This window comes from Podarcis muralis, chromosome 8 (genome assembly GCF_964188315.1).
Source record: "Podarcis muralis chromosome 8, rPodMur119.hap1.1, whole genome shotgun sequence".
NCBI lineage: Eukaryota > Metazoa > Chordata > Lepidosauria > Squamata > Lacertidae > Podarcis > Podarcis muralis.
In genome coordinates, this window is record NC_135662.1 from 39917448 (window position 1) to 40205805 (window position 288358).

Below are 288358 nucleotides of genomic sequence, written 5' to 3' on the forward strand. Positions count from 1 at the left end.
ATATAATGTTGAACTGCTATATTTAGAGGTGCCACCAGAATTTAGTTCAGTTGACCATCTCTTACTGGAATTAGCTTAAAAAATTATGTATTAAGCATCACCAAACTGTAAACTGAATTACCACATGCATAGTATCTTCAGGATATTCTGGGCCACACGATTGCAAACAATATGTAAAAAGCAGACTCTCTCATGATTCTGCCATGGCACTTTGCATTATATGAATGGATGCTTTCACAAAATGAGTGCAATCACCCCCCCTTAACTCACTTACACCAGTCAGAGCTATAGCTTGAGAATAGAACACATTTTTCATACAAAAGGTCTAAGGAGCCATCCCCGCCATCTCCAGCTAAATAGATCTCTGGTAGCAAGGCCTTGAAGCTACCTGACTCAACATAAGTCACATTCTTACTTCATATGAGTGACCATATGTATTTAAAAATAAGAATCTTGAGTCCTACTTTTCTGTGTTATAAGCTTTTCTTGAAGATGCATTTGTTATGGTACCAAAAATAGTTTTAATGAATACCTTGAGTTCAGCAGCTTCCTCATTTTTTTAGTAGTTTCTAAAGAAAACCACAGCATTTAAAATAATAATAATCAAAGGGTGAACTTATCACATCCATACTTGCCTCCCAAAGACAGGTACAAATAAATAAGGCAGCCCTAATGATGCCATATATCTAAGCTGCCACAAGGTAGCCATTATTGTTTGAAAAATACAACTACATGATTCATCTCCTAATTATATAGCAGACCCATTTGTAATCTGTGTTATCTTTTGGTCTGTTATAGTTTCAAGAATTTTGCTTTTGGCTTCAGAAAGTAGGCAGTTTAGTTGCCATTATGAGAAGCTATTAGTATGAGGATTACTGTAATAGTGTAGCAAGACTGATACTTTTAAGGCACAATCATGATCATTCCCATTAATGAGTGCTAATCCCCACATCAGCTTCAAAGTGAGCGAGTGACTTTACTATTCTTAAGTGCATGAGAAGTAAAAGCAACCATGTACTTTGCTTGCCATTGATTCTACTGAAGTCAGCAGGCAAAATTTTGCTATTGACTTCGGGCTCTAATGCCAACCGTTCAGATCTCTCCAGTGTCACATTTTTACAACAGAGCCTTTAGATTACATGGAGTACTTGGAATACCTTGGTTCCTAGCTTAGTGAATTCAAATATGCCACCTTGTACAAGATTCATCTTGTATCACTATACTCTCACACATATTACTTTGAATTTGTAACTGGAAACAATATGGAATAGATTTATGAATTGAATTTGATGCACAAATTGGCAATGTGATATGTGTGTGTGGTCTTTTGAGATGCTTAGGTCACATCCTGGCTAAAACTTTGGATTTTAAAATATTACTGACTCTATTGCATGATTCTCAACATGCTGCATGCTAATGAAGGATCCACAGAACCATGATACTAGTTTTTGAATTCAATACATATTATCATATTCATTTAAACATCCTGCCTTTCCTTCAAAGCCCAAGTTGATGAGTTGAAACAATTGAGCCTGGGATTGGCTCCAAGAGCCTGTTTGGTGGGCAGGGGAATGATCTATCTTATGTGAGCAGGGAAAACTGTGTGTGTGTTGCATCCTTGATTCACTGGTATGAGCTAGCACAGTGTTAATTGGATCCCACCATGATTTATTAAATATTACCCCCCAGACAAGCTTCCTATGAAGTTCTAATATAATGCTTGCAATTAGTGACTCATTCTTAAGGATAGTTTGGACCAAGTAACATCAAATGTAGTCACCGTTTCCTTCTTAACCTTAGTTATTTCCTTCAAAGCTAATTTCAGCAAGAACGACAAATTATTGAATGATTAGTTCATAAAAATATTGCACAGGGATAGTTAAGTAGCAGCAGATTACCATCCTGGTATAAAATGTATATGTGCTACATGTATATGCGAAATGAAAACTGTCAGTTACAAGCTTCAGTTTAAGATAGTACAGTGGAACCTTGGTTCCCAAACTTAAGTCTGTTCAATTCCTGAAACAGTTCAGGAATCAAGGTGTGGTTTCTGATTGCCCGCAGCAGCTTCCTGCAGCCAATCAGAAGCCGCACCGGGTGTTTGCCTTCCAAATAACGTTTGAAAACCAGAACAGTTACTTCCGGTTTTCATTTGTTCAGGAGCCAGAATGTTAGCTCCCTGGGTGATCGGGAGCCAAGATTCCATTGTATAGCATTGGCCCATCTCATTTTATCCCCTGAACACATGGGCAATGGGACTTTAAAATTCATGCCCCAAAGAAAACTCCAGCAAAGCAACTTACAGTAAGAGGGACAGAGATGAGGCAACTTTTCTGGAAAGTAAATATAAAAAGGACTCTCTGCATGTATAGATCTCAAATCTCCCTGAACAGTTCTGCACAAAAGGCAGAGATGGACAACCCTTATTTCTGTTGAGGGCCATTTTGTCTCAGGGGTAATATATTGGAGACTGCATGCTGGTAGTGGATGGGACTGCAGCCACCAATGGGGAAACTGGAGCCAAGAGTGGGTGGAGCCAACTCCCCTTCCCTCCCTTTTGGCCACTATTTTTTCTCTCTCTCCTTCTGTTACCTCATTTCCCACTGGATTGTTCCCCTTTCCCCAACTTGTATGAAATTAGATCAAGGACCACATGATGCCTATCCTTGGTGTGAGGGCAATGGGGAACAATCTGCATGGTTGAAAATACTTATTTGCATTGATTTGAATCTGGCTTATACACATAATTGTGATCTGGATTGTACTCGATGCAAAACTAAACTCATTTCAGAGAGATAGAGAATGAGAGAATATTTCCTAATGGCTCTTTGGAACCTTATCAGTGTTATATACACTGTACATATATAGTAGATCAAATTTTACACTTTCTCTAGATTCATCATTAAAATACAATTCTTAAAAATACATGTAAAGCATATTACCCTTTTCAGACATTTTACAGATGAAATCAGTGCATGTGGGAGGGGTTATATCTCAGCGGAAGGCTCTGCCTTCCAATGTATGAGTGTTTCTTATACTATCTGAAAAGACCCCAGTGGATGCAAAGAGGGCTCTCTTATAATATCAGAGCATGCTGCTTTTCCAGAGTTGCCGAACAGATGAAGAATCCTCTGCATGTACAACTGTCTGTATGGAGGTCTTTGCAAATGGTACAATGAATGCATGAACAATGGAGGCAGAGCCTGCTGGCCTCATACATAAAATATCTGAAAAGGGCTCATTGTCTTACCCTGTGGGCTAGTTTTACATGACACAACACTGAATGCCATTTTAAGAGTTTGCTAAAACTTTCCAAGTTTCACTTCAAAAATTGGGATGTTCCATTTAACCTACAAGAAAGCTTGCTTTTTCGTAAGGTCATTTTTAACAGCTGTTAATTAAAATACAAAAGAGTAAATGAATTCTATTTCTTGGTTTCCTGTTGGTAATATGAAAATCAAATTTAAAAGTGAAGCCTTGTGCGACCTTTATTGTGCCTGTAACAAAATATAATACTTGGGATTTGAGAACAAAGCCTGGCAGATTAAAAGACACTTCACTATAAAACTGAATAATAAAAGACATAATTAAACAGGTTTAACATTGGTTTTGTAATTCATTCATAATTAAAACAATTCTGAATGTTAACAGATTTTTACTAACAACGGAGAATCTGTATGTAGAAAGAAAGCAAAGGGAAAAGGGGAAAAGGTTTTGTTGGCTTAAGACCATGATCCTCAAACAATTTCTGGGTAGTTCTAATAAGGTCAATGGAATTACTCCAGAATTGAGGCCTAGGTCTCACAAAAACAGGTGAACCTGTGTTTAGTCTCTACCACTTTAGGCTCTGAGGTGAAGGCTCATCAAGTTATGAAGATTCTCCATGAAAAATATTCACACAGAAAGAAAATTAGCATGTCATGTTGAAGGCTATGCTACCACCATTCATGCTCACATCGAGTTCGCTACATGCTGTGATTCCTCCCTCCCCATGTGCAACAGCATGTGGTGGCTGTGTGCGCTGTGTTTCTGACTTGGTTTCCCTAAGTCATGCATCTCTACATGAGGGAGTGGCAAGGCAGTGAGGAGCAGGTGTGGTGTAAGAGCAGCAGCGAAGGAAATGCAACATACCTGCACCACCATGAGCTCTCTGCTGCCTTGCCCCCCCCCCCTTGCTGGCTGCTACTGCCTGTATCACAGAACACTGAATTTTGTGAGCCCCAAACTGCAATTTGAGAATTACAGAATTTCCACCTCGTTTGCTGTTCATGAGAGCAAGAGCTAAGTGGCTTAAGTACTATAGGCTTCAATAGCAGATGGCTTCATTATGCTTATATTTCCTTTTTAAAAACATGTTGACCTAATATGGCTATACTATTATCATTATGATAATGGGATGGAACCAAAATTAAGAATGAAGATGATTCTATGTCAAAAGGGCACAAATATGAATTTGCAACAGTACTTAAGGTGCTTTCTTTTCTAAGGAGATACAGTAGCATCTTTTTGCATTCACTTCCTTGTTGCTACACACTGATCCCTCTTTGCTTGACATTTATAGTCTAGCAAGAGGAAATTAGTTCTGATCCAGAACTTGGTAGGTTGTCATATAAAAACATCTGGAAAGAAAATGTCTATTATTATGGAGATTTGAAAATTGTATTAAATACTTAAGTGCAGCACTGTGTCATTCGTTTATTTCTGTTTCTTTTGTTTCCAGTGTCATTCAAAACACAATCAGATTATACTAGAAAAGCATCTTCATCCACCTCAGAGATTTCTGCTTGGATTATGTACTGATGCCTTGTAAAATTGAGACTTAATTCATGATCCTATGTGACCATACTCTGCTGACAACTGCCATTTGTCTCTTGAGTCAGTTCTCTTGCTTGCTGTTTGTTCTCCGAGAGACCTGTCTGATGAATGTTTCGTATACGTAGTCTCATGTACTCCTGGAAAGTGGCAAGTGCAGAAATAGGAGCCATCAAGTCGTATACTTCAATTTGCTAGTGCCAGAAGTTGTAGCAACAGCAGCACCAGTAGTAGCAGCAGCAGTAACAGCAGTAGCAGCAGCTGTGGCCTGACTGCCAACATAGAGTGGGTCCAAACAGGCCACTTTGGCCGCAAAGAAGGAGTGGATACAATGCAGGACTGCAAACAGGTTGGAAAATTCCAACTCCTGAAAGTGAAAGCAAAGAAGTCAAAGGTAAGATTAGGCCACCTTTCTTCATCTTCCACAGCACACCCAGCACTCTGTTGTAGAGACAATCCAACAGAGGTTTAACCAAGTCAAGGATGGTCACCCATCACTGCGGAAACCTGCAGCATTTGTTGGCCAATGAAGAAACACCTTCTTTGGATAACATGCACTCAAATATTTGAGTGGAATGCTACAGCAATTTTATATTGGACGTTTGTGACAATGAATGCTAGAAACTAAGCCATGACTTAGCATGGAAAAGAAAATTTGTTGAAGAACTAGAAAGAAGAAAGTTAAATTCACTGTTTCTTTATTTCTACAATCCATGGGCTAACTCATCCCCCTGCCCCTCTGGTAGGTAGAGAAGGATAAAAGAAAGTGGAAACCACTCAATGGGCTTGAACTGGCCACAACATTATTGAAAGAACATGAAAAATGGGCATATGGGGTGGGAATTAAGCTATTATGAGGAAAATCAGGCATAAGAAGGTTCCTGAGCTGAGCTACTTGTATCCCTCTGCTCCTTGTGACCATTCTGCTTTTTCCCATTGCAGTCAACATAAACTTTTTGCTCTCCCAACACAGGTGACATTTTCCAGTTCTACACTGGTCCTTGTGCCATCTGGAGTGATCAACCTACCTTGGATCCTTTCCTCTTTACACAGGTAAGCATAAGGTCTTAATATTTTTTACCACATTCCCATGATAAAGCTTGCAGCCTCCTTCCACTAACTAAGCAAATCCCATTTTCCCTAAAGAGGTGGGACCTTCCTTTTGCAATGCTGAGTTTCCTAATAACCATGCCGAGCCACAGTCTTGCTCACAGCTGTTATCCTTTCTTCTGGTTCTGTCTGTCCCAGCGGGGATCAAAGCCCCTGACCAAACCCTCCTGGGCAGCATTGGCAGCCATGTTACTTCACCCCTTGGGAAGAATTGCCTAATGGTGCCCATTCCATTTGTGACCTTGATGGTCAAAAAGCTTGTAGAGGACATTCTGAATAAGGAGGATTACTAGAACCTGGGGATGCTGCTTATCTCTTCCCATAGAGATGGAAAGCCACATTCAGTGGGTGGCATCTAAGTCATACACAGAGTTGGAACCACTGCAATGGAACTGACTAACCTAAGCTTATTGATTTAAATCACTTTAAGTTTAATATGACTTAGTTGGATACAAACCAGTGTTTTGAGATTTCTACCATCCTAGTGCAAAATGTTCTAACTGTTAAGCCATGTTTTATGACATGCTAGGCTACTATTTTCAGAATAAAAATATCCTGCTGCATGTATACTATATCCACTAACTACAGTTTAGCATGTGCCAGGTTCATGATGATTCCCTGCAAATTACGTTAACTTCATGTTACAAGTTAGGAAAATTAAAGTGGTTAGATGCTTTTTATGAAGTTCCCTGTTGAGTTATGTAAGAACAAGCGAGTTCATCCATCTTCCTGGATATGCAAGCAGTAGACTGAAACAAAAGAGAAAGGGAGGTTTCTTTCTGCTATGAGCAGAGCCAATAGATACTAGAATATTGCTGTACCTACATTTCTCAACCTGCCTTGAGGTCTAAAAAGGGAGAAAGGCATTAGCTTTTCTTAAAGGGGCAGAATTATTCCTTCTACCTAATACTAATACCCAAATTTGCTATCACTAAATAACTGGCCTTTGTGGGGGCAGAACAATGCTAATACTTAGGCTTACAACATACTTTGGTTGTTAATCTAGTATAGTCTGGTACCTTTTCACAAATTATGACACTGAATATTATTACTACAACTATGAGCAACGTATGATTTGGGTTGCATCTGACTGAAGTCATATTGAATACTGGACCCATTAAAATCAATGGATAGTACTATTATCCACACATAGCACTGGAGACACAGATGCCAGCCTATGTAAAGGCCATCTAACCATGGCTGGGCAAGATTTGAGCCAGAAACTCACATGTGACACTCTCAGTCATTGCACCACACTGGATTTCAGCATTAATAGCTACTAGAATCTGTCAGGAAATTGTGATCATGTCACAGTTCTATTACTTTCCCCATATTTTCCAGCATTGGCAAGAGATCACTGTGGGATGGGCTGAGGATATCATCAATATGCTGATGGCGTAAAACAGATCAAGGTGAACCGTTTTTCAAAACTTGCTTTTGACTATGACTATTATTGATAATGGTAATGTATATTTTATGGGGCGGGGTTGTAAACCCCTTAGAGCAGGGGTAGTCATCCTTTTTATACCTACTGCCCACTAATGCATCTTTCTTGATGGTAAAATTTCCTTACCGCCCACCGGTGCTCAATGGAAAGAGGATTCAGCTTGTGCCATAGAACCCCCTACCGCCCACCTAGAATCCTGAAATGCCCATTAGTGGGTGGTAGGGACCAGGTTGACAACCCCTGCCTTAGAGGTTCTATTTATAGTTAATTGGTATACAATTTTTGTTAAATAAAATAACATGGGGGGGGGATGTTACTCTATGTTTGGAATTAACAGAGTGATGGATGAGTGACATAAATGGATTGGTCTAACCTTTGCCTAGAATTTTATAACTAAAAGTAATGGGAAACTCACAAAGACTTAACAAAACATGATGATATTCCCTCTCCACAATGCTGGCATCATTTAAGTTGTTACATCTTCTGTGAACCCAGGAACTAAACAGAAATATCCTATTCACGGCCTAGGACCTTCGTACCTACGGGACTGCCACTCCCAGTATGCCCCACAGAGGACCTTAAGGCCCGTAAATAGCAACACCCTAGAGGTCCCGGGAAGTTAGACTAGCCTCAACCAGAGCCAGGGCCTTTTCAACACTGGCTCCGACCTGGTGGAACACTCTGTCTCATGAGAGCAGGGCCCTGCAAGATCTCATCTCTTTCTGCAGGACCTGTAAGACAGAGTTGTTCCACCTGGCCTTTGGCTTGGAGTCAATTTGATTCCCTCCCCCTCTTTCTTTTTCCCTCTCTCCTCCCGTGATGAGGCTGAATTTAAATGTTTTAATGTTTTAAAGTTGTATTTTAATGTCATTTTTAAGTTGTATTTCAATCAATTTGTTTTTATTATTGCTTGTTAGCTGCCCTGAGCCCAGCCTTGGCTGGGGAGGGCAGGGTATAAATAAAATTTATTATTAGCTAAATGTGGAAACAGCAAAGAGGATGTGAACTTAAAAGATGTGTTCTCTGGGATGCTTTCTGCATGAAATATAAAGCACAGTGTCCCCCAAACAAATACAATTTTAAAAGGCTGAGTTTGAGCTTTCAAAAACAGCATTATAGAAAGCTATCCTTTTTCAAAAAAATCTTTACAATCAAAGGGCGAGGAATACACACTAAGCAATGAAGCATGGTGCTGCTGTATTTCTATAATGCACTTGGTAATTCGTAATTAAGGCTGCATTGTAAACAATGCCAAAATTTGGCTAGCTTTCCACCATAAATAGTAGACTAATGAGTCTGACATTCTCAAGGAGCATTTCACATTTCTTCCTGATTTTTACTAATGTGTGCTTTGAATATACTGGATTGTAGCACTAAGTTAAAGTCACTTAATGGTACAATTGATCTGCAGGCAACTTGATTGCACAATAGATTAGGAGGGGCAGTGGCAGGAGAGGCTGTGCCCATTCCACCTTTAGCTTATTTAAGGAGGTGGCCAGGTGCAGGCTGCCCTATTTGCTGACCATCACAGGATTTTTCACCCACCCCAGTATGTTGGTGGTCTGCCCAGTGGGGAAGCAGACGTGTGGCATACGGTCTTTGCTATGCTTTGCTTGGTTGTCATGTTCGGGGGCAGGGAGGAATTTTCTTCTGCAAGCAATTTGGCATGTTTCCACCTACCTAACAGTAACTGTTACAACTTTGGGGGATAAGGCATTGGGCTGGAGGATACACTGCTAAAGGGGTCTGGAAGGGGTGACTCTGTCCAGGAATCCACACGGGGACTGATGGGCCAATACACTCTCCAAATGGCAGCCTGTGCGGGGTTGTGGCACAGTACAGTGTCAAACCTACTAGGTTCCTGTCAGATAGTAGGTGTGTTGCCTGATGCTGGATACATGCCCAATGCCTAAGCCAAACCTACCCTTTCCTGTAATCAATAAAGTTGTGGCCTAATTCAACCCAATACCAGTCTCCTGTGCTCATTCTCTCAGCTTTCCCTGTACCAGCTGAGGACATCATGTGCCTATGGCGGCAATCCTCTGTTGTGCAGCAGTAAATCTCACATTTCCAAAAACCTGCATGAGAACCAAACACATGGAATTTAATCCGGAATAAACTCCTCTCTGAATTCTTTTATGAAATGTATCACAACAAAACAAGTTTATTATTGTCTGGCAATTCCCAATGAGCCAAGACTTTTTCCTTAGAACTGTACCTGAGCAAGACTTCCTCTATCACTGAAGATTATAAAACTAGATTTAGTGTTATTTTATGTTCAGTTTGTAACTAAAGTTTTATGTCCAAGCGGGCAAACATGACTGACTGGTCAAATGTGCAGGCGGCTGCTTTAATAGCATGGGCTTCTCACTTGTCAGGATCTATATATATTTCCCCCCTGTCAGAACTTACCTCACAATGGAGAAAGATTGCTAGACATACCCAGGTTAATGTTAAAGCTACTGGCCAATAAAATATTCTGTCAGTGACTGCACATCAACCCGCATTTGAATTCTCTGTTCTTGATTAAACATATAGGTATAAGTGCAGGTGAACGGGAATTTGCTTTTTTATGAAGTAAAGTCTGACAGAAAATGCAAAATGCTCTGGCATGCTGCTTTATGCAATCCTGAGACACATGCTCAAACACTTTTACAGAGAACAGGCTTTCACAGCAGTACTTATGCAGGAAGAAGATATCACATGTAATAATTTATCCTCTACTCACATGCTATGAGGAGGCACTAAAAAAGAGCATATGGTCGCTGTCCCTTGCCCCATTTTCTTCCCTGTAGATAAGCTGTCCTGGCATCAGATGTCTCTCACTTTGAAGGTTTGCAAGTTATAACAGAAGCATAAAACAGGAAGCTGCTTCTTCATGACATGCAAAAGTCTAGGACTCAGACCAGCGCCACACAATTCAAAGGGTTGGTGCTGACCTTCAAAGGCCTTGTATACCTGAAGGAGTGCTGCTACCCCCATTGTTCAGTCCGGACACTGAGGTCCAGCGCTGAGGGCCTTCTGATGGTTCCCTCATTGCGAGAAATGAGGTTACAGGGAACCAGGCAGAGGGCCTTCTCAGCAGTGCCGCCCTCCCTGTGGAACACTGTCCCATCAGATGTCAAGAAGAAAAATAACTATACAACTTTTAGAAGACCTCTGAAGGCAGACCTGTATTGGGAGGTTTTAAATGTCTGATGTTTTTATATGTGTTGCAAGCTGCCCAGAGTGGCTGGAACAGCCCAGCCAGTTGGGTGGTGTATAAATAATAAAATTATTATTCTTAAAGTAAATAGTCTTCATTCCTTCTGTTGTATATAACTCCACAATGTATAAATGGGATCCTCATAACAGAGGGTCCTGGTTGCACTCGGGACCCAAGAGCTCACCTGACAGGCTTAAAATGGGGGGGGGAGCAGGATGTCCTGGCCATTCCCTTGGGATCATGCCAGGCTGTTTTAGCCAATAGCCAGTAGGTGGCATGATCCCAGGGGCGTTAAAAGCAGCAGTGTGGTGCAAGTGGGGCACTTGCATTTGCACGGCTGAACACCCGCCCACCCTCCCTAGTTTAGGTAGAGTTGCTTGGCCTTGCTTTGGTTTGGGTCACCTGTTTTGGAACAGGGGCTGGGTAGGAATTTTTTTCCATTTGGCAGATTGGCTTTTAGCCATTTGGTTTTTGCCTACCCCTTAGCAAACCGTCACAACTTGTAAGGTGGCGGTTAGGCATTGGCTCAGTTGGATTGTGGGGAGGGGAGGTGAGGCCATCACCTGCCCCTCCAGGAATTGGGTATTCTGATAAAGGAATCTGGGGGTCCTGGATCTCATCTGAAGTCCGCTTGAGGGGCTAGGGCCATGCCAGGACCACAGAAACACTGGGGTGAGCTTAGGTTGGTCCTCATCAATCTTGCTCCCTTGTTTGGTTTACACCATTGAACGATCGCCCTGAGAGGTGGAGTCAGTTATAGTGGGGAGTCAATGCCTAAGTCAATACTGCTCACGTGATTGTATTTCAATAAAGTTGTGGCCAAAATTTGCCCAAAAACTTAAACTAATATAAATGTTTGTGTGTATTTATTTTGGGGGTGAGTCTTGGGGCCTCAAGACGCAACCACAACACATAGACAAATCCACTAGCATTCCCCCACTCACACCACAACTGTTGTTACAGCAACGCTTTCTGACAAAGATTAGGAATCAGAGGGAAGAAAAGTGTACAAATTCTGTCTCAGCACAGTCTGCTGTTACCAGGTGGCTGAGAAGCAGGAATGGCATCAGCTACCTGATATAATAAATGAAATAAGTATATGGCATAATTTCACCTGGGTAGTTTAGTATTCATAGCATATGCTAAGCTCTGCCAAACCACAAAGTTGAAATGCATACCTAATAAATATCTGTAGCACCCTTTACAACAATGTATTGTTATGCGTTTGGGGGAGGGGCAGACTCTCCATAATCTCTAGACCCAGTAAAGAGCTGCAATTTGAGCAAGCTCATGAATTCATGAGGTAAGAAAAGTTTGGTTAATTAAAAGCCAAGTGCTGCTGCATTCAGTTTAGGATCACAAGCCAAGGCAGCTTCACATAGCTAGCCAGAGATAAGCCAAGCCGTTAACATGTTGATGGCCCATGATGGCATCCATCTGTCTCAAAAGACAATGGAGCGCACCCCATGGGCGTGCTATGTTAGGAGCACTCAAGTGACCTCCCCAGAGTACAAGCAGTGTGTATAGTTACAGCAATAGCCTTTCTGTATGTGTATTAAAACATAGATAATACCTTAAATAACTAGACTAGCTACTGAGGGGCAGACTTCTACACTGAAGGAACTGTCCTTTCAATGTGCAATTCCCTACTGAATAAAGACTACAATGCACCAACCTAGTTATCGGCTTGGCTTGGCTTTGCATGCAGCTCTGCCTGATTTTTAGTTTACTTTTTTTCTAGTTCTCAGACAAATAGCAACAGAACTGAGTGTTCATCTTGTTATTTAAGCATCAGTACATGAGCCTCAAATTTTGTTGTCTTCCCTGCCCCTGATTACTTGATCTAATATCCTTCAGACAAGGGAAACATATTGAAGTTCTTGTTTTTACCTTTGCTTCAATCTGTTTAGTATCTGGATTTTGGAACAAGAATTTGATTTTGCTCTTGCCATCATCTGAAGACCCTTTAAGCTGGGAAAACTTGTACCGCCATAGCACAGCCTAAAAGGGGGGGGGGGGGAGAAGAAGGGGAAAAAACATACACAGGAACATCAGCCAACAAAATATAAGAAGAGAAAAAGTCCTTCTAGGGAACTTTATAACGTACCAATGATAATAAAATTAAACAAGAACAGTGTTCTCTGCTCCGAAGTCTCTTTGATCATAAAACTGCATCACATTTTGACAGTGTTTGGTTCAGAGCAGTCAGGCTGCATTTGTGAAATGTTCGTTGAAATCCTTTTAGCTTCACCTGACCCTGGTTAACAGCAAAAGATAGAAGTAAAGTGAAGACCCCAATTTACACTATGTCAAAGACGTGTTAAATAAGCCAGACTTCATCTCCTGTCTTGAGCACCTATTTATTGCAGATTAACTCATTTTCCTAGTGCAAAGTTAGTGTTCTGATAACTTCCATTTCAATAAAATTGGCCAAATGGGCTGATGAATGTTATGTAATGGAGCAGGGTTTCCATATGGCTTCCTACCTGAGGGGGAAAACATAGGACTATCATCTTGTGCTTTAGAACTTCCTTCTACCCATCATGATCAAACTATATCTGTTTGCCCATTTCTAGGTGAGACAAATATACCAATCAGATTGCCACACATGGGACTTTGGCTTCATTCAGCTCTTGTGAAAGCAAAGAAACCATCTGTAATTCCAAAACTGTAACCTGGGACAATGGACCCAACTGCCTTTAGAGAAATTGTTCCCCAAAGAATGATGAAATATTACAAACTCTACCTATCAAGGGACACGGGTGGTGCTGTGGGTTAAACCACAGAGCCTAGGACTTGCGGATCGGAAGGTCAGCGGTTCGAATGCCCACGATGGGGTGAGCTCCCATTGCTCGGTCCCTGCTCCTGCCAACCTAGCAGTTCGAAAGCACATCAAAGTGCAAGTAGATAAATAGGTACCACTCTGGCTGGAAGGTAAATGGTGTTTCCATACAGACATAAAAAATAGGGTAGGCTCTAAAAATACACATCTCAAGTCTCAAAGGCCAGGGGAAAGAGGTAGCCCTTCAGCATTGACTGAATACGGGATGTGAATAAATGGTCTTCTTTAAGTTTTCGAGATGTAAACATGGGCAGCTATATGTAAGCCTTATGACAATATTCAAATTTCTGGCAAAGTGGCAGGTCTGTGGGAGTACTTATTCAGCTGCATGCCTCAGCATCATGTACACTTGGTACAATAGTGGAGCATCCAAGCTTTTTGAAGCAGTCTTAGCATTCCATTCTAGGTGTCAGGATTCCCTCACACAGGTTCACTCAGTTCTTAAAACAACAGTTTAATACTAAATGTTAGAACATATTATAATGTAAGATACAATGAGCACATTGGGATCTCTGGGCTGGGGAGCTCAAGTTCATAAATGCAAATTTATAGCCAAAAGTTATAAAGTTTCCAATAGCCAGTATAAGTTTGGCTTTCCAAAAGTAATAGGTATTGCTGCTCAGCATCAGATAAAGACAAGTTTTAGGGTTTTAAGCCCTCAGTGTAATTTTTTTTGTATTTTCACATGCTGGTTTTATAATGGTGGACAATTTTATAATTGTTTGTATTGTAGTTCTTTTTTTACTTTAATTGAAGCCTCCCTGAAAATACAGTTGTATTTAAGCTGCAGGGTTTACATTTAGCAAACAAATTAGAAGATCCCCCCCCACACACACACACATTAATGTGGAAAATACTAATAGAGATAATGCTCTGTAATCCTTATTTCCTCCAGGTCATTATTAACCCCAAAGTGAAGAAGCAGATACTGAGGGTGAGATATTTAACTTGGGTATAAAATTGCTATGCTGAGACAGGCCATCTGGTCCATCATTCTGTCTCTAGCTATGGACAAATGCCTAAGGGAAGCTTACAAGAAGGGCAAGATGGTGACAACCGTGTTAATCTGAAGAAATAAACATCCACTGATTGATCTTTGAAAACTAATCTAGCATTCTGGGCCATAACTGCAATCAATTTCAGTGGGTTAAATTAAGCATTTTAACCAGTCATCTCCAGCCTTTCATTTGCTTTACCCCTGCCTCTAGACTACCGATAAACTTCATTTCAGCAATGACACATTGTGCAACTTCCCATTCTCAGATTTTAACAGAAGAACAAAAACGGTTCCAACTAAATGCCTGGGATATAGAGCAAAGTCTTGAAAAGATTGCAATGTTGGCACTAGGTATGGCTCCTTAGAGAGGGATTCCAAAGTCGAAAAGCCACAACAGCTTCTTTGCAGCTGTGTATTATATATCTGTTCAATAAATTTCTTGCATATGGACCTCTACAGAAGATTTTTAGACACAATAAGATTGCTATAAGAAGACTAAGCTTATTAATCAGGGCTGGGTGGGAAATCTCTGTCCTGTGGGCCTAATTAGGCTCAGTATGAGTCCCAATTTAGACTGTAATGCTGCTTTCTCTAAACCATGACCACTTGCCCCACACCTGATAGTCTCATTTGTTGATGCACTTTCATTACCCTTTGAAGGCACTTGATGCAAGATCCTAATTGTCCATTTGCAGATGCTGTTTGGGCACAGGACACCTGCACAACATTGTAGCAAGGATCAGGGACTTAGAAGGACTATAGTGATGGGGGGGGGGAGCTAAAGCAAGGGGAGAGGGTTTGCCTGGTGCCTGCCTTCACATCTTCACATCCAGCAGAGACCTTTTTGTTTTCCTAGACCTGCTTTAGCTTCTCAGTTGGCCTTCATATCTATCAAATGATTTCTTGCTGCTTTTATCTAGCTATCATTATTATTTCTGCTATTGCCTGCTGGTTTTTTAAAACATTTTTTTTTTTTTTTGTATTCTCTTTGCATAAGCTGCCCTGGAAGATTTGTTGAAAGGAGGGTTACAAATGCACATGTTCAGAAGGTCAAAAGTGAGCAGGAAAAAAACCAAAGCACAAAACCGCTACAAACCATGCAATGGCGGCCTTCCAGGCACCAGCAAACAAAATGTACAGTAGTTGCAAGAAAAAGTTAATAAGCACCCTCCCTCTCTAACTCTTCTGTGGTCTTTTGATCATCACAAAACTTCTCATTTTCCAGTCCAAATTCCAGGATAATGCAGTATTTCAAGAACTGCTTCTCAGCAAAATGAAAATAATGGGAACTATCAATGTGCACTTGCTAGGAAACATTATTAATTTGACATTTCATGCTACAACTGGCTGAACATATTTTACCCTATGTCAGGAAACCTGAACTTCCTACCTAATTTGTTGATTCTCACAGGCCTGGTGTGAAATGGTTTAGCATTAACTGCCTGAGCTCTGGACTTGTGTGCTCCTCATTTCCTCTTCTCGTATGGCTGCAAGGAGGAAATTGGAAACTTTGGTTTCCATTCTGATTTACCCACAGTGTATTGTTACATCCAAACTTTAAAGAGGTTCATCTGAACCGTAATGTAGAGTTGGGGTGGCCAACCTGTAGCTCTGTAGTTGTTGTTGCACTACAACTCCCACCAGATCCAGATACCGCGGACAAGGCTGATGGGAGTTGTAGTTCAACAGCATCTGGGGGGCTACAGGCTTAGGAAAACAAACCAACTTCCTAAACCATGGTTTTGTTGGGATTTGGTTAGTTAAACTCTGGTTAGTTAAAAATGGAAGTGAAAACTACTGCTCTCCTTATGCCTGCACTAGAGGAAAACAGAGGGCAGGGTGGCTAATGAAGCCCAGGCTCATTCCTGCAACACTCAATTATAGTTTTACATTACATCCAAATGAAGCCGACATTGCTCTTGTTAGAAACATCTGTTCCTCTTGATTTTATTAGAGGATACATCTAATTGGGAAAGAAAACCCTCTAAAAGCATCACATTCTTATTGCTCTTGACATTGTATCATGCAAACACACTGTTCCAAGATGGGCTTAATACATCCTTCCTTGAATTCACTTTTGTTACAAAGCTTTGCTACTTAGCAGAGCTTGGAATTGGCACTCTGGGAAATAGGCAGTGTATCAGCCATCCCATCATGCCAGCTCGTTCCGACCAAAATGAAAGCTACCCTCAAGTGTGCCAGGTGCTGGGTTTGGAGTGGTGAAGAATCCTGATTACTTCTTAGGCACTTGCTTTTCCCCCTTGTTTGGCACAAGTGATTTAATTTTAATTGGAAGCTGCAGGGTTAGCTTCATTGCCAGCTAATAATGACCCGATTTCAGAAAACATGGAAGCTGCTAAAGCCATCTGGCTTTGTGGGTTGAGGAATTTCAAAACCAAGAATATCCCTGTTGGATAACACCAAGGATCCATTGAGTCCAGCATCCTGCTTCTAGAAGTGACCAGCCGGATGCTTTTGGGAATTCTACAAGTATGTCAAGAAGGCATCTGTCCTCTTGTTTGCCCCACAACAAATAATATGCTGAGACAAGCTGCCTCTGAATTTGAAGTTACCATTTAGCTGCCATGGTTAATAGTCATCCATAGGCATATCCTCTGTGAATTAATTTTTATTACCCTCTGAAGCCCCCTGTCTTACATCTAGTGGCAGCAACTTCCATTCAGTTAACTATGTGATATGAAAAGGACTTTCTTTTGTTTGTCTTTTGTGGTAGAGAATGAAGTTTACCTGCAGAAGGTCATGGGTTCAATCTCTGGCAACTCTGGCTGGAGAAGATTGCCTGCCTGAAACCTTGGACAGCCACTGCCAATCAGTGTCAAGATTACTAAGCAAAATGGACCAATCATCTGGCTTGATATAAGGTAGCCTTTTATGTTTATGGGGAAGGGCTACAACTCAGTGGTACAGCATCTGGTTTGCATGAAGGTAGTCCAAGGTTTAATTGGCTGCATCTCCAGTTAGGAATGGAAATATCCCCCATCAGAAACCCTGGAGATCTGCTGCTTTATCAGTGCAGTGGTCTGATTTGAAATAAGGCAGCTTCTAGTGTTTCTATTAATGACCACAAGTTCCAGTGTTTCAGTCACCTTTTTCATACCAAGCATAATTTCTGCATAGTTATAATCAGGCTAAAGGGGTGGGGAGCGTTACATAAATATTTCCTAGTTTGGTGAAAGTGCTAATGAAACCCTAACAATACATGCTATACTGCAAAGCCATGATACTGGATTCCAATAAAGACTGTAGGGAGTTGATTGCTCTTTTGGACAGAAAATTACAATATGGGAACTGAAACAACGACTGAACTACCATCAGTATAATGATAATGACACATTTCCATTTTCTGAACACAAAGTGGTAGGTGACAGTCTTGAACTGGCATATGGTACCAGGAAAGAATTGGTGGGGGGTGAACAACTTGATACTTCATCCAGATAAGATGGAAATGCTGTTAAAGGCTCTATGAATTTGAAGATGATTATCCAGTCTCTTCTGGATGAAGATGCTTTTTCTTCCAAGGTATGTACAGCTGGATATGCTCCTGGATTCAGCCTGCACTTTTTAACCAGCTTTGGCTTGTTTGCCTGCCTGAGCCACAGGAATTGATCCTGGCCTCTGTATTCAATCCATAACAAATCTAAAGGATGCTTAGTAAAGAATAATTAATTTGTGCTTCGTGTAATTTTAATATTTGTATGCTTTGTGTTTACACTTCTTGCTAGCTACTTTAGATGTTGTTTGCTATAGAAAAGTGAAGTAATAATAATCAAGAGCTACAAAGGCTTTGAAATCCAAAGGCCATCACTCATCACCCCAACCCCCCAGTTTTTGATGAGTGGCAGGAGAGATAAAAGGGTAAGGATCTCAAGTTTGAATTATTCAGCTTTACTGGCATCAGAAAAGGAAAAGCAGCAGTAGGATTTTGTCTTCACTCATGAATTTCAAAGATAACGAAAAGGCTTTTTGAGTTTCTCAAAAAAATAAAAATACCAGGGTAGATTATGATATGCTGTTACGAGTGTTGCTGCCACAAGTAATAAATTGTAAAGGTCAATAATATTGGGTAGCAGTAGCTTTCTACTGAAAAATACCATTGCTGTGAGGTAGGAACCTTCATAGTACAAGCTCCCATGCGATCTGGAACCCTGAGCAATCAGTTCCTCCTCTTGTATTATTGTTAGCAGGGAACAGAATGTCAGAATAAAGCTGTTGAATTCCTATGCTTGTGTCACCAACCTCAAGGAAGCTTCCTAATTGGACCAAAATCTTGGGCTTAGTCCCTTTATCTGCTTTCTGTGGGCAAGCCTTCTCCTACAATTCATGTGACTGGTGACAGCCCCCACCTCACCATGTCCTCAAGAAATGGATTCACTCAGTTGAGCCAGAGGCTCTCTCAAAGTTTGGTGAGAAAAGCTCAGAGATCTCAAAACCCTTCTGGTATTTTCTTGTGGGCCAGATCAGGGACTTTTCAACACCGCTGAGCAGTGATTTGTGTACTGATATGTATGATACATGCAGAAACTCTCACAATTTTCCTGCACATTGCTTAGCTGATCAATAAAGGCCCTGATTGACCAGAAGTGCAATTTTTGACATGAAAATTGAAGCTGTCAGAAATTTGGTCCAGCTCTTAATAATAAAAACACAGTAATGTGCACAAAGAGAATATGGATGGGGGTATGTGATAGGTTCCAAACCAAATTTATTCTTCTGGTCAAGTAAATACCTTGGGAAAATAATCTGCAGTGTTCTTTGAGGAGGCTTAGGGTATATTTTGGCACTGGGGTGGGGGGAGTAATCAGTGGAAAGGCACCCACTGACTTCAGTGAAGTATAGATCAGGCTTGTGGTAATCATGATAATGTAAAAGCTGATAGTATGTCAGTGGCCTGTCAAAGCAAATTACTTGCTTCAGGTGAATGAGCAAAGTAGGATTTTATAAGGCTAGAGAAAATATTACAAGGACTGAGGCTGATTCTAATGGTTTCTGTCTGGAAGGCAGCTGACATTTCTCTTATTCTGACACTGTTGCCAGCTGGATATGTTGATTAAGATATCTGTGTGTGGTTTCTTCTGTTCTGAAAATATAAATCCGAAGCCATAACTATGTTAATAGTTTTGTTAGTGCAGTTTCCTATCTGATGGATTCTATCAGAGGAAACGGCGTTGAAAGAGATTTTAGAGGAAAGTAGCACCATGGAAGAAGAAAAACAAACTGTGCTTTGTTTTTCATGACTCTCATAGAGAAAGTACAATCTTGACATTTGACCAATGTGGATTGTGATTTTTCTATTAACATCTAGATAATAAAACAATCACCCTGATCCAGAGAAAACAATCTGCAAGTAGAAATCTATTTCACTCCATATCATTTGTTGTGAGCGGGAGTAGGAAACAGAAGCTGGCACAGGCACCTTTTTTTTTTGAATGCATTATAGGTTATCAGCACTGTCAGAGCTCTTACTATGGCGGGGGAAATGTCAGGAACACAACCAAAACCCCATTCTCTGCTTCTGGCTCCCTCAATCAGGGCCACGGAATGATTCAAAAGCATATTGTCTGCATGCTAAAAGCTTCAGTCCCTTTTCTCGTTTGTTTAAGAAATTTGTAGCAATGGGCAAGTTTGCACGGATTACATTTATAATTAGGCTTGTCAAAATGAGTTTCTCCCCTTCCTCCTTGAGACTGGAAAATTGGCTGAGTTTATTCTGAAGCAGTTAAAAGCAAGAATAGACTCTGTCTTTCTCCCAATGGCATCAGTGTGAGTGCAGTGCTTAATGCTGCTCACCCCCTCCCCACTTCTCATAAGCACCCGAATCCCCTTGCCCAGTGGCAGCACTTTCTGCTCTTGTGGTAACAGTATGAAGGGTTTATATTTCCCCAAGCTCCTGGCATCAGGATTGCTGCTGTAGGAAGGAGGGTGAGGCAAGGAAAGATGTCTCCATACATTCTCTGCCACCAGAGCAGCAGAACCTGCTACCAGGTAAGAGAGATTAGGTAAAGAAGGAATTCATCTCTGAACTGAATTAGAAAAAAAACTATGCAATGCTTCTCTTCAAATGGAATGCCATACTGAATGCCAAACTTCATGTGAACTTTGGCCATATCTCTAGAAGTTTGTCCCTTTTTAGAGCTTTTGAATTGTGTGCTTTATGATGTTCATGGAGAAGGGGGAGAGAAAAGGAAAGGAGATGGAACAAGTAGAAGAGCAGGGGCTGTAGAAAAGGATCAAGTCATGTATTCCATCTCAAGAACATTCTACAGAAATAAGTCCTGCAGAAACTATTTTTAAAAAGCATATTGAGAATGTGATAGGATAAAATTATTATTTATTAAATGTCTATACTACCCTTCAGCTGAGGATCACAGGGTGCTTTACAATATAAAAACAAAAAAATACATACCATAGTAACAAATAAAAACAATACCCCCAAGTTTTAAATGCCATAGATTGTTAAATTAGCCTAAAATCTGGGTGAAGAGGGATGTTTTTGCCTGGCACTTAAAGATATGTAACGAATGGAGCAGGCAAGCCTCCCTGGGGAGAGCATTCCACAAGCGGGGATCCACTGCAGATAAGGCCCGTTCTCGTGTTGCCACCCTCAGGACCTCTCATGGAGAGCCTCAGATTATGATCACAGGGTCCAGGTTGGTTCATTTGGGGGGGAGGCAAATACAGCATAGCGACAGACTTCAAACAATGGCTCAACTCTCAATTGAAAAGATAATTCTTGGTAATGAATCATTAACAGCATGTAAACATCTTCTCATGGCCTTACCTTTGTTGCAGCATCAAAGCATACGAAACCCATGCCAAAGTCTATGGTAAGCCCCATAAGATGACTCTCCAGAACACAGGCATATGTCTTGCACTAAGAAAGATTGAGAAAAGCAGCATGTTAGATAGCGCTTCAGTTGAGTACATGTATTTTGAAAAATTATAGCTAAGGGGAAATACCTGTTTAGTTACTAATTAGCCCTGGCAAGAACAAAATACATCTTTGCAAATAACACAAACCCTTAGCCATTCAATGAACTGGCTATTTGCATTCCATGAAAGAGAGCTTCTACCTCTACCTACATGGAGAACACATAGGGGCTGAGTGTGCAGTGGTGGAATAGCAGGCAGAAGCGGCAGAAACAGGCAGGGGGTGGCAGGGGTGGCGGTGGCAGCAGTGCAATGCAACACTTCCCATTTTTCTTCAAGTGGTGAAGCAGGATGTGCCACCCCTGGCTACAATTTAGCATAGTAGGTAAGTAAATACAGTGGTACCTTGGTTTAAGAACAGCTTAGTTTATGAACAACTTGGATTAAGAACGCTGCAAACCTGGAAGTAGGTGTTTTGGTTTGTGAACGTTGCCTTGGAATAAGAACATGTTTCGCTTCCTGTTGAGTGTGTTCCATTTGTAAATTGAGTCCCCCGCTGCTATGGGAAAGCACACCTTGGTTTAAGAACACTTTGGTTTAAGAACGGACTTCTGGAACAGATTAAGTTTGTAAACCAAGGTACCACTGTCTTGGAATTCAACTGTCTTTGCCAATTTCTCAATGTAAATGAAGTAATTGAGAGTGAAATGCATCACCTCCTAATTTCTGATCACACATGGAATACATCTGCTCGCATATGATGGGGGACACATGCACCTTTGGTAAATAAAGAGGCACTTTTATATGCAGCTTTTATGTCCCATTACTTTAATGCAAGATAAACATATTTCATTGGAAGTGAGTATGCAAACAAAATATATAATGACTAGGTATTTGCTGTTGATGTAATGGCTCATGAAAGAAGACAAGGAATAAGAAGACTCTTAGGTTCCCTGAATTTTCCAGTGAGGCTCTCGTGAACTTCAATCTAACTATTTGATAGACCTGCATTTATCTGTTTTTATGATTTGTAATATAGTTGACACTCCCTCCAAAAAAATTCATTTTCAAATAATTTATGTCAGGAAATGTGTTGATAAGGGCAAACGACCAAACTTCCATTGCCAGCAAGTTGCTAATACAGCACTTCTAACATTGAAGGAAATCGGAAGAACTCCCTTTTTTTATGTTTCTTATCTCTCCAACCCCCCCAATGCAGTCTGACATTTTGGTTTGCATTGATAAAATGAAACTGTTCAACACTGAGTTTCAGTTTACAACAAATTACATTCTCCTACTGAGCTCCTTGTTTGATAGTTGGCTTCTGGTTCCTAATGCCAAGCTCGTACCGCTCAGCGCAAATTAGGTATTTTTCTGATCAGAACATCATTGTCAAGATGTGAAGTGCACAGCAGAGCTTGAAAAGGCCAAGCTACTCATCACAGAAGTGCTTATGAAAGATGCTACCTTTTCACATTAAAGTCAGAGACAAATCTCTTGAAATCCTTCTGAGACTGGTGAAATCCATAGTTTAGAGCTAGAAGAACAATGACTTATGGACTTTTTATACAAAATAAATGTTTAAACAGAAACTGCCAAGCAGAAATAATTTGATCGCTAATTAAGTTGTCCATTGCAAAGTGATTCCTATCAATTTAAATTCAGATTTCTGTTTTCTGCCAACAGTAGCCCCCCTCCCAAATTTCTCAAATCATATAATTCATAACTAACATGATTTCAATAAACGAACAAATAACATCAAAACCTAAAGTGGCTCACCTGTAAATGCAGTCACAGATATGGAAAAGCACCTGCACAACCTACTGGTGGAACTTTTTAGAAAGCTCTGGAAAACTGGGTATGCTGGATCCCTTCCTTTACACCCCTGCATAGTATAAATTACTGCATGGCCTTTGGGAGAAATGTCCATGGTGGCAACAATTTGTTTCCTGAGCACTTTCTGCAAGACCTCTGCAAAAAACTTTCACATTTTAATGATGTCAGCCTCTCTGAGGCATGTGAGGCAGTGACTGTGAAGATCAAGAACTTTACTCACACAGTTGCTACACTTTTTGAAGATAGCCCTACTCAGCATCAGGGCAAAATTCAAGGAGGAAAAATAAAGAGTGGAGAGGGGGAGCATAGAGCGAGAGATGTCTCTTCGTGCCACTGCTTTTTGCACAAGTGAAGAAGGGAGCCTGAAGGGCTGACTCTAGATTCTTAGCCCATACAGAGATCACAAATGAGTTCACAGGGATGAGAGGGGCAAATCCAATGCTGTCAGTCTTCCAAAGCTTCCTAGAAGGTCCCTGTGAACAGCCCAGGCACATTCCCATATTTGGAACAGAACAGAACACACCAAGAATAACCAATTAGTTGGGACACTGAGATGGGTATTCATTGCATTACTTATATGCTATACTTCCACATCTTTAAAAGTGATCATTTTGTAAACATATGCAGGTTGCAAAGTATGTGTCAGGTGTCTAATTCCCTTATCAAACCAAAAGGGTTACTAGAGCTCTTTGGAACAGCAGTGTTTTGAAACAAGTGCTACTCAATATGTACCACCTTCATGTGGTCTTTTGAGATAAGGGACAGCTTTTTCAAGCAATTCTAGGCAGCCCATGTTTAGATGTTGGCAAAGGCATAAAAATAAGACAAACTAAAGTGTGATATCTTCAGATGTTAAAGGAATTGTACCATCTCAAATAGGTGGTGGAAAAAGGGGGAAAGGTAGGATTGAATGGAAGAACCACCACAGAAATTTGGCCTGTAGCCAGCTGAGGAGACAGGCTTTCTTGATTCTGCATTCGCCTCCAGGGGTGTTGACTTTAGATTATGACTTTATTATCTCCCATGGCAATCACAAATATTTGGTGGGAAGCAAGGAAAGTCGGGGGGGGGGGGGAGATGGAATGAGAAGAGCAAGAGTCCATTCTAGAAAAGCTCTGCTAGCAAATGGATAGTATGAATCATTTCTCAGCTGCCATTGCCAGAGCAGTCCTCAAAAAGTACCATTTATAATTCAAACCACTGGGACATATTTTCTATATAGCATGGTAAACAATTGGATATAGCTCAGATGTTGGAGCCATGTGTTCCACAGGTGAATATGGCATGGCTCAACAAAGTATAAATACTGGCATGGATCTGAAGAATTGATCAATGGGATTTCACTATTTCCTGCCACAACAGGCACTTGTTCCTCCCCTCAAAAGGTAAGGCCCAGGCAGGCACAATATGTGACCCATCAGAGCAGCAAAATAACCAGACCATTGAACAGTGATGGAATAAAATCTTTATTGACAGCAACAGGCAGGGTAAGGGTTGGCATGGCATTGGGGCCTGGATCATGTAATCATTCCATGATGGAACGGGTCTCCTGGGTTTGGACCACCCCAAACCCATTTCATGGGAGTCTGCCAGTGCTGAACTTTGTGTAGTGCAAGCCAAGCAAGCAAGGTCTCACTGGGTGACCAGAGTGCAGATTCCAACCAGGCACCTCAACCCAAGCTTGGAGGTACCATGGTCAATTGTCCCCTCAGGCCCTTTATGGGATCTCCCATCCTATGTGGATCCTGCCCAATGCCATTTCTGCCCTCAACAAACAATGTTGTTCCGCCTAACAAAGGAAGACCATAATTTCACTGGGGGAAAGGTGGGAGGGAAGTGCCAATCAGGTTGAGTGAAAAAAATTATTTCCGGCCCTGTCAACCAGCTACTCAAAATTGCTCAGTGAAGGCTCTAACCAGAGGGTGGGCGGGTGCCAAGTGGAAGGTTTTCCTCTCCCCTTTGCAAGGGCATTTTGCTGCAGTCTATGGACCCCAGCGCTGCTGGGCAAAGGCATCCCATGCTTACTGGGTGTGGAACGAGGCTTCCTGAGGTGAAACAGTACGTGAGGGACGGCTGCTAGGAATCATTGCTCCCCCCACCCCCAATATGTAGAAGCACCTTTCATATTCATGTGCAGGGAACTTTGATTCCAAGCCTCTGAATGCAATCCAGAGAAATTGAAGTCTGCCATTGGAATCAAACTTAGCATACACTGTTACACATTTGTGTATATGTGAATTGCACTCAACTAAAACAATAACAACTGCATTCCTGCAACCAGTTAATTATTATTAGTCCTATCAAAGTTGGAAAATTTAAAACAGAGTACATAGATGCAGATGCTCTCTCTCTCTCTCTCTCTCTCTGGTAAGATTTCCGGAAAATGTTTATTGTAAGAGAAATAAAATTAAATACTGGGCTTAAAATGATTAGCAAAAACTAGTACATAAAACATCCAGTAAAAGTAATAGGACAAAATAAATGATTTTTGATTTTGTGGGTGAAACAAATCATTCCACAGAGAAAAATAAAAAACGAAGTAATCAATGGAAAGCCTCATAAGCAGCCATATTTGTGACTCAACTGCTTGTTAAAGCTCACCAACTTCATGTAAGTTTTATTAATATTTAGTATATTATGTAGTAATAAATGTTATGGGCATAAATGTTTAATTCCATTAACTTGCAAAAAAAACCACCCACAATTGCTTCCTTTTGTCATATCTTTCAGTTATAAAAATGATTAAAACACAGAGATCATTGGGCTGGAAACAGAGCCTCATAATTCTTTTCAGTCCCTCAGATACCTTACTTAGGGTTTGGATGCTCACTGTTACACACATTCATAAATGTATCCCTATCTCAAATTTCTGGGCAAAGTAACTTCTTTATGTAAAGGACTGCAGTGGCACCTTGTGCTGAAGAAGTGATGTGGGTTACTTTAAAACACAGGTGTGAGGAACCTGTGGCCCTCTGGATGACGTTGAACTACAACTCTCATAATCCCTGACCATCAACCATGCTGGCTGGGGCTGATGGGAGCTGCCGTTTTCAACACGTGGTGAGCCAGAGGTTCCCCACACCTGCTTTAACCTGTGTGGCAGGTAAGCACGAGGAAGTAACTTTAGACTGAAGGAAAGTTCTGTTCTAAACGCACTGGCCATCCACCTTAGTGTTCTAATTTAGCAGTTCAATACCTCTGCAAGTGCTAGATTTGCTCCATCAATCACTTCACCTAAGGATCAGTCTTCCCCTCCCCACTCCCCCAGCTACAAAGCTATGAGTAACAAGCACAACTCCTAGCAGGAAATATTGAAAGGTGAAAGATTATAACGGGCTTTGAGCAGCTGTCACAAATTGGTAAAGAGATATTAATGTGCACCACAGGTTAGAGTGGTAAAGGGTCAGTCTCTAGCCTCTCACTCTCTGGCTCCTAATCAGAGGTTTTATTTCACCTGTAGCTTTTCAGCTTACTTTAATTAATCCCCTTTGCTGTGAACTTGGAGAGAATAAATTGAAGAATGCTGCCAAGAGAGCACATAATGTCAAAGTTCGTACAGATCTAATATAAACCATTAAAACATTACACCTGCCATAAAAAGAGTGAATTATTTGCTTTTGATTATTGATTTCACACGCTGAAAAAGATGGAAAAAAAACCTATTCGGAATGAAAGTTTCCCATATAAGAGGCAACTCAATATTTAATCTACCATGTGCAAAAAGTACAGAATCTTAAAACTGGGTCTGTGAATAATTCAGTTGCCCTAGTTCAGGAGCAGAGACTGAAGCATTATGTTCCTCAGGCCCCCAAACCTGAAGTATACTATAGCTTAGTAGGAGATGTTTAAAGTGGGAGAGAATTCAATGGAGGAAAAAGCTCATCCAAGCCCATTTCTAAAGTGGAAAAGGTTCAGAGACTCTTGGCTACTAAGTTCATGCCAGAATTCCAGTTTTCAAAAATCAGTGTTGGAACAAAATCATAAATGTAAGTTTGAACTATTAAAAAGTTCATAAAGGTACAAATTAGGATAAACTAGTCATGCTAGCCACATGACCCGGAAGCTGTACGCTGGCTCCCTCGGCCAATAAAGTGAGATGAGCACCACAACCCCAGAGTTGGCCACGACTGGACCTAATGGTCAGGGGTCCCTTTACCTTAATAGTTGTACATTATGACTATGATTTAAACAAAGCTGTAGTGCATATCCTACTGATATCCTACTGATCTGAGTGAGATGAACTATCTGCAAATCCATTATTCAACAAGTAGAACACACCACCGCATACATTTCCTAACAAGATGCATTTTCTTTTGTAAAGGTTGCCCCATTATATTACAGAGAAGCATTCCCTGCCCTCAAGACACTAGGTGATTTCCCCAGGTTTCTATGTGAAAAGAAGGAGCTTTGGCACTAATCTGTATATGTAAAAACTCAAAATAGCAACCAGGTTCTGTGCCTCTGCCAAATGAATCAATCTGATTGATCTGCCAAACAGTGGCTGCATATCAACTTGAAACACATTGTAATTAATTGAAAATGGGCTAAGAGGTTTACAGGGTTAGAGGGGAGGGGAGTTGTTCATCAATCAGTATTGCAAAATCGTAATACTTGCATTAAAAGTGCATTATTTGTGATCCGTGACACTATTTGTGATCCTGGATAAGTTGGGGAGAGGGGAGAAAGCTGACTTACTAGAACAGGAATGGATGTAAACTATACCCATTAATATAAGAGATACCCATCCAAACATCCTATGTATTTCAAAAGGATGAAGTATAATAAAATAATAGATGTTCTATTCTTATAAATATTTACGTAACAACATAGTGACTCCCAAGTTCTTCTGCCACCCTGAAATAATTTGCACTTATAGAATCATAGACTTATAGGGTTGGAAGGTATTCATCTAGGACTACAATTCCCATCATCCCTGACCACTGCTCCTGTTAGCTAGGGATGATGGGAGTTGTAGTCCCAAAACAGCTGGAGGGCCAAGTTTGGCCATGCCTGATCTAGCCCAACTCCTGCAATACAAGAATCTTTCCCACAGCTGTCCCTGAGTGGACTCAAACCAACAACATTCTGGTTGACAGTGAGATGTATGTTACCAAGTCCTGGTCTCTCCTTTACCATCCCATAAAATTCCAATTTCTCATTGTCCTCTTGAATAAATTCTACCATGAGATCAGAACCGCTATGCTGATAGTGACTAGCCCAAGGCCATGCAACAAGCTTCATGGATGATCTGGGCCCAAGTTTCCCAGATTCAAGCTTCTAGCCCCACTATTGGGATGCACCCTACTGCCACACCATTGTTTATCCTTATCTCATAAGCAGATCTTTTTCATTTTCTAAGTGAAAGCTAAGAAAATAAGCAAAATAACAGAAGCCTACAACTCAATGCTTCTAGCTGCTGAACCACCATTTTGGTTTGGCCAAGAACATATCAAACAGCCATTAGTACTTTCAGTGTTTGGGTTTCAAAAACTAAAAGTGTATACAGAACCCTATCTTGTTTTGCTTTTAAATGAGATTTTTTTTCCTTTGTAGTATATCATTAACTCTTTTTCCCATTAAATATTCCAAACCTCCCCCCTCCCACCCCCAAAAGCCTTTGGTAATAACTATCACTATCACCAGTGCTTTTTAAAAAAAAAAAAGAAAAAGAAAAATGTTTAGGGGTTCTCATTTTCCTACTCATATTGAAATACTGCCCCTCAATGAGACCAAACTTAGATTCACAAAATGTTTTTTTGCACTGACTATCAGCTGATAGCACTGACTATCACATAAAATGTATTGCATAATAACCAAAAATGAATTTGACACCGCATGTTTCTTACCTGTATTCGTTCCACTTCTAAAAAAGTTGCTGATTGGAAGGCCTTTTCCCATAATATGAGGTCACATTCTAATTCCACAGAAAAGTAGAGATCCTCTCCCGTTTCAGATTGGACACCAAAGCAGTGTTTTCGACAATCCAGTAGATCACTGTCCTGATGAAAACCTGGAGTTATATAATCTTGCATACATCAATTAATATTTCTTACAGTACAGACCCACATGTTAGATGCAGAACAAAGTGCCATGTAATTTTTATTCAGCCCACATTAGTCTCAGCATTTAAATGGATTTGAAATAAAAGAATGATTTAGAGTTTTCACGCCAAGTAGCAGAGCACAGTTTGGCTACAAGGATTCACAGGTGCCAGTGTCCAATTTCTGAATAGTTCCCAAGGTTACCAGTCTTAAAATGCCTCAGAAGTGTGTCATATATTTTGTGTATTCATGCACAGAAATATACACCAACAATTTCTTTACTCTGCTGAAAAACATTACAATTTCTTTTTTGCAAGGCTTCGGATAAAGAAAATAAACCAAATGCATTCAAACAGTTCTCAAATTATTGGACTTTTCTGCTTTTCCTTTAGCAGTGAATGTATGTTATCTGTCATAAGGGCTGCAGGCTCTTGAATCTAGGCCCGTCAGAGGTTTTGAGGCATCCTGCCTGAGGAATCTAGGCCCTCCAAACAGTCTTAGGCTATTTTCCACAAGTGGTGGTGTAATTAGTTTTGTTGCTGTTGTTATTGTAGTTGCAATTTGCTGGTTCTATAAACTAAATGAAGGAAACTGCACTGACTGGCATGCACATATAACTAAGAGTGCTTTCCCTCCACCGTCTATGTGGAATTAACATTTACAAGTGATGCATCCAGATTTAAAGGTACTTGGGGAAATGTTGTCATTCTCTTCCACAATTGAAAAGGAGGGTATTCTCATTACTCTGATTCTTGAGCAACAACCTACGCAATTAGGGGCCTCGCCTTCAAATACAAACACACTTCAACAGCTTGCTTCTTTGCATAACCCACCACCAGGATTCTTTGCCCTTTAGACCCAATTGTACACTGAATGATTTCTTCTGAGCTGAACAACTCCATTGGGATATGTTTGCATTTCCCTGCATCTAATTTAAATCACATTTAATCCACCTGGGGATTTCACTGAGTCCTTGGAGTCTGCTTGGAGCTTTGTTCCTAAATGTAATTAGCCTTCAAGCTCACTGCATGGCCTTAAGTTGCCAGTCATGGTCTCATATCATGGGAATGTTAAGATAATATGTGGCTTTCTGTTCCATGGAGAAAGAGTGGGATACAAAATGTCCTATAGCTGCTGATAGTGCATAGTTAATTTTTAAAGGTTTTTTTAATATAAAAAAGAAATTAATCAATTTCATCCTATTTCCCCTTTACAGTGGTACCTCGGGTTAAGTACTTAATTCGTTCCAGAGGTCCGTTATTAACCTGAAGCTGTTCTTAACCTGAAGCACCACTTTAGCTAATGGGGCCGCCTCCTCCTGCCGCGCCGCCAGAGCACGATTTCTCTTCTCATCCTGAAGCAAAGTTCTTAACCCGAGGTACTATTTCTGGGTTAGCGGAGTCTGTAACCTGAAGCACATGTAAACCGAGGTACCACTGTATACTGTTATCTAGCCAATCATGGCCTGTGATGGGCAAGCCACATCTCTCTGCCTTACGCCTGACATCAGAAGTTTGAAGAACGGTGTGGGCCTGTTTGCAAAAGGTCTCTCAAACAGCCCTTTGTTGTGCTTTGAAGTCCCAACAGCCAGGGCTTCAAAGTACAGAATCACCTGATGTCATAGGGATGTCAGGTGATTAACTGCCCACCTGTCAGCTGCAGTCCTCTAGGGTGGGGAAATAAAGACCAGCCCCACAGGCCAGAAAATTTCTCCACCTCTGCTGGTGTAATAAAGTTTTACCAATTCACCTGTGTGGGTCAACTCAGAATAGAGACTGTGGGGGTGGGTGTACAGCAAAGACAAGAATGTATTTAAGCATGTACAAAATGCCTTTTTAAAGAAACCCATCAACAATAATCAAACAGCTGAGATTGGGGGAGAGGGCACATGGTTCAGAGGCTGTGATTTTCAAGTGGGCTGAGATTTAGGGATGCCAACATATTATGACAAGATTTCTAAATGTTTAACAGTGTCCTGATATGTACACATTTAGCAGGTGAATTTTCCCTTTCATCTCTATGGCAGATAAAGCTAATTGCATCTCTCCCCTTTAAATAAGGATATAGAGCTTTCTGTAATAAATGGGGAACAACTTTATTAAGGATGTTTGTGCCTTGCACGTGTGATAAACACAGGACAATTCAGTTTAGATTTTGCTAGTGGATGGTGGGAATAGCTAGATTTTTATTTTAATTACATAATGGATGCTTGTGAAATCATCTCATTGATTTAAGCTGATATTCTACTGAGTAAATAGGTGCAGAGCTGAAACATCAGAATTTTCTGAGGTTATTAGAGGCAAAAGCAAGAAATGAAACTGACGTAAGTAATGTCAATTTCACCTCATTCATTGGGCTTTACTGAAGGGAAAGACTTGTCCTTTTCCCTCTTGCAGGCAGCGTCCAAATGCACACACCATTAAAAGCAGCAGTGAAGAAAACTGGCATCCACACACTGATGCACATTCAAGCACCCATCAAAAATGAAGAAAAGAATCTAGATGTGATGACACGCATCAATAAAAGAAAAAAAGGTTTACTTGAAATTGTAGCAACTGATAGCTGCATGAGGAAAACACATTATATAAATTTTAAATGGAAAATAACGGAAGAGAGCCTGAGCAGAACATGTAACCATGGGGGAAAGATGGAAAATGAAATGGAAAAAGCTATCAATCCCTGCTCCGTTTTCTGTTTCCTGTCCATCAAAAGATCTCTGTGCCAACTCATCTGCTCCTAGCTCAACTATGCTGTGCTACTATTCTTTCTGTCATCCTCCTGGTTTGTATTTTGAGATTCACATATCTTGGATAAATATGCCAGAACTGATTAGTTTGCTTCTTTCATAATGAGCTGAGGTAAGTTTGATATACTAGCTGCTGATGTTTCTTTCTATATATTAGTATTTGGGCATTTGACTCCTCCTTTGTATTGTAACAAAGGAGGTCTCAGTCCCAGTTCTTGTGCTTCCAAGGCTACAGCTGCTGGAACTGCATATGACCCTCCAGATGTTGGCTTTTAACTACTCTCACCCCTGACCATGGACCATGCTGGCTGGGGCTAATAGGAGTTTCCTTTCTTCTTTATTTTATTCCTTTTTTATTCTTGCTTTTTTATTATTTCTCTTATGTAGATTAGTTTGGCTTTTATTGTATTCTGTGTTGAAAACTTGTAATAAAAATTGCTTAAAAAAAGTAGTTCCAGTTTATTTCATAGTGGTCATAGTGACCGATTCATGTTGAGGGGAAAAGAACAGATACAGTTCCAGGTAAAACTTGATAATCATTATTACTTTAAAAAAGAAAATAAAAATAAATTACATGTAAAATGGATCACTAGCTACACAACATGCACATTCAGGCAATTATCCAATCACTCGTCTTCAAGCATAATCAATAACCAATTGTAACTGATTCCTAAAATCTACTGAGGGTGCTGTCTTGTCTAATACATGGTCAAATTAGACACAATGGAATTTCCATCCACCAACCTGTAAACACTTTCAGATTCAACTGATTTACATAACTTATTCCAGTTTCTAATGTCTGGAGACAGAACCCTTAAAAGAACTTTATGTTGAGCTAGGTACTCAAAAAAGTTTGCTCTACTTTTTGTTGTTGTTGTTGAAAGTAGGGAGTAAGGGGAATGCAAATGTAATAAAGCCTGTAGCACAACTGTCAAGTACTTGGCTCATATCCCAGAAGAGTTTAAACCAGCATCTCTTCTAATGGGAAAGTGCAACACTTGCTGGCCTAATTAATACTGATTTTCATGTTAAGTGAGAGCAATACATCTGTCTGAGGGAGACAAGGACTTAAAAATAAATTATTTCAAATTAAAAGTACTCAACAAATGCCAAGGTTTGGCATTATATATATTTGGTTTGCTGCTTTGCAGACTATTCCTCTCTCTGCGTACCTTAAAAGGACCTTGTAAATACGATACTAGATGCAAAGTAATTCAGCTTCTCAAGCTTCTTGATGATGGAACTGAAAGAGACTGGAGATGACCTGCTCTGAACAATGTTTGTTTTGTGGCCCCACTCCCTTAATTTATGGGCCCTGGCTCCGGTTGGACAGCACAAGGAATATTCAACATGTTAACACAATGCTCAATAGTAACTTTTGAAAAATATCTGCTCAGGAATGCAAGCCTGTCGACAGACACTGCAGATACCTGTCTTTCTTAACATGCAGTGCTAGGGAAAGCTTCAGAAGAGAATTGCTTCATGTCCCATTCCCTGCCCGTCCCATCCCCCAAACCATTTGGTGTGAAATTTTCCTTTATAGAAGTCCCATTATTGTGTTCAGTTAAGCAGAGGAGTATCAGCATTAGTAATTGTTGATTGTTGCTTAAATGGCTATTGCCAAGGGGAGCCATTGGGGATAGAGAAGGAGAGCGAGCAAGAGCTAAATGAGGGGAGGAAGGAGAATGAAAATGAGAAATTGGAAAGCACATTTGGAGAGAGAATGCCAGAGGCAGAAACAGGGGAGTGAATTTAGGATAAAATGATGCCTCTTCCTTGTGCAATAAATGGACATGATGCAGAAAGACTGGCTTGGTTCTAATCATTGCCTTGAGTCCAGCCATTTGTGTGCTAAGAATTACTTATGCACACAGTATATCCAGGCTCAGGGCCTTATCATGCCTAAATGACACTGACTAGATGCTACAGCACTGAATCCCTAGAGACAATATTAAATTAAGACTGAAATGACTAAGTTTCTGAAAAAAAATGGTTCATCACTTAAGGATAAATTACAATTTTCAAACTAAGTGTAATGGGCGAACATATCTTAACACTTCCAGTAGAAACTAGTAGTCTTCATTTCTTGCCATAATGTTGTGATAAAGCTGAATTTATTTTCCGATCACCAGATGCCACGGTATAGTAAAGTTGGGCAAATGATGGTTTTAAATTCAGCTCCTGTTGCAAGGCATTAGCCAAATAGCCATTTCTACTTCTATAATCCCAGACACGATATACTGTGAAGTATTGTTGTGCGTACATTAGCTTTTTTAACAACTCCCTTTAAAATTATTTGTTATCATTCATTTACTACTTGGCATTTAGGGCTCTACATTTAAAACAAATTGGACTACCATAAACCCTATCTTATTATGTTTCATTAAATGTAAAGCACAGATGGCACGTGAAGATAAACATCAGATAAGAATAATTGCATTTTTACACTCAATACTTTAAAAAAACAATTTGGCTACCAGTTTGTCACTTCTCAATGGTGTTTATATGATACAAAAATGAGGGGGGAAGTCACTTAAAAAGTGATTGTGTGTACTGATCAAGGTGATTCATTCATTCATATTGCAAATGTGGGAACATTTATGGTTATGATTCCTAGAGTCATTTGTGAAATTGCACTAAATTTACAATATGGTTTCATGCAAGCTGTGGTATCATTAACAAACCTCACCTAATATTTGGAAGCAGATTAAATAAAATTGAATAATGAACCCAACACATAATCTATTCAACAATAAAGCAGTTAGGGCTGGTTCCAGGTTTGAAGGGACTCTTTTGGCATAATGCCCTCTGGTGGGTCTCTTCCATATGAGTGCTTACTTCACCCACTGTGCACAGTCGAGCACCAGGGTAACTTGGGGCCACCATCCCTTAGTCACAATTCACATCTTCTACAATGCACAAGAACACCCCTGGAGCACCCCCAATGTAATGGAGGTCTCAACCATTTAAATGTCTCACAATTTCTCAGCAATGCTACATTGTGACTGGCTTGGGACATTGTAGGAAAGTTAAATGGTTAAATGTTAACAGGTTTATCTCTGCAATTGCAGAGGTATTGTAAGAGTAATCTTTCATGGGGTCTGTCTTGGCTTTTTCAGAGAGGTTCTCTTTCTTTAATTGGTCCGTTGAATGGTGGCTCCAAGCTGTCCTCATGCTCACTAGAATGCCTGCAATGAAGGGATGCAGCTCAGGGGCAAAGCAAATGCTTTACATGTAGAAAGTTCCAGGTTCAATCCCTGGCACCTCCAGGTAGAACTGACCATGCCCTCTATCTGAACCTCAAAGAGCAACTGCCAGTCAGCACGAACAGAACTGAACTAGGTGTACTAATGTTCTAACTTAGTATAAGGCAGCTTCCTATACTCCTGAAACAAGGGGGTGTGGAGGAAGCATCAGTAGCCAGTCATGCTCTGTGTGGGTAGATGGCAAAGCACCAGACACTGTCAAAGGTGGCCTGGTGCTGACATTGGCCATATGAGGTGCTGTAGCTCAGGCCTCCTTGAAAATCAGGCCCTCAGAGTTGGAAACTATACCCTACTCTAAGGTGTATATGGTGTCTGTGGAATGACTTTGATTGTTTTGTGTTAAAAGAAAGGTTCCTGACAAAGCTACCCTTCTTATTCCACATGATTCTTACAAGATCCCGTGGCAAAATCTTAGCCCACATTAAATCCTTTCCCCAAATTATTTCTATCATTTTGAAACTGTTCACACAGACCATTTTTCTCCACCAACTTGACTTCCATGGGATATTTTCCTAGCAGTAGTCAATGACAAGGTTGTGTTTGGTGAATACAGCCATCCCTCCTTCCCCTCAGTACAATGAAGTTGCATTTTTATTCTTCATACCTTGAGAATTTTGTACATAATCTCATATACAGAAAATGTTCTTTCGGCTCGTGTCCAGTCCCACGTAGTAACCTTGGGTGAAAATAAACAAAATTTAATTGAACTGTTTTTTCATCCAGTTATATCGGTTGGAAAGTAATGTCAAACTATGGTGTACAGCAGGGGTGGGAAACCTTAGGCCTGAGGGCCAAATGTGGCCCTCTAGTCTGGTATATATGGTCCTTGGGACTCTGCTTAAGCCACACCCCTCTTCACTTGCACCCTTTTTCTGCAGGCTATGCCCTCAAATCCTTCTTGGGTGTTTTTGTCTGGTTGCAATGTGTCCTTGAGCTCTGATAATGACTCCCACTCACCTCTGTGGAGGTTAGAAAGGGTTAAATCAGAGGCATAGCTGGAGGGGGGGCAATGTCCCCAGGTGCATTTTTCTAGGGGGTGCTGTTCATGCTGCCCTGCCAACCCTGCACCACTTCACAAGGCTGGAATCTAATCTGAATGATTCAACAAGCATAACCTGAAAGCTCTGCAAAACCAATCTCTGTGGGCAAGCTCCTTACAAAAGCAGTTTCAGTGTGATATATTCTCTTTATTGGACACATGCCAAATAGGACACAGCATATTTACATGGCATGGATGCCATATGGAGGAGGACCTCTAACAATGATCTCAGAAGGCAGCCGAGTTTGTTCACATGGGAGTAGACAGTCCTTCAGATATCCAGGTGTCAAACTATAAAGGGTTTCAAAGGTCATCACTAGAATATTGGATTGAACCTGGACACAAAATGGAAGCCTGTGTAGCTAAGGGATTCATACACTCCTTATATGTGGCCTGTATGAAGAGCCTGACCTCAGCCTTCTGGACCGACTGAAGTGTCTTTTTTTGTTTTAGCATCCTGTTTAAGAGCTTAATCAAACTTTGGGCCTAAAGAGTTATATTTCTATGCACTGAAAAGTTTTCCCTTTCTTCTTCCTTATCAGATCTGCTCCACCATAGGGAAAGAATCAGGCAGTCCTCTGTAGTGTGGTCTAATGCTGGCTCCCTCGGCCTGAAGCAAGATGAGTGCCGCACCCCCTAGGCATGTTTGACTGAACTTAACCGTCCAGGGGTCCTTTACCTTTTCCTCATGTAGAATGTATTGCAGTAATCTAAGGAAAAGAACCAGGGTATCTCCCCGACCTCATTCTTTTGTTACATGGTCAGAAACAAAATTGTACACTAGAAGAAAATTCTATCAAGAATTTTTCCCCTCATACAGTGGTGCCTCGCAAGACAAAATTAATCCGTTCCGCGAGTCTCTTCATCTTGCGGTTTTTTCGTCTTGTGAAGCATGGCTATTAGCGGCTTAGCGGCTATTAACGGCTTAGCGACTATTAACGGCTTAGCGGCTTTAAGAAAAAGGAAACAAACTCGCAAGACATTTCGTCTTGCGAAGCAAGCCCATAAGGAAATTCGTCTTGCGGAACGACTCAAAAAACGGAAAACTCTTTCGTCTAGCAAGTTTTTCGTCTTGCGAGGCATTCGTCTTGCGGGGCACCACTGTACTTATTAGATATTTCCTCATGATTATGGCATCAACAGAGAAGGTAGTTTCTGAAAACATGCTGTGTAAAGATCCGAGAGTTTCTAAGTTTACAGAGAAATCTCAATAATGGGAATGGACAAAATTAGTTGTATGGTCATTTCTTTTCATAGCAATTTTGTCTTAATAAATCAAATTTTCCCATCACTATTGTTGCTTTTCCTTACAACAGAGCTGAATGAAATGCCTAGGAGTAACATAAAACCTTTATATCAATTTCATAAAAACCATTTAATGGGCAGCCAATAAATGGTACTAATACTTACTGGAGGTGCTATAAATTTATAAAGTGAAGAACCTCTCAACGCTAGAAACTTTGGTGTATACATTCTGTCCTGAAGAGAATCTTGTTCCCGTTCTTCTGTCCAACCTGTGTAGACTATCTGGCAGAAAATACAAATAGTTTTGACAAATTCTACACACATATGATGAACGTTTGTTATGAAAATATGCAACATTCAACAGCCTGTTTCTAGAAGTCCCACGAAATTTCTGCTGACACAATCCACGTCTTGAATTGTGCATACGTGTCACTCAAGATTTATTCACACAGAAAGTCATTCAACAATACACATGGCATGCACAACTCATCCCATACATAATTTCAAGACTTCAATTGTGCAAACAGCCCACTGTTAATTAAAATTCCTAATGAAATGCTTCTTTTTGGTTTTCTTTGCAACTGTGTGAAATAAAAAGGAGAAGATGGAAATAAATTTTCACTGCATTGCATAAAAGAATATAATCGCACTTCCCCACATTAGATTATTATGTGAAAATGATGTTGCAACAAATATACTTAACACTGCATTCAAGCATGTTTGCAAACTTTATGTGACAGTTTTGTTACTGGAAACTCTATTATATTATACTGAGAGAGATGTACCAGCTGTCCAAACATCATTCATAACATTGCCAAAACATGGTATCATATGATGGTCATAATCACTTGTGAGGATACTCATCTTCTAGTGGACCATGAACCTGAGTCTTAGGGTTGAGCAAAAAAAAAATATTGTGACCCAAGTGCCTGTTTTTAACCTCTTTTAGAAGCAAAAGAAAAGCATAACTCGGACAATGTTACTGTCTCTTTAAACTGCATTCACTGTAAAATGAATTACTTGACAGTAGACTACATGGAGAATATAGCATGTCTTTGTTTTTAGTGCCCCTGATTAAAACTGTAATTGAAACACTAGGCCTAAGCAATTGTATTTTTATGCATCGAAAGATTTTCCCTTCTCTAGTTTCTACTTAGTTCAAAACTAGCAGCATGGAAGAGTTGCTGTGATTTATTGAAAAAACATCTCACCTACTAACTACTTGTGACTTTGAATGTAGCTTTTTACTGGAAATTGGGGAAAAAATCAAGCTGTGGATAAAATGAAGAAGAATTGGAAGCGCACTTCCTTTGCATCAAAGAGTCGCTGCTTTTGAATCTGGGAGAAGAGGCCATCTTTCAAGGCAAAAAGCACCTAATTGTCACAGGACCACCAGAAATGGCTCAGTAGACTAGATCCAGCTACCAGGCTTGTCACCTTTGTGCCAATATTATAGGAGTTACCGACCCTAGAAGGATGTAGGGCCAACTAAAATGGTCTATACCCTTGATGACTTTTAGACACAACTGATTTCTACAATGCCTTTGTGGAGTTTGCTACTGCCACTGCTAGCTATCCAACTGATAGATAAGGAAGAAAATTTACATGATGGCTCCTACATTTGCAGGTCCAATATCTTGAGATTCTGATCTGCTAGTTCCCATAAATAAAGTTAATCAAGTATGTGTGAGAACTGGGGATATTTAATTTATAAGCAAGGGATTTTGTTCATTTAACAGATTTTCTCTCTGAAAACCTTGATAATATTTCATAATGTCTGATGTCATTTATCAACCCAGATAAAGCCATTTGTTCTATATAGATGCATTGATATTTCACACTGGATTTTTTTTTCAGTATTAAAGCAGTCCCGGAAATTTAAAGCAATTGCTCTTTGATATATTGTTCCCTTGTCTCTCTACATCATGTGAATGAATTAGATTGATTTCACTGACGGGCCTTTCTTTTATTAAAGATTTATTAACATAAAAAGGATATTTTTGATTCAGACCGTACAGCACCTGTCAAACTGTTAATTCAAAAGACTACGAGATATCAGAAGCAATATTCAAGACCATCTCTTGCTGCATTGCAAGATATGAAATTGATCAGGGAAAGGGGGAGACCCTATAACTTTGTTTCAGCAGAACTGTAAGTAATTTATATTACTGATTTGCTCACTTACCTAAAAGAAATCTTACAAAAAAAAGGGGGGAGAAGCATAGTTGGATAAACACCTCATAGGTCACCAAATAAGTAGTCCCTGCATGCAAAAAACTATGTTGTGGGGATCAGAGAGCAGGAAAGTAGATGCCACCCCTTTGCCCATATTTTCAAACCTTCCCATGTTCACCCCAATTTTTCCGCTGCTTTAGCCCAATATATATCCCCCCGTGCCATTTGTTTTTTTCAGCTCTACCATTCTGAACCACCCGAAATGGCTTTTTGCCTTAAAAGCCTTCCCCATGCTTCTCATTTACTCTTACAAAATGCCACCAAAGCCTGTGTCAAAAACCCATCTTATCGGATTTTACAACCCATATGTACAGAGGTGAGAAATCTTTTTCAGCCAAGGGCCATATTAACTGGTTAGAAAGCTGCTAGGGCGGAGCATTCCAGTAGATGGTGTGGGCAGACCCTCATCTAAGCACTTGCTCTCAACATACACACTATAACAGGGTGTTAGAGACACAACACACACACTCATGCATGCGCGCACACTCACACACACACACACACACACACACACACACACACACAGGAAGCTATATTCCGTGCTTTTTCCATTAAAAAATGTTTAGGGGTACTCTCATTTTCCTACTTAAATTGAAAGACTGCCCCTCAATGAGGCCAAACTTAGCTTCACAAAATGTTTAGGGGTATGCGTACCCCTGCACCCCCCCCCAGAAAAAAAGCACTGGCTATATTCCATGGAAATGGGAATATACTTAACTCTCACACTCTGTTTCCTCCATATACAAAGTTAAGAAAGAAAGAAAGAAAGAAAGAAAGAAAGAAAGAAAGAAAGAAAGAAAGAAAGAAAGAAAGAAAGAAAGGCTCTCTAATTTTCTTCTTCTTGTTGTTGTTGTTTAGTCGTTTAGTCGTGTCCGACTCTTCGTGACCCCATGGACCAGAGCACGCCAGGCACCTCTGTCCTCCACTACCTCCCGCAGTTTGGTCGAAAACACTATCCAACCATCTTGTCCTCTGTCGCCCCCTTCTCCTTGTGCCCTCCATCTTTCCCAGCATCAGTGTCTTCTCCAGGGAGTCTTCTCTTCTCATGAGGTGGCCAAAGTACTGGAGCCTCAAAAGTTACAGGGTTTCAGCAGGAAGAAGAGTTTGGATTTGATATCCTGCTTTATCACTACCCGAAGGAGTCTCAAAGCAGCTAACATTCTCCTTTCCCTTCCTCCCCCACAACAAACACTCTGTGAGGTGAGTGAGGCTGAGAGACTTCAGAGAAGTGTGACTAGCCCAAGGTCACCCAGCAGCTGCATGTGGAGGAGCGGGGAATAGAACCCGGTTCACCAGATTACAAGACTACGCTCTTAACCACTACACCACACTGGCTCTCTCTAATTTTCTTAATCTGCCCTAATGCATATAACATCAATGACAGCTGACCTTCAAGTCTGGCTTTCAAAACTCCCATTTCAAAATGCAATTTCAGACCCTTTTTATTTACCTGGGTCTTTCAAATCATCATCATCATCATCATCATAGCCCGCCCATCTGACTGAGTTGCCCCAGCCACTCTGGGCGGCTTCCAGCATATATAGAAACATAATAAAACATTAAACCTTAAAAAGCTTTCCTATACAGGGCTGCCTTCAGATGTCTCATAAAAGATATATTGATCTCCTTGACATCTGACTGAAGGGCATTCCACAGGGTGGATGCCACTCTGCCTGGTTTCCTGTAACCTCACTTCTCGCCGTGAGGGAACCACCAGAAGGCCCTTGATACTGGATCTCAGTGTCCGGGCTGAACGATGGGGGTGGAGACGCTCCTTCAGGTATACAGGGCCGAGGCCATTTAGGGCTTTAAAGATCAGCACCAAGACTTTGAATAGTGTTCAGAAAAGTAAGTTAGTTGCTTTGTGTTACCATATAGTTTTATTTGTGATCTGCACTGTTAAATTCCAGTTTGTTAATTTTATATATTGTTAGTTTGGAAACATTAGCGCAACTGAAAATTTAACTGGCCTGGGGGTCAGCTTGGCTGACCTGCATTGTGAGGCATCCCTTCATCCAGATACAACCCTGTTCAATGTCAGCCATCAGTCAGGAGACTGACTCAGAGACATCCCCAGTGCCTAAGCCAAAGCCTACCAGCATCTGTGATCAATAAAGTTGTGGCTGTTTTCAGTTCCAGAACATTGTTGTGCCTGTTTATTCTTATGTTTCTCTACCCCTTCCTGGCTCCTGGGGGCTCGCTGCACATGGCCCTGCAGCTGCAACATATACGTGTTAGTGTCTATAGTTGTTGATGCATGTCTAGTTTTATACAATCCAACATATCTATACAGTAAGAAATCATCAATGTGTCTTGTTTACTTGCCATGCAACTCACCTGCCCACTGGCATAGAAACATTATTCTGTAATCCCATTAGGCTGTCAAATTTATCACTAAAAGGACCCTACGGTCCTTTTTTTCAAAGGAATGCTATGGTTCGCTCAAGGATCTAGGGACATTCATTGACAGTCTCCACAGAGCTGTTCCCCACAAATTCTTTGATATGAGTTTCCTACACATTGTGACCAAGAATTTACCATGCATCAGAGAGTCTTGGGTACTGCTTCACATTCCCCCTGAAAATCCACAGCAGACTGTTTGCTACTATAAAAATCATAGCTGTGAAAGACAAATTGAGCTGGGACTGCAAAGAAGTCCAGAAGTCTTAGTGGGCTTGGATTAACTTAATAGTGTTGAGGCAGCAGGGATAAAGTATGCTTTGGGTAAGTCTTTTGGATATTGAATTTCCAGTGGAACTAACTTACAGGCATAACACTAATGTCTGGATAACTAAATGACCTACTCCCACCCCCTAAGAGCTTGCTCCTCGTTTATATTCAGGCACTACAGGGTGGCTAAGAATTGAGAGAGACCAATTTATTGCAAGATAATTCTACTTATCCCCTTTCCTTGGCAGTAAGTCATTTTGTTGTTGCTATTTAGTCTCTCTGGACCACTCTTCAATCTTGATTTCCAACTATACTGCCTGCATTCTGACTTCTGAAGCTGCTCCACTGTGACTTATCATGGTTTATGGCTCAAGATAGCTACCTTCAGCTCGATTTTCAGCCAAAGATACAGTATTGCTCTGACATGATCCATCTCCAGCCCCATTACCATTGTGTACTGGTCTTTCTTCCCAGTATTTACAGTCAATCCACCTTTTTTTGTTTCTATCACATGCTTGGATTTTGAATGTGCTTCTATAAAATTAATCACAAATTACAAACTGATCCATTTTATCACACTCCAAATAGTTTACTACACAGCAGCCAGGTTTGTCTAAAAGAAAGTTATAGGAACACAAACATCAGAAATAATCAAACTTGATAATATGTAGACATAAGATTAAATTGCTAGCAGAATTATACCATTACAGAAAGGGCCATTAATCTTCTAAAAGAGAAATCAATGCCTATAATTGAAAAAGGATAGAATAATCAAGGTATATAATTCCAATTTCAAGTCTTGAAGTGATTGTGTGTGATGGCTATAGTGTAGGTGCAAACAGCACAGATAAAGATAATGGAACCTATAAACAGTGTTAAGAGGTAACTAAAGTAATTGACAGATATAACAATCTATTACAGCAATTGTATATAAGAGGACAAGTGAAATGGATTCATAACGTATGTAAAATCAGCTGAATTTCAATGTAAAGCTGAAACCGAAAAGAATGTATTGTAGTTCTTGAGATCTCCAGATGATATCTCATTTCATTACTTCATCAAAGCTAGATTAGTAATGAAGAATTTTTCATGGTTGGCAGATTCCAAAAACATATTATCTGATGCGACTCATTTAAAGTAACTTAGCAAGCAGAACTTCCAGAAATGAAGTTTATTGTTGCCCAAAAGAAGCATCAACACTGAAATAAATTTCCCAAATAAGAAAGTGGCAGATTAACTTTGTGGGTTTTATGCTATATGGGGCTCTGCTCCTTTACATCTGTGTGTATGCTGTAGGTATATGCATTACAATTTACAAGCATTTTCTTATTTATTTCATTCCTTCTAATAACCACCATGGGAAGATTGACTTGTCTAAAGCAACCCAGCTATAAGAAAGACTATCTGAGCTCCTGAACTGGTTTTATTAAATCAAGCTTTGGACATAAGATTTTGCTTTCTTTATGCTATAAAAAACAAAAGGCCTCACTTGTTATAAAATAAACTCAAAGCCCTTTGCAAAAATAAAAATGCATAAAAGGAAATAAAACGAATTACATAGATTAAAACAATACAGGAAGGCCAGGGAAGTACGTACTGGAAGCGGTGTCACTCTGCATGTCAAAAGAGAGTAGAAACATTCATGGGGATAAGGCTATCAATAACTGCTAGTGTCAGGGACTGGCAGGATGGGGAAGAGTGGTAGAAGCTGCCTGCCCAAGAGCCACCCAGGGAAGGCACAGAAGACTACTTAGATCTTGGTTCCTGTTAGTGAGAAACTGGCCACACCTCAGAGGAGGGGACAACCTGAGAGGTACTAAAAGCAGGAAGCTTGAGGGATCACAAAGAGGCAGGTGGTTCGGAACATTTCAGTTTGTGGCTCAGTAGTACTGGAAAGATAGCCAACAAAATGCCCACTAAAGCAGAGAGGAACTCCCAGTTTGGCCTATCCTGTCTTCTATAATTTTGTTCAGCCAACCCACAAGCAACATATATTGATTTCCCAACAACTTAAAAAAAAAAAAAAAAAAGTTTGATGAATTCTAAGCACCTTCCCTGGCAGCTGAACATGGGATAATATTTTCCTTCCTGCAAAGCGCACAATGGATCCTACTCAGAAATCCATTTCATGATTCCAGAAGGTTGATGTGAAAGATAGATGAGGCTGCCATACACAGGCTGTAAAATTTAGTATTTAAGGGTTGAAGATAAATGGGAGGGCAGCTGTAGATTTGGAACAGAAGCTGTTGCTAGATCATTTGCAGCTTAAAATATATGTTCTCATTTATCTATGTGGCCTAGCCCCTCTTTACAGCAGCACTGAATAAACTGTTTGTGTGCATATACAGCAGTATGACTTTCAGATTCTTTAAACTTCACACAAAAATCTAACATTCATTTCAAAATAGAATAAGAGTCCTAGTGACCTGATTAAGTTAAAGTGCTTACACCGCAAACTGATTTTCCATCTGTTGATGGCTATGAGATAAGGAAATGGCTCCCAAACAGGTGGACATGAAGCTCGATGACCAACAGGCAATTAGATAAATCCATAGAGCAAAACTATCAATGACAAATTAAATCATATGGCTATATGTCACCTCAAATATCAGAGGCAGTATTATTCTCAGTAGGAGTTGCTAGGAACATCCTTTATATTCTCATTGTGGGTTTCCCAGAAGCGTCTTGTGTGACCTTTGGTCTGATCCAGGAAGGCATATTTTATTTTTGGCTTATTTTCAGACAAATCTGCACAGAATTGCAGCTGAACTTCTTATTATCTTAATTTCATTGTGCTATTGTGCTGTAACAACCTCCTATGTCTGAGCTTACGTACAAATCCATTGAAATAAGTGTGACTTCACCTACATATGCACCTTTAGTACATAAGTTCTAATTATTCCAAGCTGCTACTGGTAAAATTTGGAAAAAAATCCATATGAAATACAGCATTTTCATATTTGAAATGAGTTTTTCAAATCAATATGCTCAAGAGTGAGGCAATGTAGAACTGTAGGGCTGTGAAGCAAGAGATATCTAATTTAATTTAGTAAGCAGAGCTTAAATTGTAAAAGAAGAGATGCAACCATAATTGCCATTTTGGAAGTGGAGGCAAGACAGAAACTCAACAGATAGAGCTTTTCCTAGTATAGATACAGACAACTGTTAAAAAGGGGTGGCCCTCCAGATGCTGTTGGACTACAACTCTCGTGGTCCCTGACCATTGGATATGAATTGGGAGTCCTGAAAAAAATGGGAGGGATGCAGGTGATCCACCTCTTTTGAAGCATACAGAAACCCTACCAGTAAAGTTGGCAACCCCACATAGATATGCTCTGTCTGAAGATCAAAACTGACCCTCTAATCCCAGATACCTCTTGACTGGTTGTGGTTACTGGGAAACACTCTTTCTGCCTGCTCAAACCCTCTTCTCTGTATTTTGCATCCCCATCCACTTTGCTTCAAGCTTGCCCACCAAACTGAAATTGATAAAACTTCCCTACACTACAGAATTAAGGAAGAGAATTCTCTTTTTTGCCCCCCCCTCTCTTTTTGCATTCTGTCTCTTATGCACCATCCTTAACTACCTGCATATTTTATGCACTAAAGACATAGTGGAATTTGTATTCTGCACTTCATCTGAGCTGCTTTTTATCCTCACAACTGCCTTCTGGGATAAGTCAGGATGAGAGATCATGACTTGCAACTCAAGGCCAAACTGTGAGCTTGAAGGCTAATTACACTTAAGAACACAGCTCAAAACAGATTTCAAAGAGTCTATCAAATCCTCAGGTGGATTAAATGATTTATATGAGATTGCTGTAAAAACCTACTGAACAATGGGCACAGTCCATATGAAGATAAGCATGTTTATACCCCACTGCACACTACGAAAGAGTGAACTGTATGCTTAAACAAAATACATGGTAATTTGAAATTCTCAATGTTAGCTATGGGACACATGTTCTTCTAAGATTTTCAGACAATATTTCAAAGACAGGGAAGGAGATATACTTTTCAGGAATCATACAATAGGCATACACATTGCCATTTCCATTGCCTTAGAAATTTCCAAAATCTTAGTCGCAGATGTATCTATGCTGCTCTGCAATGTGAGGAAGGGGCAGGGGGAGGTAAGATTTGCCAGGATGGAAATTCAAAAACATGTCTATCTATCTAAACCCGAGGACAGAAATTATCTTAAGAAAGGCTTTTGAGAGAGTCAAACACTTGGCAGTACTTTATTCATTCATCTTTTATCATTATTTAATTTATATTTCCTATTTTTATTCCTAAGTATACAGTCCTAACATCTGAGGCATATTGAGAGCTTTGGACTAAGCTCACATGAGCAGCTAGTTTGACTAGTACAACTTCTATAAGCTAGATGAAGCTATAGATGGATGTACACCATATTTCATGAACTGATCAATAACAAAGACTTCAAATTGCATTGATTTAAGGCTCTGATAGTTTCTCTTTCCCCGAGCTCCCATAATAAACAGCATGACTGTTATGTTAGGCTATATATTTGGAGGTATGGGGCACTAGGTTGAATGTATTCATTATTACCTGACAGATCTTCAATACTCTAATATAATGAGAAAGTAAACTAATGCCAGATCCCCTGTAAATTATAATATGAAAGTTAACATTATTTCCATTCACTAGTTGATGCTGAAAGCTTTACCATACTGCAATAAAATAAGTATAAAAATCAAATGCCTTCCTGAATTTCAGCTCTTGTTGTTAAGATAAAAACAACAGGAGCGGGAAAACTAGGAGACAAGTATTGTATGCTTTTCAAAGAAGGGTTTCAAAGAAGTCTATTTCCATGGCAGTTTTATCCTGGCATCACCACCCCTACGGTTATTGCCTATGTGCCGAAACTTTTCACATTAAAGGAATACAGAAGAGCATGGCATGCAATTTCATAGATAAATGTCCTATCAATGGTCCAAGATGATCAGTAAGGGTGTGAGTCTGAAATATCCTAGATTTCTTTGTTCTTGCATAGAAGAATAATATCCTATGACAACAAACCTGCCATAACAAGATAACAATATTTGAATTGGGGATGGGGGGGAAGTGTTGAGTGAGTAAAGCCCAAAATGCTTTTACAGGTATTATCACCTTCAAGCATAAATATAGCTATACTTAGGTTGTTGGAAGATTCTGCTTATGGAGATGAACAGCAGAACTGACAAGATATCAGTGCCAGATCAACAGAATGTCATCTTAGAAATTTGCAGTGAACATCCTATGCATACATGATACATCTTTTTGGAATTTGTTTGAACTACTTTGCTGTGGGTGAATCTAAAGAGTGAATATCAAATGGATACTGTCAAAATACTGTCTTCTTGGGTGAGTGTGCAGCTAGAATATCTACACTCCACAAAATACTTTAGGGATAAAGATACCATGGCACGTTAAGAAATATTGTTTGACCAGAAATAGAGCAGACAATAATAAAACATTTTTTCATGATTTCTATAACCTAAATTTTAACATCCTTCTGTAAAACTTAAGTGTTATGCATAGCTGTGCTTAAAATGTCTACATCATCAGTTCCAATTAATTTATGGCATTTATACAGTTTCCTAAGGAATAGCATTCATCTAGGCTTACTCAATGTTTTCACATTCTAAACACAAGAATTATTAGTTCTGTGACCATGAATAGAATTGTACTGGGAATGCCTAAACTGTGCCTAGTAACATTATTTTGAATCAATTCAGCCAGGCTAATTTTCAAGTGGATTTTGTTCCTTCATCCTTACAGTGGATGTATATGAGACCCAACTCTAAATATAATCATGGTCAAGGAAATGCAAAGCTGCTAATATGCACCCATTGTAGTAGATGAAAGCTGCACACATCTCAAGGATATTTCAATGAGATCTAGATGCAAGTGCATGGCTCTTTGCTATGTATCACTATCACATGAAAGTGGATATTGAAGGAACTCCTAGGTTACACTCTAAAATTTCAAATAGCAGCAGCAACAAAACCATGCTTTTCTCTCTGGATTTCCACCAATCCCTATTGAGTTTCCTTCAGATTCGGGAAGCTGGCTAATGTCCCATTCCTTCTACCTGGCATTTCCAGCAGCTCTCTTAATTTACCTTAACCGTCTTTGCATGAATACAGCATGCATTGCATGCCAATGTGCACAGCAAGCATTCAAGCTGACCATCTGTAGGAAAGCCCACTTGCCAAATGCTCAGTTAACCAACTGGCTACCAGGACCCTGCACTGTTCCTGCAGACAGAGAATCATGCACTGTGCTTTTTTAAAAAACCAGGAAAGGGAATTGCTACACACATTGGGCCTAAAAGCTTCTCAAACACTTGCCACATGACTTAGGACACAGTGCAGAAGGACACCAAGAAAGGCATACATTCTCAAAACATGAGAAGCCTAAAGAATCCCAGACTGAAGAAATAAGGCTTCTCAGAAGAATCTAAAGCAGTAATGAGAATGAATTACATTACATCTCTTTTACCTCTTTTTCTTTTACAACTCTCTTTGGGGAATTCTCTTCCTTTAAATAAGACCAAGTAAACATGTAATAACAAAGGCATTCTCAGCTCAAATCAATGCAAAAATAATCAAACATTAGTTGCGAAAATAATCAATGCTTAGTTGCACAGACAGCTGACAGGGCAATATGAGGGAATTATCGCAGCGTAATTGACACCCTGGTGTGCACTTCTGCTTAATTTAACAGCAAGAACCCAGCTCCCCTATGTGTTTTTATACACACTTAGCAATAGTTGTTTCAACCTAGTGCCTTCCTCGTCGTGATGAGCCTGATCAAAAATCTGTTTGGTGACAACAGATGGTGATGGGGCAAGTATATTCTAAGACATTAAAAAAAATCCATTGATGTCTGTCAAGAGATGCTGAGTTAAAAGTTTTTGAGAAACAACTATGGAGAATTGAAGCAATTATCTCCATATAGAGTCAAATATCTCAAAGCAGTGTGAGTGTACACACAGAGAGACACCCACACATGTGGCCATACATTTTCCTTCTTCTTTAGGTATTAGAAACATATATGGAGACAATTGTTTCAATATGTAACTGATCCCACTAAATGCCTAAAACCCTAACATTAATACATTTATTTCAGCGCTCATTTTTAATTTTACCGCTCTGCAAAGAGTTATAATATGAATGATGTCTACTTGGCATCATTCATATTATTTCACAGTGAAAATATTTGTATGTAGTCAGCTTCAACACAGATGTCTATTAGTCAGATAAATACTGTCCTATCATCTTGTCCCTGATAGGTTTGCTCCTCTTTACAAATGGATCCTCAAAACACACACAAGGGGGACAATAAATGTGGTCTGGTGTGGTGACAAGGGCCTAGTTAGGAATGGTAACCCCAAGTGCCTGCATTTTAATAAATTACGCCAAACTTGACATCCCCCAAATATGTACTGCTCACCTTTAACCCTTGCTCTTTGGTGTTGTTTGTGCAGTCAGTGGATTCCATGCATATGCAGGCCATAGTATGGAACTCTCAAGAGAGCTCAGACCAGGACTCAAGGCAGCTACTGCTCAGATTTCGAGCCATCCTGGGTATGTGCTAAGGGCTGGGACAAATATCTTCCATCATTGTCCTTTTGACCACCAGGAGAAAAAAAGAGGAAGCCCACATGCCAGGAAAGATCAGTGGGATACACTGAAATGACTTGTAACTGCACAGATGACCAGTCAAACAAGACTTCTAAGACAACCGCAACCTCATTTTTCATATATGGGATACGTGAATGCTGGTTTATTTGAAGATGAGTGCAAGAATTCTCACAAGGAAAATCTGTGCAGAGGTGCATTGTTAAAAGTAGCATCTGCTCTTGTTCAAAGTCTATTATATAATGCTTAGTGAAAGCAGAGCCTTTGAAGTCTATGAATAATGTTAGAATTTCTGCTCTACATTGATGTAGGATTGATATGTCTCTACAAAATGCAGTGGAGGGATCACCAAGAATTAGGTGGCCTTCAGGCAAACCGCTTTCCCCAGCTACAGCATTACATCTGCAATATGAAGATAATAACACTAACCTGCCTTAAAGTTCTGTTGCAAAAATTACTGAGACAACACATGTGAAGCACATTAAACAAATTGCATAAACACAGTTATAATTTCCCCATCTAGTGGAATGCTTCACATTCCATTCAGTTCCAGGGAAGCTCCTCCTCTGATGCCCTCTTGCATCTCTGCCTCCCAAAGGCTTGCACAGCTGCTTGTTGTGGCAGCCCTGGCTATAAGCTCCCCAAGCAGAAAGAGCCTCCGGGCCTGGCCTGGGGGTGCTTCCCATGCTCCTATGGGGCAGTGTGAGGAGGCACCTCTCTTTGGAGTGGGGTGGGGCAGTTCAGAGACCAGGTATGGCAGCAGTGGCTGCCTGGAGGACTGCCAAGGAGAGGGGAGAGAAGAGGAGAGGAGGCTGAGGGAAGACTCCACAAGGGAGGGTGTCTGGAAAAGGGTGAGAGGCTGCCAGCTCTGCATGCAAGGGGTGACATAACTGGGCTCCCAAGCCCCACAGGGCTGCCACAGAAAGGATGCAGTTGGTCAAGGGAGCCGTCGACTCAGAAACCTCTGCATTATGAGATTAACAGAAGTCATCTTCTGAAAGTAAAAGGATACCAGACTGAAAGCTCACTACGCAAAAGCAGAAATCCAGCATGCCTGACCAACTTGAGTGTTGTTTGTATCTGGTTCAGAAAATAACAAGAAACAGGAAGGGGACGGTCAACGCAAAAAGGATCTGGAAACCTGGAGGAGATTAAATTGTGCATCTGTTTATTTTTAAGAAAATGTTTACATTAACTTTTCGAATTCACCACCACTTATTACTGTTCCCATCTCTCCCAGGTACTGACATTTTCTGTCACTGATAAACAGCTGCTCGGCAGTGATGAATTCCAAGAAAATGAAGCACACCTGCGTTTCTCTGTCCTAACTTGGCAGACCAAATATAGAAGCCCTTATATGTCACCTTGACATTTTCTAATTGCAGTGCTCTTGGAGCCTCCTTTCATGGAAAGAAATGGAAATTTCCCTCCCCCTCTATCATTTCCCTCTAGTGCTGTAATGCTTTCAGATGGTGAGCTCCTTCTGCCTCAGGACAGTGTCTGGAGATCTATTACCAAGCTTGAAAATTCATGCTATAGAATGAATCACAAGGTGTTTATAATAATAACTGAGGAGGCGTTTGAGGGGCTAAAAGAAGACTCATATATAACTTAATGAAATAAAACATGTGAATAAACAAGCTAAGTTGAAAGAAATCCAGACAGAACAAGTGAGACAATAGCTTTTTATGGAGACAACAACTTGAAACAGCAATTCTTTCAGAATTGGGTTATCAGGAGTTTCAGGGTTAGACATTTTTAAAAGAGAGAGACAGACAAAAAGTAAAGAACCAAAAGACCTTTCACTGGATCCTTACAGTATTTTAAATGGCAGCTTTCCTTGAAAACAACAGCCACACATCTAACTCCTCCTCTCTAGCATATGACATCACAACATGACATCATGGTGCCCTGTAGTTTCCTGCCTTCAATCCACGTATTTTTTAAAAAACATGAACACCTTTACAATACCACCCAATTCTGATTATTATTATTTTGCTGTTATTTTGGGTATAAATCCAAATTATATGCAATGTAACTATATGCAACACTTAGACAATAATTAAAATTCATGACCCTACACTCTTCCATACAAAAAGAGAAGCTACCAGCTATTTTCACCCATGCAAACAGCTCATGGAAGAAACAACCTTACATGCTGAATCCAGTACTATGCAATGTCTAGATCACAACAATCTGCTTAAATTTTATGAATGACATACTTTTTTATGTATTAGAGGCATTCTGCAGTACCTTTTTTGTTCCTCTGGTTCACTTTGGTCTAATTAGGATTTTGATTTGACAATGAGAATTTCTTAAAAGAAACCAGGAACTTGAAGGCCATGTGCAATTTTCTGTGGCTTTCTTTCCATTCAATTTATTTGTGTCTTTTCCTCTCCCTACATTACCAATGCATACACATTTTCTATGTCTGCAAAAGAGCAATCTTGAAGCAATGGTATGTAAGAGTGCATCAAGATGTTTTTTGTATAGTGTTTTACTGAGGGATTTATGTATTTATGCAGCCATATTTACAATCAACTTAACTTTTCTTTTTTGAGGTGTTTTATCAGTTTGCATAATTAAAACACAACATACACAAAACTTGAAACTATTATGCATGCAATCAAGTTTCCCTTTATTGCAGTGTACAACTTTGGAAATGCCACCAAATAATTTAAGACTCCAAAATCCAGTGTGAAATTCAGAAGCATCTCTGAATGTTGTGTTGTCTATAGTCCTTCTGTTAATTTTGTGAAATGGGACACACTATTGAAAGAGTCAGCCTGGCGCCTAAAGATATATAATGATGGCACCAGATCAGCCCCCCCCCCCCCCAGGGAGAGCATTCCACAAATTGGGAGCCACTGCAGACAAGGCCCATTCTCCTGTTGCCATCCTCCAGACCTCTAATGGAGGGGAACACATGAAGAAGGGCTTCAGAGACAGAACAATTGGATATTAAGGTTTCAAAATATATTTTTTCTTCTCTTACCTGCTGGTTTACGGGGAAATTCCTGTTGATTTTTTTAATCTATAAAAGTGAATACAGAAATTGATTAATAAATAAGCATATTCAACTATGAAAATCAGGCAGATTACACATCCATTGGCATTGTGATAGATTTACTTTGTGAAACGATTCAAAGCCTGCCGAAAGATGCTTACAGAGTTGATTTTGTGCAGATTTTTAGGGATTCAATATTTCTGAATGTAGTACATTTCTGAATGTGACAATGGGTGGAATTCAACACTGTGCCTTTACAAACGTTCCATCTGTGCAAGCACATCAGCATGCCAATGGAATATGCCCAGCTTCCCCTGCACACTGTTCTGGGGGTCTTCCCCAATTATGGAGTTACATGGAGTAGGGGGGGGAAGTCCCATTGTGCAAGTGCATTGTGCAGGGCTTCTACAACTATGGTTCATTAAGTGAACTGTGCCCAATGTATGCCTAAGTGTTCTGCAAACCACTGTTTTCCTTTGATTTACTTATACTCTATACATTTCATTTCCAAAGTGGATGATCTATAATGGGTCGGCAACGTGTGGCCCATGGGCCAGATGTGGCCCACGAAGACCGTTCTACCGGCCCATGAGCTGCCCCCGAACCGAGCCGCCTGCTCGGTGAGTCCCCCCCCCCCCCACGCTGCACTAAACTGGCGCAGCATGGCACGGGGATTCGCTGAGAGGTGCCAAAAGTCGCATCTGCGCATGTCAGGCACCAGAAATCACGTCTGTGCATGTCCAGACGCCAAAAATCGCTTCCGCGTCTGGGCATGTGCAGACGCAATTTCCAGTGCTGCGCTGTGCCAGGCCGGCCCACGGACGATCTCTGTGGGAGTGATCCAGCCCATGGCCAGTAAACCTTGCCGAGCCCTGATCTATAATCAGGTTTCACACGCATCTATTCTATAATGAATCAAGTTATACATTTGGATAGCAACATTGCACAGGTAGTAGTAGATCATCGTTATTAACCAAGCTCATATGAGTTCCAAGAAATAAGGATAACATTCAGTAGATTTATTTTAACAAGGCTTTACATACAATTTCTAGAGCTAACTCTAACTTAAATCAATTGATTTTGTGTCTCAGCAGAAAGTGAACAAAATGTAAGTAAGGGCAAGCTTTACAGGAAGGATACTTCAAACACTTTTGGTATAGTATACAAGGCTCTGAAATAAAAGGATATCACATATAAGCATGCCTGTGACATAGGTACTTCTTTATTACAGCATACAAAAATAGGTTCTTTTTCATACCTACATGTGTTCTACCTACATGGAGCCAAAGCACCACAACTCTAGATTGTTAAATGATGTTAGGAACTCACAAAATGCAGAACATAACATATTTAACAACATAACCTAAAGAGCCATTAAAAGGTAGAGGCTCTAGCCCAATGTAATCCAACTCAGAGTAAATCCATTGAAACTAATGGACTCGGGTCCATTCATTACAATGTGTATGATCTGAGATTTAGCTGGTTACAACCATAAATCTTAGCCATTGGTTGCCTGGGCTAATTCTTGATGGCATTTCGGTCTCAGGTCTGGAGTCTGCACCATGTCATTTGACTTTGAAAGATGGTTATGGCTTCCTTTCCAAATACGTGAAAGTGGAAATTAAGAAGACGTCAGGTTCCAACTTATGCTACCTGCATGGAACATGTGTGAACCTTTTATTACACCTGATATAATCAAAATATATTTTGCTGCCTGTACACAAGCAGTATCTCATAATGGTATTTCATGAGGTATTTCCCAAGAGATCAGAAAGCCTCCTATGTGCAGCAAAACCCATATACGTTAGCCTAATACTTTTATTTAAGGCAACATAAACAGAGGTTTTGATAATGATGTGTTAGTCTGCCTGGATTAACGGACTAGTACAGAGAAGATGGCTCACAACATTCTACCAATCTGTAAAATACTTCGTCAGCTAACGGCATGCAAATTATTTCATCCTCACAGCTTTTTGGAGGCCCCTGCCACAGTGTGGCCTCAGTTACCCAGTCAAACCAACAAGCTACTCCTGGAGATCAAGGCTTTGCATCTTGGAGATAAAAGCTTTCTGCACGTATGCAGAAAGTGAATATGGGAAAGCTTTTTGCAGCAATATCCAGAAGTGACAAAGACTCTGCGACATTCTTCCAGAGGTGTGCCAAGAGTGCTAGCAGCACCATCAGCTGTAAACAAAGGGATGAACTGGAACGAAACACCCACTCTCTCTAGGCATCTCTCACTTGTCAGTAAAATGAAAACACATTTAACAAGATACAGCTTGACCCAAGACTGTCAAGAATGACATAAACTCAAATGATTTTCACTTTGTTTTTTTTTAAAAAAAGAATATTTTGATGAAGGCAGGATGAATACTGAGGAAATGTAGAGATAATAGTGTGCAAATCTAACACATTTTAACTGTATATTATAGGCAGTATAATTTCCTCTGGCAGCTTTCAGTCAGGAGCATCTACACATAGAAACTTCTAGTTCTGGAAACTATAATATCATGTTTACTACCTAAAATTTACCTTTGTTTGAGATGCAGACATAAAATTGTAAAATCCCAACTGACAAGCCACTTTTCAAAATCATATTATCATTTGATAAGTCACCTATGGAACACTATTTTGCATAAGCACTATTTTCCGTATGCTATGGAAGCAAACTTTAAAGTACAAAACATGTGACTCTGTAATGATCAAGAATAGTTTCCAGTGATGTTTTTATTTAGATTTCCCACTCTCATTGTAAATATAGGTCCCATGTCACCCTCATAATGCTGCTTTTCATTTGCAAAGGTGCTACCATTATGACAAAAAGTTTTACTGAACATGCACTAAAGCAATATGGATCATATCTCTTTGACATATGGTAAATAATTTTTACAGTAATTTGTCTGACTATTCATAGATGGCATTCAGTCTGGAAATTCCAGGGCTACTATAAAGGAAAAAGATTTCTGGCTCTGCAGAAAAAAGCAACAAAATTTCATTGATTTATTAGATAGGCACTGTACATTCATTTCCACAGTCCAGTACCAATTCCTCTTCCTGTGCAATTATCTGCAATGCACTTTAACTGTGCGATCCCGAACATGACGAAGCACAAGTTAAGTCCCACTGAGTGTAGTGTGGCTTACTCTTAAGTGAGTGGGTATAGGATTGCTGCTTAAAGCAATCATTACCAAAACAGCCTACAATGTGCAGGTACCGTATTTTTCGCCCTATAGGATGCACTTTCCCCCCTCCAAAAATGAAGGGGAAATGTGTGTGCGTCCTATGGGGTGAATGCAGGCTTTCGCTGAAGCCTGGAGAGCGTGGGGGGGGGGCGGTGCGCACCGACCCCTCTTGCTCTCCAGGTTTCAGGAAGTTATCCGCTAGCCGTGGGAGACACAGCTCTCCCACAGCTAGCGGAGAGCTTGCCTGCACCCAGAAGCTTGGGGCGCGCTGAACTCAGCACACCCCAAGCTTTGGGCTTCGTGCAGCGCTCCGCTAGCCGTGGGAGAGCCGCGCGAAGTTGCGCGGCTCTCCCACGGCTAGCGGATAGCAGCCTGTTCTGGGGGCTGGGGTCGGGGGAAGCTCGGGCTTCCCCCGCCCCAGCCCTGCACCTGGGGGGAGATTTCCCCCCCTTTATTTCCCCCCAAAAAAACTAGGTGCGTCCTATGGGCCGGTGCGTCCTATGGGGCGAAAAATACGGTATTTTTCTTCAAAAAAACATAATGCAGACTGAGTGCATATAGGCAGAGAGATAATTTTTGGTTAAAAAAACAACTAGACAGTAACCATAAAGCAGGGTAATGATTCTGCTACCTTATGATATATGTCAAGTGAGATGGTGAATATTTTCCAGCATAGCAGTGCCAGTCCATGATGTTGTGTCACTGCAATGACCTACGTCAGCCTGCAGCATTGGCAAAGTGCCAGAGAACTGCCACAGGTCGTGACACTGCAATGGCGCTAAGGGCATTTTGTCTCCTCTTCTTTGGTTTTGTTTTTTTTTCAATTCAGCAACTCAGAAGCTATGCTAGTTAGCTTCTCCATTCAGGTAGTAGATTAATCACATATTACAAATTAACTTTTAAACCAAGTATTTTTGTATTCTTGTAACCATTATTCATGGCTTGAAGTAAGGAAATAACATATGTTTTATTATACTGTTACATGTGCATGTCTATGATATATTTTGTAAACACTTAACCAGATGGGGTTTTCTTTTTTTGAAAAATGCAATAAAATTATTAAAAATGGGAGATGGACATAAAAAGAGGTTCATGATAGCTCAGTTACTTCATGTGCTATGGAAATATTATTATTTACCTATTACATTTCTATTCTCTTTCTTCCATTAGTAACTCAAGGAAATTTACCCAGGGTGCCCAGGCAATCTCCTATCCAGACACTGACAAAGCACATGGTATAGCATAATGTTCCTTCAGGCCCTGGGACCAAGGTTAACTGACTTCTTATAACAAACAAATAGTATTAATGCTACACAAAGAACCATTCTTCAATTTCATGTTAGCTTTCTTCTCTTGCAAAAGAGGTTCAGTTATTCTGAACATCTGCAGACCACTTTAAAATTTATCTTAAATGATGGTGGGTGCAGCTGGCTGTGTGCCCCCCTTTTCCATTAAGAATGTCTCCTGGACTCTGGAGTCTTCTTGACTCTCTGAGCTTCTTGCTCTGAAAAAGCCCCATGAGTGAAGATGCTTCATGATATCTTCCCCTGAGGTATAACTGAAGTGCAGAAGGCTGGCTACTAAGCACCCAAACTGGTCCACTCACTGGTTTTGTTTTTTAAGGGACTCTCTAAAAAAACACCATCACCACTTTTCCACACTGAAATAAAAGGACTTTCCTTTAAAATCCAACAACAGTTATGCACACAACTATGGTTATTCCTGCCTAAGTGTAGTAGCTTACATTTGTTGGTTTTGGCCTAGTTCTCCAATCTGTTATGGACATGTTGAATTCTGATTTTATCTTCTGGTGTACAAGCTAACTATCCCAGGTATTAGCTTGTATTACACTTCAGTGACCCACCTGATCATTGTTGCTGATTAACAGTCTACCGAGAGGGAAAGTTTGGGACAGTTCAAAGCTTCAGATGGCTACAGTGGCTGCCCTGAAGTTCTGAGCCCTGCTGAGGTTTGTGTGTGGCAACTGTAATAAGCAGATGCAACAAATAATGGTGCTGATATAGGGCAAGGTATGTTGGTCTATCACCTCCTATAGGACCGGTAGAGTTCCTACAACATCTGTGATTAGAAGTACTAGTCATCTAATGAGGACAATCAAAATGCTGCCAAGATTGCTGGAGTGCACATGTCTAAGGTCTCTGACTTCTTGGTATTTGTGTACAGCACCGAGGATCTGCTGAGATGCTGGAGAGCCCTGTAAATAAGAAGCAAAGGAGATGGGTACCTCTCCTGTTGGAGTTGTTAGTATACCTGCTACCATGACTGGAATTCCACATTAAGGGCATCTGCCCTGTGATTTGGTGCTGAGTTGCAACATGGGTTTTATTGTGCCAGAATGAAGGTATAAAGTGAAAGCAAAACACCTTTCCAGTTTTATTATCCTATTAGAAAGACCTTAGGCACCAGCAGGATTAAGTCGATAGCATTATTATGGTTGTTTCACATCAGCAACCTCCTCGATTCAAGATTCAACTCTGGTTAATAACCAGTAGTGAACATATCACCATATTATTTGTTCTTCTTCAAGTACATTTGAAAACTTTTAGTACTCACAAAAGAGGGAAAAAATAACAACAGGATGGCAGAAGTTAAGTATTTCACAAAAGGAAGAAGCATCAAGAAGCAAAAAAAAAAAAAAAAAAGGAATGATAAAAATCTATTGAATTGGTGGCTTTATTCACAAAGATATAGCAAAAGTTTTTAAAGAACACATTTCAGGCCCTTTCATGGCGATAAAAACAACAGCAGCTTATTTCTTCATTAAAATTCCCAAAGATGGGATATCTTCACTTTTCAGAAAACTACACAAAAAGCTACTGCTTGTGTTCTGTAATAGATTAAATGAGGGAGTAAAATGAGCAAATCTCCTGTAATTCCTTTTTAATTAAACAGACTAATGTCAATATATTCATGTGGGGTGAGTGTGTGAAAATGTGTCTCTTAAAAGCTTGAAATAAAACAAATGATGATTTTAACTACAGTGGTACCTCGGGTTACATATGCTTCAGGTTACATACGCTTCAGGTTACAGACTCCCGTAACCCAGAAATATTACCTCGGGTTAAGAACTTTGCTTTAGAATGAGAACAGAAATCGTGCAGCAGCGGTGCAGCGGCAGCAGGAGGCCCCATTAGCTAAAGTGGTACCTCAGGTTAAGAACAGTTTCAGGTTAAGAACAGACCTCCAGAACTAATTAAGTTCTTAACCCTAGGTACCACTGTACAATATTTTGACAATCTTTTCCTTTCTGTTTCCAGCGGCTGCCATTAAAATGACCCTGAAAATATCATGCTACTATTTTTGCCCAATGATAAAGTGAGGAGACCTTTCTTTATCAGGCTATGTGGCAACTGCAAGTGACAAATGCTTAGTTTCTTTCAACAGCAGCTGTAAAGTGCTTTTGTCTCTCTCTGAGGGTCTGTGACTACCTGCCCTGACAGTGTTGATAAATGGAGGGCTTCTCCACACTTACCTTTCCTCTGCGTTTTCCAGGTAAGTTTTCCACTGTGTACACTTCCAAGCTCTGTGTCCGAGTGCTCTTTTTTTGTTCTGGAGCTTTCCCTGAGAAAACCGCTGAACTGGAGCAAACTGCAATCCACGAAAAACCCAAATTCCCATTTGTGGCACATCAGTTTTAAAGAACAGGTTTTCATGGGGAAAGCTCCGAGGTATAAAAGAGTCTAGACACAGAGCTTGAAAGCATGAAAATGTAGGTGTGGATAAGTCCTGAATGAGCTACCTGGAGTTCCCATCACAGCAGCACCTGGAGTGAAGTGGCTATCAGTCACCAAAGTATTGCTGAAAAGACATCTTAAAATTAAACAATAGTCGTCATAATTAATTTTTTTTCAGTTGTAATGCTTTCTATGCCAGTCAGCATAATGGGCATGGCAATTATTCCCTAAAATCAAGTCCTAACTCTGATTCTGAGGTTTAGCATGTGTGAGCAGTATTTTTACTTTCCCAAGACACCCATCATTGGGAATTATCCAATTGGTGTCCCTTTGCTGACTCAAGGCATCTTGCCTCCCTAGAAGGGAGGCAATTTTCAAAGATTTCACTGCCTGCTAATCTGCCCAGATTTGCTCCAGAGGGTCAGAGTACTTCAACAGCAGATTTTGGAGCTGCAAGGAGTGATCAAAACTTGATTCAATTCCTGTTCAAGCCAAACAGATACCTTCTGTCAGTAGAGGGACACCAATTAGATACCACCCCTTATTTTTAACTACTGGGTAAACTTTAGCTATTGCTGGAAATTTGACTGAAATATCTCACACAGAGTTAAGAAGATACTCACCTCCCACACAGTAATGCCGCTGGCTTGCAGTAGCTTACTTTCCTTAAGCTAAATGATTGAAGATGCAAAGCAATTCCGTGCTGAGTAATATTTAATTTTTTTAAAAACACACACACACATCAACACGACTCATCTTCTCCAAATCCTGGGATGAATAATTTAGAGCTGCATGAACAGCAGCATTTAACATAAAGTTACGTTGATTGTATTGTAATAGCTGCGAGGCCAATACATCCCACTGATGCATTTGCTGCTTTGCAAAGGGAAGCAACAACAAAACTGGCATATGCTTAAAAAAAAATGTGCTTCAACCTACTGCACGTGTAAATTAAAAATAGAATTTTGAGTAACACTCTCAAAAGTTCCACTGCATAAATTACACCTAGCAGTCAGTGTCCCCAGTCTGCTGAAACATCTGTCATCATTACATACCGTATCTCCACTGTAATGAAAGTGGAACTTTCATGAAGAAACTGCTGCATGTTAACAATGCAAGCAGCTTGGAGAGCTTCATAGATGATCTACTAGACTGATCAAATGCACATCTGTTTACCTCTAATTTTCTGAAACTGCTTTCCTCTCGCTTCTAGGAGAGCACTTTTCACACTGAACTGATAATTTATCATAGTTGAATGTTTAATCTTAAAGGCATTTCAGATTTCTTTACAAGTTACGAGTGCTTGAACCATTCAGTGCCTCTACGCTTTGTTGTTTTCAAGGTTTTTTATGGATTTGTTAGGCATATTGAACAACTTAGAAACAAGATAGAAAGGTGAAGTCATTCCCTTAAGCAAAGTTCTTTTACAAGGAACCCTAAAACCAGAACAGAAGTAGGCAGTACAGGCAATGCACAGCAAGGTTCTCTTTGAACACTTGTTCAATATGGGAGAAAGGAGCTTCAGAATCTTGCCTGGGCAAGATTCCCAGTGTCACTAATCTGACTATATTGCCTGATTTCATGAATACATATCACTATCAGAGAGAACTATTTAAACTAGCTAGTATTTAGCTGGGGATTCAACCAGATCTTAAGACATACACACACACTTTTGATCTGACAGATTGAACTGCTTCAAGCTGTTAAGGCCCATTTTCTTTCAATTAAATCCAGTGTTGCTTGAGATTGAGCCCAATGATAATTGTGTCCTTAATTATTAAACAACTGTGAAACATTAGAGCTCCCCCTATGACTTGACCCACACAGGTCAAGCTTATAGCTGCTGCAGCACAGGCACCAATTTGAACTGTTGCAGTTAATGGAGTTGAGTTGGTTGCTTCTTCCCTGCTTGCAAGTTTATGAATTTAAATTGTGAGTTACTCCAAGATTATCTGGGATATGGAAACAGATTATATTTTTGTGTGTACAGTGGAACCTCAGTTGTCGAACGTAATCTGTTCCGGAAGACCGTTCGACTTTCGAAACGGTCGACAACCGAGGTGCAATTGCCGGTCAACAAAATCAATTGAAAAAATGGAGAAACACGCCTTGGAAGCCGTTCAACTTCTGAGGCATGTTCAAAAATGGAAGCATTCACTTCCAGGTTTTCGGCATTCGGCTTCTGAAATGTTCGACAGCCGAGACGTTTGAAAACCGAGGTTTGACTGTATACTGTGTGTGTCTATACATGTGTGTGTGTGCATTCTTTAAAAACTTTCACTTTCAGAATAATAGAATTGTAGAGTTGGAAGGGATCATCTAATCTACCCCCTGCTATGCAGGAATCTCAGCTAAAGATCCCTGACACCAGTGTCATGTGTTTGTGGTAGTCTGTTCCCATCACCAGTCTAGCCACAGCATTTTGCATGGACTGAAGTATCTGGATCAGACCCAAGGGAAGCCCCATGTAGGGTGTGTTGCAGTAATCAAATCTCTAGCTTACCAGTGCATGGGCAGCAGCCTTCAATCAAGGCATCAATCATACAAGAAATATGCTCCCGCTGGCAATGGGGCCCTAAGATGTCCTTTAAATGGCTGTGATCATGAAATGCTATGTAAAAGCAGAACTTTAGACCAGAGCAATATCCCTCCAATACAAAGTCCCTCTTCTTTTTGTCCACCCTCTTACATTTTCTGTGGTTACTGCCATCCCTCTGCCCTCTTTACAGCCTCTCCTCCATATCCAAAAGCAGCTGTTTCAAGTCACCCATCCTCTTGCCATCTTGCACAGGGCTTCAGTTTTTCAGGCTATATAAAGCACAGCGACAGGCATCTCCAGGGTTAACCTCTCAGAAACTCAACAGGATCTTCGGAAGCCAATCAGCTGCAAAGTGTAGAAAGGGGAAGGCAAATTCCACCTGGCTCCTTGTGTTGTTTTCTGGCAATCTTTGTGCTGCAAGGATCAAAGAGCTACCAACTTAGAGCAACATTAACTGGTGCCAGAATCTCTTGATATGACTGTGCAGCAAGCTACAAGTATTCTCTGACACAAACTAAACTGTGATTTACAGAGCTTAACCTTGGATTAGCTGGCCCATAAGGCTTTCAAGCAATACTTTTCACACCAGCTGAGGCTCTTCTTATCCCGCTTTATCTTGATTTGTTTTCTCTGTGCTCCACAAAGGCATGGCGAGTCCATCTTTGCATCTCAGTGAGCTTATACTTACTTTCTGAGAGACAGATATCTTGACACTCTTGCCAAGAGCAAATAAGAACGCATTTCAAATACAGATCAGAAAATATGCTGTACTTCAGCTTGTTTAAATGTTTGCAGATATCCTCAATAACTGTTTTGCCATTCTGACACAGCTTGTCAAGTGACACTGCAATCATTGGCAACCCAAGCAAAATTATACACTGCACTGAGGTGGCACAAAAATTGTTAACCTCAGCTTAATGTATGCCAGAAGCCGTCTTGTTTCAGTTAGTTGAATCACAGACATTTCCAGCAGCATTCTTTTGTTGATAAACATTATATTTTCTTGTGACTCTGTGGCTAAATGTCCTTTTCTTCGTCCTTAAATGTCCCTGTATAGCGGAACGCTCAATTCCTGCTTATGCTGTCAAATATTCAATTCTTCCTGTCGACTAACATTTAAAAGAACATTATGATTAGATTACAGATCAATTCCCCATCAGACAAAAAAGACATTAAGGGAGCTAGGGGACTCAGTCGCAGAAAAGAAGGGGTAATTTCATTCTGGCAAGACATTAACTATGAGCATTTAGCTTTATGACATTTGCAATAATTGGCCATATAAGAACTACTTGATACTCCTTTCCTATCACTGAGTTGTATGAGATGCTGCACTAGCAGAGGTGCACAAGAGTCCCAGCCCTTCATCCGGGGGGGGGGGGGGGGTGAAGCAATTGCCTGCTGCTAGGACAACAACCCAGCCCTGGCTTCGGAGTCTAATTTTGGCTCTGTAATGCATACAGTATTATTGGAAACAAGGAGTCATAATAACATAAGAAGAGCCATGATGGATCCCACCTAGCCCAGACTTCTGTTCCCATAGTATCCAAAAAAATGCCTACGGAAAGCTCACAAGCAGGACATGAGCACAGCTGCTTCTCCCCAGCAACTGGTAATCAAGTGTCTGTTCTGAACCTCCTACTGTTCAACTTTAGTGGATGGTCTCAGGTTCTAGCATCAGGAGGAAGAACACCTTTTCACCTGTCCACTTTCTCTAATAAGCCTTCATCATATCCTTCTTCCCAGAATTGCTTTTTCTTCTTCTACCAGTTGCAACAAACCAAGGGAGAGGAGAGGGCTCTTGTGCTTGAATCCTGCTTATAGGATTCTGATTGGCTATTGCAAGAACAGGATCCTGGACTAGATAGGCCATTGGTTTGACCCTTGAGGCTATTTTTACATTTTCATATTCTTACCCTAAAAAGCTACAAATACTATAACCTTTCACAATGGAGAGGTGCATTTTATTGCTGTTTTCTGTACCTTTTTCCAGATCTACAATATCCTTTTTGAGATGCAGTGACCAGAACTGTCATAGATTTTTAAAAATGATATCATTATATGACAGTTTTATTTACTATTCCTCTTCTAACAATTTCTGACATGGAATTTGCTTTATTCGCAGCAGCTTTCACTGAGCTACACAAACTCAGGTTCCCTTTCCTGGTCAGTCAATACCAGTTCAGACACCATCAGTGTTTATGTGAAGTTGGGAGTTTTTGCCCCATTGTGCATCTCTTTACACTTGCTTATGGACCATTGCATTGTGCGCCATACAAGAGCCAACATGGTATATTGCAGAGCTCAGGACAAAACCACACCAGGCACAGCTAATTGTGGGAGGGATTGGGACATTCAGGACACATCACAGAAGGGCAGAACAGAGGATCTTACTCCATACTTCAAATCATTCCATGGATTGCTGAAGCTTAAGCCAAGCCATATAACATTACCAAAATAAACTCCTCTCCCCCACCTTTTCCCGCCTGGACTATGGGGAACTTTAACTGCCTATGAATTTGCTGTATACATTACAATCTTGTAAAAACATGCCACGTAATAGCAATGTGTTAAAACATCATTATTTCTGTGGCAATAATTACAGTGCTAATCAGAAGCAATTAATCAGAGGCAATTGAAATTTGGCTTTAAAATGTTTGTTGCAACTGTAAGAACATCGCTCCTTGAAATACCAAAAATATTCCCAAGCACAAGCTAAAATTAGTAATAGAAAATAGTTACAGAGTAAGCACAAAGGTTAGCAATAGTCCCATTTGTCAAGGCTGTCGTGAGACTGACAGCCAAACGCAGTGACAGCACTATCAAGATGAATAAATAGTGAGGGAATTGGCGAGTGTGGCACAGAACATTACAGATGGCAGACAGATTCAAGTTTGCAATACCAATTCAGTATTGCCACCAGCTGGAATGGTTCTGTAGCTGGATATAAATCTCCACAAGATACAAAATTCTTCAGTATGTTCCCGGCATTAGAAACAAAATTAATTTTAGAAGCCTGTGGAGGATATTACAAGATTCAGAGAACTCAATATGATACCAAAACTAAACTAAAGTAGGGCAATATTTAAAAGTTGAGAGGGAGGAGAGGGGAGAGAGTAATTGGTGCTGGTGGGAACAGACAGAGAATAATATCAGTCAGGAATTCCAGCTAGGAATATTATAGATTGATATGCAAGGTTGCCTAAAATCATCATCACCATTGCCACTGAGATTATATAATCAGAAGGAACTGTAGCATATAAATACTTCACACAATTTGTTCGGTCTCTAAGATTCAGCTTTTTTAATCTGGGACAAGTCCAACTGGGGCAGAAGGCAAAACACAGAAGGCAGTTTGGGAGAAGGAAGACCCCAGATATTGCAGTGAGGTTGGAAGTAGGAGGAGGAATTGTAGCCATTAGAGCATGAATGAACATTCTGCAAAATGCTTTTTTATTTTTAACATCTTCTAGATTCAGAACTGGCCAACTTTCCACGGGCCATTTTTAATAGGTGTGCATGCTGTCAGTCACCTGATGCCACATGATCACATTCCACAGGAAGCATTAGGAGAGCACTTAACTGTAGTCCTGATCCTTTCAAACCATGGTTGCAAAAGAAGAATCTGATGCAACTTTCCCCGCCAAATGCTGGGCTTACATTCAGTGCTGAAAGCAAGCCCCACTTGCAGCAAGCATCAGATGCACTCAAATGAAACTAAACCGGGCAGGGCTTGTATTTACAACACAATTTAAAGGGCCATTTATCGGTTGAAGATAAAAGTGTTTACATGATCCCTTCTCCTGCATATTTTCCCCCTCACAACAAGCCTGTGAGGAAGGTAGGCAGATAAGGCTGAGAGACTGTAACTGGCTTAAGGCAGAGGTCATCAAACTACGACCCACTGGACTCGTTAATCTGGCCCACAAACCTTGCAGACCCTGCTGCCCACTCAGTCAGTCCCCACGCTAAACAGACGTGGTGCAGAGACCTCACCGCATAGAGACTTACTTCTGTGACGGAAGCTCCTGCAGCCAATTAGAAGCCACACTGGGTGCCGCCCCTTCATTCCTGCTGAGGCAGCTGAGCGGGAGGAAGTGGCGGTGGCACGGAGGCTGCCCAGGCCAGAGGCATCTGGGTGCTGCCCCTTCCTTACTGCTGAGGCAGCCAAGCAGGAGGAAGCGGCCGAGCGGAAAGGAAGTAGCAGCAGCGTGGAAGCTGCCTCTGCCGCCCAGGCCAGCGGTTTGGGCTCTGTGCCCCACCGAGACAGAGGACGCTGACATTGCGGAAGACAAGACAGTGTTGGCGGCTGCAGCGTGATTGGCATAGGTGGGGGGTGTCTTTGGGGAGGGGGGTGCTTTTGGGAGGCGGTGGGTCCGGCCCCCCACAAGGTCTGAGGGACAGTGGACCAGCCCCCTCCTGAGAAAGTTTGCTGACCCGTGGCTTAAGGTGACCATGTGAGCTCTCTGGAGAAGATGGGATTTGAACCTGATATCTAACTGTGTTACTATGTGAATGGGGTAGGCCGTTGGGAGAGGGGTAACACAGAGCTTTTCCATGATCTTGGGTATCAGAATAGGAATGCTGAAAGCCTGCATATCTTGGAAGCACTGTACCTTCTCTACTTTTCTTTCTAGTTCTGTCGGTGGATATCAGGGGGAAAAAAGGAAATAATACTGATAGCCATGAAGTGGACTATGTAGCCACGAGGAAAAAATAATTCCCCTTTCAAGAAGCTTTCAAAATTCTGAGCTGATGACAGACTTGAGTTCACTTCTCTGGGGAAGCTTCAAGCATAGTTTATGCACAGATAATTCTGTGCGTAGACCCAAGAGGCCTTTATGACAGTCAGGATCAAATGTAACTGGGAAATCTGATGAACTAACTTAGAGGCATACTTACATTGTGCTTTGTGAGGTTGGAAATATTCGTTGCTATTGCTTGTAGCCAGTCAATGCAGTCTTCAGCCGAGAGACACTGAATTATTCCACTGCAAATGCCATCCACAGCGATTACTTGAAATGCATTTTGCCTATGGACACATCGTAATAGATTAGGTCAGGAGACAAGTGCACCTACTCCGACATTACCAACTTCATAATACTTGTCAAAAGGCTTCGAAATCACTCCCCTCTACCTACCCTTGCCCCACAATAAAAGTCAGCCATTGAACTGCTACTGATTTCCCTATTTTATGAGTCATTCTCTTCTATATTTAGCTTTTGTATATGGCACATCTCCAGATAAATCTTGGCAAAACCCACAGAACAACTGAATACAGATTGCTCACACTGGGCTATCTGCTCAGGGCGCAAAGCTTGAAAAGGTAGTAGCCTGGCAGATTGCAGAAGCTGCAATTTGCAATTCGTGGCACATAGCTCTTCAGCTTTACCCCCCACATATTTTGACCATGCTGATTCTGGATCCGAGTCATTCATCTCCACCTTGGAGAATTTCATTATTTCAATATGGCATCCACTGTATCCCCCAAAACAAGAACAGATGCATCATTTAGCTTCTACAGGAGCTAGGATAATAATTGGTGTGTTTTCAGAAGCAAAGAATTCATTTTGGCAACCTCCCACCATATGGAATTGCTCATTAGATAAGAATGATATATAGTTGGTAAGGAGCTTATCCGTATCTTGCTACATTTTTAATTGTCTTTTTATATAAACTGCCCTAGGAACATAATTGAAGGGTAATTGATTGATTGACTGACTGACTGACTGACTGACTGACTGACTGATTAAATAAATGTAAGCATTATTCTTGATGTATAATGGGGAGCCTGAGTCCATCCCAGTATTGCTGAACTACAACTTCCATCATTCCATGTTCTTTGAGGCTGATGGAATTTGGACTTCAACAACATTTGGAGTGCCATAGGTTCTCCTTCCCTGATTTAATGCACTAAAAGAATGGAGGCACTGGCAAATTCACACCATTGGTGCCACAAAGCATTCCTAAGCATCTACTCAAATGCAAACCCCATTGAGTTCAAATAGATTTACGCCCCAGGTATGTGTGAATAGAACGGCAGCCTAAGTGCATTATAAAGGACAATTATTGTGGAAGAAGACAACAGTGGCTTCACATCTGCAATTCCAAAAGCAATGGGTGACTTATTGGAAGGAATCTGTTCAAAAAAACAAAGAAAGGTTCTACAGATCTGGACGCAGCATATACATCCTCCCTAATTGTGGAATAGATCACTAGTAACCCAGGTTTATAACTACAGAAGCTACATCAACACTAAATTTTCAGAGCTAGAAAAAATAAAAGGGAAAATACTTTCAATGAGAAGACTAAAAAGATATTTTGGAACTTTTAAAATAATAAAATAAAGAACAAGACTTTGTAATAAAATCTATCATAACTTTCTTAAGAGTCCCCCCTCCCCATATTCTATAAAAGCACTAAAGCATAATATTCTATATTGGCATGCTCCACTAAATTATAGATTTTTAATGAAAATTCAAATATGATCTGCTTCAAAAACTAATTAGGTGAAGGGTTGAGAACTCAGAATTGATCCACATAACTTTAATGATTTTCACATTGCACTTTCCCAACATTTGGACATAACCTAAACACAATGAATGTGTGCAATATATTTATCAATATGAGGGGAAGTCATCCAAGCATTCTGTGTCTGCTATTCTGCACAGCTGACTTATCTGCCGTAATGCTCTGTGGACTGATTTACTACATCCAAATGACAGATAATTATCAAGCCTATAAAAACCTTTGAAATGCTGAAGCAGTAAGGGCCCAATTTCCTCCAGAAAGTACATGGGTCTGAGTGGCTTAAGAAACATGGGAGCACGATGATATTTCAAGCCCTAAAACCATCTCCTGAGTGTGGACTGGAAATTGTACAACAGGTCTATTTATTCATGATGAATATATGACTGAGATTAGACATGAGAAATGTGGGAATTGTAGCTGCAGTTCGTTCGAAATCAATCTTCTATCCATTACATCTGGGTCACTTAAAGTCAGACAAATTTTGATAGAAGGTTGATCTGATTTATTTTTAAAAAAGAAAAATTTCAGCAGAGGGCATATTATTCTCTGGTTCAGGTTGGTCCAGTGCATTTGCATTAGCTGTAACAATCCTTCCACTTTAACACTGTGGGGTAGAGGGTGGACCACACAGATTTTTTCATAGGGATTTGCAGGTTGAGAAAAAGAGATCAGCATATTGATTTCAGATTTCCTTGTCCATTAGAAGCCTGCAAATAAACACATACCTTTACCAATATGAATTTGGCCCATCCCACCCTACCTTCCTTTGTCTAACCAGAGTCAACTAAAAACATTTTCCAACCTAGCGACATAGAACAAAGCAGGAAGAGCAGTGTCACACACCTGGCAGGAGGATTGGTGCTGCGCAGGTGCCCTGCTGGGACCACAGGTTTGGATACATAGGGGTGCCTTTATCACGTCAACCTTCACACAGCCTTGCCCTTCCCTGTCTCATTAAGTGGCAGAGATACCACCTCCAGGAAGCTAGGTACACAGTGCCGCTACTCCTAATAAAGTATTCCTGGGTTAGAGCACAGGAAAACACTGAATAGTTTGTCATGGAGACTCTAGTCCTAGTGTCAAGTCTAGCTTTTGAGGAAAAGATCGTGGCTGACTGATACTAGGCATTTTAACTGATTGTTAGCTTCTCTAGGCATGGAGATTTGGATGTGAAATTCCTTCAAGCAATCAGTGCCTCTACATGCCTTATAAGGGTTTTGTAGTCATGCAAAAAGTCTCTTAGTTATATTCTTTGCCTCATGCACAACTTAATCAACATGCTCCGCCTGAGTACCAACAGGTTTTAATTTACTTAGCTAAAATTGGATTTTAACCAACTAAGTCATACTCAATAGCTCTACTCTATGACTTAGGGAAAAAATCCCATTCTACTTAATATTGCTGAGGGTTTTTTTTTATTTTTCCTTTTGTAAATAGTAAGACTCTCTCTCCTTCTGTGATAGCTAGAACTTCGGGGGAAGTTGTACCATAGAGTATTAATCATATTAGTTTCTAGCACTAACTGTGTTTTACAGCCCCAGCTAACATAACATCTATTTTTCCTTATTAGTAAAAAAATGACTTTCTTTCTCTAACGATGGTAAAAAAATGATCTGGTAGTTTGAGGGCACCTCTCCTTCTCAGACCCTTCACTTCAAAAATTACAACTGGCATTCTCCAGTATATGGAGAAAATATTTCCTTTATCTACTTACCTGCACATATCTGACCCTGGGAGATACTGGGAAAACCGGGAGTGAAGCAGCGGGATTAATCGGAGATCACACCACCTCTTCTCCCACCTAAGCCCTGGAGAAGTAGGCCATGAAGAACATGAAAGTGTGTCCTGAAAAATATTTCAAACACCTTTGATGTTTTGGCGTTACCATCAGCAGCTACAATAAACAGTACCTCATTTATATATTACATTACATTTCTCTGCCATCTTTCCACCACAGAGCTTGAGGTGGTTTCATAGTCCTCTTTCTCCCCATTTTATCATGAAAACAACCCTGTGAGATAGGCTGAGAGTCTGTGGTTGGTCCAAGATCACTCAGTGAAAATCTTCCGAACTGGCTAGTTGCAAAATGCTCATCACTACAACAAGTGGGATATGTATAGCAGGAAAGGTTTTATTTTGTAAGGTTCTCTGGGAAGGGTAACATTAATCTCTACCTTCTATACAAAGAGAGAACTATATAGTATACCACATCCTGCAGGATGCTCGTAAGTGAAGCCATCAAATATAAGGAAGAGAGGGCTGGTTTTATTCAATGGGCACCATATACTCAAAAAGGAGAAAGTGAAGGGGTGTTTCTAGAGACACCAGTGTAATGAGCATTATATCTATATCCTTCCTAAGGACTTCAGCTGTTGAGGATAGACCTATCCTAGAATCTGCAATGAATAGAAGAAGCCTTCACCATCGTTATTGCCAAAGGAAGTAAAGAAAAACAAACCATTCATGCAACAGAGCTCTGGCTCACATCACCGATAAAGGGAATAACTCTCATGCCCCTCTATCCAGAAGGTGCTTTTACCTTTCTTCATGTGTTCATTTCTATGGATATTATAGTGGCAAAAGAGGCAAACTTGTGGTAAGAAAAACAAGCACCCCAACAGGATATGCTGACATTTAAAACAACATTTTCTTTCAAACATTTTGAGGTCATGCAGACATGAAAGGGGGAAAATATTACAAGGGTTGTAAGAAACACTAATAGTGAAGTATTTGTAGCCTCCACAGAAGCAAGAAGTGTCAAAATGTTCTTGATGGAATCTTTCTAGCTGGTTCCAGAGACAGGAGACTACAGAATAATGCTGCAACATTTCAGGTGTTTATTTGAGCCTCTGGGTCTGTCAGCACCTATGATGTATTGCTAAGTGATGTTCAAACAAAGAACAAAAAAGCTTCTTCCATGAGAGTCGGTGCTGATACCTTTTTTTACAACACACAAACTTACCTTTGTTTCCAATTTGTTTGGCAGTTTTTTGAAATCAGACCTTGTTCCGGTTTGGATGTAGTAGTAAAATTGAATTGTCCAGGGGAAAACATAATTAAAATTTAGTGTGGGTTCACTAAGATAATTTGAATTGCAAGCCAAACTAGCGATGAGCAAACACTCCTCCAACCCACATCCAATTTAGAATTAATTCTGAGGGGGAAAAGAAAGCCAAATAAATGCTGTATGTCCAAAATAAATTATTAGGTCCTGGGCATTCTCCTAGTGACATAACAGAGAACACACTGGATGGGACCCCCACCATCATTTCACTCTGCGTTACTTTCTTTAAGAAAGTGACTGTACTCAGCATCCTATCCAGGTTGTGATGGGGCACAGGTAGGTAGCAATGCCAGTTATAGTTCCCTAGAAGTTCAGATGCTTCAGAAGCACTGCTCAGCGATGTGGTCAGTCCTTACTGAACCCACCACCACTGAGGGAACATGGACACTGGGGAAAACGTACTTAATGCCAAGAGGTTTGTGGCAGGTTCCAAGCTCTCTAGGTTTCCAGGTAATTTATGACAAAATCATACTGGGATCCATAGGTTCTTTATAGAATTTTTATTCCATTTTAATAAGACTTAAATGAAGCAAAAATAATGGAGTATCTAAATCCACTTGTCAGTTGTGGTCTTTGTCTGATTTTATTCCATTACTAAACCAGGAGTTAGCATAAAGTTCCCCCACCTATAGCTGCATAATGAGAAAAGGGTTTTTACAGTACACTTTGCTTCTATGGAGTCTACCTAACATTGAAACTGGCATATTCCCAGCATGCTCATAGATTGTGTAAAATTCTCAGTTAACAGTCATGTGTGGTAAATTTTCATATTTTTGGCAGCAAGGTAAAAAAAACCATTTCTTACCGTATTATTGGGATGGTAGTTAAGATGTAAACCACTATCACACAGAGGCGATGAAGTACCACTGCTTTGATCACTAGGAATGCCTAATAAAAACATAAATACATACAAAAGTGTATCACAGCTTACTGAACTACACACACTTCATAATCAAAACTGACATTGGTTTTGTCATACAGTAGTTACAATTCAGCCACACATAGGGCACAGCTGTTGCCTCTGCTACAGAGGGTGTTTTAATGTGTATTACAGGGATACTAAATGCATCAGCTCTCAAAAACCACCATGCATATGAAGATCATCAAAGATGACTGAAGGGATGGGGAGTTCGTTGCCATGCAAAGTAATCTTACAGACTTGTGATAACCAGATGTTTTCCCTATTTGGAAAAAAAAATCTGCATTGCCATCAGGGTACAGATTTATAAATGTCAACACTGTTTTATGATCTGCATTATCTTTTACATTCTATTTCGATACACCACCCAGATATTCTATGAAAGTAGAGCGATTTATAAATTCTGAAGCAAATAACTGTGGTCATCCTACATTACTTCACCACCCCCAAATAGTCTTCTGCCTGTAAAAAATAAAGTAGGTGTGCGAATTCTACTGTGTACATGTAGTATTTTTGAAACTTGAAAGGAGTGAATTGTTTTGATAATATCTAATGCATATAAAATACCTTCATTAGTATGAATAAAGGAGAAACTGGTATAATGATAGAAATGAGAACACTTTCAACAAGTTAATCAACATTTGAAAATAAATGAATATAATGCAATGGGAATTATTTAATGGGTAGGAGGCTATTTGAATTCATTTCAGAAGCTTTTTTAAAACAATATTTTCCTTTTCTTAATTAAAAGGCTGAGGGAAACCCTGGTGATAATCTTCACAGGGCAACTATAGAACACAGACAGAGCCATCTCCGACTATGCACTAGTCCCTACAATTTATTAAAATTATAGAAGGAAGACAGCTGTCTCTCCATTTCTGCTATTTCCCAATAAGACTAATCAGTTTAAATGGTTGAACAAAAACAAAATACTGATCACTATGGACTCCATTAATCTTCACTTAAAGCAGAGCAATCTGTTCAAGCCCATGACTGCAATTTAAAATGAAAAGTCCTCAAGACAGATATATTCACTCTCAATTGCCAAGTTTGGGGGGAAATGCCAATCCTTCTCCAAATCTCTGCCATTATGTATTAATCTAGAAATGAAATGCAAATACTCTGGACAAATTATCGTTAAGTCAAAGAACTTTAATAGCACTCAAAGCAAGTTGTAATCAGTTGAGAGCATAACATCATCTGTAAAGCAAAGGTTTAAAATGGAACACTCAAAATCAGCTCTAGGGAAAAACTCATACAATTCTCAGCAAAAATAAGCAAACAAAAACCAAACTATGATTTGTAAATTAACAAAGGCAGGGCAATTCACAGAAGCAGGCTTAAAAAGTAGTAATTTGAAGTGGCTCTGGGGCTCCTATGATAGATTCAGACTTGGGTTTGTTTGGGTTGTGGTTGTTGTTGTTTATAAAAATAACAGTTAATACTTACATGCACAGTCTTCGTTGAGGGGCAGTTTGAGAAATGCAGGTGCTCTTTTGAGAAAGGATACAGTTAGGGTCACCTCTTCTCCAGCATTCCGAAGAACCTGGACCTGAGGATTAAAGATGTAGATGTAACACACACATACAAGCCAAAATTACATTCTACCCTTCACACACAATTGCACAGTTGCTTACTGTACAACACAAAAAGAAATGAACAATAAAAGCAAACGTGCATTTTTAAGCTTTAAGGTTATATTCTGGCTTCCTTAAAATTCTTCACAGACAAATTTCCCAATCCCTTCTCTTGTTTTACAAAAGGACTTCAGTGCACAGAGGTCTGGGGTAAGCATTTTGGTAAAAGTTGGGACTGAATCAGACATCTCGCAAAAGCTGAGCCTTATATTGCAAGAGTGAAACCTGCAGATGGCCAGATGTTGGAACTATCACCAAGCAGAACACATAAGCCTCCCACCTGTGAGCAGAACTGCCTCTCTTATGAGAAAGCTGACTTTGGTGCAAAATCCAGCGAGAGGAGGGAATTCTGTGGATGCCAAAGCAGATGAACCCACAGCTGTACACCCTTCAATCACCCTTCAACCAGGAGACTCACGAGGTTGTGAAAAGTGCCTGCCTGGCCAGGCTAAACCTTGCACAGTTGTGATTAGCATTCTAGAACATGATCATTTCCAGGAGGAAGGAACGACGTTCCATTGAAATTGTGCAAGAGGGGCTTGGATAATATCATTTCCCCTCTGATCATAAAAGGACACCACGAGCAGTCTTCTTCTCCCTTTCTGCTTAAAACAAGACAGTCTCATTGGATAATTCAGTATGAATTCAGTATGAAGGCATCCCATGTAAAAAAAATATAGTGCATGGGTAGCTAAACCTTTCTAATCTCACAGAAAAAAACTCTAGTAAATAAAATTCTCTAGTAAATAAATGCATATTGGTGGAATCTGTCTGGTTTGCCTCTAACTTTGGACTAAAAAAACAACCCCTGAATTTTTCTTCGGTGATTTAAAAGAAATGTGTGCTTCCCCTTCTCTTCTGCTACATGAATTACCCAGAGTCACTTCATCCAGATTATCAAAACTGTTCTCACTAGTGTAACAGCCAGACCATCTATCAAGAACTGAATTGTCTGTCCCTGTGCTGCTCTCACAGATATGAGCAAATGTTTCACAGTAATTTGACACAGTGGAAGTCATGTAAACTTTGCTGAGCATCCCTTTCGGAAAGTGGGACACACTTGATCACAGAAAATATCAACGATGATGCTACTTAGAAGGTTGTAGCGAGCAATGCACAACTGAAAGAAAAAGGTAGGGGGAAAGGTATCACCAGCAACATGCGGAAATTTAAGAGAAGACACCTATCTCACAAAACGTAAGATGTATGGAAATGTTAAAATAGGTATACAAAACTGAGCTTCAATTTGTACTGTTAATAACCTTGCTATCTCACGTCCATTGAAAATGATCACTGAGTCCTTCAGGTTACAACATTAAAACTGTCCTATTCTAACCCAACACTTTAAACATTTTTGCTGCTGAATATATACATTCACATTCTATTTCATACATCTGCTAAAGCATACAGTTGCCAGTGAAAGCTCGTTGCTCACTAATCGGACAGTCTCTTTAAAAAGTATACCGCAGTAATGTTTATTTTTGCTGCTACAGACAATAAAAACATACTGCTTCACCATGTTGGTGCATATGGTGAAGAAAGGCACATTGGTGGTGTCAGGGTTGCTTCAAGATCCTAGCTCACAGAGGATCACGCTAGCCAACGGTCATTAAGTAAAAGTCTTTATTGAGTTACAGTTTCCATTCTCAAGCTGCTGCGTGCAACCCTACGTCTAGTAGCTAGATCGGCGAAGCTCCGTCTGAATCTCCGCCCCTCGTACACCAACTTAATATCCTAGCCCTGCTCCACCTTTTCCGCCTGACTGTTCTTCTCTGGGTCCCTCTGCCCCCCTGGGTCTCTTCCTTCCGGGATTCTTCGGACGCTGACCCCCCGGACTCTCCTGTCTCTTTGCGCCGGGCTTTAGGACCCGGCTCTCTTTCCGGGCTGCCTACTGCGCCTCCTTCCTGTGCATTTGAACTTGGCGCGCGCGCCCAACCTTCCACCTTCCGTCTAACCGTCTCTTCGCTCCCAGATGGAGGTGTGGCCACCCCTGACTCGTGCCCTCCCTCCTGCTGTGAGCTGCCAGCGCTTGCCCCCTGGCTCCTTTCCTCTTCCCTGTTCTCTGGCGGTGACGCTGGACCCGATCTCCAACTGCTCTCCTCTGATTCCCCTCTGGCTCTATCTCCCTGGGGTGCCCCCCTAAACTCCCCCCTTGCCTTGGCCACTGGTGCTCCTTTCTGTGAATCCTCCGACTCACTGGAGAGACTCGGAGATCTCGGGTCGTCGTCATCGCTCATCCTTTCTTCTGCCTCCTCCCCTTCGCTCTCTGTTTCCTTCCTTGCCCTTGCCTCTGCTCCTGAACCCCTGACATCCATCCCCCCCTCGAAGCCCCCCACTCCCCCTTCCCCTCCTTCCGGTGCTGGAGCTGGGTGCTGCTGCGTCAAGGAGACGAATGTCGGGTACCGTTCGGTTCCCGTAGCGGGCCTCCCTCCGAAGTCTTCCGGTTCTTCCTCCCTTCTCTCGTCGACGACGGTCACCTCTGCTTCCATCTCTGTGCCGCCGTGCTCGAAACCTGGATCGTCCCCGAAAATGTCCATGTCCGTCTCTCCCTCGCTTCCTCCAGGCGGCGTTGCTCGGCCTGGACCTTCTTGCCACTTCCTGCGCCACTGTTCCTCTGGTTTGTCGTCCCACCAATACGAGGGTTCTGAGGCAGATCCCGAGGGCGACCCCTCCGGGGAACGGACGTCTCGTATCGGGTCCTCGTCCGAGTCGAACCCCCGGAACGTGCTGCCCGAAAGCGTGGGTGTGAAAAGCCAGTCGTCGAAAAAGTCTGCTGGCATCGGTCTATGTGGGAAGAGGGCATGAAACTCGTCTTTGAGCAGAGGTTCGTCCAAGGCGTAGTCCGGCACCCAACTGTTCGCACTGGCCGGGGTGCCCTCCCTGGCGAGAAAGTATTCTACCCCTTCTTCCCCCCATCTGGAATCCAAAATCTCTGTGACTTCGTTGATGCGCTCCTTCTGTGCCACTCCTGCGTGCCCTGTTCTGTCTCTGGCCGGACTCTGCGCCGTTCCGGGTTCCTGAAACCTGTGCGGTGCCTTGTAGGGAGTGAGCACCGATCTGTGGAATACCGGATGCATTCTGGAACCCTCCGGAAGTGCCAGCCTGAAGGCCACCGGGTTGACCTGCTCTTCGACTTGATAGGGCCCCAGTTGCTTATGCCCTAGTTTCTTCTTGGCCAACGACCTGGCCGGCACTGCGTGGGCTGCTAACCAGACCCAGTCCCCCACGTGTAGCTCTTCGCCAACCCTTCTGCGTTTGTCCGCTTGTACCTTGTATGCGTGCTTGGCCAGTTCCAGGTGGCGCCTCAGCTGATCGTGGACTTCCTGCAGTTCCGACGCGAACGCATCTGCCGTCTGTGGCTCCCCTTCCCCCAGCCTTTCCAGTCCCGGGAAGGTTCTGGGGTGCCTCCCGTTGTTGGCGAAGAACGGTGTGACCCCCGTGGACACGTGCTTCGTGTTGTTGTAAGCGAACTCGGCGAGCGGCAGGTAATCCACCCATGTCGCAGGCTGTTGATTTGCATAACACCTCAAGTACTGCTGCATGATGGCATTGACCCGCTCTGCTTGCCCGTTGGTTTGCGGGTGTCTCGCCGACGCCAGGTTGATCTTGACGTTCAGGAAGCCCATCAGCCGCTGCCAGAAATTTGAGATGAACTGCCGCCCCCGGTCGGACAGAATAGACCGTGGCAGACCGTGAACCTTGAACACGTGGTCTATGAACAGTTTGGCGGTTTGTTCCGCCGTGGCCACCTTCGCACACGGAATGAAATGTGCCATCTTGGAGAACAAGTCCACCACCACCAGCACTGCCGTCTTGCCCCTCGAGCTGGGCAGATCCGTGACAAAGTCCAGGGCCACCCTCTCCCAAGGTCCGGCCGGAGTTTGCAGCGGTTCCAACAGTCCGGCCGGCGGTCTAAGCACTGGCTTCGCCCTCTGGCAGGTGTCACACCTCGCCACGTAGTCCGCGACCTCCCTTCTCATTCCAGGCCACCAGAAATCCCTGGCTACTAGTTCCACCGTCTTCTCCTTGCCGAAGTGCCCTGCAGTGGGCGCGTCGTGCATCTGCTGCAGCACCTTGGCGCGAAGTTCGTCTCCCGGCACGTAGATGGCCCCTTTACGGATGAGCAATCCATCTCTTAGCTGGAAACCGTCGGCCGCTGCTTTGCCCCTTTGCACCTCTGAGATCTTTGCTTGCGCGAAGGAGTCCCCCTGCAACGCTCGTCGCACCGCCTCCAGATCCACGGTTGCCGCGGCGCACGCCCACACTGTTGGTGCGAAGATGTGCATGGCGGCCGCTGGCGTTGCGTCCTCCAGATACTGTGGCTTGCGGGAGAGAGCGTCCGCCATGATGTTGGTGTCCCCCGGGACATACTCTATTCGGAAGTCGAAGTTCGCAAAGAACTCAGCCCAACGTATCTGCCTTTGGTTCAGGAACTGTGCCGTGCGCCAGTGCTCTAGGTTCTTGTGGTCCGTGCAAACCTGCACCGTGTGCTTGGCTCCGATCAGAAAGTGCCTCCACGCCTTGAACGCTGCATGAATGGCCAGCAACTCCCTGTCCCATATGGTGTAGTTCTGCTCGGACTTGCTGAGCTTCCTGGAGTAAAACGCTCCCGGTCGCCACACCCCCTGCGGGTCTTTCTGCAGCAGGACCGCCCCCACAGCTCTGTCCGAGGCGTCAGTCTCCACCCTCATCGGCTTGCTGGGGTTGACATGAAGCAGCTGCTCTTCCGACGCGAAGAGACGCTTGAGTGCCTGAAAGGACTGTTCCGCCTGCTCTGTCCAAATGAACTTCTTTTTCTTGGAGCTAAGCGTGTCGGTGATGGCCGCCGTCTGCATAGCGAAGCCCTTGATAAACTTGCGATAGAAGTTCGCAAAGCCGACAAACCGTTGGACCTCCTTCCGGTTGCGCGGGCTCTTCCAATCCAACACCGCTCGAACCTTGGCGCTGTCCATGGCGAGCCCCTTGTCAGACAGCTTGTAGCCCAGAAAATCCACCTCCGTCACGTCAAATTGGCACTTCTCCAGCTTGGCGTAGAGCCTATTGTGCTTCAGCCTGTTCAGTACTTCCTTGACGTGTTTGTCATGCTCCTGTTGCGACTCCGAAAAGATCAGGATGTCATCTAAGAAACAGACGCACGTCTTGTAGAGAAGTCCCGCCAACACGTGATGCATGAATGCTTGAAAAACGTGGGAGCCATTTTGCAATCCAAAAGGCATAACTCTATATTCGTAGGTCCCCAGTGGCGTGAACATGGCTGTTTTCCACTCGTCTCCCTCCCGCATGCGAATGAGGTTGTACGCACCTCGCAGATCCAATTTGGTGAACACTCTGCCCTTCCGCACCTTTGCGAGGAGGTCGTCAATTCGGGGCATGGGGAAGTCCGACGGCTTAGTCACACTGTTCAAGATCCTGTAATCCACTACGAGCCTCTTTTGGGGCGTATCCCGCTTCTTAACGAAGAACACCGGGCTGCCTCCCACCGCCTTGGACTCTCGGATGAAACCGCGCTCCAAATTATGATCTATGAACTCCTTGAGTTCTTGCAGCTCGTCCTCTGACATGGAATACAGTTTCCCCTTAGGCAGCGCCGCCCCTGGCAGCAGGTCAATCTTGCAGTCATATGGCCTGTGAGGGGGTAGCCTGTCTGCCTCCTTCTCGCAGAAAACTTCCAAAAATTCTGCGTACTTGTGGGGAATCGCTTGCAGCGTGCCTAGCAGTAGCTGTGACTCCTCTTCCTCTCCTTCCTGCCTGGGCACGATGCAGTGTTCAGCACAAAAGGAAGAGCCGAAGGTCAGCTGCCTCTGGTACCAAGCCAGCGTTGGGCTGTGTTTGTCCAGCCAACTCATGCCCAACACAATGGGCGTGTCCGACAATTGAGTGACGTTGAAGCTGATGACTTCTTGGTGATTCCCAAGTCGCATCACCATCGGTGGCGTCTGCTGCACCACTTGCCCTCCTAGCAGCTCCCTGCCATCCACCGTGACCACCTGCAGGGGCAGTGTGGCCGGCAGCAACTGTATAGCATGCTGGTTGACAAAGTCCTGCCCCATAAAGTCCGCATTGCTGCCTGAGTCAATGGTGATTGGCACGTCCATGGTGATGCCATTGGGCAGCTGGAGCGACGCGGTGAGCCTCACCACTGGTTTGGGCGGGAGGGGGTTCACGGGCTGTAAAATCTCTGGGGACTGCATCATTAATACGTCTGGCTGGGCCCCAGTGCCTCTTCCTCCAGCCAGACAGCGTCGTTTCCCTGCTGTGGTTCTCCTTGCTGCGTTGCTGCAGTCGCCCTTGCTGAGGCTGCAGTGAGCTTGTGGAGCCTCTGGGGACACTCTTTCGCCATATGCCCTGGCTCCTCACAGACGTAACACTTCCTGTTCCCTCTAGGAGGCTTCGCTTTCACTGCTGCTGGTGCTAGGGCTCTGGTCGCTGACTGAGCCCTGGCACCTCCAACCTCCATCGGTTCAGCTCCTCCCCCTGGCGGAGGCGTGGATTGCGTACGTGCTGCTTCTCTGGGAAAGAAGGAGGAGCCCCTGGCTGGTTCGCGCCCTCCACGCCCTTCGTCCCTGCTCCACGGACGTCCTTCCAGCCGTACCCCCACTGCCAGCGCCCTCTGCACGACCTCCTGGGTGGTCCGGGGTCTCTCCCCCCTCGCAATCTCATCTTTTACAGAGCTGTTTAGTCCCTCCCAGAAAAGGTCTCTTACAGGGGTCGCATCTCTGTCCCATTCTAGGGCACTGGCCAAGGCGAAAAAGCGGGCATGGTACTGCCGTACGCTGGCCCTTCCCTGCTTCAGTCCATGAATCTGTTGCCGAGCAAGATCCACGTCAATGCTTGATAAAAAACACACATCCATCGCTTTAATAAAGGCATTCGCATTTTGGAGCGCCGGATCGTTATCCCTCCATAAATTGCGCAGCCATGCTCTGGCATCCCCATGCAAATAAGACATGATGAACCCCACTTTCTCTTGCTCATCTCTAAAATCTTTACTCAGCAGTTGCAGTGCACACAGTACGTCTGCTTTAAAATTGGGATACTGTTGCAGGTTCCCATCGAAGTGAGAGACCAGACCGCCTGTGCGTCTCCCCAACCCAATCCCCTCTGGTTTGGGTGTCTGTTGCCCTTGCTTCGTAAGCACTTCCAACCTGACCTGGAGATCCCTGTAGGCGGCAGCTGCGTCCTCCTCTCTCTTCCTGGATGCGAGAGCCTCGGCATTCAGCTGTGACACTGCTTCTCTGAGTTCCGCTATCTGCTGTTCAGCCGTCATGTCGGCTGCCGTTCGTGAGCTCACTAGTAGGCACCTGCTTCTCTCCTCTCCTCGAGGCTGTAGATGCCCACAATACAGGAGACGGAGCTTACTGTCAGGGTTGCTTCAAGATCCTAGCTCACAGAGGATCACGCTAGCCAACGGTCATTAAGTAAAAGTCTTTATTGAGTTACAGTTTCCATTCTCAAGCTGCTGCGTGCAACCCTACGTCTAGTAGCTAGATCGGCGAAGCTCCGTCTGAATCTCCGCCCCTCGTACACCAACTTAATATCCTAGCCCTGCTCCACCTTTTCCGCCTGACTGTTCTTCTCTGGGTCCCTCTGCCCCCCTGGGTCTCTTCCTTCCGGGATTCTTCGGACGCTGACCCCCCGGACTCTCCTGTCTCTTTGCGCCGGGCTTTAGGACCCGGCTCTCTTTCCGGGCTGCCTACTGCGCCTCCTTCCTGTGCATTTGAACTTGGCGCGCGCGCCCAACCTTCCACCTTCCGTCTAACCGTCTCTTCGCTCCCAGATGGAGGTGTGGCCACCCCTGACTCGTGCCCTCCCTCCTGCTGTGAGCTGCCAGCGCTTGCCCCCTGGCTCCTTTCCTCTTCCCTGTTCTCTGGCGGTGACGCTGGACCCGATCTCCAACTGCTCTCCTCTGATTCCCCTCTGGCTCTATCTCCCTGGGGTGCCCCCCTAAACTCCCCCCTTGCCTTGGCCACTGGTGCTCCTTTCTGTGAATCCTCCGACTCACTGGAGAGACTCGGAGATCTCGGGTCGTCGTCATCGCTCATCCTTTCTTCTGCCTCCTCCCCTTCGCTCTCTGTTTCCTTCCTTGCCCTTGCCTCTGCTCCTGAACCCCTGACAGGTGGTATTATTTTTTTTTTTTTTGAAAAAGGCTGGTTGATGGAATGCATACCACTTTATGCATTGGGTTTCAGAACACAGGAACCTTTTAGACTCCTAGGAATCATGACCCCGGAGTCTAGCAATGATCAAAACACCAGATTAGGGGCTAAAGTGTCACTGGCAAAATCAGAGTTTACTGTTATAAAACTATGGGTTGCTAGTTGGATGGGGAGAATGTGATGTGGACAACATCCAAAAAAATCAAGGTACATGCAGGTTTTAATCCACTTTAAGCTCCCACCATGGGAAGGAGTTATGGTGGACCCAGAAATATCTAGAGTAAATGTATTGGTCTATACTACTGACAGAAAGGTGCCCTTTGGCCCTGCAGAAGATCTGACCACTCCCCTTCCTCTTTATTCTCTCCATGATGCCCTCTTCTCCCTTTTGAAACAGACTTCATTTCTATCTTCTGGCTACATGTGGTTAAGATACTAAGATACAAATAGGCATGAGATTTCTCAAATACCTTAAAACACTGGAGCCACATATTTTAAGCAGCTCTTTAATATTCTAAATGTCATGCCCTTCAAAGCTGCTCCATATATTTTTAATAATTTAAATTTAAATTTTAAATCACAATCAAAGTTATGAGCTGATTTAAATGTGGGATGCTTTTGTTATTGAAATTTGGTTAGAGAGACCTCAGAGAATGCACAAAAATAAGAATAAAAGCTTAATAAATAAAAGACTAGAAATGTTACTATAGCTTTTTCAATATTTCTTCAAAATAATGCTCAACATCATTAATAAATGTCAGCCAGAGATGCAGTGCTCTAATCGGGCATCTTACTTTACAGTATTTGTATTCTCAGGTCATCCACTATGACTGAAATCTCTGAATTGCTGAACACTCTATATAGATTCCTCCATATCCCTCAGCGTTGCAATAGAAGTTTATTAGAAGTATTTTCAGACATGGCAGAAGACACAAAGCACTATGAATACAGTAGTCTAATTTCACATGTGTTCTGCAAAATACATTGTGGTTCAGCTCCTTAGAACTCAGTAATCTTATTTATGCTGAGCAGCCTTTTGTCTAACTCCAAGAGCAAAAAGGATGGGGATGGTTATTCAGAAACTGCTTGCATGAACATGAAAACACGGTGGTTGAAAACTGACAGAAAGGGCTGACACATGAGCTTTGTAATGTAACATAAAAAGGGAGGCATATTTTGTCCTAATGTTGTGGCCCAGTTCATACATATCTGAGTGAATGATGGGATTTACGTAGAGGAGGAACGAAGGCAACAACACTTTTGAGCAAATCAGTCACATGCAACTCCTCTCTGCATTTCTTTTGGGGAAGGGGAATTGGAATTGCATTCACAAATGCTGCACCTGAGCCATTTCTCAGCCAGATGAAATACTTTTGCCTGCCCAGAAACATGAACCTATATTGGGTCACCAGCCCTACTCTACACAGCCGGCTTTGTAAGAATGTCAATAAGATGTGGAATAAGGGAGAGTGGAAGTGTCTGTGAGCTGGATTCATTATGTATTGCTAATCTAGAGAGAAGAAAATTTTCAGGTGGGTATGTCAAACACAGTCCCACACCGAACAACTCAGTGTCAGCGACTAATCTGTGTCCACAATGCCAGATGTGGGGAACTTTTGGCTCTCCAGATGTTGCTAAACAACAACTCATATCTGCTCCCAAAGCATGGTCAATGGCCAGTGATGATGGGAGTTGTTATTCAGCACACCTTCTTCCTATGTCCAACAGAAAAGTGTTTGTGCTGTTGTAATTTTGGCCACTGGTTCCAGATTTTATAGGAGAGATCCAAAGTATGGCTTAAGCTCTCAAAATATTTTTCTTTTATTTCTTTCAATAGCAGGCTTCCATTCTCTATCCCAAACTCCCCTCATGGAATGGGCAGGGCTGGCATGGTTGATTAGCAAACCCCTTTGGAGTAAGGAAATTGGTTTCTTTGTTCTTTGTATCTGACCTATGTGTGATCACACTTGAAAAATGAGCCTCAGTACATGTTACTGAACACACAGTGATGCTGGGCACACTCTTTTTAATATAGGATTTGTTAGACAGATTTATTTCTATTACCCAGCTTTATTTATAAATCACCCTTGAAAAATAATTTTAAATTCAGTTTTGCATACTAGAAATATTATTAGCAAAAGAAAGGTAACTAAATGGATAGAAGAAAATCTTTTAAAGAACTTGAATGAACTTTTGCAAGCTTTCCCCCCTACTAGCTGAGCTCTCCAGAACCTTGACAGTGGCATAAAACAAAATCCTTTGACAAATCTGTTTTTGAAGTAATGCTTTTGATCAATACTTGCAGCTCTCTCAGCTTAGTACGTAGGCTGCTCTGCCTCCAATCTCTGTTGAGAAAGATATTTTTGTACTGCAGCAAATGCTTTCTCTGACAAAATTAGTCTTGTCACCTGCAAACCATGTGAAAACTTCCTTTCTTGCCTGCTTCAGCCCATCCACATAATGATAGCCTTTCATACACAGATGAATAATTGCACTGCATCTGTGAGGCATAACTTGTAAAACCTCTGAAAGTAGTTTTTGCTTTCTCCCATACACCCCATACACGTTTTTGTGGTTGTTGTTTTTGCGCTCATCCATGCCACTGATTCAGCAATACAGGGAAACATATAAACACATTTTTGTCCCATCCCTATTTTGCAAAATCTGAAACCTATACTAAAATAGTAAGCGCCCAACAAGAGGAATAGATAGGCAATGAAATAAAGTCCTATATAATAGTTCAGCTTCCCCGTTTCCCCTGAAATTATCTTTCTTGGGCAGTGCAAACTGAAGTTAAGCCATGGGCATGCTAGACACAACCTACAGGCCTTAATTTTTCTTCTCCATACCTTAAAAAAAACCATATACACAACAATATGTTTTTAAAAAACAGGTGTTAAGCCTGATTTAAGATTAGTATCCAGCACAGGTTACACACTCCATTGTTTCAATTGCATCTTCCCCAACCTGGTGCCCTGCAGATTTTTTTTCAACTATAACATTAATCAGCTCCAGCTGGTTTGGTCATGGGCTCCAGGGTATCGAAAATTGGTTTATAGGATACCTGCAGCTACTGAATCTTCTGTCATCTAATCTGTTCTTTCTCAGAAGCTTCTTGTGTCTCTATCTATTTTACATCTGTAGGTTGATAAACAACTCTAAAATGAAAAAAAAATACTGGGTCAGCATTCTAGCACAGTGCTGAAAAAAAATGAAAGCAACTAGCTTAAATTGTTCAGGGTGTTCACTGATGAGCGTAACGGTGATGGCTTGAATGCATTGGAAACGATAATGCGTATCACAATTCATCTTTAATTTTGTCCCATTGCAGCTTTTACTTCACTTCCATTTCATATTCCTAATTAGGCAATAATCCCAGAGAAATCCATTCTTGCCAGTGGTTAATTGACATTCAGAGTACAACTTCTATTATAGCCATGGTTTTATAGCTGGAAATATCTGAATGGCTCTTTCTCCCTTGGACACGAATCTGCAATATCAACAACAAACGAAACACTAACATGATATTTAAAGTGTCGCTGGCCTCGTTCACAAGTCAAGCTATGTCAAGCTATGGCTTAGGGCAAACATGCAAGTGTATGACCTTTGGAAGAGGAGATCACAGCAGCTTTGATCCTCCCCAGTTGTTCTGCTGCTAGTCTGAACTGACCTAAGCATAGTTTGCCTTAGCATGTCCTCAGAACTCAGGTCCATGATTTAGCTCTCCTGGGCAAACCACCAACTGTAAACCATAGGACAAGTCTTTGTTGCAGCTCAAGTTAACCTGAAAAGAGCTAAAGAACAAGCCCAGGCTTGCCAATCTCCCTTCTGGAAGCACCAGACACTGGTTTGGAAGAGCAAAGTGAAACACAAGATCACAGTTGTGTGGAAATTCTGTTTTGAACAGGCCATAACTAAATAGTATTGAAAAACAAAATCTGTTTTATTTGCAGTTAAGAGATGAAACTAAAAAGCTGCTAAACAAGTTTATGCAGAATGAGCAGCTTAGGGGAACAGAGATAAGAGGGAGCAGTCTCTAAAGCAACATCCAAAGAAATGTAAAAAGAGAGATTTGGAGAGGGGAGCCCTCATGCTTAGAACAAGTATATATATATATATATATATATATATATAGAGAGAGAGAGAGAGAGAGAGAGAGAGAGAGAGAGAAACTTTGGAGTCAGGAAATTAGTGGAACATAAGGAAAGTGAACAGGATAAAGGACAAGGCCTTAGAAGCAGTCCAATGATGAGAAGGGTGTCTGTGCTCTTGCAGCAATTGTCCCACCCAATGTACTCTGAAGAAAAAGGATACAGACGTACCCTGTTTGTTGAACGAAATCCATTCTGGAAGTCCGTTCAACTTCCAAAAACATTCAATAAGCAAGGCACGGCTTCCAATTGGCTGCAGGAGCTTCCTGCACTCAATCGGAAACCGTGGAAGCCATGTCAGACATTCAGCTTCCGAAAAACGTTCGCAAACTGAAACACTCACTTCTGGGTTTGCGTCGTTTGGGAGCCAAAACGTTCAAGTTGTAAGGCATTTGGCTTCCAAGGTACTATTGGTGCTCTTAGGAGCCTCTGAGGGTGAGAAGTGGTGAATAACAAAGAGGATGGTACTGAACATCAGTGGAAACTGGGTCACAAGGAAAACAGATTGTTGCCTACCTTGCAAAACTACCACCTGATAATTATAGCTTTCCTTTTTCATGCTAGACTCAGAAGAGAGCAGGTCAAATATTTTTCCAATCATAGTTGACATAAAATGATAAAACTGTGATAAAACAAAATTGCCAAGTATCTATTTGCACTCTTCCACACTATTACAATTTGACCCTTCCTTTCAAAAGCCCCCCCCCCCAATCTTTTGAGAAAATAGGTACTTAGCAATACAGTTCAGAAAAACCATTATTAAAGTACATCTTGTTTACAATACACCACTAGGTCAATCATAATTTGGTCATTTAGTTGCTGGTAATTATTATAATTTGCTTATTGACATGAATTAGTGGGTGGAAAACTGCAGTTAGTACCAATCTTGCAACAATCACACAATACTGGCATTAGCTTTGCTCAGATAATATCCTACCCCCGCTACTTTTGGAATTATGCTCAAGGTGAAATCAGAAGTTGACTTCAGACTTAGGCACTCTGTTGACAAACACACCTATGGCTGTGAAAAAATGATAGGCTGGATAAGGAGACTGAGTGCACATTTGAAATCTGGAGCTTTCTGCTACTCACTGCAATGCCTGCAGGGTGCAACAGCCCATAGAGTACATTCAGGAAGATCTGGGGCTTCGCAAGATTTTACCGGGCCTTGCAATTGCTCAGACAGCCCAAAATCTAGAGCTACACGTGGAAGGAAGCATATTCCTATGTTGTCTAGGTAACACATTCTCTCTTCCAGTGCTCAAAGGTAACAGCAGACAATGAATCTTCTACAGCACAGGACAAAGGAGAATGTGCTTCTGGCTAAGGAGTGTACTTCCTTTCTTAGCACACTTGAACAGTGACAGTTTTATTGTTGGCCCACAAAGTACATTGCCAGAACAGAAGTGTTCCACCTAGTTGCCTGAACATCTTGGTAATTTTCACCCTCTTCACTGCATGGTCACAGGGGGGCATGATACTTCCATGGCTACATGATCACTGGCTAGTTAGGATCAGGCAGCAGGGAGATGATAACATGATGTCCGAGGAGAAGGGAAATGATAGTCATAAAAGAAGGTGACATGACTTGGGGGCGGGGGGGGGGGGGCATTTTGCCCCAAAGGTTTTTGCTAGTGATCATTTGGCTCAGCCCTCATCTTGGCAGTCTATCAACAACCTCTGCTAAGCAGTGAGTCTTAATTGTTTGTTTATTATTGTTTGTTTAATATGTTTGTTTAATATGTTGTTTTAGTCTGCCCTTCATTCATTTTGTGATCCCAGAGTGTTCTGCAGCATAATGGGTTGCATCCAACTAAGTTTTACTCAAGTAGACTTATGCAAATTAATAGACCCAAGTTAGCTGTGTTCATTAATTTCAATGGGTCTACTCTGAGTAGCAGTATTGGCTACAAATCAGTTATGACAAGTACAGACAGGTAAAAACACAGTATTGAGAAGTTCAGTTGTACAGGAACCTAGAGCTAAAGTGATAACAATTATAATGCATTTTCATACCCTCCAACATTTCTCTGATGAAATGTGGTCTGTGGTCTGGTGCATCTTATAGAGCGAAAAATACGGTAATTCATGCCTCTGAATACCAATTGCTGGGAATCCCAAGTCAGTAAGAGTGCTACTCTGCTCAGGTCCAGTTTTGTGCTTCTCATAGGCATCTGGTTGGCCACTGTGAGAACAGGGTGCTGGACTAGATGGGCCATTGGCCTGATCCAACAGGCTCTGACCCAAGCAGCCCTCCAGTACTGCTAAGTGGCCCAAACAAAGGGCTTTTGGAAACAGGTTTTGAGAACTTAGCCAATGATTGAAGAAAGGCCAAACTTGTCCAAACCTATTTATTTTGTTCTTCTTATGCTATTTCTGCCTGCTTTTTCTGTCTAATAGGAAGTCTCTCTGTGGGTATCAGTTTTTCACTCATATTTTACAAAAGAGACTAGCTAAAGTGGTTGGTTAAATACTTCCTTGAAAAAGGCCTATTTTAGGACTCGGTATCCAAGATTGCTTGTCTCAAAAATAGGCCAGTGGCAGCAATTAAAGGCCAAACTAGGCACAATGATTTTCATTTTAGTACTTAGCAGCTCCTAAAGGACTGCCTTGCTAACTGGGGGGAGTGATACTCTGAGAGATGATCTTAACCATTTCCTTCCATGCTCCTTCTGCAATCTAAATCCACATCCCTCAAAAAGCCAAACCCTGTTGTTATCTCCACAGGGAGGGAAAAAACCTTTACCAAAGTCTGTTAAATTGATGGCAGGGTAAAACTACATTGCACAATTTACAGGAGACAAGACTCTTTTTTTAAAAAAAGAATATTAAAGATTGTTTCACTGGGTGAACATACCCTCCAACATTTGTCCTATGAAAATAAGGACGTCCCATTCTATAATAGTAATGTTACTATTTATACTCCACACATCTGATTGGATTGATCCAGCCTTCTGGGCAGATTACAACATATATAAAACATAATTAAACGTTGAACATTTTAAAAACTCTTCCTTATACAGGATTTCCTTCAGACAGCTTGGGGGTTAGGTAACTCCATAGCCTCCAACATTTCTCCAATGAAAATAGGGACATCCTAAGAAAAGTGGGAAATTCCGGGATCGAATCAGAAACCAGGAAAGCTTCTCTAAACCAGGGACATCCCTGGAAAATAGGGACAATTGGAGGATCTGGGTGAAGGCAGCAGAAGACCACTTCCACAAAATTCATGGGGCTTGAGACCAGTTAACTTCGTGTGTTACCTTGCCCCACAGAAGCCTATTTGAAGGCTTCCATTTGTGTGACTTGCACTTTTACAAGTGCCACACAGTGTCTGTTCCACATTTGCCAGAGGTTGCAAAATGCAGCACCTGCACTTTGGAATGCGCTGCCTATTGACATTAGGCAGGCACCCTCAAAATTCTGTTTTAGACACCTGCTAATAACTTATTTCAGCAGGACCACCCAGATATATAATTTAGTTACCTATACCTGTTTTAAAAGTTTTAATGATTTTATCTTTGTATATTTGTGTGTGCGTGTGCATGTTTATATATAGATATACATACATACACACACTTGCTTTTATTTGTGATGGCTTTATGTATATTTGTTTTTAATTGGACACAGCTGTGTTTTATCTCCAGTTTCATTTGTGCACCACTTTCTTCTTGTTGTATTCTCAAAAGGTTTATAAATCTTCTAAATAAATGCTAAAGCAAAAGAAACCCCAATGAAATCCTAATAATAATAATAACACAATTAGCTGACATCAAGTCTGATTTGGCCCTAAGAAACAGTCTTTGCCTATAAGCAGCACTTTTTTTCAAGAGAGAAAAATGTTTAGGGGTACTCTCATTTTCCTACTCATATTGAAATACTGCCCCTCAATGAGGCCAAACTTAGATTCACACAATGTTTAGGGGCATGCATGCCCCTGCATACCCCCAGAAAAAAGCACTGCCTATAAGTAAATATACTGTGTAGATGTGGACTGAGAGTCCTCTCTAAATGTGACAATAAGTTTCAATGCATTAGAAGGTTTTTAAAAAAAATAAAAAAGAAGTCCACAAAACTTTGCATTTGATACTAATACAGCACATTAAAACACAGCATATTTTTGCATTGCCATCAATTTAACATACTTGGGGAAAGTTCATATTCTGTGAAGAACTGAAAACAACAGCTTGTGAAGCACTCCAAACAACAGCACTTTCCATTTTAACATACACTCATTAGATATGGGCCAAAGCTCTCTTGGACAGGGAAATTAAGACAGAGAGGCAATGAGATGACCTGCCTTTGCGTGCATCAAATATCTGTTTGCACCAGATTTATAATTAGGTTTTGTTTGTTTTTCTTTCATGCACTTTTCTTTGAACTCACAAACAGCAGAGCTCCGGGATAATACATGAAAGGGAGAAAAATGTGTTTGTTTCCCAGGAAGGAGGTGACTATGGCCACAGGCCAGCCTGTCTGTTGAGTCGCATGGTGCTTGTCTCAGGCACCAAGGAAGGTGGGAGTCGAGCAGTGACATGAACTCATTGTGGGAGGAAAAAAATTGTGGATCTGTATAACTTAAGAAAGATTTAAAACGTTGGTGTGTGTGTAATTCTATCCCTTCATGACTGAGCCACACAGCAAGATCTATCACAGCCTCTTTCAGCCCAAATACCTGAGATCTTTCTAACTGTAGATAATAACAAATGCATATGGGCCTTCTACAGAGAAATGATGGTTCTGTCACCACATCCTCTCCTTCTACCACCACTTTTAAAATTCCCAGCTTTAATAAGGTAAAGGTAAAGGTACCCCTGCCCGTACGGGCCAGTCTTGACAGACTCTAGGGTTGTGCGCCCATCTCACTCTAGAGGCCGGGGGCCAGCGCTGTCTGCAGACACTTCCGGGTCACGTGGCCAGCGTGACAAGCTGCATCTGGCGAGCCAGCACAGCACACAGAACGCCGTTTACCTTCCCGCTAGTAAGCGGTCCCTATTTATCTACTTGCACCCGGGGATGCTTTCGAACTGCTAGGTTGGCAGGCGCTGGGACTGAGCGACGGGAGCGTACCCTGCCGCGGGGATTCGAACCGCCGACCATGTGATCGGCAAGTCCTAGGCGCTGAGGTTTTTACCCACAGCGCCACCCGTGTACATAAATGACTAACTAGGGAAATGTCTTGCAACAATATTAGGGCAGCAGCTAGAAACAACTTATCTCCCCACTCCCCCAAGGCCAGGCCAGCCTGAGGAACCAGGTGCACAGGAAAGACAGATGGCCTGCTTCTATAGGAGGGTAAGGTGTGGTGGTCAGGCAACAGGAAAGGGACCACAGGCAGTGGCTCATCAAGGAATGCCAAAGCAAGGATTCCCCATTGGGAACATGAGATGGGAAATGGAGAAATCCAGCCCATTCAATGCCTGGCCTAAACATACATCCAATCCCCCACAATTCACGAGACAGTTTATTCCATTTTTCCATTGTTTTCCTAACTGTTATTTTCTGCATTATATTTAAGCTTTGACAAGACTTAGATCAAGTTTAGCGCTCATTTCTGTGTTCTTTGCAAATGGTGTCCCCCCCCCCCCCCGGAAGCCAATAACACTGAAATGAGCACTAAAATATATTCTGCTATACTTCCAAAAGTGTTTTTTGTGTGTGTGTGTGTGTGTGTGTGTGTGTGTGTGTGTGTGTGTTGCAGGAAAGCTCAGTTTAACAGTTAAGGATATGTCGTGAGAATTGAATAAACTGTCGTGAATGCAGCCAGTGAAGAGCAAATGGGTCATTCAATGGATCCCAATTGATTTTGGGGTGAGCCTCTTTCTACTCACCTCTAAGCAGGCTGCTGCAATGTATACATACCAGATGTGAAACACTTGTGGCAAGCCAGAAGCAAGAAAGTGATGGGAATCTGGGGCCAGGCACAGAGGTGAACAATCTGATGCCCACAGATTAGAGATGCCAGATGGGGGAGTGGGCATTTGGGCTGTGTAGGACATGAGCTCTGTAGCTCTGTAAGATAGAACAGGAATAGCTGCCTAGTTGAAGGCAGAAGAGAGAAGAAGAAGAGCTCCGGGATCTGATAAGCACCACAGTGGAGGAGTGGAGGCCTCAATCATCATATTCTGCTTAGGATGTCCTGTTCCTTGAATATTGCCACAGTCCTTTTACTGAAGTGCCCCTCTCAATTTTCTAAAGACGTTTCTCAGTCCAGTCATTACTGATTCATTTATATCTGCTTTGTTTTGATTGTTGCAGGAGAAGAGTCATCTATAAAAGTATCCAGTCATGTATTACAGAGGGTTGGACTACATGATCCTCAGGGTCCCTTCCAACTCTACCATTCTATGATTCTATGGCTGAAGGTTTGCAAACAAGCACCCACTTTACATCTCTGCCCAAGGTTTTGGTTAAGCATTTGTCAGGTGCTAAAATATAAGCATGGCTGGCTGTGCAAATTATAACCGAAAAGAAATATGAATCCTAGAAAGCATAATCAGGTTAACAAGGGTGCCGGCATAATTTCACAAACATTTCATATCTTGCTTCATTGACTCTGAACACAAAACAATGACTTACTAGCATAGCTATATGGCACTGCACTCAAAAATACAACCAAACCTTTTCCTGAAGCCCCAATATCTCATTTTGCTCCCACAGAGAGATTTTCTGCATTAGCTTAACTACTGACTAAAGTAATCTGATCACTGCTGGAACACCAAGGCTCGAAGACACAGTAAATAAAAAACTCAGTTTTAGTATACAGAAGCCTAGCAAAGGATTAAGCTGCTTTTGCAAACAAATCAGACTCTGAAAGTTGATGAGCCATATATGAAATAAGCACAAAACTAAAAAGGAAATACAGCTCCAAGAAATGGGATTAGGAAAATAACTTAATTCGTTATTGAACCTCATATAATGCAATATACAATTAAAAAGAAAAGAGTTTCTTTAGGAAATCGGTAGCTCCTTTACATTACTGTTTGATGCACAATTTTGTAAGAGTCTATAACTCTTCTTTTTAAAAGAGCTATAATTCCCTTGAATTTACATCTTCAAAGCATTCTTAAATCACTCAACTATGCAAGACGTCTTATCTTTTAGAGCAGTGCTGGGGAACCTGTGGCCCTCCAGATGTGGCTAGACTACAACTCCCATCATCTCTGACTATTGGTCATGCTGGCTGGCGCTCATGGGAGTTGTAGACCAGAAACACTTCAATGGCCACAGGTTCCCCAGACCAAACTGAGTGAGAAACTATTCATGCAATTAGCAATTGTGTGAACTACTTTGAAAAAGTAAACAGGATGTGTGAGGAAGCTCAGTCTAAACTGAGACCTTGTAGGGGGGAGGATATTTAACTCCTTACTCCATGCTACAGTCCCAATCCAGATTAGCCACACCCACACACAAATTTGCACTGGGGTAAGTGCTTCCACTGGCACCTCAACCATACTGAGCTGTTCACATTAAGGGGTTCCACTGTAGACATCTGTGCTCAATGTGTGGGTGCCGGCTGTTGGGGGTGGGCCCAGTACCCTGGCCCTCACTTCTCTATTTATACACGAGAGCTTTCCACACATCTGGTATGTACAGGGAGCGCTGCTTCACCAGACATAATAGTATTGCTTAAAGGAGGTACACACAGCACACCAGAAATAAAGGACCTACAAATCCTAAGAAAGCAGAGGCTCCCTTAGGCTGTAACACAACTGAGGCCAGTAAACCATTTCTATGGTAAAGTTGCAATATTCAAAGCTTAGATCATTTAGCAATCTTGGGATCATTGATCTACTTACAGAGCATAGCGATGAACACTGTGACAGAAGTGCAGCTATGCTGACTTTTATTAAGAACCGCAATGGTTTTTAGAAAAGGAGTAGAAGCTCACCACTTCTTCATGCCTGCATTTTCTTACATTAATTCCATTAATCTGTTGAGTTTAAAAAAAAAGAAAAGACAATTTTGAGCATTGGCTTCATTTAGGTTAGACTTCACATTATACTTGGGACTAAAACCTGGCAAAAGTGAATGGGTTTGCCTACCTGTAGAATTGCATCTCCTATGAACAGCAAGCCTGAGAGTTCCGCTAAAAAGAAAGAGAAAATAAATGAAAGGTGTGCTTTTCATTTCAACCTTTCCTCTATATTTTTCAATTAGCTGCATCAGTGGAGCAGGATGTGAGCAGGACAATGAGAAATAGGTGACAAAAGAAAACAAATCCATGACAGGTTTCATATTTCACATTTACATAGATAATTAATATTTTCTGAAAGTATTATTGAGGAAATTTATTTCCCCTTTTGCATCTAGGACATGTTTCTAGTCTTGAACCCTGAAAATGTAAAGAACAGCTGCAGCTCTTGTTTCTAAATACAGTTATCAGGCTTAAAGGCTGCAGTGGATCTTGTGATCTGAGTGACATCTGCTAGAGATTGACATATCTGTCTATTTCTTGACCCGGTCACTTTCCATCCAGTTTCTGTGCTTTAAAAAAATCTGCCCAAAAGACATTTAAATATAAATCTCTGATCTCAAACTAACCATTTTAAATGCATTGGGGGGGGGGGGGGGTTAGCTAAGAAGAGCATCACAACTCTCACAGAAGTGCAAACTCAGATGGACAGCTAGGTTCCAATTTGCACATTAGTCTGTGATGTGCATTCAGCCTCATAACTCTAGCCAAAGAAGGGAACTGCTATGGAATTTGCTCTTGCTGGCCACAGTCCACCTCCTCCTCAACCTTATGCACAACTTGACTGAAACCTAATTGGATACATATTAGTGCACCCTAGGCTTCTGGGGTGTTTTGTTGTGCAGATGGCGCTCCATGAAAACAGAAGCTTCTCATGCATTTTGGGAATGCTTGGCACACTGCATGCGCACCACAGCTACAATAATGTGTGCTGTACATATAAAACGGTTCAGGGACAATAATTAGGCTTGTATTGAAGAGGGTTTTAAAGCATGTGAGCCTAAAATTCACAAAGGAAATTCTATTTTACTTTAAATGTGCAAAGTGTGAGGAAGGGTTGTAGGCCCAGTGCTCCCTGCATCTGCCTTGTGTCTCCAGCATTTCCACATATGGCAGGGAGAGAACCCTGTCTGAAATCCTGGACGGCTGCTTCCTGTTACTGTAAACAATCAGGGGTGGAGGAAGGGGGGCGGTGGGGGCAGTCAGCCCTGGGTGTCACCACTGAGGTGGGTGACAAAATCCCGGGTGGCACTCACCGCGGGGCCTGCAGCGTGCCCGAGCCACGCATCTCTCCTGGGAGTGACGCGGTGGCTTGGGTGCCCACAGGCTCCCACTGCCCCAAATGGTCTGCCTGCCACCTCCTCCACAGCTGTAGGGCAACTGAGCGGGAGGAGGCTGGCAGACGCCTCGGAGGCCCCACAGGGCGTCCTGCCCTGGCTCGCCATGCCCCTGTGAGTGGTTTGCCACGCCCCTGGGCGCAGGGTACGCATGCTGCCCCAGGCACCCAATCGGCTTGCTCTGCCACTGTAATCAATACCAAACTAGATGAACCAATGGATTTAACCCAGCATGAAGCAGCTTCATATGTTCCTTAAAAATATCCTGCCATGCACATTTATGGCCCAGATTTCAATTTTTTTCTTAACTATTCAGTTATTCCTCCCCAGTCTGAAATGTATAAACCTGGTGATGCTTTGCTGGATCCCATGAGCAAGTAGCCTGGCACGGATACTTACCTCGTTGTTCTTTTGAAATTTTGGAAACAACCACTGGAATATTATGCTCCGCTCCGCCCTATGAGATGAAAATAACCACATTTTACTGGGCCTGTTGTCAGTTTATAAATATTATTACATTTCTTTGAAGTTTTTACTTCATTTTAAGTTTGTTTTATTCAAAGGGGTAAAGATTTTCTGTTTCACAATTCTGTTTAATAATAGGCATATGAATGCAATCAGCTCCATTGTTAGGGAGGGGAAAAAAGTCTGTTGGAAGCATCAGCAGACCGGGGTGTGAACGGAACAATGTGGAACTGTTGACAAAAGAAAGCAAACTCACTGCAGGTTCCCCCAGATTCTCCAGAGATTACCATATGGAGCCCACTTTATAATAAGAAAAATAGGCCCAGTTCTGAAACAGTAGCCATGCTGTGATCATTTTGTCGTGCTGACAAGGAACAGATAAACAAAGCCATACAATAGATAGCAAGAATACTGGACATTTGATTAAAATGAATGTGAAGGTTTTCTTTGCTGCTTTACATTTTCTTTTTCTCATTGTAACATAGCACAAAAAGTCAGTAGGAAAATGAATAAGAAATAAGAGATGAAAAGGAGAATTCTAAGAAAAGTAACAGGTTGTCCTTAAAAGCGTGGGAGGAATGGAAGTGGAAGTCAAAATAAGCTGCTCAGTTTCTGTGCTGGGTTTTTTATATAGAAAAATAAACAGAATAAAAAAACTCACAAACTCTTCAACTAAATATGATTAAGCATAGTTTTGGTCCTTATGCTTTCTTATCCTAGAAGCAATTCTGAAACATCAATGTTAATGTCAGATTTCATATTCTTCAAACAATGCCTTTATATTTTTAGCCTTTCCAGACTCTGAAAGTATCAATTGGATTATTGCAGAAAGATTCAAATCTCTAGCCTTGTTCACCTTTTTCAAACCAAGGTTGCACTGTTCAATTCACACAATGACTTCATCAAGCAACTGACTTCATCAAGCAACTCTTACAACCCTGAGTGACATCAAGTGCAGCAAATGATAGTTGGTTCATATTGGCACACCAATACAAGTCACCAACATTCATAAGGCAAGAGATACTGTTTTGGCAATAATCTTTGGTTGCAGACTCTGTTGGACAGAAAGTTAACTACCCCTGAACTAGTTTTCACCTAACTGGTAGAGCATCGTTAACTTTATGTTTGGGGTGAGGAGGGTGGGGTGCAGATACTCTCCCTTCACAGACCAAAGCTTCGTGGTTGGGACTTCATGCACAGAGAGAAATGAGAACACAGATTAGTGGGAAGTCCAAAGCAATGGCCAGTCAGCAACTTCGGGAGGAGCAATACAAGGAATACTAGGAACTGACAGTAGCATAGTAGAAACTATTATGGTGATTTTGAAGCTGGTCAGGAAGTCAGAGTTAGTTGTTGGACGCAGTGAGTATTTAAGCAGGGGTGAATCTGGGCTTTATTTCACCCAGGTCAAAGACCCGATTTAGCACACACACCCCATGCATATTTGTGCATATATACACACAGGTGGGGAGCCTCAATAGAGCCCCTCTGGAGGCTTCACCCGGGGCAAAAAACCTGGCAAGCCTCTCCCCCTCCCTTAGCTGCAGCTCTGATCTATGGAAAGGTTTGGAGTCCCATAAATGAGTTAGCCTGATCCAAGCCCACCTCTCTATCCCTTAAGTTTGGGATAGGGACAGATGTTGCTGAACTACAACTCCCATAATCCTTGATCAGGTGGAAGGGAGTTCAACAGCATCTGGAGGTCCATCCTGATCCTGTGAGTGAGGAGACCATGAGGAATTGGGCAAAAGCATAAAAATGAAATGCAGATATTGAGAGTTTTGTGGGGATTTCCCTACAGCATGAGGGATGCAACTTGTAAATGCTTATGGGAAAATGAACAAGGAGAGAAAGAGAACTGCTAATGAAACAGAAGGGCATCAGAAAAAAATATCAGGACTCTTAGCTTCTATTTCCGCTTTGACTAGCTACTAAGAACACAGGAAAGGGTCAAAAAGTAGGTCTCTGGAAGCTAATAGTGTAGTAATGACAATCCCTGCCCCTCTTTTTAGGATATACTGTAGAGATATTTTTAGGCTTGCTGAGTATTAGTACCAGGTTATGCATTTGGTTTTTTTTATAACCACAGTCAACATCTTTTGAAGTGCACGAATGGACCAACATAGATTTTGAAAAAGTAGAAGTTGACCCTAAATTCCTACTGTCATTTCATGTGAATTCCTTCTGTTCTCCTATATCTGGTATTGTATGTCATTACGTCTGTTGTTAGCTCTTTTTAAAATACAGCCAAGGATTCTGTTTCAGAACCCCAATTAAAAGCATGAACAGTAATTTGAGGCAATTAATATTATGATGGTAGACTGAGCAAGCTATCTGAAATTAACTGAATGTATGAAAGGTGAATACAATTTTTGGATTTTGTCCAGAGTAATAATTTTCTTATGCTTATAAACCAGCGGAAATCTGTATTGCAAAAAAAGAAGTTAATTGTCTTCCAGTCCCTAGCATTCTGAACTTTCTTCAGCATCATCATAAATTATATAGTAGCTTTAAAAAAGAAAAAAAAAATCTACCAGTGTTCCAATGTTTAAATTCTTAGTTCAGGCACGCTTACACAACTTACTCTCTTTTCTGTTTCTAGACATGAAAAAAATAACAGCATGTAATGACTTTAAACAACAACAAAAAATCTTGTTCCCATTTTCATTCTTATGGGATTTTAGCCATAGTGCACTAATTAGCATTTGGTTTAATTAGGTAGTTCTGCTAAAATAAACACACCAGACTCATTTTAAGAACTGGAAAGTTTTTGTTTTTTTTCAAGTTCCTACTCAATGAGAATGCAAGAGAACTACATTTTATTTTCCCCTCAAATCATATTTCATAAGTTCATTTTTGAAAAACATATACCAATGTTGCTTTGCATTCATAGATAACAGCTAAGATTTCTGTACTAAAGAGATTTTTTTAAAAGCTCTGTTCAAAAGAGATTTGTTGCTTTATATGGTGTTTCAGAGGGGACGCGGGTGGTGCTGTGGGTAAAAGCCTCAGCGCCTAGGGCTTGCCTATCGAGAGGTCGGTGGTTCGAATCCCTGCGGCGGGGTGCGCTCCCGTTGTTCGGTCCCAGCGCCTGCCAACCTAGCAGTTCGAAAGCACCCCCAGGTGCAAGTAGATAAATAGGGACCACTTACCAGCGGGAAGGTAAATGGCGTTTCCGTGTGCGGCTCTGGCTTGCCAGATGCAGCTTGTCACGCTGGCCACGTGACCCGGAAATGTCTCCGGACAGCGCTGCCCCCCGGCCTCTTGCGTGAGATGGGCTCACAACCCTAGAGTCTGTCAAAACTGGCCCGTACGGGCAGGGGTACCTTTACCTTTACCTTATGCTGTTTCAGAGCTATAATGTACTATTTAAAATTATCTCCCTTTTTATGTTTCCTAAGCTTTTCTAAGGTAGATATTTGGAGGGGGGGAGAGAGAAACCAATCCTCATGTGGATTAATCATTCCATCTGTAATACAATGAATACAGTGGAGAAATAGGACTATTTTCAATCTTATTAGCAAGCAACTACGAAATTAATAAATAGTTTATGGGAACTCACTGGCTATTTAGTGAGCCTGCCATTGTGTTCATTAACAAGTAATTAAAATTAAAGGACCACTGAACAAAAGACAAGACTACACAGATGAAATATACTTTAAAAATATATACCAAACCTTATAAGTACAAATGAATCTTAATGGGATATTACCTCTATTGTTCCTCCATTAACTATGGGGGAAATTTTTTCAACTGATTATCTATTGTAAAGATCAGCCAATACAGACCTTTCATTGAAATTGCAGGTAATAATACAATCAAGCACCTTTTGATCTCATTAAATGCATTATTCACAAGCCAAATGGCATTTCTGATTGAACATAGGAAACAGTTGGGGAAATGCAACCTACCTTTATACTTAATCCAAATCCTCCTACGGCTTGTCTTCTAATTGTTACAGTCCTTTCCTGAAAGAGTAAGCCAAGTTCAGTTCTATTCAGATTTAATATTTCTTATGAAAATAGGCTTGCACACTATATCTTCATTTTGGAGTTTTGAATTTCAACATTAAAAAATAAGGAACTGCTCTTTCTGTTTTTTTCTAATCGTAAAGTGACAAATTAGTCACATAAAACAAATGCCAATGAGTTGCCACATGCAAACACTTAGTGCTAGGCAATTCTTCTAAAATATGTGTCCAGATATCCAATATAACACAGAGATAAACCTGCAGTCACTTTTCAATAGCATATAGGAGTATTTTCAGAAATGAGCCCCTCATATGTTCCCATGAAGCGGGGTGAAAATCCATCCTTATTTATCTAGTGGTGCCTGCTATTATACACCCTAGGGGATCACAATAATAACCAGACCATTTGCATGCAGAAAAAAATACACAAAACAATACTAATACCTCAGCTGTATCACCAGAACACTAAAACAATCCTGACACATATACAGTGGGGGGTGGATCCACTGGAGCTGCTGGATCACAGCCCTCCCACTGAAAATAGGAACAGATGTGTAGCTGAAAACAACACATGGATTCAAAAAGTATACCTAAATTTCTAAACAAGAAAATCATACTTTGATCCTCTTACATGGAAATTCTTTCCCTGTTCACTGATGATTAATATCTTTTGGGGTGTGTGGTTTTTTTAAAGAAAGAAGGTGATAATGGCACTCTGCACACGTGAAATGGCACACTTTCCTAAATATGTGCTGTGCAAGTCCTACCGTGATGAAAACAGCAAGTTTAGAAAATGCAGCCCCACCAAGTCAAAATGTCACCAGCTGCCACTGTGTGCAGCACAAACACTACCCACAATTACACCGAACGTTTCCTGACCTAAAATGAATATTGAGTCATGGATACAGTGACAAATGGCAGTGGGTTAACTCCATCTCAAAAGCATCCCTGAGTGGCCCATTTTACTCTCTCCATATGTGTAGGTGGGTGTCATTTATTCCCATGAAAGGAACGGAAAATACTACATTTGGAGATGCTGTACGGTTAGGATAATTGTGTTAGATATAGTGTCAACAAAAAGTCTCTGATCAGACTCATGTAGAAAGAAACCCTCTTCACCACAAGAAATAAGTTTTAAAGCTTTTACTTGTGCTGAAGAGGGTTTCTTTCTACACGAGTCTGATCAGATACTTTTCACTGACACTATACCTAACACTTGGTGTTTAAACATTTAGTTACAAAACAGTAACTCTTGCAGAACAACAAAATGCTACATTGTGTATTAGTAATGAGTTCCCATCTTTTAAAGTCCAGTAAGTTCCTTCCCCGGATCCCACAGTAAGTCTATGCTGCTTAAAAGCAAAGGTTGTCTCTCTCTCTCTCTGCTGTAACACACAGAGAGACACCACTCAAAAAACAACAGAGCAAACTGTTTCCCTACACATAGCACCAAACACAGAGAAGCTCAGGGTACGAGTTAGGAAAAATACCTCATAAACCAGTCACAAGACTCAGCCTGCCCCACCCTAGAGTGGAAAACCACCAGTCCTCTGCAACGGGCAGTCCAACGTATTCAAACACATATAACATTTTATCTACATTAAACTCATAACTTCAACAAATTGCTCCCAGTACCGTGTGGTCTAACCTTCAGTGAAATTGATCCTTCAAGAGCAAGGGCTCACAATAGATGTCTGGGAGGCAGTTATCCAATAAATGTGGGAGAAGCAAAGTTCAGCTAAAAGGGTAGAAATGTGTAGTGCTAGAACAATTGTTCCATCAGTGCAAGCATTTCTGCTCGCCAAATGGAACAACCTCCCCTCTTCTGCCACCAGGTTAGATGTGGGGAGGCACAGAAAGTGCAGAGGAGGAGGAGGGGGAGGAAAGCCCCATTGCAGAGGTAGGAGTCCTTGCACCGGCTTCAGATAGCACACACCACGTTGGCTGAATCAGACCCTCCATATCTAATCACTAGACAATTATTCAAATAGCATACAGCAGAAATAGACAATACTTTGAACAAAGAGTCTTTTGGAATGAGCCTAGTCATTTATAATCTCATCTCAGTTCCTGAGGAAATAAAGAAAAGGGCTCAAAAGTGTCAACTGTGACAATTGTTCTAGCAGGAAAAGTAAATCCCATTTTCACATCGATATGTTATCTAATGGGTTGTGCATTTAATCTTCAGATAACATGCAGCCAGGCTAACCAAGCGGAGCGCATCATTCGTTACCTTCTAAAACAATATTCTGGAAATGTAGGCTGTAACACTGTATGGGAAATTAAAAATATCATGCATTTATGCCAAGGCATTATTTAAATGTCATCTAGATATAAGTAATAGGTGTTCTGACATATCAAGGAAATGCAAATGGGAATGATAAATCCATGTTAAAAAAAACACAAAAACTGGATATGATCTGGTAGAATTGCAGGGATATGGTTTGATGATCTTAAGCAACTCTTAAATTCTCTTTGGGTAGAGCCAATGGGTAACTCAGCATCAACATAAAGTTAGATACTGGATCAGAAAGAACAGCCTCTGAATACCAGTGACTAGGGAACAACAGTGGGAAAAGGCTATTCTCTCATGTCTAGCTTGTGGACTTCCAAAGGGCATCTGGTTGGCCCCTGTGGGAAACAGGATGCTAGATTAGACAAGTCTTTGGTTAGATCAAGCAAAGCTCTTTTTATATCTCCATAACACTCTGCTCTTGGCTTTAGAGTTCTTAAGCAACCTTAATACTTGATTATTGCAATGCGCTCTACGTAGGGATACCTTTGAGCCTGGTGCAGAGGCTCCAGCATGAGCAAAATGTTGTGACTAGACTGTTGATGAGGACAGAACTATTATCAGCACATAACTCCAGAGCTCAAAAGCTTGCACTGAGTGCCTGGACACTACCAGCCCAGGTTCAAGGTTGTTGTATTAATTTACAAGGTCCCTAAGAACTTGGATCCTTTATATCCCTGCCCAATCATGGAGTCTTAGGGGGAGACTCATGGCCACTGTAAGGTTTTTGTTTTTGTTTTGTCTCAGGAGTCCTGGGTTTAACCTGAGACCAACATAGCACCTAGTAAAGTTAAATCCCATTAAGTAAGCTATCTCATCCCACTTGAATCATGACTGTGAATTATATTAATTGAATGCTTCTTAGGACCATTCACTGCAGTGATCTCCTGAACGCTGCTCATATTATTTACACTGTACCAAAACAACACCAAGAAGTACCATACCATAGCATTTCATGACTTCAACCTAGACTTGATTGCATCATTTTAAAAAATTGCAACTTTTCTTCATTTCAACACCCTCCAATGGAAGGCAAAAGGGAGTGGGGAAAGCTCAACATACACAATGTTTTCATTTTGAAAACTGCTGAAGAAAATGATACTTACACCAGAATAGAAAGGTTCGCCAGACACACAGATCACGTCTTGCTCTTGAATCGTCAAAATATCTTTGGCTAAGTGCAGCCGCACTTTGAAAGGCTCCTGGTTACCATCCTGCAGCAAACAAATCCCTGTCTTTGTCTTCAAAGGATGAACAGAGAAAAGGGTTTCCTTAGTTTCCAAGCTGCACGCTGATTGTTCATGTTAGAGGATCAAAAGGATACTTTTTCTCTGATAGTCTTTTGGAAAAGCTTTAACAGAGCCAGCATATTCCAAAATATCTCTGGAAATGTCTATGGTTATTAGTTGCAAATAGATATATTGAGACAATGACGTTACAAAACTGATTACTAGCAACATGTCTGGATTGTGGAGATTGATCCACTTAATAACACGTATTTGCATATCTGTGCTCAGTATGGATATGTCAACAAATGCTGCAAGCAAAAATCCCCCTTCACAATATCAAGACACTTATTTCAGTATCCAGTGTCACAACGCATATGGGACTGAACCTTACACATTGCTTAATGGAAGGTGTCACCCCGGCAAGGCTGTGTGAAGCTTACAGCCTCTGATTAATCCTAATTAGGATTACTCATGAGCCAGGAGCTTAACTAGGATCACAGTAGAGCACTGAAACACCATGAAGGATTCCAATCATCCTGCTTTATGGTTATAATCCAATAGCTCCTCTATGCACAAAAGCAAATCCATTCCAAGTGCTTTTGAGATCATGGCTTGTATCTGCAGACTGGTTAACTAAAGGATGTCTAAATCCAGCTGGTCAGCTTGAACTAAAAAAATGGCAAGAGGTGTACTGTGACAATCTGAAATGGATGATGTCTAATGTCCCTAAAGACTACCTTTTAATGTCCAGACATTATGTCCCTTCTGTTCATATCTTTTTCCTGTTTGAGATGAGTAATGGGTAATTATTACATGGGCACATTTCTTCCTTGTGTGGCAGTTTATATGCAGTTTAGACAGTGGTTTCAGTTATTTTCCTTCTCGGTATATCTTTGCGCCTAATATCCATTCATACTTTCCAAGCCCAGGGGCATAGCTAGGGTTGGCCAGGATGCAGGCTGAGGGGGAGGCACAAACATTGCATCTCTCTTGGCACTGCTTGCCCTGCTTGCCCTGAAAGTGGCCTTTCAGCTGATGTGGTGACTGAGAAATGTCAGGCAAGACTCTTAATTTACCACAACCAAGTCGCTTTTCCCTGGTTCCTTTCCAGCCTTGACCAATTACATTTGAATGTGTTGCCTCTGTGAATCCTGTCACCTGAGGCTGTCACCTCATTGTGCCTCATGGGTGTACCAGCCCTAATAATAATAATAATAATAAATAATTTATTATTTCTACCCCCGCCCATCCGGCTGGGTCTCCCCAGTCACTCTGGGCAGCTAGGTGAATTTCCATTGTTCGAACAGACCCTTTGCTCTGTTAATGGAGCTCAAGCAGAAGAACTGGGCAGCAGACAAAATCCAAATGAGTTATCCTAAAAAAGTTGTTTCTTTGCATTTTGGCTTCCTGACTTGTGGAATAAGAACATCTTCTCTGCTTAAAATCACAGGCGTGGGGAAGTAGGGAATAAAGGGAAAGGTGGGAGAACCTTGCTAATAACCACATTTAATTCTATTGTTATAACTTCTTTCAGCCAAGCAAGGTTGGAGAGTGAGCAACAACACACCTATTGATTCATACCTAGGAGTGTCCCAATAGCTCCCAATTAATTTGAGGGCTGCCTGAGATTTTTATTTTTTATTTTTTTAAAGAAATGCTGAATTGTTTATACAGTCATTTTGCTTTACTTGACTGCACACTTCTGACTTGGCTGATTACTCTATAAAATCTCTTGAGAAATTTTATAAAGAGAGCTTAGGGCAAGAATTAAGCAGCATGTAACTATACAGTAGACATAATTAAACATCACAACGAAATTAAAATAGAAGCCGGCATTGTAATGCACATGGGCAGAGTTTATTCACAGTTTGAACAAAGAAGTCAAGCATGAAAAAAGCAAACCATTTACGGCAATGGACTGACTGATAGCACATGAGCAGAATAACCTAATTTACATGGAAAACTTAAAATGTAATAAGGCCCTGGTAGTCTTTGCCTTTTAGAAGCTACAGTTGTACAATACATCTTTAGATGATATCTTCATTTAAATACCATCCTTTCCTATGCCAATGCAGCGCTGATACACAAAAATAGGGCATTCTTTAGCACCAGAAGAAGGTTAAATTATTTCAGATTTCATAAAGCCAAGCAAATATATGCTGCCCTGAAATACACTCTGCGTAATGTTTTGATGTTGTATTTTATTTTCACAGATCAAGGTTTACTTCTCCCCCCATCTTCTGAGGTTGCAGGCTAATTCAAATCAATCTGAAACTTCTGTTTTCACACACACCTCCCTACCTGCCACTTAGCCTTATTGCCCCTCTAAGAACTGCATGGAAGGGAGAACTTAAGCAACCACACATTGTTCTTGTCATAGCACTGCAATGATGGGGAAAGCTGCATTTCCATTGCCCAGTACTGTACTTTTCTGCCAGCAGAGGAAAGCAACTTATTCTGCTCCTGTGCTATATATCCCCAGTTTTATACACTCAAGAATTGTGCTCCATTTTCTTCTGTTCCCTGAGCAGCACTATCATAGAATTGTAAGGATGGAAGGGTCAACTAATCCAATTCCCTTCAATGCAAGAATAACTGTACTTATTGTATTATTGTGTAATTTCCTTTGAGATAAGTCCACTCAAATTGCAGTGGGTTAGTTATAACTATTTCATTGTTTATGTGGGGTTTTGGGGGTGTTAGGGGAAGGTAGGACCTCTGGTGGGGGACACGTCGTGCTTATTCTGGAGTGCTTTGCGCACCTTTGGTTCCCTGCCCTCCCTGCACAGCACTCAGCTCTTAGAAGCTATCAGCAGCCACAACTCAGGAATGGCTTTCACTGGCTAGCTAAATCAGGTGAGGGTAGCTGGTGGGTCTCAAACCCTTGGTGAGTTAGGGTCTTCCATTGCATGAGAAGACAGGCTCTGGCAGATTGAGTGGATGAAACGAATAGTGGGTCCAATGGCCAAGAAGATGGTTTCTGCACAGGATGGAGAGGTAAGGGAGGGGCAGATGGAGCTTGTCAACCTGGGAAGGTAGCCCATCTAGGAGTAGGAAAACTCTTATCCTAAATCTCTGCTGCCTTTTCTTCAGGAGAAGAAAAGTATAGGGAGTAAATTCTACTCAAATCCGGAGTGGAGTCCCTAAAATGGTTGGAATAACTCCCTCTGCCCTGTGAGACTTACTGGAAAATACAGTTTAGCCTTCCTTGTAACAGCTCATATCACATTTATCATCAAAATAAAACACAATAATTGTGTCTGTATTTGGCATTACCTCTTCACATGTAGTCCTGAAATCCATGTGCTATGGCACCAAGAGATATTTGTCTGAAAATAGAGGGAAAGATTTTATTAAAACTAAGACTTATTGGCCAGTAAACATTAAAACAAATTGTATAAATTAAGCAGACACACTGGATTACAGAGATGCTGTCAAGAGCAGGAATTATAAATTCTTAGAAGAGTATCAATTAGTTGAGGCAGGAGTGGAGAATCCATGGCCCTCTGGATATTTCTGCACATCATCTTTCATCACCCACCCACTCTGCCAGCTTTGCCAAAAGTCAGAGAGAGTTGCAAAGCTTTGAAGAAATAAGCAAGACAGTTTCATTATATATGATTGAAGGTAAATTTGTTTCCATGTATCTCTCAACACACCAGTCATTTAAAATTACTTTTCACTAGCAGCGACACTGTAGTTCATAATTCCTTGGTTCTGAATATGATCCTCACCGACTCATACAGCTTGCCTTCAAAAACTTGAGTGTTTGGATATGTGAATGAAAGAAAGAAGGATTCCCCCCCCTTAGGGTTTTTTGTGGGGGTAGGGGACGGGAGGTTCTTTATTTTTTCCCAGTGGAAAAATTGGAAATTGGGGGGAAATTGTGGGAGGCGGGAAATATTGCCCACTATTTTATATTTTGGAAAAGTAAGAAAAGGCATAATTTTAAAATATTTGCATTAGCTGCACTTTACTTCCGCAATGGAGTTTATAATAAGTAATAGTATGTAAAATAATCTACAGGTCATAACAATCACCCTGTACCGACTAGTAGTACTCAAATCCTATTTTGTAAGATTAAAGGTGGGCATTTTGTGTTTTTTAAGATTTGAAACAATTTGACGAGTCTCTGGGACCCTCAAGGTGCCCTTTTTATTTCACATTCGTGATAAACAGTGCTCATGATACTGGTGCGCAGTCACATGTGACCCTACTTTCATTACTTTTTGCACCTGCCCAAATTGTGGGGAGGTACACTGCTTCACACAGGCACCAGGCTCCACCCAACTTGGCAGGAGTGCTTGCGTGCGATGCCATGTGGTGGGAGGAGGCCACAGAGTGGTCCAGGGTGCTTTCCGTATAGTGAAACCATCTTTAAAAGTTACTTTTAGGATTGAGATAAAGGGTTCTATGAATATAGCTTGATTCCAACCTGATTTCAGTTTGAGGTACAGTGGTACCTTGGTACTTGAATGGCTTGGCTCCCGAACAAATCTGCTCCCGAACGCTGCAAACCCGGAAGTAAGTGTTCCAGTTTGCGAACGTTTTGCAGAAGCCGAATGTCCGATGCAGCTTCCGATTGAGTGCAGAAAGTTCCTGCAGCCAATCGGAAGTTGCGCCTTGGTTTTCAAACGGTTTTGGGAGTCGAACGGACTCCCAAAATGGATTAAGTTAGAAAGCCAAGGTACCCCTGTAGTTTAGGACGATGTTCACAGCAGATAGTGGAGCAGGAAAGTATAATTTGTTTTGGAAAGGGGTTAGCAGTTCCAAACCAAGACTTAATTAACTAATCTCACTCTCTTCCTACTGACAAGAACTCAAAAGTTCAAAAGTAGCAAGCTCATTTAGCTTATCTCAGATGGCATATGCAAACAAAACAACACATGATGGGCAGCTTGGCAATAAAACCTGAAATCCCCTTGGTACAGCAAGCATTTATTCAATACTGCAAAAATATTTTTGAATGCTTGATTAAAGTGTTCTTGTTCTACAGGGAAATCAATAACTATACTCTAATAGAAGGGCAACAGGAGCTCTTAGAGACAAAGCTATTCTACCTCATTTAAAGTAACACAGAGATCAGATCAGCTGCCTTCTGTGTTTCTATAAGGCCATTTCCCTATGGCTTAGAAACTACATATTTTAAAAAAAAATCATTGAAAATACTTTTATTATATTTATAAGACAATGAACAACAGGAAAGAGGAAATGGCAATTACATATAATTTAGTTATGCACAATTGTTTTCAAATTCTACTGCTTTTATTGGTGCCTTACTACTAATAATAACTTACAAGATATTTTGATTAAGTGGTTTATAAAAATAAATTTCATGTTTTAGTAAGTCATGTTAAGTGGTAAAATGTGCACATTATGTTGCCATGCTATATGCACATTTTATATCTATAGAAGGTAATGTGCAATATAAAAGCTTAAAAGGTCTATACCAGGCATGGCCAAACTTGGCCCTCCAGCTGTTTTGGGACTACATCTCCCATCATCCCTAGGTAACAGGACCAGTGGTCAGGGATGGTGGGAATTGTAGTCCCAAAACAGCTGGAGGGCCAAGTTTAGCCATGGCTGTTCCATACTGTCATCCATATGTACTTTCCCAGGTGTGGCTGTAGTTGCTGAAGTTGAGACAGATCTACAATCTGAAGCTCCCAGTCCAAATCTCCTCTGAACTCAGCAGGTGGCCTTTGGCAAGTTACGATCTCTCAGCACTCTGCCTACTCTAGCTCAGGCTTCCACTGGGTTGCAATTTATCTGCTTCTGCTTTTATGCTGGTGTGTGGTATTTTAACTCACAACTGGTTCTGAAATTATTTGAAATGAAAAACAAAGTAGAAATCCTTGTAGCAATAATCAAAAGTGGTAATACTGAATTACTGAATAAAGTTGTTGTAAAGATGACCAATTCATATATGTCAGGGGTTGGCCAGCAGCCATAGGTACAATGACACACCTGAGCTCTTCCCTCGCTGCTCACAAAGCCTCTGAGCCAGTCTCCACCCTCCATTTACTGCCTTGTGGATCATGAAGTGGTAAATGTGTGTGGTTGCCTTTTCTGCCTTTGACAAATGCATATAGCTAGAGTAGGAAACTGGTCGAGTTCTTTCCCACTTTCTCTTCAAAGTCTATATGCCTTTGAAGGCTCAGATTAAGTCTGCTGAATCCAACTTTTACTCAGATCACACAATCTTTTGTGGAATGCTCTCTTTAGGGAGGCTTACCTGGCAGCGGTGGAGCAAGACAATCAGGCGCCTGAGGCGGCATGCGTGCCCTGCGCCCAGAGGGCCAGCCGCCCACGGGGCAAGGCGGGGCGGGGTGAGCCGGGGCCTCTGAGGAGTCTGCCTGCCTCCTCCCACTCAGCCGCCCTACTGCTGAGGGGGAGGCAGTGGGCGGACCCTTTGGGGCACCCAAGCCACCACGTCACTCCCAGGAGAGACACATGGTTTGGGTGCACAGCAGGCCCCATGGTGAGTGCCACCTGGCATTCTGTCACCCTCCCCCCAGTGGTGACAACCAGGGTGACCCACCCCTATCACATTCCCCTTTCACCACCCCTGTTAACCTGGTGTCCTCATTGTATATCTTTAAGTGCCAGGCAAAAACATTCCTCTTCAACCAGGCCTTAGACTGATTAAGCAATCTACGGCTTTTTAAATGTCATGTTTTGTTTTGTTCTTGTTTGTTATGTTATGCATTTTAAAACCAAAACTACCTATTTATTCTCACTGTCCACTATGATGGAATTTCACAAAATCAATTATGTTATTCTATTCATTTCAATGAGAAAGCCCATCATTTCATATCAAAGGAAGCAATGCAAATAGGATGAGTAATCAAGTGCATATCATAGAGAATTTTTACTCTAGCTTTACATTTTTGTATAACAACAACAACAACAACAACAACAACAATTTATTATTTATACCCTGCCCATCTGGCTGGGTTTCCCCAGCCACTCTGGGCGGCTTCCAACAAAAGATTAAAAATACATTAAAACATCAGTCATTAAAAACTTCCCTAAACAGGACTGCCTTCTGATGTCTTCTAAACGTCAGATAGTTGTTTATTTCTTTGATAATAGAAGGGGAGTGTGTTGTATTTAAATGAACACTGCACACCTGCCCTTTAAAACAAGAATGAAAGAAAGCGTATCACACCTTTCATTAAGGCTTCCCCCAAACATAGAAGTGGCAGAAACTGCCCGACATTAAAATGAAGCTAGCATAATTCTTATCGTATTCAAAGGCCAAAGGCCAACCCACAAGCTGTTCTTGGGGAAAATGTAACATACCACTTGAAGACTTGATATAGCAATGCTGAGAGGAAAACTGGTAGCCATCCACAGAGTTTTTCAGTCATGATTCTTCTTGATCCTTTATGGCCAAGTTGAAAAGAAGAAACAGGATGCATCTGTGAAACATACAGGGTGGGGGAGAAAGATCACAGCTGAAGTCTTGGATGCTTTGCATTTTAAAATATAATACTTAAATAACTTTCCCTGTTTGTATGGTAGGGATAGGAAAGGTTATACGAGTAGGATTTGATTCCACCTACAGTCATAACACGGTAATAAAGAACAAGTCTACACTGAGCACGAGGTATGAATTTCATTTAAAAATGTAGTTATAGAAAGCAAATAGAGTTTTTTAAACTACTAGAATCACATTATGATTATCCTAGAAAAGTACTAAGCACTATGTCAAAAAGAAGAGGTCAAATGGAATGAACAGCAGGGCGACCCAGATATACATTTGAATTTTCACCCATGCAAGGAAATTTTATGGTGCTCTTCTCTTTGATCTTCCTAGTGGGTTCATTTTCAAAACAAAGTTTAAGATGCAATGAAATGTCTCATTATAAGGAGATGCCCAGCCAGCCACACGCTACACTGGGGTAGCCAATGCAGTGCCTTTATCCTTGACTCTTGACCATGCTGGCTGGGGCTGATGGGAGTTGAACTCCATGGGCACCACGTTGGTGATATCCGTTCTATATAGTACCCATTTCTCAGAACCCCCCTGCCAGAAACACAGAAGGGTAAACAGCTGATAGACGATTGGCAGGAGATTCGAGATTCACCCTCTTCCCCCATAAGTAGATCCCGGCTTGTGTGGCATATTGCAAAAAATGAACTCCCGTATCTTACCGTGAAGCATAGAAATGTATGTATCCCTAGCTGTGTCTATGTAGCAGTGCTAGGTGTGTCTCTGTGCTAGGTGTGTGTCTGTGTCTCTCTCTCTGTTCATGTTATGCATGTCTGCCTTGCCCTCTACCCCACCAGCTCCAGTGACCACCAACTACCATTGATGGATAGCTAGGAATGATCTGATAAGTCTAATAATAAAAAGTATCTAGAAGGTTAATGCCATGGAATTTCAACATCTGAATATTGATAGAGATGAACAATTAGAATCATAGAATCATATTGGTGAGACAAAAGGTGCTAGTGTAGCTGTGTGTTGTGGTTGCTGATGTGTTGGAGCAGAAGTTTGTCTTGCTTGAAAAAACATGTTCAACACCTCAAATACGGTAATTCCACATCAAGTTGATTCTGGGTAGATTTCCCATTTTGATCCTAAAAGTTCATTGTTATGTCATTGATAATTTGAGACTTTGCCCACCCTACTAATTTCAAAAAAAAAAAAAAAAAAAATTCAAAAAAAAATTACAGGTTTTAGTTTAAATATAGACTGAAATGTTTTATGTACAATGCACTGCTTTAATATGAAAGTTACGCAGTCTATTAAATTGATGCTTTTATTAATGTTGCCTCACTTCTTTCTGCCATCTCTTTTGTTCACATTTCACAGAACCCTGTCAAGACGATCCAGATGAAGCAAAATTAGGATTCTTCTGGGACTCTTCTGTATAAAATATTGTTAAACACAGTGTTAGGATGAATCCATATTCCCTTCTGGTATGAAAGGAAGCAGTTGTGATTCCATACTGTCCTACCTGCATCCTTAGAGTCCATAAAAATGGTATGTGACCAAATGAAGGACAGAAGCACTATGTAGATACTGCACCATTGTTATTTTATATTGCCACTTTTTGAAAGGAGATTGGAGAGAGGCTAAAAATGAATTCTTTGCATCAGTCTTCACACTGGGAAGCACTGTTACCTGTCTTCTGGGATGTGTGTGTTTGTTTTTTGTGTGTGTGTGTGTGTGTGTGTGTGTGTGTGTGTGTGCCTACCACCCACACAGTAAAGTGACCTCTTCCTGGAAACAACTGAGTGATGCCCTGGGAATATGCCTGAACTGCATGTAACACACAAATGTATTATCCAAACCAAAACTATATTGAATAAAACATTCATTTATTGCAAGAAATAAATGAAATAAAGATATCTAAAAATCACAGTGCAATTAATGAATATTTGGTGCATTGTAGCATATATATGGGATCACAGGGATATTTTAATATTGTGACACATTTATACCTGTATAGAAACAATGATCCCTATGCTATGAGAAGAAATTTGAGAGTGGTAAGAGCACAACACTGTGATTTTCAAATTCCCAGAGAGAGTGAGAGATTACAAAGATTACCTATCCTGGCTCAGGGCTGAGCTGTTTCACACAGCTGTGTGAATATGGGTTTGGGAAGGAGCTCTTGACCAGGAGTAGCAATGGGTTATCTCTGCCCCCAACAGTTGTTACTGAGCCCACAGAGTCCCTTTCCAGGATTGAGGTCCAGAGTCCAATGCTGTACTAAAGGTGTTCTTTGGGAGCATAGGTAGGTATGGATTCACACTGGAGCTCAATAAAAGCCATTCAATTTCTCAAAATGTGGTCTTAAGTGCATTTTCTCTCACAGACAGGTGAAAAAAGAGGGGTTTGGGTGACATGAAAAGGAGATAAATGCATCTGAACCATTTTTGCACATGAAACTGTTGGCAGAAATCTTGGTAGGACAGGGAATGGATTTTCATCAGTATGCTGCTGCTGAGCTTTATATTTCCTTTCTAGTATATTCTGGGGTGGCCATGGAAGTTCTCAGTGTCTGGAGTTAGCAACAGGATCAGTGAGTGAGTCATTAAATCTGGATAAAAGAGAGGTGCTCTTGGTTAGGAGGTCTGCAGGTCCCAAAATGGGACAAACCCCCCCCCCCCAGTGTACAAGGTTCTTGATCTTAGGGAGACTTCTAATCACATTCAGCTAAACACAGTTAGGATACCCATTCAGACATTTGTGCTTTTTATTGTGGGTAGGGCTAGCCTGTTTGCCCCTTCTCACTTTCACTCCACAGATGTTCATATAATCACCTGCATAGGCCTGGAGAAGAGCAAGTACGATGAAGGAAAACAACTGATCATGGTTTCTAGAAATGGAAATCCTGTCTCACCAGCCTTTTGACGTACTGTATCAGCACCAATAGGCCTAGTCCTATTGGTCCATCTAGGTCAGTATTGCCAACACTGACAGGAAATAGCTCTCCAGGATTTTAGGCAGGATTCTCTCCTAGCCATACCTGGCGACACAAGGGTTGGAACTGAGACCTTCTGCAAGCAAATCAGATGCTCTGCCACTGAGCTGCCTCCCTTCCACAATCATGCAGATATTGGTGGCCCAGGAGACATGTTATATACATGGGTTACAAACAAGTTTTTTATGCAAGTTTCAGTGGCTCCTAGGTAAATTTAGCAGTCACCGAATAAGAGGACAAATCCTATTATGTACCAGTAAATGGTAAAAGAAGAAAAAGCAGATAAAAACACAAATGGATAATGAGGGAAAATAAGCAGCAGTTTCTCTGAGGGGTCTGTATTAGGTTGAGTACTGTTCAAGTTATTCATGCAAATGAGCCATAAGGAAGCCAATCTGAGGATGAAACCACTTTATTCAGGATGGTGAAATGGTAAAAAGACTGAAAATTTTCAGAAAGCTCTCTCCAGACTGGGTGAATGACATTAACAAATAAGCAAATAAGATTCTGGGTGCTGATGTTTTTAAAAGTGCCATTTGGCACACATTGGGAGGGACATCTAACCTATCATAACCTCATAGGGTTTGAATTAGCTATGCCTATTATCTTGGAAATAGAGAAATAGCAACTCAGTGTGCAGTAGCAGCAAACCCATCAAACTAAATGTAGGAAGTTATTGTAAAAGTTACCGAAAACAGAATGGTCAGTAATATACATGAATCTGTATGGTGTGGACACATTTGGAGTAGTGCATAGAGTTCTCAGAGCATCATAGCACTGCAAAGGGTCATATAAGAGAATGGGGTAACTTAATGCCAGCTGTGTTAAAGCTGCATAAATTATGCTGGTTTCCTATAGTCTGTATTGCTCTGTTAGCAAGACAATTGCAATGACAAGCAGCAGGTAGAGGCTGCCGCCTATGGACAAATGTATTTTGCGAACCTATGTGGGACTTCAGAGTCAAGGCTCAAATGGGCCTGTTTCTGAGGTTTACCAAAATTGGATGAGCACCCCTATTTAAAGTCCTATATAATATAGTATCCATGCAATGTAGAATATGAGTGGGACTGGAAAGCTATTTGCTTGCAGGGGAGGGAAAGTTTAATTTCAGACCATTTCTCTTTAGATAATTTCCTCTTTCTTAACATGTATGACCCCAATATTGCTAGGAATAAAGCAGTCCAGAATGAGAAAGCAGTGCTAGCTTCCTTTCTGTTAATTCAGCATGAGGTTGTTGTGGTCTCTCTCAACTAAATGTTTTCTTGATGTTTTATTTATTTATTGGAACAAAGCCTTGAATTTAATTTCCTGTCAGGCAGCATTTCAGAGCTGCAAGCCTCATCCATACTACATGAAAGAGCATGGCTGGGTTTCGGGTGGCAGCTTCCCTGGGCATTTAGTCTTGCAGTCAAATAAGTAGCAGACTGCAATGCCATGCAGCTAGCTCCCTGTCAGCTGTAAAGCTTTGAAGTAAATGAAAGGATTTCTTCCTCTTTGCTTCTGCTCTTATATACCTCAACTTACAAGCAGTGAAGTCTGATATCATGGAGCAATTCCATCTTCATCACATCAATCATACTAAAATACCTAGTGGGAAGGTAGGTTTATTATGAAGCCAATATAAAATTGGCAATTACTAATAGCTCAGCCTTTAATGTGATATAGGTAAAGACAGGACCCAAGCTACTGATGGGAACTGAAATTTTATTTAATCTACTCAATTTCCCTCTGTAGGCTCAAACCTGTGTCCAAGGCAAATTCAGATGAGGACGTTTTTCAACTCTTTCATTAGACAAATGAAATAACATAAAGGGGATGTTAAAACTCTCTAGATTGTACAGATATATTTGTTATTTAGTAAACTCCAAAAATGCATTCAGTCTCTTGGGTAAGAGATACATAGTAAGACAGTCCCCTGCTTTGAAGAATGGGCAATTGAGAGGCAGTGAAATCTCAATTCACTTTGCAGTGACTAACTGCTGGGCTTCCATAGAACCTCACAGTTCCTGGATTGAAAGATTTCAACACATGCTGTTAACTGCAAAATGGTAGCACACAGAGAAGAAAAAAGTCCACTGGCAGACTCAGGAAAGGATTTAACTGACAGGTTTAAAAAGGACAAGTTTTAGACTCCACAAGCAGGCAAAAGAATATGCCTCATTTTTAGAAGCAAAACAAAAAGCACCTTAATTTTTTTTTTGTTTGTTTTACAGACTATTTTAAAGGATCTAGTGCTGGTTCCTTAAGACGCATCTTTTTTATCCCCTCAATTTTTCGGTTTTCTTTTTCTATTAAGACAAGCTTGCACAAGCAGAAGGTTGATTGCCCCTTCCTCCCTACTGCAGCCTCTTGCCCTACAAAAACCCACCCCTAAGGGTCAGAGGACCCTATGACACAGTATGGAAATGACAGGCAAAGGCACAGAGTGAGCAGCTTTCCAAGACCTGCAAGCCAGTGATGTGAGGCAGAAAATTTTCCAGGGCTTTATTTCCCCACGGAAAATTTTCTGTTTTATAAGTTCATTAGTAGCAATGGATGGGTGCTGAAAACACTGTATTAGGCAAGCTTGGCTGTTTCAAAGTGTTTATTAAATAGAAATAAAATTAACATGTTATATTAGACCACTCTCCAGGATCTGATGCAGTGCAAATGTAAACCCATGAACAAACCATGGTTACAGCTTGTGGTATGTCTTGAAACAAACCATGAACCTGGGTTTGGACAATCTGCCAAACCAAACCAATGTTTTGCTCACAGCAGCAGAGGGACTCAATGAGGAGCAAAGTAGCCACAATCTCCTCACACTCATGTCTTCATGCTAAGCCATGGTTTATCGTAGCACTACATACAAAGCACCTATAAGCAGTGAATTCAGTTGGTTAAAAAAAACAGCTCTGGCTATGACAGCCACCTGTTGAATGGAAAGTGATGTGAAATCGAGAAGGACTCCAAGACTTCACAGTTCTTCAGATTGGGAAATCATAACCCTATCAAAATTACAGCCTGGGGGCAAAACACCAATGTTCACCTCTGACTTCTCACCAGTATCCTCCATTTGCACTGATGCAGGATAGATAAACTTCACTGAGAGGGATCATGGAACCACCTGTTTTGCATGCAGGAAATCCAGGCCCTGGCACCTCCAGGAACTGCTGGGGAAACCCTCTTTCTGAAATCCTGGAGAGCTTCTACCAGTCAGTATGACAACACTGAGCAAGATGGACCAATGGTTTGCCTCAGTATATGGTAACTAGGAAGACCAACGGTCTGATTCAGCAAGTTTCTGTAAACAGGCAGCTTCCTATGAACATATGACAGCAGCTCTGGGATGCTTTACTACCAACACAGACCTGGGAGCCATCAGCATACTCACGCCAAAATTATGGATAATCTCTCCTAGCACTTTCATGCAGATGTTCAAATAACATCTTTTTGATACATCTGAACACTACAACAGTGCTAAATTCTTAGCAGTTTTCAATGCAGCTTGGCTCAATATAGCTTTGCCCAGGAGCAGTCAGATAATATGGGGGTGTCTCACATTCTCTTATGCTAATTTCTACCTAACAGGCTTCATCTGGTTTTGCAAGTCGAGTTCTCAGTAACCGAGCTGTGTGAATGTAGCTGCCAAGCAAATTGTTCCTGTTGCTGAGAATTGTCCTCTTGCCCCAGTCACTTCCTCCTAAGTGGCTAATTAACCTCCAGATGCACCTGCTCCCACAGCTGAGCGCCCAGAGCCACAGGATGCTGGCAGCTCAATGCATGTCCTGCTGTTAAGACAACTCAGTGATGGCAGCAGCTTGCCTAGTCCTGATATGGCTCCACACCAGACCAAAGGAAGCATTCACTTGTGTTGATGCAATGGCCCATTACTCTGAATTCTCATTTACAAGGAAGGAGCTCAACTGACACAGCCAAGTTTCATGCGCTTACTGTTTAGTTACATATCGCACACAATCCCTTTCCTGCTTGAAATTGACTATTCATACTTTCAGTTATAAAAGAAACTGATAATAGGGGATTTGGATTGCTACCATGTACATCCTGGGATTTTGAACTGGGAAGTTTCATTTACTAATGATATTATCAAGTGGAGATCCAGGATTTACACCTCAAGCCAATCTTCTGTTTAATTAAGCATCAGGCCTTTTTATGTTATGAAATTTCCACACAGGCCAAATGGAGAAACGTATAATATGCCAATAATGGAAGTAGGTTTTACTTTAGTTGCTTGTAAGCCCTTCTTTTTGTTTATGAATTTTTTTGAAGACTCAAAATTCCCTGGCTCTCAGACTCTGCCCCTTTCTTTAAACTGCAATATGGGCAAAATACTAGCCTACTTTGGAGAACTGGTGCAAGGTTTACAACATGCATGAAAAGCAAGTAAGAAGAGCACTATGTAAATGAATATATGCACATGCTTAATATATTAAATCAGAGCCAGATTGCATACAAGAAGAAAACTGCTAAGAAATTCAGGCTTTGTAATACCTGCAATAATCTTCCGGTAGTATCCGTCTGCATTAGATATAGTATAAACACTAGCTTTTGGGTTCTAAAGTTCTCTTCTGCAAAAATAAAAACTGCAAACTGCATAACTGTGAGCACTTTTGGAGTGTGATGCTCTGTGCTCCATCTCTGAGCAGGATATTGGCACTGAAAAGCCATTTGGCACTGTCCATGCAGTGCAGAACTACAGCATACATGACTTCAGGTTCTGCATGGAAGGGATTTCACCACCCTCAGTAATCTTTGGCAGCACTGGATGCCAGAAGTCTAAATTTATTTTCATGTGCACAGATCCCACTCACTGGATTCTGAACAGAGAAGGGAACAAATTGAACCAACAATAGCTACAGGATTCTTGTCCAGGTCATGCTGCATTAGAAACAAAACAACTAATTTTCAGGACTGCAACAGTAGTTATTCTATAATTTCTTGGCATCATGAGAACCAAAGCTATTTTCAGACATTTCCACTGATGAGCACTAATGGCTTATCCTCAAAGGCCATATTTAATATGATGGTGCAAGTACTGGAGTGCAAAGTGCTCTCCTTTTCCTCCATCTGCATATCCTAAGAGACAAGGGTGATTACTACAGGCACAAAAATTAGACCTCATCCATGAATCACCAGCATTTAGGGCCAGGCATGATGATTCATGGTATCATCAAACGTGACACCACTCTTGCTTCATGTATCACCAGAGAAATCGCACATTGGTGCATACATCAGTTCTGCTGCACTGAAGATAGCCACTATCACTACTGCACAATCAATCTCAGATAAAAGTGAAGAAGTTAAAAAGCACTACAGGCATATTCCTGTTGCTATAAAACTTTTAGCATGGGTGGGGACCTCTTTGTCCCAGTGGGAGAGATCATTATCTGTTCTCATCCCATGAGTCAATTTTGACAGTTGGGAGGGACAATCCACAAATCAATCACCTGACATCATAAATGGCATCATATAGGATTTCCTGTTTCTACATAGTATATAGGGATAGGAAATCCCTACTGTGTCGGATACACAGTTTATAGCTAGTTGCCTCATTGATTTCCTCTCACTGCGATCATCTGTTTTAGAATTAAGGAATTGTACATCTAACTCCCACATTACAGCAAAACGTATTGCCCTTCAAGCAGCTGACAAATCCATCTATACCAGCTATCCTCAACCTTGGAGCCTAAGATGTTGTTGGACTACAACTCCCTGTTGGATAAAAGCAGCAATGCAAAAGCCAGCTGCAGGTGGCTGGAAAGCAAAACAGGATGTTGCTGTCTGGAACTGTACTGTTGGAGAAAAGGGGCAGTCTTTTCTCTGTACTGAGCACCGGATGTTAGCTCAGAGTATCATCTGACCTGTGCTGGAAGTGCAGGGGTGGAGTTAGTTGACTCTTCTAATGGAGTCTGAAGGGTGCAGTCACGATTCTATGTGCTGCTGAATGACAGGAATAAAACATGTAAATAGGACTCCTGTCTGTCTCATTTCCCCTCCCTGGGGGGGAAAGCTGGAAGAGAGAAGCAGAGGGTGTGTTCTTTCTCACGTCTAATGAGAAGAATCGCCGATATACAACCTAGTCTGCCGGGGGTCGCAGACGGAAGGTAAACAAGTGTCTCGCTCAGCTGCCTCGGGGGAGGCCAGGTACCTCTGACTGTGAGCTGAGATACTGACACTCCCATTATCCCTAGCTATCAGGACCAGTGGTCAGGTCATAACAAGTGATTAGAATTTGTTAGCCTGAGAAGTCTTCAAATCAAGAAGGGAAGACAGATGTGGTGGCCCAGGAATGGAGTGCACTGGCAGAAGGCTCCAGTGTATCTTAAGTTTAATAAGCTGAGACATGTATTTCCAAGCCAGGTCTTTAAAAAATAATAATCTGTGGAGTGTTATTTCATGTCAGAATGAGAGGAAAGAAAACAGTCTCCAGTTCATTAGAGCCACAGAAGGATTCTTTCTGATCTCCAACACAAAAGAAAATAATAAAGCAGCATCACTAAGAGCCAAGTTTCATCAATCAGGGGACCACTTATATCTTTGACACTGATTTCCCCCACATACCAACAGAGATGAGACTGGAGTGCCATCTCAAGAGTACTTAAAATGGAAATGTCTTTCCCTGAGCATCACCAGTTGGTCAGTGTTTTTCTGGGAATTGCTAAAAGGATCCTCATGGGGAAGAACAATACATTTTCCCTTCCCAAGGTGCAGACAGTAGGGCCAACTGATCTAAGGTTTCGGCTCTTTTCAGCTGTATGGCTTTCAAGAATATCAAAATGCTGGGCAGGGGCAGGAGTGAGAGTGAAAACATGCAATGCTCAGCAGGTTAAAAAAAAGATAAACATAAAACATGCAATACTCAGCAATATGACTGATGGAGCACAATCGAAAATAATGTTTGTTATGCATGATAATTCTGCATTTTAGAAAGCTAAGGAATTCTAAAAGAAGACAGAGAAGATGATGTTTCAGGGGAGTGAAACACCACTGAAGTAGTTGATCAAGACGCAAGTATGCTTTGGGGCAAAACAGAATTTGGCTTCCCATTCCCTATGAAAATAACCAATTCTATTCCATTAGAAACTGCACTTGTACACTTTCACCAGTGCTGGGGCATGACCCCTTGACCTCCCATTTGGATTACTACAACATGATCTACATGGGACTGCCTTTGAAGAGTGTTCGGAAGCTTCAGCTGGTCCGACTACCATGGCAAAACTGCTGGCTGGGGCTGGCTACAGGGAGCACGCTACTCCCTTGTTAACCTTGCTAGCTACAGGTCTGTTTCCAGGCACAATTAAAAATGTTAGTCATGACCTCTAGGGCCTAGGGCCTTGGCCACAGGCTCCTGAAAGATCTTATCTCCCTATGCAAACCTGCCTGGATGTTAAGATTCTTGGGTGACCAAGCACCTTTGCTCGTTCCCATCAACATTAGAGGCACAGTTGGTGTTGACACAAGAGACAGTGCCTTTTCTGGTGTATTTCTCTCTCCTAAAAGGTTAGGTTGAAGTCCTCTTTGTTACCCTGCTGGCAGAAGAAGACCTTTTGGAAAACTAAGGCTGAGATGATGCTTGCCACTGGCTTGCTTTCTGGGCAAACTGCATTTTAAATACTGGTTTTAAAGGAGTTTTGCTGTATTTTAACTATTGGTTTTTAACTAGTTCATTTATATTGCTCCATTATTGTTCATTTTATAATGGTGTTTTAAATGTGGTACGCTACTTTGAATCCCAGTCTGGGAGACAGGCAGGAAATCAATATGTTAAACCATCACCGCCATAACATCAATATTTTGTGGCTCAGAAGCAGGCAATAGTGCTCTTGCAAAGCAGGTCCCTTGCCCCAGTGCAACATGTGTCACTTGGCTTGACAGGAGTTACACAGGCAATCATGGGTAGGAAGAAAGGGAGTGCTGTAACCTCCTTTTACAGCATTGTAGTAGCTTTCTGGATCATTAGGAAGCTGATGTGCCCAGTACAAGTGCATGCCAACCATATTTAATGGTTGGCAAAGGGGAGTGACATTTTTTCCGGGCAAGCAATGCTGAGCCATCTGGTTGTGATCTACTTGCCAGGCATATGACTGGGCTTTAGCTAAAGCATCAAAAGTTGCAGCTTTTAACACCAAAGCTAAAGCAAGGAATAACATTATGGCTATTCAGTGATAAAATGTATTCCATTATTTTTCATTAAGACCCACCTTCCTGGAATTCAACCACTCTTATCTTGTTCCCAACAGTGATCAGCCATATATGCATCCAGAAAACTTGTGAAGAGGTTATGATGGAGATAACCATCTCCTGATTAAATTATTCAAGAGGTATACTGCATCTGTACATGGAGGTGCAATTCAACCACCATTACCAGCAACTGCTGATAGGCCTTATCTCTATGAATTTTTCAAAGGCTTTTTAAAAGCCATCTGTGCTAATAACCATCATACCCATATAGAACACCAAGGTGCCCCATTGAGCTGCATAACATATGATCTTAATTCAAATCCATCACTTGCTGCTTTCTAAACAACACCAAACCACAAAACATATACCAAGCTCTGGACTGAGTTAAAATCAATTGTTAGCTGCATAAAACATAAATTTAATGTAATGTGATTAGTGTGATTAATTCCTAAGTTTTTTAAAAAAATTAAACCATTAGAAAGCACATGTCTCGACTTCTCACAGTTTGTGAAATGGGCATAGCTATATTGGAATTCTTCTTTCTAAACATACTGCATGATTTTATATATAGAATAAAAGGTTTTTCTAACATATATTCTACATCAGTACAAAGAGGAAGTGATAAATTCACTGGTGTTTATAGAACTGCAAATATAATTAATAATATTCATTGGCTATTGTCCTTAAACTGTAGCTAATTACTCTTATGGTTGTATATGAGCATTCACTTTCAAGTTCCAAAACATAATAAATATACTCCATTTCCCCACAAAGGTCTAATCTTCTTGCCTTCCTCCCTTTATTATAACAAAATTAGCAAGCTTTCTCATACTTACAATAACCCAGATTCTCAATAGCCATTGAAGGATTAGCAGATTTGGAATCATATTCTATTTAAAACTAAACTAGCAATTGCCAGATTTCATAAGATCTAAATTATTAGTATTTATATACACTTAGTGATAGCTGGTTAACATGTTGACTTTGTAGGGCTGCTATTTTTAACCTTGCTGTTTTCAGCACAATAGGACTTGTACAAAATTTATTTGAGAAAGTATCATTACACAAGTGCAGAGTACCACTGTCTCTCCCCCTCCTATATATGTGAACTGTGCATCTATGGACAGGTAGTGGGCCCAAGTATGATGTTCAGACAATACTAACTCCATGCCTGTTTATTTGGAAATCAAGCAATACCAAATGACCTAAGTTTTTGAATCCATATACCATTCATACCTATACACCTGTGGCTAAAAACTAAACACACAAAACCTTTTAAAATCTTAGAATAACATGCTTCCAGTGCAGTTTTCCTCCCCACTGCCCCACCAAAAAAACTCCACCCCCAAAAATCAACTATTCATTTCCTAAAACACTTTTTTCTCTAAATTAAAAGAACAAAGTATTTCAACCAATAGACAAAGAAACACAGCAGAACATATTTGCAATGCATGGCTCAGTTGCAGCATTCATTGTGTGACCATAATAATAATAATAAGCAGCCACTGTTATACCTTAGGTCAGATAGAATATCTTCCAATTTTGTGGATGGATATGGAGTCATATCCAGGGAAGCATCGAGTACAAACTTTTGATTTTAGAAATTCACTGAAAACTCACACAAGAGAATCTGTGTAGCTTCACAGTTAACGCAATAGTTCATTCCACTTCACAACACCGTAAAACATGAGTGGACCAAAATCTCACATTAAACCCCAGACTTTGCCATTGTAATAGTCAAACATGGAAACCCTCTCCTACTCTCAAAGTGAAAGGTAAATGTCTCACCCCCTTCCCCACAACTGCACAACATGATGCAACGGTGGCTTTCTTGTTAACAGAGAGATAATAGGCATGGCAAGGTATACTCAGGACCAGCAGCCCCTGTTAACTAAACAATGGAAACAAAACAAAACAACCTAATTGCTGAGGGAAAGAACCACAGAATGATGAAAATTCATGAACTTTTGACAGAGAAAAGACCAGCATCTGTTGGCAGAGGAAAACAAAACTCCTAGGACTCAGCTAGATGGGTAAAGAAAAACTGTTTTATATGCATTGTATATGAAATATAACATTGTGCTATCCGATGGTGATGTGGAGTCCCATTTTTCTCTGCCTGTTCTCCCTGTTTAAATTTGCAGCACTTTAAACTGAAACGCTTCTTTTATGTTTCTAGATCCATCCCTACTAACCGAAGAGGTTTTGTACGCAAGAGGAGCTAGGAAACAGGGAACCAAGAGGAGGAGGAAGACTTGCTTGCCACAGTATGTGCTCCATAAGCTTAGAAAACAAAGATAAAGGCCAGGAAGCCTAAGCAACAAGCAAGAAGGGCCAATCAGGCTTTATGGGAAAATGCAGATTTTCTGCACAAGGCATGGGTCAACTGGAAGTGATTTTCTACTGCTGGGACATAAAGGAACAGAGGATGACTGGACATCACATAGCAATTAAAAATAAATGGTTAATAGCCTGAAGGTTTCTATCTGCACACCTCCACTACAACCAATCCCTTACAGCAGGCATGGCCAAACTTGGGCCTCCAGATGTTTTGGGACTACAACTACCATCATCCCTAGCTAACAGTACCAGTGGTCAGGGATGATGGGAATTTTATTCCCAAAACATCTGGAGGGCCAAGTTTGGCCATGCCTGCCTTACAGTACTGAACAAATATAAATAAAAACCAACTTAGACAAGTATTGTTTTGAGAGAGAGGAAGAAAGAGAATTAAATCAAGAACACAGTGAAATATTTTTACCTGACTGAAACTCCCTCTCCCAATATTCTTGAGTAAAATTTATTTGTAGAAAAAATATTAATAAAATGCATATTATATAGACATAATTAGATTTTTACCAGCTTTCTAGAGGCCAATAAATCAAAAAAATTCTCTGTCAAGACAGTTATCATTAAATACAGTTTGATTAGCACCGTCAAGTGGCCTTTTAACTAGGGATCTGCATAAGCATATGTTTCTTCAAATGATCTACAGATGCATCAACAGTCAAAGTGCTACCCGATTAAACAAGAAATTGAACCATATGCCTGTCCATTCTGCACCAGACAGAAATGGCATGTAGTTCACTTTGCAACTGCCCTGGATGTTCCGAAGACAACACAATACATTTGCACTTCACTTAAAACAAGAACACTATTATGCAAGCTTTTGAATTTTCAGATCTGCCGCGAAGGGTGACCAGTCTGGGTCACATGGGGCTTCACTGTAGCAGAATGCCATTTCCACATTTCTTTCCCAAATGGTAGAATATGCACATGGTTAGCAATATTAATGGGAGCAATGGGCAAACAGTTTTGTGCTTGCCCCCCAAATTCATTATGCACTTTGAGCAATAAAGTTGAATGCTCGGAAATGCTGGTGGGAGCTTCTCCAAGCACTGATATGATGGTGAGAGGGTACCATGACTGTCCTCCTTTCTACTGCTCCTTCTCCCTCACCCAAGAGCAGAAGAGACATCCTCTCTGGTGGGAAAGGATACTTTCCAAACATTTTTTCCCCTACAGGGACTGATTGATAGGCCCCTATGGAGTGGTGTTGTGTTTGGACATTCTTCTGCCTGCTCCCCACTGTCCCTCACTCAACCTCTTTTTCTACCCCGGAGGAGGCAACTTGCAGAGAAGAACTGGACAAGTGTGAGCAGAACTGAGCTTGGGTCACAGCAGCAATGCAAGCTGGGGTGCTGGCACAGTTGAGCACTCCTGTACTGAATGCTTGCTAGATGCCTAATTAATAGTCCAACTGTCCTTTCCTTCACTCATCCAAGTTTTGTTTCATCATGGCTTTCTTTAACTCAAATGTTTCACATACAGGAGAGCAGGAATGACAAATGATAAGAAAATCCCAAGTCAAATGTCAGGTGTGCTTAAGAATGGGATTTCTGAGTCATGCACTTATCTTAAACTGCCTATCCTTGATTTTTAATGACCTTAAACTCGGTTAAGCTGTTCCTATTCCTCCAAATGAGTTAAGAAAAATATAAGTATTAATATGAAGTGGACGCCAGTCCACAAAAGCTAATAGGGTTGTCAGTCTTTAAGCTGTCATATAATCATTTGTTGATCTATGAACATACTTGAAAACTTCTCATTCTATTACTTTTTTCCTGCTAATACAACTCTAAAAAGGAACATATTTGTACTGTTTTAAATTGTTGAAGAGTGTTACATCAGGAGTTTACCAGACTTACTTTAAAGAAGTTTACAGTCCTTAAGAAAGTTAAAATATGCCCTCATTATGTCACATCAAACTATACAAAGAAAATGTAACAAGACATCATCATAGAATATTTTAGATAGTTTTAAACCAACAATCCCAGGCTGGCATTATCTTTGTGAAGAAATATCTGACCATTTAAATTAAAAAAATACACACACAACAGAACAGCACAGACTCTGAAAAGCTACCTAGAAAGATAACCTGTTATTTAAGGAACACACACACCAGTCTGTATCATTCGGAAGGTGGTGGGTGATGCTTCTTTTGAAGTTTTTAAACCAAGGATGGATGGTCATCTGTCAGTGATTCCCGCATTGCAGGGGGCTGGACTAGATGGCCCTTGGGTTCTCTTCCAACTCTATGATTCTATCATCCTACGATCTTTCCTTATGGTTTGCACTATTTCCTCAAACCCCACCATTCCCCACCAGCTCATAGGTAAAATCACTGCCTAGTCACTAGCTGTGGTTTTCTTCTGTGCATGCCAAACAATATTTTATTTTCAAAATATCTCTTTTAAGAAGAGAATAAAACATTATGCTAATACTGAAAATGGCTTTTTCTTCTCACTGACTGTCTCATAGCCTTTAGACACTGATATTTACTGTAAAACATAACAAGTGGGTATAACATAAATTTACCATCCTGTGAATACAGTTAATTTAATAAGAAGATGATGAGAGGTCAGTTAAGCATCTGCCATTGGCAGTTTCAATTTCAGCCATAAAGCTAGTCTGCAAAGAAAAACCTCTGAATTGTGAAACTGAGAGGACCTAGAAGCTTTTCTGTACAATAAAAACATAGGCTCATACTGAAAGGTCAACTTCTATCATCAAGCCAGACATCTCCGTCTCAACACTTGCAGCTAATTGTGACATGAAAGACGAGCTTCCTGATCCTAACCATGTTTAGAAGAAGAGTACTTAACTGCACACTGGCTCAGGTTCAGACAATCTTATCAACCATTCATATAAACCATGGTTTAGGAAACTGGAATGAACAATGGGAAAGAATGCTTCAAGCCTAACACCTCTTCCATTGCATGCCAGATTCCTGGTTTGAATTAAACAAGAAATCCAATCTTCGGGTGATTAAGTCAGGTATGAATGGCCATAGAGATGCCCAGCTTCTCCAGCGAAGGACACGTCTGACAAACCAGATGTGCCAAGGCTGGTAAGCAGTGCAGCCCAGTGCTACCTGGCCATCTAGGCTAAATGTAGATGTTTCTGAAAGCTGCAAATGTGATTGTCAAGGAAGTGTGCAACTCCATCTTAACCGGTCAAACAGCTATTCCCAAGACTGCCAGAACCCTTCAACAAAAGTGCCTCCGCCTTGTCTGAATTAGGCATCAGTGTTTTCACCCCCATCCACTTTAAAACTGGCATCAAATACCAATTTAGAACTTCCTACCTCACCAGAATTAGAAAATGTAAGCAACAACCACCCTGTGATCCTCAGATAACGGACAGTACAGTGGTACCTCAGGTTACAGACGCTTCAGGTTACAGACTCTGCTAACCCAGAAATAGTACCTCAGGTTAAGAACTTTGCTTCAGGATGAGAACAGAAATCACGCGGCAGTGGCGGAGCAGTGGGCAGCGGGAGGCCCCATTAGCTAAAGTGGTACCTAAGGTTAAGAACAGTTTCAGGTTAAGAACGGACCTCCAGAACGAATTAAGTTCTTAACCAGAGGTACCACTGTATAGAAATTTAATAAAGAAATAACTACACCTGAGTATCATATGCACATTTACGATAGCCTAGTCTCCTTACCCAGCAGCTTTATCTACATTCAGAACAGTATGGGAAACAAGATAGAGACAAAATGAAATCTTTTGCCTTAAAGGCCCAGGGTGGATAGATAACATATTTCTGAGCATGTAGTTCAGCACACTGAATATGTGATTGTTTGGGTTTCATGCAAACGTCATTGAATTTGAAGTTTATAGGAAGGAGAATTACAAATTCAATATCTACATCAGACACTGTGAAGGCATGGTCATGGTAGCCTGACAGGAGCAAAACTTTTGACATGAGCAAAACTTTTGACGTGAACAAACACAGACTGACATGAGCAAAGCTTTTCTCTGAATCTCTATGAAGTTTATGCTTATGTCTGTGGATAACAAAAAATAGAGAGACGGGTGAAATCTGCAACTTCATGTCTAGATTGGAGAGGTGAGCAATTGGAATTGGAAGAAAATTAAGAAAGGTCATGCAGAGACAGCAGAATTTGGAGGAAGCAAAAGAAGAAGTGTGATATATATGGCGTAGATGCCAAGAGAACAATGAGGGGATGTTCAACCTGGGTAACAAATGGGTAATAATAAAATAAGCTAAAAATCACAGCTTTGGTCCATCTTTTAAGGGAGCCTTGCTCTTTTCACCCAGGTGCTTACAAATACATTTTATGCAGGTATCGCACCAGGTAGGTATCAGATAAATAATGTAAGCATATCATTAAGTTATTGGCCAATTTTTGCAAGCACAGAAGATGGAAGATAGAAAGGGGAGTTATAAAACAAAGATACATTTTGTTAAATGAATAAAACGAATAAGCAGTTCAGCCGCAGTGAGCCATCTTTGAACAGTAATTATATCTACTACTGTGGCCAAAGTCTTGTGACAATTTGTTGTGACTGAAGCCTTGTGGGCATTTGCCTTGCTTTGCGCTTAACAAGCTTGAGTTGCACCTTTTCCCCTTTTGTAGTCTGAATTTCTGTTCCTGCTTACATGGTCTACAGAACCCTGGCAAACCCTCTCACTGTGCTTACAAGGTGTTCTTAAGTAATCCAACTCAATCAGGCTCAAAGTGTTTTGTGTCTTTCTGGGAGCTATCAAAGCTTTTAGGTTTGGATTCAGTATGTTGGAAGAACATCTATTCTCTTATTTCCAGTGATGTTAGAATCACAATGTATCTTCTGGTCAGCAGAAACTTTGGTATCTGAATCTGACTAGAAGATTAAAAGGATTTTACACTGAAAGGGAAACTGCAAAGAGGTTTAACAAAAGTATTATTTTTCAGTTTATTTTTCAGAGCATGTTTTGCATTTGATTGAGCAATGGTGTTAATGCTGAAGTAACTCACAGGGTAATCCTATAACAAGATCCGCCAAGATGAGCAACTTAGGATACAGTGGATCTCTAGTTTAGCCGGCTCAGCCAGCATTAAGTCCCCAAGCCCAGCTCAGCCTTGTTTTTATTTTGGCTTTCAGTTAGTGTTAGTTGCATTGTTCAAATACAATAAATAATAAGTTTATCAGTCACCCCACGGAGTACATGGAGCCTCCATAGGTTCCCAAGTACATCACACATTTAATGTATTTTTTTTAAAAAAAACTTTATATAAATTCTAAAAAAGCAGCACTTTAACTTTAGCAAAGAGTTACACGTACAATAATTCTTGCCCTAAAAAACACAATTATTTTCCATTCACTGAGATGTTGTCTGTGCTTTTAATTACAGTACAGTACACCTCGTACAATTGGTACTATGCCCTGGAGGCTAAAGTGCCATATTAGTTTCAGTCATCCATCTTTCATTTAATTTTCTTTTTCAACACAGACAGCAGCATTTGTCGGAAGGAATCCTGCTTGGGATTTTATCTTTTTTTATTATTTATTGCAACAGAAGTGGCTCTGATGCATTCAAGGGTGGTTCCACCCACACTTCGGCAAGCTAGCTAGGAGTTTTCATCTCCTTTACCAAGTGACACAGGAAATTAGCTAGCAGAGTAGCAATCTTATTTAAGCTTTCTCCATGTGTCTTTCTCCATGAATAATTTCCCTACCTCCAAACCATATGGCTCTTGAGATAAGCAACCAATTGAAAACTTCATTATTAAACACAGGAATTGCCATACTGGGCAAGATAACTGGTTCATTTAGTCAGGATCCTGTCACTAAGTACAAACTGTACTACAGCCTTCAAGGGGGGGGGGGGAATCCACTAGCATCCCCTCCCCATCACAATCAATCAAGCAAAATAAATTGACATAAGCAATTGGCCGTTGGCTGCTTTTGCTCACGTTGCCCAACACCACATTGTTGACATTTCGGTACTCAAAACAAAGCAACAAATCTGCTTGGTTTCTCACGTGGAATAGTTATTAATATTAATCTCAGTTAAAATTACTGCTTTAGTTAAATGCCTGGTTATCTGAATGGCTTGAAAAAAGGCTGCTTGGCTAGCATTGACCTGTAGGGCCTTTTCAGTGGCGGTTTGTGGATTGCCCTCCCTCGTGAGGTGTGCCTGCCACCCTCTTCACTGACTGGCAGTATAAACTGAAAAACATTCCTCTTTACCCAGGCACGTGATGGATGAAAAGCACTGTTCCTTCCAACCCTGAGATGACTGTTTTTAGAACTGTTTTCAGCTGTTTTTAAATACACATATATATGTCTTATTGATGGGTTTGCTGCCCTGGGCTCCATTGAGAGAAAGGATGGGATATAAATTGAATGAATGAATGAATGCATGCATCTGGCTCAAACTGTACTTTATATATATTCCTGTTAAAAATAAAGGCCAACATTCAAAATTGGCATTATGTGCTGTAGATGCTTGTCAGCAATCACCGATAATGCTAACATTTCCCAACTCTGGACTTTCAGTGTAGCATACGTCATTTTTGCTTCTGTGTCTACCTCATATACCTCCATTGAATAATCCAATCCAAAATCTTGAGACATGACCATTTAAACAAAGAAATTCAACTATTTTTCCTCCTTGCTGGGCAATTTGTCAGAATGATCTCTTATTACCAAATATAATCTCTCCCTCTTACCAGGCCTCTGTTTTAAATGAACTGAAATGCCAAACATCATTCCTTCTATAGTACCGTATTGTGCTGTATTGTGCTTTCAGCAGTGATGTCTTACCAAAGCCATATATTTTATTATGTTTATTTATTTAACAAACCCACTGACGGCAGTTGGATTGGGTTGGGATTCTTCTGGTCCTCAACTGGCCCAGCTCCAAAACATTCTGCTTTGTACACTAGCTACCGCAGGCAGAGACATCACTGGAAGTAGCTTCTTCCTACCTGTGGTTTATGTACATAGCTAAGAGCTTCATGGTGGTGGAGTCTAGCACAGCTGGTGGAGCTGGGGAGAGGGACACCTCTACCTCACCCAAATTCCCTCCAGCACAACTGAATGGAGTTTGGACTGGTCTGTCAATCACCCAGTCTTATGACTACTATGGATATTTAGCTTCCATGGTAGATTTTACTAAGTGGATAATATGAGTGCACTACTCTAAAATGTCATGTCAAGATAGGTGAAGGAATTGCTGACTTAAAAGGTTAAATAAGCCACTCTTTTAAACCATAAATTTGTTTAAACTTAAGCATACAGAAGCTTAAGTACTAGAGTTGCCAACCAATTAAATATGTTTTAGCTGATGAACTGCCTGGAATTCAACCAAATTAACTAATTAAATTTAAGTGTATTTACATATTATAGTGGGTAATATTTCATGCATGTCTATACATAGTAATTATGCCTGGGAAATTATAGTAAAATATATTAGACCTTGCATTATAACTTAACAACTGGTAAATTATGAAGTGGAGCTGAATTATGCTGAATCCAATTCTGTGTCTTTTTGTGTTTTTTAAACTCTTGGAAGCATTTGCTCACTGTGATAAATGGTGTGTTTTTTTAAAATGTATATTTCAATTTATAAACCCACCACCCACCAGACTACTGCCAGGGCAGGTTACATCAAGATACCAAACATCTACCATAAACCAGTTTTAAGATTAACCATTTCTCACACCACACCACTCACTCCCCTTGCCTGTGGAACCATATAAACAGCCTCCCGGATTGATCTTAATACATAACCAGGTTAGAAGAGAATAAGATGTTCATTCAGCTATTTGGGACCCAAGTTGTTCAGGGCTTTATGTGTCAGTGTTAGCACTCTGACTGGGCCTGGAAGCATGTTGGCAAGTGAACCACACATTCTTCAGGATTGGTCTCTTGTGGTCCCATCTGGTTGTACCACACAGTGTTCTGCCATTCATATTCTAGACTAGTTGCAACTTCCAAGTTATATTGAAGGGTAGCCCTGCACAGAGCACATTACAGTAAGCCAGTCAGGAATTTATCTATACAGTCTTACCTTGGTTCTTGAACAGAATCCTTTCCGGAAGTCCATTTGACTTCCGAAAACATTCAAAAACCAAGGCACAGCTTCCAATTGGCTGCCAGAGCTCCTTGCACTCAATCGGAAAAAGTTTGCAAACCAGAACACTTACTTCCGGGTTTGCGGCTTTCGGGAGCCAAAACATTCGAGTCATAAGGCATTCGAGAACCAAGGTACAACAGTATATTTCCTTTGCTCACTTATATGAAACTGACAAGTTTCTCTGCAGAAAAAGAAATGGCATTCCTTGTAATTATTCTAGCATCAGTCAAGTGAGGAAGTGCATATATGCCAAGTGGCAAAAGGCTCTTTCTGTTCATTTTGTTTTCCTTACAAGATGCAAGTTAATTATTAACTTCAGATATCAACCCTCGGAAGTGCCCCATGCCTTGTTGTTTACCTCTCTGTTTATGTGGCTGAGATATTAAAAGCTTTGCATGATAAATGATAGCAGTGCTTGGATGACTCTTTAGCACTTGTGTGTGAAGAAGGGGGAGCAGATTACCAATTAGTCCTGCTGAATTTACTCTCATGTGGCAAGAAATCTGAATTATAGATTCAAAACCACAGGGTTGGATCAAGACTGAGGACCAAACTACATGCTATGCTTAATGAGTAGCTCTTTGCCACCACTTCTTCATTTTTTTTAATGAACTACAGTCATGAAGTAGGAGGCATACCTTACAAGGAATGCAGTACATAGGGAGGGGAGACTTATCTCTTCTCTACAAACTGTGATCAGAATTGAAACTGGCTGGCTGCCCATTCTGACACGGCTAGAATGCTTAGGGGAAAAGCTTTCAATTGACACCAGCAGGAAGCTTTTCCCAAGAACTCTAGCAATAAAGGAGATTTTCATTTGTCCTTCCTAGTACACTGCACTTCCAAAAAGGATTGCCACGCCTCCTGCATGCCTATAATTAATAGAAGTAAAACAAGCAAAGTAGCTATGTGCTAGATGTTGGCTTGGTTCATATGTCCTGCTATACCGATCTATGGCTTAGTATGACGATGTCAGTGTGCAGGCTCCAGGGAGGAGATTACATCCTCTGTCATTCTGCAGTATTGCTGAATTGTGCTAAAGCACAATTTGGCATATAGTACATTGTCCACATCCAGGCTGGTGGCTTATCTATCTGTACATGAACCAGAAGCTTTAACAAAGGTTTCTCCTGTGGTTTATGGTTCGTGATTTTTCTGGCCAACCATGGCTTAGATCATCAGTGCAGCATAGCAGCAGAAGGACCAGGGAGGAGCAAAGAGGCTGGTTTAGTGTGACAACTGAACTAGGCCATTAAATATTGTATGTCACATAGGTACACTTAGTTCCTATTGAAATCACTTAAAATAGTCATGGCCAACTCGCAACACTCATTTCAAATGGGACCAAGTATGATTAACTTAGAGTGGTGGTCATCTAAGTTTTAGCCATCTAGTAAACTTACTGAAATTAATGGACCTGACTTAAACATATTCATCAGTTTCAAAACTTGGTTGACTATCACCCATAACATAAAATTCACTGATAAGGGCCAAACCATGCTATGCTCAATGCATAATGATAATGATAGTTAGGAAAGGTAAATGGATGGTGGTGATTGTTTTAGAGATCACAGTGGGGACTGGAGGTTTACTCCCTTTCCTCCCTAACTGCAATTGTGATAAAAATCTGCCCAGAACTACAAGGTTTAGAAAAACTGCTGCTGTTGTTTTAAAAAAGCTCTCATAGCCATACTGAAGAGTAGGGGAAGATTCTTTTGGGGGGTCACAGCTTGGGATGAATGGGGTAACTCTCCTCTCCCTATGTGCAGTAACAGTCCACACACGCAAGCAAGTGCAAGATGTAGTTAGACCCTGAGTCTATAACATCTAGAAATCATCCCACATCTTTCCCATATTGCTTCACTGCTGAGAAGTCTCTCTTCCAAGCAAATGTCCACCTGCAGTATCATTGCCACAGGCTTGCTTGCTTACTTACTTACTTCCTGTTTTGCTTGAACTGGCCCGACACCATCTTTTACAAAACCCTGAAAGAAATCTGAACCATGTTTAATCTTTTAAATGTGGTCATTTGTTTCCAGTGGCCTTGACACTCTGCTGGCTTGATCTTAGCCTCAACAGGATTTCCTGCTTCTTAGCCTGCTCACTTCACAAGCTTGCTTTAACACATGAAAGAATAGAGGCTTGAGAGAATGATCAGAGGGATGAAGCTGGCTCCATTACGTAGAATCTGGGCTTGACTCTAATGACCAGGCTGAAAGATCCATTCATTTGGCAGAACTGACAAAGGAGGCATTAAGGGGATAAGACAAAAGGACTCAAAAGACTATGATGAAGGTATGAGATACTAGAACAGACGTTTTCTGCTAAATAACTCAGAAGGAATCACAATTCATCCACCCTGCTGATGTTTGCTGCACAGCTACAGTTCTTTCCCTAATGAAATATAGAAATGAAATAGGCAGCAAAGATGTGTAAGGAGAATGTAAGCTAGGTGCCAACTGCAGAGAAGTAATTTGTGATGCTATTATGTTTGTGAGTTACTGGATCATCTGAAAACAGAATGAAATCCACATCATTTCCTGGGTCATTTAAGAGAACTCATATGGGTGAAATGCAGATTTTGCTCGGCATATTTCTCTCCTTTGTGAGCATCTTGTGAAGCCATGGGAATCCTCCAGGGATGACACAGAAAACAAAACTTTCTCATGCACTGACAATGCAGAAAGGCAAGAGTGGTGGGTGGTTTGAGAATGCATTACACTGGAAGCTGAACCTTCATGCCACCCTGGGCTTCACTGGGAGGAAGGGAAACTTACAAAGTGAATAAATATAAAAATTGAATTTAAAAAGTGGAAAGGTTCTATGAAGAAAGGAGAAAAGCTAGCAGAGGCAAAGAGCTGAGACAAAATATAGCCTTCAAAGAGCAGGAACAGGTGTCAGCGAGTGAGCCGGCTGTAAATCACACTGTTCAGAGTTAGCAAAAACACAATCTTCACAGATCTGTATGAGTGCCAGCCCTAAGGAGCACAGCAGCGTATCCCCAGTAGGTCTCGCCCCATGGATCAGTTACGAGACTGAAAGTCCCCACCTCCTTACAGTTGTTTAAGTCACCTTCTCCCAAGGGCTTTCCACAAGCAATCAGAAACTATGCCTGCATGAAGCCTGAGCAAGTAAAGTAGTAGCTTTGTGACCACCATGAAGGCCAGCCAATCAGCACTCTGCACAGACAAGACATTGCTTTGGATGGAATGCAGCTTTGGCTTCACGACTGGCAGGCTGTTGTGACAACAAGCACTTCACACCGGTGGGTTTGGGGAACACAAGGAACCTGCCTTATACTGAGTCAGAACACTGGTCCATCTACCTCAGTACAGTGGTACCTTGGGTTTAAGAACTTAATTTGTTCTGGAGGTCTGTTCTTAAGCTGAAACTGTTCTTAACCTGAGGTACCACTTTACCTAATGGGGCCTCCCGCTCCCGCCGTGCTGCTGCCATGTGATTTCTGTTCTCATGCTGAAGCAAAGTTCTTAACCTGAGGTACTATTTCTGGGTTAGCAGAGTCTGTAACCTGAAGAGTCTGTAACCCAAAGCATCTGTAACCCAAGGTACCACTGTACTTTCTCCACAGACTGCAATAGTGGTCTGTGAGACATCAGCACTTACCTGACTTCCCATCCCCATCACTGTGGATTCCTGGGAGGGAGAGAGGGAGGCAGTAGAAAGGTCAGTGTGCTGGTGTGAGAACACCAGTTTGGCTCGGCCGGTGGACTTGTGCCCTGCTGACCTTGCTGCTACCTCTCCTTCCTGGGAAGTCACAGCATTGCCTATGATGGGAGGTCAGGTAAGTGCCAACACTCTGCTGACTGATTGACAGCAGCTTTCCAGGGGTTCACAAAGGCAGTCTTTTTCCTATGTTATAGTAGTATGGTGTGTTTGGAGAGGAGCAGTACCTCTGATGCGGATATGTCGTACTCCCTTGGAAGTAGTTCATCCACCTTTGGTCCCCACCCTACACTCTCACCTGTGGCCCCTAGAAGCTGTCAGCATGGAGCTGCGATCACACAGTAACCAGTAAACTTTCCATTGATGCTGAGCTGGACAAGCATATTAGCAAGGCAACTATGGCAATGGCTTGCCTCTCCAAAAGAGTATGGCAGAATGTGATGCAAATGACCAATACCAAGATGAAGGTCTGCGCGTTGAGCACTCTGTTTTATGGAAATGAGTCATGGGCAACTTACATCTGCCAGGAGCAATGCCTTAATGCTTTACATATGTGCTGTGTCAGGAAGATTTTGGGCACCACATGGTAGGACAGAGATTTGACCAAACAAATATGTGTTCTCCCTAAGCCCACATCCCCAGCACGTTCACACTTCTGTCTCAGTATCATCTACACTGTTTTGGTCTGTACATAGAATGCAAGATGGCAGGATCCTCAAGGATGTGCTCTAAACGGAGCTGGCACGGAGCTCAACAGCACTAGGCCTGTTGAGAAGACCACCTGTGTGTTACAAAGATGTCAGCAAACATGACATGAAGGCTGGCAACATTAACCTCATTGCATAGAAATCCCTTGCAGATTATCAGTGTCTAGTGACAGAGAGACAGGTCATGGATCCATAACAGTGACCAGAGGATGAAGGGCTGCTGGGAGAAGTGCAGAGAGAAAGAATGCCATGGTGCACCTTTAGCAGCAAAACCTTCATCTGCCCCACCTTCAATAAAACATGTCTCTCCCATATGTCTCTCCCATACAGCCACAGCTGGTGCTGTAACTCTCGAATGGTTTGACTTTACCCCCAAAGATGCATAAGACAGATGGATGCCAACAGCATATATTTACCTAATATATTTCAAAGTTAGCAAAAGATCAGAGTGTAAATTGGATAACTACAGGAGTCTGTGGCATTCCCTTCCTTCCGACAGAGGCAGAGCTAGGTGCTCCGGCAGCCGGAGCGGCATACACCTGGGGGGCAGGGCGAGCGGCCCACAGGGGTGGGGCAAGTGCCCCCCGGGGGGTGCCACAAGCAGCCTCTCAGGGGGGTGCAGCAAACGGCGAGCAGAGGCATGGGGGCGGCGGCACGGCAATGTCACCCCCCTCAGGGATGGCACCCGGGACGGACCACACCCACCTTCCTCTGCCACTGCCTTTTGAGACTCTGAAGTTTACAAAGCTATTAAAAATATGTAAGATATTTTTATTTCTTTGAAGGGTTTGTGTGCTATGTTAAAATGTCAGTTAAGCATCAGATGAGGTTCTCCACTAGAAATATGAAAGCAACTTTTTTTGGGAGGAGGGAGTTGTGCGTTGATTAGCCTTCTTGAATCCTCTCTATTTGTTTGAAAACTTCCGTTTTTCTTTGCATGTGTGCTGTGAAAAGATGTGACTATAGTTAGCTACCAACAGACATGTTTTCAACCACTGCTTTTATTTAAGAACTTGGGGGAGATTGATTTAATAAGCCATATGTTTGTTCATTTTTAAGAAAAAAATCTGACCTCTGAACATTGGAAATCTGTATGTTTTGTTTGAAACATTAGTCATAAATCTATGGGATTTATATAAAACTATAGCATCATTTATGCAAGAGAACTGCCTAGGTATGCAAGTTTGCTTAGCAGCAGTTGGAGAATGTGCTGGGGGAAGTTGCTGATAAAATAATAATCTCGAACACATCTCAGGTCTATTATACAAATTTGCCCCTAAATCAGACCTTTTGTGTTTAATCAGCATGCTGTTATCTACTGGCATTTGGTACTCAGGAGATTAGGTATGAGCAAATGAAAGCATTTACTTAAAAAAGCACACCTTATTTAAGTAAATGTGTTGCATTTGTGCATTTCGTTTGCACCAAGTACAATTATCATAGTGTATTAAGTCACTACCACACGCTAATGACTGGAAATAAAAGTGTCATCTTCAAATATCTGAAGGGTTGTCACATGGAAGATGGAACAAGCTTGTTTTTTGCTGCTCCACAGGGTAAGACCTGAACCAACATTACAAGAAAGGAGATTACAACTAAACATTAGGAAGAACTTTATGGTGGCAAGAGCTGTTTGACTATAGAATGGACTACTTCAGAAGGTGGAGAGCCTTCTTTCACCAGAGGTTTTCAAGCAGAGGTTGGATGGCCATCTGTCATGGATACTTTAGCTGAGATTCCTGCATTGCAGGGGTTGGACTAGATGACCTTTGGGATCTCTTGCAATTCAAAAATTCTGTGATCCTGTTATTTGTGTAAAAAAAATTGTGAAGGGAGAAGGAGTAGAATAACTATTCCTATTCTTTATTTTATTTCTGTACAGCATTGTATCACTTGGACAATTTCCATGGAATACTGCTTCTGGGTTGTTATCAGCTAGGGATTACACATACCACTCATTCATCTTTATCAGTGTTTAATTTAGATTTTATTTTAGATTTCCTGCTCTTTCTTTCGGTGCAAGTCTTTATTTCAGGATTAATTGTGTGGGAGTGGGAATAAACTGTGAATCTTGACTGGCTGGTTAGCACAGTTGCTCAGAACTTAATGGTACCTGCTGGAGCTTATTCAGGAAGCAGTTATCTCCCTAAGGCTTCTTAAAATTAAATGAATTCCAAAGGCCACACCATAAGCTTCGCATTGTTGCAGTGCTCATGCACACAGAGCCACACACATATACACATTCTCCCAAGACTCTCCACAGTTCTATCGATGACTCAAGCCTGCAACAGCTTGAGGCCAGTGATATTTCCAAGAATCCAACTGGCATCCATAAAAGAAAAGGCATAAATACAGCAAAGAAGAATTCAAGCAAGTAAGTATTGATTTTCTTTTTAAAAAATTGTTGTAGTTGCAGTTTGGTCTAAAGAGCTACATGGTGATGGAAGATACCAGGCAAATCCCCAAAATATGCCAGCTAAAAATCCACAAGGGGTTGATCTCCCTCTGAATTTGTACAAGTTCACTAAAACCCCAACACTGCTTCTTTCACATCTCTAGTGACAAATGAATTCCAAATTGTGACTGAGCATTTTGTTATAATTTATTGGTTAAATATCAACCTTGTCTTTTGACCAAATAATGCTCAATGCACAAGTAAAAAAATGTATAAATCAAAAAATAACAACAACATGAAAATGAGGCAGGATAAACATCAATTAAATCAGTAGACATTAGGAGAAAAATCAATATAACTCACTAAACACTTCCTTGGACGAAGAGAAGAGAGTTCCAAGGGCGAGTAGTGACATTGACAAGACTCTACTTCCAGTCCCAGAAACCAAGGCTCCCCTTGCCGATACCCAAAATGTCACGGCCGACTTTAATTGCCACTGTGAACAGAAGGAAGACAGTAAAGTCAGAGCCTGAAAGAGTTCTAGTGTGCTTAATCAGAGGCATGCATCCTAGAACAAAGACTGCAGGAAAACCAGGGGAATTGGCAGACAGTATATGGGACAAATATAGTATTTTGCTTTGCAACTAAATAATGGCCACACGTATTTTTTCCATCACATACTGTATTTTTTACTCTATAAGACGCACCAGACCTAAGGCGCACCTAGTTTTTGGAGGAGGAAAACAAGAAAAAAAATATTATGAATCTCAGAAGCCAGAACAACAAGAGGGATTGCTGCGCAGCAAAAGCTGCAATCCCTCTTGCTGTTCTGGCTTCTGGGATAGCTGCGCAGCCTGCATTCATTCCATAATACGCACACACATTTCCCCTTACTTTTTATTAGGGAAAAAGTGAGTCTTATAAAGCAAAAAATATGGTATTCTCTTTCAATACTAGAAATTTTCCAGTGTATCTGAATTGCCATTATAAGAAGCATGCATCAACAAGCAGAAAGGAGCTTTTAAAAAATTCTTCCAAGAAATGGTTCTAAAGTGCCTCGAAAATAATCATAAAACTGCTAGTGTCACGAGTCCCATGGAGATGCCATGGAGGGGATGGTGAGAGCCTGAGGAGGAATGGGAGGTGCTATGACCGCTCCACTCTTCAAAAAGAAAATGTGCAGGGAGTGCATTGATTGTTGGATCAATGTCTTAGCTTGTGCTTAGTCAGGTGTCTATTATACCTCTGTACCTCCTGCACCTTTTCACCTGTGCCTTCCCTATGTACTGATCTGATTTACACATTAAAGGCTTTGGCAAAAACAGAGCTGGGAGTTGAAGTTCATCATCTGGCACTGAAGGCCAAGACAGCTATTAGCACATGAAGTTCATTTCTCTGCTTTTAAATAGTTCTTTTAGAATCCAGTTTCTACTACACTGATTTTACTGCATTCGTTTCCCTTTGTATGAACACTTAACATCACCGCCTAGACTTCAGCAGCCATTAAGGCATTCTTGATACGTTTCATAATTAAAATATGGAAGAGGAAACCTCCTTGAAGCTACAAACTGAGATTTCATTATCACTAGGAATCACCTCAAGCACAACACTTTTCAATGGTGAAAAGTTAGCTTTTCAACAGCATGCCACTGTGTACTGTGGGTGAGATCTAACCCCACTGCTGTGTGGTAATAGAAACCGACTCCACTTATGCATCAAGAAATGGGCAGCAATTCCTTCAGACAACAGCCATTTGCACCTTCAGGCTTGCCTCCAGGGGTAATTTTGGAGAGTGTGAAGCCTACCTCTTGAAGGGGGAAGCTAGAATGCTTCCTTGTAAAGAGCACACTGGAGTCTCTGAATTGCAACCCTGTGTAATAAAGGGAAGCATATCCATGTGTGAATTGCCCCTAAGGGTAGCAAAATAAAGCCTCTCATAATGACAGGCAAACATGACTTGTTTTCACTTTGGCCTTGTACCATCTCCAGCTATCCTTCATTCTAGCATCATTTGTAGTAGGACAACTTTGCAGTAACTAAAATTCTTATTAGAAAATTTGGTGTGAAGTTCTAGTAATTTATTTAAGAACAACTGGGATGTTTTTGGAATGCTAGGCATAAATGAAGAAATGCCAGCGTGGTTTATTCAGTACTTATTTTCGCTTGTGTAACACAAAGTTGGAAAATTTAAAGACGGAGCACATATTGCAATCTGTCTATATTGTGCATCATGGCTTCATGTATCATTTATGCACTGGTTTAGATAAGCACAGTTTTATTATTTCTGCACTGCTTTGTAGTGTTTTCCAGCAATCCTATGTCGCCTTTGCACACATGCCAATATATTATCCATATTTGTTGCTTGGCCTGAGGAAATTTGCAAATGAACAAAACCAATCCAAAAAGTTAAAATAATATTTTATTAAAATCCAGCCTTTATTTACTTTCCCACGCCAAAAGAAGAAGAACTTGCATTCCCTACTTTATAGTATAATAAAGCAGCTTCAATCCTTGGCGATTTCCCACATGTAGCTCCAAAAGGGCCTATCATTCCTCTAACACCAACTGGCCCCCAAAAGCCTTTAAGAAAGATGTTCTGTGCTTAGCTATTTGATGTTCATTATCTCCTTTTGCTCCATTTACACCACATTTCTGGAGTGCCTTGAGCTTCTTTCAATAATCCCATCAATCCTCTCATTTGCTGTATGCTTTGTAGTTTTTATGCTTTGACTTTCACCCAGATATTGTTCTTTGTTGCTTTTGGTTTCTGCTTTCCCTTTTTCATGGCAAGAGGAAACCTTCCCTCCTCTCCCCTCCTTTACATCACTTATTGAAATCCCCTTTGCTCCTCTCCCTGTACCAGTTAAAAGAGGTTGTTTAAATTTTTTTTAAAAAACCTGAAAATTCAGATCAACCTTTTTTCTTCCTTATACATTCATTCTTATTATTGAATACAAGAATCTAAGTACTCTTCATTTAGAGGCTTCTTAAATGTTAGCTTAACCATAGGAGAACTCCTTTCCAATACACAGCTCCAGCACTAATGGAAGATAGCACTTAAGTGACTCAATTGTGTGGGTCTTTCCCACTGAATGGGCATTTCCCATCCTAGCAGGGACCAGTTCCACAGTTGGGTCCCATTTAATCATTCCCAGCCATGTGATTGGATAAAAAAAATTTACCTCAACCATGTAGAAATCAACTCATTCAAAATGGAGCTTTGGCATAGTGATAAAGGATGAGGACATGATCAAGCAATGTGTCAGGTCAGAATCACAGGGAGACATGACAACAGGAGGAACTGGAGTCCAGAAGAGAAATTGTAGATATAAGAAACCAATCATGGCTGGGTCTCCTGTCTGCTTCCAGTGCAATTATTAGAACATTTGTTTCAATACTCTGTGTTGATCATCAGAAGAGATTACATTATCACATTGTCCAGTCTGCATGTGGAAGCAGGGCATATGAGGTCACAGTGTGCACAAAGCATTGCATTCCCATTGGAGTCCTGGTCAGTTGTAACTGCCAAAGGTCATGGGCAGGTTTGATACTGCAACACTACACCCAAATGAAGTGCTTTACTATTTACTACAAGTATAATCAGTCTGGCATACAGAGAATAAAAGAGTATATAAGTTAAAGCATAAAACTGGAGTCTGTTAATAAAAGAACAATCTTTAAGATAAAACTAATAAAGGCATAATGTAAAAAAGTGCCTCTTGAGTCTTGTAGCAACATCAATCAATCAATCAATCAATTTTATTGTTTGTAGACAATACCTTGGTTCTCAAACTTAATCCATTCTGAGTGTCTGTTTGACTCCCAAAAGCATTCGAAAATCAAGGCGTGGCTTCCGATTGGCTGCAGGAGCTTCCTGTACTCAATCGAAAGCCACAGAAGCTGGGTCAGACATTGGGCTTCCAAAAAATGTTCGCAATCCGGGACACTTATTTCTGGGTATGCAGCATTCGGGAGCTGATTTGTTTGGGAGCCAAACCATTAGAGAACCAATGTACCACTGTATAATATGAACACAAACCGCACAGCTGAAAAACAGAGAAAGAACATTGCATACACCAGAACAAGGCAAATCTACAATGTCAGCAACTTCTAGCGACATAGCTTCATGGTATCTCTCAGAAATTTGCTACATTCTCTGTGAAGTCATGCCTGCAGTAGAGAGTCAACCCCAGAGAAGTCTGAGCAATTTAAGCTTTCTTTCAGCATGGTGTTCAAATATTCATCACGGATTTTTGCATAAAAGGGGCAGTAGAATAAAACATGTACAATGATTTTGACCTGTTTTATACCACAAGGACAATACCTTTGCAGGATCGCAGATGGCATTATGTTAAAACTTGCAAGGGAGAAAGCTCTACGTTGGTGGGGATTGTATAGGTGATGCAAATATGGAGTGGCCTGACCAAAGGTAGTATCCCTAGCCCCAATGGATGTTCTAAATCAAATCACAAATTGACAGCACAGTCCTATGCATTTCTACTAAAAAGAAAGCCCCGCTGAGTTCAGTGGGACTAACTCAAGCAGGCATGTACAGACGGCTGAATTTCCCTTCCCAATACTTATTTTTGTCCATTCTCACTTGCTTCTCCTCATGCCTTGAATTATCTATCCCCTGCTATCCATCACACTTCTGTTCCTTCCCTTAGGACTTTTATTTGCTTCCTTTTCTACTCAACAAGTATTTATCTGATTTATTTTTAAAATGCCAATAAGCATTTCCATTTACTTGTTATTTTGAGAGTCCATTCTTATGAAACTGCATAGTCTTTCCATCATTCTTCCATATATATTATCTATTAAAAACTGCAAGCCTTCAGGCAGAGACTTGTCATTTTCTGCAGCAGAAACCCAGACTGACTACCTAATGTTAAAATGGGTATACTGTTTCATTGCATTTTTAATGTAGACAATCACAATTAAATCCAGTGTGATTTTTGCCTTTAGAAACTATTTTAGTGGCAAAACAATCTGCCAAACACAGAATTAATAGGAAACCAAAAATAAAAATGCAAAACTCAGAAACCTTGTCAATGTGTACTACAGTATGATCAAGTTAAAAAAAAAGATGTCAAGTCTAGCAAAAAGGCTCACAGATCTCTAAACCCAATCTCATTATTTAATCCACGTTCCAAGTTCAGACATGATTAAAATAAAATCATGACATTCAAGGACACAATCACTTTTTACACAAATGATCTTTTGCTTGGATGTTGTTAAAGATGCATGCATCATTTTCACTGTGTGTACTTTCTTATGATTTTCACGCACATGCCTTGCCAACTCTGTAGGCACCTTAAATCCCTTTTACTACTTGATACAACAAATTTTTATTGTGTTATCCATCAAGGGCATGAATTGCTTTGATAATAGTACAGTGGTAAAAAGGTAAAGGGACCCCTGACCATTAGGTCCAGTCGTGACCGACTCTAGGGTTGCGGCGCTCATCTCGCTTTATTGGCCGAGGGAGCTGGCGTACAGCTTCCTGGTCATGTGGCCAGCATGACTAAGCCGCTTCTGGCGAACCAGAGCAGCGCATGGAAATGCCGTTTACCTTCCTGCCAGAGTGGTACCTATTTATCTACTTGCACTTTGACGTGCTTTCAAACTCCTAGGTTGGCAGGAGCAGGGATCGAGCAATGGGAGCTCACCCCATCGCGGGGATTCGAACCACCGACCTTCTGATCAGTAAGTCCTAGGCTCTGTGGTTTAACCCACAGCACCACCCACGTCCCTAATATAGTGGTACCTCAGGTTAAGAACTTAATTCGTTCTGGAGGTCCGTTCTTAACCTGAAACTGTTCTTAAACTGAGGTACCACTTTAGCTAATAGGGCCTCCCACTGCCGCCGTGCCACCAGCGCGCGATTTCTGTTCTCATCCTGAAGCAAAGTTCTTAACCCAAGGTACTATTTCTGGGTTAGTGGAGTCTATAACCTGAAGCATCTGTAACCCAAGGTAGCTCTGTATCTTGAGGTGAATCCAATTGGGGGGCAGATTTTGACAGCATATTCTAGAAAAGGAAGTGGCTTGGGGAAATTGTTGGAGGGGCAGTAGGCTTACCCAGATTCTTTAAAGAACCTAGAAAAGTCCAGAACACCATTCCTCTACAATGGGTCTCGTGGCACATTCAAGCTTGGTTTAATAACAAACCCATCTTCAATCCTTACTAGTCCAAGCAATCACTGCCATGACCATCCCAAAGGGGGGGGGGGTAAAAATCCATATATGAGATAGTGAATGTTTTGGGTGTAAAGCATACAAAGGACTAGATGACAACAAGTGATCTACCTCAGTAGTAGGAACAATAGTGGAACCTGGTGAATAAATGAGTGAGCAGAAGCATTATAATACAATTTCACATTGGTTTTTAAAATGGATGTAGGAATTAGCTAAGAAGGTTTTTCAAACCTCATTGCACTGGAGATAATCAAGGACTAGTCAGGCAGGATGAGTGCTGAGTGTAAGGCTGGAGTAATGCCGATTTAAAATTATTCAACATTTTAAAAGACCATCAACCAGATCTGCTATAATATTAATAGCAGTAAAAATGTGCTAGATTAATAGGTTTATGCACTCAAAACATTCTCCTATTATGTCAAATTCCACAGGGAGCCTAATACCAAGGCATGCAAGTCTCCAAAAACACCACTAACAATGGAACTATACGTTACAACTAACAATGGAACTGTATTGTTTCTTGCAAATATTTCTTGCAAACCTTGGACATTCTTAACCCATACACACAGGAGAACCAGTGGTTGCAGGAATTGAACTACTGAGTCTCTGCTACAAATTTCTCTCCTCCCTTATTACCTTGGCAACTGTGAGTTTCATAATATTTCTACCCTGCAAAAATACAGGACTCTTATACACACATTTTTGCAAAGCAGTTTCTCCTAATATAATACATTTTTTTGTCCTTTTCACTAATATATTCATTATGTTGACATCACTCTAGTGTATGCACTTTTGTACACAATACTTGATTGGAGAATTGCACTGCAAAATTCAGAGAAATGCAAATTTTGAAGGGGTGTTTGTGTTTTGATTAAGTAGGTTCTCCTTCAAATGAGAACTCAGTCAGGTTTTTCCTCCATCCTCACCTCTAGGTTATTGTAAAAGTCAAGCTCAAGCAATCTATATAATGCTAAGCTGCTTGACTGCTGGAAGAGATTTTTGTAAAATGAATAATATATAAGGCTATGTTTCAGTCTTCAAATAAACAGATTTTAAATATCATATTTCATTATTTTCATTACAAGTCCACAAATATTTGGTTTCAGCTGATGACAAAGGTCTCTCTATCTTTCTAAATAATGGTCTCTGTGTTTTAAAGATTTCACCATACTCCTGAAAAAGCAACTCCATTGAACTAAAAAAAAAAAAAAAATCATTTAAAAAACAAACCCTAAGGCTGCAACCCTTTGCACAATTACTTGGGATTAAGTCCTATTGAGCATAGTGGGATTTACTTCTGGTTGAACTGGGTTGGCGGTACTGTTTAACAGTATTCAAAGTAACTGCTCTTGCCAAAAGGTTTCTTCCTTCTTAAAAACAGGTAACTTTGTATTCACGCAAGAGCTACTGTGCATTATAGCTACTCCCCTTTAACAGTATATAATGGTCTAAGCAAATTGTAACAAGTTCCCAAACAAACTAGGAAGATGAAATAAAGCACATGTATAGTTTGGGTACCTGAAACTGAGTTGCTGCTGATCAACAAAAGCAGTGGGTCCCATGGATTTATGAATTCAGTTGGTCTGGCTATCCTTTTCTCTCTTTAACCTTTGTTTGTTTGTTTGTTTGTTTGTTTGTTTGTTTGTTTGTTTGTTGTTAATAATATGAAACACGTGGAAAAATTAAAGAAACCAAAAGAAGAATCCCACAACAGCAAGAGGAACCAGTAAGCAAGCACTGCACCACCAACTATGGTTATTGGCAATTGTGAGCAATAAGAAGGAATGATGAAAATAATTTCTTTTTTTGCCAAATTGTATTCATTTATTGATGGGCCACACACACACACACAAATGGTCTGACCATCCTAGAGAAGACTTGATCTATTCGTATAACAGGGAGTTGGGAGGGCCTCTCCTCCCCCCAGAGGGAAGGGGTTGTGAGCGGGAGCAACTTCCCACAGCAGCAGTACTCAGCTCCCTGCTCCTGATTGCCTCTGCTGCCATGGCCAAGCCTTCCAGCTGACCAATAGGGCTGGCTGGTGGGCGGGGCTAGCCACATTTAAACAGCCACGGCAGCGCTCACTTCCCAGTCAGGTTCCTGCTAATCCTGATATGACTCCCTGCTGAGCGGGGTGGAGTCATGTATTGCTGTTTCATCCAATGCCTAAGCCAATACTACTCACATGCTGTAACCAATAAAAGTTGTGGCCTAATTTTGCCCATTAACCTAAAATAATGTGTCTTTGTGTCTTATTATAATCCTATGCGGATGGCGGGTCCTCGACTCACAACCATAGCTTCTTGATGATGTCACATTTCTAACACTCAGGTGTCACGATGGTTCAGTGGTGACCTGAGTCTGAATGGATGACGATTTAGCACAAGCAGAAGAATTCTCCAGAAATCTGACAAATCTGACTCTTTAGACTCTGTTTGAAGACCTATTGCATGGTGCTTAAAGAAATTAAAAATGTTTATTTCTCTTTCATCCTCAGTTTTCCAGCTGGGTTGTTGTTGTTGCTGCTGCTGCATTCTAGTACTAAGCTGAGCAGGTCACTCCGTAGCCTGCTGTGATACTTTTGCTAGGTTCCTTGAGGATAAAATTGTTTGCATCCATCCTGGCTGCGGGGGGGGGGGGGCGGATCTGTGGCACTATTTATTCTCCTGGACCTGTCAGCAGCTTTTGATATCATTAACCAACCTTCTGGACAAGTGACAAGGCTTGGGGCACCATGCTGTAGCAGTTCCAGACAACTAGAGGCCTGCTGTTCCTTTGTCAGGGAATGCAGTTGGGGAACCCTTCAGAGGCCCGTATCACCCATATTGATCAACAAGGTCAACAACGGTGGTAGCATAATGTTTGCAAAAAATATGGGAGGAATATAGCGAGACTGGAAGAAAAAGGAATCTATAAAGTAAATGAGGAAAAAATAAAGAGCAGAGGAAGAGGAAGAGGAAGAAAGGTAGGAGGTAAGGGGGTGGGGGAAAGGCAAATAGGTTTAAATGGTGGAGGAGGTATTAAATCTCCAAAGATAACATAGTAAAATGAAGAAAATTAAGCCAGAGGGAGCATAAGAGACAAAATAAAGGAACAGAAGGTGATAAGGGAGTCATAATTGTATTACTGATAGATTCTATCTTACCAAGAAGGCAAATTCATGAGGAGAAAGGAAGACTGAAAAGGAGTAGCAGAAATTGGAAAAAATGGGAATGGGGAATTAGAATAAAAAAATACCCCAAGGATTAGATGAAGAAAAACCCATGAAAGATAAGCCTGTTTTGCATATGAAAGAGCCCAGAAATGAAACAAGCGTGAATTTACAGTGCATAAAGTCATGCCGGCAGCAAGTTTTTTGTGAAGGTTGCTCTGTTTCTCTAACATAGACTGTTGGAGTGTATGAAGGTGGGAAAGTGAGGGATGAACAGGCTGTGGAGGAGGGGCAAAATCATCAGAAGGAGGAGAAGAAAGAGCTGCTGTGAAAGAAGCAAGAGCAGAGAATCAAAACCCAAGGACACACAAGGAGTGATAAGGAAGACTGAATAGATCAATAACCACAACAAGAATGAGATGGGGAAAATAGACTTAAAAGAAGCAGATTTCACAAAAGTCGTCAAATGCTGATCAGAAAGAAGAAAGTGGAAATATGATAACTGCAAAAAGCAGCCCTGAGAAGTAATAGCTGCAACCTATGAGTTTTGACTGAGAAGTTAAGTTCCACAGAGTTCAATATGCCTCAGTCCCAGGTCAGTCTTTGCAATCTAAGTTAAGAGCATGGCCTGCTGAGTACATATATGTAACCCCTATGAATGGGTTGGTTTAATCCAATACGGTGGAATCATCCAGAGGAGAGTTAGGAGGAGGCTGAAACTTGTTCCACCGAGGAGCTAATGTTGGGCTCCTATCACCTTGTATAAAGCCTACATCCCCTTCACTGCAAATTGTAAGATTACCATTTGCCGTGGGTTTCCTGTTGTTTTGGAGCTCAAGCTACAGTGGTACCTCGGGTTACAAAAGCTTCGGTTTACGTGTTTTCAGGTTGAAGAGTGTGGGAAACCCAGAAGTACCGGAAAGGGTTACTTCTGGGTTTTGCTGCTCGCGCATGCGCAGAAACACCAAATCAAGTCACAAGTGTGGGGAGATGTAGCGCTGCAGGTTACGAATGCTGCAAGTTGTGGACGTGCCTCCGTCACAGATTACGTCCGCAACTCGAGATTCCACTGTATTTGCAAAGCAGCAATTCTGATGCATCCAGCAGCTTTATGCATTGATAGAGGATGGGGAGCCTGTGGCCTTTGGAGTATTGCTAGACTCCAAGAGAAATGATGGGAATTTCAGCTGTGGCCCTGGTTTAATATTCCCAACTCCTTTTCATGACTGCATGGTGGCATAAGAAATGGGCTAACAAGAGTGACTTTGTTGGTGTCAGCATGGCACACATGAAAGATTAGGCTTGAAGGCTACACACTTGAAGCGTAGCACTGGGCAAGTCACTGTTTTCCAGCTCACTTTCAACCCACATCTCACAAAGGTGTTGAGAATGAATTCTCCATTTAAAATCTATGACTAAAGGTGATACATCCAAAAACTTACCAGTTTGTCAGCTCCCAGTTTCAAAACCATCATATAAAACACATTTGAAATACATTTCTATGTTGCAAATTTGCTCACACAGGAAGATTTTTCAACTCATTTCATTTCATCACTGTTTTCATTTCAAGTAATAAGTAACAGTGCAATCCCAACTAAGTCTACTCAGAAGCAAATCCTTATAAATTGAATAGGGCTGACTCCCAGATAACTGTGCTAGGACTACAGCCTAGCAGTGCTAATAATAATAATTTTGATAATTTTATTATTTATATCCCACCCATTTGGCTAAGTTTCCCCAGCCACTTTAGGTGGCTTACAGCATATAAATAAACATAATAAAACATCAAACATTTTTATAAAAAACAGCACAAGTATTTCTGCTTGCCTGTGTGCTGTTCTGGGGATCTTCTGACATATACACCCCAGCCAAAAAATTGCGGGGGGGGGGAGGGCTGCAGGAGGACGAGGAGAGCTGCATTGAGCTAGCAGAAGTCTTTTGTGTGGGCTTCTGCTACTGGTACCAGATAGTTGAATCCAGCCCAATTAAAAATAATAATAAAATAGAAAAAGAATGTGTAGAAAAAGGAAGAGAAAAGTATTATTTTTCCAAATTAAGCATGAGCATAAAAATAAAAAGGTAGATAGAATGTACAAAATAAAATGTGTCCTTGGCAGACATGTGCATTGGCATGTGGCATCAAAATGCACTTCAGGTTATTCTGACCATGGTTGCCATGGCTTCTCTTAGGTATGACTTAAAAATAACCCATGCCTAAAGTTTAGTGATGGAAACAGAACCACTACACAAAAGGAAAATGTGTGTGGAAAGATGCATGCTGGTGAATCTTGAAATGTACATTACAATAATCCTGCCTCCTGTTAAATCGCTTGCAGCCAGATCCTACGCAAGTTTCCTCAAAAGTAAAGCCCCACTGATTTCACTGGGACGTTCTGTTATATAAGTGTTCATAGAACTGCTGTCTTAGAGGGCTACAAGCATGACTTTTCAAATGTCCTCTTCTGCCTTTGAAATATTGACAAAGGTCAAGTTAGTATTTACTATCAGAGTAATCTTATCTAAATTTCTTCAGGAAACCAAAGATGATCAAAACATAAAAACAGGAACTAGATCCAAATATTTCAGTGGTCAAGAGTAGGGCTATTACATTTGAACAGGGGGTGGGGTGGACAGTTTCCCCCATTCAGGGACATCTTGATCTTGTCTTTTCTTGTTTCTTTCTTTTGAATGGTAAACCTCCAAGGAAACCATTGAAACAATGTTAAACAATGCTTTACCATACCATGGCCAGGATCCAACAGTGGAAGTGCTTTCTTGACCTCAGGAAAGTCCTGTAACTCAGCAGTTTGACTGATCAGTTGCTCTCTCAATCCTTCCCTGTCATGGCTTATTATGGTTAGCTAGAGGAGACTGGTGAGGCGGGCTTGGGAGTGGCAAGTGTCTCACTGCAGGAACTGGTGGTTCCTGGCACCCTAAAAGAGGTGAAGGTGTGCTCCGCTGATTACAACCTCTGGGAGCTTATGACCAGGACTTGTAAACAGGGGCATTTGCAAGGGCGTGTTGGTGGGGTTTATTTTTGGGAGGGGGGAAGTGTCCAGAGTGCTGTCTCACAGTGTACATAGGACCAAGAGATGGTGAGGGAGCTGCTGCAGTGGCCTGCAACACCTGTACCATGTTTTGCCTTCCTGCCTGAAAATGTGCAAAACTACACCTACAGCAAGTGCAAGTTTGTTGGCTTGCTGGAAGAGAAGGTACAGCAACTGGAGGTCCACCTATCCACACTTCAAGCTACTGGGCAAGATGATGAATTTATTGATAGAGCAGAGTGGACTGTCCTGGAACAGCAATAAAGGTGAGGTGCCCCTAGTCTGCAGGCAAATTCCTCCCTGGCCCTGAGTATGGTGACAGATTAGTTCCATGGCAAGGTCTTGCTTATGCACTGCCTGCTTACTTTCAGGCAGGGCCAAGGGTAGGTGGGACATCCAATGACTGAATGAGCTGCTGTTTCCAAGCACAGTTGGTTTAAATGGATTGACCGTGGACCTGACTGAAGCCAGGTGTTCCCAGGTCTGATACCATCTTTACCTTTAAGGTTGGCCACAATTGGCCCATTCAATTTCAAATTTCCTGCCTCATCCTGACACCCCCCATGACCAGCTGAGGCTGATGAAGTGGTCAGTTGTCATGTGGGAGAGTTTTCCCCACTCTAACTTTCCCAGAGCCTCGGTGGGCAGATGCTGACCAAGAACAGCAAGGTTTCTTTATTATTATAACAATAATCATTTTAGCTCCTTATGAAACTACTCTTAGAAAAGGTTTAGTGCAACAATATCTTAGTTCTTGGGAAATCACAGACAAAAACTGAGTAGCATCCAGATGCTTAGTGGAAGTTATTGTGATCTCATAATATTCACAAATATTCTAACAGTTGAAAGGAAAGGGATAGCATAAGGACTAGGGAAAAACTGTACAGAAAGGGCAGGAAAGAAGTTTTTCTGGCACAATTCACTGGTTCTGAGGGATGACAATGTACTATTGGTAGGAAGAGGAAAACAAAGTCCACTATGTTGTAATATACTGTATAGTCTTACTGACAATCTACTACTGTTATAGTGCAATCCCATGCATGCTTATTCAGAAATAAGATCCACCGAGTTCAATAGACTTTACTCTCAGGCAAGTATTTACCATTTCAGTGATGTATTCAAGTCTGATTACATTCAGGGAAAGCCAACTTGCTGCCCTCCAGATACTGTTGGACTGCAACTCTCATCATCCCCGGCCATTTGCTATGCCAGTTGGGAGCTGAAGTCCAAAGACATTCAGGGGGCACCATGCTGGCTACCCCTCAAATGCATATTTTATTTGTATTGTTTGTAATTCTGACACACACTGGCAAAAGACACTAAAATAAGCACCAAAGGATTTTCAAAACCTTTTATTCCTAGCATTTCGTTTTGCGGAGAGAAAATGTTACAAGGAGTTTATTAGATGCCAGTTGCTGTACACCCTTGGGGACTGTTGCAAAGTTATTTTCTAAGTAAGAAAAACCTATTGCACAGTGCACACACACACCCCGCAGGAGACATTCAGCAATGGGTTGTGGTGTTTTTACCAGAATTTCAGAAACTGATAAACAGTTCAGCAGTGCTATTAGGCACATGTGTAAACCCTTCCAAACAGTTAATTTAAATAGCTGGCGCTTGATGCTTTCCTAAGGTCAGATGAGTGTGTGCTGCTTGTTCTTCAGATCTCTTTCAGTAAACACAGGTATGTCAGGACACTGTGGTAACAGAAGATAGACACATACTCTCCTGAGTATGTTAAGAATCTTATACCATATAAACTACATAGAAGTTTTACTACAATCAGGCATGAAACCCATTTTAATAAATAAATTAAATAAAACAAACCAAACCAAACCAAACAAACCAGAGTTCTGCTGCATCAGACCAAGGCCCAGCAGCATGTTTACAGAGTGGCAGAAGCCCACCAGGAGGGCTGGAATGCAACAACAGAATTCTCCTTACTCATGTTTCCCACCAAAGCCACACTGCCTCTGATACTAGAGGTAATACAATCTTCATGACTAGCAACCACTGATAGCCTTCAGCTCCATGAATTGATCAAATCCCCCTTTAAAGCCATCCAAATCAGTGGGTTTAACTTCATCCTGTGGTTATACAGAGTATCCACTACAAGGCATAGGGCTGACAAGCAACATCTATTGCATAAAATATATGTACTATATCAGCTTTAACAACCAGAGAGCTGAAACTAAGGCCCCACCTGCACTACACATTTAAAGCAGTATCGTGCCATTTTAAGTAGTACTGGTTTCATCCAAGGAATCTTAGGAACTGTTAAGGGTGCTGAGAACGACTAGGAAACCCTAATTCCCCTCAGGCAGCTAATCTCAGAGTGGTTTATCAGCCAATCCTTCATCACAGGGTACTCTGGGAATTGCAGCTCTGTGACAGGAATGGGGTGCCCTGACAACTCTTGCCACCCTTAGCAAATTAAAGTTCCCAGGATTCTTTACATGAAGCCATGACTGTTTAAAGTAATATAAATATGCTTTAAATGTGTTGTGCAGATGGGACTTAAGAATATTACTACTGGGCAATATCTTGAGTTTATATCCTGCCACTCTCTGAAAGTATTCAATGGGGTTTACACAAAATTGGTCACAGCAGGATTCCTTCTCAACCAAGATTTTGGGGCAGGATTTGATGCTGCTTCCACAGTAAAGAGGGAACTTCATTAGCATTAACTGTGGTTACCACTAATGCTGATGTAACACAAAACCACAGTCAAAGCAGAGCAGTGGGATTCTCGTAAGAGAGAAAGGAGAGGCCAGAAAGGTGAAATGCATAAAAAACATCTTACCCATTGTCTGGGCAACAATTTCTGTGAAATTATGGCAAAGAAACAATAATTCATAGCGTTTTTGAGGGGGTCTGACTCCTGCCAGAATGCAGAAGTTTGCCAAATGGGAAGAAAACAGCCTAACAGAAATAAGTCTAGAACAAAACGCATTCTTACAGCTTGCTGCCAACAGCAGATTAACAGAAGGAATGATACTAAGGGTATCACCTTTGTCCTGATCAATATATCATTTCAGCTCTGTCCACTCACACACCCACCCCAGTGAATATGTCAGAAAGGTAGCGGGATCACACTCACTAGTCACACAAACTTGTGGACCGTATCACCTTCGTGCCTGCATATTCCGCAGTAGTGCAAAGAAGGCCTGCACAAATACTGAACTGCACGTGTAGTCCTCCTCCATACAAGCTTCATTGCTCATCCTGATACCAAGAAGGCTCTCTCCCACACTGCTACAGTACATACCCAATTTCTCTCAACTGCAACACATTTTAAATACTATCCTTGTTAGTGAGATACAGTTCATCTTATATTCACAATCCAATGTAAACTCATCCATAACTCGGTCTGATAACTTTTGCTTTTTTCTGCATGGATGAAAACAACTCACAGGATTGCTTTGTGCACCATCCAGAATTCAAAGCACAGTTTGAGCTTCTAGATGTACAGGCAAACCTTGGTTTAGAGTTATTTGTTTGCTTTTATTTTTCATCTTCCTAGCACTGCAAGCCCTAGAGGTTGAGCAATAGCTATAACTACGGTTTCACGATTCAAATATCACACCAAACCACAGCTAGCTCAAACTGTGGCTAGCAAACCCACTTTAAACTATAGTTTGTACTTTTGTTTCACAAACCATGGCTTGCCAATTCAGACATGACACTAGATCATAGTTCAGCTACCTTACCCTTGCTTTAGTGGCATCTGAATTGAACTCCAAAGCCCTACTACTCAGTATTTATATAATGATCATGCTTTTTAAACTTATTAAAGTGATTTCTGTAATAATCTATGCATGGAAAATACGGCGGTTTCATAGCAGGCACTGCTTTTGCATAATGCCAACTTACTAAACAATCTCATTGTTATGCTTGTGCTTGCCAAATTTCACATCACACCACAGTAGTATGGATGCCTACTGTGTATTAAAAATGAATCAGTATCCTCTTACCAGCTGAGAATGGGCTACTATAGAACAAAGGACTCTAAGAAAACACATCACACATTACTATTCTGCAGTGAAATATCTCTGTGTGTAATTTTGGAAGTCTTGAATGATTCACACCTGTTGAACTTATTATCCATCCATCCTTATCACAATGCATATGGTTTTCAAGTATGAAATAATGCAGACATAGGCAAACTCGGCCCTCCAGATGTTTTGGGACTACAACTCTCATGATCCCTAGCTAACAGGACCAGTGGTCAGGGATGATGAGAATTGTAGTCCCAAAACATCTGGAGCATCAAGTTTGCCTATACCTGAAATAGTGTTTACCCTAAACAACATTGCAAGTTGATAAAGAATACAAAACTTGCTCTTGAGTTCAACCCCTTCCCTAGAACATGCCATATATCAGCCAGGGAAGCAGATTTACAACCTGTTCAAGTTTACAGAGCTAGCTCTGCACAGGGAGTACCATCAGTAGGTCAACTCCCTATAGTTCTGTTGGCTTTAAACTACTCTGCAATGTCTCCTTTAAGGCTCTTCAGTTCCATAATGGACTATTCTGCATGACTGAGATTGCAACTGCTAGATTTTTCTGTTCTGAACCTCAGAAACTGACATAAAATTTCCAAAGCAATACTGAGAAGGGTGTTCAATGCAGGTGATCAGATATAGTATTCATTTGTTTCTCCTAGTATTTATAGATTATAGTTCCATAAACTTCCTAGTTGTTTTATTTTGTTTTAGTATTACATTTTTCACCTAAATATGTTTCCAGGTATTTTACTGCCTATCAACGTGTTTGGGAATTTCAGAAGACATAGTGTGCATATATTTTAAAAAAATGGATAATGGAAGATTGGTCCATGCCTGACCAAAGTGTCATCCCAACCATACAGCATGGTGAAAGAACTCTACCATTTCAATTCCTGATACCATATTCAAAAGTATTACAAGTACGTTTGCGCCTGCTTGTGTCAAACAAAGGCTAATGATGGGTGTACGCCCCCAAAGTCTAAATTTGCAAAGCGGGACAGCAGGTTGTTTATAGAAAATGTTGCAAAAGCAACATTTGGACCTAGGCATCTGCTTTATATGGAGCAAAATTACTGGCCTATCTAGGAGCCAGGAAAGGAAGACTATGTCAGGGGCAGGATATCGGTGTCCCTCCAGATGTTGTTGGACTCCCATCAGCCAGTATGGGTGATGGTCAGGGATGATGGCAAATCCAGCAACACTTGGCAGGACACAGACTCCCTACCCCGGCTGTAAGTGCATTAATTCAGTGCTCTTAGGTGGGATTTTCTTTTTTGTCCCAGTATTGGCGCCTTTCCTGCCTCCCCAGCCTCCCCACTGGTCCACCTAGTCCAGTATTTCTACACTGAATGGAGGTGGCTCTGCATTCTATCAGACATGATCTTTCCCAGAAACCTTACTTGAGATCTAAGCACCACTAGGTCCAAACAGTATTCTCAGTGCTGTTTGGTTTACCATTTTTTGGCGTGGTCAGGGTGATGCCTTCCAGACACTACAACTCTCATCTTCCCTGATCATTGGGTATGCTGGCTAGGGCTGATGGGAGATGGAGTCCAACAAAATCTAAGGGCCCCCACATGGGCAATACTTTACTTCTTGGCTGTGGAATCAACCCAAATGATCCAGCCATGTAAACAACCATCTGCTATAATACATGCATCATTCATGAATGATCTTTTTATATCCCAGTTGCATAAATAGCAAATCAACCCTCTGGAAGAGTTTCTGATTCAAAAGTGCTTCGTTCTTTCCTTTAATCCTAATTGGTTTTCATATCTTTGGTTAGTTACATCTCAAATCCTTCCTAACCTTCATGCAACTCTGCCAATACTTAATTCCCCCTGCTAGTAGCAATGGCTTATGCTTCACCTTTGGCCAGCTGCTGTCACTACAGTGGAAAACAAAAGAAAGTGGAGTGTGTGAACTCTAATCTGCTCCCTTTATTGCATTCTAATTTTTTCCAGCCTTATTCCACAGCTGGGGAAAATAAAATGCTGGAGAAGGGGAGAAAACTGGAATAAATATCTATTCTCCCTTGGCTCACAAATGGCAAATTGAAAAGTTGGGATGCAGTGTTGGTGAGCGATGGAGTACAAATCAGAGAGAAATGGCTCAACATTAACTATATAAACTGGGCATGTGGTCAACTTCCCTCCCTGTTTGAAAGTGGCTTTATGACAGATGTACTCCTTCAGTAACCATGATTACTTAAAATTATTCTGGGCTACTGCTACCAAGTGGTTCCTGCACAATTACCCCTTGAACTACATCTTAATCTGTACTTAAAAGAAAATCAAGATGTTTTTGTTTCGGGCTTCCTTGCAAGAGAACAGCTTGATGTGAGGAAATTTGAACTCACTCAAAATGGGTTAATTAAAATCACCCACCATTACTGTTTTCTGACTTTATGGTTTCCTTTGTATATATTAACCATTTGTTACCTGCTGCCTTCCAGACTTTTTGAATTACAACTCTCATTAGCCCCACACAATATTTCCAGCTCCAGATGTTTTGAAGTCCCAAACACCAGAAGGGCACCAGGATGTGGAAGCCTGGTTTAAATTCTTCCCCATTTCATTTCCTTGGTGTATATGAGTTCTCTCATTTCCATTTCAAAAGCACTGCCACTAGTCTCTTCTATATTAAGTAGACATTGGATTATTATCCATAAGGAGATACAATTGCACATTCCATTTTTTCAAGCTTTCTAAATTTTAAAGACAAAGACAGCAGCAGCAGAAGAAGAACAATATATAAATTATAACTGTTTTGGGGATATTTGGTTCCACTTACTCCTTTAGCAAGCTGTGCCCCTCAAGCTGGAACCATCTGAAAAAATTAGTTGTGCAAAAGAACCTCTGGAGAAGAAAACAGATGTACCAAAATCCTTACCAAAATGACTTATATCCTTGTGAGAGGAAGACTAGAGTATTAAACCTTTTAAGATTCTTCTGGGAAGATAGGAAAAAGAACATGGTTCAGCATCTCCAATCTGCTCCTGAACATTATGAAGTTGCTTGCAGATCTAAACTGACCCCAAGTACCTCATGTTGTCTGGAGGGCAGGGAGGGGCAGAAGGGGAAGGAAATGTGTTCAGCTGGATCTGCTACATGAGCATCTGTCTCCTTCCACTCCCTCCCACACCAGTATTTATTTCAGCCTACCTCATGCTGAAAAGCCAGAGTACAGGGGTGCTCCACCTGCAGCTCTCAACTATAAGGATTGAGCTCACAGTGACCTTTGGGATCATCATGTTGGGGTGACAATATTTGTCTTGTGTCTATTACCACATCTCTCTCTGCTCATTTGCTGTAATTACTTACTAGGGTTGATGTCTGTTATTTGTCATGGCGTGGGGTTGTTCAGTGCCACTGGTTATATACCACATTCATATTGTCTAAATCAGGGATTAGCAAACTTTTTCATCAGGGGGCCGGTCCATTGTCCCTTAGACCTTGTGGGGGCTGGACTATAGTTTGAAAAATATAAATACCCTGCAACTGGTCCCACAGCTGCCTCCAGACCTGGAGGATGAACATACTCTGCACGCACTCAGGAGCACGTCTTGGCACCACCAATATTCTGAAATTGTGCTTATTGTATATCTATGTCTATGTATTTCTTTTAATTTGGATTTTTCTTATTGTAAACCACTTCAAGATCCATAGAAAGTAAGTGAGCTACAAATGAAATAATTAAATAATTGTTTAAGTGTGGTCCAAGATATGACAGAAAGTAAATACTCAAAGTGCTTTAAGATGGCTTTTCAAGGGGAAAGCATGCCGAAATTCAATTTAGCAATACATACACTAATAGCATATTTACAAAGGCCCAGTGCATATAACTTTTTCCATAGAGCATTAAACTGTGCACGTGGTGAACCTTTCCCCCTTTAAATACCCTTTTCACAGTATTATGGAAAGGCTATGTGAAAAACATTGTCTTTAATCCTTGATACAAAAATCTTGAAGCCTGGATAGCAGCAAAATAAATCTAAAATAACAAATTTCTGCATAATCAATACAGTTTAAGATTTCTGAATTATAAAGCACTCAAATTCTTCATGAAAACTATGTTGAGCTTATCTTAACATATTCAAGCACACAGAGAGATTTAATAAAGGGAATTCTTTCCACTATCTCCACAAATACAATTGCTATTATTATCATTATCATTATTATTATTAAGAATTTGAGGTGCATTGTAACTCACATATAACTAGAAATGTTTCCACTCTTAACATTCTGATTGTACTACCATGAGCCATAATGTTCTTTGGCCTGGTAAAGGTGATTCACCACCCAGAAAACTATGAACTTCTGGCCTGGAAATGTGCAGCAAGCACTAAAGTGCACCTTCCTCCCCTTCCTTCCTCCTTTCATGTGCCCAGCTGTATAAAGAATAACCTAGTTTGTTAAACTGGTTTACTTTGGCATCCAAAGAGGGATACTATGGATTAAGAGCTACCTATTAACTAGGGCAAAATTTTAGCTCCTAATTATGGGTTGCAGAGGAGACTCAAACTAGTTTTCTGGTTGAGACTTCACAGGAAACTGTGGCTTAGTAAACTAGGAAGTCTCTTCAGAAATCCAGTGTAAGGGAGTGAGGAAGTGCTTAAATTCATAGCTAATTTCTACTTCTAGCAACCATAGTTTATTAGACCAAGAGGCAGGTGAACCAGGCTATTAAGAATTCCTCCTCTTAGATTCCCAAGCTAGAGATCCCATTTGGAGTCTGATGGATAAGCATAGCATACACACAAAGATGCTGGTTCAGACCTTGATCTTACTTTGAATGAACCACTGAAATCAATTTGCAGTATAACTCTCACTGTGGTCAGCGCTCAGGACAGAACTGTGATAGCTGGATCAGGCAAGATTGCAACAAACAAACCATTGATTAGACACAGACCCATTTCACATGTAATGCAAAGCATAAAGAAGGCAGGTACTCAATGCAGAAATCATGGCCACTTTGCTCCTTCAGGACTCAGCTATACAACTGCAAATAAAATGTTTTAAATGTGTTGTAAAGTGCAATATACAACTGTGACATGAGATGACAATGGTGAGCTATGTCAAATTCAATGTATTTTTCAAAACATCTTTTAAAAAGCATTTTCACAGTGTTTTTTATATGTGTGTAGATTCCACCTCAGACTTCCAGGATCCCTCAGCTGCACTACCCGGAGCTAAACCATTACAGTGGTACCTCTGGTTATGAACTTAATTCATTCTGGAGGTCTGCTCTTAACCTGAAACCATTCGTAACCCGAGGTACCACTTTAGCTAATGGGGCCTCCCACTGCCGTCATGCTGCCGCCGCTGCCACACGATTTCTGTTCTCATCCTGAGGTAAAGTTCTTAACCCGAGGTACTACTTCTGGGTTAGCAGAGTCTATAACCCGAGGTGTTTGTAACCCGAGGTACCACTATATTTGCATCTGAATCTAGGCTCGTGCTTTTTCTGACTCATGAGCAGAAAAGGACATATTCAAAGCACATTCTTTCCTCAAAGAATTCTGGGCACTGTAGTTTGCCCCTCACAGAGTTTTAATGCTTACGACACCCATAACAAACTACAGTTTTCAGAATTCTTTGAGTGGAATAATGTGCTTTAAAGATACAGTGTGTAAGCAGCCTATAACAGACTGTTACAAGAGCAGACAAAGGGAACTTAACAAGGACTGTCTAGCCAAGTAAAATTCTGGGCTGTGGGACATCCCCAGAAGTATGCAGCTTCCATGTCTTACCACCTTGAAAGCAAGACAGCTCCTTAAACAATCTCAGGCCTAGAATAGTCATTCATGTTCTGTGCAACACCCATGTAACACTGAATAGTCATGTTAATCTGCTGCAGAGGGAAAAAACACACCACAGTCTTGCAGAACTTTAAAGTCAGAATTTCCATTCTTTTTACAGGATGCAACTTCTGCCTCTAGCTGTAGAAGCTTAAAGGTAAAGGTAAAGGGACCCCTGACCATTAGGTCCAGTCGTGGCCGACTCTGGGGTTGCGGCGCTCATCCCGCTTTATTGGCCGAGGGAGCCGGCGTACAGCTTCCGGGTCATGTGGCCAGCATGACTAGGCTGCTTCTGGCTAACCAGAGCAGCACACGGAAACACTGTTTACCTTCCCGCTGGAGCGGTACCTATTTATCTACTTGCACTTTGACGTGCTTTCGAACTGCTAGGTTGGCAGGAGCAGGGACCAAGCAACGGGAGCTCACCCCGTCGCGGGGATTCGAACCACCAACCTTCTGATCGGCAAGTCCTAGGCTCTGTGGTTTAACTCACAGCACCACCCACATCCCATATAGAAGCTTATGCTTATACTGCAATAAATCTGCTAGACTTTAAACTGCCACACTTGAGTATACTATGCAGAATCCAACCACTGCTTTGGCCCACTTCCATCTCCGTGGTGTTTGTTCCACCTATGTCTATCTTACAGCACCACCTGTATATAACATGCCTGTCAGTGGCAAGGGAAAGGAAAACTGAAATAAATGAAAAGCCATTCCATCTGCTGTTAGTGAAGCATCACCCCTGCAAGGGATGTCTAACACAGCTGTTTGTGTGTGCCTAATGACACCGCTGACTATTTGTAATCTTAATTGTCTACAATGAAACATATCAAGCTCTTGGCAGGATACATTTTCATATATACTAGAAACATAGATTTATTGGGGGGGAAGGGACAGATCCTTGATTCAGGCACAAATTTGTCTGAAGTCTGCAAACAGGAACAACTGCCACACTCTGAGAAACATCTGCAAAAATTATATTTACAAAGGATTTTGTGGTCATTGTTTCTTAAACAGCTACCATCTGCTAGCATCCCACTATGCATTCTTGTTTCCCACCAACAGATAGCTGTAGAACTGAGGCAGCTAAGCAGAGATTTGGCAAACACCCTTGCTTTTAACTTTCAAGTGTTTCTTAAATACTTTTTGTGCTGATACGCCTTTGCAGCTGTTTATTTTTTTATTAGCCAGTCACCTGAATGATTATCTTTTTTTATATAAAAAAAGGTTTAAATCATGTTTTATGTTTGATAGAGTATACCACTTTGATATTTTATATGGCAGTGTAGAAATGATTTTTAAAATAAACAACTCTAAATGTGAGTTTTTCACCCCTTTTTCAGCATAAAATGTGATGGCAATTATTTGGCCATGTAACAGACTAAACAATGGATTCCCTTCTAGTCCCTTGAAGTCACTGTGGGCCACTGTGCAAATTAGGGCTTGCAGGCTCCTCTCCAAATGGCAGAGCTGCTTGAGGAGTGTGTGATCAATACAAACATCCTTTGACTGGTCCTGTTCAGGAGCTGCCACACACCATCCCAGCTGAAGCCAGGAATAACATGGAGCTCTGTGGCTCTCAGCAAGGGAAAAACTGTGTGCATCAAACCATCTGCAACTCTGTTGGTGAGAAGTGGGGCAATGAATGCATGGGAGCTACACACTCTGCATTCCCTATTCAAATGTACCAAGAATCCAGCAACGAAAGGAATAAATCCTGTGCTCTTCATATTCATTCATACTTCTTTACCTTTGTGGAAGTTGAATAATATTTCAATTGATATTTAACAGAGCAAATAGTTTGAACTCAAGGTTATCATTTCATTACTACTACCACCACCACCACTATGACTACTACTATGTACCATCCGTATTGAAATACAGTGGCACCTCGGGTTATGAACTTAATTCATTCTGGAGGTCCGTTCTTAACCTGAAACTGTTCTTAACCTGAGACACCACTTTAGCTAATGGGGCCTCCCATTGACACTACCACACGATTTCTGTTCTCATCCTGAAGCAAAGTTCTTAACCTGAGGTACTATTTCTGGGTTAACAGAGTCTAACCTGAAGCGTCTGTAACCCGAGGTACCACTGTAGAAGCAATTGTTGTTGTTATTATTATCATTATCATTATCATTATTAATATTAATATTTTACTTTACTTTACTTTACTTTACTTTACTGAGTGTTTCTTGGCATTCCTGGCATTCCTATTTGTGCTTCTCAGTGAGGACTTGAACCACTTGTTTGGTGAAAATGAAGCAACCACACATATTCATTTTATTCTTTTAAAAAAGGATTAGGCTGCCATTAAAAAAAAAAATCTATCAGGGAAACATACAGCCAGAATAGTAAAACGTCAATATAAAATGTTAGAAAATGTCTGAACAGAGAAGAACAGCAGCATAAAAAAATTCAACCTAGAATTTCAGCAAAGCAGATAAAATCTTTATACAATTAATTGATAGTAAATGTTAAAAGCCTGGACAAATAGAATTTTTTTGTCTGATATGGGAATCTAATCACAGTTCTTGCCAGGCAAGTCTCCCTAGGTAGGACATTCTACAAGTGGCCACAAAGACTAAAATCATCATTGTTCACTGTTCACGGTGACTTCTTTGCAGACTGAACACCTTACTTCATGTTGTCTTGGCTGCAGACCATTTTAAAGTCTACTGCCAAGCAGACTCCCCAACCCCCACCCCAACCCCCACCAATCCCTAGCACTAAAATTAAATCATATTTGAAAGTGTACAACGTGTAATTCACCTGCCAAGTAAGACATGTTTAGGTCCAAGGAAAATCTACAGCCACTAGCTCAGCTCACAAAATTATTTAGGGACAACAGCAAGCAAGTGAAAAGACACACATAAAGGATAGCATTTCTTGTTTCCTTCTTCCACACTGCTATACAATGTTCCTTCAGCCTAAGCCCCTCACACAAATGCTACTTTCAGTCCAAAGCAATTTTCTGCTCTCATAGCACTTGACATTTCTAGCCACAAGGCTTGTAAAATTCACTCACTAGGACAAGTGGAAGTTCTGTCCAAGCAAGTAGGCAGACTGAAACCAGAGAACTGCTGGCTTCTTCCCTAGAGGGAGGAACAATGAACAGAACAATCTCTTAGATTTTGTCTTTTTGCGGTGAGTCAGAAAGACATAGGGAGCAAACTCAGATGCCAGTAGTGGTTTGCTAAACAGGGGATGAGTGCATATAAATTTGATGTCATTATTCCCCAGTACAAGAACAGAAGCTGGTCAAGAAAATTGAAGCATTTGGAGATTTTAGCTGGAAAAGGAGAAAAGAAAAGCAGCTGGAATCTCTGTTGACATTTCAGAAATTGCATCCTGAGGTAGCGTCAATCTGGGCTGGACTGACCTCGGATTAAGAATCTGCTGATCAGGACCTGGGGAAGGGTCATTGCTCAGTAGGTCTGAGGTTCAATCCCTGACATCCATTTTCCAGGTAGGTCTGGGAGAGAACCTCATCCAAAATCCTGGGGAGCTACTGCCAGTAAGCGTAGACAAAACAGAACTAGATCGGCCAACAGGTTTTTTTATTCAGCTTTTTATGTTCCTATGCACCTGGGTGAGAAGACAAGAACACCCCAATCAGTATTTAAAGGCTGGGAGGGATTTCCCTAGGTCTATACCCAGGAGATGCCTGGAGAACCCCTTGAGTAGTTTTATGACCCACATCTGAAAAAGGACCCTCTGGCAAAGTAAGAGGAATGGCAAAGTCACTCTCCAGGCTTTGAAAGTATCAGCACCGGAAGGTCCAAGCCCAGGCTGCTGGTTGACAATGGAGTGCAATCCTGAGAGGCCAAGGTCACCGCACAACCTGTACTTCAAAGGTCTCCTTGAGACTAATGAGATGCCTCAGAAGAAAGGAGTCTTAAGAGCAGATTCAAGCATCGACTTGGGCATGGTATGGGTGACCAGGCTACATCAGGCTGCAGTTGAAGCCTGCCAGGCACTGGAACATTCAACTCCATGAGCCTGACTTCTTTAGCTTCCCCCAACTTTTGAACTGATCTCTTCAGCTGCTGACCCCAGGAATCCTGTTTATGCGTGCTGCCACTAGATTGAATTCTGCCTCAGCCTGGCTGTATGGACTCCTTAACATTCTGTTGTATTGGGGAGGGGGCCCCTAAGCCTGCAATGGACTCTGCTGGGGGACCTGACCCACCTAACTCAGATACATCTCTGCTTCCTATCATGGACCTAATTTGGAGAAGACTTCATTGCCAAGTTAAGAACAGAAGAGTCTGCTTTCTTCTGAGCCAAGAGCAACCTGTGGAAAACTGCTTGGAATGCAATAGAAATCAAGAGCAGAAAATATTAGATCCCCCAATACTCATGACATTCAAGAGGATTTCAATATCATTTCCCTATGCTGCTCTGAAAATCCCCAGCATATATAGTTATGGAGCCACAGCTATTTGACTATCATTGACAGTGTAAAAGGGAAGTGGTACTGCCTGCATGTGTTCATAATTTTATTCCCCTGTTAACTTTCTTTCATAGCCCAGTCCTCTGTTCAAAAATCCTGCCCAATACTTTCTCTACTTGAGATACAAACAAATAAAATCCGAAAGCCTCAGCTGGCAATTTAAGATAAGTAACTACTTTGCTTCTTGAATTATTGAACTACAGGCTGATATATGATTTAACAAGATTAATACAGAAACATTTAAAGCATTACTGTAATTTAATGTATTTACAGATGATTGCTGTGAAAACATGTAAGCTCCAAGAAGAGAATTTTCTGATATTCTAAATATGCCTAAAGGAGATTATTAGCATATTTATTGAACAACATGATGCATCACTGGACTGATGCATTCTATCACACACTTCCTGCTTAGAATCACAATGTGTGTCAATAGCCTATTGGAGTTTTGGAGGTAAAAGTGCAAAATAAAGTTTTCGTTTACATCTTTCCATTGATTTTATTAACTCCTATAGAATCCTGCCAACCTAGCAGTCCGAAAGCACGTCAAAGTGCAAGTAGATAAATATGTACCGCTCCGGCAGGAAGGTAAACGGTGTTTCTGTGAGCTGCTCTGGTTCGCCAGAAGCGGCTTAGTCATGCTGGCCACATGACCTGGAAGCTGCACACCAGCTCCCTCAGCCAATAAAGCAAGATGAGCACCGCAACCCCAGAGTCAGCCACGACTGGACCTAATGGTCAGGGGTCCCTTTACCTTTACCTTATAGAATCATGTATGCTTTTAATTCACAAAAGTCACAGACGGAATGTATGATTCCTTACAGAGATACATCTCTATGTACTTTAACAGTGAATTTCAGGTTAGAAAATATAATTTAAAATATACTGGAAGAATAAATTAACAATTAATACCCTTTTTTTCTTTACTTCCACTCTTATGCAAGAAAATTACCTTGGTTTCACCATAATTGTGTCATGGAATTTTATTCCTGTTTTTTTGCTGGTGACATTAGTAAACTGAAAGTTCCTGGTTACTCAAACCCTTCACTGATCTCAAAGCTGCAGCACATTATAGTCTCTGCATCCCCTTGATGTATCTTGCCCTTGGCCTAGTAGAATCTTCAAAGTGAGATCAGCCTTTATGCCAATTCATTCCTGATCAAAGTCACTGTAAATCAGGACACAGGAAATCTCTGAATTAGATACTGAAACCAGATTGCAACTCCAAAAATTTCCGACCCTAACAGCTTTATTTCTACTCAAGCAAGATAGTACTTTTGACAGGACAGAAATGACTAATAGCTACTGTAAAGGTGTTCCCAGATGGAGAGGCTTGCAAGTGTCAGGCCTGCTAAATCTGCAGACTAACATCATGTCAGGCATATGAGAACTCTGTAGATCCCTGTGCTAATAATTCAGACAGGAGAGAAGGGTCACAGATGGCACAATTCAGTGCCATGGATGCACTCCAACATAAAGTGTATTTAAGTCCATTGGTTTCAGTAGGTTGAAATTTGCCTGACTCTAGTGCTACAGTCATTGCACACAATTAACCTAGACCCCCTAGTAGTTTAAGAGGCTGCAGTGGTTTTCTATGTATTCCCTGCCCACCCCCCACTTCAAAGAGGCTGGTCACAGTTGCATCCTGTCCAAAATCCTGCACCCAAACTAGGAGCAAGTCAAAGGGGGCATTATCATCATCTCTTTAACATATCCATCTGTTTGTCTGGCACCCAGCCAATTTCTAACTGTTCCTGAAGGAAGAACCTGCACCTCTCTCTGCTTCTCTGTTCTAAATCTCCCTAACTTTGCCCCAGATTACAGCTTTCTTCACACATGGGCACAGCTAGCTTGCACTCTCTTATCTCCCATTAGCTGGGATGTGATGGAATAGTTGTAGTCTCCCAGCACTGATGAGCTTCACATTCTAAACCAAGTCAACTCTTCAGTTTTGGAGAGTTAAAAAAAAATCAGGAGAACTTAATTCAAAACAATTAGTAACACAAGCACATTCAGTCTGTAAGCGTCATTGACAGTCTTCATTAAACAGCAGAACCGAGACTCCTTTAAGTGAAGTATTTCTGCTGATTCTCACGATGGAATATATTGAAAGTGAGTGAACAAAACATTTCTACTAGATTTACACATGAGATTGACTTCACTTCACATCTTTTAAATTCTATAACTGCAGGTTCATTTTCTCAATGGAGTCTGAAGCATGAAATATACAATGAATGTGGCATTTTTGCAAATGCTATCGCCGCAGTACACACTATAGGCTTGTAAAAACTGCCACGCCTGAATGTTCTATCCCTCATCCTGACAAGCTTGTTACCATATGACTGCATGAGTGGCAAGAAAAATATAGTAGTAGTATTACTTTTCTTTAAATAAAAAAAAAATTCAGGGGTTGAGGATATCACGCCTCTTAATCATCCTGAAAACATTGAAGAAATGAAATATACTATTACCAGATCCTCCCTTTATGCTCTTGATTTGGTTTTCTTGACAAATTATCTGTCTGAAAGTCTACAACAGTTAAATCTAAATGGAAATTGAATTGTAATTTACTGACAACATATTGTACATGCAAAATAGCAGAAGGGTGGTTTGTCATTGTGTGCACACCTCTTATTAGCAAAAAACAGTTTATGAAAATATGGCTAATGTCAAGAGTACCAACAGCTGATCAAGACGACAGCTGCCATATCTGCGATATATGAAACATGCTGGTTTCAAATATTCAGAAATCCTATAGACGCAATACGTTCGCATCTGTGTTGTGGGAAGTGATGGACAAAAATGGTCTTCAGCCAGATTTGGAGGAAAAGGCTGGCAATCACAGGCATATTCAGGTTGGCAATGGTGTGCAACTAGTTGCCATGGTTCTTTTCAGGAACTGGCTGGACACTGAGGAGTGCTGGCTGGATACTGATGTGTGGGCACCAGGAGAAGCGTGGTTGGAGACTGACTTTGAAGAAGGAATCAGTGAACTGGGGGAATCTGTAAACAGCCAGGAGATGAGAGTTTGAGGCAGGAATGCAGAGTGAAGGAAAGGTGCAGGAGAAGGGAGAGACTGGTCAGGCTGCTGGAGAGTCAAATGATTCCACACATACTCCTCCTGCCTCCACTGTCTCCCAGGATAGTAACAATGTGTTTTATGTGGGGCTGCCCTTGAAAAGAGTTCAGAAAATCCAGCCTATGTAAAATGAAGTAGCCAAGATGTTGGCTACAACCAGCTTCATGAAACCAGTAAGCTCCATTGTTCCAGGAGTTTCATTAGCTTCCAAGTCACTTCTGGCCCCAATGTAAGGGACTGATGATTACCTATAAATCTCTAAATGGTTTGGAACCAGATTATTTGAAAGAATATCTTCTCCCACATGAGTCTTCCAACCCTTCAGAGACAAAGCTCATCAGAAAACGGGGCCTTTTCAATAGCAATGCCAAGGTTGTGGAATGCCCTCCTGAAGGAAGCTTGTTTATTTTCCTCTTTTAGACTTTAAGTGAATAGAATAGCCCAAACATTCTTGCATCACAAGGCTTTTGCATTGCTTTAACTTTGCACTCTGATGCTGGTTTAATGTAGTTCTGAGATCTGCTAAGTAGGGGCCCGCCAATGTCTTGCAGTGATGGCACCACTGCCTTTTCTAATATTGGATCAGCAGGTTCAGTTTTCTTCACAACCAAGAGAATCCACTGAAGGAATTTTGTCTTGCTTATGTTTATAAACACAGGTTATAGCACACAATTTTCAACAAGCTACAGACATTTTTTTTCATTTATGTTTACACTTAAATCCCACCCTTATAGTGCAAATGCACAACTCAGAATGCTTTACAGCAATAAAAACTATATAATTTATTATGCTAGCATGCCCACCATAACATTCTCTCAACAGGGCTCCTAACATCTAAAAAAATCCCTCTATGTATTCTTACTTGATTTTTTAAAAACAGACTATTTAAGGCAGGCTGCCATCTCATTTAGCTTTTACATTGGAACTTGCTTCACAGTCCCTACACAGAGATATGGAATTGTATCGAAGCATAATACATTCCTTTCTTTCTTTTTAAGATCATGAAGGGATTAACAGCATCATCTAATCTTACTTCCAGTGCCATGCAAGCCATGACTTCTTCCCAACTAGGGAAGACAGTGCCTAGTTCATGCTAGTAATGGCTGATTTAAACACTGCTATAAAGAAGCACAAAAGAATGGACTGGACTCTCTATAACAGCTCATTAGTAAGACTGCTTCACAACCTAGAAGTTGTCATGAAACTGCAGAACACAGCATTCCTTAGTGGCTGCAAAGTTTCAAACCATATGAAGCTTTATCACCCAAATCCAGATTGTGGTTTTGCATATTGTACTACAGCTGCTGAATTAGACAATCATATGTGTAACCGAGCGTAATGAATTGCAGAAACCTGAACACAAGAAAGGGATGGCCTGCCTGGAAGGCAAAACCTCATCTCATCACATCTAGTGAGAATTGCCCAGTTATTGGGGGTGCATGAAAACTACCTCCATAAGCTACTTTTTGATACTCATGTTTCAGCCCAATTATGCTTCAAACACAGCCACTTTATTCCAATTGAGCAAGCAGTTAACCATAGTTTCCTGTTACATCCAAACTGGGAAACTATGGTTCACCTGGATATTAAGTCAATTTCAAACCATGTCTTCATATCCTGGCTTTTTTCAAGGCTAACTAGCTTCTCTAGAGACTATATTTGTACCATAAACACTGTGCAGGGATGTTGATGTCGAACAGGCCTAACTCTAACACCATGTAATATTCTTAAGTGGGTCCCTCATGCATCTATTCACACACTTGCATACCTTCCTGTTAATTATGCACCACAACAGATGGCTTTGAGGTCTCCAGATAGTGGGAGGAATTCAACATAGCACTAAGAAGATTGCTCCTTCAGCACAAGCATTTCTGCTTGCTTGATGTAATTATCTCTCAACCTGTTGCCTCCATGAGCTGTTCTGGGGGTTCTCCTGACAAATACAGACACACAAACAATTTGAGGTGGGGCAGGGAGAAAAAGGGGGAGCCCCACTGCACTAGTAGAAGTCCTTTTGCAGGCTTCCACTAGCGGCACAGCAAGCAATCTATAACTGGAAATAACGAGTAATACTTGAAGAGAACAGCAGAATGGCTACTTTATTAAACTCTGAAGTCAGCTTACACAGAATGGAACTGACAAAAATCTGAAGCGCACACAGCACAAATCCCACCATGTTGTAGGAGGAGCAAGAGTTGCTGTAAATCTCATTTTAACCTTTTACATACTATAAACACTAGCTCCCCGTTTCAGGTATGGAGGGCAGAGTGAAATGGATGTGTGTGGAGGTACAAGGCTCGTTCATATCTTGGTGTATTAAGTGAAGATACAGTTTCTCAGGCATGGCCCTTGTCTGCCCCGCCTTTGATTACTGTTTCGAGCAACTAGCCTTGTTCCAGTATTACTTCCTTGTGCCTAATCATTGCTAAAAAGAAAAAGGGAAATAGTCCAGCAGTGTGAATGTTGTAATCTAACATAATTAACACAAAAATGTATCAGATCCCTGTGATCCTGATTCCACAGACAAGAAGGACTGTAAAGATAAGGACAGAAAAGAAAACTGTGCAAGCACAAAAAAACTAAACTATGGAGAAGTCTTCCTGAACTCCCAGCTTTTTGATTTCCAGGATACTATTTAACTGCTAATCATTTAATATGATACTCAGAGGGAACCAAAAGGTTCCCCACAAAATGTGAAGTGATACAAGCCATTTGTTATACTGAGGCAGGGGTGTTGCTATACCCACATCTTGCACACATTTAACTTGTGCACATTCAGCTTTACGCACTAGGCACATTAAAAGGGGGGGGGGTGAAAAGAAGGCGGGAATCCAGAAAAAACACTTTGGCAATGCAACCCACCATTTCACCCAGTGTGTTTTGACTATACACGATTGTGGCTTTAGGCATACTGCCCAGAAAGTAGCTATTCAAGAATAGCATTAGGTTAAGAGAAATTCCATCAAGGAGAAAGGTGTCTCCTGTCTCCAGAGGTGCATCATACTTTTCTCCTATATCCTCTTGCATGACAAACTTATGAACCTCTTGGGGTGACCAAAGAGGGGGTGGTCCCTGCCTGTTTGAAGGAGGCAGTGGTAAAACTACTCCTTAAGAAACCTTCCCTGAATTCCCTCTATGCTCTTACTCTTGAGGGCTCAACATATTTAAGCCAATAAACCTGTTTTGTCTTTTTTTTTTTAAATGAAATCTAGTCTGTAATGCTGAGAACATTTCCCTGAACACAAAACATATATTATGCAAATCTCCAAGGAAAGTGTTTCCACACAATTCTTACACAACTTGTTTAAATGCTGAACAGCTCGAACAGCTAAATGTTGCTTTCCTAATGTTTGATGTTAAATCTGCTACTCCGTATTTTAATCTTATTGCTTTATGTTCTGTTCTCAGTAGTCATGGTAATCAACTAGTTTCCCACTTGTTTTGACATTTCTTTTAATTTTAAATTGTTTGCATTTTCTTCTTTTATCCCTTCCTTCCATCTTCTGTCACAGAATCTTATTCCCAGAGTGGTTTCCCCCCTCTGAATCCTGTGTTTTTTCATGTCTTGAAATGCAGAATCTAAAACTTGATGGTAGCTCTCCCAATGGCTTCTTATCACCCCAGAGTAGGGCAGCCTTGCCTAATTTAGGGCCCTCTAGATGTTATGGAATACAATCCCTATTAGGCCCAGCAATGCTGGCAGGGGGGCTGATGAGACTCTGTGGTCCAAAACATCTGGAGGGCACCAAATTGGGAAAGCTGCAGTACATAGAGCAATACTATTCACTTTTTAGAAAGCATCAAGATTAGCAATAGGCAGATATAACAAAATGAAGCCAAAGGCAGATTTGCACATTAAAATGTTTCACTTGATTGCTCATCATTCAATGATTTTTCAGATTATGAATTCCAGCTGAAAGTGTGAATTGCCTTCAAGGCAGACGAGCGGGGAGGATAACCTTTCATTCTGAGTGGTAGGAAAGATCTGCTTGGAGTAATTGAATCTAGTTGTTTGCGATACTGTGGTTACTGAGAGAAGAATGTGTATGTGTAATCTCACCCTAATTTATTTGTTTTCAGTGAGAAATGTAACAGATCTTGGTTTGTCGATGCTGTTGCAGAGAAAACAGAATGGCTGCCATCAACAACAACATACCATCATTAACACATTCCTTCACAATTCTCCTACTATTTTCTAATTGCAAAGCCCTAGAGAGAGGATGTGATTTATTCAACAGAAATCGTAGCCCATAATCTCACTCTAAACAGTGCATTGTGCTGTACTGCGTAAGGAGTTGAACCTTACTGACTTTACAACTGATAAACAAATACTGTAGAGTTTAAACTAGCAGGGATGGTGAGAAGCAACATATATTAATAATAATAATAATAATAATAATAATAATAATAATAATAAAAAATTTCCAGTTTCAATTTACACATCATACATTTTTCACCATACATTGTTTCTAAACAGACTTCCCAACAAAAGAACAGCCATTGTTCTTTTGTTGGAATACCTCTTTCTTTTCAATATCTGGTGTATACTATTCTAGCTGCAGCTGTTGCATAGAGGAATAAATTATATGCCTTCTTTGGTATTTCATCCCCTACTATGGCCAATAAAAAGGCTTTGGGTGTTTGAGGGAATGTGAAATTGAAAAACTTTTTTTATTATTACATTATGGTAGAAGAAAAAAGCTTCAACTGTAAGAGGGCCAGTTCACACATTACACACACACCCTCTAAGTGCTGGCAGCATTCATTAAATCAATAGTATGCATATTTCATGAAGAGGTTATATTTGTAAAGGTGAGTAATCCATCCCAACTCCATTGCTTTTCTGGAGATCTGACTCAACAGATGCTGTATGAACACAAACAACTATTTACCTAAATCTTACGGCGTATAGTAGGCATGCGGGTGGCACTGTGGTCTAAACCACTGAGCCTAGAGTTTCCCGATCAGAAGTTTGGCGGTTCGAATCCCTGCGACGGGGTGAGCTCCCATTGCTTGGTCCCTGCTAGCAGTTCGAAAGCACGTCAAAGTACAAGTAGATAAATAGATATCACTCCAGTGGGAAGGTAAACGGTGTTTCCGTGCACTGCTCTGGTTCGCCAGAAGCGGCTTAGTCATGCTGGCCACATTACCTGGAAGCTGTACGCCGGCTCCCTTGGTCCGTAATAAATAATAATAATAATAATAATAATAATAATAATAATAATAATTTATTATTTATACCCCACCCATCTGGCTGGGTTTCCCCAGCCACTCTGGGCGGCTTCCAAAAGAATATTAAAATACAATAGTCTATTAAACATTAGGGCTGCCTTCAGATGTCGTCTAAAAGTCTGGTAGTTGTTGTTCTCTTTGACATCTGGTGGGAGGGCGTTCCACAGGGCATGTGCCACTACCGAGAAGGCCCTCTGCCTGGTTCGCTGTAACTTGACTTCTCGCAGCGAGGGAACCCCCAGAAGGCCCTTGGCACTGGACCTCAGTGTCTGGGCAGAACGATGGGGGTGGAGATGCTCCTTCAGGTATACTGGACCGAGGCCGTAACGTGAGATGAGTGCCACAACCCCAGAGTCGTCCACAACTGGACTTAATTGTCAGGGGTCCCTTTACCTTTAGCCAATGGTGTATAGTAGCTGGGTAAACTGGTTGTCTGAGCCCAAATAAGTGGCGATTTTAATGCTTGATTCATAGTAAGGTTTTCCTTGCTATCTGGCAGGGTGATACAAATGAGAGCTCACAAAAAAGATAGGTGTCCATTGCAGCAAGGGCTAGAACCTAAAGCACACACCTCTGTGCACTGCCTGCTCTTTATCACACAGGGCTACAGTCAGTGGTTTTCTCAGGGGTACTCAATGGTACTCAGTACCAGCACCATTTCCCCAAAAGCATTGGTTAAAAATGTGGCACTTACTGTAACAACATCATGGTGAGTACTGGCACCTGCTTTTTTCTAGAAGAAAAGCACTGGCTACAGATGAAAAGATTTCCTTAGGTTGTAAAGGATTCTCAGGTACTGGACTATCTCCAGACACTCAACTCTTGGCAATTGACTTTCCTTAACAGAAGCAGTTGTAGAGGCTTCCTGCTTGTTCAATTACTTTTCCTCTTTCCTGATTGTGCTTATTCCAATTCTTGACTTTGTTTTTCTGTTCTGGAGTGACCTTCCAGCTTGACTGCAGGCTCTGACTTCTGGTAGGACTTTGAGCTGTGTGTGACTCAGCCGTGGCAGATAGTTTTGATCATCACCATTTATTCCTAACAAGGGCAAGTATATGTGGCTTGTATACTGAAGTGTTGTTACATCAATCTAATTTGGGTTTGCTGGTTTGACTAATGTTGCAAAGTTCTATTTATAGACAACCAAAAAGAAACAACTCACAAAGATGATTTATTTGCCTACTCTTTATAAATATTTTGTCAGGCCAACATTGAGTGCAACTGCTACATTCATTCTTCAATGACTCTTAAGCCACACATACATCTTTGAGAAAATGGATACATCCATTCTTAACTTGTTGACGCTTGCTTGCTTGCTTGCTTGTCGGGAGGCAATGGAAGAGTGTGCCTTTGGGGGTGAAATCAAACTGTTGGAATGTTACAATGCATGCTGCGACTGTAGAGACCAATATGGAAGAGGAATGTTTTGGTGCAGCTGGGGCAGATGAAGGTGTCTGGTTGTGCTGCTACAGATGCAACATGGTGTTTCTTTTCTCTGCACACCTCCCAGTGGCCATTCCTCCTCTGGTTACTACTATAGATGCATGACCTGACTCTGTATCCAGGCACTGCAATAATCTGCAAGGGATTCACACACGGCGGGGGTTGATGATGCAATGTGAAAGTTTTGTACAGATCTGATACAAAAAAAGGGAAACTCAATTTCCTTGAAAACAGGAGATAAATTTTCTGGGAAATGTCACATCTTTGCTTGGAAACACTGTAGAACTTAACTAAGCATTCCCCTTAAAAGTTAGGTCCAGATTAACAGAGCTATTGTTTTGCAAGTGATTTGCTTACAGCACACATGAGGTAGAACACTAATCCAATTTCAGTGCCAATGGGCTTACCTAATGATGCTGAAACAAAACTCCGCCTCCCCATTTGTTCAAGGGTTAGATTCGTTTTTCTCTGTTATTACTATGAGACCACCAAAACAATAAAATATCTCCAACCAGTAATCTAAATGCAAACTTTTAATTATATTTGTAATTAAAAACTCCAATTAAAATGTAGCTTTGTTACCTTGAGTTGGCAAACAAACAGACAGATGAAGTCATATTACTGTGGATCCAATACTACCGAACTTGGCATTGTGATATGAGCAAATGTTAGCAGCCTGTGGCAAATATTACAGAATACAGTAAAACTGAGGAACATTCAGTCTTCTTCTTCCTTTGTTTCTTTGTTTATTACATTTATAGACCACCTTTTTCTCAAAGGAGCTCAGGTGGCTATACATGGTTGTCTCGTCCCCATTTTATCCTCACAACAACCTTATGATGTGAGTCAGGCTGAGAGACAGTGGCTGGATCTAGACAGGTCAAAGAAGCAATTCAGTTAAATGCATTGTAAACTCATACAGGGAAAGACACTACGGGAAGACGGTACTCCACAGCGTCATCTGGTGTCAGCGTTATACCGCATGTACAACACATTCAAAACACTTTGTCTTTACCAATCTAGCTGAGTCCCAAGAACTGGCCCAATCTCACCCAGTAACTATCCTTCAGATATTGCTTTATCAAATTGTGTGGATTTCATGTCAATCATAAGACTGATAAATTCACAGTTAAGTCCTCTTCGGGGCATTATAATCACTCACTTGAGAAGCACTGTGTGGGGGAGAACAGAAATGAGTGTATTCAACTTCAGTGCCCATTAGCATCCTGCCTTCTACGAGATGCAGGATGAACTTCTGAAGTGGAAGCCTTTTCATCCCCTGGAGTATCTCCACACAATTTAGAACCCTGTTCAAATATATACTATTACATTCAACACTTATATTTTCACACAGCCTTGGGGGCTAGAATTGTCTTGTTCTAGGTGACTTCTCCAACATGTAAAAGTGGACAACACTACTACAAATGCCAAATCATCAAAGTGGAATTGCCATTTTGAAGTTAAAGCATTTTTATAGTAAAAACTCATTATGTAGGAAACTGTTTTTATGATTGCCTTATTTTTGCATATCTGGGGTTGTTAAGCCTATCGTTTGCTATTTTATTATGCAATTAATCCACAAAAGAACTGTTCACATTCCAAACTATGGCTGACATTTACTAAAAACAGTGAAAGAGACACACATTGCATGCACCAACATGCAGCCAAGCAGAGAAAACCCCCAACTAAATGGTTGAGCATAACTGAAGATTTGTAAAAACTACAGCAAGAATTGAAGCATGCTTCTAAAGTAAGGGTAAGTCACACTGTAAAGAAAGGTCTCTCTCTCTCTCTCTCTCTCTCTCTCTCATACGCCACAATATAAAAAATCTCCCCCAATGATGGTATACATAGAAGAGTCTCCTCAGAAAATCCTAGGGCATCTGTAGGATGATTCTCCTTCAGGTACTCAGGTCCAAAGCCATTAAAAGGCTTTATGGGTGAACCTAAACATTTTAAAATTTGACTCCAAAACAAACACACAGCCAATGTCATGCTTTCAGAATCAATCTGGTTGTACCTGTTAAAATTCTGGCAGCTACATTCTGCTCTGCACTAATTGAAGCTTCTGGATCATCTTCAAGGGCAGCCCATCTCCAATGTATTACAATAATAGGAGCATGTTATTACTAAAGCTTGCATTCACCATGACAAGGCCACTCTTGTCCAGAAATGGTCATAAGTGGCAAATCAGAAAAAGGTACTCAAAACCACTGAAACTACTTAGTCCTCAAGCAACAAAAAGCTGGATTCGGGAGTATCCCTATACACCTGTTCCTTCACGAGAAGTGCAACTTCATTTAGAACAGTCTGTTTGCCTAACTCCTGATCATGGGAACTAACCAGCCACAATGCCTCCATCTTGTCAGGTTTCAGCTTTTGGTTTACTGGCCCTTATCCAGCTCTTTACTGCATCCAAGCATTGCTCTAGCACAGTGGTTCTAAACTTTGGGTCCCCAGATGTTTTTGGCCTACAACTCCCATGATCCCTAGCTCACAGGACCAGTGGTCAGGGATGATGGGACTTGTAGGCCAAAAACATCTGGGGACCCAAGGTTCAGAAAGGCTGACTAGCACATGCATATCCTCACCCGGCTCTGACGACACACTGCTGTGTGTTATCAGCATATTGCTGGCACTTCACTCCCACCCACTCTGATAACCTCACCCAGCAGCTTCATATAGATGTAAAAGTAGTGGAAACATGATAGAGCATTGAATGACTACAAGTGCCATGGAACTGAGCAACCGTCACAAACTCAGTGTCACTTTCTGGAACTACACAATAATAGCTTCAATCATGGAGTTGGAAGGGACCACGAGGATCATCTAATTCAAACCCTTTGTAATGCAGGAATCTTTCACCCAATGTGGGCCTCGAACCCAAAACCCTGAGATTAAGAGTCTCATGCTCTATCGGCTGAGCATAGCTGAGCTACTTTATTACCAAAGCCCTGAGTCCTAAGCCCACCAAGTCAGTCCAGAAGAATACCATGTTGACGGTACCAGAATCCACTTAAACTAAGAGAATTAACAAAGTTGCATTCCCCATGTATCTCTCCTGACAGAAGTCATGAGAGGATGACCAGGTCATGGTGACCAGGGCCATTTTGGTGCCAAAATTGGGCTGAATAATCCATTTCCTTCAATTGTGCCTGCAGTTGAGCTGCACAATTAAGCAAATTGCTTAATATTTGTTGCTCATCATAATCTGCGAGTCAGCTAAACACCAGTTTTAATTCTTTGGGAAATGCTGGAAATATCTGGTGGTAACTATTAAATATTCAGATGGTCTCTTTTGTTTAATTCAAATGCGATGCTTTCTTTAACTTCCTAAAGAGAGCTTACAGAACAAGTTCTCATTATCTGCCTGAAGTAACCCTAACTATTCAGATACTACTGTGCCTGAATAATAACATGTTTACCACACTGTTCAAAACCAAAGGATTCCAAGAATTATATGCATATTAGAGCTTTAAAAGCAACAGGAAACATAAATACACATACATTATTAAAGAACCAGAGTATCAACAAAGCAGCACAATAAGAAAAAGAAAAAGCAGTCCATGTGTATCTAAATACAGTTGAAGCAATGTAAACTTTCCCAAATTAAGAGATTTCTGAAGTCTGAATTTTACAAAAACAATTGAGACCCCATTAAAACCTACCAGCCAAGTCACTCTAAAATAAACTCTTATTTGGACAGAAGTCTGCCCCACCTCCCATGCTGGAAGTCTGTGATACACCTAGAAAAAATTTATAGACCAGCAAAACCGGCAAACACAATAGTATTCAACAGTAGTAATACAGAATATTAAACTGATGAAGCTTTTTATGCACAATATGTCACTGCTACATGTCTGGTTATTATCATTCACTTTTGGTACATAATTTCAATTTAAAGCATAGCAACCAACATAATAGCCGGAGAAAGAGATCTCTAAAGAGAGCTCAGATAACAGTCTGAAAGTACAGTGCTTTGTCAAAGTTCCATCTCTGACACTTTGCACCTCTGGAGCAGTTGAGTTCCCTGGGTGAGGCCAGGCCACATAGGAACTCCACAGATTTGAGTCTGAACTCTATGGCAGAAGGGAAACAATGTTAAGAAACAGGTTGACTGAAACACACGAGACTGACTTAATGTTCCCCTTCCTTATTCTGAGCCTTAGATACATCTACCAATAGATAAGCAACAGCAATGTAACAATGGCATTTCCATGTTAATGCTAAAACATGATTCAGTGCTATGTTCACAAGCTGGAACAAGCCCAGGTGAAGTTTAAGGCTCTCACACATCCGACTTCCATCTCCTCCTCCCACAAACAGATGGGCCCTCAAAACACACATATCAGGTGTCAAAGGCCAGGGGGCAGAGGTGCGTCCTCAGCATTTGCTGAACACTGTATAGTGAAGAAGCCAGGTGTACCTCTGAGAGGAGAGAATTGCACAACTTAGGGGTTGCCCCAGAGAATGCCATCTCCTGGGCCACTGCCACCCTAAGGTTCTATAGCTGCGGTTGGAAAGTTGTGTCATGGCAAACGCAAAAGATGGCAGCAAGGGAGTTCATAAATTTTCTAACTCACAAGTTATTTCATATGGCCCCAAAATGGATTTTTCTCTTCACCCCCTTTATACTGTTAATATTTTGGAAATTACTCAGCCAATGCAGATTAAATCATTGTGCCCATGTTGCCAGGGCAAGGGCTGTGGCTGAGAGTCCACGGGCTACAGCAGCCCTACAAAAATAGCCCAGTGTTTTAATAGCCATTTTGCTGGAGGGAGTGGGGAGTCAGAGAGGTGTATGGCAATCCTGAAGTGCAAGCTACTGTTGTTATCCTGACATATTGGGATTTTCTGTTTTGTTTTTATGGAAGTGCAGGGGAGGCTGTGAAGGTAATTGTAGCAGCAGTGCAATTAATTACAGGCTGGAGGGGATGAGGAGCCAGGGAAAGAATGGAACATTTCAGCAATAATTGGGAAGATATTTGTCTTGATGCCAAATCTACCCACTGATAAATAATGGCAGGGTAAACCTGAAATACAAATCTCTCAGACAGAGTCTGTCTAGGCCTTGACAGCTCAACAGATCCACCAGAAATTACAGGTCTGTTCTCAGATGCTAGATTGTGTGTGTGTGTGTGTGTGTGTGTGTGTGTGTGTGTAATGTTTACTTATTTGAAGTATTTACTTTTATCATCAGCATGTTTGAAATATTATTGTGGATACCCATGCAAAACACTAAAGGATCATCAAAACTTCCTTTTGTGCCATGCTTCTAGGCACAGGTTTTAGCTTTAAAGCTCCATGTCTGAGCAGTTTTGTGTTTTGTCCCAGTACTTTCTGTGCGAAAATCCATGTTTTATTGTTGTTTCACAGGAAATGTCAACAGGGTTCTCCATGGATTGCTGTTTGCTCCAATTCAGCAGCAAAATGTGGAATTTTTTTGTCAGGGAAAGCACTGGGACGAAAAAATATATATTCAGACATGGTGTGGACCAGTGCCTGGAAAACACAGTGCAAAAGGAAGTCTAGATGAGCGCTATATGACGCTGCAGAGTTACATGCAAACTGGGCCAGTGTAACAGAACATACATAGCACAATGGTGGATGCCTGTTGGTAAAAATAGGTTCAAATCCTCACTGACTGGAGAAAGGTCACTAGGGGGCCCTTGAGCAAATTCTAACCTACCTCATAAGAAAGACTAAAATGTCACTGAGCGGCTTCTAACAAATAAACAGGATGTTATCGGGGTTTGTTCTACCAAACAACCATGTATTTTGTAACTATGCCAAGTGGCCATGTACTTAGTGGCAAGACTAAGATCACATCAACATTACTCAAGCAGAAGGAACACACAAAAAAGAATCAGGGAAAGGAGCTGATTGCACTGATTTACAGCAACATAATTCACTTCGACACATGATACAAGTTAACAAGGAGAGAATGTTTCGTACAACCTTAGGAGGGCTTCTCAATTATTATCTCACCAATACTGCCACCAAATGTAAAATTTCCTCTCCATTAACCCACCAACACTACCATCAAATGTGGAAGATTATTATAGCTACTGCTATTTACTCACTATGTTTGATCCTGTTGCTCTACTGCCACCATATATTTTAAAATGCCATTCAATAAAATGCATCTGTTCACCTGTAGCTTTGATTAGGAGTGGTATAGACACAGCATATAGTGGAACAAAAATGTAAGCTGTATTTTATTTTTCATTAACACATAATAAAAACTTTCTACTTGCTTAGAATGGTTACTATAGAATAAAGTTAACTTGGCCATTGTTAATTTAAGTAAGTGTGTTCACCATACCATGCTACTGTGTTATTATCACTTTAAAAAGAATAGATCTGGGAGATTCATCTCTTCTTGCTATTTATACCAATACCCAATTACCAGAGTCACTCCAACCCAATTATTACTTCATCACTTGGCACTGAGGCAATATGCTCACAAAGTCTTCAATTTGGTCCTCTTGTTCTGAGACTTTCAGGTGTCAACCTGGACTCAAGTCAAAGTCTTCACCTGACAGAGCGACCTCTGTTACCTCAGGCACCCCACAGTCTCTGCAGACCCTTGACTTTATTCCCTTATTCCCTCACAGACCTTCAGCTCCAGCTTATCTTCAGGATCCCCAATATATTTTGCCTGGCTCCAGTTTCCAGCTCCAAGCTCTTTCTGCTACTGCTTCATATAATGACTGATTGACCAACCAACCAACTGACTGGCTGTCTCTTGACTGATTTGAGACCTGCCCTTTGATACTCAAGCAGGGTCTTTCCCCAGACAATCATTCTAAATTTATGTGGAATTCTCCTCACTCATCAGGCCACAACTCTGGTCCCATGGAGTGAAGCAGAACGTCCAATGTATTATCCAATAGAAACCTACCAAATTTGAATCAACTGGTCCCAACATAAATATTAAGGACCTCAGTATCTTGGCAGGATGTATCAGGCAATTAAATTGACAGCAGCACCATGGCTATATTGTATATCTACAAGAGAGTACACACAGATAACCTTGTACATTCCACAGTGTAAATTTCTGTATACTTTTCTTTTAAAACAAAACCTCTACCCCATATAAACATTAAAGAACACTTATTTCTCCACCAACCTGCAGAGTTACTGGAAGGGTGGAAGAATAAAACCAGAACCTTTGAAGGTCCATCACTTCAAATGCCTTTCAGACATCTGAAAAACATTTGGAAAAATGTGCTCTAAATACAATGCCAGAAGTTCATACTTTGCTCAAGCAAGACAATCATCTTTCTCTTCCCCAAGATGTTCAAATCCCATTAACATTTTAAAATTAGTTCTAGGAAGACATGATGCATGAATAGCTAATAGCAGTTTACATTAATCAGCATGTGATGATTCATGCATATTTAAGCTGGTCAATTGTCAGATACAACTGGAATGAAAAATGAACTCCATAACAAGTGAATTATCAGAAGAATCATAGCAGACAATTTACAATTCCCGGCATCCTGTGGGAAAGGATCAACCTAATCTCACTACAGAGAATAAAAGGACCAACTACATTTTGGCAACAAGAGGAGAATGAGTCTCAAGTTTCTCTGAAAGCAACACCTTCATCCAAGAAAGGCAATCCCATTTATAAAGTGTTTTGCTAAACAAGGCAAGCCAAAGACTTATACTGCCTAACAGACTTCTACACAAGCAACACAAGAAATACAAGACAAACTAGGGGGCACCCAAATACCCTGGCCTACACACTACCAACTACACACCACCTTAAATAACCCAGCAATAAAAGCAGCAGCCACTAGGCCTTTGACCACATTCAAAAAAACTTCTCCTGACAACAGAAAGAGAGACAGCAAGGGGATGGGATCCACAATATACAAAATAGTACTCCAAGACCCTACAAACCCCCTAACAACAATCAAAGACCAATGGAAACATGACATAACATACAAAATAAACCCTACCCAATGGTCTAAATTGGGGTCTAAACCACCCTTTAAATCCACCTTGGTCAAAAGAAGCGAACTTATTTATACATAGTATCTAACACCATGGAAGCTGGTGCTGATACACCCAGAAACCTCACCCAAATTCTGGAGAGGTTGCATTAATACAGGCACATACATCCACATGTGGTGGGAATGCCCCAAAATTCAACACCTTTGGACATTATTCAAACAAGAAATCCACAAAATATCAAAACAGCTATTAGAAACAACTCTAGAACTGGCCCTATTAAATATTTTCCAAGACAACAACGCACACTCACGCTATGTAAGCTGCCTACTCTCAGCAGCTAGAAGCATCATAACTAGACACTGGAGTGACCTGTCAGGAGTGAACATAGACCACTGGTACCATACCTTATGGGAAACAGCCCAACTAGAAAACCTAACCATCAAATTGAAATTAGCATGGGTACAAACAAAAGAGGATGCTTTTGCCGTGGTATGGCTTCCCAACAAGACAACAACATAACCCCACCCACACCTCACAACAGCATACAAATTGATATGGCTATCTTGACCCAACAACCCCCACCCCTTCACACACATAAGCAAAACTCATTACAATCAACTGAATGCAACCAACCATGTCCTGGGCTTCCCAATCTTTCACACTGTCAATGAAAACAGATAAATGAACAGATAAAGAACCTATCCACGTGACACTGACACAAAACCCCGGCACATACATTATGCAAAAGATGGAAAAATCATTACCCTCCTTTCTTTCTCTCACCACATCTTTCTCCCCCAAACCTCACAATGCCTAAGATAACAGAGTCTCACACCAAATGTAACTGACCTGTAGATAGCATTCTATGAACTGAAAACAGAGGCATTATATGTACTTTTGTTATCCATAAAATCTTCCACTACAAACAATTTTTAAAAATAAAAGTGTTTTGTTGTGTTTCCTGCATAGTGAGGGAAAGCAAGTCTTAAAGTCACAATGTTCTAAGGCTGAGACCAGGCATGGAAATTAGGTTCTAGGACTAAGTTTAAATGTTAAATTAAATCATGAATGAAACCTTCGTCAGTAGTGAAGGGAACACATAATAAGGAGAACCAAAAAGACATTAGCTTTTGTCTCATACATTAGAGATTGACTAGAAACTAGCAAGGCATAACAAGTCTCCCCAGTAACCTTGTAACCAAACTCAAATAGGAAAGAGTGCTGCAATCTGAATAAACATTTTCTTTTTCCACCCCGGTGTCATTAATTTGGCTTGTCACCCCAGGTTTGGACCTTTGTCCATAGCAGTAGTACCACTTCAAATGCTACAATATAGAAGGCTGTCATCCTTCTAAATATTTTAGCTGTTCAGTTATGAGGCAATCACGGTTAAAAAGAGCCTATTATAAAAATCCCAAACATGTATATCTTTTGAGATAACAAAGTATGAAAAACTGATTATTTATTTGATGAACTCAAAGTTAACATTCATTGTTCAAAGGAAAGGCCAGTAATTTCTTTGACATTCCCTATTGCAGTTGAAATCAGCACTCACATGACCTCAGGGACACAGTTTATTTATAGACCGAGCAACATTTGCCAAGACATACTCAAATTGCCTACCACCTATCAACTAAAGTGTTAGCTGCTGAACCTACATATACAACTGCAGATACAGAGACTTGGATCCTCTCCAGTCACTGCCAGCTGCCCAGGGACTCTGGAGCTGAACCACTGCTGCTGCCATTGTGGCCATAAGCACATTAAAAGTGATGAACAGTAGCTGAAAGGAATTCAATAAAATGTACAGAGAATTATTCCCACTATCTTCAAAAGCATTAAGGACATTTGAAAGAGGCTTATAAATACAAAATAAACAAATGAAATGAAATAAACTAAAATGAAAGAACACAGTCTAAATTCAATGTAACCCAGAGCCCGTGAAGGCTGCCCAATGTCTATACATAGTTGGCATATATCATAAATATTTCATAACCGAGTAAGCTAGAGATTTGTTTAATGAAGAGCCTGTAGAAAGTCACTTAATTTAGCAAGTTTTCCAAAATTTTATCTTACAGTCCCTGCAAAGAAAAACAAGTTGCAGATGTTCCACAGGAAACTTGGTCCTGCCTGTATCATATGTTCCACTGTCTCAGAGAGAGAAACTTGCTCCTGACAGTTCCCACCTTCATTTTACTACAGCTCAAGATAACACATAGCGTCTGATTTTACAAAAAGCCTTGAACATTCACTAAACCCACAGAGATTAAAACCAAGTAGGAAAGACTGAGCTGGATTTCATAGGAGCAAGACTTACCATGTAGTCTCTGTCTTGCCAAATATCAGAGCTGATTCAAGTATCTTGGAGTGAGGAGGGATGTAATACCATTTGAGGATCTCTCTCTTTTTTAAAAGCATTCAAATTGATGTAAAAAGTCCCCACATGCAGGGGGATTCAGGTGGAAATGTTTTCAAATGCGCATGAAGTACTCCCTCCCTGATCTGAATCTGCTTTTACACAGCATGAAAGAAAAATCCTCAGGTACTTGTAAGCAATTATGGTAAGTGAAAACAGACTCAGAGTGCTGGCATACTGCTTCCCGCCATGTATCTCTGATCTGCACCTTTGCACCAGCCAGGATAGAGACCTTATTGCTTCATTCCACTAAGTATTCATGGGTAATGGCCTGTGGGTAATGTCTCCCTTCATTCATATTTGCTTTTAATTCATTGTGTACAAATATCACCATGATTTATATTTCAAATGAATGTGATGGATCTCATGCACAGATTCCATTCAGTATCCAAGGTAGTGGAGAAATTATTATAGCTTTTTAAAAACCGAAACTAATGGTTACTATTAAGTCTGGATGCAATGTTCTATTTCCATTTGTCACATGAAAACGAAACACTCTTTTCAATCCATCAAGATTGATTTTCAACGTGTGAGCACACTGAGTGTAAGCACTTGACCCAACCGTTACCCTACACATTTCACGACAGAATTTCAACTTCTTTCCTTTGCTGTCGTATTAGGACTCTTCAATCCAGTCACACAATGACCTCTTTATTGAACATGAAGTTTTTCAACATTCTTGACTTCTCTCGTGTTTAAATATTTCCCTCAAAACTCTGTCAGTCATGTCCGGGTCAAGAGCATGCGTTTCTGGAGCTGAATGACAAGTGGTAGGAGGAGAAAACTTTGAAGAGATGTTTTGAGTCCGGATGCAGATGTTTTAAGTTCAAATACAGATAGGCAGAGCCTAACTCTTTCCCCAAGGCTGATTTTGAGTATGATATTGTTGCACTGCAAGTTGCTTTCATGTCAAATGACACAATGTTCAAAGTATAACCAGCCATCCCCAGCCTGGTGCCCTTTTAGACTACAGCTGCCACCAGCATGGTCAATGACCTGGAATAATGGGATCTGTAGTTCAACAACATTTGGAGGGCACCTGGTTGGGAGAAGGCAGGTTTAAAGGGTATCCAAGGAAAGTAAACATGCAGCAGAATGATTTTTCTTTTGCCCTCTGCTAGAGCTTAGGAAAAACTGGAGACACACTTAAAATTGTTTTTTTTCTTTTCTTCTGATAAGTAATAAGGGCAACTAAGAGCATTTTAATACAAATAAAGTTTATATTTTAACAATGTGATCCTCTGCACACTACTTCAGAAGTAAATGTCATTGTTCAGTGGGACTTACTCCTTGACAATGCATACTTACTTGGGAGTAAGCCCCTTTGACCTCAATGCAACTCACATCCTTGTAAATATGTACAGGATTATACTGCATATTTCATTATAGGCCCCGGATATTGCATGTCTAAGACGTAAACAGAAGTTATATGTAAAACCTGCATCACAGGGTCTGCACAGTTGTGCACGTAATTCATATTCCACGTTAAGGCAAACATTACATGGAAATCAGTAGACAGAACAGAAAGGCACCTGTGCAAGACAGGGAGAAAAAGAGCTTTGTCAAAACATCTCAAGTACATATCAGGCACTTGGGTGGGTTTTAATGCATTTATTTCTAAGTACATAATTAAAGGAAGCATGACAAAAAATAGTTACGCATAACAAGACAGGTAATTAAGGACTAAGAGACAACACATTCTGGTCTGCTTCACCTTTCAACAGCAGGATATTTCAAAATGTAGCATTTGAACAGAGTTATTATTAAGCTCTCTCCCACTAATACTAAGCAGTGAGAGGCATTTGTTAAGTGGGCTGCCTGCAATATCCTCCTACATCTCCTTTCACTGTGGTTCCTACATTACATCCCTTACAGTACCCATTAATCTTTGGCTGGCATATTTATTCCCTATTATGATTTGCAGTTCTAGCTTTAAACTTTTCAATGCTGCATTGGTTTCCCCACTAACATCTCTGAAATTACCTGAAATGTTATGAAAGTTGTTGACTTTTTTCTTTGGGGCTGGGTGCTAAAAGTGTTTACCTACCGACATAAATTACGTGAATTCTAAAGCATCAGAGGCCACATTCCCACCATACATTTAAAGCGCTATGATACCACTTTAAATCATCATGGTTTCCCCCAAAGATTTCTGGGAGCTGTAGTTTGTTATGGGTGATAAGAGTTGTTAGGAAACCCCTATTTCCCTCACAGAGCTACAGTCCCCAAAGTGGTTTTAACAGTCAATCCCTCTTCCCATGGAACTCTGGGCATTGTAGCTCTGGGAGGGGAATAGGGGTTTCCTGACAGCTTTCAGCACCCTTAACAAACTACAGTGGTACCTCGGTTTAAGAACAGCCCTGTTTACGAACTATTCAGTATAAGAACTCCCCAAAACTGGAAGTAGTGTTCCAGTTAGCGAACTTTACCTCGGTCTACGAACGGAAGCCGAACGGTGAAAGGGCATCGGCGGTGGGAGGCGTCATTAGGGAAAGCGCACCTCGGTTTAAGAACAGCTTTGATTTAAGAATGGACTTCCGGAATGGATTAAGTTCATAAACCGAGGTACCACTGTACAGCACCTATAATCCTTTTAGGGAAGCCATGATTGTTTAAAATAATATAGTGGTTTAAATGTATGGTGTGACTGGAGTGTCACCATTATAAAAAATGGCTGCACAGAAACCAAAGTCCTTCCGATACACTGATTCATAATAACCCCATACTGTGTGGGGTTATTAAGCTTTTGCATTCAGCTTCAAGTAAAATCTGAATCACTCTAAGGCTGCAAATTTAGCAAGAGAGTCAGCTTCAAAGAGCATGGTGGGACTTAATTAGGAGTAAGCATGCATAAGAGTAAGCGCTACATATTCCGTTAATCAATTTTACCAAAACCTTCAGTAGGCATTCAGTTTTATGTTGGCTCTTCAGTTTTCCCTGACCACTTCTATCTGCTCCCAAATTTAACATGTGTGCACACACCTGTACACACACACACACACACACACACACAGAGAGAGAGAGAGAGAGAGAGAGAGAGAGAGAAACCAAAATGGCTCTGGCAGGCATAGGATGTGGAAGTACACCAATCAACAATTTGATTTGTATACTTGAATTAGAATAATACAGAAGCCCACATCCCTCGGCTATAAATGGGCTACTGTATTCTCATGAAAAAGATTTGCAAAAGAGATTGCAGGGCCGTCCAAGGCATTTTGCTGCCTGAGGGAAAAGATAAGATGGCATCACCACCCAATTCCCTATACAGAAAATGAGTTAACAGTCTTTTATTTATTTCTGAAAACATTTATATACCACCCTCTAGTAAAATACCAGGGTGGCGTTCAACAATATAAAAACACAAAACTACCAATTAAAATCAGCACAGAACAACAATTAAAATCATTTTTTATAAATTACAACTCCACAGGCCTGTTGGCATCTAGAAGTCTTCAAGAGATGCCTGAAAGTCAAAAGCAAGGGCGCTTGCCAAATCTCTGCTGGAAGAGTGTTCCACAGCATGGGAACAGTGATACTAAATGCCCAGCTTCCAGTTGAAAGTGAGCAGACTAGTCTTGAAAATTGCAAGAAGTATTGTGGTATTCATTGACCAGTTTACACTAGATACAGAATTATGTCCAAAGAGGGGTGGGAACAAGTTAAATCCCAGCAATATATCTAAAACTAAATCCAATTTTATGATGATGTTCCCTGTCTGTATTAACAGAATTTTCCTTCCTATTTATCCTATTTACACCCACCATCAATCACAGAGAGCATATAAAATCCCTCTGTTTTTGACTATTTCTCCTACAGAATTCAGCCCATGCTGAGTTGTATAGTGCACAATGATAAATATTTATTATCCACTATGACACATGAAAGCTTTATTTTTATGTTCCTCTAGCAATCCAAGATTTTGCTCTTTACTTGTGGTGCCCTGTTAATAACACAATTATTCAGAAACTCAGCCAGAACCCCCAACCATGCAGAATAATTGTAAAAATGCAGGATTATGTTTTAAAAGTCCTATTTCCCAAATGTATTATTAGACTTTGGACAGTTTAAAATTTCAGTGATGTAAACCATGCTATTTTATAGGGGAAAACATTTTCTTTCATTGTAAGAAATGGTGGTAGTTAGTAAGGGGATTACTTCTCATATCTGTGGAACTGCATCCATATACTTTGCCAAAGCTTCAGAAAGCAAGAAATGGTGCTATTGCAAAATGCCAATGAGCCCCCATCTGTCCTATACATTTAAATCAGAATCATACCATTTCAAATAGTCATGACTCTCTGCCTCCCCATATTATGGGGAAAATAGTTTCTTAAGGGTGATGAGAGTTGGTCGTGTAGTCAGAATTCACATCTACACCACCTTGTTTGTTATACAGGTGAGGAACAACCACCTTTTGAATAAACCACAGAACCAAGGAAACTATTTCCAAGTCCAGCATCCAGATTTAGGGACCCAGCATTTCTTATAGCTATTGCAATAGGACAGAGCTCACTGAACTCAACGTGCCAGTTGAGAAGGTCTGCCCCAAAGCACTTCAGAACAAAAACTTATATAGTAGTTCAAACACAGCAAACAAAGAGTCATAAAACATCTTCAAATATGTCAGGAAAGGTTACAAGTCATAAGAAGTAAAGCACACATGGCTCCATACTGGTATCTTCACCCCCATAGTCACCTACCCTCGTTAGTATAGTGCAGTGTTTCCCAACCGGTGTTCCGCGGCACACTAGTGTGCCGCGAGACGTTGCCTGGTGTGCCGTGGGAGGGAGGCGGGCGAGTCGGGCGGCGAGAGGCGGGGCGGCGAGGATCCGCGTCGAGCCGGGGGCGGCTCCGCGGTGGTGGTGCCGAGGTTTCTCTCTCCATTCTCCCCTCACACACACACACAGGAAATAACACAGGATCAGCTGACAGGACCCGGCCAATGGGGCGGCGGCGGGGCAGCGCGCGCAAAAGGGAGGAGCGCGAGACGGCGGCGGCGCAGGGCGGGAGGGCGGCGCATTGCGCGTGCTCAAACCCGCCCTCCGAGGCGTAGAGGGGAGCTGGGCAAGCGCCTTCTTCAACCACGCGCTCGTTTAAAGAGGCAGCGCCCGGGCGGAACAGAACTCTGTGCCTCTCGCCTAGGGATGAAGGCGGGCACCGGCTTAAGCCAGTAGTAGCCTAATAATGCATTAACTTCCGTGGGACTTCCAAGTAAACACAGTAGCCCAGCGCCTCCCTCCCCAAAAGGAGGGGGAATTACAGCAGCGCAGGCGACTCCTGTGTCTCCCCGATATCTAAGGCTGCCATCCCTCGTGCACACTTACGCGGGAGCAAAACCCCGTGAACAAACTAGGGCTTACTCCAGAGTAAATACGGGTAGGATCTGGCTGCAGTTGTACAAGAAGAAGCAATTGATAACGTTTTCGCGCCTTCGGGATTGCCTTCACGCCTTCCTCCTCCCGGGTCCTTGAGAGCGCGGGAAGCGGCAGCGCGAGACCGGCGTTGAGCCTGGTAGGTATTGCGCTTGCCAAGGCAGTCATTTGGGAAATGAAAACTTGCAAAGCAAGCAACCAGTTCAATCTGAAGTACGTGTATGCTTAATATCCTGTATCTGAAACCTGTTCTGCCCCCTCCCCCACACTTGGTGCCATTTTCATCTACACATGCAGCAGAGTAAGTTGACCCAGAATAGTACCAATTCAGATGGGAGAATGACAGTGCTGAATGCTTTCCCATGTAGAACAGTCCCTGCAAATAAAAACCTAGCATATTTGGAAGAGGGATGCTAGCCTAACCATTACCTTCTATGCTGTTACTATTTTTTTATTTTTTTTTACAAAATAAAAAGTGACCTTTCCCCATCTGGCATGGTGGTGTGCCTCGAGATTTTTTTCATGAAACAAGTGTGCCTTTACCCAAAAAAGGTTGGGAAACACTGGTATAGTGGTAACTATTTCCACCTGTCACACAGGAAGACCAGAGTTTCTAATTCTTATATCATTAGGTACAGGTAAAGGGACCCCTGACCATTAGGTCCAGTCGTGGCTGACTCTGGGGTTGCGGTGCTCATCTCGCTTTATTGGCCCAGGGAGCCAGCGTACAGCTTCCAGGTCATGTGGCCAGCATGACTAAGCCGCTTCTGGCGAACCAGAGCAGCGCACGGAAATGCCATTTACCTTCCCGCCATTTACCTTACCTTACCTATTTATCTACTTGCACTTTGACGTGCTTTCAAACTGCTAGGTTGGCAGGAGCTGGGACCGAGCAACGGGAGCTCATTCCATCGCGTGATTCCAACCGCCGACCTTCTGATCAGCAAGTCCTAGGCTGTGGTTTAACCCACAGAGCCACCCGCGTCCCTCTTATATCATTAGGAGGCACCTATTTTCCTCACAGAGCTGCAATTCTCTGAGTTTTTAAACAATCAATCCCAGGGATCTCTGGAAGTGGTTTGAGGCTCCTCTTTCATTTGCTGTGACAATGGCTCACACATGAGTGCAGAGGCTGACTTTAAAGCCCTTTGGATACAGCAAAAGGGCTTTGAAGCCATTGCAGGTTGCCAAGTGCCCAAGAGCCAGCTGGCTATCTGGGGCTTAGACACCTGGTGCAAAGGATTTTGAAAAGTGCATAAGGCCAGATCCAAACCTCCCTTCAACCGCTGCAATCAATCTGACTGATGGGCAGGCAGGGCCACACACCTATGTCACCATTGCAACAGAAGGGGGAGGTCTGGAAAGCCTGTTTAGCCCCTTCCTTCCACAACTGTCTAGCAAGGTAAGCCAGTAGCATCCCAAAACTATATGGCAGTTGCTGCCACCACACTCCTTGACCCCTACAAATCTCAGCTGATACCAGAGAGAGTTGCTGCCAGAGCCTATTGCAGCAGGCGTCACCTGCCAAAGAGCATTCAGGGACACGTTTTAAGGTTCCTGATCACTTCCTTGCCGCCATCTTTATCTGTCCCATATCCCACATCATTTACAATGTCAGGTGTGGTGGGTGTGTTTTAGGGAAAATGTACATCTGAGCCAAATCAGGACCCCTGCAGGGCCCAATGTGGCTTGCAGGTTGGAGGCTCCTCATTGCTGCTGTACATTGTGTTACTTTAATTTAAAAAGTCTACTGAATTACCTGGAACTATCTTACTAACTTTACCTTTTTACCTATAACAATGGGAACCCAGTAGCTGTGCTTTCAAGATATGATCACTTCTTAGCATTCCACCATCGTAAGTAAAGCATCCCAAAATATGGAAGGAGGCCATTATAGTACCAATTCATAAAAAAGGTTCTCCAACGGAGCCGGAAAACTACCGCAACATCAGCCTCCTTTCGATCATAGGGAAAATTTATGCCAGCTTTTTGCTGACTAAATTATTGCGATGGGTAGATGAGACTAACCAGATTGGCCACGAACAAGCAGGGTTCAGAACTAAACGTTCTACAACAGATCATGCAATAATTCTTTATCATCTGGCACGGAAGTACTCCTCCCCTCCCCGGGGCAACCTCTGTGCTGCCTTCTTAGATCTAAAGGCAGCCTTTGACAGCGTTCCTAGAAATATTCTTTGGGAGAAACTTGCGGAACAGGGCATTGATAGAAGACTCTTATGGCTCATAAGTCAGCTCCACGAAGGTACCCTTGCCAGAGTGAGACTTACTTCTGCGGGCGACCTCACAAATTCGATACCAATAAACAAGGGAGTGCGCCAAGGATGTATATTGGCTCCCTGCCTATTCAACCTTTTCATCAGCGACATGCGAGCACCCCTAGTTAACTCATCTCCAAGTACACACGCGCCTAGACTAGCGGATTACCGCTGCCCACTCCTTTTATATGCGGACGACGCGGTAATTCTATCTTATACACGTGTTGGACTAACCAGAGCTCTGAAGATCTTTGCCACGTATTGCCAACTCAACCAATTAACCATCAACCATGCTAAGTCCAAGATTCTGATTTTCTCCAGAAGCCGGAGATTATACGAATGGAAGCTTGGTGGAGCAAAAATAGAGCAAGTCCTAAAATTTCAATATCTAGGAGTTATTTTTCAATACAACTTGGGATGGAAAGCTCAAATTCAACACCTACTTAACAAGGCCAAAACCCTGTCATATGCGCTCCTCCGATTTTTCTTCTCGGACGGAGCTCTGCATGTTCCCTCGGCCCTAAAGGTGTTCAAGGCAAAAGTGGTTGCAGTGCTTGCTTATGCTGCCCCGCTCTGGGCCGTGATGACAGATCTTGCTCCCCTTGAGACTCTGCAAAGCCAATTCCTACGCCGGCTCCTAATGCTCCCCCTGTGCGTAAGCAACGCAGCCATGCGACTAGAATTGAAGATCGCATCCTTAGAAACTTGCCTGTGGAAGCAAGTCTTCAATTACTGGTTATCATTGTGGCATAGATTACCAAATCATTACCTTGTCCAGTGCTTATGGCGAGATGAATTCTCCAGCCTTTGGACTAGTAAAATTCATGCCAAACTCCTGAGCTATGGAATCTCTCCCTCAGATTCCCTAAAACTAGATCAAATCACTGCTCAAAGACTGATCCGTCAAAGACTGGATGACATCGACTTGCAGCAAAATTATACACTGGGGGGAGGTGTTTGTTCGCCCCAGAACATTGGCATCACTTTAACTTATTGCGTTCCATCATACCTCTCCTCCCTTTCGACTGTTGCCCATAGACTGGCCTTCACCAAAGCGAGGTTCAACATTTTCCCCTCCAATGTCCTGAGACATAGATTCTCAGAGGGCCAAGTCCCCGCCACGTGTGAATGTGATAAGGTGACGCCGGAGTCGCTCCAGCACATTATGTTCACTTGCCCCCTGTTCAATGTGCCACGGGCAAATTTGTTGGGATCAATTATACAGAAACTAGAGGGTACCCCACCAAAATTCCACCTTGCCCAAATCTTGCAGGATAAGGATTCCCACACGACCCTGAAAGTGGCTAGGTTCCTGGTCGCTGTCCTCTCCCAAAAGCGACGCCAAGGAGCGCTACAAGCTAATTAAGGCGTAGCATGCCTTTCCATCTTATAGTATTTATTGTTATAGTGGTGTTTTAGCGACTGTTTTTTCTTTTCCCCACGGCACAAGCTGCCACTTATGTGTTGTTTTTACCTGTATGGGCCTATGGCCGTAATAAATATTACGGTATCTATCTATCTATCATTTCTACTACTTGTCACATTAACCTCATTTGTCCTATGAATATGGAATTTGGTGTAAGGAATGACCTTGGTGAAGCATACGAGCAGACTAAATTCCAGAAAAATGAGATGAAGAAATGGACAAATACAGCAGTACAGTGGTACCTCAGGTTAAGTACTTCATTCCGGAGGTCCGTTCTTAACCTGAAACTGTTCTTAACCTGAAGCACCACTTTAGCTAATGGGGCCTCCTGCTGTTGCCGCACCACCAAAGCACGATTTCTGTTCTCATCCTGAAGCAAAGTTCTTAACCTGAAGCACTATTTCTGGGTTAGCGGAGTCTGTAACCTGAAGCGTATGTAACCTGAAGCGTATGTAACCTGAGGTACCACTGTATAGGACTTTGATCCCCCACAATGGTTTCTGGCCATTTGTCTGGCCAGCAATTACGTACCTTAAAATTAGCTCAGTGGAGAATGAAACTATTAGATGAAAACCTGCTGTGTGGTTTTAAGTTTATACCTTGCATCAAACTTGTTGCCCACATACTCATTGAGAGACAGCAATTCATTATTGGGTGCATGTGACAGAAGATTCATCTACAGACCAAAGGTACTCTATCAACGGAGTTGGGTCTAATGAAAATTAATCTGCACCATATTTGGAATACACTAGGGCAAGAAGTGGTTACACTTTTCTGAATTGCACCTTTTTTCCAACCCAACCCAAAATATCTTATTGATGGCAGAGTGGTATTATGCTATTTGGAATCATTGCTGAAGTCAACATTGAGCTTCTTTATCATCAGGTTGGCACTTACTGAAAGTTTGCAAAAGAAAATGTTTCCATTTCCACACATCAGCATTTACAATCAGTACTGAGAGGGTTATTAAAAAGGCATTAACTACTCAGGCCAAACAGGACTGAGCTTCCCTGTCCTCCAACAATGGCTTATCAGCATCTGCCTTGTGAAGATAAGAACTTTACAGCTCTTACAAGAGGCCCTTATTCACATCTCAGAAGATAATCTGGTTATAAACTGATGGGAGTTACAGAATCGCTCTCTGCCTGCACAAACCTTCAAAAGCCTCCTGAGCATTTTATCGCTTCCACATCTAAATGTTGTGGTATTTCAGCTACCTGCTGAATAATGCAAACAACCCTGTGTAATCTGGTTCTCTGATGGATGTTGTTTGCATTCTGCAACAGACCAAACACATCATTCTAGACTCCCAGGAAAGCTTGCATTACAATGAAAGGTTGCTGGCCCAAATGCAACACATTTGGAATCTCAGTTTAGCACAGCCAAGCCTTCTCCAATTATTTGTTGCATATGAATGAATCATTTGTATGCAAGATTAAAGTTATAAATTGAGGTGTTAAAAGAAGACTGGAATAGGTAATTTCTTCTACTGAGGTGAAGAAAAAAGTTGCAATTAATTCTGCCAGATGATAAAATCTAATAACTGGATATCTTTAAAAGAAGTGGTTTTTAAACTGCCTCGGCCCAGTATATTTGAAGGAGAGTCTCCGCTCCCGTCGTTCAGCCCAGACACTGAGGTCCAGCATTGAAGGTCTTCTGGTGGTTCCCTCATTGCGAGAAGTGAGGTTACAGGAAACAAGGCAGAGGGGCCTTCTCAGTGGTGGCGCCTGCCCTGTGGGACGCCCTCAAGGAAATAAACAACTATCTGACTTTTAGAAGACATCTGAAGGCAGCCCTGCTTAGGAAAGTCTTTAATGTTTGAAGGTTTATTCTGTTTAATATTCTGTTGGGAGCCACTCAGAGTGGCTGGGGAAACCCAGCCAGATGGGCAGAGTATTAATTTATTATTATTATTATTATTATTATTAAAGTATAAGAATTGGAACTTAAATAAATAGCCTTGTTTGCTTTTGGGGTTGCCTCAGGACATAGGATATATTTCTTATATCTTCAATTTCACAATGGGTCAATTTGAAACTACCAAATTTACTAGGATGGAATGTGGACTCCTAGCATTCAAACCCTTATTAGGATTCCAGAGACCTCACAGTGCCAAAGCATGTGACTCAACATCTTCCCTTCATTGAGATGTAATCCCTGAGAGGGGTACAACAAAATAATGTAAAATCACAACAAAAACTGATTTGCCATAAATCAGTGTTCTATAACACCATAAAAGGGCAGATAACAAATATTCAGAACCAATATTACGCATCCAGGTACACGGGGAGTGTGAGAGTGGAATATGGAGCAAATAAAAACATGGAGAGATTTATTGGGATGATCAAGGCCACAACTTGGATGCATAGCAACAGCTTAAGGGTTTGGCTAGGCATAGGGTAAGGATCAATGCATTGTATAGCCTATTTGCTGTGCAATGTGTTAGCTCAGGCATAGGCAAACTCGGCCCTCCAGATGTTTTGGGACTACAACTCCCATCATCCCTAGCTAACAGGACCAGTGGTCAGGGATGATGAGAGTTGTAGTCCCAAAACATCTGGAGGGCCGAGTCTGCCTATGCTTGCGTTAGCACCATCACCACTCAGCCCATGTGCTGGGGCCTGAACTAGAAGTCGACCTGAAGTGAAGAGTACACCACAGTGCCCACCAATCATGGTAGGTTCTTCAACCAACCAGGTCCACCTCCACCCATTATGACCCCCCTGAAGTATGACGATGAGGCCACAACTCACAATCCCTTAAGCTTATTTCCCCAAAGGGTAGAAAGCCTGGAGACTGTCCATTACTTTCCCCAACAGTAGCACTGCCCAATGCCTATTCCCATCAAAGAAAGTTGTGGTGAGAATGTAACGAAATATAGAACCAAATTTCCTTGGCAAAAACTCTTCCTATGGGTAACATCCTTTTCCAGCCCTGGTCAAACAGTGGCTGAAAAACATCCATAAGCAAGGGTGATGGAGAAATAAGAAAATCAAAGACATTTTTAAAATCACATGAAAACTTCAACAAGCATGCTAAACAGATAAGGCCTTACAAACAGTAAACAACACAATAAGCATTATGCAAACTGACTGTCACTTGCATGAGGGGACGTGTCCATTATTTCCTCCCACCTGCAGCCCTCATACCCTCCCCAAGCCCCCCAAAGCAGATTGTGAGGAGTGGGTGCATGGCAAACCACAGAGGGAAGAGGTATCCATTTTGCCAAGAGAGTCTGTTCACTGCCAGATGGACACAGCTGGATTTCACCCAATATGTTTCATTAGCAACAATCCTTTGATCAGGATACACTTGTTACAACTGCAAACAAACTAACTCTAATTGGTATGACTGATACATAGAAATGTTTAACAGGCTTTCAGTTTGACTTGGTTTTTATAAAAAGGATATGTATAAAACAGACAGCATTTCACCTATGTATTTCCTTTTTGAGAACATTTCGCTTCAAATTTTGGTTTCCATGGATACTTCCCCTACATCACATTTCTAGCCTAAGGTTCCTATGTCAGTTTCTAAATATATTTAAAAGCTGCAAGATTTGTATTCTCCTTCACCTAAGAATGTTATAATCCAACAAGATTAAGAACAGATTAGTAAAACTGTCCATCTGTTGAAGAAATTATTAAAGCAGGACACCACAGCTAATGATTTTTTTGTTGTTGGTGGTGGTGGTGTATTAAGTCTATCAGAATGGACAGGGAAAAGATTTATTTTACTTTTCATAATGTGAAACTATTCATGAAAGCTATTTCTGCACATGTAAAGGAAAACAGGGAATGTTTTAAAACAAAACTAATGAGTTTAATTGTTCAAATAAATCTCAGTGTTACATTAAACTGGACATGAAGTCTTGCTACTGCTTTTCCTGTGCTGTTTTTAGACTTCCATTGTACTCTGCACTGAATTTTGGAGAAGCTGACTATACAGTCATTAAAAATATGAACTTTCTTTCTATAGAAATGGATTCAGTTTGGAGTCATACTTTGCAAAAAAAATGACATTAAGGAATTACTGAAAATCTTGAACACTGAAGGCAGTGACAGAAGAGACATGGGTATAAAGTAACAACACACTGCTGAGGATTAAGCTACAAATCCAAGCCTTCATGGACTGGGACGTGTCATAATGAAGTATATAGGTTCAAAGTTTTAGAGAAGAGCTTGTCTTATCACAGGGCAACATGAAGCCACTTCAGGCCGCAGATTCAGCTGTGGGTGTCATTTCCCGGTTTCCTAATTTTAACTTGTATAACTTTACAAATAACCCATCAAATTGGCCAGAAAAGGAACAGCTACAGAGAGATGGTGTCCCTTCTGTCAGGACAGGGCTGTGGGCAAGCAGACAGCTAACAATACACCTTACCTAACATTTCAGCATATGTAGCAAGTGAAAGAGTAAAAGGTAAAGGTAAAGGTACCCCTGCCTGTACGGGCCAGTCTTGACAGACTCTAGGGTTGTGCGCTCATCTCACTCTAGAGGCCAGGAGCCAGCGCTGTCCGCAGACACTTCCGGGTCACGTGGCCAGCGTGACAAAGCTGCTCTGGCGAGCCAGAGCCGCACACGGAATGCCGTTTACCTTCCCGCTATAAAGCGGTACCTATTTATCTACTTGCACTTAAGGGTGCTTTCGAACTGCTAGGTTGGCAGGAGCTGGGACCGAGCAACAGGAGCGCACCCCGCCGCGGGGATTCGAACCGCCGACCATGTGATCGGCAAGTCCTAGGCGCTGAGGTTTTACCCACAGCGCCACCCGCGTCCCTGAAAGAGTACCTGACCACAAAGATGGCCTCATCATATTTCATAAGCCCAATGCACTAGTACTCCAAGGAACTGGACATTCTGAGCATACTGACATACTGAGCATACTGACATACTGACATTCTGAGCATACTGACATACTGAGCATTCTGAATCAACATCTTCACAGGAAACCAACAATGGGTATAATGGTCTTTTGGTGTTCAGCTGCCTTTGTTGGTTATTGGAGAATAATTGTATTCTGTTCTGCTGGCTTCTAGCTCTTCTTTTTTCTTGATAGGTGAAAAAAAAATTTAAGAATTTGAATAATACTCTAGGAACATGATATGATCTAACTTCAGGAACATTAAGAAATGAAATTTTCCCAGTGAACTTCCATTTCTCAACCGGTTAATTCATTCAGGGCACAGAATCAGTTTTGCACCACTAACCAAGTATCTGGGACTTTTAACAAAATATTGGTATCAAGGAGAAATGCTTCATGCCAAATCAATTTATCTTGCAAACAGATTTGAGTGAGAAAGGATACTGCTTTCAAAACTGTCTTGGATGTTTTTGAAAAGAGTATCAGGACAAGAAGGGCTTACAGTCCATTCCTGAGCATGTTTACTCAGAAGTAAGGCCCACTCTGTTCAATGGCCCTTATTTGCTAGAAAGGTATGTTTAGCCTTAGGAAATTATTACTTTTGTCTTAAATTCTATTGTAAAGACTATACACCATGTTACATGACAGTAGGCTGTGTAGAAATCAATGGACTTAGTTGGATATCACTCGTTATGAAATACACAGAATTAAATAATTCATTCCATGCTTGTTCTGTGACAAAACATAGAGACATTGTATCAGAAACGTTTAAAAATTGCCTTCTTTTAAAAAGTAAGCCTTCTTGATTTAAGCATTTTTCTTTCAAAATATGGGTCTCTAAAAGATATGGAATACCATTCTGAATATTTCTATGATACCCAAGTCTCACAACTTCAGTCAAATATTGGCTTTGTTTAAATAAAAGAATCCTTTCATAACACAATATCACTTCCCTGCAAATGTTTCTGCAACCAAAGTAATCTCTGATTTAATAATCCAGGTGTATCTAATGACACATAGTATTTAATAGCACAAACTATTTTTAAAAATGACTTTTCACAGATTGATAACAGCAATGAGGAAAGCTTGGAATACAGTGGTAGAATAATAAGATACTTTGATCAATCTGGTTTTTAAATATATATATATAAAACCAGATTCCTACATTAGAAGTCGTATTTAATAGCAACTTCTTTAAGCGTACTGCCTACTGTGGTTTCAGAAACTTAACTGCTTAAAAAAAAAAAAAAGAAATGTGTTCAATGTTTTCAAAGGTTTCAGGACAAAATTTAAGAACTGTCATGTATTTCAGATACATACTGATTTTTGAAACCTATAGAATTTTCTCTGTAATGATGCTTTACATTCAGGCAGCATTCACACTGCAGTTTATTGCATTTTCCTGATGTTTTCCTGTTACATTCACACAATGTAAAAGTCACTATAGCACTCATTTCCATGTTTTTTGTTGTTTAGTCGTTTAGTCATGTCCGACTCTTCGTGACCCCATGGACCAGAGCACGCCAGGCACTCCTGTCTTCCACTGCTTCCCGCAGTTTAGTCGGAACTCATGCTGGTAGCTTTGAGAACACTATCCTACCATCTCATCCTCTGTCGTCCCTTTCTCCTTGTGCCCTCCATCTTTCCCAATATCAGGGTCTTTTCCAGGGAGTCTTCTCTTCTCATGAGGTGGCCAAAGTATTGGAGTCTCAGCTTCAGGATCTGTCCTTCCAGTGAGCACTCAGGGCTGATTTCCTTCAGAATGGAGAGGTTTGATCTTCTTGCAGTCCATGGGACTCTCAAGAGTCTCCTCCAGCACTATAATTCAAAAGCATCATTTCCATGTTATTTGCCAACAATTTTTATTTTTTTTTATTTCTGGAAGCAAACATAGAAATGAGCACCCTAGTTGTGTGTCATTATGCTATATTTCTGAAAGCTGCTTTTATGTCATGTGAGAGCTCGAACAGAATGCAGAAATTAACAGTTAAGGGAACATCAGGAAAACAGAAAACTGCCATGTGAATGCAGCCTCAATCAAAAGCAGACTATTGTGAAACACAGAACATCTTTCTCCACTCCATCTAAGAACAGAAAGAAAACCCTGCTGAATCAAGCCAAAGTGCATCTAGTCCAGCATCCTGTTCTCACAATTGCCAGCCAGATGCCTATGAAAAGCCTATAAGGAGGACCTGAGTGCAACACTGCTCATCCCACTTGTGATTCCCAGCAAGTGTTATTCAGAAGCATATTGCCTTTAAAACTGGAGGTAGTGCATAGCCATTCTGGCCACATTTTGGCATCTTTGCATCTTTACACACCAGAGACATCGATGCATTCCTATCATTTACCTTGTGACTTTTCAACCTATTATTTTAAGATAGCTTGTCTTCAAACAGTTGGAAAAGCTGAGAGGCAAATTAAATGAATGAGCTGCTGGGAATAATGGATGCAAGCAAATAAGAAAATACAAACAACATCACAGCATTCTAATCAGTTACGGATGTGAAATGATGCAGCACAGATTGCAAAACACAGGCTGCCAAAAAAGTTGGCAATTGGACTTAAAACATCTCCTTACAGAACAAGATTCCTATTTCCAACTCTCCAAGACACAGCATATATCAGGAGGCTTAGGAGATCAAGCTGGAGTTGGAAGATAGGACATTTTCCAAGTTAAGATGGCCCATCAGTGGTACTTTGCCCAAAGGCTCGCAAAATCTGGAGCCAGCTCTGCATCTTCAGGAGTAATTCTATGTGGCCTTTTTAGATGAGACGCCACCCCTACAACTTAATTCACAGAGCTATACTGAGATGGCAACAAACCTGGAAGTTTGTTGTTGTTGTTCTCCATTTATCTCAAGAGACAATGGAGTGTGCCTCTGAGGGTCAAGTTATTTCACTGGAGAATCACAGTGCCTGCTGTGGCTGCAGAAACCGGCAACTTGTATTCACTGCCTCCTGCATTGTTTTTGTTGCATTAACAACACCAAAGTGACCTCTCCAGAGGGCAAGCCTGCACAGGATCTGGGCTGCCCAGGTGACAAAAAGAGAGAAAACCCTCTTGCCCTCGCTGATGTGGTAAAAAAAAAAAAGCAGAGTAATACATTTGGCATCAGCTTGGCTGCAGGAGTTGCTAGGAGGCGGCCTACAAGACACTATCCAACCATTTTAGGGATTCCACTCCAAATTTGTGTAGGGTTTACTCCTTAGCCTTTCCTTCTCATGAAGATGTCCCACAATGCAGCAGGTATGGACTGTTCCTCAGGGTTTACTCCCAAAGGCTTTCTCACAAATGAGTATAGCCACAATGTATTGGAGATTTAGGAAAACTGACCTAGAGGGGCTATCTTCCCAGGTTGATGAGCCTCATCTGCCCCTCATTTCCCTCTACAGCATGTGCAGTAACTTCATCTTGACCACTGGACCCACTATTGGTCTCATCTGCTTAATCCACCAGAGCATGTCTTCACATGCAGGGGAAGTACCTAACACACTGAGGGTTTGAGAGCCATTGGCTCACATGGTTTAGCAAGCCAATTGAAGTCATTTCATCTAGCAAATTACTTCAAATCATTGCTTAGATGTAACTTGCATCTACTTAGAGATAGACATCAGTACCTTCTTATATAGCCACCAAAAGTAAAACCAACTTATGTTCATCTTGTGGTCTGCTAAAACCCCTAGATCCTTTTCACATATACTACTGGCAAGCCAGGTGTCCCTCATCTTATATTTGTGCAGCTGCTTCTTGCTGCCTAAGTGCAGCCCTTATTGACATTCATTTTGGTAGTTTGGATCCAGTTCTCCAATCTGGTAAGTTTATCCTGAATCCTGATTCTGGTTCCTGTGGCATTAGTTACCCCTCCCAGTTTGGTGTCACCTGAAAATTTGATGAGCATCCCTTCAATTTCCTCATTCAAGTTGTTTATAAAGATGTAGAATAATAATAGGCCCAGGCCAAAACCCTGAAGCACCTTTCTACAGTCTCAAAAATATCGCAGAAGAGCTGGACTCTTTGATTTAATATTCAAAACATGTGCTTCTAAAGGTGAAATTGACCTTACTTGATACTAAATCAATCCACATCTATGTGTTTATGTAATAATAATCATGACACACATGATTAGACTCAAAAAAGCAGATGTAGGGATGTCTTCTGTACCACTGAGCTTCAGCCAGTTGGCAAATCCTGCCAGAGGTCAAAGCATTCAGTTGTGGTTTGTGACAGCCATATGTTTAACTAGAGGAAAGACTAGTAGTCATTTTTTAAATCACTGTGTATACTTTATTGTATATAAAATTCTCTTCTGTGCACAAGTCCATACAAAACTGCAAACTCAAACAGTTCCAGGCTATTAATTGCATCTAAACAGTTGAAACATGTAATTGGAAAACTATCAGTCAGAAATACACTATTATTTATTCATTTCATCTATGAATTCATTTCCATTTAAAAAAACCAAAACCAAAGCTTTAATTCAGAGATGTAAGATTTCAGAAAATGTTGAAGACATTGAAATAACACACTTCAGAGCAAAGACACATTTAAGAAAAGCTAAATGAGCAGATGTGGCAAAGGGGTTTCTCTAATCTTTATTTCTGTTAAAATACTTACACTCTATATATCCCTGTCTCTCAGCTTTATAGGCACTGTTCACCACTCCTGATCACCCAGGAAAGAGACTCGGGATCTTGAGGCTGTTCCAACCAAACCCGCAAAGGACTCAAGGAAACACCTAAAATAATTTAGCCACTGCTCCCCTTCACTGTTAAGCCAGAAAAAAAACCAAAAAAAAAACTGTGTTCTGTGCAGCATCATAACTTGAAGTTGGACTACATATCCTATGATCCCCCACTGTGCATTATTCTCCTGGGTCCCTTGTCTTAGAACAAGAGCTCTCCACCACCTGTTATCCCCCTTCCCCAACATTCCCCCCACCCTTGAGTAAGTCAGCAGAGGACATGGAATCAGATAAAGAGGTCCAATGAACAATTTAACACTTCTATAATAAGCTTTAAACAATTCCAGTTTAACCAAAGGTTTAGGTAAAAACTAAACACAATACATTCAAACAGATTAAAAATGGTCTTAGCAACAGTTCCCACCCTGTTTTTCACCTACAGCAGCCCATTCACTGTCTCTCACACAAAGAAGGCCCCGCTCCATGCCAACAGACTCTCATAAAATAAAATTCTGAAACAGAGGAAATAAAGAGTTAATCCCTGATACAGCATTGTTTTAAAACTGATCTGTAATTTTAAATATGCACTTGAAAGGGGAATATTCTATTGCAAGACTTGGTTCCTGAGAGGGTAATCCAAAGCCAGCAACAGCCTGAGATTCCTCACATTTCAAGAACCACTGAGGACTCAAAGCCTTAGCACCTATTAACAATTCTCCCAAGAAAAATTGTAGGGAGAAAATTTGACCTGTTACAGTATAATTGGCTTATATTTGTAGAATAAAAGGTTTTCTTATTTTTGCTTTTGTTAGGCAAGTTTATTCATCCAGACTAGAAAAAGTTGCATCAGTTCTTTTGACACTGGGAATCAAAGAAAGCAGAGCCAGGCAACAGACACACATAAATCACAGGTGACAGACAAGCAACAATATATTCCATACAACCCTTTAAAAGTTGTTCTTCCCGCACCAACGTTTTACTAATGAAAGACGTTTAGACTGCTGTGTGAAAACTCTATAAAACTATGTTTTGTGTACTCTGCTTAGGGATTTTTTATGAAGCAGTTTATAACCTGTTCTAAATATAATTTTAAAAATGAAGATTCCTGCATTGGACTAGATGACCCTTTGCATCCCTTTCAACTCTAAAATTCTATTATCCTAAGATACCCCCTCACCAAGTCAAACTACCACTTTAATTTTCAGTGTGATTGGAGGGGATGCAAAAGGGAGCACTAGTTTAATTCTTAAAGTTGAGCAACGTGTTTCGCTACTGAGGTCAACACAGGTTCGTTGGGAGGCAAACCCCCTCTGCTATAGATGTTAACTCTCCAAGGACTTTATTGATGGAGAGAAATAGTGGGGTTCAAGCCTCTGTCCTGGAACCTATGCTAACTTATCCTAGATATCTACATGTCCAGAACCCAGGATTGAGCTATGTTCTAGACATGAAGATATATGATATAGTAACCTTGCTAAGTGTATGTTGTCTGGTCAATGACTGGAAGGGAGCTCACCAGATAATCACGTGCCAGATATTTAGCCAATAATGCATACATTACAGTCGCAAAGAAGAAAACCTACCACCATGTAATTAATATGTAAGCCAGATGAACCACACTAGTTTCAGTAACTTAGCCAATGGTATATGCATAGCCAACAGAAGATCAAAAGTAAAATCTTGCCTAAGGCTGCAACAGATTAGCTCCAAAATAGCTTGGTGTATTAGTGCAGTACAACAGGCATACATGGCACTTAACATATTTTAAAATACTTTAGTGCAGTATGTGCACCATCACATAAATAAATATTTCACTCTGTTATCAGCAAAACTGTGCTCTGGGATGCACACCCTGACCAAAATGTAAGACTGTTCACTTCTGAAAGACTGTGTGCAATGGCCCAATGTAGACACTTAATGGGGAAAACATTCTACTGAAAAATAGAGCAGATATGTTGAGCACAAAAGGCAAACAGATTTAAGCAAGCTCCCTAAGTAAATCTTTGTCTGCATTCTGGGGCTTAAATCACACCCTCAATGCCACTATCAAGAGTTCACATGTCTATTCCACACTTGCAAGGAACTGGTGCACTTTGACACTCCCTGCTTCCCTCTCTCCCAAAGGATCAGTTCCTTGCAAGTGTGGAATAGACATTATGTGAGCTCTTGATAGTGGCATTGAGGATGTGAGTTGTTTAAGCTACACAATGCTCACAAACTTTTTTTGTCTTGAGCCAGCCTACCCAGGCTGACATTTATTTTGAAATGCAATTTTATTTTATAATGTATGTTTTTCAAACTACTGGTCTGAACTATTTTTAAGCAAATTTGCAAAAATCTACACTGCTGACATGGGTTGCCATATGTCCAGTTTTTCCCAGACATTTAGCAATTTTCGCCTGGAAACAGTTTCCAACAGCCGAATCCTGGCTATGTCCATAAAATTTTGGACATAGGTTTTGGTACTTTGTAGAAAAAAAAGCCCTGAACAACTTGGGATATGATTACCTGGAAGATCACCAGCTCTCCCACAGACCCACCCACACAGTATAGCTTCCCCAGGTGGCACCATCTTTTACAGATGGAAAAGAACGAGAAGGGAGCTGAAATGTAGAGGATGTGCCTAGCTAGAACTGAGAGATCAGCCGATTTGATTATCAGATCCTGCAAGATATAGTTGTTTGTATGATAGTATGACCAGCAAAAGTATGCACATATCCTCCTAAAAAATAACCATGAATTTATCAGAAAGTCATTTCCTAAATATCTGTTAGCATTACATGCCACTTACATACCTGAAACATGAAAAGTAAGACTTCAAATTCATTGAAGGAAGGAGAACGGGAGCAAGAGAAAGGAAATGAGATTTTTCAAGACCAGTCAAAGAAAAAATAGGGTCAGGCTTCCTCACATGATGTCGCAAGGCTTTTAAAGCTTAAATTCAATTATTTGCTGGAGGGAATAGAATTAAAGTACACTATAATTTTAAAAGTCAAGTAATAGATTCACACAAATTTCAAAATCCATCTACTTCTGAACTTGCTGGTTATAGCAACTGGCACATCATTTTCCAGTCCATAATGCATTTTGACACTTTTCTGATAAACCTATTACAAGTTAAACACTAATAAAAGTTTAATAACGCTAAATCTTGCCTTAGTACATACGCTATGGTCTAGCTTGCAGGCAAGTGTGTGTGTGTGTGTGTGTGTGTGTGTGTGTGTGTGATTCTTAGCCTGAATGTCTAACCGGTGTATCAAAACAAAAGCACACATCTACATCAATAAATCCCAATGAAAATAAAACTGTGAAAAAAGAACATTTTAATTAATCTTTAAGAGCAGTATTGAATACTCCGCCATCAAGGGATAAATGGATACACTTAAAACTAGCTTTATGACTGAAGAATAGAGATGTGTGCATAGACTGGATCTATGCTTGTGGAATACATGCCGCATGCACTGTACTTGAATTGCATTCATGTGGATTTTAACAGAAATTGCTGGCAAGGTGGTGATGGAAATGGACCCTGCTCTGTTCCACTAGGAAGTACGATGGTAAAGACTAGGCATGGTTCATCTAGGGCAGCCTTTTCCCAATGTTCACAAGATGTTTCAGACTACAAATCCACTCATCCCTAACTATTGGCCATTCTGGATGGGAATGATGGGAGTCCAAAATATCTACACAGGACCTGGTTCAGCAAGGCTGATCTAGGTATCAGTGAAGTGTGAGGTGGGGCAGATGATGCTTGGCTCCAATCACATTCAGCAGGATCACCATTTCCCCACTCCCATAATTCCCACCCTTTGGTCCCAAATAAAACCTCACAAAATTTAGCACACGTTTACATAACAAAGTACAAAACTTTGGATGATATAATACCATTAAAAATGTAATGCTGTTGTTTTAGTTAACTGTGAATATGTATTACTTCTTCTGTTTTATACACCACTTTAAACGTGTGTTTTTTATGCCCTGAAGGTCAGTGTAAAAGTATTTTAAAGAAAATAAAAAATTGACACTTGCTTAGTCTCTTAGTCAAGGTATTTCCATACATTGCATATGCATCCATTATGCTCAAAGGAGTTCACAATAAAACCATGCCATTCAAAAATAAAAACACAACAACAAAACACCACTAATCAACACTATCAAAGCAATCCAACTGTTTGATAATAATGCATAATAAAACAATATTTCTATTGAAATGAAACAATGACACATACATAATGCAACAAACTGATTTCACATTTAATGTAATTAAAGCTGAAATTCTCCTTAACTCCTTTTACTTGAGCTCCAAATTACTCAGAACGTGGCTATGGGGAGCCATGGACACTAGGGCACCGAAGAAGATGCCAGAGCCTGTGCCATACATTCAGAGGGACCTATTTATTAAAATATGTATACTTGGCCTTACCATCCTTAGCAGGGCCCTCATGGTGACAAACAAACATCAGACAAACAGCTAGCTTCAAAGTTAATAACTTGTGTTAATTCACAAAGCCCGAAAAAACTTTGGCATGAAGTATCTTACAGATTGGGACACAGGTGGCACTGTGGTTTAAACCACTGAGCCTAGGGCTTGCTGATCGGAAGGTCGGCAGTTCGAATCCCTGTGGTGGGGTGAGCTCCCATTGCTTGGTCCCACCCCCTCCAACCTAGCAGTTTGAAAGCACGTCAAAGTGCAAGTAGATAAATAGGTACTGCTCCAGCGGGAAGGTAAACGGCATTTCCGTGCGCTGCTCTGGTTTCACCAGAAGCAGCTTAGTCATGCTTGCCACATGACCCAGAAAAACTGTCTGCGGACAAACGCCGTCTCCCTCGGCCAGTAAAGCGAGATGACCCCAGAGTCATTCACGACTGGACTTAACTGTCAGGGGTCCTTTATCTTTTTTTATCGTACAGACTGCCTGATCCCTTATGCTCCACCTCGATCTTCTAACTTGATCACTGAGATCTTCTGGTGAGGAAGAGTTGTTGTTGTTATATCATCATCATCATCATCATCATCATCATCATTATTAGACCACTTCATAGCATAAAGCCGTTGAAGTAGTTTACATGGCGAAACTGGAGCTACCTATGCCCCTGAGGTTTGGTTAGCATTCACTAGGGACCAAATCTTTACCATGGCAGCACCTACCTTGTAGAACCCCCTGCCAGTAGAAATTTGGCAGGGACCATCTCTGCTTTCTTTCAGACATTTTCTGAAAACTGTACTGTTTAGACAGGGCTTTGCAATACAAATTTCACTTTTAACCAACCTGTGTTTTTCTGATTTTTTATTATGTTTTTATGTATGTTCTTTCTAATTTTATTACAGTTTCTATGTTGCACAGCACCTTAATATACTTCCTATGAAAGTGCAGGTAACATTTTAATAAAACAAAATAAATTTTAAGGTGCCCTCCCAGACACTGCTGAAACATGTGAAGGTCACTTAGGTAAAAGCAATAATGTTTATTGCAGTTGTACGAATGTGGCACATTACCTTTTTTATTAAAAATCACGGGTAACACAAAATCAAAAATAACCTCCAGATAGTCACTTCCCAAAAGCACAAAGGGAAATCACCTCTAGGAAGAAATACCATATGGCATGGTGCTAGCATGACTGACAGTTGTCATGTCAGGTCCCTTAGTCTCCTTTGGTGACTTAGATTGTGTCCCTCGTACTGCTTCAAGCTCTTTGGTCACCTATAAACTCATAAGTCCCTTCATCTCCAATCACCCTTACTGAAATAAGGTACTTAAAATGAACAAGGGCAAGAAGTGGCCTGACAAGAGTATTGCATACCAATGAAATGCAGTCTCAGGCAACGTGAGTCCAGTTTCATAGACAATAATCTCATGCACATTTCTAAAGTTAGAAATAATAACTTCTGGGAGATTGCTGAATCTGGTATTAAAAATATACTCATTTAAAACAATGTGGACACTCAATGCCTCCTAGCTGCTTGTTTCACTGTCATCTAATGAATGTTTATTACTGAAGCATGAAACGATGACTTATTATAAGGCATGTTATAAAATGCTTCTGCAACATCTGCTAATTATTTTCTAGCTGCAAATATAAAAATTCTAAATTGTTTTAAAACTCAATTTCTTAATTTAGCCTAGAGGACAACTGGCTGAATTGATAGTGTGGTGAGAGCCAGTGTGGTATAGAGGTTAAGAGCAGTCAACTCGTAATCTGGTGAACCGGGTTCGATTCCCCACTCCTCCACATGCAGCTGCTGGGTGACCTTGGGCTAGTCACACTTCTCTGAAGTGTCTCAGCCCCACTCACCTCACAGAGTGTTTGTTGTGGGAGAGGAAGGGAAGTAGATTGTTAGCCACTTTGAGACTCCTTAGGGTAGTGATAAAACGGGATATCAAATCCAAACTCCTCCTCCTCCTCCTCCTCTTCTTCTTCTTCTCCTCAGTCTTAATACTATGATATGGGGACAGTGATCAATCTCCATAATCTATGGCTGATAACCCATAACTTTCCATTGCAAATTTCTGCGTTGTGAACTTTAGAAAATGGAAGGCTCACATGAGTTAAAACATGTTTTGCCACTCTTTCATATTTATGTTGGTCCTTGTTTATGTGTATTTTTCAGGAATACATATTTGAGAAAAGTGAGCTACAGGGCCAGAGAGCATATGTTGTAGAAACACCTTGTCATCGTGCTGAAGGAACAAAAAAGACTGGCATGCAGTGTGGTGCTAAGTCACTCATTCTATTACCACAATAACTTCCCCTTGCACAATGGAACTTCCCCACTTTCCTCCCTCCACATGCCCCCTAAATCTATTTATGGAAGGGGAGCCTCTCAACCTTCTGGAGAAAGTGACTTCTATTGCACACAATGCTTGTCAATCAAATGCAATACATGTTTATTGTGGTTTATCATTGTGTGTGTGATTCTCAGGCCCAATGTCAGTGGAAATCCTTTGTAATATAGCTCTCTATGCGAGGCCAACATTTGGTGGCCCAAAATGGACTTTACATCCTCTTAGCTTAGTCCCCTGTGCAAGGGAACCACCCACACTACCCTAAATCCAATGGTGCTCATATCCTTGCTCATACTTAGTGTGAGTTAGTTAAAAACATTTCCAATCCCTTTCTCATAATTGGAACAGAGGAAAGAAGGTAGGTGCATAAGCCCAAGGCTTGCCTAAATGTCTTCTCATTAAAACAGAGGTTGGGAGCAGGCCTGACCTCTCTAGCTTGTTCCTGTGGCTCTCCCATCCATCACCCTGCTCTGCACTGCCTTTGGGTGCTCTTACCTGGCTGGAACAGGCTCCTGAACTATGAAAATCCCTCTTCTTTACCAGAATGAAGGGTGGAGAACCCTCTAATTAGTCTCTGGTTGGAATGTATCCAATATACAGAGGAAAGGGTCACCATCTGTTGCTCCACACACTTTGTCTCTGGACCCACCCACCACTGGCAGACATACTCCATAAGGCTGTCCATGAGGGAATACAGCCCTCAGAGGGAAGAAGATTCTTACAATGCCATCAAGTCCTAAGAGTGTTGGTTGCCTAGTAATACAGACAAATGTGGGAGCAATGTTATCATAACCATCTTGGAAGCCAGGATCTGGGAGTTGCAGCGGTGTCATTGGCTGGAACAATATTCTAACACACTACTTCAAGAAGTATTTCAATTAGTCTATCCCACCCCCACCCCCCTTCCACATCTCCCATTTTTGCATAGGGGGAAGAAATCCTTATGACAATTTGTAAATTTTCCAGTTGCTGATTCCCCTGCCCATACACACTCTAGATGTTCCTTGCAAGTCACCTTTCTGTACAAAATGTAGCAGGTACAGACATTCTAGCAAAATATAAGATTATAGAAGTGATCCAAAAAGCACTGGGGTCAATAAGGGATTCAGCTGATGAGAGGGAAGCTCATATCTTTCAGCATTTAATGCAAGCTCTGAGGGACATCAATATGAGGTCCTTCTTCCATCTTGGTGGCCTCCAGAAAATTCAAATATAAAAATCATTTGAAGAATTAGGCTTACAGGTTTACTCATGCATCGAAAAGCATGAGAACTGCATCCATGTTAATTTTGACAGTCTGTCAGCAATAAACATGTTCTCCCATCTCCCATATATGCAAGATTCACCTCCTCCATTCTCTTACTGACTTAAAGCAGGTCAGTGTAAAACCTGGTGGCGATTGCCCTCATTGTGGTCTCAGCTTCAGTGTTCCTCTATTTGCAGAGCATGAAGGTGAAAGGCTGCAGGGAAGTGTGGGTGCAGAGGACTAAATTGTAAGCAAGCACAATATGCAGGGCTGTAGAATAGGTTTACTGCCTACATTGTGTATGGACAGCTTAACTTGCAATTTCCATGCTTTGGAGTGCACCTAAGAAAGCCTTAGCTCTTCTCTTTTAAACAGCTTTTTAATATCCCTGGATATGTATTGAATATAGTTGTAGTCTTAAGAGTCAGAAATATGCTCTAATGGAAGTCAGCAGAATTTTTGGGACATCTACAGCAAAATCATCAATACAATGGCATTAATTCTAGCAAATTATACAAGCCAAATAAGACTGAGGATCCAATATGCATACATATTTGGGAATCAGCCCCACTTAACTCAACTTCTAAGTAGATATGCAGGGGAAAGAGAGGAGGACTTTGAAAGGGCATACGCCAATGCATATCCCTCCCCCCCCCCAGCTGAAATCAGAGCTATCCTATCTTCCAACTTTGTTTCTATTATAAAACATACCTGTTTTGAAATCTAGGGCTGATCCAAACATGCTTTCTTTATGATAAATTCAATAGGACTTGCTATTGAATTTAACCGAGTAGACACGGTTAGGATTACAAGTTACATTTTACAATAGTAAAATAGTAGCCAGAATTAAATAATTTAAATTAGCACCTGCCTGCATATGAATAGCAGATATGAGAAGACACTAGGAGGCACAAGTGAAAGGGCGTAATATGGTTCCTTCATCAATTTCTAAGTGACTACAACACAGTTGTGGTTGCTACTGGGGTTTTTTTCTTGTTCACAAATTGGCCTTTACTTCTGCTTAGCACTTTAGAGGGACAAAACAACTTATTTAATAAAGTATGTGAAAAACTACTTTGACCCAAAAAACAGAATGACTCATCTAACTATTTAAGCTGAAAAAGTGAGAGAATAAACTTATTTCTCCAGATTGCTTTATCAGGCTAGCCGCTAGATGTTACACAAAAAGGAGGAGGTTGCTACTCCTCCTCCATCTCGCAACCTTGTTTAACATCCAGCCTGCTAAAGAGTTCTGGTGAACTCCAAAACTTGGTCACTATTCTGTGAAACTTTGAGTGGTCCTAATGAAAGTATTGCCAGAATGTGGTTTTTGAAGGGGGGGGGGGATATGTTCCAACATGCCTTCCTTAGCTTTTTTTGTAGCTGAAGTAATTTAGTAAAACAGAGGCTCCTCGGGGTTTCTTTCCAACTCTATGATTTTATGATTCTATTAACATCTCATTAGTTTGTCTAGCCAGAATCACTACACTGTGCTGATCAGTCACCAGATTGTAGGACCCCCTCCCATCCTCCACTTAAGCTAGGCACATATTAAGTCCATTAGTTCTCATGACAGTATTAGGCTAAACCGCAGAATTATTTGAGGACAGAAAACAAAACATGCATTTGGTGTCTGGATTTGGTCGAGGACCCCTGGTTTCCCCAAAATCATCTGCTTATCTCATCAGCTACTGTTAAGTCATTTCTGCTTGTAAAAGGGGACCACTCTAATGCACTAAATAAATCCCAAGCCTTCAGGCAAGGTTTAGCGTTCTGTACACAGTATTGTACAGGCACTTTAGTGAAAGACTGCCTCTCTGCCACTGCATGGGGAACTACTCCAATAAGTCCATATGTATAGTTCAGAGGCAGACTGCATTGCCAATCAAGTCTTCCCCCTCTAATTAACATTAAGACCAGGCAGGCAGGTAGGGTGTGTAAATGCTATACCTTTGAAGCACATTTTTTCCCCCCAAACAATTCTGGGCTGCTGTTTGCTATGGTTTGCTGGGAATTGTAGCTCTCTAAACTACAGTGCCCAAAATTCTTTTTTCTTTTCTTTTTTTAGGAGGCAGTGCTAAAGGTACACAGACATACCTCTTACATATTGCGGGTTCTTTTCCAGACCACCACAATAAAGCAAGTTACACACAAATCATTTCTCAGTGAATATAAAAGTTATATTTACACTGTACTGGAGTCTATTAAGCCATGCTCCCCTGACAGCAGGGGGGAGAAGGGGGAACCCAGATCCAGCACTAGGCAACTCCACTCCCATCACCATCCCATTCCTTCCCCTGGAAGCAGCCAGACTCCCTACAGCTGCACCCATATAGCCTCATAAGCAGCAGTATTTGTGAAGCACAAGAAAGTGAATCACAATAAAATGAGGTATGCCTAAAGTGTGTACGCAGTCATCATCACAGCAGGTAGAAATTATCATCCCAACAATCTAAAAACACTTCAGGTTCTTATGACTGAGAAATATGAACCTTGCTGATGCAGTTCTGGAAGTGCATTTAGACAGCTAACATACAGGACCTATTTCCTCACCTGGTGACAGCCAGGTACAATACCTGGTTGAAAGATGGATTATATATTCCGCCTTTTGCTATGAACTGATTTAAATAATTATTCTCTTTATTCCAACAAGATCAGCAGATATAACACTATACAGAGCAACATAAGGAAAGTGCACATTGATCCCTGCCCCAAAGAGCTTATTACAATCCATGTTCTCTAGGATGTACAGCTAAAATATCATGCTACAATATGCTGAAACTACATTTAATTGTATCTACTAATAATGGCTGTCACAAAATACCCAAAGTTGGAAGCACAGGCCAGAATAAAGTGCATCAAACAGGGAAGCTTTATGGTTGGTTGGTTGGTTGGTTGGTTGGGTTTTTTAAAAAAAAAATAATAATCAAACTACTGGGCAGCATCCCAGATACAAACCTGCCAATTTCATTTTAGTTTAGTTTTCCGCAACATACATCAAGATATCATTGCATGCAATCCCACTCCTTACCATAATATGTGGCAAAGTTCATTTATGCAAGTCAAACCAAAAGAAAAGCCTTCTCTGCCTCCACGCCTCCCCCCCCCCCCACATGCACCTTCGATAGCTGCACATGCTGATCTTAATGTGCTCACTTGGAACAGATCAAGCTAGTAGACAAATGCCCACAATTGCCTATAAATCTGTTTAATGGCTCTTACTCTGCAAATCTTTGAGGGTAAAGCAGAATGCAAAAAGCAAGGGCAATGTGGAAAAGATTGCAGTTTGCAGTCTCAAGGAAGAGAGAATAGCCGGCTGGCTCCATTCACTAATTGTGCTGAGAGGGAAAAGTGGAGATCTCAGTGTTTTCAATGTGACAGGCTTGCCACAACTGATGAGTTTCAAGATAATAATGATTACAGTTCCATAGGCCTTAGAATATGTTTCAAAAACACACACACAAAACTTAATATTAGACTCAGACACCACACTAAACTGAAATCATACAGGATTCAGCGACCGTTTTTGTGACAGATTTCCATCTCCACAGTGACCCTCACAAGGGTAAGTAGCTCCAGAGGCAAGAAACAGACCACACACACACACACACACACACACACACACAGCACATGGGCTGCATATAAAAAGATATTTTAGAAGAGCACCAATAACAACAACACACTCTATGTATCCAAGACAAATCAACAGAGGCACAGCTGAAATGTAAGAACTGCTGGACGAATGTGCCTTTTGCTTTACAAAAGACTTGGCATTTACCTGGGGAACTAATGGCAAAACGGCAGGCAGGCACATTTGCGCTGTTAGCTCTGTTGTGCTCACGGACCCCGCACAGGGTCTCAAAGGAATGTCAGCACTGAAACAGAAGCATCTCCAGTGCTTTTCAGAGCTGGACAGATGGTGTACTGCAACAGAGCTTCTTGCAAATGAAAGCACACTAGGAACACCCATCCAAAATGTAGAACTGCATTTAGTACAGGGACCATGCCCTCTTCCCCCTTCCAGGTCCCAAGAGAGAGTAACAGCGGCATTATCATCTTAATATTTTTAATTTAAAAAATGCCACACCAGAGGCAACCTTTTCCTGGCGAGCATCACCCCCCCCCCCGAAAAAAAAACAAACAGCCACCACCACTTACTTGCTGACATGTTCGCTCTCACTGGAACGCCGGACTTTCAACTCCCCGACCCGCCTCTGGAAACTTGTTTCCCCAATATTCCCAATCCACGCAGTTAAGAGAAGCGCCGCCGTGGCAAGGCGCTAGCCCGCTGACTTCCGACCGCGGCGCCCATTGCTTAAGAGTCGCAACTTGCACTCCGGAGGTTTCCAAGCGCTGGGCTCTGTGGAAGTCTCTGTGGAGAGCTCCAGACTGGAGAGGGAAGGGAATCTGAGATCCCTGCTTGCATCTGCGGGGGGAGAGAGCGGAGCACGGCAGAGCAGCTACTTCGCGGCGTCCATCCGAAAGGGAAGGGAGGCGGGGGCGAGCCAAGAGGTAGCAGCAGCAGCCGCGATCGCCCTTTCAGAAGCAGCAGCAGCAGCAGCGAGGCGAGAGCAGGTCTAGAGTCTCCAACAGCAGCGGCGGCGGCGGCGCTTCCTGGCGCTGGGGGTGCAGGCTGGAGGCGCTGTCCATGCCTGCGGGTGCCGACCTGTAAGCCAAGCGCCGGGCAGCTCCGCCGATCTCCCTCCTGGCGCCCTTCCTGGCTCGTTCTCGGGGACGGGAACCTGGGCGCTCGCCAGCGTGTGGCTTAGAAATGCCTCAGCCTCTGCAGGTGGAGCAGGCGCTCCGAAGGACGACCCGGGAAGCCCTTTCCCAACCGACCCCTACTGGGGAAAAGAGAGAGGAGGAGGAGGAGGAGGAGGCGGCGGGACACCGGGAAGGAAGTTTTCAAGCGCGCTGCCGGTTAGCAAAGGGGGCGCCATCCATCGGAAGGCAGAGGCTTCCCTGAAGAGGTAATTAATTTGCGGGGGCAAATGAAGGTCCGCCGCCCTCCTCCTGCAGGAGATTTGCCATCATTCCAGAATCTCTTCGAAAGGCCATGGATTCCTCTCGCTGCTGCCCCAAATGTGGGGGCGTAGATCCTGCTCGATCGTACGCAGCTGTCCAGCCGGGAGGGAAGACGAGAATCGCTAAACTAGAAGAAGAGAAAGAAAAAGGATTCGTCGGGATCTGAACTACAAGGAAGAGACGGCTAGGCATTCCGCCCCAAGCAAGTCCACGAGTTCCCTGCCACTGTTGCAACGAGCACGTGTTGCACAAAGTTACGATCCCCCCCCCCCTCGTCAGGGGGCGGCCAGCTTTTGTTTTCTGCAGGGGCTGAAAGAGGAGGAAAAGAGGGGGGGGGGAGTCACATGCCGTTGCTTCCACCGGGAGGGGGGGACGGGGAGGAGAGTCGGAATAGCCAACAGCCAGAAGCGTGAAGCTGAGTTTAATAGGTGTTTTACATGCATAAGGAACTGGGTCTCCGGGTGGCTGCTCATCCCCGCTTCTCAGGGCTAAATTGAATTAACGTGCAGCTTACTTGGAAGCCAGCTAGCCTCATTTATTTCATGGTGCTTGATCCCCAAATAAGTGTAAGGGAAGTGTAAGCAAGGGAGGGAGAAGTGGGTCAAAGTCGGAGCACATACTAGAAATCACCGAATAACGTAAGCAGCCCCCTTTCAGTCCCCAAACCCAGCCGCGGAGTGTTTGAGCATGTGTTTGAGTGCCTTTTCCTTCACTAGTATCCCAACGGGCCAACTTCTGAACATTTGGGGTGAGGACAAAGGCACCGGGTTAAGTGTCTCGACCTGCAGAAAGGCTTGAGAGACTCTCTAGCATAAATTCATTTCAGACGCCAAAAGGCGCCGACGAGCAAGCAGGTGCCTGGTGGGAGTTTTACATCAGAGTGTCTCACAGCAGGCGACTTGTGATCAAAAACCACATAAAAAAGGGATCCTCAAGACGCCATAAGATTTAAGCACTGCAATCACGATGGTGATTTTCTTTTTAAAGGAGAAAAAAAAAAAAGCTTGCTGCTCAAAGCTGCGTTACTGGGTGGTGCTCGGCTCCATCCATCGCCCTTTAGAATGGGAAGGCGTTTTGTTTGCACAGCTTTTTGCAGCAACCCACTCTCGACTCCTTATATTTCCCTAAGCGGAGAAAGAAAACGGCGACTCCTCTGACTCCGAAAAATACAGCCTTAGAGAGTCCCAAACGCGGAGACTCTCCCATCCCCCCCCCCCATCCGATTCTGCTGCGTTTTACTTCTACTCCACGGCGAGAGCTAAGATAGCAACGCACCTGACAAGCCAAGCTGCTTAACAAGCCAACCCGTCATGGTGGGCGGGTGGGTTTGCTGGATCTGTTTTTGTTCTGGTTTCTGTATCACACTAAAAAAGGAGAGAACAGAGAAACAGCCTGGATAATTCCTCAAGAACACCGCCACCATAACTCTGGCCATAAAAAACGTTCTACAGTACTTGCGCCGGAGAAAAGGGAAGATATACCTACGCTAGCGGAGAGGCACATTCAGACTCAGGGGCGGGCGGGGCAGGAAGACGAGCTCCTTTTCTCTGATTGGCTGTTGCTGTTCCGTGTCACGCGGCCGCCTGCTCCCGAGTCTCCCCGCATCTCCGCCCTGGTCATTATAGGGAAGGAGGGCGAGGGACGGAGGTTCTCTCTCTCCCTGTTCCTCCTCCACCTGCGCGTTTAGTGTTTTCCAATTAAAAGGCAGCTGGTTAGGAAAGAATCCACCTGCATAGATAAACTGCAGGATTGGAGCCAATAGCAGACGTTCCCTCGCGCCTCGTCTCTCAGGCTCTTTCCCGCCTTTGGCCTTTGCTAAGAAGCTGCTGCAGGAACACATAGACGCATAAGTACATAAGTGTACATGTCCATAAATTGGAAGGGCTCCTTATTCCATGAGGTGCTAATAACACGCCCCTTTCAAGGGCTGTGAGGCGGGAAAGGAATTAAGGAGAGGGGATCTGCTTCCTTAAGCACCCACGGAAAGCGCTGGGCAGATGATGGCGCCCCGCTTGGGGGAGGCGGCGAGCTCTTAATTCCCCCCGCGAGGAGAATGATCGCGGCGGCGGCGGCTCGCTAAGTAGGTGAAGACAGAGGCAGCATCTTGAGGCGCCTCAGGCGCCCTTCTTGCAGCATGTTCTCTCTCCCTCCCAGTGCGAGGAGTTCTACCTTCAGACTGGTTGCCGTTCCTTAAAAACAAAAACAAAAGGAAGGTCGAGATGACTTCCATCTCTCTTATACTTGTTTGGTTGGGGTTTTTTTAAGGCGTGGAGACAATGGAGTGAGGAATCCTCTTTGGTTTGCCTCTTGAGGAGCTTCTCTCCTGAGTGAAGGGATGCTCTGAACCCTTTGGGCAGAAGAAGGAGCCAGTCTGGCCAGTGGCTGCTAAGCTGGCTGGCCATTTTGAAAGGGCTGATAAAGCACTGAACTACAAGAAACATACCATATTTTTCCATGTCAAGGTCCACCTTGTTCTACGTTTGCCAAAATACTGTGAGAAAGTCATGCACACACTATGACAAGGGGGACCTTGCAGTGTGGAGTGCTCCTGTTCACTGTCCCAGCTGTGCCCATTTCCAGGGTACTCCATGCTGTTTCCCTTCTTGTTTTCTCCTAACAGTCACATTATTTAGCCACTGAGCATGCTGAGTCTTCCTTAGACTGCATTTATGTGCCTCCCAACAACATATATTTTTTTGTACTTCTACAACATTTGGGGTTTCCCTGAGCCAACTTCGGAATTTCCTGAGGTGGCTTCCAATACAAGAGCTAATAGGGAGGTGCCAGGGACGCGGACTTATAAAAAATATTGGGGGGGCCCGGGAAAGCTCATGAATAATAAATAAGCTCATGAATATGCAAATAAAGTGGCGCCGCCTCCTCGTGAGCGAATAGGAGAGAGCGTGCTGCGCCTATTAATCAGCTCCAAAGGAAATTGGGTGGAGCTTTTGCTCGGGAGGGAGGGCAGGAGGCATGCAGCCCGCCCCTCCCTGTGCATTTTGGGCTGGGGGAGGGGCGGCGATGGCGCTCTGCTGGAGGGGCGCCGGAGATTATTGGGGGGGCGGAGCCCCCCCAAATGAATTTTTGAGGGGGCTCGGGCCCCCTCAAGCCCCATGGAGTCGGCGCCTATGGGAGGTGCAAATTCTCTCCCACAGTCCTCAGATGTTCTCATGGAACCTCATGTTCCATGAACCTCATGGAAAGAGGCCACCATGAAAGGCAGCCTATGCTTGCAGAAAATCAGCCAAACCACTGGTAATGGCTGCCAGAGAGCAGCCAGATGTTAGTCCAGGTGCAAGGAACTTTTGGCCCTTCAGAAGTTGCTGAATTGCAACTCCCATCATCCCCAGCAACCATGGATGATAGGAGTTTTAGGTCAGCAACATTTGGAGGTCCAAAGGTTCTTCCTCACTGTGTTAGTCCCATGCAGACTTGGGCTTGTTAACTTGAAACTTGTGCTTTATCTCACTACTTTTTTCTCAAGACACAAGAGACACTAAAGGGCGGGTGGGGGAAGTAAAGGTGAGTACAGGCCTTCTACCACCCAGTCATCAGATGAAATGCCTGATGACATTAGCATTTGTAAGTGCTCACATCACTTCACATACATTATTTCAGTAATCCGAGAGGCCAAAGATTGTCAGATTGCTTTTATGATTTCATGCAGGTTCATAGATGCTGAAAATCCCACAGCTCAACAAAGCATATTTTCTACCTCCATTTTCAGCTACCTACTCATCTGGTAAAATAATATACTGTCTGTTCCTTAGCATATTTGAGAACGCCGGGTGATCTTATGTATAAAATAGATAGCAGCACAGGGAACATTATAATGAATGTGACAAAGTCTGATGGCACTCACAAAGTACCCCTTTGCACTCTTATTTGGTATGTTTGGTATCTTATTTATTTTGCACAATTGTGCCATAAAAAATACAAAAATGTCTCTACCAGAAAGAAATCGATTTTCTACAAACTAGTCATAGAGCCTACTAATATGAAGAATAAACATTTTACTGTATATCCCTGTGCTGCTTTTTCTCTTAAGTCCCACTGAATTCATTTAGGGTGACAGTCTTAAATGCTGACTCACTTCATTCAACATCCCATGGGGCTCTCAGCAGCAGGGTGGAAGTCAGGGTTGAGCAGCACTCTTATGTACCTCAATCCTTTTCCAGGTTCCTTTGTTAGTTTGTTAACAATTTCCCTCTCATCAGTGTAGTGCTCTCTCTGGTTAGGTGTAGTTTGAGCTCCAGGGCTTCTGTGTTTTCCCTCTAACTCGGGGCAGTGTTGGGGCTGGTGTACTTTTCTTCCTAGTGTCTGGGTATTGCATGCTTTGCATCTGTACCCTCAGCCTGCCTGCTGTATACTCCCATTTTGCATCACTGATGTTAGAGCTCCAATGTCAGTAGGACAAAGGCTGCAGAGGTATCTACAGTGGTGGGAAATGAGCAAGTCAGAGCTCTCTTTCCATCCTGTGAGAGAGTACCAGGCCTTCCTATGGTCTCTGGAACCATAGGATTGCAGGGCCCATGTTTCAGATATAAATTTTATAGCTCTGCATTACTGAATAGCACAGAAAGGATTATTGTTATGAATTTAATATGTGCAATATTAATAATTAATACATAGCAAGCAACCCAAAGGAATCAATACTTAAATCCTATGCACAGTTACATGGGGGTAAATCCCACTGAAGTCATGGGATGTGACTTCTGATACATACACAGAATTAGGCTGTGCATCAAGCAACTTCATTCAAATTCAATAGGATGGATAATTATATCTAGAATTTTATGACAGTGTTAAGTGGATAAAGACACAAACACTTTGCAATGATAGGTTTTATGTCTGCTTGAAAGCATTTGTACTTTATTTCTTTAGATCTGAAAGTAGAGATTATTTCGTTTCCTCTCTTTCATGGATGTGATTGATGCTAACAGTGATATGTGTATGAAAGCCTCCAGATAAATCTCTCCTTCCAGTGCTCCCAACAAAAAACATTTAATCATTTGAATTGTCAGGCCTGGTTGCTTTGTATTTTGCTTGTACATGTGAAGGGACAATTATTTATCTGATACTGTTCAGATCCTAAAGTGTGGATTTGGAAGCTGTATCAATTAATTTAATTCCACAGGACCAAAATATTGTAATTAAAGTTGTGCTTCTGGGCATGACTTTTTTGTGGACAAAGGTGACTTATCTTCTTCATCATCACCATCACCACCACCATCATCATCCACCTTTCCCGCAGAACTGGAACTCAAGGCAGCTCAAACAAACATAGATAAAACATAGAAAGCTGAAAACACATCAAATATAATAGCTAAAAAGTAATTAAACTATAACAAAATGAAAACAATACAAAAAACAAATCTGTAAGATCAAATAAACAAAATTAGTAAAAAATAGTAATGTATGTGTGGCGAGAACTTCATTCTCTCAAGGGCCACATTCCCTTGGGAGTAATCTGTTGAGGACATGTGCCTCAGGTGGGGAAGCTTGAAGCCACTAGTGGATAGGGCCACCCCCTTCTCTACTGCCATCACCTCTGCCCCACCTACCCAACAGGTTGTCAGAGGAGTAAAGGTTGAATTTGAATGCCATGAGAATTCTCCCTACCAATACACAGTGAGGTGGGTGCTGTTCCACCTTGTGATTTCTCTAGAGCTGCAATGAGCTGTATGAAGAAGTTGTCATTAATAACAAACTGGCCAAGACTGTTAATTTTGTAGCATTCAAAAAAGCAATTTTTCTTCAGAATAAAGTATACAAAAGAAACAATGAGCAATTTTTATTTAGAATAAAGTATACAAAAGAAACAATGAATATAACTCATGCAAACCCTGTATCCACTTCCAATCCACACTTTCAAACAAACTGCAAACCATGTAAATGTTTTATTAGATGTGTAAACTTTTTATTAGTTTTGTATCTTCTTTTCCCCTTGTATTTTGTTGGAAGCTGCCCAGTGTAGCTGGGGTAATCCTATTATTATTATTATTATTATTATTATTATTATTATTATTATTACTACTATTATTTATTAACTAGAGCCTAAATTTCTCATTAATTAAATTACTTGTCAAATATAGAAGGAAATGTTGCAATTGATTTCATCACCTGAGGGAAGCAACAGGAGAACCTCAGGGATCCACAGGGGCTATGAGGAATTTGATTTTATAAGTCTTGTTATCTCCCTTTCAGATTTCACCACGCAGGTGCATATGGACCAACAGATTTGCTCATATGCTGCTTTATGGAGCACTGAATTGCAATGTGTTAGGAACATTATGTGCCAAGCACTGAATAATCTAAAGAATATTGTTTGGAGTAGAGCATGTATTAACATACCTTCTACGTCCCGAGTGAGTGGACTTGGTCATTTTGCATAGCAACAACATTAGTATTTACCACTTTGCTTTAAATTGATCTAAAATACGTTTGTTAATGTGTCCAGGATTGTGTTGCCCTGAAATTACTTCGTTTCAGCCACTGTTTCTTTTTCTAACTACAGTCTCCGGAGACTGCTACTTAGAGGTTGATCAAACAAGCATCAGATGAAGTTGCTTCTGCTGTTCTTCAAAACTAAAGCTTTCTATTGCAGTCCATCCTTTTTATGGCATTTGTTATCACAATCCACCAATACACTGTATACATAGTCCCCCTTTTCCAGGGTGCTGGTAGACTAACAGGACTGTAAACAACTGAGCATTTATATGTAGGTTCCAACTTAAACCTCTCAAGTAATTATAGGCATCTTGGAACACTCCACTCTGTGTTTTGCTTTATGTGGCCAATCCTACACTGAGATTTAGAGTTGTATTTGATTGTGTTTTCATTCCTTCTAACCCTACCACAGCAACATAGGCAAGAAACCAGCTGTCAATGGCCTATTAGAGCAAACATTAAGTGAAGTTTTGAATTTGGAATATAAAGAACTAAATTAAAGTGGGCATTAAAGAACTAGCTACGTTAGGACAAAATAGCAAATTTTATTTTATTTTTCTCCCCTCTTCCATTATGAGATTTCCTGTTTCTTACTTGTGGCCATGTAAAGGTGGCAACATTTATACGGAACAAAGAAGTTATTCTGTCATAAACAACTGCAGTAAGTAAGCTTAATTCAATCAAGCAAATAAAAAACTACATTGTTGTCTACACTCAGTTATATTAGCTTGTTCTGGTTAATTAGTTCTAACTGCAGGCAAAGTTACTGGTTGGCCATTGCTTCTAGAGAAATGCCACTGTGTTGAAGTGTTTTCCTCAGTTCTGAAAACAGTGCACAATTACATTTTATCACTTTTGTCCAGATGCCACACGCTTGGATGATATATATCTTGCTTGCAATCTAGCCCAAGGTTTGGAAGAGCAAGTTAATATAATATTGTTTTCTGTTAGTTTTCTTTTCTTTAGGAAAGATAAAACATAGGGATCCTTCTAACAGAGTGAATATTGAAAAAAACCTTCAGAATAATAATAATAATAATAATAATAATAATAATAATAATAATAATTTTATTTATATCCCGCCCTCCCCAGCCGAAGCCGGGCTCAGGGTGGCTAACAACAATAAAACAGTACAACAGTACAACAACAAATATTTAAGATTCCATATTAATTGATAAAATGTAACATGAATTACATGTTAATTGCCCATCAGTTTTAGCATATGGAAAGAAGCAGATCACTACTAACTTGACTGAGATTACATCCATATATTATGAGTGGCACCAAAATGGGAAGAGTTTGCTGAATGGGTTCTTAGAAATATTGCTTCAGGATTCAGTGGTGTCCCCCATTTTCATTAGTATAGAAGATTACCATGCTTAGACCACTACTATTAAGACTGTATAAGATTATTATCATATGAACAGATTAAAAAAATGATTGTGATATGCTAAAAAAAAATAGAATGTCAAGCATTTAACTGGGAAATTTTTTCCTGGTAACAAGCAATCAGCTGCAGAATATGTCTTTTATATCTATATTTCCTTATTGAGTTTCCTAATTGGATTGCATGTGATTAATGCAAACTTTAATCCATGAAGATACTTTTTATAAAGATACAACTAAGGCAACTAACTAGTTTCAGAAAAAGAATTATCTGCTATATCTGTCCTTCTAAATTAAATGTATTCTTGTCATAAAGTAGCAAAAAAATAGAGAGGGAGAACATTCACACTCCAGAGATACTACTATAAAATAAAAACATTATCAGTAATATTTTTCTTCAATTATTTTCAACATCAGTGATATCCCTAATTAATTCCATTATCAGCTTCTTTTCTCTCAGTGAAAAGATAACCTTGTGGATCTTTTAAAAGTTCAAAGATCTTTTATGAATTTGATAAGCACATAATATTTCTGTGACATCCCCTGGCCCCTTAGGTTTATGTGTAGTCTCCTAACTCTCAGAGATCATTTATTGCACTCTTTAAGAAAGGAGTGTAATTACTTCATCTTTACTTTGGGACTAAATCCCACCATAAAAACACTATAAATTGTGAGCTCTGCGAATACATCCTATGGAAGTATTGGGTAACAGAGATTCTTAAAATCTATGAAAAGTACTTTCTTCAACTGTGTCATCTTCCTGTTTTAATCACCCAATTTCCCAAATAAATCTTATCCTTCCTGAAGCTGCAGTCCTATCCAGATTTACCTGGGTGTAAATCACATTGAACTCAGTAGGATTTACTTCTGAGTATGCATACCCAGGAGGCTTTTACGAGGTAAGTTATGCCTAGAAGAATTTGGTGGAAAGCATTATTAAGTGTTGCTGAAGAAGAACTAACTTAGCTTCTGCAAAGCTATGTCCTGCCCAACTTTAGAGTGTCACTAAACATGTGGTTAGGTATGATTCACTTGACATGTAACCTTAGACTTTTAAGCTGCTTTTGATAAAGTATATCATCAAAGACTCCTAACTTAGCTATCATGGTATGAGAAGACAGATCCACCTGTGGATCAGAAAATAGTTGAAGAAAAGGAGGCAGATAGGAGGAATAAATGGAGAATTCTCTCAGTGGGAGGATGTAAGAAGTGGGGTTCCCAAAAGATTAGTATTGGAACCTGGTACTTTAACTGAAATTAGACATGAGCACTGAGGTGTTCATGTTTACCAATGACGGCCAATTGTTTAGGGTGGTAAAAATAAAAATGAATTGCAAGATTTAAAGGAAAATATCCAAACTGGGTGGAAAAGCATTAAAATGCCAAACAGAATTCAATAAACGTAAGTTAATTTCTGCACATTGAGTTGAAAAACCCTAACATCACATTTACCCAAATTAGGTCTGAACTGGTGGTGACTGATAGGAAAGAGATCTTGGGGTCATGGTAGATAGCGCACTAAAAATGCTGGCAGTGTGGCAGCTGTGAAAAGGGCAAATTCCATGCTCAAGTTCATTGGGGAAAGCATTGAAATAAAACTGCTAATATAATGTATATTATACTAATCACCCCCTTCATGGATCACTGCCTTGCCATGGCGAAGGGGCTTGAAGAACTCAGAGAAGCTATGAACTATGCCGAGCAGGAAACCCAAGATGAACAGGTCATAGTGGAGAGTTTTGACCAAACGTGATCCACCTGGAGGAGGAACCGGCAAGCCACTCCAGTATCCCTGCCAAGAAAACTCCATGGACAAAAACAACAGGCATATAAAAGTTATGACGCTGGAAGATGAGCCCCTCAGGTCGGAAGGCATCCAACATGCTACTGGGGAAGAGCGGAGGACAAGTACAAGTAGATCCAGAGCTGATGAAGCGGCTGGGCTAAAGCCAAAAGGACATTCAGTTGCGGATATGCCTGGAAGCGAAAGGAAAGTCCAATGCTGTAAAGAAAAATATTGCATAGGAACCTGGAATGTAAGAACCATGAACCTGGGTAAGTTGGATGTGGTCAAAAATGAGATGGCAAGAATAAATATTGACATCCTGGGCATCAGTGAACTAGAATGGGCGAATTCAGTTCGGAAGACCATCATATCTACTACTGTGGGCAAGAAACCCGCAAAAGAAATGAAGTGGCCCTCATAGTCAACAAAAGAGTGGCGAAAGCAGTACTTGGATGCAATCTCTAAAATGATAGAATGATCTCGATACGAATCCAAGGCAGACCTTTTAACATCACAGTAATCCAAGTTTATGCACCAACTACTGGTGCTGAAGAAACTGAAATTGACCAATTCTATGAAGACTTACAACACCTTATAGAAGTGACACCAAAGAAGGATGTTCTTCTCATTATAGGGGATTGGAATGCTAAAGTAGGGAATCAAGAGATAAAAGGAACAACTGGCAAGTTTGGCCTTGGAGAGCAAAATGAAGCAGGGCAAAGGCTAATAGAGTTCTGTCAAGAGAACAAGCTGGTCATCACAAACACGCTTTTCCAACAACACAAGAGACGACTCTACACATGGACATCACCAGATGGGCAGCATCGAAATCAGATTGATTATATTCTCTGCAGCCAAAGATGGAGAAGCTCTATACAGTCAGCAAAAACAAGACCTGGAGCTGACTGTGGCTCAGATCATCAGCTTCTTATAGCAAAATTCAAGCTTAAACTGAAGAAAGTAGGAAAACCACTGGGCCGGTAAGATACAATCTAAGTCAAATCCCTTATGAATACACAGTGGAAGTGAGGAACAGGTTTAAGGATTTAGATTTGCTGGACAGAGTGCCTGAAGAACTATGGATGGAGGCTCGCAACATTATACAGGAGGCAGCAACGAAAACCATCCCAATGAAAAGGAAATGCAAGAAATCAAAGTGGCTGTTCAATGAGGCCTTACAAATAGCGGGGGGGGGGGGGGGAGAAGGCAAGCAAAATGCGAGGGACATAGAGAAAGATACATGAAATTGAATGCAGATTTCCAAAAAATAGCAAGGAGAGATAGGAAGGCCTTTTTAAACGAGCAATGCAAAGAAATAGAGGAAAACAACAGAATGGGAAGAACCAGAGATCTGTTCAAGAAAATTGGAGATATGAAAGGAACATTTCGTTCAAAGATTGTCATAATAAAGGACAAAAGTGGTAAGGACCTAACAGAAGCAGAAGACATCAAGAAGAGGTGGCAAGAATACACAGAGGAATTATAGCAGAAAGCTATGGATGTCTCGTACACCCCAGGTAGTGGGGTTGCTGACCTTGATCCAGACATCCTGGAGAGTGAAGTCAAATGGGCCTTAGAAAGCACTGCAAATAACAAGGCCAGTGGAAGTGATGGTATTCCAGCTGAACTATTTAAAATTTTAAAAGATGATGCTGTTAAGGTGCTACACTCAATATGCCAGCAAGTTTGGAAAACTCAGCAGTGGCCAGAGGATTGGAGAAGATCAGTCTACATCCCAATCCCAAAGAAGGGCAGTGCCAAAGAATGCTCCAACTACCGCACAATTGCACTCATTTCACACGCTAGCAAGGTTATGCTTAAAATTCTACAAGGAAGGCTCAAGCAGTATGTGGACCGAGAACTCCCAGAAGTGCAAGCTGGATTTAGAAGAACCAGAGACCAAATTGCAAACATGCGCTGGATTATGGAGAAAGCTAGAGAGTTCCAGAAAGACATCTACTTCTGCTTCATTGACTATGCAAAAGCCTTTGACTGTGTCGACCACAGCAAACTATGGCAAGTTCTTAAAGAAATGGGAGTGCCTGATCACCTCATCTGTCTCCTGAGAAATCTCTATGTGGGACAAGAAGCTACAGTTAGAACTGGATATGGAACAACTGATTGGCTCAAAATTGGGAAAGGAGTACGTCAAGGCTGTATATTGTCTCCCTGGTAATTTAACTTATATGCAGAATTCATCATGCGAAAGGCTGGGCTGGATGAATCCCTAGCCGGAATTAAGATTGCTGGAAGAAATATCAACAACCTCAGATATGCAGATGGCACAACCTTGATGGCAGAAAGTGAGGAGGAATTAAAGAACCTTTTAATGAGGGTGAAAGAGGAGAGCGCAAAATATGATCTGAAGCTCAACATCAAAAAAACTAAGATCATGGCCACTGGTCCCATCACCTCCTGGCAAATAGAAGGGGAAGAAATGGAGGCAGTGAGAGATTTTACTTTCTTGGGCTCCATGATCACTGCAGATGGTGACAGCAGCCACGAAATTAAGAGACGCCTGCGTCTTGGGAGGAAAGCAATGACCAACCTAGACAGCATCTTAAAAAGTAGAGACATCACCTTGCCAACAAAGGTCCGTATAGTAAAAGCTATGGTTTTCCCAGTGGTGATGTATGGAAGTGAGAGCTGGACCATAAAGAAGGCTGATCGCCGAAGAATTGATGCTTTTGAATTATGGTGCTGGAGGAGACTCTTGAGAGTCCCATGGACTGCAAGAAGATCAAACCTATCTATTCTGAAGGAAATCAGCCCTGAGTGCTCACTGGAAGGACAGATCGCGAAGCTGAGGCTCCAATACTTTGGCCACCTCATGAGAAGAGAAGACTCCCTGGAAAAGACCCTGATGTTGGGAAAGATGGAGGGCACAAGGAGAAGGGGACGACAGAGGACGAGATGGTTGGATAGTGTCTTCGAAGCTACAAACATGAGTCTGACCAAACTGTGGGAGGCAGTGGAAGACAGAAGTGCCTGGCGTGCTCTGGTCCATGGGGTCACGAAGAGTCGGACACGACTAAACGACTAAACAACAACAATACTAATCACACTTGTAATAATGTGTACAGTTCTGGTCACCACACCTCAAGGAAGGTATTGTAGAACTGGAAAAAGTGCAGAAAAAGGGCAACCCATTAATGTTCATTTCCAATATATGAAAATTGAGTCACATAGACCCCATTTGGTCCAATTTTAAACTAGTTATGAAACAAACATGTAATATATTTGAATGAATAGTCTAGACTGCTTATAGGCATTGGGTTCTTGTAAGTGGTATATAAGTTTTGTTAATGGAAATTAACAAGTCCACATTCTTAGAATCAGGTGAGATACTGAATCAGGGGTGTACGGTAATCGATAATGCAATGAATGAGAATTAATGCATTGAATTTAAGCATATGCTGAATAGGGTTTTTTTCTTCTTTTTTATATTAGAGTATTTACTTAGCAACAGAACTGAAGCCCAACTATGATGCAGTATTTCCTAGGAACAAATGACACTAATACAAGCTAAACCCTAATATAATTTATACAGTAGTTTGCTTAAAGTTACAACCCAGCACTTTACTCAGTTAATACTACATTAGTATTTTATTATCATAAGACAGTCTAACATTAACCCATTCTTATTTTTATTAACACCTTTATTCTGGGGGGAAAGTATGAGCATGAACTATTTGAAGTACTCCATTTGATCTTTAGTCAATTTCATAATAATGTTCAATTATTGTTTAATTTTATGTGCTCTTTGCAAATTATCTTTAAAAGCCCTATAAGAACAGAGTGCATTACATGCCAACAATTCAAAACTTTTAAAAAGTCTGTACATGACCCCAGTTGAAAACCTAACTCCACTGACCTGTGAACTAAATTCAACAGGGATTACTTCTGAGTAGACATAGTTAGGATTGTGCTGCTAGTAATTATTCAGAATCTAATTGAAATTATGATGTTTTCTCTTTTCTTGATAGCAAATAGCCGCAGTCCCATATTCACTCAGGTAGGGATGAGCCCCATTTAATTCAGTGACACATGGTATTGAGCAGACACATACAGGATTGCACTGTTCATCACTAAAATGGTGGAGCTCAACACTTATGCTTTAATCTGAATTCCTGAGATGAGCAGCCTGAAGTTTAGGTGCTCAGGAGAACTGATAGATGGAAAAAGCAATTTGCACTTCTTCTCAATTTCTGCAGGGGACTGGGAAGTAAGTAAGTGCTGCAGTTTCCTCTTTTCCCAGGAGACCTTGTCAGTTTGAGAAATTATCTCCCCTGCAGATCCTCTCACTTTGCGTGGGTGATCTAAGTCACTTCCAGACCATTTCACACAAGCTGAGAAAAACTATAATGTACAGTAGACTGGGTGGGAGATCCCAATCCTTTCACTTCTTGTGGGTCTATCAAAAGGAAATAATAATACAGACACACGGTTTCAGAAACACTGTGCTAGATCCTTCCTGCCACTGGGGGAGGAAGCAGTGGCAGGTTGTAGTGGGGATTGATGACATTCTGATGCTCTCAGGGGGAATTATATGAGAAACATAGTTGCCCCCCATATAAAAACTAGGTTGGGGTGATAGCGAGAAACTTTCCCCACCTTTACAATTTTCCTCTGAGAGTGACAGAGTATCATCAAGTTCTGCCTCTTCTGTTGAGAAATACTGAATTGGTAGCGAACAGTCCCCTTGCACTGGTTGCTCCAAGCTATGTACAGATGGATGACCTGTTTCTGAACTTTAAAAAAAAAAAAGAGGCAAGAAATAGTTTTTACCAGAACACAGGAAGCCCTACAGCCTTGTAAAGGGGCTGCAGATTCAACATGGATCCATGATCCAATTCAGGTCATGATCCATCCAGATCAAACAGGTGCTTCCACTTTGGAATCCAAGTTTGGCATATTACTCCCCTCCCAAGGTATAGCAAGTTGAAATCATCCCCACCCCAGATGAACACTCTAGGCACTGATGCCAGTATAAACAGTGAAGCCTTGCAGTGGTATATAAGGAGAGAGTGTCTCACAGCAGTAGTTAGGTAGCTCTGCTGTCACTAAGAGTAATACATTAATTTAGTTATGGGGTACCTATTGTTAGACTCCAACTTCCATCTGCCCCAGATATCATGACCAATGGCCAAAAATAATGAACCTTGTATTCTTTAAACATCTGGAGGGCCACATGTTCCACATCCCTACATTAATTTAGTACATAATATATTTGAGCTGCTGTAAATATGGTATAAATTAGCAGAAGTCAATCCATTAATTCTCTTTTGCATGCATTTACTTTCTTCAGTAGCTGGTAGGCCTATATTGTGCAGAATAGAGGTCCAAGCTACACTTGCAGTCCTTAAATAAATATGAATTAATTTTAACCTTTGGCAAAGTAGATTGATAGTATATTTTTTATGATGATACTAAAATGTCTCTTATAAGTAATTAAAATTTCAGTTTTGAAGGAGTGTGCATAGCACATGTGATTCAAATTTGCAGATGACACCAAACTGGGAGGGGTGGCTAACACCCCAGAGGACAGGATCACACTTCAAAACGACCTTGACAGATTAGAGAACTGGGCCAAAACAAACAAGATGAACTTTAACAGGGAGAAATGTAAAGTATTGCACTTGGGCAAAAAAAATGAGAGGCACAAATACAAGACGGGTGACACCTGGCTTGAGAGCAGTACATGTGAAAAGGATCTAGGAGTCTTGGTTGACCACAAACTTGACATGAGCCAACAGTGTGACGCGGCAGCTAAAAAAGCCAATGCAATTCTGGGCTGCATCAATAGGAGTATAGCATCTAGATCAAGGGAAGTAATAGTGCCACTGTATTCTGCTCTGGTCAGACCTCACCTGGAGTACTGTGTCCAGTTCTGGGCACCACAGTTCAAGAAGGACACTGACAAACTGGAACGTGTCCAGAGGAGGGCAACCAAAATGGTCAAAGGCCTGGAAACGATGCCTTATGAGGAACGGCTAAGGGAGCTGGGCATGTTTAGCCTGGAGAAGAGGAGGTTAAGGGGTGATATGATAGCCATGTTCAAATATATAAAAGGATGTCATATAGAGGAGGGAGAAAGGTTGTTTTCTGCTGCTCCAGAGAAGCGGACACGTAGCAATGGATCCAAACTACAAGAAAGAAGATTCCACCTAAACATTAGGAAGAACTTCCTGACAGTAAGAGCGGTTCGACAGTGGAATTTGCTGCCAAGGAGTGTGGTGGAGTTTCCTTCTTTGGAGGTCTTTAAGCAGAGGCTTGACAACCATATGTCAGGAGTGCTCTGATGGTGTTTCCTGCTTGGCAGGGGGTTGGACTTGATGGCCCTTGTGGTCTATTTCATACCCAATGATTCTATGATTCTATGATTCAGCTCTGAATACTGGACTGTGCTTATTTTCATTTTGCAACATTAATTTTCATCTTGTGCTTAAGACCCATCAATGCTTAGGAGAGGAGATGGATGAGGAACTAGAGAAGAGTGGCAGGGCAGTGAAAGGTGTTAAGGAAATACTTAACTTACTTACTTACAAAAAGTAAAAAAGCAAAAGTTTCTGCAAGACTGGGGGCAATTAGATAGACATGTATATGGATCACAACTATTCCTAAAACAATCATTGAGCTGGAAGGGACTGAGGATCATCTATTCCAACCCCCTGCAATGCAGGAATACGTAGCTGTCCCATACAGGGATCAAACCTGCAACCTTGGCGTTATCGGCACCACACTCTAATCTACTGAGCTATAAACTGCACATGTTTAGGTTCTTAATGCCCTTGAATATAATATTGGGTTTAGCAACTGCACAAGAGGATGAGAAGCCTCAAATCCCTCCTATGCAGTCAGGGGCAATGAGGCAATGGCGCAGAAGGGTCACAACCCACTATGAAGATAATGTCTAAGGGCAGCACCCCGGAATACAACTTTTGGGGAGAACCCTAAAGTGACCCTACAAGGGGGTGGAGAATCTGCTGAGATGGGACCTGTTAGTTCTGATGAATGGTGGTCCCTTTATTCTTCTCACTTATGAAAATCAAAATCAACATTCCTAGTGTCTGAAATTTTTGAAAATGTTATTCTATTATCCTCAGTTGATTCATGTCCTCTTACTGCAGAAATGTATGCATCATAGAAATGGACTGCATAGATCCAGATAATAAGTGGATGGCCCTCAAATTTATTAGTGCTAAAAAAAAAAAAAATCATGTTACTATGAAACAGCTCTATGCTCTGCCTTATAAGGTCAGCGTCCTGCAATCAAAAAGGAATTACAGGTGGCAAATGAAAAGATGGGAGTTGTTGTTGTTGTTTAGTCGTTTAGTCGTGTCCGACTCCTCGTGACCCCATGGACCAGAGCACGCCAGGCACTTCTGTCCTCCACTGCCTCCTGCAGTTTGATCAAACTCATGCTGGAAGCTTCAAGAACAAAGATATACCTTACATAAATATATTCATACTGGTTTTAGCTCTTGACAAAAATAGCATTCCAATAACCTTGACATTATTTTCTTATTTGCTAAAAATGTGATAAACATTTCAGTTGAAAAGTAAACCTAGGCTAACTCCTAACTCCACTTATCTGGGAGAAAGCAACCAGGTCATTATGACTTTGTGGGTCAGTTCACAGATTAATGTTTATCCCTTGATTTTTCATCATTTTTGACTTATGACTAGATGATTTGTGGTTGAATATGTGACCCAACTACATCAAAAAATATTATGGGTACATCTTATTTTTCAAACGTTAAAAATGTGGCACTTACTGTAACAACTTCATGGTGAGTTCTGGCACCTTTTTTTCTTTTTTTTAAAAAGGCACTGCCTTTCACTCATCCCCCCCCCCAACCCCGCAATCCCCAGACCTAGTTCCTACTACTCAGAAGGAAATGCCATTGAGTTTGATGGGATTTACTCCCAGGTGCAGACTCCCTGAAATATTGATTTCCATGGGTCTTCTCTAAGTATGGATGTTGGCTATCACCCATTATTTCCCAGTAAATTTTAGTAGGTCATGCCCATTTTGCTGTTTTCTTACAACACACAATAGCACTGGTTATTGCTGTGGTTATATTTCTGGTTTCAATGTCATACATTGTGCTCTGGGCTAATATTTTATATTCCTGTGGTATGACCGAATGTTAAAGATTTGGGGTATAAAGAATCCTAAGTGCAATAAAACAAATATTTATTACCTCCATTGCAAAAAGAAAGTAATAATAACTTGCCAAAGGGAGAATTGTTCTTTTGTCAATGCATGTGGTCCCCAGATTTGAGCAGTATATTATTCCATTTTTGCAATGTTCATAATCTTGTTGTCTTCAAAGCCAGTCAAGATTTGTTTGCTGTTGGTATTTGTCAAGTGTGAAGATTTGAACATTATGTTAATCCTGTGAACACAAACTGAGTAAATAAAAGATAAATGTTCGTATTCAATGTTTGCCTGTATTGTGAGATGAAATGGACATATTCAGAATTTGAACTTCAAACCTTGCTGACCACAATCAAATTTTGCATATCAGTTTAGAGCAAATTTGAGACATAGTTGCACTAAATTATTGGCAATACTGTTGGAGAAATGCCTTTGGCTAGTAATTAGCTGCCTTTTTCCTCTGTCTACAAATAAGGGGGGCACTGTGGTCTAAACCACAGAGCCTCTTGGGCATGCCGATCAGAAGGTTGGCGGTTCAATCCCCACGATGGGGTGAGCTCCTGTTGCTTGGTCCCTGCTCCTGCCAACCTAGCAGTTCGAAAGCACGTCAAAGTGCAAGTAGATAAATAGGTACTGCTCCAGCGGGAAGGTATATGGCATTTCCATGTGCTTCTCTGGTTTCACCAGAAGCGGCTTAGTCATGCTGGCCACATGACCAGGAAGCTGTATGCCTGCTCCCTCGGCCAGTAAAGCGAGATGAGCACCACAACCCCACAGTCGTTTGCGACTGGGCTTAACAGTCAGGGGTCCCTTTACCTTTACAAATAAAAAAACAGTAAAAAACAAATGATACACAGATATTTTAACTCAGATAACAATCACTTTCAGTTGTGGCAACCATTTCTTTGGTCTCTGTTTATCTCAGAAATATTCTTTAAGTTTCATTTCTTTCAAAATTGGCCTTTTAACATCTGCAAACTGAACAAGATTAAGTAAATTGATTAAAGCCTCTCCAGTGTCATGGTTTAGATTGCCTGGGCCATAGTTTAAATTGATTGTTTTAAAAAAATGGTTCTCAGAGGAATGCACTAGTGCAAATTACATATTAAGGGAAAGCTTTTGTAATTAGATGCAGTCCTTAGGCACTTATCAACAAGGTAGACCACAGGGAGAAAGTCTGTGTCTGAAATAAAGAAAACACATTGTTTCAGGACAGTTCCCTAATCAAGATTGTGCAAGATTAGGGTTGCCCATGTCAGAAGTGCGAATTTACTTTTAAAAAGCTAAAAAAAAACCTTCATTTTTTTGAGAGTTTGCCCCCCAAAAAGCTTGGTGACTTTTGTGTACAGATTTTCAGTTTTTGAAATATGGCAACCCCACTAGGGCACCCTCATTGTATGTAATCACAAGATGAATTTAAATAGCCAGTTTAGATGGTGAGTGATCAGTGATAGTGTAGTTAGGGCTGCAGAGTTTTTACTGGCGTTACTCCTATATTTTGGCACATAAAATTTGGTATGAAAAAAATGAATTAGTGATGCTTTTCCTGGCATGGAGCTGCAGAACTGCTTAATTTCTGCATAACAGGCTGCTGTTAAAGAAATAAGAGCAGGTTTGGTCAGCAAACCTAATAATTCCTGCTAACAAACTTGCAGTTTGTTCCAGTTAAGGGAGCTGGTAGGTCAGTTGTGGAAGAAAGACGACTGAATTCTTTGGAGGATATTCCTGCTGGTTTTGATGGCTGCTTTCTTTGTGTCACTGAACTATGAAACAGCCCAGGCATCTTTTCCCTCTGGGCTGGTAGGATTCAGTGATATCAGTCTCTCCCTTTCTCTACTGATACAGACCTTTCTGTTAAGGAAGGAGAGAATCTCTAGAATGCAAATGGGACTTGAATCATGTCAAGGATGTGACATAGATTTCTTAGGAATATGCCATAGACAAGGGCAGTAGCAATAATTTTCTCCTCCACTGGCCACTGATAGATTGCTGAAGAGATAAGAGGCCACAGAACTGCATGTTTCCCTATATTAATTTATACAAATAGATTAAAATTGAGAGATAATTAATTTAAATAGAAAAACAGTACATCTCAACATAGTGGTGAAGACTGTGGTGCTGTGACAATTTGGTGCACAGATCCTGCCTGTTGATGAACACCTTCAAGGCCCCTAGTCTCTCTTCTAATGGTTCTTTTTCTTTAAACCAGACTTGGACCAGACAGCTCTTCAATAGGACTCCATCAAAGACAGCTCTGTTCTCTATGAGGTTAGGACACATGGTCATCCATTGACTGTCATTTGTCTCCCAAATATGGCTACTAGAGCTGTTCTGATCTTGAATAACCTATTGAATCCAAGATATTTTCACCCAGAAACTGAGTAATCAACAGTTGGCACCAAACAGATCCAGATGAAGGCAGATTGTCTGAGCATCTGATATGGCTTTGGTGAACTATAGACAGAACAAATTAATAATGAAGATACAGTTCTCCCCCTCAATCAGGAACTGGAACGACTTGTTAGAATTACAATAATAGCAGAAACTCAGAGAGGATTTGGCTAGCCCACATATATGTTTGGGATAGTATAGTGAAAGATGCTGCCTAGGTTTCTGGTAGGACAATTGTGATATTGCAGAAGTGAAAGAAATAATTATACAAAGCATAGGAATGGATGGTGGACCAACCAGGAGACTAGGGTTTAGCAGTTGAAATTGTCCCTAGTGGACCATGACTGACCATTTGGTCTTCACAAATACTTCAGCATGGGAGGTTGGGACTTTTTCTTCATCATCAATAGCTGCTGCTTCATTTCATTTTACAACCCTTTTATAAACATGCAGAGTAAGGGTTCTTCCTCTGTACAGAGCAAAAGTGATTGTTCGGATGGTTTATGAAAATTGAAATGGAGAGTGTTTATATAAGTGTAAACAGCCAACTGTGGCATGCGAAACAACTATAAATGTAGTTCAGTGATGATTTTGGAGAAAGAAAAAGACAGCAGCCTTAAGTCTGGATGTGCTTAATAGTCTGTGAAACGGGATTTTGTTCCATTTGTCATATAAATCTCTCCTAAGACATCCCTGTATATTCTTCTAACTCTAAGTATGTTCTCTATTGTGCCTAGAAACCAACAATGAGGATTAAAATCAGCACAATGCAGTTTCTCATTCTATCACACCTCCTCCAAATTTATTCTCCAGTGACTCGGCACATTCATATGATGTTGGCTACAACTGTGAAATTCAATCTAACAGGTAACAGATGCTCTAATCTCACACTTACCTATGAAGCCATCTGTACCTGAGCTCCTGAGGAAAGACTAATGGTACATTGGAAGCTGCCTTATACTGACTCAGTCCGTTGGGCTATCTATCTCAGTGTTGTCTACACTCACTGCCAGGGTTTCAGACAGGTGACATTCCCACTCCTACCAGGAGGTGTCAAGGATTGAAACTTTCTGCATGGCAATAGATGTTCTAACTCCAAGCTCTGGGCCTGCCCTAATGGGTGACTGAACTAAAATTTTTATGAGTTACAATAATATATTATTGTTATGCATGGGGTGGGGGGAGATAGGCTGTAACGTGAAACCCTTCTAATTCCTGGATCCAGCAAGCATTAAAATATAAGCAAGGATATTCCTGGAATAGCCAGGCTTGCTTCATGGTGAGGTGATAGCCTAGGTAACAGGCCATTAAGAGAAGGAAGTAGCTCTGTGCTAGAGGACAAGTGGGTCAGCCCTACTCCCTTGATTCACTGGTAGTAGACAAAGTGAAAAGACAAAGGGTAAATAGAGCTGAGTTGTGTGTGTGCAAACTAGAAGCTAGAAGCTGGAGGAAGAAGCAGGCTGAAGCCTGTGAAGGAGAGACATGCCTGATTTCTGCTTGCATCCAAGGCTGTGGCTATGGGTGAAGTAAGACCCTCCTTGGGTGGTTAATGCTGTGACCCCATCCATCATAGGCTCAGGTTGTATATATATATGTAAATAAACCATATCACATAAAGATATCACAGAATGTACCTCATTCCAAAGGAAAAATGGGCCCTAGGTAAGCACCTGGAACCCATGGAATCTCATACTGTTTGGAGATTGGGGTGGTGTGCAATATGATGTTTGTAAAGTTTAAGTATATAATTTTAAAAGTATACATTTTCTGTATAAAACAGGTCAGGATCCAAAGAATTTCACAACTAATTTCACAACTAGTTGTATATACAATTGTTTCTCAGGTAGAGGCCTCTTACGTTGTGTGACAAACAGAGTTTCCAGTGGAAGAGTCATGTGGGTGACTGCTGTTCGAACAAGCAATCTTGCCATGTTCCCACTTCTACATCCATTCCAAGTAACACGTGCATAGCTAGTGTGCCCAAGGGATGAAAATACCCAGTTCCTTCAAAAAAATGTATCTCAATGGGATGTGAGATGCTACCTTTTCTGAAGCAGCACCTGGTTGATTGGTTTGATTTATTCCCTTTCTAGCTTCCCTTTGCTTAGCCTTTGCTTTGTGTTGACAGTGTGTTGATTATTACTTGATTATTACACTGTTCCCCAATTTTGTACTGTGTTGAAATTGATTTTTATTGTAGTAAGCTACAAACCCCCTTCGGGGGCGAGCATATACATTGCCAAATAAACAAAACAGATACTATGGATGACAAACAGGTTTAAAATAACGTGTTTCTTCAACCGCAAGCCTCAAAGCTATGTACACTATTTTCAATATGCCTACTCCTCACTAATTTTATTTATATTTTTTATCAGCCAGAGAGAAAAAGGGAGAAGATCAAAAGTAAGGAACACAATATAACATGAATTTGTAGGAGAGGGGAAGAATCTAGATAGTAATGTGCAGTTTTACCTGCTGTTACGAAACAATACTTATGGGGTTTCAAGCTTATAAACAACTTAGGTTTTTTTAGTCCTATTAAGAATCTGAGAAGAAAATCTTCAGAGTGCCATTTTATGCTCCTGGAAATAAAAACGTCAAATACAAAGGTGAATGTGTTGTTTTCTTTTTTTCTTTGGAGAAGCTTTTTAGCCTCCTGGAATTTATACAAATGTTATTACACTACACCAATGAAGAATTCAGATGATAAAAACTTCTTGAAAACTTGTGGAAAGTGCATCACTGAGGAGTGATGGTATTCCAGTTCCATTTAAATAAATGATAAATCTCTTGCTGTGCCGGGCAGGAGTCTTAACTCTGCGCTGGAGTCATGCAAAGTGTCAGAGCCACCACAGTATCCAAAGCCCTGCCAGTCAGAAGGTGGGCAGACAGTTTGGTTTCTTTTTGCTGTGTCACCTCCAACTGGTTGGCTTAGGATCCAGTGGATCCTTGGTCAGTCCTGCTCCACCCCGACCATGCTCTGCTTGGGGGCCTTTCACCAGCTACTGCTAATAGTAGCACATGCTTTCATTAGACATGGTGGGAGGTTCCAGTGGTTCAGTCTGGCTAAGAGGCACCTCCACCAAATCTTGTCCCCCATCATAGACATAGACAGAGGCATTAGGACTATCATCACCCCAATCCTATATGTACCTGGAAATAGATATGTTTAGCACAACAGCACTATTGGCATTAGATGACACCCATATTACCCCCACAGTGCATGTTTACTCAGAAGTAAGTCCTACTGTGTTCAGTGGAGCTTATTCCTATGTAAGTGAGTTTAGGACTGCAGTCTTAGTATCCCCTATCACATAAGGGAAGTAGGTAAAACAAGCTTTGGGTTGCACCACTATGAGCCATGTCTTAAGCTACTATCTCAAGAACTGTACAGGAATCTGAAGCCTTAGAAAACTGCTTTTGTCATTTTCACAATGGAAAAAAATGAAACACAATGGAAATAAACTTGGGGCTAGCAGCTGGTGCTTGCATGAAAAATAGATGATTTTTTGAGGGACAATTGGGAACTCATTGCTTGTAATTGTGGAGCAGCTTGTTCTACATTCTCAGGGTGAGAGAAACTTCTCAGGTGATTGTTGCTTGGCACATCCAAGCTGACCAAAATCACTCTATGAACTTCAGCAATATCACTTTGGGCAGCTTTGCAGTCCAGAGAACAAGGAGGAAGGGGGTAGGGAGTTATTACAATAGAAATGTTTCTTCTTTCAGTAACAGAAGAGATTGCAGAGCATATCGCCTGTTTCAACTATTTATAAATAACTTGCAATTTGATCCAAGTCAGTTTCATGCCTCTACTCTAATTGTTCTTTATATGCTCTAGCATTATTCTTCAGGAAGTTAAGATATTGCTAAGATTTTCAAAGAGTGCTCATTATCCCTGTGTGAAAACATATCAGGTCTTCAGAAGTAACATTTTGAATGTATATTTAAGTGTATCTACTAGAGTTTACCCAGTAGCTTCATGCATTCTTTGATTTACTGTGTGATCTTCTGTGTTCTGTGCCATAACGACAGGAATGTTTGGTCTCTAATTCAAGCACCTGCTTTACAAAAGTATGTAATTTTTCACATATATTTCAAGTATGGGGAGGCAAAGATAAACAAAAGGACTAGTATCCATTCCCCACTCCAAATTCATTGCTACAGAGAGAAAAATGTTGTTTTCTCCAGCCAAGAGATACCTACACATCATTACTTCATATGCCAAAGGCCCAACTAGTCTAGCATCCTGTTCTCAAAGTGGCCAGCCAGATACATTTGGGAAACCTACACATAGGGCTCTCTCTCCCTGGGCTTTCCAGCAACTGGTATTCAGAAGCACACTGCCTCCAACAATGGAGGCAGAACATAGCCAGCAGGGGTAGTAGCTGCTCTTTTTGGAAAGGGAAAGCAGAGAGTTCCCCCCACCCTGAAATTTACTGAAAACCATGTAGAGTTTAACCCAGTGAAGCTGGCAAGGCTACACATCAATGCAGCTAAGACAGCAGAGAAGTGAATTATTGCATAGCATATTATGATTATTCACGGTGAGTTACTAGAGACGACCACTCCTGGAATTACTTTGTTGTGGTAGCTTAGCAATATTTAAATACTCAAGCATTATATGTTGTCTGGATGCAGTGGTGGGACGAATGAGAAAAAAATAACTTGAGCTTCATTCCTGGCAAGATGGAAGCACTGCGAGCAAGTGGTTCCCATGTCTGAGAAATTGGTCGGCTGCTGCCCTGGATAGGGCTACACTCCCTCTGAAGGTGCAGGATAAAACCCCAAGGTGTTTCTGGATGCAGCTCTGTCACTGGAGGCCCAAGCAGCCTTTTGAAAGCTGTGACAGGTACAATGGCTGCTGCCATATCCAGACCAAGAGAGCGATATATATATATATATATATATTTGCTTTCGTAATATATATTTGCTTTCGTAATATATATTTGCTTTCGTAATCAAAGGTTGGTTTACCAACATATATATATATGTTGGTAAACCAACCAATCAATATTGTTGTGCAGATAGTTAAGGAGAAGATAAACTGAAAGTGGGATAATGTCAGAGCCTTTGGTTCAATATGAGTTGCAGCTCTCCCTTTGACATAAAAATGAATTGTATGCTTGGTTCAATCAACACGATACAGAAAAATCTCAATAGTTTACAGGATAGATTATAACAGAAAGGCAATGCTGAAATTACCTTAACAATGTAGTTATTGTACTGCTCCTTTTGATTTCTTTGAAGTAAGGGAGAAAGTACCCATGAACTCTTTGTGTTTGCTAAGTATTCCTCCCTTTCTATTATAAGTTTCTTTTTAGGTAAAACCTTTCCCATTTAATCAGAAATTGCTCAGTGTGAAAAAAGACAAACATTGGTACCCTACGTCAAGAATAGTCTGTGCTTTCTCATGGAACATCCTGCAGGTTCTTTAAGTATGGTGTTTGGTGGGGGGTTTTGTAAAAGGTCTGGGTCTATCATTTTCATCAGTGTGTCTGGTGGAAAATTAAAGGAGCAAGTGCCCAGCGCTCATGGATCAGTTTAGCAATCAGCTCTGAGGTAAATTACCTCATTCAAAGGAGCGGGGAGGGAATACATTCTTGTTCTTGCTCTGTAAGCTCATGAAATAGACCAGAGCACCAATGGGACAAAACTCCTTACCTACAAGTCATTTCACACCTGATATTTTTCATATGTTATAAAATAAAATAATAATAATAATAATAATAATAATAATAATAATAATAATAATAATAATAATATATTATTTATACCCCGCCCATCTGGCTGGGTTTCCCCAGCCACTCTGGGCAGCTTCCAACAAAAGACTAAAATACAATAACCTATTAAACATTAAAAGCTTCCCTAAACAGGGCTGCCTTTAGATGTCTTCTAAAAGTTTGGTAGTTATTTTTCTCTTTGACATCTGGTGGGAGGGCGTTCCACAGGGCGGGCGCCACTACTGAGAAGGCCCTCTGCCTGGTTCCCTGTAACTTGGCTTCTCGCAGTGAGGGAACCACCAGAAGGCCCTCAGTGCGGGACCTCAGTGTCCGGGCAGAACGATGGAGGTGGAGACGCTCCTTCAGGTATACTGGACCGAGGCTATTTAGGGCTTTAAAGGTCAGCACCAACACTATGAATTGTGCTCGGAAACATACTGTTACAATATGCAGGGGGGGGGGGGCAATAACCCAGTCTACATTCTACACTGACATGCAGCAGTAATGAGGGGACACTCAACATCCAGAGATAGGTAAGTTTTACAACTAGACTACACATTTTAAAATAAATAACAGCATGTAATGAAAGAGGGAAGTGGAGATATATAGGCCACATTTATGGCCACATCACCATTGTTTGTTATTGCATAAGAACACAGGGGACTGCCTCAATCTGAATTATTGAGACCACTGGTCTATCCCGTTCAGTATTGTCAGCTGCCTGTGAGTGGCCCTCCAGGAATTCAGCCAGAAATCTTTGTTAGCCCTAGCTTGAGACACAGGTGATTGAGCCTGGGACTTTTTGCATACAAAAACTGTGCTCTGTCACTGAGCTACAGCCCTTCCCCTCCCTGGTGGCTATGGAAGTCTCTGCTTTGCAGATCAGCTACTGTGATGATCTGTAACACCCCACATCTTATGTTAACCTGCCACATCACCTCTGGTTTGCATGTGTTGTTGTTTGTGTTAGCCAAGAGAGGAACAACATAGGAAGTGGTGGAAACTTCTGCATCCTTGCAACATGGTGTATCAAGTTGCATCTTCACCTATACACAACCTGGATATTTTCAAAAAAGAAACCCCTCAGATATTATAAAATGCTGTATGTATCCAAAGCGCAATAAATCTGAGTAAGTGCCACTCAATAAAGTAAGGTGAGAGTAACAATATAGTTTTTTCCCACCTCTCTATTCCACCACCTGCATTGATTCAAATAATAAAATAAAAGTAATCTTTGTGTAGAACCCAATTGCCTTGGATGCAACAGACATCATCACCTGTTTGTTGCAGAAAAGCATAAAGCCTGAGATATGTTGGGTGGGGGTCTTTTCACTAAATGACATTCAGAGGGAGATGCAGTAGAAAAAAGTTATTCTGTTATTCTGATTTTAAATCTTCCCTGACATTTTCAACAAGGTTCTTCTGAGATAATTGGAATATAGCTGTATGATGGAAAGAAAACAAAGGAAAAATAATTCAAATAAAAAATACCTGCCTCCAGAAGTCTTTATACCTGCTACCTCTTGCCTGATGCTCACTGTTTTGTGAAGGTCACATCTCCTCCTACAATTTCTTGGAAGTTATGCAAGTGTGATAAGCAACTTCATGTTGTTTTCTGGTAAGGATGAGGATGTTGGATATAGCCTTTCTCATGCTTTCTAGATATATGATGCTTAAGATTGCCAGCTGTTCTTTCTGCTGCAAAAACCTTTACACACCATCACTCTGGGAAAGAAGCAAACACCATTCCTACTCAGCCCTGAAAATAGTGACCTGCTCATCTTGTCAGCAATTGCATGCGCAGGCAGATTGCTGCTGTGCCATGCCCAGAGGCAGACGGAAGGTGTGTGCCCTCAACAATGCATCACCATGTGCCTCCCCACTTCCCTGTGCCCAGCATTGCCTCGTATGGCATCCTCAATAAGTCAAATGCCTCAAACGCAGTGGAAGAGGAACAAAATTCATACCAGAACACCACCAGAAGACCTTTTATGCCCAGCAAAGACTTTTCAACTTCCCCTTTCGTAGTTTCTAGTAAATTCACTTTTCAGTTGACGTCTACTTAGTCTTATTGATAGTTGATAGCTCTACTTTATTATTATATGGATACTGCAAGTCACCCAGAGGTTATTGTGTGGAATATAAATGTGGTAAATAAACATACTACTGCACAATGTCCTGTGTTGCCTTCTATATGTTGTGAAATTCAATATGGTAATTGAGAACAGAGATTTTATTAATAAGCAAGCAGACATATGCATCATATGCAATAAACTGTTAGAGCTCTGAGCTTACATTTTCCAATACGTAAATATACCTCATGACTACATTGTAACATATCATATCTTAAAGCGTGAGGAAGTACACTTGATCTTAGCCAAATGGCTGAGAAGCAATAGAGTGAAGAATTACCACTTGTAGACTTTTCATGAGTACTGCTTCAACAACAGATAAATCATACATAAACCTATTGTATTGACTTTCTGCTTCCTTCAAATAACGTTCACCTACAATGATTCCATCACAGATTGCTGTTGCCTAGACAATTTTCTTCCATAAATCATCAGACACAGGAACTAATTTACTTAAGCCATTGATATGAACATGAACCTGACCCAAATCTACATCCAGCTCTTCTTGATTTCTATTAAATGACCATGGCAACACATCACCCAACACCAAGTTAGCTCCAGGCTGATACAGAAGTATGAATTTCAATTGCAGTAATTGACAGAAAAGTCTCGTTAACCATGGGGGCATAGACATCAGATTATTTTTGTAAAAAATATACCAACCAGAGGCTTGGAATCAGTTTCTGCTACAAATTGACATTCCCCCCTCTCCTTCTTATAAGCAGAGACCAAAGCCAGTGTTGCCTTCTCTATTTGGACATAATGACATTCTGATTTTGTCATTGCCCATGAAGCATATATAATTGGTTTCCAGACTTCACCATATTTTTGCACCAAAGCTGCACCCAATCCATGTTGTGAGGCACCTGATTTGATTTTAATTGGGCTTTTAAAATCATAATATTTTAATATCTGTATTGTTTTAATTAAAGTTTTAAATGTAGACATGGTTAGTGATGCTAAATATCTCAAGTCCAAGTTCTCCCTTTTGCCAGCAAAGTCCTTCAATGACACGGGGTTAGTTGGATTAGCAGAGGTTGCGAAAAAAATATCTGGGCTCTTTCTGAACATTTATTGCAGCTAAACACTGTGATGATTGACTAAAACATAGGAAATTGCCACCTTGGTTCCAAACCCAGCACCTGTTCTCTCTACTTTGTAACTTTGCGTCATTCAGGCATTGAACTATTTGAATTTGACCTTCAGCAGTGTTCTCTACTGAGCAGCATAGCAATCTAAAATATTGTGAAGCGTATGGCATATTTGGGTCTGATTTGACAGCTTGTGGATCAGGTTGCATCATTAAAACACAATCTAAATCGAAGCTATGGCACTTATTGTTTGGGATGCGGGTGGTGCTGTGGGTTAATCCACAGAGCCTAGGGCTTAGAATCATAGAATCATAGAGTTGGAATAGACCACAAGGGCCATCGAGTCCAACCCCCTGCCAATCAGGAAACACCATCAGAGCACTCCTGACATATGGTTGCCAAGCCTCTGCTTAAAGACCTCCAAAGAAGGAGACACCACCACACTCCTTGGCAGCAAATTCCACTGTCGAACAGCTCTTACTGTCAGGAAGTTCTTCCTAATGTTTAGGTGGAATCTTCTTTCTTGTAGTTTGGATCCATTGCTCCGTGTCCGCTTCTTTGGAGCAGCAAAAAACAACCTTTCTCCCTCCTCTATATGACATCCTTTTATATATTTGAACATGGCTATCATATCACCCCTTAACCTCCTCTTCTCCAGGCTAAACATGCCCAGCTCCCTTAGCCGTTCCTCAAAAGGCATCGTTTCCAGGCCTTTGACCATTTTGGTTGCCCTCCTCTGGACACGTTCCAGTTTGTCAGTGTCAGTGGCTTGCTGATCAGAAGGTTGGTAGTTCGAATCCCCGCAACGGGGTGAGCTCCCGTTGCTTGGTCCCTGCTCCTGCCAATCTAGCAGTTTTGAAAGCACATCAAGTGCAAGTAGATAAATAGGTACCACTCCGGCAGGAAGGTAAACGGCATTTCTGTGCACTGCTCTGGTGCACCAGAAATGGCTTTGTCATGCTGGCCACATGACCCGGAAGCTGTCTGCAGACAAACATTGGCTCCCTCGGCCTATAGAGCGAGATGAGCACGCAACCCCAGAGTTGCCCGCAACTGGACCTAATGGTCAGGGCCCCTTTACCTTTTGGCACTTAATAGGGAGCAAAATACTTAGCTCTTTCCAGGTAGGGAGGTTAATAAAAGCACTTCATTATCTCTAAAGTCTGAGACACTGAGGTTCACTTTTCAGCAGCTAAAAAAACACAAAACATTACCAAGGATGAATGCTAATGAAACATCTTGCATGAGGAGACACCCTATTGATTTTTGCCTTATCATCAGGGTGTAGAGTTGTTCCCCTACTTAATCCAGAGAGGTTTTAAAATATTTGAAAAATGTCAGCCTGTTCCAGGCTTGTTTCATTTTTTTCCAGACTCAACACAACACAGACAACATAACTGAGTCTCAAAAGATCTTCAATCTAGACCCAGATTTTTCTCTTATTCTTTTCTTGCCCAAGTTGTCAGCAAATCAGGAGTGCCTATTTTCTCTTTCAAGTGTGAAGGGGCATTTAGTGGTCGCATTACAGGTATCAAATTTTGTGACCTTTAACCAAAGTGATGCCACTTTGCAAAGGAGCATATTTTGTTCTCCCTCTCACTTCACCCAAATTAGTACACCTCCAAGGTTTCAACCAAACCGGCATAATTATTGTGTGTCTAGATACGTGTTCCAACTGTATTCAGGTAAGCTTATTCCCTGTCTGGTGCACACAACAGACCTTATCACCACAAACCTTTCTCTGCCCCTTTCTCACAAGAAAGCCTAGGCTGAAATCCTGTGCCCACTAACCTGGGGCTAAACCTCATTAAACATGAAGAGAGACATATTCTCTCTCTCTCTCTCTCTCTCTCTCTCTCTCTCTCTCTCTCACACACACACACACACACACACACACACACACACTGTAAGCAGAATCTGCAGGAAAATAACTTGTAAAGGAGTACCTGACAAGTTTACAAAGAGACAAAAGCCAGGGAGAAAAGTGTGGGGGACAAGGAAATAACAGATCTTTAGGACTCATTAATCACAGCTCTGAGTTCACTCAATGGCTAAAACATTGAAGGTGAGGGCAGCAAGCAGTGGGATGGAAGCTCACATGTCATTTCATAATTTTTCTTAGAGGACTAGAGACTTAACTTTTCAAAAAAATAAAATGACAGTGGCTACAGGGACCAGTACATCTGTACTTGCCTACTGGCAGCTCTGAACAAACCACATGAAATAAAGAAACAAAGGCAGCAATTTGTTACTTTAGAGAAGCAATTTAGAGATTAGTGATGTAGAGCAGCCATGTGTTTTACCAATTTGCTTTAAGGAGTGATCATGAAAAGCTAGTTTACAAAAGTGGAATCTTCATTTCCAAATTTAAATCTTGCTATTTATCTCTGCTTACTGAGGTTCATTTGTAGCTTGCCTCATCTCTAGAATTATTCTGACAAAACCATATGGCACTGAATAGTTAATATCCTTCATCTTTGAAATAAATCTTTTGCCACAAAGCCCATTTCAAAAGTGTTTTTGAACTCCCAGAGAAATCATCATATCTCTCAGCTCTGCTGCTGGCTAGGAAATGGTTCCCATGAGACTGTGACAGTTTTCTTTCTTTTTCAATTGTTGTCTTGTTATGGCTAATGCAACTAGCTGGTTCCAAAGGCTGCAACTTTGAAATGAAACCTGCATGTTATTGCAGCAGAGACCCACAGCTGTGTTCACAGATACCCACCCTCTCAGCATAAAATGTAATCAGTCATGCAGAAGCTGACATGACACTTATTACCTGTAATGTGGGGAGCAGCAAGAAGGGGTAATTGAATTTAAGCCTGCTTTTTCTCTCCAGTGCTCCAGGATCTTGGGATTGTCTAATCACACATGGGGAGGGGGTTGTATGTGGATTTTTATCAAGTCCTTCCTCCTTTTTTAGTAATACAAATAATAAAATATTACTGGGAGCAAACAAGTAGGAAGGAGCAGGGTTGGGTGGGTGCTTGTATTGAGGGGAAAGAAAGTCTTCTGTTACTTGCATGCTGTAGAGTATTCCTAGTACAGTGGTGCCCCGCAAGACGAAATTAATTCGTTCCGCAAGTTTTGGCGTCTAGCGAATTTTTCGTCTTGCGAATTATTATTTAGACAAAGGAAACAAAGTCGTGAGACGTTTTCGTCTTGCGAAGCAAGCCCATAGGGAAATTCGTCTTGCGAAAATGGAAAAACCTTTCGTCTAGCGAGTTTTTTGTCTTGCGAGGCATTCGTCTTGCGAGGTACCACTGTATGTATAATGTATGCCTTACTAGACACATGTCTCTGTAAAGGCAGTCACGATACTGTTTGGGGCTCATAAAAATTTGTCGACAGTAGGCAGCAAGCTTATATAGTGATGAGGAAGTCAGATCCTCAGTCCTCTGATGAATTAAAGACGGACTTGTTTCTTTCCAATGTTGCAGCACCAAGCACTTAGCTTACAAAAAGGCATGGAGGATCTGGGCAAAAAATCCCAAATAGTTTGAATGTGGCCCATCATTGCATGCATGTCTGGGAAGCAGAAATATTTAACTAATTTCTCAGAATACACTCTGGTTTTTTTACTCAGCCCCGCTGCCAAGAAAAAGAAGGCCACTTTGCAGAATTTTCTCTGAATATTCACCACCATTTTTGTGTGTGTGATGTGGCCTCCATTTTCATCCTCTCACCCCCTGCCCCCCAGTAGCACGCCCTGGAATGGTGCTGGGTCCAGGGAGTGCTGGAAGTTGCAAAATGGTGAACAGGTTGCCAACACAGTTGCTGTTGCTGCCACTTGCAGCTGTAGCAAAAAAAAACTAAAGAAAAAACACTGGAGGGGCAGGGAGAAGCTATGCTACAGCCACCGATAATGATGAGCCCAACCCCCAAGAAATTGTTAGAGAATTTCTTCTTCCCCTGTAGAGATGGAGTGGAGAATTTCAAGAGGCCATTGGTTCACACAGCTCTAGTAAGGAAAGCAGATTTCAAATAGTACCATCCTTCATAAAACGTTGCTTATTTGTTAATGCTTTCTTTTTGAAAGGTTATATGTACTGTACAGTGATAGTGAGAAATTCATTGATATCCGTGGGATTTACAACACAATCCCATGCATATTTACTTGGAGGGAAACAAAAGAACACTGTTCCCTGCAGACGAAAGGCTTCAACACCAGCTTCTAACATGGCACCTTGTTTCAGGATGGAACCTATCCAGGGGAGCACAGAGACCACAAAGAAGAACCTGCTCCTATCATTCGCATGAGACAGAACTCATCAGAGTGACCATTTTAGCCATATCTCCCACAGTTCCTTGATCAAATCAAGGGCATAGGGGATTGACCACAATGTCTAGTCTTCGTATGGGGGCAAATGCAAAAACTCTAAGTTCAGTTCCCCATGAATCTTCAGTGTAAACTGCACAGCAGCAAAGTGTTTTATGGCTAAGGAAGTAGGTTAATGCTGCTTGAAAAGGTCCACAAGTGAAAACCATGTTGTCTGCGCCTGCACCAACAGAATTCCAATGTTGTTAATAAATAATTTTTTAATAATGTATATGTTAGACATCTAGAATATTATAAATTGTACTTTTTAGTGCAATCCTATAGATGTGCACTCAGAATATAATATCCAGTAAGAAAGATCCACATGGCTTACTCCCATGTAGGTGGGGTAGGACTGCAACCTTAATATACATGCATTATAAATATGAAAAAAATGAGACAATGCAGACTAGACAACTAAAAATTGTCTACCGCTCTGAATAAGTTTAGTCTTATTCTGATCAGAGGTACTTCGGGAGTGTTGTGTTGAATATGCAAAAATCAGTGATCATTTCTGGATTGGCTTACCTCTGCCACCTTTACTGATTGCTTTCAAGTGATTTTCTTCAAGTAATTTCCCATCTTTTAAAATCCATCCTTCAGAACCAGACTGGAGAGGAAAAGGAAAGATTTTGTTTTTAGTGGTGACCTTGTGCTACCAGTTCTCAAGTGGTAGTAACAGGACATTCTATCCCTATATGGACATGGGTAACTTGGCTCCAGAATATATAATATTACTCCCAGGAAGTGTCATATTCATGTCCACTGCTTTTAAAAACAAGTGGGAGAGGATGTGTGCTGCAAGGTTAGAGGCAGGATACAAAGCCTTCGGATAACTAAATAAGATGGAGTGACGGTGGGGCAAACAGAGGATTCCTGAATAACCATTATTAAATCCCATTCAAAGTAATTAGTTGTCGCTAACCTGTTCCACTGATTTCAGTATGACTTACAGCATAATCCTTTACATGTCTTCTTCAAAGTAAGCCTCACTATGTTTAGTGAGGCTTGCAGTCTCTGTCATATAAATAAATTTAGCATTATCTGGCCTAGATATTTCATTAATTCCATATTACTTGGAACAAGTGTTATTTAGAACATGATAAAAATGTTAAGAGGAATTCCTGTGAGGCAACTAGTTTAAAAAACCACAGAAGGGGATTTATAAGAAAAATAAATACCACTTGAGCATATGACTGTGAAAAGATTTGCCACTTCTAGTCTATTTTAGACAATTCAAGCTTAATAACACAGTTTCATTGCAAAATGGAAGACAAAGTTTCTGAAAATCTAAGGCTTATGACAACTTGCATTAACATTTAGTACCTTTTTCTTTGACTTTCATACTAGTACACTATGGAAAAGTTTTTAAATCATTGATATTCCACACATATATTGCATAGGGTACAATCAAAGTCACTTACAAACACAATCCTTAATATCCAGTTCTACTAAGTATCTAATAAATATATATCATAACTACTGAAATCCTTCATTAATTAAAAATTGAATCAGTCCAGCAAATCCCTTCTACCAATTCAGTATAAAAGACAGCTTTGCAGCTTAAATCATTCTAGTAAAAATGTTAATGTTTCCAAAGAGACATTCTTATTAAACCATCAATTCCAATAATGTATAGACTAGATCCAATTTTCATAACTGTTTCCCTGCATAATGCCACATTTTAGATTGTTGTAACGTGCTCTGGGACCTGCTGGTGAAGGTTGAGTAGGAGTAGGAGTAGTAGTAATAATGATGAGATGATATAGGGGTTATACCTTTTAACATTGGTTTAAACCATTTGCAATGAGGCAATTTTGCTCATACCTATACTGGTTGTAACTCAGGAATAGCTCACTGATGGTCCTCCAGGTTTTTAAACCCCAACTCCCATTAGCCCCAACCAGAATGGTTTAATGTGAAAGCTCTCAGGTTCCCCACCCCTGGCCTAAGCAGTTGGGCTGATGTAGAAGACTATCAATTCAATAGTACCCTTGGTTTAGATTACCTCCCACCCAAACCTGACTCCAAGCCCAGGATCAGTGTAAGAACGGCTCTAGGCTCTTCAAAGTCACACATCCCAAAATGTGTTGAAGGAAGGCAGTCACTCTTACCAAAGTTTATTAACATTGGGTGTCTACCCAAGTCAGATAACCTTGAGAAGCTGGTTAAGCGAAGCCTTCTCCATCCTGCAAGAGATGCTTCAATGTGATCACCAGTACCCCCTTATTTCCTGCCAGTCCTTTCATCTACACTGACTTTCCTATGGGAAAGGGCAGCTACCTTTACTGCTGCTGCTTATGACTTGCCTCAGATAGTATCAATCAGGCCCATGTTGTAAATCCATCTCGAAGATACCTAACTGCTTTTCATAAAAACCTATTACAAAGTATGCACAAGTCCTTGGGCGCACTTAAAATTGTATTCTCAAACACAGACATTGTGTTTAGCTGCCAGATTTTGTTTTGCTGTTAGTTATCTTGTTGGCATCTGTATGTCTTAGGAAACAATACAGGAGGTCACTTCTGGGGGTGAAGTCAAACTCTTGTGACTGTAGAAACTGATACAGAAGAAGCATGTGTTGTTGCAGCAAGGGCAACACGAAGGTGTCCAGCTTTGCTGCTGCAGGTACACCATGGTGTTTCTTCTCTCTGAGCTCCTCCCAGTGGCTATTGCTCCTCTGGTCACTGCTATGGATGCACAAACTGTCTATCTGTCTCCAGGTACTGCTGTCATCTTCAAGGGATTCCTTCATGTTACATTTGCAGACATCTTTGTAATGTAGAGTTCATCTACCAGTGATCCTGGTGCCTGAAGCCAGCTTCCCACAGAGCACTTCTTTGGAGATCCTACCATCTTCCATTCTGTAGGCATGACCAAGCCAGTGGAGACGTCACTGAGACAGGAGTGCAAACGTGCTAGGAATGTGGACTTGGGGGAGCACATATTTGTTTGAGACTCTGTCCTGCTATGGGGTGCCCAAAATCTTCTTGATGCAATGCATGTGGAAGGCGTTGAGGTGTCACTCCTGATGGTTGTAAGTTGCTCATGACTCACTTCCATAAAGCAGCATGCTCAACACACAAGTCTGGTAGGCCTTCATCTTGGTACTGGAGATTAGCATCACATTCTCCCATACCTTTCTGGAGAGGCAAGTCATTGCTGTAACTGCCTTGCCAATACTCATGTCTGGCCAGAGCAGACATTGATGGAGAGGCTGGTTATGGTGGAACCCAGGTAGACTCAATCATCTACCACCTCAAGTGTGTGGTCATCAGTGCTGATGCATGGAGTGCTGGTGACATCCTGGTCTTTGTCTCAACAGGCTTAGGCAAAATGAGGTTGATGAGCCTCTGCAGAGATTTATTAGAGTGCACATCATCTGCAAGCAACCTATCTTGGATAAGGACCACCCTCCACACTTTTGTCTTGGTGCAGAAACATGCCAGTTTGAACAGACCCCTGTCACTGTCTTCAGTTGAGCTGAAAGCATATAAGAGCAACAGGGAGAAGAATATGCCAAAGAGAGTTGAGGCAAGAACACAGCCTTCTTTCACAGTGCTCTTTATAGGGAAGGCATCCGAGGTTGAGACATCATACAGGACAGTGCCATGCATGTTCTTGTGGAACAGCACAATCATCTTGTGAAGCTGTCTTATATAGTAACTTTGATGGAATGAAGCTACACAGCTCAAACACTGTAATGATACTAGACTATGAATGTTGGATTTATACGGAAATTTACAAGGTTTCTTGAATGAACCAATGTGTCATAATGCTGAACAGCAGCCTCACTTTCAAAGTGGATCTCCTGATCCCCATCCCCCCCCCCAATATAATTCATTCTAAACTGTACCCTTATAAATGGAGGGAAAACAGTTTTATGTTGGGAGCTCTCAAGCAAACATTTATTTATTTACCTTTTTTAAAAAAAATACATACTTAACTTTTCAAGTCATATGGCTAAAACAATCGTATCTAACATATAAGGAATCTGTGTCTGTGTGGTAGTATCTTCTGATCCCAGGTGGCTGTTGACATATTGTATGTTTCAGGCTCTTGCTTTCTGAAGGAAGTGGTAGAACAGTGGTAGCTGATGTAGTGCTGTACAGAAGTTGCTGGACCACAACCTCCATCATCCCTCACCATCTGGGCAGCACTACATTGACTACCCCTGGGGTGGAAGGAGTTCCAGATAAATTTGAGGGCTTGCTGATGGTAAGGAATACAGTATTACAGAAAAAGCCCTCCTGTTTATCTGTGGGCTCCTCAATTAGTTCATAACATCACCCATGCTCCAGGCTCTGTGTTTCAGAGACTGATGCCACTTGTAGATTTTGGTCCAGTCACAGGGAAGGATGACTTTGAAGATGCCCTCTACTGCCTTTTTTTTTTTTAATTACTAAATGCAAATAGGGCAGAAAGGGGAGTGTAAAGGAGTGAAAAAATAGATATCTGGATGCTATTTTTCTATCTAGCTCATAAGAAATTTTATTCATCCATTAGGTTTACGCTCCTCTTTTCAAACCAAGATTGGCCCCAAATTGGGATCAAAAGGGGGACAGGCTGACAATAGCTGCAGCACAAATCTTTGAACTGGAGATTGGCTACAGTTGCATGTGCCTAGGGAATGGCTAATTAACCTGTTCGAGTGGCAATTTCAGGGCTCATTTTATTTATAGGCATCAAATTGTATCCCAAGGAAGTCCTCAATCCAAAAAGGCTGTTCTCTGAGATATAAACACATGAGAGGAAACATTGAGAGGAGGATAATGTAAAAGGCATTTTTAAAAAATCCTATGACATGCAAGCTAAAACCAATGCTAAAAAGAAAGGGAGCCACATACATGTTGGTGAATGCTAATTTAGAACCATCTCCTAAATCTGAAAAAGTGAAATGGTTAGCATTACTCTCCTGTCCTGGAAAACACATTGAGAACTCTGCAGTCATTCTAATTGCCATTTACATGATAGATTACATTTGGTGAACCTTTCACCAACTGGGAAATTAATTACTGAGAACTGATCTGGAGAAAAGAGACAAAGTAATTTAACAAATAATGTATTGCAATAATCTTCCACATCATTAGGTACAGGTGTCTCTTGTACAAATGACTTGACTTAATGCAATGCATAACCTTCATTTCAACATAAATTTAAAACAATGAGTTCAGAATTTCTAATGTGTTGTATTCTGGTTCTACTAACAAGACAACTACCACAAGAAACATAAAATCACTTAATGTACCAAGGAAGGATGAACTGTTTGATTACTGCAATCTTTTTCTTATTGATAGAGGTAACAGAACTTTATTTGCACCACCGGAGATACTAAAAAGCTATTAAATGCTACAATTCTAACCCCACTTACCTGAGAGTAATCTCTATTGAATACAATAGGAGTTACTTCTGAGTAGATATGGTTAGGATTGTGCTAAGGAATATACCGGTAAATGGAAATGTGGATCAAGAGATGCTTTAGATGTTACTTGCAGTCAATTTTTTTTTCCATTTGTGAGACAGGCTGTTTTGTGAACAGTCTAATGCATAAGACAGGAGATCACAGATACCAGCCAAAACAGTTTTAGGGGCTGGAAAGCTACATTTAGAAACTTAAGAAGCAACTCTCCACAGCACAGATGGTTTAATTCCAGCTCACATGGTATGCTGCTTAGGATACTAGTCAATTACCATGAACAATGACAGTACCTAAAAGTAATTTGTGAACTAGTTTCTGGAGCATAAGAAATTTTTTAAGGAACACTGTCTTTTAGCTATTCAGCCTAGGAATTTGTTTTCAGTACCATCAATAAGCTCAAAGTCCTGTCACACAATAAACTTGTTGTGTACAGTGGTATCTCAGGTTACATACGCTTCAGGTTACAGACTCCGCTAACCCAGAAATAGTGCTTCAGGTTAAGAACTTTGCTTCAGGATGAGAACAGAAATTGTACTCCGGTGGCGCGGCAGCAGCAGGAGGCCCCATTAGCTAAAGTGGTGCTTCAGGTTAAGAACAGTTTCAGGTTAAGTACGGACCTCCAGAACGAATTAAGTACTTAACCTGAGGTACCACTGTATTGAATCTGCAGGCACAGCACAGTAGCAGAGCAGCCAGGAACTAGTTAAGGGAGGTAGTGATTGCTTTTAATTAGCTTCACCTGGGTTGGGTAGCACCACCACTGGTTGGACTCACTATATAATAAATCTGCTCTTGGTTTCCCCACCGCAAATCTTTCTTCAAGTCAGCAATCAAATAGTGGAGAGGGTGTTATTTCCCTGCTATTGTTTACGATTCATGAGTGAGAATCCTTGCTGGTCTCCTGCAAATTACTCAGATATGCCAGTAGATCCTTTCTCCCTTCTGCCCATCCCTGCCATAGCCAATGTAGAATATGGATGTGAAACAGAGAAAATGGCTTATCATCCCTACTGGAATCTCCATGTTATAGATTTCCATCTGCTTAAAGGCCTAGGTTGGTTTGCATTATACTAAAGCAACAACAGCAACAAGCTTTCACAAGAGTTGAGTGAATCAATTTTCTGCATAGGTTGCTTTCTAAACTGGATTCCTGATATCCTGAAAGAAGATAAGTGGCCAGAGGAAAGTGGAAAATACATTGATATTTGTCAATTGCAAAAATTCACAATGCACAATCCATTCCTGTGTTAGATCGCTGAAGATGCAATCATCTTTAATGGCTATATCATCCAAGCATAAACTGTTATATTGTCATTAGTCAAATGTAGCAACTTTTCATTTTCACAGATGCCAGCTAGTTCTAAATCAAATAATTTTTGTTGCTATGCTGAATGCTGCCCTTTTTGCACACCTGCTTTTGACAGTTCACTTAGCTTTTTTATTTTGTTATACAGGGCCCAATTTTAGGCGGAAAAAGAATAACTTTCTACTGTGATGGATTATCTCTTGTACTTTATATGCTATAGATTTGGGCCCAGGGAAATTAAAGTTCTAGTTATTTAAAGAAAGGTTTGTTTAGAAACCAAGTCTACCCTGCTCTCCACACATGGCTCCTTCAGCATTCCCCTTAACTGAAAGCAATGGCAGCTACTTCATTAACATCCAGCAGGAGAATTATAGCCTCACTCCCTGGTGTGAGATGATTAAGACTATGTCTGTGCAAATCCAGAGATGGGGTATTATGATGCATGTGTCTTCGTGACTGTTTTATTACATCTGTGTGAGTGTGAATTGTATAAGAAGAGGAAAATATCTGATGTAATGAGTTTAAAGGTATGGTCTATCAAGAGCCCTGTGCTAATTGCACATGAAAGACCTGGTAAGCTGTGACCAATGGTTTTTAGTAGCTTTCTGTGCTGTTGGTCCTAAACCAAGTTCAACAGCAGGAATGGGGCATTTGCGGCCCTCTGGATGCTACCAGGCTACAACTCCCATCATCCATGACCATTGGCTATGCTGTCTGGAGCTGATGAGAGTTGGCAACCAACAACATCTGGAGGGCCACGAGTTCCCTACTGCTGTTCTACAGAATAATTCAGGTACTATTTTAAATTGTAAATCCACTTGGGTATATTGGCAAAATGAAGGCAAATGAATAAATATGAATAATAAATATTAAATAAGTGCTAGTCAAATGTGCTATGTGAAAATTAAACTGTTGCTTCACTTCATCACTACTTAGACTCTATATTCTACAAAATATGTAGACAAGTAGAATCAAACTATAGTACATTCATAAGGGGCACATGACTGTTGGATCTGAACTGCCAACATTTCTTTATATTGATGGTATCTGCCTAATCCTAGACAACACCAACAGAGCAGAAGCTGTGCTTAAAAGGCAAGTTTCTTGTATTTTGTGTGATCAAACTGACACCATGCTAGTTCAAGGCTTGACTAGATTTTACTGGAAAAGTTGGTCACAGCCAGTGCCCCCTATATATTGGGAGATTGAGGGGTGCAGCGGAAACTGACAAAAGAGCATTAGATATTGCAAGCCTGCTCCCTATTAAACAGATAACACCACATTCTACACCAGATTAACTCTGACTAACCTACAGTGACAATTTTTGATAGAATTGCATTACTTGCTGAAGTATACGTGTGTGTATATTTGTGTGTACGTGCGGACAGGCCCTCATGTTTCTAACAGATTGAACAACCATGTCTTATTCGGGACAAAATTCTATTTGCTATTATTATTATTATAATTATTATTAAAATTAGCTTTCCTGCACTAAGCACAGTGAAATAATATAAAATTTGTAGCCCTTTTAGTTCTTTTTGATGCGTGCCCTGAAACATTTAAATAAGTGTATAACAGTAACTGCATTGGATGCCACCGAGTGCTGGGAATATAAAAACTCATTGCTCTTCCATTTCACAATTTAATAGGTTTAAAGTATTCAGTTCTAGTATTTTCATGGCTTGACTGCAGATCACCTGTTTCCTCTGCTACTGTACCAGATTTTTGAATGATACTAGGAGCATTCAGATTGAACTATAACTTAGGAAACCCCCTGCACAGTACCACTGAAAACAGACAATTGTCCTCAGTTTCCATGCCACCCAAAAGCAGTGATGATGTCAGGGAAGTGTGCGTATGTGTGTGCAAAACAACAGCAATCCATACACTCCTCCAGTGATACACTGGTGGGATGAATTTTTGTTCTTGAATTGGATTTATATACTTCAGGAATTTTTCAGATGCTTTGTTTTTTGTTTTTCAAATATATTAAGGGCTTACCATTAAGCAACCAGGGCAGCTCCCAACTGGTGGCCACCATTTTCTTTCACCTGAGGGAATGGCAGAGTGCCTATTACTTCTTTGTCAAACATGGAAAAGGGCATGCAAAGATGTTCTCAACACCTGTAAATCTAGCAATAAGCTCTGGGTGCAGAAAAACATATTATATACAACTGGGTACTCAGTCTTCAGGCTTTTCTCATACACTTCTTCTGACCCTTCTCTCTTTTTTGAAAGAAAAAAAATGTTTACCCACCCTTTACCATAAGGTCTCAGAGTGAGTTACAACAATAAAATATACAATTAGAGGACATTTGGAGGGTATGGCATATCCCACCCACGTAGGCCCTCCACATCTTGCACTACCATAATTTCCAAATCATGCAGGCTTGTAGAAGATGCTCCTTGCTTCAGAATTTCCCAACTAGCACATAGAGAGTGGCAAAGCTGGCTGACAGAGAAGCAAAGGAAATGATGGGCCCAGCTAGCACATTCCTACTTTCCCTTCCTGTGAATGGATCATGTGAGGGATGGCATACCTCCATCATTCAAATAGCTGTTTTTAGTGATAGATAAGAAAAACCCTCCAGCTTATAGCCAAAAGTATTTTGTTTTTGTTTTTTTTAAATATTTTTTATTGCTTTGTTTTCCAGGGTCAAAGTACAACGTCAATACATCGTCGATAACACAACAAAAGCTTTTTTTTTTTTTAACAAAATAGAAAAAAACAAAAAAGAATACACTTTTCCAAATCTTTTTTTTCATCATCAACTGGACTTCCCCACATCCTCCATCCCTGCATTCTTTACAATAAAAATCAACAGCAAATTAATACCTTGTTTCATGTGTTTTTGTATTTTCATCTTAATATTTACTCTAAAAGTTAAGCTTTTCTCAGTCATAACTTAGTTTCAATCATTTCCGAATCTCAATACTGAAGCATGTTTTTCTCAAGACTTAGCAAATTCTCAACATTCATATAACTTAAAATGTTTTTGTAAATAGTCCTTAAATTTTTTCCAGTCCTCTTCCACTGCCTCTTCTCCCAGGTCTCGGATTCTGCCAGTCATTTCAGCCAATTCCATGTAGTCCATCAGTTGCGTGTGCCACTCTTCCAGTGTGGGTAACTCCTGTGCCTTCCAGTATTTGGCTATAAGGATTCTTGCTGCTGTAGTTGCATATAAAAAGAAAGTTCTATCTTTCTTTAGCACTCTCTGGCCCACAATGCCCAGGAGGAAGGCTTCTGGTTTCTTATGAAAGGTATACTTAAATACCTTTTTCAACTCGTTATAAATCATTTCCCAAAAAGCCTTCACCCTCGGGCATGTCCACCAAAGGTGAAAGAATGTTCCTTCAGCCTCCTTACATTTCCAACATTTATTATCAGACAAATGATATATCTTTGCAAGTTTGACTGGGGTCATGTACCACCTGTACATCATTTTCATAATGTTTTCTTTTAAGGCACTACATGCCATAAATTTCATACCGGTGGTCCATAACCTTTCCCAGTCTTCAAACATAATGTTGTACCCAATATCCTGCGCCCATTTTATCATGGCTGATTTAACTGTCTCGTCTTGAGTATTCCATTTAAGCAACAAGTTATACATTCTTGAAAGCACTTTTGTCTTAGGTTCAAGTAGTTCTGACTCTAATTTTGATTTTTCCACCTGGAAACCAATTTTTTTGTCCTTTTTAAAGGTCTCTAAAATTTGGGCGTAATGAAACCAGTCTCGCACCTTTCCTTTCAGTTTTTCAAAGCTCTGCAACCTCCAAGTGTCCCCCACTTTTTCTATTATTTCACAATATTTTGCCCAGCCACCCCCCATATTAAGTATTTTTGTGGCCTTAGCCTCCATCGGTGACAACCACCTCGGAGTCTTATTTTCGAGTAAGTCCTTGTATTTAATCCAGACAGTAAACAAAGATTTCCTGACAATATGGTTTTTAAATAACTTATGAGACTTTACCTTGTCGTACCACAAATATGCATGCCATCCAAAAGCATTGTTAAACCCTTCCAGATCTAGGACATCAGTGTTTTCTAGCAAGAACCAATCTTTCATCCAGCAGAAGGATGCAGCTTCATAATACAACCTTAAGTCCGGCAGGGCAAATCCCCCTCTTTCCTTCGCATCTGTTAGTATTTTAAATTTTATTCGGGGCTTTTTGCCCTGCCAGACAAACTTCATAATGTCCCTCTGCCACTTTCCAAAACACTCCACCCTGTCCACGATCTGCAGGGCCTGAAACAGAAACAACATTCTTGGCAATACATTCATCTTAACTGCTGCGATTCTTCCCAACAAGGAAAGTTTCAGTCTTGACCAGATTTCTAAGTCCTTTTTGATTTCAGACCAACATTTTTCATAATTATCTTTAAACAAATTCAAATTAACCCCCAGGTATTTCACTTTTTTAACCACATTTAGTTCCGTTTCCTTCTGGAACCCCTCTATTTCTAAAGGTGTCAAGTTTTTCGCCAGGACCTTAGTTTTTTGTTTATTTAACTTGAATCCCGCCACCCGACCAAACTCATAGATTAGTTCTAAAGCTCTTTTTGTACTGGGTTCTGGCTCCTGTAGTGTCAAAACCAAATCATCTGCAAAGGCCTTCAGTTTATATTGTTTTCCTCCGACCTGTATTCCTTCCACCCGCTGGTCCTTCCTAATCAAGTTCAGCAAAACCTCCAGAACAGAAATAAATAGCAAGGGTGATAAGGGGCACCCCTGTCGTGTTCCTTTTTCAATTTTAAACTCCTCTGTCACCACATTATTTACTATCAATTTAGCTTTTTGTTCTGAATAGATCGCTTCAATACCATTTTGGAACGCCCTTCCCACTCCCATCCCTTCCAAATTTTTCTTCATAAATTTCCAAGATATGTTGTCAAAGGCCTTCTCCGCATCTATAAATATCAAAACTGCTTTCGTATTCAAGTTTGTCTGTAGTAGTTCCAGGACATCCACAATGTTCCTAGTGTTGTCAGACAAATGCCTGCCAGGGAGGAAGCCTGCTTGGTCTTTATGAATTACTTCGTTTAAAACTTTTTTCAATCTGTTTGCCAAAATATCAGCAAAAATCTTGTAATCCACGTTTAGGAGTGAGATAGGACGATAGTTCTTAAGTTGAGTCTTTTCAGATTCCAATTTTGGTATCAAAGTAATGAATGCCTCTTTCCACGATTCTGGTGCCCCCTTCCCCTCCATAATTTGGTTGCATACCTCCATCAATGGTTGAGTCAAATATTCCTTCAATGTCTTATAATACTTGGAGGTAAGTCCATCTGGGCCCGGGGATTTGCCTAATTGCATGTTCTGAATGGAACTTTCAATTTCCTGTTGTGTTATTTTATAATTCAGTGCTGTTTGTTTATCTTGTGTTAGTTTTTCCAGGCCGTAGCTTTTTAAAAATTTATTTATCTCAGTCTCCACTTGGGGTCCTTGAGTGAACAATTTTTTGAAATATCTCTGGAAACACTTTCTAATTTCTTCTGGTTTCTGAATACATTCTCCTTCAACCTCTAGATTGGTAACAAAGTTCAATTTTTGTCTCCTTTTCAGCTGCCATGAAAGCAGCTTCCCACATTTATTTGCCGATTCAAATGATCTTTGTCTCATCTGTTTAATTTTCCATTCAACTTCTTGATTTATCAGTTTCGCATATTGTGCTTGATGGAATTTTATTTCTCTTAAAACTTCTTTTGATTTTGGATTAAGTCTCAACCTTCTCTCTCCGTCCTTTATCTTTTCCAAAATCTTGTCCTTTTTACCATTCCAGAGTTTTTTCCTAATAGTATTCTGTTGTATCAGGAACCCTCTCATAACAGCTTTACTTGCGTCCCAGATTGTTTTCTTTTCCACCGAAGTGTTCAAATTTATTTCAAAATAGTCTTTCATCATTTTTTGGGCCTTCTTTACAATCTCCTGATCTCTGAACAAAGAGTCATTCATTCTCCATCTGAAGGATCCAGCTGGTGTGAGTCTCAAGTCTATTTTCAAGGCGTTGTGGTCGGAGCAAGTTTTGGGGCAGATCTCTATTTTTTTAGTCTTAGGTGCCAGTCCTCTAGATATCCAGATTTGGTCGATTCGTGTCCAAGATAGGTGGGCCTCAGAAAAGAATGTTCCCTCTTTACCTAGAGGGTTCTTTATCCTCCAAATGTCAATCAAGTCCATATTGTCTGTAAGTTCAAAAAAAGTCTTTGGTAGTCTGCCATCTTTAGTCAAGTTTTGGTTTTGTGACTTGTCCATGTGTGTGGAGACAACCCCATTCATATCTCCCATCAAGATGATGTTATTATAGTCAACATGGTCCAGCATTATCTCATGCAGCTTCTTGTAAAATTCCAATTTCCCCTCTAGCCAAAAGTATTTTGAAGCATGAATTATGTCTTCGTTATCACTTACATCAAATAAATGTTATATTACAGGCGCAGAGCAAAGGTCCTGTTAAATAACAGGGCAGAGCAAAGGTTCAAGGACTGGCCTACATGTGCAGTAGCTTCAGGCCACATTAGCCAATCTACCAGTGATGGCTAAGAAAATGTCGGGAAATTAACAAGTCAGCAGAATTACTTTATAAGGAAATATTTAGGTGAAATATCACAGTGAGCATTTCCCAAAGTACAGTATGCTTCTCTCTCTCTCTCTCTCTCTCTCTCTCTCTCTCTCTCTCTGAATTAGTGGCATTCTGTACAACTTCTGGCACTTCTCAGTAAAATTAGTCTACTGAACAAGATCAAAGAATTTAGTTTTAATGTATTACATCTTTCTCCCTCACACACAAATTCACTACGATGGTTTTACAATGGTACCTCGGGTTACAGACACCTCGGGTTACAGACTACGCTGATAATAATAATAATAATAATAATAATAATAATAATAATAATAATAATAATAAATTATTTATTATTTATACCCCGCCCATCTGGCTGAGTTTCCCCAGCCACTCTGGGCAGCTTCCAATCAAGTGTTAAAAACAATACAGCATTAAATATTAAAAACTTCCCTAAACAGAAGTAGTGTTTAGGGTTTAGGGAATTAAAAACTTCCCTAAATCCAGAAGTAGTACCTTGGGTAGAAAACTTTACCTCAGGATGAAAACTAAAATCACGTGGTGGCGGCACAGTACAGTGGGAGGCCCTATTAGCTAAAGTGGTACCTCAGGTTAAGAACAGTTTCAGGCTAAGAACGGACCTCTGGAACGAATTAAGTTCTTAACCCGAGATACCGCTGTATTAATTTTTTTAAAAAGCAGCTTTATTCTGTAGGCTGCTCTCTTTAAACACCACAGATTCCCTGTTATTGTCACACAAAAGTCTGAGAGGAATCACACGCATTAATATTTAATTATCTTCTGCTTACCAGAGGAATTTTTGACACCCTCCCCCGCTCCAAGCAGCCCTCTTCACATTACCATTACCTCACAACATTTCATATCCAATACGGGGAGAAAAATACATAAGCATTTGGTTGCAAGCTGACACAAATGTCCTATGAGGGGGTTTCTTGCCCATGATATAAGTTATGGTCACTAAGAAGGAAAAAGTGTGGGTCACCATAATTCCTTGCCCGCTGAAATATATTATCATTACAATACACCAATGTAAAGCAACACGTAAGTCAAATATACCAATAAACAAGTTAAAAGAGAAAAGGTTTCATTAAAAAGTCTGGGAGGATAAAAACATGGCACTGAAAGGACGATGGTGCTGGTGCCAAGTTGGCTTTCTGTGGGAGGGAACGCCGCAAATGAGGCATCATCACTGAAAAGGCTCTCTTTCTGGTCATCACCCACCTTGGCTTGGATGGTGTTCCTTCTGGTATGTGACTTCAGGCTTTTGAATTGTGCTCGGAAACAGCCTGGAAGCCAGTGTAGTTCTTTTAATATGGGTGAGAAATACCCCCACCTGCTGATCCCAGTTAACCACCAACCTAACCCTCATTCAGCTTTCCTACAATGAATGAAGCACCATGGAGTGTGTGTTCAGCCAGTCTCTCTTCACTCTTTGTGACAGAATTTGGCAGGGTAAAGAGAGGGGGCAAGGGTTATAAATTTCCATTTTAAAAAATTAAAAAAATACACCTCTAGCCTTACTGAAAGGAAGGTGCTGTTTTGCTGTTCAGTTGTTCTTTCTCCTCCTTTCTCCTACTGCCTCTTATAGTTTGAACATGCCCAATTAAACAAAAAGAGGTTCCAGGTAAGTTTCCATTCTCCTAATGATCCATTATGGCATGTTAGGTGAGGACCATGTAGTGCTCTTTCTGGGGTAGTTTGTCCACTTTTGGTCCCCACCCTGCACTCAGCTCTCACCTGTGGCTCCTAGAAGCTGCAACAGGAGCCACACCTTGGGAGTGGCTTTCACTGGCTGGCTAAACCAGGTGAGGGTAGCCAATGGGTCTCAAACCCTCAGTGGGATAGGTACTTCCCCTGCATGCAACAAAAGCTCTGGCAGATTGAGCGGATGAGACTAATATTGGGTCCAATAGTCAAGAAGCCAGTTTCTGCACGTGCTGTAGAAGGAAGTGAGGAGCAGGTGCAGCTTGTCAACCTAGGAAAGTAGATCATCTAGGAGAAGGATGACTGATCCGAAACCTCCACTGCCTTTTGGGATATCTTCAGGAGAAAAAAAAGCTAAACTCTACACAAATCCAGAGTGCAGTCCCTAAGATAGTTGGGTAGCACTTTGTATGCTCCCTTCTGGCACCTTCTGCAGCCATGCTGGTGCCAGATGTATTGCTCTGCTTTCCTTTGGACCACATCAGTGAGGCTGAGAGGGGGGTCTTGTTGTCTGGGCAGCCCAGGACCTCCATACACACTGCCTAGGACTGCACCATGGGAGGTCACTTCAGTGCTGCAACGCAGTGGTTTGACACATTCCATTGTCTCTCAAGACAGGAGGATGCCAACAAATGCCCCACCCAACAGTTTCTTGAGTATATCTGGCCTTGGGTACCTGTCTCCTCCCTAGTCACTGAGAGATCACAGCCAGGTTTACTTCTGCTTTAGAGAGGAATTAACACCAGCAATTTGCTATAGAAATGTAATAGCACACACATTTTGCTATTATACTGAAAGTTATCCACAAAGCATGCATTAAAGTGTTAAAATCAAGCTACTGAATGGTGAAGGAACTCAGTTTGAGTGACATGAAGTCCTGGCATTGGATCAGCTGCTCAGAGACTTTGGTAGAATAACAGCTGCCCCTCTGCAACTTATCATTCTCCATCAGTGTCACGGTCATTTCAGAAACCTGCTGCAGACATCTTGCCTGCTGCATGCCATAGAAATGGGCATATTATAGATTTTCTAAGAACCTGATTAGATTTTAATGATCCCTATGGAACTTTGAGCATGCTGTCCTTCAATTGTCAGGAGACGATGGCTAGCATTCTGATTGAAGCAGGCAGAGAGGAGGGGTTGATCTTGTTTTGTTGTACATCTGCACCAGTATGCTTAAAACAGATAAGAAACTGGGGGGGGGGGTGTTACTTCATAGCTACTTGGCACAATATAGGAGCCAGGCTCAATATGATGCAGGTGACAAGTGCCAGACTGCAGTGTAATTTCACTGATGAGATTCTAGGGACAGAAATGTTATCCTAAGGATATTGTTTTTTCCCTATAGCTTCATAATGCATCACCTTCCTTGATCCTTTCCATTTCTCAAATAGATTTTAGCAACATGTGTGTGTGTGTGTGTGTGTGTGTGTGTGTGTGTGTATGCACACATATGACCTTTATTTCCATACATTTGGGGATTGTTACACATCTATTCTGCAATATACCAGCATTTCACTAGCTCTTCTTTTACTCCTAAATTTAACCCTTCATTATGTATAGTTTGCTAAATAGAAAACCTGTTATATGGAAAGTACAAAGGCAAATCACTATAGAAATGTGGCTCGACCTGCGTTACATTTAATCAACCAGCTACCGGTAATTCATAAAGAGCAGATAAATGGAATGTGTTTTAATAGCATTGCTACTCCTTACTTTGAATTGTCCAGGTATTACACAGAAAACCTACTCTCACATAATAGGTAGGTACTTATTCTAAATGTAGTGATATTTGACTTGTTTTTTCCTTGACACAAAGTGAGTCAGCAACCTTGTAATGCATAATTTAACAAAAACATGTAATTGCCTGGTGAAACAGCCACTGTCTCCCATGCATGCAACATTGATTTTAGCACAAATAATATTAGCAAAAGAGCTCTAACACATAATGCTACAAATGTTTGATAGGAAACCTACAGAATTTGTAGTAAGAGGCACTTACGTTACTCACCTTTCTGGATTCAATTAAAAGAAAGAACAGAAACAAGTTAAAAATAAGGCTATTTACTGAGAAATGAATTTAACTTCCGATTGGTGAACAATCTGATTGTGATGTATTTCTTTTTTATTTATTCATCCACCCATTCACTTTATACGTTGATTAGCCACAATTCAAAATCCATTTTTCCCCCAATGGCAAATTCAAACAATTTAAAACAATTTGAGAATGTATCAGACCTATTTGAAATGATCACAGCCATAACAACAGCAGAAAAAGACATTTCAGATTAACATATCGATGCAAGAGCCTATTGTACATTAAACCCCCTTATTAAACCATTTTTAGATTGTCTAAACACTACCAAGGAGGATACTGTTCACACATCTTTGGGAAGGAAGTTCCATAGATGTGAGGTGACTGCAAGTAATTCCTGTCCCTTGTATCTGCCAGTCTGACTTCACTTCCCAGGGTGGGGTGGGGGGACATAAGCATGGCCTCTGTTGCTGGCAGGTAAGGCCGCCAAGAATTTATAAGGCAATTCTAATTTTCTTGAAGATTCTCTTAGAATGGCCAAACTTATCAATCTTCACATATAACTCTCTTGACTGTAAATATTTAGCATAACAAACATGGGCTAAAATATAGGTTTCCCAATATATAATTGACTTAGCCTCCACAATCAGCTTTTTTATTTTTATTTTTGTAGGACTCTGCAATGATGGCTTACAAAGGAATTCTCATGAGCCAGTTTTTTGTTGGTTGAAGGATGGAAGCAAAAAACAGATGGGTTTTTTCCTACTTGGAAAGTACTCTGGAAAGTACTCAGGCACCTGTGTCTGGTCCTCAAAGTTCTTTTTGTATGCAAGTTGTGGAGCTAATCAGATGTTAGGAATGTAGGAAGCTGCCATGTACTGGATTAATCCATGAGTCCATGTAACTTGTCTATTGTCTATTGTCTATGTTAACAGGCTATGCACACTTTGGGACAGAATTTCCCAGCCATCAGTGGAGATTCCAGGGCTTAAGCCTGGGATCTTTTGTGTTCTAAGCCTGTGCACTACCACGTCCCCAAGATTGTCTTAAGGTTGTCTCAAGATTGCCTTAGAATTACAGCTGGAAGCAGTTCTGTAGGCCATCTACTCCAATCTGTGTTTGATGCAGGAAATCCAGAGCTTTACAGCATCGATGTGACATGAAGGTTGGCAACATCAACACTGCCATGTGGAAATCCTGTTGACAGTCAGGTCATGTATCCATAGCAATGACTAGAGAAGGAATGGCGACTGGGAGGAGTGCGGACAGAAGAAACACCATGGTGCATCTGCAGTAGCAAAACTGTATGCCTTCATCTGCCCCAGCTGCAAGAAAACATTTCTCTCCCATATGGGTCTCTACAGTCACAACAGGTGCTGTAACCTTCCACCTGTGACTTCACCCCCAAAGGCACACTCCTCCATTGTCTCCTGAGACAGAACAACAGCATAAGCACATCTAGCTAGTATCCAGGTGATCCTGGATTCTAATGTAATGAGAGGAGTGGGGGGTGGAGACTTCTCTATGTTTTCCCACATCATCCATAATTTTATACACCTCTGTCATGTCTATCATATCTATCTCTGCAGTCAGAGAAGGCATTTTGATTCAGTTTGACTTCACCCCTGGAGGAGCATTCCCTTGTCATTTGAGACATCAACAACATCAACAAAAAGGGCACATTGAGTATCACTGAAACTTTTCCAAATAATTTGTGAACTGAAACACAGCCATCCTTTGGGGAAAAAAATCACACTTCTCCAAACTTTGATGCAGTTTTCCAGCAATTAATGTGTACAGAAATGCAGGTACTAGTGTAAAGTGTGTATGCCTGTGTGCGTTTGTGTGTGTTTAAATGAAAACTAATGTAGAGAACTGAACTTAAGATTGGAGAAATGAGAAACACAGATTTGCACATCCCTTGGCAAAACTGAGATATCCATATGGTTGTGGTATAAACTTCAATTGTTGCTCAAGGGACCACTAGTTTCACATACTGGAATGAAAGAGCGGCAGCTCATGTTACTCTACCGTTGTATAGGCTGCAGAGCTTTTTAAAAAATGGTGAAAGATTGCTGAAGCACTTTGTGTTTATCTACTGAACATTTTAATTAGCTAGCTAGACTGTGTGTACTAATGAAGAACATTTACAATCAAACACACTGTGGGACCAGCAGCAATACTTTGAAACCTGGTGGGATAAGACTCATGACTAGAATGTAGAAACTGAGAGGGTATGACCTATTCAAAAGGAATAGACCAAACAAGAAGGCAAAAGAAGTAGCATTATATGTAAGGGATGTGTACACCTGTGAAGAGATCCATGACTTGGAACATGGAAGGCAGGTTTAGAGTATATGCATAGAAATTGTAGGAGAGGGAAACAACAGTGACCTTACTGTGAGTGTCTGCTGTAGACCTTCAAGCCAGACTGAAGATTTACATGATGCCTTCCTAGAGCAGATTACCAAACATTCAGAGAGGAGAGATATAGAAGTCATGGGAATCTTCGACTATCCCAAGTTGAAGTACTGGGAACATTGGGAGGAAGTGAGCATGTCTTCTTTGGTTTCATGATACAGAGGCAAGGGAAAGCTACATGTAGTCAGACATGAACCCTGGTCTTTAAGAAAGCTGATTTCAAAAAAGCTTAAGGAACTACTGAATGAGATCTCATGGCCAGAAATTACAAGCTTGGTGGATCAGGGTAATGCTGTGGATGTAGTATATCTTGATTTCAATAAAGCTTTTGACAAAGCCCCCCATTATATTCTTGCAGAGAAACTAGTAAAATGTGAGCTGGGCAAGGTAATTTGTAGCTGCTTGATTGCACCCAAAGATGGGTTCCTTATCATCCTGGAAAAAAGTGACAAGTGAGGTGCTGCAGGGTTCTGTCCTGTTGTTGTTCAACATCTGTATAAACAACATGGGTGAAGGAATTGAGAGAATGCTCATCCAATTTGCAGATGACACCAGATTGGAAGGGGTAACTAATGCTGCAGAAGACAGAATCAGGATTCAAGATGACCTTAACAGATTGGAGAACTGGGCCCAAACTAACAAAATGAATTTCAGTAGGGACAAATATAAGGTGTTGCGCTTAGGGCAGGAAGAACCAGATGCACAAATATATGATGGGAGACTCCTGTTTTGCCAGTAGAACATGTGAAAAGGATCTAGGGGTCTTAGCATACCACAAGATTAACATGAGTCGACAGCATGATGCAGTAGCAATAAAAGCTAATGCTATTCTACGGTGCATTAACAGAAGTATAGTGCCCCAATCAAGGAAAGTCATAGTACCACTTTATTCTGCCTTAGTCAGACCACATGTGGCATACTGTGTCTAGTTCTGGGCACCACAACTTAAGAAGGATATTGTCAAGCTGGAACATGTGCAGAGGAGGACAGCCAGGATGATAAAGGGTCTGGAAACCAAGCCTTATGAGGAACGGTTGAGGGAGTTAGGCATGTTTAGCCTGGGTAAGAGGAGACCAGGGGCAGACTTTGGTAATCTTTCACAATATAGCACCCTGTGTGAGGCCCAAACTTGGTGCCCCCAAGTGGATCTTCTAAATTTGGAACCCCCTTGGCTCAGCGCCCAGTGCAGAGGAACTGCCCGCACCACCACTGGAGAACACTGACAGGAGATATAGCCATCTTCAAATATCTAAAGGGTAGTCACATGGAAGATGGAGCAAGCTTATTTTCTCCTGCTCCAAATGGTAAGACCCGAATGAATGGCTTAAAGGTTACAAGAAAGGAGATTCTGACTCATCATTAGGAAAAAAATTTGATGGTAAGAACTGTTTGACAGTGGAACGGACTCCCTCAGAAGTGGTGGACTCTTCTTCATTGGAGATTTTTAAGCAGAGGTTGGCTGGCCATCTGCCATGGATGAGATTCCTAGTTGAGATTCCTGCATTGCAGGGAGTTGGACGAGATGACCCTCAGGATCCAATGCTACAGTTCTATGAATCTATTATTTGCTCTCGCAGTTATACAGTAAAACAAACAATACAATCAATCCTCTGTAAAGCTCAAAGACCAAACTACATGTTGTACAAATATGAACTGACAACTTGCATTACGTGCTCAATCATGGATTTTTAAAGTATAAGGTATGAAGGACCCAAAGTGTAACCTAATCAAATATAAAGGAACACCATATATACTTCTGTGCAATAGTTAAAGCCTCCATCCAGATTCTGCAGTGTTATTTATGGCTCATCTTTCTCACTTTGTTTCTCTCTTGTGCTTTCCTTTCAAAGGTACTTCGGTGATTTAGTGAAGAACCACCAAAAATACCAGCTAGAGACTAGTATTTTTTATATAGAGAGCTGAACTTGATGCCATATTTTGCAAGACTGCCTTTAGTTGACAGACTAAACATTTTGAGAGGAGGATGTGACATTTAATCTTTACTCCCAGGAATAAAGAAACCCTTAATTCTGCATGTGATACAAAGTTTTTTCTAATCACTTAAATTTAGGCTCCAGAGATAGCATTGTGTGTGTGTGTGTGTGTGTGTGTGTGTACATACACATACATACATACATACATACATACATACACATATACATATACACATACACATACACAAATACACACCAAGTTATGGATTCCTCACATTGCCCAGAGATCCTTCTTTGTGCCCCATGACTAATGGGGGATAGGGAACAGTGCTCCAGTTGGGTGTGGTACAACCATGGACTCATCAACCTTTTTCCTCTGGTCTGCTCCTGGGCCATCAATATAGGCCCACTCTGCTGCTTTGGCATTGCCACTGCTGATTTCCTTGTCCACCCTCTCTTATCATCTAGTTCTACTGTCTTTTGCAGTGTTGTGGATGAAGGTCAGCCAGCAGTTAATGGGGCTGGGAAGGAACCTTGCTCACAGGGACAATTGGGCCTGGCACTATTGGTGTTTTGCCTACCTTATAGCAATACGGGGGGGGGGGGGTGTTAGCATATTTGTAGCTCTCAGAATGTTGTTGCAGGTAGGGAGGCATTGGGCCAAATCTGTAATCAGGTTACACAGGTGGTGGACACCCCACTTCCTGCTGGGAGGAACCCCCACAGCACTGCATTCTGAGGTTGTGTGAGGAGCCCTCAAGATTCATGCTTGAAAATCCTGGAACTTCCTGAAAGTTGTCCCATTTTCCAGCTGTTAGAATCCTCCCTCATTAGTGGTCACCTCCTGTCACAAGTATCACTCTGACTTACAAAGAAGGAGAGGGGTAAGGGGCACAAGAGCAGGGGCACAGGACTGGCTCTGCTGGTCTGTTTGCATCACATCAACCTCACCCTTCTCTCTCCCAGTAAGCCATAGTGGCACCTGTGACAGGAGATCTAGCAACTGCCACCAGTCCTCCTCTCCAACCATTATTGCCTAAAATATCTTAGTAGGGCATGTGAATGGTCCAAAATAACATGGGTATGTGGTTCTTATTTCCCAAATTTCAGCTTCATGTAGACAAGAGTTATTATTATTACAAGACTAAACCTTTGTATTGTTTTGATTTTATAAGCAAGTACTTACTTAAGCATTCAGGAAGCCAGAATTCAGTATTACTATGGGCAACAGGAATAAACTCTTGTACTGGATATAGTTCCAAAAATAAAGATGCACAAATTCTTTTCTGATTATTGCAAGTGCTGCTATTAATCTGCTGGGAGGAGAGAAAAGATAGGAGCCTGCATTTCCCTTCACCTCCCACTTCCTACTCAATTTCCTGTGCTTTTTTTAGCCTTCAAAGTCTGACTTCAAATGATTCCATAGATAAACAGGCTATTTTTATATGTGACCTCCCACTCTTCAGGAAGCTTTCCAAGTTGTCCAGGAAAAGCTCCTCCCAATACACTCTTGTATAACAAAATTGGCAACCTAACTTAGTTCAATCAATTTAGCATATATAATGAAGCATTGCACAGCAGTTAACATGCTTATCAACTTGTGAGAGTAAATTATTGGTGAAACATTGCATCTGAAAGATTTAGTTACACATCATATTTGCTTTTCATTTCCATATACTTTACATATCACTAACTGATCCAGAGTTCTTGGATGAAAATTATATTTCTTTTTTTAAGTATGCCACCATAAATTTCCCAGTAATAACAAGCACATCCGTCCAGATTTTGATGTTAGCCTATGACATTCCAGTATTTCCTGTGTTGTCCTGCAGTGTTTTATTCAGATCTCATTTGGCATGATTTTTAAAATCATAATAAAAATATAGAAATAACTATAAAATTCAGCTGCAGTGGCAGTCTGTATACTTTGGGCAGGAAAAGCACAACTGAGTTTTTTATGAGCACCTTTACCTTTAATTTAACATTTCTTATTTGCTTTTTCAGCCCATGTTAATTAGTGCCAACTGAGTACTTAGTGATAAATAGTCCTTTAGTTGTCCCTTGAATAGCCCCTTAGTTGCTCTAATATTGGCTTCAGTTCCCACAAAAGAGAGAAGAGGTTTTAATTACTGTTTTGCTCTCATTAATATTTTTTATTTTTAATAGCAAAATGATACTATTTCTCTATAAAAATGAAAATGCAAGGAAATGTATATCTAGAGCCCTACCACAAGGAACCAGAAGTTATTCAAGGGATAATTGATCAATGGCATATATAGAAACAGCTTGGATAGTTTACATGATTGCTCCGGAGTGTCCTTGACCTCTTAGTAGAGCCTAGGCAGCTCTGGGGTATACCAGATGTTAGGGCAATAAAGCAAGCTGGGGAACATAGGCGCCGACTCCATGGGGCTTGAGGGGGCCCGAGCCCCCTCAAAAATTCGTTTGGGGGGCTCCGCCCCCCCAATAATCTCCGGCGCCCCTCCAGCAGAGCGCCATCGCCGCCCCTCCCCCAGCCCAAAATGCACAGGGAGGGGCGGGCTGCATGCCTCCTGCCCTCCCTCCCGAGCAAAAGCTCCACCCAATTTCCTTTGGAGCTGATTAATAGGCGCAGCACGCTCTCCCCTATTCGCTCACGAGGAGGCGGCGCCACTTTATTTGCATATTCATGAGCTTATTTATTATTCATGAGCTTTCCCGGGCCCCCCCCCAATATTTTTTATAAGTCCGCGTCCCTGCTGGGGAATAACAAGAAAGAAAGAAAGAAAGAAAGAAAGAAAGAAAGAAAGAAAGAAAGAAAATCCAGATTTCTGACAAATCCAACCAAAAATTGGGATGTACTCACAAGTGAACCAAATTAGTGGCAATAATTGGGATTTATAATTATTGTATAATTATAATTAATGAATAATTGGGATATAGATATATTTCTCAGTGACTGGCTATTTCCAGTTTTGGAACACCAGCATATGTTCCCCACATTCTGGCCTAACGGGAGAAAAAACTGCCCAGGCATAGAGCTGGAGAACTGACATTTCCTCCAACATGAGCATGTAAGGCTTTAAAACACCCTTAATCATCAGTACCATTTGCATCCTCTTCATCCTTTTTCTTGTATAGCACTGATGAGCTACCAAGAAGCATCAGCTATGGAAGAACCCATGTTTCCATTGCAAGCCTGATGCTACTGAGGTATTATCAGAAGATGAATGCATGGGTTGCTTGGTGGCTGGCAAACTCACTGTACCACATAGCTCTTTGGGTGACCCTTGGAATAATCACTATCTCTTAGCCTAAACTACATCACAGGGCTATTGTGAGGATAAATTGAAGAAAGGGAGAACCATGTTGTCAGGGAACTGCCATCAGTGCCGGAGGGAGAGAGCAAAAGCCAGATGGATTATAGAGAGCCTCCAGGGATCGGGAGAAGTAGCTCCTCTTCCGGGGAAGAGGATAAACGCAGGTCCAGTGGAGAGGAGGCGCAGGAGTCGGAAATGGCAAGGCGGTCCCAGGGCTCCTTGCCTGGGAGAAGCGAGGAGGGAAGGGGTCCTCCGCTGCCCACGCCCTCTCTGCGCAGAAGGCATTCGCGCAGAGAGGGACGGCGCAGACTGGGCGTAAAGGAGCTTCTTTGTTGGAGGAAGTTCAAGAAACGCCCACTCACGGATTCTGCCAGCGATTGAGTCAGCCATGGGTGAGTGGTGCTCCGGACAGATAAAGTTTACTTTGGCAGCCAAGCGAGGTATTCGCAGCCAGCCAGGGAGATATTTGCCTGCTTGCTCACGAGCAACCCCTTGGAACCGTAACACACGTCTACTACCTTGAGAGCCTTGGAGGAAAGATGGGGTATGAATGAAATAAACAAATATTTTACTTACTTTAAAAATGTAAACTATCCACCATTTGAAAATATTGTGGCAGGGTACAAAAAAGAAAAGCATACAAAACTAAAGCTATAAGAATATATTAAATACTATTGCCCTGATGATTAGATATTTTATGGTCAGGGACATTATTTCCAGAATCGCCACACACCTTGTCATTTAAAACTAATTCTTTTTTTAAAAAACAACAACAACCCCAAAACAAAAACAACAATCTAAATCCAACCTTTTGACCCTTCCTATGGGGCACTTCAGGCAAAGGAAGCTGGCAAAGGAAGGAAGCTGGTAAGAACAACATCAGGACCTACTCCATTTGGACTGTCTCCCTGACTCACCAAGCCAATTTCTAGGAAGTGCTCAGTAGAAAGGAATTTCTTATGCCTGTTCCTGACTCCCAATGGGGCTAGTTGTTTTCCTTTATTCCAGCACATGCTTCTTGGCGCATCTGTTGTGTTTTATAAGTGCTGTTAGCCGCTTTGAAGGCTCAGAAAGTGGGATCTACTTATACTAAATAATTAAATGAGGCCTTAATATATAAGCCATGTTTCAACCATGTGGATTGTTCACTCTATTACAATTAAAAATGCATGCAATCGTCAGAGTGGCCTACACATTTCTCTTCTGTGAACTCCTCCTCTTGTTATGCTAACTTCATTGTGCCAAATGGTTTCTTTGATCAGACAATTGTGTATGACAAAGCTTCTATTAATGTCCCAACAAAGAGGGTGATGGCATGAATATAAGCAGAATTCTAATTTCTGTTATGAGGCCCCATTCTCCTTCATCCTCTTACCTACCTGCTTTCTTTCCAGATGACTACTATTGTTCATATTCCTGTGAAGAAATAGCATTATACACCAAGCTGCTTCATCTTAAGAGATCAAAGCTTTAATATAAAGCTCTTCTTTTCAGTATCTTTTTATCTTGGTGACATCAAACTCATTAGCAACTCTATGTTACTTCTATAAAAAAGCACAATTTAGCTTGTAATGAAACCTGGCAAAAATAAGCGATCCAAAAATAGCCATCTAATGAAAGTAAGCCTTTTGCTGAATCAGTTAAATGAATTTAGGGACCTACATTTTTGTGTTATTCTGGTAGCTGAGGTATATTACACAGAGCTATTGATTTTTTTTAAAAGTATCTTTGTTTGATGATAACTTATTCTGACCATTATCAATGGATATTTCCAAGACCTTGATAAGACTATTCTGTTTATTTTTTAATTGATATATACAGAGATCATTGATACAAAAAATTCAACTATTTCTGTGAAATTAACTGACTGGTGGGATCAAGGGATACAGGCTGAATTACTTCAGCAGGATCCACATATTGCTCTGGAGAAAGCAGTATGTTTATTGCAAAACTAGCACTGCTGTGTGTTTGTTAGTAGGAACAGAAGCATATGATTTATTAATTAATTGATATTTATACCCTACTCTTCTTGTGGAAAGCACAACTCAAGAGCAGCTTGCAACTTTTAAAAAGGCAACTTCAAAACAGTAAATCAATTTAAAAGTCAATAAAAGCAGTTAAAATCAAGTCATAAAAACATCACTCCCCCCCCCCCAAAAAGCCCAAAGGCTTCTGGAACAAAAATGTTTTATGCAACCAGCAGAAAAAATGTTGAGGGAAGCTGCTAGCTGCTTCAAATGCCAAGGTGACCTACAATTTGGGTGCAGTCCCTGAGAAGGGCCTTTCTCTTGCCACACTCTAGGTGGGACACAGAGATGGTTTGTCCTTCTGGTCTTGGAAAGCAAGCAGGATGATATGGGAGAAGGTGATCCCCCAGGGAAGCCATTTAGGACATTAAAGGCAATCACCAACACTTTGAATTGTGCCTAGAAGTAAATTGGAATTACCTCAGGAATGAACAGAACAAGCTCACCAGCCTCAGCTGAACAAAGGCATGTGTGGCTACAGCTGCCAACTGATTGTCCAAGTGTAAAACCAAACCCAGAATGCTCCCAAACCAAGAAGAGTGCTTTTCCATACAAAACAGGCTGACTCTTTATTCAGGTCGACCTTCTTCCTGAGCACCTCTGTTTTACCTATGAAGGAAACTCTGTCATGACAACTCATTTACATCAACTACCATGCCATTCACACTACATTCCATTTTTAGCAAATACCAGAAGCATCATCATTTGTTCTGGAGCTCTTTTAAATTCAATTTTGTGCCTTTATTGACAGGTTTGGCATTTAGAGCCAAGAGCAACCATAATATATTTATTATTGTATTAAATGTTTTCCCATTCCAGTTAAACCGATGCTGTGAGAATAGACTAATTCAGCACCATTTGCTATGTGTTCCATTGCCACCTAGGAAAAACAACAACCCTGAAGTTTAATGTTATACCTATTAGCTGGGTTGGGCACTTGATAATAGTTGATTAGCCAACTTTAACCTTTTTAATAGCCTCTGTTTTTATTTCCTGCCCATTCAGGTCTTTGCTCCAGGTTGCACAGCTGACTCCTCCAAAACCTCCACTGCATTAGAACAAAGTAGAGTGATTTATCAAAGCCCTCCATGTCTGGCTGAAAATGAGGAGCCAGCCATCTGAGGCTAAAATACAGATGTTGATAGAGTGGAAAACAAAAGTACAATGTAAGGAAATCCTGTCAATGCCCTTGCTTAGCAGTTTGGAACCTGAATTTTGTTTTGCCTGACATTTGTGTGTGTGAAGAGTCTTCTGAATTATACATTGCAGGCAGATGCAGTGATAAAGGGTAGTAAGTCTACCACCCTAGAAAACTATAAGTAAATAAATCAAAATCTCTCTTCCTGGAGACTTTCACTCCTTCATGCACTCTTGCATAGATAGTTCCTTTCTGCTTTCTTCAAGCCCTCGGGCTCCTCATTCACTCCTGACTTTCCTTTTTCTTCAGTTGGCCCCAGTTTGTAATGCCAGCATCTAGAATCTTAATCCCTGTTGTGCCTCTCTTTAGTAGGGTGAGGCAGACTATAGAAACAGAAATAATTTTTTTCACTTTCATGAAATCTGACAAGCACCCCATTCTGTTTCATTTCTCTAGCCAGCTTGATTTCAGATTGAAAGGTAAACAGTGGGGTCAGCTGCCTTCATCACTAATGGGAGACACACACACCCCACCCCACCCCGTGTCTAATTATTCACCCACAAGTTCACCAGAGTGGCATAAGAGAAAGGCAAATGCACAGAGGAGTTGCTTGGAAAGGTCGAGAGTTCCACATCCATGAGAGCTTCTCTCTACTTGTTAATATGGTTTTTATAGTGTGATTTGGGGTTGTGAACTGCCCTGAGATATATGGATGAAGGGCAATATAGAAAATTTAATAATAATAATAATAAAATAATAATAAAATAAAATAAAATAAAATAAATATATATAGTGTGTGTTTAACAAAGTAGCCTCCTTTAAGAAGATCTCTCCTTGCCTCTCTTCGCACCACCCTCCCAACTTCTGCCACTTACATGTGCCAACTTTGTCACAATTACTGATAGTTCATTTCAATAGCTTGTTCACAGGTGGGAGGGGAAATCTGTCAAATTGTTTCTCTCAATTTTCCATCTTTGGTTCTACACATTTCTGTTAAATATAATTGTTTAATTGTACATGGAAATTGTACACTAAGTTCTGTTAGTAAAGCTTTTGAACCACATTTTTGGACTGGACAATTTTTATTTCAAGAAGAGTCAGTTTTTATTTATGCACATTTGGAAGCAATAGGATATTTATAACCTCTCCCACAGAGCTGTGCACACCCTCCTGTGTGTACTCATACATGCACAGTCCTCAGTGAATTCTTAAAACAAAAAAACCTAATGTGGATTTCTGTATGCCACTAGGTTTTCTCAGGTATGCAGAAACTGCTGGTTTGTCTGCGGGAGACAAGTTTAAAAGGTGCAGACTTGGGTCTCAAATAGGTTATTCTAGTAAATGTTTAACATGTTGATCTGGTAACATCCTCAGAGCAAACCACCAGGGTTAGAAGTGATGTAATGTGATGCTAAAGAAGGCAATTCCCCCTCCCCACAGCTGAATTATATAGCTACTGCTTTTATGGTTATGTTGTAGCAGATCACCTTGTTAATAGGGCTGTGGGCCTTATAAAGGAGAGAGGTTGCATGTTTCCTTTGAGCAAACAAGCTGATACAGGGTTTATTATTTCCCTATGGTGATCTATATTTTTTATTCTGCCCAATTTCACCCCTGGAGCACTTTGATAACATGGAGAGGGCACTGTTGAAAGCTCAGAGAATGGAAAGTTAACAGTTACTAGAGTTGGGTCTGAATGTTGAATGGCTTTTGTGTGTGACAAATCCCCCAAAATATTTGTTTCCCACAACAACTATAGAGAGGCACACAGCAAGCCTTCCTATTTAGCTTTCAGTTCTTTGGTCACAATGCACGAGTCCCATCCTTCTTCTCATAACTATTTACCGTATTTTTTGCACCATAACACTCACTTTTTTCCTCCTAGAAAGTAAGGGGAAATGTCTGTGCGTGTTATGGAGGGAATGCCTACGGGTGGCATGCCTACGGATTTTCCTCCTCTAAAAACTACATGCGTGTTATGGTCGGGTGCGTGTTATAGAGCGAAAAATACAGTACATGATTACAAGCCCCTTAGTCTTACAGTATGGCCTCAGAAACACCTAAGCACTAACCAAGAAGCAGTTGTGATACCTTGTAGGTTACTAATTCAAAATCTTTTCTTTCACTTCAGTCTACAGCACCCTTCTGATCTTTGGCCATGCTGATGGCAGCCTATAGACTATCCCTAGTTTACAATATTTACACATAAACAGAAATTCAATCAAGTTTTGCAGTATTCTACAGCAGTACAATAGTTTCCAACTAAACAGCTGAAAGAGAGATAAGCTTACAGAAACTGGCATTGTTGATGTGAAGATAGGATCTATACCTAAAGTAGAGACAGGGAATCTGTGGCGTCCTGACCACTGGCTAAACTGGTTGGGGCTGATGGGAGTTACAGGTCTTGAAAGGTTAGATAGATGTTCTAAAGCAGCCTTTCATAACCTGGTGTCTTCCATATGTTTTGGACTACAACTCCCACCACCTTCAGCCAGGTTGGAGAAGGTTATCCTAAAACATCCCAAACAGGTGGTCATCTAACTTATCAAAGGAAGCCTATTCTATTGGTGAGTATATTCAGAGTAACACAGTGTCCAATTTACATTTAATTCAAGAGAATTGAGAGTTGTCCTACCTTTTTGGTTCATTCCTTCAGAGTAATCCTGACTGATGCAAGTTCACTGAAATCATGTCAATGTGTAAAAGATTGAAATGGTGAGTCTCATCTGTGTTCATCAAGTACAGCAGCAGGGGGCAATTATTCCAGAAGAATTGATCCATGATAAGGTGTGCAGAGGTCAATGTATTTTAATGTCATCAGGATTTACAAAGTCCTTGTCCGAAAATGGTGCAGCTGAGTCCCCTGGTGAAAGGACATGACAACATTTCTAAAGTCGATTGGGTTCATGTCTTGCTTGCAGACTGCATAGGCATTTCATCCTAGTCGGTGGGGTTTTGATCCACTGAGTAGGAGGCATCAAAGATAGTTCAGTTTGTTGCTGGCTACATCAATCCCCTATGAATCATGAGCTACAAAGCATGGTGTGTCTCTTCTCAACCATTCCAGTCTTGATAGAAACAAACATCTGAGGAGGGACTTTAGCTTTAGCTTTGCACTAAGTTTCCAGCATCAGCATGACTTTGTCTGATCTCCTACAGAAAGAGTCCTAGTGCAATTAAGAGAAACCTTGCTGTGAGCAACAATCGTTACCTCACTAAACAAAGAACCTTGGGAATTAACTTGGATAGAGCAAGATTCTCCCTCCTGTTCTCCGTAATGGTAGCAATATCCTTACATAAGCCACATCTCTGTGGTGACCTGATTAGGCATCTTGAGGATCTTGGCAAGCGAAATAATTTAACACTAAAACATGACATTAAGCTTTATACAGTCTTTCCTAATCTTCTGATAAGAATCAGATATATATTTTTGCTTACCTACTTTTTTTAGGAGCTTGCATCTTAATTAGGCACGTTTCAGCCTCAAATAAATGAATGAGACCCAATTTTTCATATAATGCCTTTCTGGTTACTATAGAAACTAAATGTTCAATAGGCAAGTGTATACTAAATATCTACATGTGTACAAGGACTATGGATTGCAACTACCTCCCATCCTAAGGATGCGACGAGATAATTTTTGTACCTCAGAGCGTAACATATTTACCTCTCATCAGTCCTGAATATCACAGGTGTGTTTAAATTACTGCTTTCCTCTCCTTGGACACAGAAGCAATAATTTAGAAAGGAACAGCCTGCGTAGCTTATGTGTTTTGCTATTCACCACTGGTATGCTATTTGTACCCAAATATCTAAAACCACCAAAACAGAATACAGATATGGTAACTCCCACCCTGTTCATTAGTCTTTTCTTCTTTTTTTACTGATCCAAACAACTTCTGCCAAAAGAGGTGTATTTTCTGTACCACAGATGGGCTTCTGAATTTATTCTGGATACAGACTGTCTATAAAACATGTTTTGGATATCTTTGCTGCCCAACCCCTTATGCACTATTCAGGCACTCCAATTTGCTCACAGTTAATGCACATAGATTTGACCAAACTGCAGGAGGCAGCGGAAGACAGAAGTGCCTGGCGTGCTCTGGTCCATGGGGTCACGAAGAGTCGGACACGACTAAACAACAACAACAAAATGCACATAGAAGAGACTGGGTTGCAAATGCTACCCTCCATTCCTCACATCTTCATCTGCAATGTTCCTACACATGTACAAACTGTGCATACAAGGTTGGGGACCATGCAGAAAACATCACCACCAAGAGTGTAAGCGAGCCTAAGTAAGTTCAGTTTGGACACACACAGACACTTGGCAAAGGTGTTGGTCTTATACTGAATGGATATCAAGATTCAGTATCGCAACCTGAGTTTTCATCACAATCTTCCAAAGAATGAGAAAGGGTGGGGAGAGTGTTGCTGTTTTCCTTTTTGGTAAATACTATTTTCTTCTAGAGCTAGCCTCTCATTGTGATTCAATTTCACTTCTTCATAATGAGCAAAAATTAGGTCTCTTATTCAATTAAGAATGTTTAGTTGATAATTATCTTTCTTTAACTGATTATACAGTTAATTGTATTGGGTTAAGTTTTTTGTGTTACCAAAACCTCAATAGAAATGCCTTTCTTACACTTGAAGGATAATTTGTAATTTAATAAACCAAAATAACGCTCATTGCAATACTTTATGTTCATCTCCAATATTTGATTTCATTCTCTATCACATGAAATAGTGTTGAGTAGCAATTATGTACACAATAAGATGGCATAAAGCAAGCTGGTGTAAATTATGCTGGCATAAAGTTACATCAGATCCCAAGTGTGTTCATCAGCAGGGCTACTTACTGCAGGCTGTGCTGGCCTAGTTCTGGCAGAGGGGAAAGAAGCATTTTGCAGGCATAATTTACACCTGAAGAGGCTTAGGATCTAGCCTCCCACTCTGGTCCTGCCCACACCACACCCTGGAATACCCCCTTTTCAAGACTTACACCAGCTTAATCCACCAGGCTTGGCCCAGCAAGCTGGGTTCCAACTGAGCCAGGATGGGGAAGATATGCTAGCACATGTCCAGCTAAGCCATGGATGAAGGAGTTAAACTATCTTGGTTCATCCCAGAGGATTTTGCTATAGAATTTCTACCTTTGTCCCTAGAAATAAAGATGCTTGCCCTTTAACTCTCATCCACCAGTCAAAATTTCTAAGGAAGACAGTTAAAGCTTTCATTCCCAAACCTTTTAAGCATGTGACCAGTAAAAAAAGAAGCAGAAATGATCAGGTAGTAGAGGGATCACGGTTATATAGTTTCATAGGAAACTAGATTGACCAGTTGCAAAGAAGGATCAGGCTCATTAGCTTCAATAAGACTTACTTCTGAATAGGTATGTAGAAGATTGCAGCCTTAATCATATATCCACAACATGTTTCTCAGTATATATTCTGCTCAGCCCAAGTACTCTCTGAATAAGATTGATATTTTCATGCTTATGGATGAGGAAGAAATTTGATTCAGTTCATGTTTAAAGGCAAAGGGACCCAACTTATATTTTTCTGAAACACAATCAGCCTTTGACATCCATACTTCTCTGAATTTTGCAATGCAGTTCTCCAACCAAGTAATGTGTACAAAAATGCATAGACTAGGTAAAATGTACTTTAAAATGCACATATTAGTCAAAATAACATGCCAAAATGAACTATGGGTGGGGTATTAATTACTACTACTACTACTATTTTAGGGGAAATCACAACAATGTATACTGTATATGATACAAATTGCATATAAAAAAGGGGTACATTAAGATTTTGACTAAAATCCTGATGAACTTTCATAAAGACTTTCAAAAAGAATTCTCAAACTGATGTAGAAATGTGGACACTTTAATCTAAGTACTTAGAAGACAAGGGAATATTTAGATTGCTTATCTAAATGGCTTGTGCACATGGGTCTATGTATTTATTTTACATACCACATTTTTATCTTCCTTCAAAGAACTTTGAGGGTGTACAAGGCTTCTGAAATAAGGAACACTCACATGAGTTGCCTAGAAAACAAACAGTGGAGCAGTGTTTCTCAGGAGTTAATAGCAGCCAGTTATTTCCTCATAACAGCCTAATCTTAAACACAATGTTCTTGGTCCAGAGCTCTTTTGCATATGATTTCAGATTCACATGTGGACTTCCTATATTTGGGGTGACCTGCTGAAAAAGAGGTCCAGGTTGCTGCATCTTGAACAGCTGTGTAGACGAGGAAATATCAGCAGGTGTAGCTCATCATGCAAATTTCCTTTGTGGAGTGAATGGTCTTGCATGAAAAGAAGAAGCTGGCAGCTTGTAGTTGTTGTGATGCTGTCTGAATTCAATCCACCACTGCTGTGCTTCATTAAAAGTGATCATTGTTCCACATGTGTTTCTATTATTCTCATAGTTAGCAGGTGCCCTCCTCTTCCCCAATATTCACTTCAGCAGCTTTTAGGGTGGTGCCTATCCTTCAGTCCTGACAACAATTCCCCCCCCCCCATCTGTGATGCTGTAAAGAACAACAGAGATGCAGCTGCACAATATATATTAATGATTACTTTTACCACAATACATCTATTTTTACTTAGAGAGATCTGGTGAGTGTGTGAGTGTATTGTCATCCCCGCCCCCCACATGGTAGAACTTGAACCCTTTCCCCAGAAAGCCCATGTCTTCTCAGGGCATGCTTAATACCCACTAAGCTTTGGAGCTGAGCGGCTGTAGTCTCAGTAGGGATGGATGAATCTGTCAATTTTCTTTATCTCAGTTTCCCATTTTCCCAGTAATAAATTTAGCTCATCACATTTCCACATAAGTGTGTGATTTTTCTTTTTAAAAGCCCTCATGAAAATTTGTTGCACATTTTTCTGAATACACATGATTTTAATGAAATTTTGCCTAATGTGCACATTAGTGCAAGCAATTTCTCCTAATATAATGCAATTAAATACAAACTTAACAGAATCCCTTCCCCCAGTCCCTAGTGCTGAGAAAAGGATATTGGTCCTCCATTCTCTCTGTGGCTCTGTTTGCCTGATAAAAGGTTGCAAGCAGACTATGAGGACTCACTGGAGTGGGCAAGTAGATGGCTGTTTCTGGATGCTTGCTCATTATGTGTCAATGGCCTCTGCTAGGATGGGTGAGATGCCATCTTTGTTGCTGTCTAGTTCTGGGTTGGGATTGTTTTTTTTTGTTTGTTTGTTTTGCATCTTATATAGGGTGATGGCATTGGGTCATTCAGCTTTTAGTAGGCATTGAAAGTTGATGTGGGGAGCATAATTGGTGTGTCATTTGTGATAGGTGGGTGCTGTGGGAATGTCTATCGGAGTTGCTATATTATTTCTCATTTAAACTGGTATTGATTTGCTTTCTCCTTTGGTGCTGGGTGTGTGCAGGATCTCAACTGCATTCTGCCAATGTTGCATAGGCATTAGCAGACACTAGCATAGTAGCACCATAATACGGTATTTCAGTGCCTATTTTCTAAGGAGAGAGCCTGCAATATCTCATTAGGAACAAGTATATCCATCACAGTGTGAAACTAAACACATAAAAGGCATTGTTTTTTATTGATCTGAAACTTGGGCAGGTAATGTCACCAACAGTAGGCATTTTAATGCCTCGGATACCTGGAGAGTGTGTCAAAAATTGAAGATTAGTTCATCAGAAACAGGGGTGTTAGAAAGTCCATTAGAAGGATTACCCAGATGCTTGTCTTGTAGCACAACTCTCTGCATGTTTTCCAAAAGTGGTTCACAAAGATTTGATACTTAGCATTGTCTGAAGAGTTAACATCAAAGTAGACTCGCAAGGGTCATAGTGAAACAAGACTTCTTTGAAATGTGGTCTCCCTTCATCTATTACAACAGCAAAGGGGTGTTTGAGCTTCATTTATCATTTTAGGAATATATATTTACTTGCCTTACAATATTAACATTCTATTATGTATTCTGTGTTATTTGTCTGTACTTATAGAAGTGTTTTAATCCGCTTTATGTCTTTGGGGGCCTATGACTTTATTCATATTTATTATATGATTTCTTTTCCACCTTTGTTTTTGTTATTGGGTTGCAATATATTTACTTTGTACGTCAGAATGAAACTTTTTTTTAAAAAAAATAACCTATGCATATATACTTGGACATAGCATAAAGGGTTATAGCCTAAATTAATATTTCCTTGTGAGCTTATTTGAACATACAAAGTAAGTCTCCAAACTTTCGGCTTATGTTAGGATAACTCAAAGGATGTTATTAATTAAAAAGGATGAGCATAATAAAAAAGTGTTCTGAAACCTCTAAATTATACCATGGAGCAAGCAATTGAATAGTGCAAGTCAAAACCTGGGATATAATAATTGTTACTTAATACATCAATTAGTGTGTGCAGTTTGAGCATTGACATTTGATGGTCAATACGACATTTTTCCTAGCTTCATTTCCTGTTCCTTGTTTTGAAAGGAGGTTAATTACATATTTTCTATGGTTCTGGTCACCATGGCATCATAATGCTTTGCAATATTGAATGGAT

The 288358-nt window shown here is 41.1% G+C and overlaps 1 protein-coding gene across 3 annotated transcripts; it reads right to left on the minus strand.

The window, feature by feature from the left end:
* Positions 1 to 4681: 4681 nt before the first annotated feature.
* SNTG1 (syntrophin gamma 1) lies at positions 4682 to 218770 on the minus strand. Of its 3 annotated transcripts, none has more exons than XM_028737010.2 (20): positions 217625 to 218770; positions 140380 to 140512; positions 111481 to 111599; positions 107452 to 107504; positions 104053 to 104187; positions 100595 to 100651; positions 96618 to 96675; positions 94952 to 94995; positions 94825 to 94839; positions 74412 to 74514; positions 72849 to 72931; positions 70694 to 70824; positions 67351 to 67480; positions 53024 to 53062; positions 37640 to 37756; positions 35795 to 35866; positions 28984 to 29136; positions 21213 to 21305; positions 12465 to 12575; positions 4682 to 5179 (listed from the first exon to the last, which is right to left on the minus strand). In XM_028737010.2, the coding sequence occupies exons 4-20, from the start codon at positions 107476 to 107478 to the stop codon at positions 4985 to 4987; spliced, it is 1563 nt and encodes a 520-aa protein (XP_028592843.2). In that variant the 5' UTR covers positions 107479 to 107504; positions 111481 to 111599; positions 140380 to 140512; positions 217625 to 218770; the 3' UTR covers positions 4682 to 4984. The 3 variants fall into 3 exon arrangements, with proteins under 3 accessions (XP_028592843.2, XP_028592840.2, XP_028592842.2); XM_028737007.2 differs by having other exon boundaries at positions 94798 to 94839; positions 217625 to 218769; XM_028737009.2 differs by lacking the exon at positions 140380 to 140512 and having other exon boundaries at positions 94798 to 94839; positions 217625 to 218769.
* Positions 218771 to 288358: the final 69588 nt, after the last annotated feature.

What these genes read in the sequence shown, in the direction of transcription:
- SNTG1 (XM_028737009.2), bottom strand. Translation starts at nt 107,478, where the DNA reads ATGGATTTCAGGACTACATGTGAAGAG. An exon ending in CCAGGGTCAGATATGTGCAG is followed by an intron (nt 67,481 to 70,693) that starts GTAAGTAGATAA and finishes ATGTGTCCATAG; the next exon opens with GCAAAATGCATTTCAAGTAA. An exon ending in TAGAAGTGGAACGAATACAG is followed by an intron (nt 21,306 to 28,983) that starts GTAAGAAACATG and finishes AATCTTTCTTAG; the next exon opens with TGCAAGACATATGCCTGTGT.